At 45.7% G+C, this 288,358-nt stretch overlaps 1 protein-coding gene across 1 annotated transcript; it reads right to left on the bottom strand.

The window, feature by feature from the left end:
• Positions 1 to 59,486: 59,486 nt before the first annotated feature.
• AGPAT1 (1-acylglycerol-3-phosphate O-acyltransferase 1) lies at positions 59,487 to 240,878 on the bottom strand. Its single transcript, XM_069237263.1, has 7 exons — positions 240,409 to 240,878; positions 134,482 to 134,671; positions 98,574 to 98,707; positions 84,958 to 85,133; positions 80,567 to 80,662; positions 78,027 to 78,099; positions 59,487 to 66,864 (listed from the first exon to the last, which is right to left on the bottom strand). The coding sequence occupies exons 2-7, from the start codon at positions 134,664 to 134,666 to the stop codon at positions 66,707 to 66,709; spliced, it is 822 nt and encodes a 273-aa protein (XP_069093364.1). The 5' UTR covers positions 134,667 to 134,671; positions 240,409 to 240,878; the 3' UTR covers positions 59,487 to 66,706.
• Between the last annotated feature and the right edge of the window lie 47,480 nt (positions 240,879 to 288,358).

Genomic DNA, 288,358 nt, shown 5'->3' with positions numbered 1-288,358 from the left:
TTTTCCACTACTGTGAGGCCTGCCCCTTTCATAGACTAGCATTAGGACTGCCCTCATATACTTTTTTGAGTTGTAGATTCTGATCCGAAAGGGGTAACCAGGTCATACTTAGTATGGTAATAGAAAGCCCTGCTTATTGGGGAGGTTGGATTTTAGATTACTATTTTAGAAATTCCACTTTTAGAATTGAGCATTTCTCTGCACCTAAAACCATCTGTGCCTCTCAGCCTGTCTCCAATCAACGTCTGGTCTGTGCTAGTTGACAGGTCCCTTGTGCATTTCACCAACACAACCACAAACACAGGACACTCAGTCACATCTGCATACTGAATGGGTCTTCCTGGGCTGGAAGGGTGGAAGGCCTGACACTTACATTTCAAAGACCAGTGGCCTGCCCTCACACAAAGGACTGATACTCCCACAGGGACTCTGGCAGATAGGACTGGGCTGAAAGAGGAACTTGTGCACTTCAAAAAGGTATTTTGGGGTATGTAAACTGGGTCTTTGACCCTACCAGTTCAGACACTTCTGGTCCTATACCTGCACAACTTCAGAGGAGCTGTCTGGCTGCCCAAAGGACTCATTTGGATTGCTTTGCTGAAAAGGATGGCTGCCCTGCTGTTGCCCTGCTGGTCTCTGACTTTGCTGGGAGGTCTCTGCCTTCCCAGAAGTGCTTGCCAAGGGCTTGGATTGAGCTTGCCTCCTGTTTCAGGAGTCTCAGGGCCAACAAAGGCTTCACCTCTTAAAAAAACTCCTTGTGCATCAAAAATCAACACAGCACCTGCAGAAATTGACTTAAAGCCTGCATTGTGGCTGATTAATTGCCGGACAGCCAACCAGAACAACGCAGCTCTGACTTCCCGACTGGAAATTCGATGTGTGCTGACCTTGTGACGGAAAATTTTACGCATCGCCTATCGGATCGATGGAGCACCTGCCCCTTCTTCCAGCGCGTCAAGGATTTTCAACGCATTGTCCATGGGTATCAAAATATCCCTGCATCGCAGTGAGGAACCAAGACTGCGCACTGAAAAACGACGTAAACCCCTTGCAATGTGGAAAGAAATGATGCATCGTGTGTGCCGCATCAGAAAATCCAATGCAACATCTTATTTTTCCACGCATCTCCTCCTCTATGGTCTTTGTGCGTCATAATTTTTTATGCATTCCAGGTACTGTGTGTAACAAAGAAACAACTGTTTATTTCCAAAGATTTAGACTCTTAAACATTTTAAAAGTGATATGTCAACTTGCATTTAGTGGATCTTCGTCGTTTTTACCTTATTTTTATTCAGATAACTATTATCTATTTTTCTAAACCTGTGTGGTGTATTGTTGTGGTGTTTTCACTGTGTTACTGTATGATTATAGCAAAAATACTTTATACATTGCCTTCTGAGTTAAGCCTGACTGTTCAGTGCCAAGCTACTAGAGGGTGGGCACAGGATAATTTGGATTGTGTTCTGATTTACCCTAACTAGGATTGTGGTCCCCTATTTGGACAAAGGTGTATACCTCTGCCAACTAGAGACCCCATTTCCAACACCCTTTAATTCCAATATTTCGCCTTTTCATAAATACCCGTTCCAATTTCTGTACCTTTAATTTCAGTTTCCTACACTCATGATTGAACCAACTATTTCTATTGTCCCTTCTAGACACTGTTCTTTATTCACTGCTGCTAATTTAAGTTTTACTCTCAGACACTTTACCACTTGCTCGATCACCCTATTGTATCCTTTAAGCAAATTATTCTGGTCTCCAGCCAAGCAGAGTAATTTATAGTTTATCATCAGATTGTTAAGCAGCTTTAAAAAGCTGTCCTCTGTGATACGAGTGGTTATTCGGTGAGGGAACTCTATGTGTAGAGCAACCACTCTGTCTCTTAGATCTTGATCCATAGCCATAAGTTTTAAGTGTACGGGCCAATAATCTCTGCCCTCCAATTGCAACACTTGAAACCCCTCTACCTCAAAGTGCCAAGCATTTATGAAGGCATAATCAATTGGGCAAACCTGGTTACCTATTCGGTAGGTCTGGCTTGCAGGGCGGTCTGTATCCACCCGTCCATTACACAAAACAGTCCTATAGAGTTTAAGATTTTTACTAAAGCCACATTACGTGCCGTAATATCCAATCTAAGAAATGTAGCCCACAGCACCTGTGCAGCAGGCAACAAATCTTTATTCATTTTATCGCTAACAGTTGGATATAATTTGTGGTTGAAGTCTCCTAAAATCATAACCAATTGCTCTGTGTTATACGTGCAGATTGTCTTCAGATCTTATTTTAATAATTCCAGCTGGGTATCATAATCTACGATCTTCCCTGGCTGAATATATATGTTAATTACGATAATCTGTTTAATTCCTCTAGTGCCATTACAGTATAAAGGTCTAACAAGCCGGCCAATAACCATTGACTTTTCATTTTTATCATGCAGAATTTATTGGCTATTCTAGTTGAGACTAAGGTTATCAAGCCACCTGAAGGCTGGCCTAGGCCAAGACGCGCAGCATCCTTAAAAAGCTTTAGAAATCCATCTACTGGCTCAGGTTCTTCACACAGCTGTTTCTTGAAAGCACACAATATCATGTTTTTCCAGCAACTCTTTATACATATCTTGGGTTAGGTGCTTTCTATATCCTCCTAGATTTCAAAATAAAACCAAAAGGCTGCGCAAAGACTCTATTCCCTAACCTAGATAAATCAACTCCCCACTACTTTAATCACCACAGCTTAGAAGGGAATTTGAGAGGCTCTTATGCCCTCCTTCTCCAATTCATCCTCAGCCCTCATCACCGTCTGTTTTACACATAGTGAGGAGAAGTCAGCTTTTGTCACTTCATTTCCTTCTAGGTTTATTGTACACACTATTTACCTTCAGTCACCCGATTCAATCTCACATAAGCTGGGACATTTAGACAACACTTGTAGTAAGTGGGACCAGTTCAAGGACTTAAGCTTCTTCCTATGCTTCCTACCCATCTCCCTTCCCTAGGGTTCCAGATACACCCAACAACCCCTCCTTTCCATTGCATCCTTCTACATTCCTTTTGTTTCCATGATCTCTGGCCAACGCTAAGGGACCACACTTCTCCTGTTGTTCTAAATTTACTTCATCCCTTTTTTTACTACCAGTTGCCATACCCTTTGAGCTTCACTCCCTTCTTTCAGTGCATACGTTTCCCCTTCTTTCCTCCTTTACAACCACTGGGGGGTGCATATTCTCCATTGATAGCTGTGTGTTGTAGGAAAGTACCATCTCGCCTGGCATGTTACCCCCATATTTCACTGTATATATGTTGTTTTAGTCTATGTGTCACTGGGACCCTGCCAGGCAGGGCCCCAGTGCTCATAAGTATGTGCCCTGTATGTGTTCCCTGTGTGATGCCTAACTGTCTCACTGAGGCTCTGCTAACTAGAACCTCAGTGGTTATGCTCTCTCTGTTTTCCAAATTTGTCACTAACAGGCTAGTGCCTAAATTTACCAATTCACATTGGCATACTTGTACACCCATAGAATTCCCTAGTATATGGTACTGAGGTACCCAGGGTATTGGGGTTCCAGGAGATCCCTATGGGCTGCAGCATTTCTCTTGCCACACATAGCAGGCCTGCCAGTGCAGCCTCAGTGAAATAACGTCCACGTTATTTCACAGCCATTTACCACTGCACTTAAGTCACCTATATGTCTAACCTTCACCTGGTGAAGGTTGGGTGCAAAGTTACTTAGTGGGTGGGCACCCTGGCACTAGCCAAGGTGCCCCCACATCGTTCAGGGCAAATTCCCCGGACTTTGTGAGTGCGGGGACACCATTACACGCGTGAGCTGTACATAGGTCACTACCTATGTACAGCGTCACAATGGTAACTCCGAACATGGCCATGTAACATGTCTAAGATCATGGAATTGTCCCCCCAATGCCAGGGACAATTCCATGATCCCCGGGGTCTCTAGCACAGAACCCGGGCACTGCCAAACTGCCTTTCCGGGGTCTCCACTGCAGCTGCTGCAAACCCCTCAGACAGGTTTCTGCCCTCCTGGGGTCCAGGCAGCCCTGGCCCAGGAAGGCAGAACAAAGGATTTCCTCTGAGAGAGGGTATAACACCCTCTCCCTTTGGAAATAGGTGTGAAGGCTGGGGAGGAGTTGCCTCCCCCAGCCTCTGGAAATGCTTTGATGGGCACAGATGGTGCCCATCTCTGCATAAGCCAGTCTACACCGGTTTAGGGATCCCCCAGCCCTGCTTTGGCGCGAAACTGGACAAAGGAAAGGGGAGTGACCACTCCCCTGCACCTCCCAGGGGAGGTGCCCAGAGCTCTTCCAGTGTGTCCCAGACCTCTGCCATCTTGGAAACAGAGGTGTTTGTGGCACACTGGACTGCTCTGAGTGGCCAGTGCCAGCAGGTGACGTCAGAGGCTCCTTCTGATAGGCTCTTACCTCTCTTTGTAGCCAATCCTCCTTCCTTGGTAGCCAAACCTCCTTTTCTGGCTATTTAGGGTCTCTGCTTTGGGGAATTCTTCAGATACTGAATGCAAGAGCTCACCAGAGTTCCTCTGCATCTCCCTCTTCACCTTCTGCCAAAGGATCGACCGCTAACTGCTCAGGACGCCTGCAAAACCGCAACAAAGTAGCAAGACGACTATTAGCAATCTTGTATTGCTTCATCCTGCCGGCTTTCTCGACTGTTTCCAGGTGGTACATGCTCTGGGGGTAGCCTGCCTCCTCTCTGCACCAGGAGCTCTGAAGAAATCTCCTGTGGGTCGATGGAATCTTCCCCCTGCAACCGCAGGCACCAAAAGACTGCATCACTGGTCCTCTGGGTCCCCTCTCAGCACGACGAGCATGGTCCCTGGAACTCAGCAACTCTGTCCAAGTGACTCCCACAGTCAAGTGACTCTTCAGTCCAAGTTTGGTGGAGGTAAGTCCTTGCCTCCCCACGCTAGACTGCAGCTGCTCCTGTGCACTCTTCCAGGATTTCCTTCATGCACAGCCAAGCCTGGGTCCAGACACTCCTTCCTGCAGTGCACAACCTTCTGAGTTGTCCTCCAGCGTCGTGGGACTCCCTTTTGTGACTTCGGTGGACTCCGGTTCACTTTTCTTCGAAGTGCCTGTTCAGGTACTTCTGCGGGTGCTGCCTACTTCTGTGAGGGCTCCCTGACTTGCTGGGCGCCCCCTCTGTCTCCTCCTCCAAGTGGCGACATCCTGGTCCCTCCTGGGCCACAGCAGCACCCAAAAACCCTAACTGCGACCCTTACAGCTAGCAAGGCTTGTTTGCGGTCTTTCTGCGTGGGAACACCTCTGCAAGCTTCATCGCGATGTGGGACATCCATCCTCCAAAGGGGAAGTTCCTAGTCCTCTTCTTTCTTGCAGAACTCCAAGCTTCTTCCAACAGGTGGCAGCTTCCTTGCACCCTCAGCTGGCATTTCCTGGGCTCCTGCCCACTCTTGACACTGTTGCGACTATTGGACTTGGTCCCCTTGTCTTACAAGTACTCAGGTCCGGAAATCCACTGTTGTTGCATTGCTGGTGTTTGTTCTTCCTGCAGAATCCCCTTATCACGACTTCTGTGATCTCTGGGGGTAGAAGGTACACTTTACACCTACCTTTCAGGGTCTTGGGGTGGGCTATTTTTCTAACCCTCACTGTTTTCTTACAGTCCCAGCGACCCTCTACAAGCTCACATAGGTTTGGGGTCCATTCGTAGTTTGCATTCCACTTTTGGAGTATATGGTTTGTGTTGCCCCTAGACCTATGTGCTCCTATTGCAATCTACTGTAATTCTACACTGCTTGCATTACTTTTCTTGCTATTACCTGCATAATTTTGGTTTGTGTACATATATCTTGTGTATATAACTTATCCTCATACTGAGGGTACTCACTGATATACTTTTGGCATATTGTCATAAAAATAAAGTACCTTTATTTTTAGTAATTCTGTGTATTGTGTTTTCTTATGATATTGTGCATATGACACCAGTGGTATAGTAGGAGCTTTACATGTCTCCTAGTTCAGCCTAAGCTGCTTTGCCATAGCTACCTTCTATCAGCCTAAGCTGCTAGAAACACCTCTTCTACACTAATAAGGGATAACTGGACCTGGCACAAGGTGTAAGTACCTCTGGTACCCACTACAAGCCAGGCCAGCCTCCTACATGTGTCCAATTTATCTAATGCTTTAAAACCCCTCTGAGGTACACGCCTCCTCTTACAGATGCCCATTTCATACTTCTGCCGGGAGGCTACTCCTGGGGTCTTATGTTGATTTATCCTACCACCACTTTCCCCAGTCCTTTTATTTCTGGGCTTCCTCTTTATTCTCCCTAGTATACTGGGATGAGATGCTCCCCCTTGCTGACGCCTTTTTATTACAGACATAGGTTGCTTTGACATGTATACCCTTGGCGAATTTGGTGTTTTTATGTTAGCTATTTCACTAGTTTCTTTGGATACGTAAACATCCTGGTACCTTTTCTCAGTCACTGGACGCACTAGGGTGGGCATACAGCTATTAATCTGTTTTAGCTCTTCTGTAATCCCCTGTAATTGTTTTTTATAAGACTTTCATAGCCCATTATTCTTAGTTAATGCTTCTCAAATTGCCTGAAGAGTTTTCTGCATTAGAAACATTACTTCTAATGGTGATGCGGTAGGGGTTGTAGTTATATCTATACCTACAGAGGACTGCAAAGCGACAGAAGCGACAATCTGCGGCATCCCTGCCTTCCTCTTCTGATACATTATCTCCATCCCCATACCCCTTCTTCTTAATTGTTGCATAATGCGGAGACCCACCACCACCCATAAAGTTGCTCACCACAAAGGGGGAGAGGCAGGGTAATGAGGATAGCCTGGGTTCTGGTAAACACATCCTCCCTGTGTTTCTACCCATCCCTTCCACGGAGGCCAAGTCCATATTTTGTACATTTTCCATGATAATAGAGTCACTTATTATAGTCCTCTCTTCCTCCCTCTGACCAACGCTTTTCCATCATAGGATGCTGGTATACTTTAGTGTTCCTTTTGAAATGTTCCCCCACAAATTATTTAATTGATTGACCCAGGGGCGTTGCTCCGGCTTCTTCCAAGATGCATATCAAGTCAACCCCGCGCTGCAAACTAGGGTCATATTTTCTTCTGCAGAGGCAGTAGTAGTATTTCCTACAGATTCCCCATATTGACACTCCCTGGGGTGACCCATTTTTACTAGTGTCTTTTGGCCCCCTCTTCGGATGACACTTCACCCCACACCTGTTTTATTTATCTATATATCCTAGGAGCAAGGGAAGGCTCTGAGAATAAGGAGAACTTACCTCCACCTCTAACTTGCCACTACCGCAGCCAGCTCATTCTTCATTACTTTGTCTAAGGGATGTGACGGCTTTTTGTGCCCCTTATTTACGCTCAGCGATTTAATTTTTGGCTCCTTAATGCTTTTTAAGGCCTCTTGGACCTCCTAGTACTATTAATACCTCTTAGCTCTCCTTAGTGCTTTTTCTATACTCCCTGTGTCCACTTTGCCCCCACACTGGTGTACCGCTCTGCCGTACTCCCTAATCCCCTTACTCCCTGGGGGACTGAGCCAGGTAGCAGACTACACCCGGGGGCTCAGGGCACACAGCATGTGATGTTCATGGCAGAACCCAGCTTTCTCCCGTGGATGCACACTTGAGGATCCTGCCCACCTTAACAGATTTTTGGGGTATTAGAATGTTTAAATCTTGACTGTCCTGCCTCTGGATCAAGCACAAGGCGGAATAGAGCAAAAAGTCAACAATCTTAGTCTTACCGGCTATGGTAGGCAATGTAGGGGCTATGGTAGGCAATATAGGAGACAGGCAGCACCCTGCGGGACCATGAGCAACCCCAATGCAGCAGTGCGGGTCCGCACCAGACCACAAAAGCCAGGCAATCCCACCCACAGACCCGGAGTTCGAGCATGGACACCGCTCAATCCCCCAGAGTCCTCCAAACAGCCGCCGGCAAATACAGGTCCTTGCCACAATCCAGATCAAGACTGCGTGCCCAACAACAGCCAGGCAGCAACAGTGGGAACAATAACAAACAACTACGAATTTCAGCAGAACACGCGGCACACACTGCTCACGCAAAGACTCAGGAACATGGCAGCAAGGATGCTTGTAGACGCTGGTGGCGAGCATGAGCACAGTAACAGCTGGGATGGAGTCCAGAAGAGATACATATACCCAAGGGCATGGTGAAGGATTTTGTTGTGGGCGATGACACAGAGCAGTGGTTTAGGGGTAATGAAGTGGCTTTGAGAATGAACAGGGTCCCTGAGATAGCTTGGGGGCGGAGGCCAGTAAAATGACTTCAATAGAGAGGAGGGATACCTTTTTGGCTTTATAGGAAGAAGATCATATGAGGTACCCTGCCATGAAAGAAGCCCTAACCAGGAGACAGTGGGAGACCATCAATGGGAGGTGGGTGGAAGCCCTTAGAGACACAGGAGCCAGCATGACAACTGTTCGATGTCATCTGGTGTCCAAGGACCAAGTAATCCTTATGTGGCCCACCAGGTTGTAGCAACCTCCTTTGAAGGGGGGGGTCTAAGGTTCCGTGAGGGTAGCTGTGAGTCCATCAATGCCTGTTGACTGTCTGCTAGGGAATGACCTAGAGCATACCACCTGGAAGGAGGTGGCACCCAAGTCGTATTTGGAAATGTTAGTTTTGTCAGAGTGGGTGTGCATGAACACACGGTCCATGGCCGCCAGAGAGGGTGATCAGAAGGGCCTGGAGCCTGATACAGTGGTCCAGGTGCCTGCCAGGAGGAGGGGCAAGGGACACAGGAAACCTGCTCCTGAAGTTCCCATAGTCTAAAAAGAGGCTGAACCTGAGGGAGATGCCCCAGAACCTACAAGGTAAGAAGTGGTTAAACTGAGGGACCTACCTGAGCTGACCCATTGGCAGCGGGAAGGAGACCCCACCAGGGAGGAGTTCTGCACAGTGCAGAAAGAGTGCCCCACACTTGAGGGTCTTCAGAAACAGGCCGAGGCCCAGGCAGCTGGTGACGCCTCTGGATCTCACCTGATTTACTGGGAGAATGATCTACTGTATAGAAAGCCTAGGGTTGCTGAGCCTGGGGCAGCCCGTGTGCTGGTGGTACCCCAGTGTTCCAGAGACTTCCTACTGGGTCTGGCTTTTGATGTGCCACTGGCAGGTCATTTGGGTCAGGACAAGACCTTTGACAGGCTTGTCACCCACTTTTATTGGCCCCAAATGAGTAAAAACTCAGGTGCGTTCTGCAGGACTTCTCAAACCTGCTAGGCGAGTGGCAAGTCTGGATAGATGGGCAAAGCTCCTCTTCAACCGTTTCCAGTTGTGAGCACCCCTTTTGAGCAGGTGGGCATCGACATTGTGGGGCCTCAGGATCCCAAGAGAGCCTTAGGCAACAGGTTTATCCTGGTCTTGATGGACCATGCCACCCGGTAACCGGACGCTATCCCTCTGAGGACAGTAATTGCACCCACCGTGGCCAGGGCACTTATGAGGATCTTCACCCGTGTGGGTTTCCCCAAGGAGGTGGTATCTGACCAGGGTACCAATTTCATGTTGCTGTACATGAAAAAATGTGTGGTGTTACCTACAAGTTCACCATGCCTTACCGTCCACAAAGCAATGGGTTGGGTAAAAGGTTCAACTGTACCTTAAAGGACATTATTATGGGTCTCAAAGAACCCATGAGGTGTAAGTGGGACGTCCTGTTACCGTGCCTGTTTGCCTAAAGGGAGATACCACAGAAGGGGGTTGGCTTCAGCCCTTTTCAGCTTCTGTAGGGGCACCCTGTGAGTGCCTCTCAGTTTGGTGAAGGAGGGCTGGGAGCAAGCTCCTAAGAAGCCATCCCAGAATGTTTTCAATTACATGCGGGCCTTCAGGAACTAGACAGCCCACTTCTGAAAACTTGCCCAGGAGAATCAGGAAGTTAGCTAAGACGACATAAAACATTAGTATGACCAGAATACCACTCTGGTTGAGTTTAAGCATGGCCAGAAGGTGTGGGTGATGGCCCCGGCACAGCCTCTTGCTCTTCAAAACTGTTGGGACTGGTCCATTTGAGGCAAAGGAATACAAGAGTAATGTCACCTACCTGGTTGACTTACAGACTTCTAGGAACCCTTTGAGGGTCCTGCATGTGAGCTGCCTCAAGTTGCACTTTGAGAGATCTGAATTGACCATGCTCTTTGTCACAGATGATAGGATGGAAGAGGAGAGTGAACCTCTCCCTGATCGCCTGTCTTCCAAAGAGCAGGATGGGTCAGTGGAGGGTGTGAACCTCTTTCCTACTCCGACCGTAGAACAGCAGAGGGACTGTTGCCAGTTACTGGGACAGATCGCCTCTATGATCACACTCATCGCTGGAGTCACCCAATGGTGTACCCATGATATTGACACTGCGGACAGCCTGCCTGCTAAGCAGAAGTCTTACAACCTGACAGAGTGAGGAACAGTATCAAAGAGGAAGTCTCTAAGATGCTGGACTTAACAGTGATTGAGCACTCCAACAGTCCTTGGTCCAGCCCAGTGGCTCTGGTGTCCAACAGTGCTCCACCCAGTGTCACACCTAAATTGAGGTTCTGTGTTGACTACCAGGGGCTCAATGCTGTCAAGAAGACTGATGCGCACCCATCCCCCGAGCTCATGAGCTCATTGACTGGTTGGGAGCTGCCAAGCTCCTCTGCACATTTGTTCTAACGTCTGGGCAGTGTCAGATTGTTTTGACCAAGGGGGCCAAGGAGAGGTTGGCATTCTCAACACCAGAGGGGTATTAGCAGTTATGCCCTTTGGGTTGAAGAACACCCCTGCCACATTCCAGAGGCTGGTCAACCAGGTCTTGGCTGGGTTGGAGAAGTTCAGTGCTAGTGTGTTAGAACTATCAGCTCTTGTCATGGTTTCCCCTGCCTTTTTACTTCTGACAACCTGTTTTTGACCCTGAGCTGAATTTTGTTTTTGCTGGCTCTAGGACGGAACACTTTACCACTGCTGACCAATGCCAAAGTGCAAGTGCACCCTGTGTAAATGGTATTGGTCACTGGTTTCTCTGTGATTGGCATATTTGATTTACTAGTAAGTCCCTAGTAGAATGCACTGTGTGTGCTCAGGGCCTGTAAATCAAATGCTACAAGTTGGCCAGCACCACTGCAGTGTGTGTGTGTGTGTGTGTGTGCACTTTTAAACTGCCAGTTCGACCCTGCAAGTGAACCCACTTGTCAGTCCCAAACTTTCCCTTTTACTACATGTACGTCACCCCTAAGGTAGGTCTGAGGCAGACCCATGGGCAGGGTGCAGTGTATTTACAAGGTAAGACTTGTACTGGTGTGTTGTACATGTCCTAATCGTGAAATACTACTAATTTTGTCTTTCACTATTGCAAGCCTTATCTCTCCAGCAGGGTAACATGGGGATACAGGGAGTGCCTTGAAATATCTTTTTAATAGAATTTTCCATTGGGAGCAGATAGAGAAATGAAGTTTGGGGTCCCTGAATGCACAATTTGAAAATACATTGTTAGAAATGGAGTATTTGGTTGGCAGTCAGGTTACCCCCTGTCCAAGCAAGGACCCTCACTCTAGTCAGGGTAAGTCACACACAATCCAAATTATCCTGTGGCCACCCTCTGGTAGCTTGGCACTGAGCAGTCAGGCTTAACTTAGAAGACAATGTGTAAAGTATTTGTGCAATAAATCATACAATAACACCATATAGCACCACAAAAATACACCACGCAGTGTTTAGAAAAATATATAATATTTATCTGGATAAATGAAGGTCAAAACGATCAAAGATGCAATAAGTAAATGTAGAGAGATCACTGAAAAGTGATATAAAGAGTCTTTTTAAAGCAAACAAAGTCTCTTTCAGGCACAAAGTAACTGGCTCGCGTGAAAAATCTCTGCAAAGGGCCGCAGGAGGAGGAGAAGCATGGAAACAAAGGGGTGTACGTCGATTTCTTGGGCCGCGTCGTTTAGTTTCCACGCAGGGACGGCTGTGCGTGAATTTCTGGCACTCGTCGTGGATGCTCTTTGGGTTGTGGGGTTTTCGGACGCCCCGGGGACAGTGCGTGGATTTCCTGCACTGGCAGGACAAAGTCACAGGGGCTGCGTCAATCCGGTGGGCTTTGCGTCAAATTGTCTACCGCACGGCAGTCGCTGCGTCGATTCCTCTCTGGAAGTCTGCTCCAGTGGGCCGTGTGCCGAATTTCCAGTCGCTACGCTGGCGCTGCATCAATCTTCTCGTTGCGAAGTCGGGCTGCATCGTTCCGGTTCGGCATGCGGTGAAATTTTCACCGCGGTGCAGACTGTGCGTCGTTTCTGGCAGGCTGTGTTCCAGAATTCGCCGCAAAAGGAGTCCTTCTTGAAGAGATGAAGTCTTTTTGGCCCTGAGACTTCAGGGAACAGCTCTATCCAAGCCCTTGGAGAGCACTTCTTCACTACAGCCAGAGAGTAGCAAGGCAGCAGTGCAATAGCAAGGCAGCAGTCCTTCACAGAAAGCAGTCAGGTGAGTCCTTTGGGCAGCCAGGCAGTTCTAGGCAGGATGCAGGTTCTGGTTACAAGTTTGTTTCTTCTCCAGGAAGTGCCTGAGTTGGAAGGGGCAGAGGCCCTGTTTATATACCCAAATGTGCCTTTGAAGTGGGGTAGACTTCAAAGAGTGGCTTAGAAGTACACCAGGTCCCCTTTCAGTTCAATCCTGTCTGCCAGGGTCCCAGTAGGAGGTGTGGCAGTCCTTTGTGTGAGAGCAGGCACTCCACCCTCCCAGCCCAGGAAGACCCATTCAAAATGCAGATGTATGAAAAGTGAGGCTGAGTATCCTGTGTTTGGGGTGTGTCTGAGTGAATGCACAAGGAGCTGTCAACTAAACCCAGCCAGACGTGGATTATTAGGCACAGAAAGATTTAAGTGCAGAGAAATGCTCACTTTCTAAAAGTGGCATTTGTAAAATACTAATATTAAACCCAACTTCACCAGTCAGCAGGATTTTATATCACCATTCTGGCCATACTAAATATGACCTTCCTACTCCTTTCAGATCAGCAGCTACCACTCAAACAATGTATGAGGGCAGCCCCAATATTAGCCTATGAAGGGAGCAGGCCTCACAGCACTCTGCCCTACGGGTTACCTAGGGCATACCTTAGGGATGTCTTATATGTAGAAAAAGGGGAATTTAGGCTTGGCAAGTACTTTTAAATGCCAAGTCGAATTGGCAGGGAAACTGCACACACAGGCCTTGCAATGGCAGGCCTGAGACAAGGTTAAGGGTCTACTTAAGTGGGTGGCACAATCAGTGCTGCAGGCCCACTAGTAGCATTTAATCTACAGGCCCTGAGCACATATAGTGTACAATACTAGGGACTTATAAGTATATTAAATAGTCCAGTTGGGTATGATTCAATGTTACCATGTTTAAAGGGAGAGACCATATGCACTTTGGCACCGGTTAGCAGTGGTAAAATGCGTAGAGTCTAAAAACCAGTGTCCAAAAAGCAGAGGGATGCAGGCAAAAAGTTAGGGGTGACCACCCTAAGGTTGTCAGTTCTAACATACATCTTTTGGAGAAGTTGTGTTTTTTAACTGAGTTTGAAAATGCCACTTTTAGAAAGTGGGCATTTTCTTGCTTAACTATTCTGTGCCTCTGCCTCTATTCTGAATACACTTCTGGGTCAGGACGGCAGTTGGGCTGTTTGTACAATCACTCTAGAGAGTCACACATAGGGAGGTGAAGTGTGTCCAGCATATTCTGATGGCCCATCACCTGGCTGATGAGTCTTTCTGAGCTAGCTTGGTGGGCGGAGCAGACACTTGCACCTGAATAGGGCTGTGGCTGCTCTCACACAAAGCAGTCTCCAACCTCCTGGAGTGTGTCTGGGGCCAGGACAAGGAAAGGCAGGGTCTTGTGCACTACAAAGACTTCTCTTTGAACTTTGTCTACTTCAAAGACAGAAATGGGTATAAGTACTGGACCTCTGACACCACATAGTTAGAATCCTTCTGGATTGGGAAATCCTGCCAGGAAGAAGAGCTGTATGCTGTAGGAGGAACTGCCACTCTGCCTGCTGCTTTGCTGTGCTGACATGCTGCTTGCTGCTTCTGTCCTGGGAGTGGAAACTCTGCCTCCTGCTTCCAAAGGCTCTCCAAGGGCTTGGACTGAACTTGATTTCTGAGATGACTCCATCAAGATGTCGTGATAGCCACAGTTGGAGCTATTGTTTCCTAAGCACTATACTATATTTGAGCTTTTAAATTATGGATCTTTACTTGTGTATGTTGGATTTTTGTCCTTCTGGTCTTGTTTTATTCAGATAAATATTGGCTATTTGCTAAACTGGTGTGGAGTACTTTTGTAGTGTTGTTACCGTGTGTGTACAAATACTTTACACATTACCAATGTGATAAGCCTATCTGCTTGAGCCAAGCTACCAAGGGGTTATCTTAACTGTGTGACTCCCCTACCCTGATAAGGGTCCCTGATTGGACAGGGCGCAAACCACTGCCAACAAGAGACCCCATTTCTAATAATAATTCATTCTTTATTAGACTAATTGTAAATAATAACATATTAGTGGGGCTGCCCTTGTGTGCCCGGGACTTATTTTGCCACCTTTGAGGCCAGGTGTCGCAAGGGGCAAGCCATGAGTCGGAGCTGTCCCCCCTAACTAATGTCCAAGCTGGTCCTTGTTAGGGTTCCCATGTATTTTGTATAGGTCACTCGGGATTCTAATACTGCACATTATTTTGTTTATCTCTCGGAGATCTTTTACTTGGTCTCTCCTTTTGTCCTCCTGGAGGAGGCCAGTTCACAGTGATACTAGTAACTGGGCAGTTTGATTTGAGAAAAGTGGCTCGAGTGGAAGATTTTAATTTGTGATCCTATTTTTACACGCTTCTTAGGGCATGACCAAAGTATGTGTCAATGTGCCCTTTACGCTCACAGGTCCTCCAGCAGTCTGCTCCAGCACCCACTTATCTCCAAAGATTATGTTAAAAAAAAAAAAACTGAGGTCAAGTAGTTCATGTTACAGTACAGTTTCCACATAAATTTGCTAAAAAGCAACAGGCCTTGAAAATGCAACTTTTGGCAGCACTACCATGGTGTTCAAAGCAAGCCTTGTGCTCAGTATTGCTATTGCAGGTGCACCATCCCAAGATCAGTTTGACAAAATTGTTTCAGTAAAAAAAAAGGCATAAAAAGCCACAGCAGGGAGTGTGGCTCAATAAGGTGAATATTTGCAGCCGACACATGCAGTGATCACCAATCTGCCAATTCGAATCGTGGCAAAACTGACTCAGCTTTCCATTCTATTGAAAGTCACTAAATTAAGAACCATTAAATTGACTAACGGTACCACCTGTTTTTTATTTTTACTGTGCTTAGAAATATCGGAGGAGTAGTATGAAATGTTCTACATTGGCATAGATAAGAAAGAAAGAAAACTGGTAATTACCCAAGCAACGTTTTACTAACATGACTTGTTAAAGCTTGGATTTCTAGACATCCCCTACTACACATCTCTAACTTTCATCTTTTAATTTGTATTGGTTGCTTTTGCCTGATACCCTAGTGGGCTGCTTACCACAACAGTAGTAAAAGCAAGGCTGTCTATCCCTTGGACAGTCTTGCATTTTATTTTTCAACTACTTTATCTCAGTCCTACCTCTGCCAGCTTTCCACTGTATTTCTAGGTTTACCCTGAAAGCTAATGACTATAGTCCTGAGTAAGACACCTTGAAGTATCCTTTAACAGGGTTGAAACGTTGACAATACAAGTCTTGGGCTCTCTACCCTTACCTGTGATGGTTGAAAGCTAATGACCACAGTCCTGAGTAAGACACCTTGAAGTAACCTTTAACCGGGTTGAAACGTTGAAAAATAAAAGTCTTGGACTCTCCACCCTTACATGTGATGGTTCTGGAAGAAGACAGACATTACCATGGTACGCTTGTGTGGAAAATGCCCACTTTTACTCCTCTTTACTATGAATCAGCACTGCACTGTCACCCTACCATGTGTTTCAACTCACTGTTCTTTCACTTCTTGCATGCAATAAAGCGCCAGTGCATTTATGTGCTTGTATAATGTTATACACAACAAATGTCTGGTTGTATCTTACCATGGTCACTGTTCATGCATTGAGAGTGTGATGGAAGCATAAGGCCTACATACCAGGCATGATTATTTTCTAAGAGACATTTAAATCATGCAACTAATAACATATGTGCTTGTTTTTCATATGTTTTGAGTGCGGTTAACAGGCCGGCAGAGAAAGCAACAGTGGTGTTTACGTACCTTAACTGCATTAATTGCATGAAATGAAGGACCCCTGAAGCATGGGAGCAACCCCCCATAGGGGCTGTAGGGGCCTGCGTACCCCCTCATGGAGCACTGGCCTATTGATGGAGATGTGGGTGCTATAACTTGAGGCTCTACCTCTCCAACAGGATGCTGTGCCTCAGGGCCAGAACCAAATAACCTGGGCATTATGAATGGCCGAGAATTGACCTAAAGCTGCTCAGACAAGGAGTTAGTATTTTCCTCTTTTTTGATCCGAGAGTATGGTTGTGTGCTGCAGAGGCAGCACTACAACTGCAGACTCTCACAGTGCAAGGGTAGAAAGAGGTGGAATGGTGTTCAACTCCCCTGTTCTTGACCTCTTGTCCCTTTGACCTCCTTGCTTTTCCTATGCCTCTCTCCTCTCCTCTCCTCCCTAATTCACCCCTCACATCTCTCTTACTTGCTCAGTCTTATTCATCTCAATATGGTCTCTCTTCCTCTACTGCCATTTTCTCTCGTCTCCTTTGTTTTGTCTGTCTTCTACTTCTGGTTATTCTCCACCTCTCTCTTTTCTATTCAAGTATCTTCCTATCACTGTCCGTATACTCTCTTTCACTCATCTGTCTCTTTAATACTCATCTCCCTCTCTTCTCAAGCTCTGTCACTTTTGCTCATCTGTGGGCTCTTACTCTTTTCGTTTGGTGACATTTTATCTCTTAGATGCCTTTCCCTCTTGTCTCTACAGTATTTATCCCTCATTCTTGCTTTGTCACACACACTTGTCAATCTGTGGTGGCATGCCCTATTTAGGTTGCAGCCTACCAGATGACACTCTGCTGTCTGGTTTACTAAAGACATCTTGGGGACTTTCAGAAAGCTGACCTAGGAATGTATTCTGCCTGCTGCTTGCCATTGGCTTTGTGGTTTGTAACTCACATTGTCTTGCATTCCATTTGCTGGCTTTATTTGTTAAAGGTTCTTCAGCTTGAGTTTGTACCTTTCCTTGCCCAAACCTTATTCACAATATATTTTCCAAGTGCTCCCTTTCTGTAAACAGGCCTGTAAATCATGTTCTTATCTTGTCACATTTGCTGTGCATTCAAAGACTGAGGTCAAATGTCAGGCACGGACTTCCAAGGATGCTCGTTTACTTTACTTTCTCTGACATCAACATGAGAGGATTTATGTGACACTCTTGCTGGATACTGGGGTAGAAAATAGTTTTTTTCTAGCACACTACAACATATAAATTAACTGTTTAAGTATTTCAGAATATTTCAGTATTAGGAACACACATATAGCACTTTTTTGTTGTTTCTGAAGTTTGCTGGAAACAAATACTTTAATATGATCAAAACAAATCATTACACTAGGTGATACAATTTCCACTCATTTTAGTCTGTGCACTATTGCTTTAATAGTAAAACTGTATATCTGTGCAAATTTTTTTTTTTCATTTCAATTGAAAATGTGTTGCCTCTAATGGTAGTGTGCTACCACAACATGAATACTCTGCTCTACTCTGTACCACTCCACCCCACTGCACTTTAATCTGAATGACTCCATTTTATACCACTCCACTCTACTCTACCTAACCCTACGTCTCTCTACTCTATCCTGTACCACTCCACTCTATGCTAAAGCACTCTTCACCACTGTCCTCTACACTACTGCACTCTACATCACTCCAGTTTGGACCACAGCAATCAATTCTGCACAACTCCACTCTACATCCCTGTACTCTGTGCTGCTCTGCAACACTGCACTCTATGCCAATGTACTTTACTCTGTAACACTCAACTCTATGCCCCTGCACTCTACACCAATCCACTGTACGCCACTCTAATCTACACTGCACCATTGCACTCTACACCGCTTTACTCTATGCCATGACAGTCTATGCCACGCTAAGCAACTGCACTCTACCCTGCACCACTCCACAACTACTCTGAATCAATCTACTCCATGCCACTGCACTCTACTCCTCTCTATTCCACCCTGTGCCACTGCACTATACTCTTAACACTGCACTCTACACAACTGAACTCTGTCACTGCACTCTGAATCACTGTGATCTACGATACTGCTCTATGCCACTCTACTCTTAACCACTGCACTCTGTGCCACTGCACTGACACTCTACTCAGCAACACAGCATTCTCTGCCACTGAACTCTATGCCACTCTACTCTGCATTACTCCACTCTATAGCACTATACTCTACTCTATGCCACTCGACTCTACCCTGCACTCTACTATGCACCACTCTAAGTTGTGCCACTGTGTTATGACACTAAATTCAATTCCACTGCACTCTACGCTACTATACTCTGCGATACTCTTCGCCAATGCACTCTACACCTGTCCATTCTACTCTATGCCACACTATGCGACTCCAATACACGACACACTCTGCCACTCCACAACTCTCTACTCCACTCTTCCCAGTTACACTATGATACTTCATGCCATTCTCCGCTATGCCACTAAATTTAGCCATGCTGGTGAACAAATTGTCAAAAGCCCATTGGCAAAGCCAACATTTCTTGCATTGGCGAGACCTATTGGCTGTGCCAATGCTTGTTTTGCTGGCTGTTTTGAATACCAAGCTCAAACAAAAGCTTACATTTTGTAGAAATACAGCACACATTATGTTCTGAAATACCAGCTTTCCATCTTTTGTAAATGTGTTTGCCATCCAAACATCATTATTTTCAGCAAGTGTATTATAAACACACACTAATAGATTCTGCCCTGCATACCCACCTATCACCACATCACGCCGAAGATGACCACAATATAGCCCTGTTAGGAATTATTGTCATTATTCATTATACCAAGGGTGGGCAAAAGCATGTACAGGATGCCACATCAGGTCAGGAAGTGACATTTTTTTTTTTTTTTTTTATTAGGGGCTCTCTCTATAACAGGACTAAGAACAGATGCCTGTGATAGGCCAAGAGAGTCCAGTGTTATTCTAGTGCCAGCATTACACCAACGATTTGCAGCTAGCAACATAGTGCCATAAGTGCCCATGAGATGCTATAAATTACCACTACTATGCCATTGCCAGAAGCAACATGTATGAGCACCATCATGCCACAGATTTCCACAGCCTTCCTATAACTAACACCATGATTGCTGGACAGTTTGCACCATCATGCCATGGGTGCCCACAAAATCCTTAAAAAAAATAACATTAATATGCCAGCACCACCATTTCACCAGGGTTGGGCCCCGCCAACCCATGGATGCCCCAATATGGCAGAAAATGCCACCTTCATCAGGGTCGGCTTTTAGATAAGGATAGACCCCATCATGCCCTGTATGCCCCCTATGTGCCAGGAATTATCTCCAATATGCCAAGACCAACACACTCACATACATGAACAAATATACCTCACCTATGGATCATTTTCCGGCTCCTACTCACTTTCTTGGCCCTTGATGCTCCCCCATACATCGCCCTTTACATGGCTGCCGCAGCACCACACACTATTTGATTCAAAGCTCAGTTGATCAGCAACTGGGACTCACATGCTTGACTTGCAGCCTTCTGACCAGCACACAGACCATTCGTGATTGGGTGTGCCGGTGTTCTCGATCAATGCTGTGCCAAGACCAATCAGAAACATACCACACCCGCAAGGCCGGACTGGACCTCAGCGGGCACTGGCATTTCCCCAGGAGGCTGGAAGGGTGGTGGGCCACTTTTGTTACTGGGGGCTGGTTTTGTAGTAGTGCAGCAGTTTTAAAAGCAGTGCAGATTCCCTTGCATATCCAACACTTTTCAGGCAACAATAAAAGTGCCAAAATAACTACCTGCTGGAGAGAGATTGGGGTTCTGGCTAGTGGCAGTTTTGACTCATCTAATGTAGTGCAGAGGGTTAATATGCCTAGTGGGACTATGGAGAGACGAGGCACTGTTAGAGGGTGATGGTGAGGGAATCATTGAAGAACCCCAATAAAGATTGCTGTACCCTGGTGCACTGTACGGTCATCATTTACCATGCTTTCAAAACTAATACAATTGAATATATAATACAAATGTGTTGTAAAAATCCAATGCTTTTGCTATTTTTCCCCCTAAATTTTCTTCAATTTAGTGGTCAGGCTCACTCGATATGCACCCTATGGGGGATGGTCTGACAAAATTTGGCAGGGCTTCTTGGGGTTCTCAGTCCAGCCCTGAACACCCAAAGCCTTCTCTGCCCAGCCAAGCACCACTCAGTCGACCCCTCTTACTTCAGTAGGTCACACCGTACACACCCAAGAAGTATCGGAGCTCACCCTTCCACACAAACCGCGCAAGCCTTGGGATGTGCGGTTTAGAGAATAAATGTTGGTACTGTTGGGGCACGCCCAGATATGGGGATGAAAGACATCAGTTCACAAAGCTCCACAATTCAATTATGTTATTAGTCGCCACCCATGGGGGATCATTGCACAGAAGGTTTTCTTGATGTGGGTGCCCTTAAGGGACCGCGCCTTAGCACCTGCTGAACTTGAATTGACTTTCCTCACTTCAGGACCACCCTCAGATTTGCAGGGAGACGTGCTAGCTACAAGCAAACTAAGAAGGGTGCTAAAAAAGCAAGATATTGCAACAACCACTGGGTGGCTGAGGACATGGATTGCAGGGTTCTGCAGCATACAGTTTCGTTGGCAACCCTACTGAACACACCCAGACTATAGAGGAGAACGGAGTAAATTCATGGTCCTTTTGGGTTTTAGGGACAAAGGGAGCTTATCACAATTCATTATAGGGCTGGACCACCCCTGGGCCACGCAGAGGGGCTGTAGATAGGTCATCGGTCCTTCTGCACAGCTTCATCAGAAGGCAAGCTGTTGGGCCATTATTTCCTGCAGAAATGCACTGCCTATACTCCCCTCCACACAGATGGATTCTTCCTTCAAGGCAGAATGTGGCAGCACTTCTAGCAGAGTTCAGGACATGATGAGAGTACAAAAGTCTCTCTTAAAGAGCGGGAAGGTGAATTACATTCTGATTCCTAAACACCTTAAGTGGGGCACAATCTGAATTCTGAAATAGCTCTCCTGTCCCCCACTTTGGAAATCAATCTGCGATCATCTGATAAAATGAGAGTGCTAGAACTCAAAGGAACTTTGGCAGCAGGTTAAAGAACATGTAAGAGTGTGCAGTCATGAGCCCCCCTCTCCCTCCTCCCCCCAGATACTGACACATGATGTTTTTGACATCAGGCACCTGTGGAGCACAGAGGCAGTGGGACAGGTCAGTGCTGTTTTGCAACAATGAAAAGGCAACTTGTGAAGACACTGACTGGTTTTCTAGAGGAGGGGTCCAGGCCAGGGTCCTGCAGGGATGTCGTGTTCATTTCAGAGATGGTGGGTCCCCCTTTGGAGCCAGGCTGGAGGAGGGTATGTGTGTAAGCCCCACCCCAGGGAGGGAGCTGTGAGCTAGCCACCTGTCCCTTCTATAGCAGTGTAAACCTAGTGAGATTGTCAAGGGCGAGCGGGGCTGCACTTGGAACCTGTGCCCTGGGTCATGGCCTCGGGTCTGCAGAACCTAAAATGGCTGCTGTCTTCTACCAAGCAGTAAGGGAAGAGTTCTGCAGCGCAGAGTCAGCGATGAAGAAAGTTTGGAATCAGGACAGTAAATGAGCCCTACAGATGCGTTCAGGGCAGTGTCCCGCATCTTAGAGGCAGTGATACCTGGGCGAGGAAGAAAGTTTGTCACTGGAGCAGTGGTTGAGCACTACAGATGAGTGCAGGGCAGTACCTCCATTTCTGGCTCCCACTCGGATAAGTAGGGTATCTTGTTTTAAGTACATATGTTTTGTGAATTCCAGTACTTTTCCAACTTCTGAAAATGAGTGATTTTCATGGCAGGAGGACCTTCTTCAGCATAAGGTGATGTGCATACGTGCATCTTGGCGAGAGTCCCCCTCCACCGCACCACTCGCCTGTATTTCCCTACAGATGGATCATTCCCTCGATGTTGAACCAGATGTTTAACATTCCATTGGGTAACTCTACCACTTACTTGAAGCTCTCCTATTACGCAGTTGCCCTTCAATTACCTAGACTACGCTGGCTTGCAGGATTCATTTGTTAGTTTATATACAGATAACCAACAATTTCCCTGATTTATTACAGGCAGCAATCACAACTGTAGTGTTTTCCTTGTCCTGATGAAGACCTAAAACTAAAAATGTTCGAAACGTCGTGGACACATACCGGCAGATAAATGGATGATTATTGTACCATGATAACTTAACGTTAGACTTGTTCTATTCATGCACAATATTTATTAATGTGTTGTTCCCTTGTTCTTCACAAGCACTGTGTTCACCTTGCACCTTCAGCACACATGATCAATATTTGACGCTGTTGTTTATTGAATATCCCCATTGATTTAATACAATTTGATTGCCAATGGCGTGGCCATATTGTCATGGTGTCGTCATAACCCAGTGTATTATACAATACTTGTTTTCTTACTGAGTCCCTATGGGGCATTGCTGCTTCATATAAATGATACCAGGTCTCATATGGGTGTGTAGGTTACTCCTTCAGTTTTCACTAGCAATGAACCTCAACAGCTCAGAACCTTCTATGATGGTGCAGCTCTGTCTTAGGTGATGAAGTGGTGCTTTAGACCTCAAGTACTTGCACGTTTCTCCTACAATAAGGGCGTGAATAACCTCAACATTGAAGTGTTTCTGCCAGATGGTTCTTTGCCCATCACGCCACTTACAATTTCATGCTGTCTAGCATTAGGAGTCCTGTTTCCTAGCAGTACTAGAATGTGTATCCAAGCCTCTTGTGTTTTTGTTAGAAGCTGGACTTTTAGACTGAGTGACATTAAAATGGCCTCATGCTTTTACAGTACTTGTTTATTATACTTTCTTTTACAACATAAGTCTCACTTCATTGCAGACCTAGGAATCATATTTTTATATATACAGTTCTTCATTTTGTGTGCCTTCTATAACGCCAAGAGACAGAAACATGCAGAAGTGCACATACAGCAAGGTGAGAGAGGATGGCTGCCTGCTGCAATAACTGTGTCCCAGAAGTGTCAGCAGTACTGCCTGCATGAGACACCCGGATGCGACATGAGACCGCTGTGGAATGGTGGTTTCTGAGGTTCAACAGAGGTGCACAGCCCAGGCAGAAGTCAAAATGCCTCCAGTCCTGTCCTACTGCCCACATGTGCCAGAGGTGGTACTCTGAGAGTGGACAGCTGGCATGGGGCTCACAGCACCTCTTCAGGCTGGTTATAAACAACGAAGATGCTCTAAATGCCCTTCTACGAGCTATTGAGGCACACATCTTTTGTATATGCTTTGTAAGAGGGTCTCAATCAGTAAAAACTCCTGCCATGGATAGGGGTACAATGCTGTAGCCCCTCTGGGACCCCCTTCAGCTCTTTTGTGCTGCTGGAAGGGTCTGACAGCCTCTCTATTCCCACTGAGCAGATGAAACTGCTGCAACTGAACTTTTCTAACACTCTGTTTGTGTGTGACAGGAAGGTGCGACACCTGAAGTGCCTTAGGAAACTTTTCAATCCAATATATTTCTCAAGTGCTGTTTTAAGTTTAGTTAAATCAATCTGCAACTACAGCCATGCCACAGACTCAATGTAAGCGTGTGAACCTTTTGTGGAACTTATGGCATACAGCCAGCCTCCTATGTCATTATCTACCTTCTTTCACTGCTCCTCCTAACTATGCCCAGGATTTCTGTTTCACAGGTCCCCCACCTCCATCACCTTTCTCTTTTCTGCCACAACAATAGTCCTCTTTCTTTAGTCGAGCGCCGGCACCCACTTTTTAGGTCAAGCGTAAGTATCCGACCTCATGTACACTTCATATGGCTTAAAAGCGATTTAATTTGTTGGTTGCAGTGTCCTTTAAAAAATCTTGCTCTCTAGTGGTCAGTTCTGCCTTTTTCTCCCTCCTTTTTGTGTTTCAGAGCAGTGACCAACTACGGTTTCTTTATCTGTTGCTGTGACAGACTATTTTTGTCATTTCTTTGGTGCTCCCCTTTCACTGTGGGTGTTTTAGGCTGGTAGCTGCCTCTGTTTTACTGCAGCATTCCGTTCCTCCCACCTCCTCCCATGTCGCCGACATTTGTTTTGGCTTTATTCCAGCGTGGTCCTCATTTACCTCCGGCTCCTAAAGTAAGCTTATTTTACAAAAGAAACACCCGGTTGTTTAGCTCACGAAAGCCACGATATTCTCTTTCTAGTAGAATGCAGATAAACCTAGATGCAATGATGTGAAACTTGCTTAGTCTTGCATCACATCTCAAAGTCTCTCTTTCCAGGGCTCTTCCCTGCCAGCACTCACAACACACACAGGGCAGGCTTATCTTTTTTTATTGGGGCCATAAATCTTGTCAGGCTACTCTGCTTGTTGAAATGCAGGCAAGAATGCTTGGAAGACTTTTCACTCTTAAAATAAAAAGAAAATGCTTTTTCAGCCTTTTTTTTCCAATTTATGTTGAGACGTTTACACAACGCAAGGTAGTGCAACTTCTCATTCCTCATCAAGGGCTTGTGATTTTTGATATCCGTAGCCACCAGTGTTGGAGTGTAGCTTTCATAATCAAAATTAACATGAAATGTTTATGAACTAATGAATAATAATGCTGCATAGAAAATGTATTAATGTGTTTCACTAAACGTGCGTTTGAAATGTGGCCACCAATGTATACGATGATTAATGAAATTGACTAATAATGAAATATTAATGTACTAATGTATGATTTTGTATTAGTATTAAGAGTTATATGTTAAGGATTTGCTAATTAATTCACTAGGCCTTAGTTAGCATGAGTCGGGCCTAGCTGCCCGGTTGCCTATTAAATGTGTTTCTCTAATGTGCAGTGTGCTGACTTGCTGAAGAACATGTAGTTGTACTTTTCCAGAAGATGAGTGTAACCGTAGTAGATTCATTCTCATGAAGACTCGACTTGCTTGAGGAGACATTCTTGCCGAATGCAACAGTGTAAATTTGCAATAGATACAAGGTCGCCTGAACTGGTAAAGACAATGGGACTACTGACTGAGCCAGAGAAAGTATAAGTTTCTACCTGACATTCTACCCGTTGGAGACGTCAATCACAGTAGCCAATAAACTACCTAAGAACTGTTTTGGGGTGACAATCTTAATGAGGCGAGAAATAAACCATTAGTTGGAGATGATGGTGCAGCAAAATTTGCCAATTGGAAATTATAACATTTTGATATAATACATGATATAAATATATGATAATATGATATAAATTCTTGGACATGAGGAGAAACCAGCCATTCCTAGCCAATCTATGCTGCCCTTTTGCCCTACGAGCTATTACAAGCCATTTTGCCATTGCATGCTGTCACTTTGTTACTCTGCCTAAAGACTTTGCTGTTTGACTCTTCAAACCATCCTTATTTTACCTTGCCCGATTCTATACTTTTCCTCCTTATGAGGGAGGTAGTCCCTTTTGCCCGCTCTTGCTGAACTTTGCTGTGTTTCCTGGCTGATGGCGAATCAACTGCTGTCCTGAGGACGAAGACTGACTCTGTATGCTGACCCATTACGGAGGGTAACTATATGAGGATGAAATTGTAATTGTCTGTTTGCCTTTCCTTTCTAGGTACCAACTGCTTCTTTTGACAGAGACCATAGATGGATGTTTTCTAAATTTGTGTTGCTAAATTGTTTTGCATGAAGCTCAACATGCTGATGCTAATTCGAGGTTAGTTAAGGGGTTCACTAAATGGACGCAAATAGACAAAATGACTGAATCTATGCTTTGACTAATGCGCTAATGATACTCTGCTAAAGTTAACCCATGTTGACGTTGTGCTATGTTCTAATGTTTATGATCCTTGCTTTAATGAAATCTTATTCAAGCTGCCATATTCTTACTGTGCTGATGTGTTTTCTGGTATTGAGACTAAAACTTGCTAGTAGAGTGTAATCAATAGGGAATAAACATAAACTTGCTCAAATCTGGTGTGGTTATTCATGACTGACAGGTCATGGTGGTTTCCGAGTTTTATTGGTGTCATTGATTAATTTGATTGATTTGCTATTGTGAATATTGATGAGATTATTGACGGACAGGTTGATTAGTTACCTCACCCTAAGGTGTCTTCAATCAGGGTCAAAAGGTTCATCGGCCTAAATCAAGTCCCAGAGTGAATAAATTATCTAGATTGGGACGCGTTATAATCAGTGACCACCAAAACATGACAGGAAAAGATTAAATTATGAGGCAGGGTTGACCAATTTATGTGGAAAGGAAAGTTCAGTTCTGAATTTACAATGCCAATAGCTCTAACTCAAGAAAATGCAAGACCATTTGCATTGCAAATGCTTGTTTTTCCTTCGATCAGTTATCTCTCGCTTCTCCGCACACGTTCCCCTCCCCATCTTTCTCCCCACCGTCGCTCTTCATTTTGTTCGCTAAACTGTGTCTCAGTTTGGTGTCCCAGAAAGAAGAAAGTAGCGGCTACTCCCTAGGGAAAAATAACTTGGGAAACCTAAGGCTGGATCCCTTTAACTACACAGAGTGAAAAAAAAAAAAACTGCTTCTCACTAATAATTGGGCAGATCTCTTACCCGATCGGTATAAGTGAATCCCTAAACTCTTAAAGACAGTCCAAGATGCAAAATAAGTATAATATATTTTTGTTTGTATATAACATTTTCAAGAACGTACCCCGCGCACAGGAAGTACACAATTCAAATTTAGGAGTGTAGTTGTCCGGGTTAAATTAAGCAAAATTAGAAGGGTAACAAGTTTTGTAATGCTTGGGCGCCCTCATGTGTCAAAGATTTGTAAGTGCAGGCAAATCCAAAAAAATCGTTGGGAATAGGTTTAAACTGGATTCTCCAAATCTTCACCACCGAGTTTCAATCGGATTTTAATGACTGACATCGAAATCAGGAAACCCTTCGAATACACCAAACACACTGAGCGCCTGCACACAGGCAAGACCACACTACTTTATCATGAGCAGATGGAGGGCTGGGAAGCAAGGCCATGAAGAGAAGTGTGGCTCAATGGTTAGAGCGGCAGACCCTGAAGCAGAGATCTGGCTCAAGACCAGGGTTCAAGTCCCGCTTCGGCAGGTCTTGGGCTCAATTCCCCTTGACCAGATAATTCTCACCTCGGTGCCTAATCTAATTCATGGGTCCCACTCTGCAACTCTGGGCAATAGCTTGCTTAATCTCCACAACGGCCCCAACAGCGCTTGGATGCCTGGCTTCACCCTGGGGGTGCTCAGGAGTGGGAGCCTCACAGGGAAAAGCCAGGAGGGGTTCCATAGCGGTATGAGTACAGCACCTTGAGACCCTAACGGGTGAGTAGTGCGCTATACAAGTGCTAATTTACATTTACATAAAGGGCCCTTTCAGTAAGCAGTGCAACAGCCTAGAGTAGCAGAAGGGGCAATGAAACATGTGCTATCATCTCACAAATTACACATCCATTGGCTTTAGACACCAGAGCAATCCTTCAGACAACAGCTTAACCTTCTCGAGAGACCACAGAGCCGTGTCTCAGACAACGCAGAATTTACAGGTCCAGGTCTAAGACAGCGGAGCCTTCGCTCTGGGGAAACACTGAAAAAGCAGAGATATCGACCATGGTGTCCTGCTCTGTTCCATAACAGAGTAAATGGACAGAGTTCTACCAAATAATTTGCCCAGGATCATACCGAGGCTCAGCAGGGTGCTTGGAACTGCACACATGAAGATCAGCCCACGTGGCAGTTCCATGATGGATGGTACATCAGTGAGTTTCAGTTTTCATTCAGGGTTACTTCTTGTATAAGTTTAATTTAGTCAAACAAGTTAGGTTCTTGCATAATACAGTATCACGCACCCTTAAAGCAAAATCATCTAATTTTTCTCATCTCTCCATCTGTCGCCATTCATCCATCCATCTCACTCCAGCACTGTAAAGGAGATTTTCTTTGCGACAGGCTCTTCTTGGGGGAAAAAAAACCTCCTGGAATAGGCCATTCAGTTTGAAAACGGAAGATAAAAGACAGAGCTACAAATTAAGAGAGAGCGTTTCAGAGCAGGAATCAACACTTTCATTGATTTAAAATATAAAAATAAAAAAATCAATTGCAGCGTGACAGGTAAACACGGGTTTTTTATTAAATCTTAAAGGTTCTTTAAAATTAAACATAAGGAAGAAAAAATCCAAAACAAGACTATTAAAAAAAAAAAAAAACACTGGCAAAGACAACCTGCAATAGCCAAGCTCCGAGCAATTTGCTCTGTAAATGCTTGTCTGGTTTAGCATAGCACCCTACTTGATCACTCCAAGATACCTGTCAAAAGTCTTACAGTGGTAATTAATAGTAATGCATAACAAATGTCTATTTTTTAATCAAATTAGAAATCAATGGTAGCCACCAGTGCATTAGCACACATGCACGGGTGGCGACATTGGAATGTTATTTGTTGTACTTTTTGGGAAAAAAATAAGAAATCCAATGCGGTCACCTGTGCATGTACACATACGAGCAGGCATCTAAAAGTGTTTTGCATGAAGTAAAAGCATTCCAACACCCCTGCCAGTAACTGCACGGGTGCTAACTCACTGAGGCTATCTTTGAAATATTTTTTTAAAACTTAATTTAAAAAAAAAATCAGGGCAGCGAAGTGAGCCCGGGTCGGTGTAAAAGTTAACAGCTGCAGGCAAACGTTCAGGAAGTGCTTCATTTGAATATATAAAAAAAAACAAAGTGCCGGTGCCCAACACTATCCTTTGAAACACGCTGCTGCACTTAAATATACGAGCACTGAATGCGGAGGCAACATACCCCTAAAGCCATCTCGGGCCTCTTTAATCCTTTACAGCCACTCCCTGCCCCTTCAGCTCACACTTGCAGCATTCTGAATTCTCCCTTTTTGACGCTTCTTCATTTTTCTCGTCCTCCGCCTTTCCCATATGTGTCTTTTCCTCCAGTAAATGCATGTTGCAGAAAACTAAGTGCCGCCCTCAAAAATAAGTGTCGGTGCCCCGCACCGGAAACCACTGGCTCAAATTAAACACTGCATTTAGGCGAACGCTGGCTGAGAAACTTACTGAGTACCTGACAGCTGGGGTTCGACAGGTAGTAGAGGCAATGAATGGTAGGCATTAAAGGCAGTTGTCGGGGTGGAATTCATTGGTAATGTATGCGGACTGTGCAGTTACAAAGCGAACTAGGGGGACATGAGAAATCAGTTAAAGGAAACCTAAATGGAGAATGCGGAAAGATCAAAAGAGGTGGGGTCGGTATCAGCAATCGGGAGACATCTGGGTGGGACCGACCAGGCAAGTTCATGTGCCAGGAATATAGGCAGCAGTTACACCGAGAGGGGGATAAATCAGGAAGATTGATCACACGGCTACTCAGACAGGAAACGGATAAAACTCCTATCATGACGATAGAACCCTGGCTACATCATCCCAACGGGCTATCAATGCTTTGCTGGGGGAGCTTCTGAGTAACCTCTTCTGCAGGGGAGGAAGCAATGGATGACTTGACAGTGGACAGGTATCTTGGGAGTGTGAACCTGCCTGTGCTATCGCTTGTCACAGGAGGACCTGGAGACAGAGATCACGCTGGAGGAGGTCAGAGAAGCAATGAGTAAATTGAACATCTGGGGGTGATGGCTTCCCTGTAGAGTTTTACCAAGCTTAGGCAGGACAATTGGCCGAGCCATTTCTCAAAGTCTTTAGAGAAGCTTTGAGGGGTGGACTGCTGTCCCCAACTTAGGGAGTGATCTGCATGATCCCGAAACCTGGGAGGGGGGGGAGGGGGGGGACACAAGAAGCCCATCCTCTTATAGGCCCCTCACTATGCTTAATGTCGACATGAAAGTACTGGTCAAGATTCTAGTGGAGAGGTTGAAGGGTATTGTGGCAACCCTGGCCCACATGAACCAGTGTGGATTTATTCCAGGGAGGAGCACAGCTTTGAACCAGCAAAGGGCTTCAAATGTGATGCACTCAGTATAGCACAGTGACAGGGCACTTGGCCTGGTCTCAGTAAATATTAAAAAAGCATTTGACACAGTGGAATGGCAATATCTAGAGTTTGTGATCCTGAAGATAAGGTTCGACCCCTGCTTTTGTACATGGGTCAGATTACTGTACATGCAGCCTACGGCCAGGGTGTGTAGTGGGCGAGATGCTTGCTGAAGAACGTCATGTGAGGAGGGCCATGTGTCCGGATGCACCCTGGCGATTGAACTGCTAACGGCGAAGCTCTGCACCTCAGCGATGGAACAGTTAGCAGCAAAGCTTCAGAAAGATACGAGAGAATTTAGCATAGTGGTGGGTGAGGTCACACACCTTATGTATCCCATAAACAGATGTGTTGTTTCATCTGCAGCGCCCGGTGGACTTGGTCCCCCTGCTCTTAGCACAAATGGAAGAATTTGACGAAGGAGCAGGCTTGTGTATTAACCGACATTAATCATTGTTGTTCCCTCATGGGGCCATGGCAGGGTCTCACGGAGAACATTTGCCCCCTCTAGGCTTGAAATGGGAAACCACCTCGTTCCGCCATCTTAGTATTAGAGTGGGACATACCATAAAGGGTCAACATCAGTACTGTATGAAGCCATTGGTCAGCGGACTGACGAAGTCTGTCAAATTGTGGACCGCCCTGCCGCTGTCCATGGCAGGGAGAGTTGCAGCGGCGAAGATGGTGTTCTTCCCCAGATGCTTGTATGTACTGCAGAATGCTCTTACAGGCTACCGTGCAGCCTCAAGACATTGGATAGCCTAATGGGTTCCCTTGTGTAGGCGGGAAACAGAAGGAGGGTAGCTCTACTGCAGCTTACGTGGGACACATCAAAGGGTGGCACAGGCCTCCCAGGCTTAGAGCCATAATGCATCCAAACTGCAACATGCTGCCAAATGGGCCCCTTGAGTAGACAACTGGAAGACACGGCTTCTATGCGACGCATATGGCAAGCACTCCCTGCTGGCTCTAATGATGTGTGGCAGACGTGAACCACCCTGCACCACTTACCGGGTTTATCAGATGGCGGAGGTGTGGGAGCAAGTGGTCGCCAAGGTCTTTAAACAGGCTCCCTCTGCTAGGTACCTAGAGCTATGGACGCCAATCCCATGTAGTCGTATTGAGGAGGACATGTCTGTAGCGAGATGGAGGGAAGGGGGCGCAAAACATTGGGTGACATATCCAGGGGAGTAATTTCTCATGTTTACGCAAGCGAAGGAGGCTTTTGCATTTGAGAGAGACCAATTTCTGCAATATGCTAAATTGGCAAGTATAACGCGTGAAATTTAGACTGACTTCCCAAGAGCGCCCCGGCAGACAGAAACCTTGCATTTGTTATAGGCGACTGGCCCGATGAGACACATGGTTACGCATATTTATAAGACACTCAAGGACAGGACCTGGGGAGACCCTGCGGCACAGAGGACAAGAGAGGGAGGATCTTGAGACACCCCTAAGAGACCCAGAATGGAACGCGACCTGCACACCGGTTAAGACAGTCTTCTGTAACACTAAATTTAAAATGACGCATTTTAATTTTGTACTTCGCACCTACCCGAGGCTGGTTAAGCTCAGCAGGATGTATCCAGGAAAAGGGGCGGACTGTCCTATACGTGGAAGGGAGGTGGCCTTCCTCCTACATGTAGAGTCCAGCTGGACTCATTCTAGTGTTTCTGCCAGCCACTCTGCTGAGGGCTGGTCTTGCTTGTATAGCCTACACCCACCCAACACAGGCGTCACCAGTCAGGTGACCCTGCCAATAAAAGGGGCCGGGCGCACGTGCCTGAGGCCAGTTCAATACCACCCTACCACCGTGTCTGCGTCACCTTCCTTACAAGCATGAGGGCCTAGGGCACCGAGAATAAAGAAAAGGGGCCGTCTACCTTTTATTTTCCATTTAAAGTGGCGCTGTCGCGCGCCGTGAAGAGATCACCCCTGTTCATTTTAATTCATGGTGCCCTCGCGCACCGAACTGAAGATGCCCAGGGCCGCCCCCACCTCGAAAATGCCAGCAAAACGGCCGCAGCCCGGAGAACTGCTGCGGCCGCAACAAGTGACCCGCGACGGTGTTACCAGGCATCCGGAAAACAAATGAATATGCCCAGGGGCTCCCCCCTCGTCCTGGCAGTAATTGAAGCAGGAGGTGCAGACACGCACCAAAAGTAAGTTAAAATAAAATGGTGCATCCACGCACCAAAGCAACAGGTGCCCAGGGCCGCCCCCACCTCCAACAAATAACTAAAGAAGTGAGGTGCTCACACGCACCTAGATAGAAAAAAAAGCAGTGCCCGGAGCCCCCACCCACCTCACTGAAGTCCTGCCGTCTGCATGCCTCTTCAAACGAGGCTGTGCAGTTTAAAAAAAAAAAAAAAAAAAAACTGGACAGAAGTAAAAAGAACATGAAAAGAGAAAAGGGACAGATGAGAAAGAAAATAAATAAAATTGCACTTACCTGCAGCCCCCACCAGCATGAGGGAGTCCTCCCGGCAGCATGTCCTCACCGGCATCTGTTCAAACAAACAAGCCGGTAACAGGAAAGACCGTCTTTCAAGCTAGAAAACAAAGTGCACTACTGGCATCCAGTGGCCAGAGTTGGTATTGCACCCTATTTCTGTTGAAAGGTAAAAGAAGCTTGGATGAAGGAAAGTTTACAGCAGCACCTTCAGAAAGTGACTGCTCCAAACCAAGAGTGCGCCCGTGGACAGAAATGGCGCACAAGACGGAAACGGCGAGGAAGAAGGAAGCGACACGGGCGACGCTGCAAAAGGGAAGGAGAAGATTGCAGCTGTCCCAGCCAAGCTGCAACGGTGAGAAACGGACGCAAGTGCCACGTAGGGTACGAAGAGAGCGCGCATGGTCTGCGCAGCCCCTGGCAGCCGTCCGCCGCCACCGCCGAAAGAACGCCACATGCCCCAGCAGTGATGGACATCACCGCAGGACAAGAAAGGGACATGCCGGGCGTTGCCACAGGACGCCCAGAAGAAAAAAAAGAGACTGACACGTGCACAGAGAGCTGCGCCCGAGAATGTGACGACATGGGTAAAAGTCCGTGAAGATGGAGAGAGTACCCGAGAGCGTGACGTAACGCACGGGACAAGAGGCCATGTCAGCTGGCCGCACAGCGATGGAAGATGGCCACTGTTGGCCCATCAGTGAGCAGGTCATCTGAACTGACCGACCCTGCCAGAGCAGATGGCAGGACTGAGCGCCGTAACAGCGCAGCCTCGAGGAGCAAGAGTGGCGCCCTCGAGTGAAGAGAAGGAGGAAGAGAGCGGGGACCCTCCCGCCAGAGAGAGGTCCACCAAGAGGATCCGGGAACGGACCAGACCGGGAGAGGTCTGCCTGAAGAGCAGACCATGTCCTACCCGCAGGACTCAGCCTGTGAGAGGCTGCGACCGAGCAAGATGCACCAGAGGAGGTGCAGTGATAGGTCCATGTGCCGCAACATGTGACCTGTGGCATGACGCCACACCAAGGAGAAGAGAGAGTGGCACAATGCCAACAAGAAATCTTCTTGTCTTGTTCCACAGAAAGTTATGCCTCCAGTTATTTTTTTGTGACATTGTAGTCCTTGTGCCAAAACGGAGGTCTAGAGGAGCGTTCAAAGCGTGTTCTTTGTGAATTACGTTGTTTCCCCGTACAAGCTCTTTCCATTTTCTCTTGAGTTCCTATCGGAGATTGCATTATTGTTACGTATCGGGTACCGCTGCCACCAATGTAGGAGGCTGGACTGGCTTGTGGTGAGTACCAAGGGGTACTTGCACCTTGCACCAGGCCCAGTTATCCCTTATTAGTGTATAGGGTGTCTAGCACTTAGGCTGATAGATAATGGTAGCTTAGCAGAGCAGCTTAGGCTGAACTAGGAGACGTGTGAAGCTACTACAGTACCACTTAGTGTCATATGCACAATATCATAAGAAAACCCAATACACAGTTATACTAAAAATAAAGGTACTTTATTTTTATGACAATATGCCAAAGTATCTTAGAGTGTACTCTCAGTGAGAGGATAGGAAATATACACAAGATATATATACACAATAGCAAAAATATGCAGTATAGTCTTAGAAAACAGTGCAAACAATGTATAGTTACAATAGGATGCAATGGGGAAACATAGGGATAGGGGCAACACAAACCATATACTCCAAAAGTGGAATGCGAACCACGAATGGACCCCAAACCTATGTGACCTTGTAGAGGGTCGCTGGGACTATTAGAAAATAGTGAGAGTTAGAAAAATAACCCTCCCCAAGACCCTGAAAAGTGAGTGCAAAGTGCACTAAAGTTCCCCTAAGGACAAAATAGTCGTGTTAGAGGGAAAATGCAAGGAAAACACAAATCAGCAATGCAACAACGATGGACTCCTGACTGAGGGTACCTGTGGAACAAGGGGACCAAGTCCAAAAGTCACAAGCAACTCGGAGATGGGCAGATGCCCAAGAAATGCCAGCGGTTGGTGCAAAGAAGCTCTTACTAGGCTGAAGAACTGTGAATACTGCAGGAACGACAAGGGCTAGAGACTCCCCCTTTGGAGGATGGATCCCCCACGCCTTGGAGAGTCGTGCAGAAGTGTTTTCCCGCCGGATGGACGCCAACAAGCCTTGCTACACGCAAATCGTGCGTTTGGCGTTTTTGGACGCTGCTGGGGCCCAGGAGGGACCAGGAGGTCGCAAATTGGACCTGCAGAGAGAGGGGACGTCGAGCAAGACAAAGAGCCCTCACTGAAGCAGGTAGCACCCGGAGAAGTGCCAGAAACAGGCACTACGAGGATGCGTGAAACGGTGCTCGCCGAAGTTGCACAAAGGAGTCCCACGTCGCCGGAGACCAACTTAGAAAGTCGTGCAATGCAGGTTAGAGTGCCGTGGACCCAGGCTTGGCTGTGCACGAAGGATTTCCGCCGGAAGTGCACAGGGGCCAGAGTAGCTTGCAAAGTCGCGGTTCCCAGCAATGCAGCCCAGCGAGGTGAGGCAAGGACTTACCTCCACCAAACTTGGACTGAAGAGTCACTGGACTGTGGGGGTCACTTGGACGGTGTCGCGGGATTCGAGGGACCTCGCTCGTCGTGCTGAGAGGAGACCCAAGGGACCGGTAATGCAGCTTTTTGGTGCCTGCGGTTGCAGGGGGAAGATTCCGTCGACCCACGGGAGATTTCTTCGGAGCTTCTGGTGCAGAGAGGAGGCAGACTACCCCCACAGCATGCACAAGCAGGAAAACAGTCGAGAAGGCGGCAGGATCAGCGTTACAGAGTTGCAGTAGTCGTCTTTGCTACTATGTTGCAGGTTTGCAGGCTTCCAGCGCGGTCAGCGGTCGATTCCTTATCAGAAGGTGAAGGGGGAGATGCAGAGGAACTCGGCTGAGCTCATGCATTCGTTATCTAAAGTTTCCCCAGAGACAGAGACCCTAAATAGCCAGAAAAGAGGGTTTGGCTACCTAGGAGAGAAGAAAGGCTACTAACACCTGAAGGAGCCTATCAGCAGGAGTCTCTGACGTCACCTGGTGGCACTGGCCACTCAGAGCAGTCCAGTGTGCCAGCAGCACCTCTGTTTCCAAGATGGCAGAGGTCTGGAGCACACTGGAGGAGCTCTGGACACCTCCCAGGGGAGGTGCAGGTCAGGGGAGTGGTCACTCCCCTTTCCTTTGTCCAGTTTCGCGCCAGAGCAGGGGCTAAGGGCTCCCTGAACCGGTGTAGACTGGCTTATGCAGAATTGGGCACATCTGTGCCCAACAGCATTTCCAGAGGCTGGGGGAGGCTACTCCTCCCCTGCCTTCACACCATTTTCCAAAGGGAGAGGGTGTCACACCCTCTCTCAGAGGAAGTTCTTTGTTCTGCCATCCTGGGCCAGGCCTGGCTGGACCCCAGGAGGGCAGCTGCCTGTCTGAGGGGTTGGCAGCAGCAGCAGCTGCAGTGAAACCCCAGGAAGGGCAGTCTGGCAGTACCAGGGTCTGTGCTACAGACCACTGGGATCATGGAATTGTACCAACAATGCCAGGATGGCATAGAGGGGGCAATTCCATGATCATAGACATGTTACATGGCCATATTCGGAGTTACCATGGTGAAGCTACATATAGGTAGTGACCTATATGTAGTGCACGCGTGTAATGGTGTCCCCGCACTCACAAAGTTCAGTGAATTGGCTCTGAACAATGTGGGGGCACCTTGGCTAGTGCCAGGGTGCCCTCACACTAAGTAACTTTGCACCTAACCTTTACCAGGTAAAGGTTAGACATATAGGTGACTTATAAGTTACTTAAGTGCAGTGTAAAATGGCTGTGAAATAACGTGGACGTTATTTCACTCAGGCTGCAGTGGCAGGCCTGTGTAAGAATTGTCAGAGCTCCCTATGGGTGGAAAAGAAATGCTGCAGCCCATAGGGATCTCCTGGAACCCCAATACCCTGGGTACCTCAGTACCATATACTAGGGAATTATAAGGGTGTTCCAGTAAGCCAATGTAAATTGGTAAAATTGGTCACTAGCCTGTTAGTGACAATTTGAAAGTAATGAGAGTGCATAACCACTGAGGTTCTGGTTAGCAGAGCCTCAGTGAGACAGTTAGGCACCACACAGGGAACATATACATGCACACCTATGAGCACCGGGGCCCTGTGTGACAGGGTCCCAGTGACACATACATATAGGCCACAAACCTATGAGCACTGGGGTCCTGACCAGCAGGATCCCAGTGACACATAACAACCATACTGAAAACATAGTGTTTTCACTATGAGCACTGAGGCCTGGCTATCAGGATCCCAGTGAGACAGTGAAAACAGTGACAAACACCCTGACATACACTTACAAACAGGCCAAAAGTGGGGGTAACAAGGCTAGAAAGAGGCTACCTTCTCACACAACCCCCCCCCCCAAACGAAGGACAATAAGGCTAACCTTGGCCAGTTGAGACTTTATTGTCTAAGTGGTGATAAGTAGAGAGTAGCTCTGCAATAGACTGGTTACTCCCTTTATCATCCACTATATGGTTACTTCCCTGTGGGGATGTAAACCACCCTGTTTGAAGTTTTTTAGCTAAGCAACAATGTGAAGATGTATTTTCAGAGTTTCTATCAGTAAGTTTTAGTTTAGAGCAGTGGGAATTGTCCACTGAACCTATTTGTAGTGATGGAAATGCCAGACAGGGATGCTGGAATACCCGATACCACCACCTGATCCGCACTGCCAAAAGGAACTTTTTCACCGACAGACTAGACAAAAACAGCCACAACAGCAGAGAACTCTTCAGCATCGTCAAAGAGTTCTCCAACCCCAGCGCCAGCGCCAACGCCGTCACGCCCTCACAGGATTTGTGCGAATCCCTCGCCACTTTCTTCCATCGCAAGATCAGCGACCTCCACGACAGCTTCGGACACCAGACCCAACCATACACCACTGAACCCGCTTCCCCGGACATCACCCTCAACAACTGGACCCACATCAACACGGAAGAAACCAAATCCATCATGAACTCTATCCACTCCGGCGCCCCTTCGGACCCCTGCCCGCACTTCATCTTTAACAAAGCCGACTACATCATCGCCCCGCACCTCCAGACCGTCATCAACTCTTCTTTTTCTTCTGCTACCTTCCCCGAATGCTGGAAGCACGCTGAAGTCAACGCCCTACTAAAGAAACCTACGGCTGACCCAAGCGACCTGAAAAACTTCCGCCCCATCTCTCTTCTATCTTTCCCAGCCAAGGTAATAGAAAAGACCGTCAACAAACAGCTGACCACCTTCCTGGAAGACAACAACCTGCTCGACCCCTCACAAACCGGATTCCGAACCAACCACAGCACGGAAACCGCCCTCATCTCAGTCACAGACGACATCAGAACCCTGATGGACAACGGTGAAACAGTCGCCCTCATTCTCCTCGACCTCTCGGCTGCCTTTGACACCGTCTGTCACCGCACCCTAATCACCCGCCTACGCTCCACCGGGATCCAAGGCCAGGCCCTGGACTGGATCGCCTCCTTCCTCGCTAACCGCTCCCAAAGAGTTTACCTCCCTCCGTTTCGCTCAGAACCCACCAAGATCATCTGCGGCGTACCTCAAGGCTCATCGCTCAGCCCGACACTCTTCAATGTCTACATGAGCCCCCTCGCCGACATCGTACGCAAGCACGACATCATCATCACCTCCTACGCCGACGACACCCAACTTGTACTCTCCCTCACCAAGGACCCCGCCAGCGCCAAGACCAACCTACAAGAGGGTATGAAGGACGTCGCAGATTGGATGAGGCTCAGCCGCCTAAAGCTGAACTCTGAAAAAACGGAAGTCCTCATCCTCGGCAACACCCCGTCCGCCTGGGACGACTCCTGGTGGCCCACGGCCCTCGGCACCGCACCGACCCCCGCAGACCACGCCCGCAACCTCGGCTTCATCTTGGACCCTCTTCTCACCATGACCAAGCAAGTCAACGCCGTGTCCTCCGCCTGCTTCCTCACTCTCCGCATGCTCCGTAAGATCTTCCGCTGGATCCCCGCCGACACCAGAAAAACCGTGACCCACGCCCTCGTCACGAGCCGCCTGGACTACGGCAACACCCTCTACGCCGGGACCACAGCCAAACTCCAAAACCGCCTGCAACGCATCCAAAACGCCTCGGCCCGCCTCATCCTCGACGTACCCCGCAACAGCCACATCTCCGCCCACCTGAGACACCTGCATTGGCTCCCAGTCAGCAAAAGGATCACCTTCCGTCTTCTCACCCACGCACACGAAGCCCTCCACAACAAGGGACCGGAATACCTCAACAGACGCCTCAGCTTCTACGTCCCCACCCGCCCCCTCCGCTCCGCTGGCCTCGCACTTGCTGCCGTCCCTCGCACCCGCCGCTCCACGGCGGGTGGGAGATCTTTCTCCTTCCTGGCGGCCAAGACCTGGAACTCCCTCCCCACCAGCCTCAGGACCACCCAGGACCACTCCGCTTTCCGGAGACTCCTAAAGACTTGGCTGTTCGAGCAGCGATAACCCCCCCTTTCCCCCCTAGCGCCTTGAGACCCGCACGGGTGAGTAGCGCGCTTTATAAATGTTAATGATTTGATTTGATTTATTTAGCAATTCTGTCCATACTCCAGCACTGGCCATTGTTTAATACCACCACATTTTTTTTTACCTTGGTTATGTAGAAGGGACCCGTGAATTTAGATTCTTTCATGTAGGGCCTTGATTGCCCTAACGGTCTATTTACCAAAACCTGATCTCCCACCTTCCAGTTTTGTTCTTTCACCCCGTGTTTAGTATTATACCTCTCCTTGTAATTTCTTTGGTGCATCGTTATTTTTGCATTGTTGTGTGGGATCAAACTTTCGCTTTTATTCCCTCCCCCAAGCCAAGACGGAAAAAATTTGGTGCATGGTTTTCTGCCACGCAAAGCTACAAAGGGGGAAATTTTAGTAACTACATTCGGAGTAGTGTGGTAGGCCCACAGCATATCTCTGACCGCGTTTTCCACATTTACATGGTTAATACAGGCTAATTGAACACATTTGTTAATCATACGGTTGGCACGTTCTGCCAACCCATTAGCCCTGGGGCAATAGAGTGCAGTGGTGAGATGTTTTATACCAACCGAATCAAGAAATTGTTTCATCATCATAGATGTTAACTGCACACCATTGTCTGTAATGAGAGTTTCTGGAAATCCTTCTACAGCAAATATGTCCTTGAGAAAGTTAATAACAGAATTGGTGGTAATTTGGTTCACAAATTTCGTGGATATCCAATGGGAATGGTAATCAATTAGAACAAATGCAAACCTTTTTTGAAGACTTGCATAATTAAGAGGACCAATGATATCTAAAGCTAGTTTAACCCACGGTTTATTAGGAACCTGAACAGGAGAGATGGGAGTTTTACGAATTATTTTTGTTTTGTCACTTGCAGCACAGATGGAACACACTCTGATTTCATTTTCTATTAAGGAGTCCATGTTAGGGAACCAAAAACACTCTCTAACTCTGGCCTCGGTGAGACTACGTCCTAAATGTTCCTCATGAGCGAGTTTTATTATTTTCAATCTAAGGCTTTGGGGAGGTATAATTTTATCATTCCTGAGTACAAAATTATTCTTCTCATTAATTTCTAACCTCACTTCCCAAAAATCTTTAATGATGTCTTCCAGATCTTTTCTCATTTACGGCCATCCCTCTTTAGCTTTTTCTTTTAATGAGGATAAGGCGTCATCCTGTTGATATGCTAACTCCCATTCATCACTACTAATGGAAGGTAAGTCAATTAATAATATGGGAAATTCGTTAATCTCCACCTCCTCTCTGATGCTCATTGGAGACCTAGAGAGGAAGTCTGCTGCAGAATTCCTATTACCGGAAATGTAGTCAACATTAAAACAAAAGTTTTCTAGCCCTAAAATCCACCTAGCGATTCTTGGAGTGCTATTGTTGAATCCTTTGGTGGAGAACACATATACTAGAGGTTTGTGATCAGTTCGCAAGACAAATTGAGTTCCCCAGAGGAAAAATTTGAAATGTTTTATGGCCCAGAAGGCCGCCAAGGCCTCTCTTTCTATAACCGAGTAGTTAGTTTCTGCCTTGCTTAAGGCCCTGGATGCGAATGCTACTATTCTTTCTTTCCCGTCGACAATTTGAGATAATGTGGCACCCAAGCCTAGTTTGCTGGCATCGGTTGTGAGAATTGTTTTTCTGTTATGGTCAAAATTGCACAAGTAAGGTGCTTCCCACTATGGCCAACTTGATTTGCTCGAATGCACGATCATGGTTAACGGTCCAAACGTATGGTACATGATTTTTTAGTAATTCTCTAAGTTTGAATGAGATAGATTTTTTTTTTTTACATATTTGGACATGAACTCAGCCAAGCCAAGGAATGATCGTAATTCATCTTTGTTTTTGGGAGGTTCAGCTTTCTTCACCGCATCTACTAGAGAGAATTTGGGTTTAAATCCATCTTTAGAAATGATGTGTCCTAAATACTCTACTGAATTCACCCCCAACTGACATTTTTCTCTTTTTAATGTGAGCCCTGCTGTCTTTAATTTTTGAAGGACAACTCTTAAATTCTTGTTGTGTTCTTCTTCCGTGGTGCCGTAAATGAGAACGTCATCCTGAAAGCATAGGGTGTTTGGTAAGTCGCCCAAGATGCTTTGCATAATTTTCTGAAAGACAGCTGCTGCCGATGCGAGCCCGAAGGGCATTCTATTAAACATGTAAGAGCCAAATGGGGTGGTAAATGCTGTGAGCCATTTAGATTCGGGATGCAACTCAACTTGATGATATGCACTAGAAAGATCCAGTACTGAAAAATGCGCTGCTTCCCCCCATCGTACTTAGAATTTCGTGGATTCTAGGAAGGGGGTATCTCTCGACCCATATGTTCCTATTCAAATCCCTAAAATCCACACATATCCTGATATCATTGCCATTACTTTTCTTGGCCACCACAATAGGGGCCAACCATTCTGAGCACTCAATGGATTGTATTATTCCTAGATTTTCTAACCTATTCAATTCCTCCTTGACCGCACTTTTTAATAGGTGCGGTATAGGTCTAGTCCCGTTTGTTACCGGTTTAGATTTGGGTCTGAGTTTAATCTTGTGTTGGAAGTTTTTCAGAAGTCCTAGTTTGTCAGAGAAAATTTCTGAAAATTCTTGTATAAAAGATTCACTTTCATTTGAACTCTCAACGCATAACACTTGTTCTGGATTGTTAGGGTCAAGTTTTATTTCCAGTTCCTTTTGGTGTTGCCACCCTAGCAAACTGGAACCTACTTCCACCACATAAATCTTCCCAACAGTGGACCGACCTTTGAATGAAATGATGCCTGTGAACATTCCATTTAAGCAAATGGGATCCCTATTATAACCCTTGGGATTAATATCCGGTTGTAATAACTCGATTTTGCTTCCGCTCTCTATCTCACTTAAATCATGAGAATTTATAATCGTGAATGGAGAGCACGAATCCGCATATACTCTAGTTAGTCTGTTATTAATGGCTATGGTACATTCTGGATATTGGCTAGTGTTACTACTATCTGAATTTACTTGTAACACAATTTTCTTGATCAATTGGGAAGTATCATCTGGTTTTTTTGTTGTCAACTAATTTGGTTGTGTCCTTGCACACCCTGGCAAAGTGGCCTCTCTTATTGCACTTTCTACAAATTGCTGATTTGGCTTGGCAATGAATAGAATTAGCCAGGTGATTATTACTACCACAACGGAAACATGTTAAGTTCGGTCTTATGTTCCCATACATCTGGGGCAGTCTCTCATTGCTTCTGATTTTGAGAATTTTGTCCTCTCTAGAATCATTCATAATTTCATTTACATGTTCCTCAGCTGGTGGGGATCTAATTTCCTGTAAACAAATTTCAGTGTGTTCTATTGATTTCGCTATTTCAATTGCTTCTTGTAGGTCAGGTTGCCTTTGCAGGAGTTTTTCTTGAATTTTAACATTATTCGTGCATCGGACTAATTGGTATCTGATAAGAGAGTCATTAAGGTCCCCAAACTCACACAAGGTACATAACCCTCTAAGTGCAGCGATATAATTAGTAACACTCTCTTGCTTGCCTTGACATCGAGAGAAAAATTTGTGTAGTTCAAGAACTACGTTAATTCGGTCTCCAAATTGTTTCTCCAGTTTTAAATAAGTGGTTACAAACTCATCCTGAACCTGACCTTCAGGAGTACTAGGATCAGGAAGAGATTCCTATATTTCCCTCCCATGAGTCCCTAAATTATGTAGCAAAATATGTTGTTTCCTAATGGGATTGAATTTGTCCCCCCCAATCGCTATTCGATAAGATTAAAAAAATGTAAACCAATCCTTCCACGGAATGTTGGGTTCCCCCATTTCATTCAGGAAAGGAATTGGTTGGGACATCCCTGCGGCAGCCATTATTCCCCCAAAACGAAAACGTTTTTTTTTTTTTTGAATAAGAAGAAAATTCAATTACCTAAGTAATAAATTACAATGTTATAATTACCATTCAAGATGTGATGCGTTATAAATATCAAATCTACTAATTAATTCAAGTAGAAATCATCACAGCAACCACATATAAACCAGGAAGTGAAAATTAGAGAAAAGGCATTGGCAGCAAAGCAATCCCAACATGCACCACAAAGAACTGTATAACAGCAATACCCAGCCGAACCTAGAATTGGTAAGAAATTTTCCTTTAAAAATGAAACGCATTAATTTTGCACAAAAGTATTCTTTGACTGTCCTGCGAGTCCGTAAAATAAACAAATGCGGTTAGTCTGTCAGTTCACGTTCTTTATGGTCATTGTAGAAATCGATGCGTGAAAATAAATGAACGTTGCTGTGCCTGTCAGCGCGAGTTCCAACAGGCAAGGAATAATGGTTTACCAACCAGAGGTTAATGGTTGCGTTATCCCGTCATGTAAATACATTTCGCTGTGCCTGTCAGCGTGAGCTCCGACAGGCAAGAAGCTGTTCTTTGAAATGTGGCGTTTGCGAGCCACGCTCGTGTCAGGCTGTGGCAGTCAGTCAATATCCGTCGCGTTTGAAGTTCAACGCGATAACTCCAATTAAATTGAACTTTTGCAGAATGCAGAATCGACCGTCGAGAAAGCGCACGGTAACAGTAGATGGAATATCAAGATTGATTGCGTTATATGTTATACACGAAGTGTCCTCACCACAAGCTGTGCCTGTCAGCTTACTTTGACCGGTAGAAGGGTGGAACTATAAAGTTCACTTCTTGGCTTTTGAGACAAGCCTTTGAGCTGTGCCGGTCAATGTTTCCGTTCCAGTTTTCACTCCAAGGTCTCAATGTCATTTCCTGAGAGAAAACTCGTTGAATAATTTACTGTGACAGATTCAAGTAACTTGTAAACGCATGGATTCCCAGAATAGCGCTGCCTCAGTATAAGGTGTACTGCTAATATATTAAATTTCTAGATTTCCATAGTGATTAATAACATTTCTTCAGTTACTGAAGGGCATGAAGAAATATTAGTACTGAAATTAGTCACAGTTTAACAAGGGGTGGAGATGAGAGTGCCCCCCTTTCGCACTTCCTCGTCGCCAGTATTATAAAGTCCACCACACACAGTACTTATCTTCCAAGTCCAGACTTTATTTTCATCTCCACTGTTCAGCCCTTCTTACAGCTTTCTTGTCACTCTTCCCTCACAGCTCCTCTCCTTCTCCCCAGCTCCAAACTTCACGTCATCCCAACATTCTATGACACCCTCCAGTCTCCAACAGTCCGAATGTTCCAGCTTCCCACGGGGAAGAAGAACATACCATTCTTGGGTCTGTATTATATACCTAATACATTTTACAACCGTTATAACTGTGACTATCCAACATTATGACATTTAAATAGATAACTACTACAAGTAACTATTATACAAAACTACCTTATTTACAACAGATCTGCACTGCATTGGACAAACCGATACTGATAAAGAGTATGAAAAAAAAAAAAAAACACATGGATTCATGACATCAAAAGAAAGAAAACAACTCAACATGCTATAAGGTAAGTTAAGAAAATCAGGAGCTCAAAAAGATAAAATCATACCACGCCAGTATAACACAGCCTAGAGTAAGAACCACAAAAAAATAACACTATTCAGCAAAAATAACTCAAGCCTAAGAAACATCACAAAATTCTCAGAAAATTTTGCAGTTCAAGTGCCAAAACACAGAAACACCACAATCACAGACCTTGTGTGATAACATTTTCATGCAATGTATCTAACAAATTAGAAAGATAGAAAATTACCTTAAGGGGAACAAAGATATGACCCCCAACACAACTCAACCATAACAGAAAGACAAAAGCAATCTTCCAACACTAACTACTTCCCTCTCAAAAATGATTTCCTCAATTATCAGTCAGACCATCAAGAGGACCTTCAGAAACTTTTGAAGATAATTGTTAGCACAGCCTGTGCAGGTGCAGTAGCTAGAACCTTACTCCACAAGACCCTGGAAAAGGTTCATTTCTACCAGAGCTGAAAAGCTCCTAGATTGGACCACTCAAAAAATGTCAAACAATCCAACCAAACTAAAGACAAATATCAAATGGCCCATTCTTAGGAGAAGTATTTGAAATAGCAGACTTTACTAAACTTTCAAAATGTATGGAAGAGAATGACAATGCAAGACTAACAATCAGATTCCAGACCAGGCAGAGTCACAGTCAGCCATCATATTTATTTGGAATGACCTAAAACTCTTAGCGTAGCCTCTCCATTCTTGTCCACTATTACTTCGGGGCATATCAGTAGCATTTGACACAGTCCACAACCACACACTACTACAAAGAGGCCGTCATTTCAGAATACGTGAAAAAGCTTTAAACTGGATCACCTCTTAACTCAGAGACGGAAAAAAGCATAGCATACCTACCACTTTTCACATCAGCAACTAACTCCCAACATTGTGGCCTCCCTCACGGGGTACATCATACCTTCTATTATTTAACATCTACCTAACCCCCTCATCACACCTGATTAAATCATTCAGCCTTGCCTCTTACAACTATGCAGCCTACACCCAAATCATGCTGGCGGTAATTTCCACCAACGGCATGGCGGTCCAGACCGCCATATAATGAACGTGGCAGAACCGCCACAGATGAAACGATCCGACAGGGCAGCGATACAAGCAGCGCTGGTTGCCGGATAATGAGTCTGATTCCACCAGCCTTTCCCTGGTAGTTTGCACCGCCAGGGAAAGGCTGGCGGAATGAGTGACTCCGGCCCCTGCACAGCCCCATCGTGCATTTCACTGCCCGATTTACAGGCAGTGAAATGTGTGACGGGTGCTGCTGCACCCGCTGCACTGACATATTGCTGCCGGCTCCTTTTGGAACCATCATCAATGTTCAGGGTCCGTTTCCAGCAGGCGGAAACCGTTTCTGCCTGCCAGGCCAGCTGGATGCTCATTATGTGGCCAGAGGGGTAGGGGGACAGGGGTTCTGCACACTGGCGGTCTTCTGTCGACCGTCAGTGCCGATCTCTCATAATGAGGGCCATAGTGTTAGAAATTGGGTCTTTGATTGGCAGTCAGGTTACCCCCTGTCCAAGAACGGACCCTCACTCTAGTCAGGGTAAGTAACACACAATCCAAATTATCCTGTGCCCACCCTCTGGTAGCTTGGCACTGAGCAGTCAGGCTTACCTTAGAAGGCAATGTGTAAAGTATTTGTGCAATAAATCATACAATAACACAGTGGAGCACCACAAAAATACACCACGCAGTGTTTGGAAAAATATATAATATTTATCTGATAAGATGCAGGTCAAAACGATTAAGATGCAATAAGTATATTTTGAAATATCACTATAAAAATGATATAAAGTGTATCTAGTCTCTTAAAAGCAACAAATGTCTCTTGCAAGCACAAAGTACCTGGTTTGCATCCAAAATCTCCGCAAGGAACCGCAGAAGAGGAGGTGCGTTGAAAACAGGTATGTGTGCATCGATTTCTCAGGTCGCACACGATGATGCGTTGTTTATTTTTGACACAGGGAAGGCTTTACATCAATTTCCAGCGCGCTGACTTGATTCCACTTGGCGTTGCAGGATTTTTCAGGCACCCCGGGGATGATGTGTTGAAATCCGGCGCTTGCAGGACGAAGTCACAGGGACTGCGTCGATCCGGTGGGCGTTGCATGGAAATTTCTAATGCAAGGCAGGCGCTGCATCGATTCCTCTCTAGAAGTCGGGCTGCGTCGTTCCGGCTCGGCTTTGCCTCAATCCAGTGGGCCGTGCGTCAAACTGCCTGTCACTATGCTGGGGCTGCGCCGATCTTCTCCTTGCGAAGTCAGGCTGCATCGTTCCAGTTCGGCGGGCGGTGATTTTCTCTCCGCGATGCAGACTGTGTGTCATTTCTTGCAGGCTGTGCATTGTTTCTTGCAGGCTGACTGTCAATTTTCGCCACACCAGGAGTTCTCCTGCAGGAATGAAGCCTTTTTGGTCCAGAGACTTCAGGGAACAGTAGGCAAGCTCTATCCAAGCCCCTGGAGAGCACTTCTCAGCACAGCCAAAGAGCAGCAAGGCAGCAGTCCTTTTCAGAAAAGCCGTCAGGTGAGTCCTTTGGGCAGCCAGGCAGTTCCTCTTGGCAGGTTGCGGGTTCTGGTTCAGGGATTCTTCTCCAGTGGTATCTTGTCCAGAAGTGTTTGAGTTGGTAGGGTCAGAGACCTTGCTTAAATACCCTAATGTGCCTTTGAAGTGGGGGAGACTTCAAAGAGTGGCTTAGAAGTGCACAAGGTCCCCTTTCAGTTCTATCCTGTATGCCAGGGTCCCAGTAGGGGGTGTGGCAGTCTTTTGTCTAAGGCCAGGCTACTGTCCTTTGACATGTAAGTGTCAGGCCCTCCAACTTCCCAGCCCAGGAAGACCCATTCAATGTGCAGATGTGTTCAAGTGTGGCTGACCATCCTGTGTTTGGGGTTTGTCTGAGTGTCTGAGTGAATGCACAAGGGAGCTGTCAACTAACCCAGCCAGACATGGATTGTAAGGCACAGAAGGATTTAAGTGTAGAGAAATGCTCACTTTCTAAAGAGTGGCATTTCTAAAATAGTAATATTAAATCCAACTTCTCCGGTCAGCAGGATTTTGTATTATCATTCTGGCCATACTAAATAGGACCTTGTTACTCCTTTCAGATCAGGAGCTACCATTCAAATAGTATATTAGGGTAGCCCTAATGTTAGCCTGTGAAAGGAGCAGGCCTCACAGCAGTATAAAATGAATTTAGGATTTGTTTACACTACCAGGACATGTAAACTACACAGGTACATGTCCTGCCTTTTGTCTACACTGCACCCTGCCCTATGGGTTACCTAGGGCCTACCATAGGTGTGACTTATATGTAGAAAAAAGGGAGTTTTATGCTTTGCAGGTACTTTTAAATGCCAAGTCGAATTGGCAGTGAAACTGCACACACAGGCCTTGCAATAACAGGCCTGAGACATGGTTAAGGGGCTACTTAAGTGGGTGGCACAATCAGTGCTGCGGGCCCACTAGTAGCATTTAATTTACAGGCCCTGGGCACATACAATGCACTTTACTAGGGACTTATAAGTCAATTAAATATTCCAATTGGGTAGGCTCTAATGTCATCATGTTTAAAGGGAGAGAGCATATGCACTTTAGCACTGGTTAGCAGTGCTAAAGTGTGCAGAGTCCTAAAACCAGCAAAAACAATGTCCAAAAAGTGGAGGGAAGCATGCAAAAAGTTAGGTGTGACCACCCTAAGGCTGTCAGGTCTAACATATAGTGATGTCAACTTATATAAAGCCCTTCTGGACATGGCCACTAATTTTTAAATGTATTTTATCAATAAGCCTTCTTTGAGTTGCACACTAGGCTTCAGTTATTGTGAGGTCATAAGAATTAGGGTGTTGTGGCATCCTTTCTGGGATGATTTAGGATCAAAAGTTATATCATGTCACATTCTTGGGATGTCCCATTCCGGTGAAGTCACTTTGGCATCCCTTGGCATTTTGGTGAACCAACATCCTTGTAGGTAGGCTGCGAAGATGAGGTTTAGTTTGAAAGTCAAAGTTCAGTGCTCACAAGATAGCCGAAACCATTAATATGAGCAGTACAGACATGCTTAAACTGCAGGTTAGTGCAAAAGCCGTTGAAGCATTTCTGTCTTTGTTCAAGGAGATATCAGATTTTAAACAAGTTCCTAATGATATTTGTGTTGTCAGAGATGAACTGCCCTTCGAAATGTGATTTAAAAAACACACAGGTCTACATCTTTATATAACAAGAAATGCTTCAGCCGTGGCTCTAAAAATCATCCAGCTAAATTCAGATTGCACTCAATGTGTTCCAAGTGTAGAACAACTAAGCTTTCTGCAAGTACCCGTAACAGTGCCTTCACAAGGAGTATGTATTTAGTACTAGAAGGCGACAAGGAAGAAAGTGAATCAAAACTCAATTTAATTCTCGGTGTCTCAGAGAGCCAGGAGACTGCTGTCGGAGTACATGAACGCCTCATGTGTGGGTAATGCACCCTATACGCACCTGTCCGTAAAATATTAATTGAGAACATCTCTACTCGAGTTCTGGCTGGCTCAAGTTCTCCATACATTATAATCAATTATTTTTCTAAAGGAATTGAAAGAACAAGGCACTTTAGGATCTTGACAATCAGCACATTTTCATATTGTAGGAACACCACAGATCTACCTTAATGGATTTTTGTGAAATGAATTCAATTTAATGGAGATAACATTTTAGGCAAGGTGTATGTGGCCAACAAGTCCAGCATCTTCTAGCTTGGGAACATCAAGGAAATCTTGGAATGACAGACCAGGAACTGCAAATCCTATTTCTTGGGTTTCGCAATGCAATAGTAGTGTTGCTCAAATACTGAAACAATATGCAGATGTTCTTAAGGACTGATTTGGAAAGGTCACTGGATTTTCACACGAGATCGAACTAAAGAATGCCATTCCTGTTAAGCATAAATTGAGAAATGTTCCTCCGTGCCAGAAAACAATTACCTATTAGGCTGAAAGATATGAACAAAGGCATTATCGAACCAGTAGAATTCTCTGAAAGGGTTTCTGATGCCTAAAAAAGTCTGTCAAGTGGAGATTGTACACCAATCTCCCATTCCTTAATAAATAGCCTTGTAAAGGACAGTCATTACCCAAAATCCAAAAAGTGTTTGCAAAGATGCATGGGGCAAAATATGTTTCAGCTCCCCGCATCTTGGCAAAAAATTGAAAAAAACGTTTCCACTCCGGATTTAAGGGCAGCCTATTATTAAATGAACTCCTAAATACAACATACTCTCAACTTTCCCTACCCCAGGTGGTACCTTCTGTTACTGCAAATGCCTTTTGGGTTAGCATCTGCCGCCTCAGTGTTGAGGAGACTAATGTATAGTTTGGGGGTTTAAATGGAATAACCACATTCCAAGATGATATTCTTGTATTTGCATCTGCACTGGAAGAACACAAGAGGCTCAAGATTGCAGTAAATACCAGTGGCATAAAATTACAATTGCAAGCATGCATATTACAATGTGACGAAGTAGGGCATGAAGGGCCTGGTTATCGAGTGCCAGTGTTAACCCCACTGATTCCCTTATCACAGCACACTTGAACTTTCTACAACTAACTTCGAACAGCAACTGTCCTCATTTTAGGAGTGTCTGAGTACTTCTCATGTTTTGAACAGGGGATTTTAGATTGGACTACAGACATGAAAACACGTATGAAAAAAGATTCTAAATTAACTTGGACTGTGGAAGCCAGCGGTGCTGGGCTGGGTGCAGTGTTATCCCATAATTGTTTGAATAGTGCATCCTCTGGATTCACAGGAACATTCAGCCCTTTCCTCTCATGTTCTCCTGCAGCTGAGAGTAGATACCCCACGATTGAAGAGAAGCTTTGAGCTGCATGTACTCAGAGAAACAATTTAAGACTTTCCTATATGAAAGACACTTTAAAGTTAGAACAGACCGCTGGTATTTTTTGTTCACAAGTAACAGTACGGGGTAGGACCTCGTCTAGATTAGCGAGAATTCCTTGCACGTTGTTTGAGTTTATTTTTGGTTCATTGAGCACATCTCCAGCAAGAATAGTTGCAGGGCTGACTGCTTGTTCGGAATGCCAATCCTAGATCAGATCCCTGCTGGAGAACTTGGCAATGAGGAGTGTGTTGTGACCACTGATGTGTTGCAGTGGATGTGGTGTCAGGTATGCAAGTGGACGCTGGCCTCAAGCAGGTTAAACAGTTTCTTTTTTTTACTGGCTAGCCACAGGAAAGGAGCTTCTCTGGGGTGCATCAAGTACTCTGGAAAGTTTGGGAAGCACGGACAGTGGAGGGGAATGCCATTTTGAGCAGCGATACATCTGTACCTCGTGAAAGAGTGAGAAGGGAGATTATGGAAGATGCGCACAAAAGTAATTTAGGTGAATCCTCCTTAAAAACATTAGTTAGGTCAGAATACAGATGGCCATTCAAGCATGACACGATTTTTTTTTTTTTTAAACAGCTTTAATTGAGATTTAATAAAAAAAAAAAAAACGACATAGGGTCATATTGATGCTGGGACAAAACGGTCATCAGCTGTAGCATAAATTCGTAGCATTAGTACATTATCATCTGCAAGTGTTGGTGGGTAAGTCAACATCACTCCAGGTAGAGGGGCCTTGCAGGACCGATGACTGGTGTACACGCACCATAAAGTCATTTCAGGAGGCGTGCCCTACGAGATTATGCGAAGAGGGAATGGGGATTGGGGGAAGAACTCTGGTGTACCTTACAGGAAGGATATATGCGCCTTATGGCGGTGGTGGACTGGCTGAGTCATTGGAGTTTCAGCCCCAGTAACATAGGGGGGTTGGGGGGGGGCAGATGGGACATGGCCTACTCTGGCGCAACAGTCGAGGTGGGGGCATGTGCCCATGGAGCACCGCGCTGTGTGAGGGGGACCCCTTGGGGTTGTGGGTCCAGTTTGGCTCCTGTGACTGGGGTCCCTCTGTTAGAGGTAGAGGGCCCATTGGGCCTTGGCATAAGGCAGGGGACAGGGATGCAGTTGGTGGGGCAGGGGCAGAAGAGTTAGTTGGCAAAATTGGTCCAAAAGTGTGTCTCAGGCATTGGAGAGTGTAATTTTAAGTAAGCAATGCGCTTCCTCGTAACGGAGGGCCTCGCCTTCAGCTCTTCTCCACCTTCAAACTTCCCCACGCCACACCACTGCCAGCGGCGCCCTCCAGTGCGCCGTCAGTGTCCTCTTTGCCAATCGGAGGGCCAAGGTGGCGAATCGCATGCAAGCCTTGTGCCATATCCAGCACTTGAAAATGCGCAGAGCGCCGGCCTCCCATGAGTCTACATCCGGGAGTTCAGTGATGCCAGGGAGGGTTGCATGTATGTGTGACCAATAGCGGGACAGGGATGGACAGGACCAGAACCTATGGCAGAGTTTGGCGGATGCCGATTGGCACAGAGGGCAGCCTAAGTGAGCATGGTGGAAATAAGGATTAAGCTGTTCAGGTGTTAAGTGGGCCTGATGCAGTATGGAAAATGGGATGCTTTTGAACCATGCATTCCAGGAGACCGAGTGGGGGATGGGGGCCTAGATTCTAAAGCCTGTTCCACTCTTTCGTGTAGCACCCTCCCAATATCATCTTCCCACTTAGAGCACTGAGAGAAGCGTGAAGGCTGGGTGTGTTGAGCACCCTGTAGAGCCAGGTGATGGTGCCTCTCGGTTTCCATCTGGAAAAGCGCCTGGAGGGCCAAGTTAGTCTGGGGCTCATCATCCATCATGGACCAGAAAACGTGGAAAGAATTGCGGAGATTCTCATACACAAGGAAATGGCCTGGGGTATCCCGTGGACTCTGAGTTGGTCGAAGGTGAGTAGTCGTCTCTCAGTGAAGGGGTCTCCCACTGTGTCTAGGGAACGCTATACATGCATGACATGGGGTCTAATTATGTAAAGAATTGTAGGGATTGTGCTTGCTCAGATAAAACGTACAGTGCTCACAAAGTTCCCTTAAATCCTTTTCCATTTTCTCAAGGGTCATGGGAAAACGTAGAACTGTACTCTATAGTTCCTATTCAGTGTCTTAGACAGGATTTGAATGTTTTGGTTATTCAGACTGACTACTATTCCAAATGAATGGACTGGAAGTTCAGAGATCCCACCACGGAAACTATAATTGAATTTCTCAAAGATGTTTTTTCCCCGAGAAGCGTTTTTCAAGTCTGTAATTATTGATAATGCAGTGTAGTTTACTTCCTATAAGATGAACAATTTTCCTAATAAATATGATTTGTCAAACACGGACACCTTTATACACCTAGTTTCAATGACATGGTGGACAAAGTTCACAGGAGTTATGGTGAGGGTATCCAGGGTGCTTCAGTTAATTTCACAGATGTTAAGAATTTTATACAAGAGGAAATGTGGGGAGATCAGAGGACTCCACAACCGGACTTTCACCGTTTGAAATACTCAAAGATAGAATCCCAAATTCTGAACGGAATCCCCACTGGATGGGAAAACACAAATCTTAAGAAATAAACCAGCACATGCATGAGTCAGCTAGTGGAAGAGCAGGGCTTAAACCACATCAGAGCATCTTGGTATGACTACAAGTGTGGTGCATATTAAACCTTCATTGGAAGTGGGCATTGGGTAACAGTTAAGAGTTCTGGAAATGCGACTAAAGATAGTACTAGGAGTTCTGCTCCAGGAAACATTTGTGGCAAAGCTAAATCTTCTATCAACTAGGTGAATGTTGTTGGTGGAGTGTAACCAAAATTCTCAAAATGAATAAGGACTGCTCTTCTCAAAACGGTATCGGTGTGGAGGATGTTAGTTCATTCAGAACGCTTTTTCCCCAGAAGGTGTTTCTGATATCAGAATTTTGATACTTCTTCAGTGAATACGAATGAAAATGACGATGTAGATTTTCACCGAGTTCATTCTGCAAGAGTTTGTGATGTGCCATGACAACATATCAACCATGCATTTCCTCAGATGTTGGATCTCAGGACACTTTCTATGATTATCATTCTGCATATTTAAAAGCCTCTGCTAGTTTCCTTATTACATTATATTGCAGTTGCTTCCATCGTTTGATATGCTTATTTAGTAGTACTTAAGTGTAATGTCCTACCATTGTGAGTTTATAAAGGCAAGACGTGTAGTAATGCATGCCCTGTGCTCCTTGCCAGTCCATTGTCTCACCCAATAGGTAATCTTGTGTTATCAGGCGTCCCTTTCTTCATGTGCTGTTTACTTAGGACTGTAAAGAATGTTTTCCTTGGATCTACAAGGAATTTTGGAGCTGGACTTTCTGTGCATGGCAGCTCGCCAGACAGGCTTGTGAATAACACTGTTATTCCACTTGCATTTGTGGCCTGCTCCAATTCTACATTGTACTTGATAAAGATAGAAGTGTTCTAGCTAGTGTGAAAAGAAGATTTAGGTTCTCATGCTCCATGAACCATTTGCCTCAATCGGGAGCTGGAACGATAAATGCTCCAGTATATTCAGGGTTGATACTTCCCCAGTTCTCTCACCAGAACCTCAACTGTAAATATCCAGAAAGCAGATATTACAGAAGTAGGAATACACTACAACAAGTTTTCTCTTGAAGTAATCAGTTGCTCAGGAGTAGTACACCCATCCAGAGTAAGGTTTTGTGGGGGTGCTGGTGTGGCCCTTTACTATGTTTCCTGCATAGGAAGTGTTGAAATGCATCTTTCCAGTAGCACTTCCTAGGATGGAGGTATAGGAATCATGTGAGATGTCCTTGGTGCAGACTTCGAAACCTCTTCTCATCAGGCTTCAAAGAAGAATCAGCTATACGTATCTCTACTTTGCAGGCAATTGGAATGAGTGGACCGAAAACTTCCAAGCTGAAAGCACAACAGAAAAACCTAACCGCAATGAAGCCCTCAAAATTGCACTACCTGGCACCACTTAGCGCAATGGCATATGCCTCTAGATAGAAGGTCCACAATGCTGCACAACATGGCTACTGAAAATTACAATGAATTTGACAGCAAACATCCAATGGTTCGGGTCTTCTCACCATCAAGAACTTGAATGCCATCTATCTTACTGATGACAGGGAATAGAGGGGGCGGTTTGGTCAAAGTTTGAAACTAAAAAGTTACTTAGCCTCTACCAAAAATGGCTTTGCAGAAGGTATCTAACCTCAGATACCTTACCTTAGGATAGTCACTAGGTGTCAGGCTGGATCTGGAAAATCTTACGCAGTACGTCTGCATGCCAGCTTTGTCCCTGCTGCATGCGTGGTACCTATATAGGTCCCACTTTAGTATGCTGTGTTTCTCTAGGTGACAATTTCTGCACCACAAGCACAGAGTCACGTCAGAAGGCTGATTGACCAGTGTGCAGATACTAAAGAGCCTACTGGGACCTTCTAGGCAGAGAACCGGTTCACAGACCGGGGAGAATGGGAGTGTCAGTAAGGAATCTGCGGTTAGCGTCTCTACCAGGTTAGGCGTTAAGTAACTTGTTAATTTAATAGGGACTTCTAGCCACAGATTCCTTACTTGAAAATAGAAACCAAAGCAATACCTCCCCAGAGGTGGAACTGCGAACTGGCTCAGACCAAAAAACCCAGAAAAACTGAACCCGGCTGTCACTGAAGCACTTTTTGGTAAACTGGTGCAAGGATGCCCACTTTGAAGCCTCACAGATGTCCAGGACAGGGATACGGGAGCTAATGCAGAGGTCGCAACTTCGGCTCAGGAGGTTGGTTCTTGGCCAGTGCACAGTATATCTTAATGCAGTGTAAATCATCTGAAGATGGTTGGCTTCTGCACCGCTTTTGCTTTCTTTACGTAAATCATCTGAAGATGGTTGGCTTCTGCACCGCTTTCGCTTTCTTTACGTAAATCATCTGAAGATGGTTGGCTTCTGCACCGCTTTCGCTTTCTTTACGTAAATCATCTGAAGATGGTTGGCTTCTGCACCGCTTTCGCTTTCTTTACACAGATGAACCAAAGAAAGGGCTGATCATCTACCCGATGTCCTTTGGTAAGATCACACTAGAAGGACAACGCTCTTATTGGGTCCAGGTGGTGGCATCTCACGTCCTCCCTGGAGGGGTGTGGTGAAGCAAAGAAGGTCGGGAGTGTGATCATTTGGTCAACACGGAAAGGGGCAAAAAAAAGGCACCAGTGGGAAGTACCAGTTGATCTTGGCAGGAGCTAGTAGATGGAGGTTGGACAGAGCGTAATTCGCGGCCTTCCTGGCCGATGTGATGGCCGCCAAGATAACAGTCTTGAGTGTCCTGAGTTGGGTTTGAAATGGGAACACGTCAGGTAGGTCAGCACCAAATTAATGTCCCATTAGGACAGGACACAAGACTTTGGATGGCACATGTGTTAAAGACCTTTCAGGAAACATGTCACAACTGGCGGACTGAACAAGGAGGGTTGATCCGGCAACCGCAAGAAAGCCGTTATGGCTGAAAGACACCCCTTAACTGTAACCAGACTTGCTGTGCTAATGCTAGAACAGATAGTGGATGAATATGTTTCACAGAACACCAAGCCACAAACTTGTCCCAATGGCAGGAGTATAAGGTCTTTGTCAATGGACACCAGCTGCCAAGACGACCTCACATACTTCAAAGGGAGATCAAAGACAACTGCCACCCGTCAAACGCCAGGCATGAAGGCAGAGAGTGCACAGGTTCGAGTGAAGGACCTTGCTCTGTTGCTGCAACAGGAGATTGTCTTGCAGGGACAGCCTGACCGGAGGACTGATGCTCATGCTCAAGATTTCAGGATACTACGCTCTTTCTGCCCAATCCGAAGCCATTAGAATGACTTGGGCCCAGTATGTCCTAATCTTTTTCAGAACTCTGGGCAGAAGTGGTACCTGTGGAAAGGAATCCAGAGTCCAACTGAAACTAAACGAGTCTCCGAATGAGCACCGCCTCAGAAACTCCAAAATGCAGAAGTGGTGACATTGCGCATTCTCGTCAGTGGCAAGCAGGCATAAACAAGGGTCCCCCCAGATGTGGCAGAGATCTTGCAGATGGAGGCGCTATTCATGAACCACAAAGTACTGGCAGATAAGTTTGTCCGCCCTGATGTTCAGAGGACCCACCAGGTGTTGTATAATCAGGAAAATGTCCTGCCAGTCCAGCCTCCTGGCAAAAGTCCCACGACCTCACTCTGGCCTGTTTGTTGTAGTACCCACATGGTGGTGACGTTGTCCATGAACACCTGAACTAGCCTCCCGTTGATGGGTGGGAGTAAGGCTTTTAATGCCAAGTGAACTCAAGTTAATATGGAGCTGAGACTCTGCGGAAGACCAGAGGCCTCTGATCATCACCTCTCCCAAATGGCTGCCCCAGCCCAGGAGTGATGCATCTGTCACCACTGTGAGCTCTGGGTGTGGAAGAGAGGGGTGTGCCGCTGACCTAATCGATGTTCGTCAGCCACCACTGCAAATCTTTTGCAGTACTTAAACCCAGTCTGGCAGATTCCCCTCACACTGCACCCACTGGGAGTCCATGCCCCCCTTCAGAGTCCATATATGCCTGCAGGCATGCTTTGCCAGCAGGATTGCAGTTGGGCAAGGGATCCAGCAGCCTCAGAGTCAGTTTCACCAAAATTCAGCAAAGTGGCTGAAACATCAGAATCATAGCTAGAATATCCTAGACCAGCTGCTCCAAAGGACAGGTGTGGAATTGTACTGTGTCCAGAATGGCTCTGGTGAAAGGGAGTGTCTGAGAGGGAGTCAGGTATGACCTCAGCAAATTTATAGTGAACCCCAGCGAAGGCAGGAGGTTCGCCAAAGTCTTGAGGTGGGTGCCTGGAACGAGCTCACCTTCAGCCAGTCATTGAGGTAGGGGAAGAATGGAACCGCGGACCTCTGCAGATCAGCTGCAACCACCACCGTTAATTTTGTGAATACCAGATAGGCACTGGCAAGGCTAAAGGAAAGCACAGCGAACTGAATGTGCTCATAGCCTACTGGGAACCGTAGGTAATGTCCGTGGGCTGTCAGGATGGGTCTATAAGTTTGGGATTCATCGCACAGCAGTCAGGGCAGGCCTTGGAGTTTTGGTGCAGCTACAGGCACTCTGATGGCACAGAAAGAAAGGAACAGAAATTCAAGACAGCTTTTGGCCATGTAAATGAAGTTCTTTTTAAAGTCAGAACATGCAAAGGTATCTTAAGTTGATATCTTAAGAATCTGGCCTACATTCGACATCCCAGAGTTACAACATTATATTACTAATGATGATGGATTAGGGATCACAAGTGTGAAGCAATCTAGGTACTAATAATCCAGAGCTCCAGGGAAATAAACCAACTACATTTATGACAAATAAGTCAAGCAAAAAAACTCTACAAATGCATCCAACAATCCAAATACAACAACAAATCCAAAGTATAGTGTCACTCAGCGACAGGTGGTGATCTCTGGAAGTGGTGGGCCATAATACTTGCCAAGAGTTCACTTTATTAAAAAAAAAAAAAAATGCTTTAGGTGGTCCCCATTTGTTAAGAATTACCCACAGTTGACAACGCCAGAATTGTGCCATGCGTACCACCTTATTACAAGGATTACATAAAAAAGTGAGAACCAGAATTTTAGCACTTTTGATGCCCATATATCATGGTTGGCCAGTAGACCAACAATTACCTCCATTATGTAACAGCCAGGATTTTCTCATGGTTTCCTTCAACCACCCCCAATATGCCCTGGTTGCCGGGTATAACCTATTGCCTGCTTGGGATTCTACCCTCATTGCTCTGTGTGGCTCCTCACTGGCTTAAAGGAGGCACTTACACATGCCCTGACAGCCCCATTTAAGCAGATATACTATTCTTCCTGAGGCATGTACAGTATGTCTGCTAAATAAAATGGTTTGTGCCACTATGAGGTGATAGTAGTCAAACTATGCTCCCCACATGCGTATTCCAGACATCCAGCTACAGAATGCGGTGTTTTAAAAAAAAAAAACAACACTGCAGATGGACCGTCATGCAACACCCTCCCCCATCATCAGGAGCCTGGAGAGGCTGAGGGCCAACTTGTGCACTGGCAGCGTTCATGACAACACAAAACTGGTGTTTTCGTGAACACTGCTCAATTAAAATATTTTCAGCGCTGGGAGAGGCAAGAGGCGGAACGTGGAACCACACAGGTCGCAGAGGCCGAGCGCCCCGTTGCCCCTGTACAGGAGCCGCCACTGAGTCGGTTACCCACGGGCTGTAGCGGTCCACACTCACTGATAAAAAGGATGTCAGTATTTTCATGTAACAATTTGTTTTTCCTTTAATACAATTTTTTTTTTTAACTCATCTGTACCAACACGGAACACAATAAGAAGATCGACTTATCTTTGTAGATAGCATGAATCCATAAATGCAAGAAAAGAGGTGGTCTTTGTCATACCTTCTTGTTTCCGCTGACACCATATTCAAGTCTTAGGCTTTCAGGTGACAACCTGAAATTAGGTGACTACTGTTTCAAGGTGAGTGTTTTCCCAAAAGCAGGTGCTAACAGAACACTAAAAGTTTTAATGAAAAGCACACAAAACCTTTTGGAATACATTGATACAAAAGGCCTCATAGCACTGTTCCTAAGTTTCTTCTTGAGCACATTTGTGATGTGCACACACTTTTTTTTTTATAGTTAAACTGCAAAGTACTTAAGAAGGAAGCAAACAGTAGACCCATTTCATAGCCAGGTGTCTTTATTGACAAGTGGTTCTGAAGCACAGGAGTTGTTGGATCTGATCATTATATGTATATCCATAAAAAATACATCTACAACGCTACGGAAGAAATGGCCTCTCTGCTTTCCACTCCTCCCGGTTCAATCTTCTGTTTTTTTTTTTTTTTTTTTCAGCAGTCGATTCCCTCAGAACACTCAAAGGTGTGGTGCCGACCCATTTTCCAAATCGTCTGTAACGAGGGTAGTCTGTTTTGCATTGGCTGTGTGCATAAAGTATTTCAACTGCTGACACCGCAGCCCTGCAAGGAGGGAAGCGCGCCCATTCGCTCCCCCATCCATGTCCGTTTAGCATCAGACTTTCTTTCTGTGGGCCCTACAATGGTGTTCATAAAATCAAAATCTGAAGCTCCCCTGGGGCTGCTGGGAACCCCCATGGGAAGCAGATTCTTGAAAAAGGTTAAACTGACACAGCAGGACTTGCCAATCACAGCACAAACAATAAAATCATAACATAAAAAGATACAAATAAAAAAAATACTGGATTCTGAATGTTCAAAACATCCCCTGTCTGTTTCACGCCCGCCAACTAAACCTTAGCGACCTTGGCAAAAGGAGGGAATGCCGGTTCCTTGATATCCCTGGCAAGGGCTTCTGGGAGTTGACATTCTGCTCCATTGCACATTAAAAAGTGGATTTGGAGTGTTCTGGACTTCTCACAGGATGGAGAAAAGGTGACGTCAGAAACTGCAATGGTAAGTAACGGTATCCTAGGATGTGCAGCACCTACGACCATTCCAGAAAATAACACGTGCACACAGGATTGCATAAGTCCTTCGACAGGGAGCCGGACAACTTTGGTCTCACAGGAGACAGATGTACACTACTCATCTTCTCTACACACTGTTCCATCATCTACTTTAAGGTCAACTTGCAAAGTGTGAAATGGCTGAGACCATGGGGAAATAAAGTACAACAATCAGAGACAAAAAGCAGGAAGGTCCCTCGGAGTGACATTGGCAGAGAAACCTAGCAACAGTGTGGCATATTGCACAGATGGCTTTACAACAAGCATAGGGAGGTACAATTGACTTCCTCTCCGCCATTTTGCAGAAGATGCAGCTATGCTCCCCACAAGAGGAGGAAACAACAAAACCAAAACCTGGTGGGAGGGATGCGAGACCTATAATACTTGCATCCGCTGCTGAACAGACATGAGGCAGATGGCTATGGAAGGGAGTGTCCCCTCTCCTGGACTCTTTTGCTCCCACACAAGTCCAGAGTTCTGATCTCTGTGTATTCTTCTGCATGGCTCTTACCAGTCGTGGCACCTGGCTTCATGCACTATCATCTACCATCTAAGGCTCTGCACTTAAGCCACACTGGATTACATAATTGCAGTTAAAATCATTCCAATACATAATTGTTAGAATAAGGTCTAAGTGCTTTCCCACTGAACAATTGTCCAACAGTGAGGTGAGAAAAGAAAACTATTTAACTACGTAAATGAATAAATAATATCAATCTGGAGGACTGTCTGAGATCACAGAGCTGTCATTTCAAGATAGAACCTCTCCTCCAGACAAGTTTTTCCTCTGTAGGCACACATTTCTATCTCTAAGGCTAGCCCGCTCTTCCTTTGTTATCACTAGAATCCCCCAAAATGCCAAGGACCACGGCTGGCTATGCCTCCACCATGCCACCACCCCACCTTGCAATTCCACAACATCTTTTAGAGGGAGAGCGAAGCAGCACTGGGCACCCGGAAAAGTAGTGACAAAGCACTTTAAGTCATTAATGGAAGGTGGGTAGGGGCAAAGAGAATATTTGAATGTGCAAAAGAAATTCACATTTGTAATAAATTTCACACAAAGGCAATGCTACCGAGTAAAAAAGAAAACAAATATTAAAACATTTAAAAATGAAACAATAGGAGTAAACAAAACCAGTCCCAGGGTGTTTGTTTTACCATCCTTCTGCTCCTCATACATTTAAGAAGAAGCGGGTATAACATTTCACCCTCTACAACTGCCCTGGTTTGGCCACGTACTCTAAACCTCATACCATTGACTCTCTTTAAATGTAAACCCCGCCCTGAACCCGAACATGAGCACCACCATCTCCCGTCTGTGCCAGCACTGAGGTTACAGCCACTTAACCAGCCATTTAATATCTAGCACGAGCTGTGACCCCAATCCAACTAAGCTTGCATTAAAGACAGACTTAGTTGGCAGAAGTGTAACTGACTAATACATATAGCTCAACTCAAGGGTGAAGAACTAATTAAGTACTTTAGCTAAGACCGAGTTGTCAGTTACATAGGTCAACCAAAAAGGAGGGGCAAATACCAGAGCTTCCACATGATTTAAAACAAAAAAAGACAAAACTTTGGCCCAAAATTTCAGTTTAGAAACAGATTTAAGAAAGCTCAACAGAAAGGTAAAACACAGTATTTAGCCACGTTCAGTAGTTCAGCAAACAAGACAATTGTCAAGAGTGTATCCAGTGAACCGTCAGCAAAAGACAGAAGGTGAACAACATCAACAACAAACTGGCTCATTATAGACAGATTCAACGTAAGTTGCTGCCTTGTCAAAATAGAATTCAAGGCTATCAATCATGGCCAAGGGACACAACTGAGAAATGTAAATAAAAGTTGGGACTGAAGAATTGTAGTTTACTTGAGGGACAGGGGTGAATTATCAAAGTGGAGAGATGGAATCCAAGACATACAGTAATGCCTTAGGGACATGATGGGGGAGTTGCAGTCAAGGTTGACAAATAGGGCTGGATGCTGTTTTTTAAATATGAAGAAACAAGAAAGAAGAATAGCAATTAATACTTAACAAAAGTAAGAGTCAGATTTTAGGCGCAGTGCCCAAGAACTTAATTCGATAGATTTGATAGATGTTTCAGGATGGCAAGGCTAGGACATACCATCTACAACAACTTCAGTTCCAATAGGGTTTATTGGGATCAGGACATGGGGCAGAATAACTGGCCAAAGTTGATAGACAATATGAGATTTGGCTAAAACTCAGAGAGGGAAAAAGGAATTCAAGGTTCGGAGTTGGTAGACAACACTCCTGTAACGTTTGAGACAAAAGAAACAATGGTTTTGGCCAACTCTTAGCAAAGAACTACAAGGAGCTCTGAACACGACTCAACAAAAGAATTTGGAAGCATCACTGAATAGGATAAACGTGTTTTGTTCAAGGTGAATAAATGTGATACCAGAGCTTCATTCAAAACAGAGCTGAGATACAAGTGCTTCAACAAAAACGGATGTCAAATGTAAGATAAAGCTTCAGGGTCAGGCTTTAAAAACGGATGTAGAAACATCAAGAAAAAGCTTGGATTCTGATAAGAGTTTATACTGAGGAACCGAATCTTAACACAAGCAGCTACTAAAGGTCCACGCTTTAGTAAGACAGGCATTTTTCCAAGGTGTATGAGCTGGAAGCATTGCTTATGTCAAACTCTCCCATATACTCTGTGGATTTTAGGATCTACAACTTAATTCTACCAAGGATTCATTCTTTGATACAACAGCTTCTCCCAGCTATAAAAATATTACTTCAGCAGCTTTCATCAGGCTTTTTCAAACCAGTACAAAATGTGTATTCAGCTCCATGCTCTAATGTGCGAACAGTGGATAAGCGTTCAGTCTATTACAAGAGCTTTAGTAAAGGCATCACATGCTTCAATTCAGGTCTTGGTGCACATGGTCCCCTAAAAAAGCTTCAGTTTTCTAGGATGAGATTCTGTGTAAGTGCCATTGTCTCGAGTAAGTGCATTTATGCTTCTATTCATATATCAGAGTTCAAATCAAGAACTTCTAGCCAAGCTGTATGGTCTAGTCACTTCACCAAGCTTTGTGATTTCGTATGAAGATAACGGTCCAAGCTTCACATTTCACACCCCACAACAGGAGCCTCTGATCATGCCTCCTGCTGTACTGAACACACTGGATAAAGCCTCGTTTTACAACACAACAACATTAGCATCACATTTTGACAACAGAATTTGGGTACCCATCATCTTTTAGAACAAGAGCTGTAATTGCAAATGAATGGCCGTGTACAGGAGTCCGCCCTAGCTTCATGATAGTACAGGCATTGTTGCTCTAGTTCTATGGTTCAGAACACAACACAAGAACTGTGTCAATAGTCAAGATGGAAGTTTCATGCTTCATGGTTTAGTAAAACCATTCATACCCAAAATACAAGGGCTAGAATAAAGGCTTCTTGTCAAACTTATGTTCGTAGCCCAGTACATGCTCTCTATCCAGGACTTCTAATATGAAAAGCTTTCGGCAAGCAACATATTTCAGAATAAAGGCGTCCTCCTAAGCTTCAATGCGCATTATAAATGCTTCTTTGCAAGTGCCATGGTCCAGTGCAAAGACCACTACTGGAAGTTTCATTGTCTAGCGTATGCACTTGTGACCGAACTTCACTGCCTAGATCAAGATCTTTTGCCTAATGTTATGTCTGCACAGCTATCTAATCTGCATGTGGTTTTACAAGTTATTTTTCAAGGCCACATAGTAAAACAAAGCTTAAGGACTGGTTTATAACCCAAGCATCAAAGACTAGTGCAAAAGTGGGTCTCCAAATGCCTTGTACCATAGCAGGTTATATTGACCAAGCTTCAAGGATACTAACCAAGATGTTCAAGCTTCACGGTGTGGTACAAGTGCACCTGCCCAAGCTTTAGTCTCCAACAGAAGACCTGACAACTACCCGATTCACAAATCAAGAAATCCGACCACAGACCTGCACAATACCCTTTACCTAAAGAATTCTGGTAAAACCTTGGCCAAGTGTTACTAGGGCACATTCGTCTATCTTTCTTGTACAATGGATTACAATGAAAGATCCAGTTCCTGAACAGCTACTGAATGCCTACAACCCCACGACTCTTAAACTGATCAATATGGGATGAGTGCTCGCAGAGGACCACCACATAAGTATTGGACATTGTAAGGGCCCATGAGTGAGACAATCTGTTCAACATACTTTATCAACTCCTCATACTTGTTGCACAAGTGTACAGTAGCACTGTTTGAGAATACAGTACAAAAACATCCATGTTGTGAACCCTTTCATAGGTTACAAAAGAGGAGGAAGGCAAGCCAGTCAACAACAGAGTAGGACGTAGACCCTGCAGGAAGCGAGAAGGGTTAAAATTAGGCATGTAATCAAATTGAACGTCTCGTTCTTTTACATGTTACTACACAAGAAAAATTTGGGGTGAAGGGAAAGAATCACTTCCGGTCAAGTCAGCATGAAATTGCAGGTCAGAGCCCTGCCAATCTGGCCGATGCCAACTCATTTGGTGTGTGCCTGAAGATTTCCAGCAGCTCACCAATGAACCAACTCAAACAGCAGGCACTCCCGACAAAAAAAAAAAAAAAAACGAACATCAAGAGTTCCTTCACCACTTTCCCTCATGGAAAAATTAATGATTTGTGACAGAACTCCCTGCTCTTCAGCAATAACTAAATCAGAGATACTTCTCAAGAAATGAACATTAAGGGTGGTCCACCAAGATGTGCCCTGTACAGGAGACTGGATCAGGAAGACTATTTGCTTAGGTTGCACCTACACAGAACTCAAATGCCTCTTTTATTAACAACGAAGCAGCAACTATCTAGAAGCTCTAACTGCACACTGATTAAGTGGCTGCAACAATCTTAGCCCCAGCAGTCCTCTTCTAAAAGGCGATGGGGAATCAACAGATTCTTGTAACTTTAACTTGAGTGACATGCTTGGTGTATTTGGAAACTTCAGTCAGAAGAAAGGGGTGCTTCCAAAATTCAGCTATACCTCTGTCCTGTCCGGTATTCATCAATCAAGAGGCCAGTCTACCTCTAAATTGGAAGTCACTGAAGACTGCTTTGAAGGAGGGGCCGCAGCCAGGAAGAAAGAAAAATGGCACTGAAAAAATTAGGAGAACTGACATAAAAGGCCAAACTGACCTATGACGGGGTGAGTCTGGTGAAGTTGTCAACACAGAAAGTAACTTTCAGGGCGGTTATAGAAGAGACAACCCCTAGCAGCATAAATTGGCCGTAAAGACATTGAAGAAGGGGAACTAATATTCCTTCAACTCTTCTCCGGGGACTAAAATATAATTTGTCAGGCACATTAATTCAGACCGATAGCATGAGCGAAAACAAATCACCTAACACTGCAAAAATATCCTGGATTAAAGTAAACATATCCAACCCTTCCTAAAGGTTGCCATCAGCCACGCTAATCACACACCCTACAATTGTGGGTTGAATTTAAAGCGAACAGCTCTTGCTGGTATGGACGACAGGGCTCCGCCTCCCTTCGCACATACAATGAGTGACTTAATGATCAGAAGCTAGTACACACAATTATCAAACTGTTGCACAGCAAACAGCTACTGAATGTGTTGCAGAAAATACAAAAAATAAATTTAAAAAATGTATTCCATTGCTGCCACATGTGGAGCAATTTCGGGTACTGGGAGTGTTTGGCAACAAAATCTGAACTTCGTTCTTATATAGCAAGAGGCAATTCCACCATCACTGGGAGAGACAACTAAAATGGAAATGCGTATATATTTTTACGTGAAAAGGCAGCAACTTCTCTTTTTCCGTCTCCTCCTCAGCGAAACAAACCTGAGCCAAAAATAAAGAACAGAGTAGCAACAGAAAACACAAGGGAAAAGAACACCTTCTCACAATAAATAAATAAGGTGACTGACAGCACAAAATAACAAAAGGGGATTGTTATGAACAGGGGTTTGAGGGTGAATGCCTCTTGCTTTGTGTCCACCCTCACCGCACCCCCGCTGAGGTACAAATGGATCATGCCATGTGGCTCAATCTGAGTTAATGCTCTTAGAATGGACCGTTCCAAGTAAGTGAGCTTCAAAGGAAGGGGGCGCCGCTAGGTTTTCTTTTTTCCTCACAGCTGGAATGGACTGTGTCCCCATTTTAACTTCTTGATCATGGGAGGGGGTGAGGTCCTCCCTAAAAAACCCACATCACATTGTTCCTTTTTATGTTCATAATAAGCCACTGACAAGTGTTTCTCTCGCATACGTAGGTTGACCTTCTTCAGGCCCTATTTTGTAAGTGCGCTTTGGCCCCACTGATCACTGTCCCTGCTGCCTTCAGCCCCTCGAGGTAGCCCCACCGCCTCCATCCGCTTGCGTATCCTTTTTTTTTGCCTTCCTGGGATTCACTGGCCACCACCAGGGTCCTTGTCTCTGGCTTCACCAGACATCTCGAGGAAAGCAGACAGCATGGTCCTCCGCACGCTCTCGGTCAGCTCAGGAACATCGTCCGCAGTCAGCCCTCTGGTCTCTATCCGGGGAAGAATCCGCACCATGCACTTCCCTGAGAGCGGAGATATGGGAGGAAGGAGAAGAGGAGCAAAGGATCAGGCAAGCAAACGGGAGAAGAACAAAATGGGGGCAATGAGGAGCAGAAGGAATGGGGCAAAGAGGTGCGGTGGAGAAGGTATGAAGGAGATGGAAAGGAGTGGACGGAGGCAAAGGAAGCAAAAGGGGGAAAGACGAGCACAACACATGAACGAGTAAAGATGAGCAGAGAAGTAGAAGAGATGTGATGGGAAGAGAGAACAAGAAGAAAGACCAACGCGAAATGTAGAAGGGAAGGAGTGATTAGGAGAGGAAAAAGGAAACAAACGGGAATGTGAACAAAACAGGAGTAGGGAAAGAAAAGAGGAAGGTAGGAGGATCAGAAAAAGGGAAAAAGAGAAAAGAGAAACATCAGAAAAAGTATGCAAAATAGAGCAACATAAAACCGCGTGAAAGTGCAATAGACACGAAAATAAAGCAGTAGAGACAGAAACATAAGAAAATGAGTTAACAGTTAAAAATGGAAAAAGAAAAAGGAATCCAATCATAAACAGAGAAATAGAGAAGGGGAGAAAGTCATGCAAGCAATTTAAGAGCAAGATGGAAAAAGAAAAAGAAAAAAGAAAAAAAAGGTATGAGATGCCATGACCAAGGCATGAAGGAAGAAAAACATCAGAACAAAACAAATTAACAGAGTTACACAGGAGAACATGTAATGCATATAAAAATGAAGTGGAAAAGTGTTTTACAATAAAATAAAAAAAAGAGGCAGAGGCAATAACAAAGAAATAGAGTAGGTCTGACTGAAATTCAATAAACTGGCATTATGACTTAAGTGATGTCTACAACTTCCCTGAACCCAAATGGCAAGATTTAAGACCTTAAAGAAATTGACTGGTGAAAAGGACACAAACTAGTCTGATCACAAGACATGAAAACGAGAAGTGCATGCACACAAAAGGGAAAGGAAATGCAAATAAAGGTGAAACAGGATTTTCAGTTAAAAATAGGTACACACTACAAAAAAATGCAAAATGCTACAAGAACGAAAATGAAAAAAATAGTAAATAAAACCATTCGCAATGTAAATATAACAAACCTACTCTATAATTTTAAGTGAAAAGTGAGTTAAGGGATAAAGAATGATGAGAAATGATGTGTAGTCCCCTCAGTGCTCGTCACCCCCACGGCCACGCTCTTTCAAAAATAAAACGATAATAAATGAAAATGTCACTTACCCAGTGTACATCTGTTCGTGGCATCAGTCGCAGTAGATTTGCATGTTCTGCAATAGCTCGCCATCTGGTGTTGGGCCGGAGTGTTACAAGTTGTTTTTCTTCGAAGAAGTCTTTCGAGTCACGGGACCGAGTGACTCCTCCTTTTGTCTCCATTGCGCATGGGCGTCGACTCCATCTTCGATTGTTTTTCCCCGCAGAGGGTGAGGTAGGAGTTGAATTGCAGTAATAGTGCCCATGCAATGGAGTGACTAAGTATGCACCTATTTAAGGTTGAGATGATACATATATAAATAATTGAAGGTAACTTCCAAACTGCTACAGGCTTCCGGGGAGGCGGGTGGGCACATGCGAATCTACTGCGACTGATGCCACGAACAGATGTACACTGGGTAAGTGACATTTTCAGTTCGATGGCATCTGTCGCTGTAGATACGCATGTTCTGCATAGACTAGTAAGCAGTTATTTCCCCAAAAGCGGTGGATCAGCCTGTAGGAGTGGAAGTAGTCTGAAATAATGTCCTTAATACGGCTTGACCTACTGTGGCTTGTTGTGCGGATAACACGTCTACACAGTAGTGCTTGGTGAATGTGTGAGGCGTAGACCATGTGGCTGCCTTACATATTTCTTGCATTGGGATGTTTCCTAGAAAGGCCATGGTAGCACCTTTCTTTCTGGTTGAGTGTGCCCTTGGTGTAATGGGCAGCTGTCGTTTAGCTTTAAGGTAGCAGATTTGGATGCATTTAACTATCCATCTGGCTATACCTTGTTTTGAAATTGGGTTTCCTGCATGAGGTTTTTGAAATGCAATAAAGAGTTGTTTAGTCTTTCTGATGTTTTTTGTTCTGTCAATGTAATACATCAATGCTCTTTTGACATCTAATGTATGTAGTGCCCTTTCAGCTACGGTATCTGGCTGTGGAAAGAACACTGGAAGTTCCACTGTTTGATTTAGATGGAACGGTGAAATAACCTTTGGCAAAAATTTAGGATTGGTCCTTAGGACGACTTTATTTTTGTGTAGTTGTATAAAAGGTTCCTGTATAGTAAACGCCTGAATCTCGCTTACTCTTCTCAGGGAAGTAATGGCGATGAGAAATGCCACCTTCCAGGTTAGGAACTGTATGTCGCAGGAGTGCATGGGTTCAAAAGGTGGACCCATAAGTCTAGTTAGGACAACATTTAGGTTCCATGAAGGAACAGGTAGTGTTCTTGGTGGTATAATTCTCCTAAGGCCCTCCATGAATGCTTTAATGACTGGTATTTTATATAGGGAAGTTGAATAGGTAGTCTGCAGGTATGCAGATATTGCTGCAAGGTGAATCTTAATGGAAGAGAAAGCTAGGTTAGATTTTTGTAAGTGAAGCAAGTAACCCACTACATGTTCTGGAGTTGTGTGTAATGGTTGTATTTGATTAATATGGCAGTAGCAAACAAACCTCTTCCATTTACTTGCATAGCAGTGCCTGGTGGATGGCCTTCTTGCTTGTTTTATGACTTCCATACATTCTTGGGTAAGTTGTAAGTGCCCAAATTCTAGGATTTCAGGAGCCAGATTGCTAGATTCAGCGATGCTGGATCTGGGTGTCTGATCTTTTGGTTGTGCTGTGTCAACAGATCTGGCCTGTTGGGCAATTTGATGCAGGGTACCACTGATAGGTCTAGTAGCGTTGTGTACCAGGGTTGCCTTGCCCAAGTTGGTGCTATTAATATGAGTTTGAGTTTGCTTTGACTGAGTTTGTTTACCAGGTAAGGAAGGAGAGGGAGAGGAGGAAAAGCGTAAGCAAATATCCCTGACCAGTTCATCCATAGGGCATTGCCTTGGGATTGTTTGTGTGGGTATCTGGATGCGAAGTTTTGGCATTTTGCGTTCTCCCTTGTCGCAAACAAGTCTATCTGAGGTGTTCCCCAGAGTTTGAAATAAGTGTTCAGAATTTGGGGGTGAATTTCCCATTCGTGGACCTGTTGGTGATCTCGAGAGAGATTGTCTGCGAGTTGATTTTGGATCCCTGGTATAAACTGTGCAATTAGGCGAATTTGGTTGTGAATTGCCCAATGCCAAATTTTTTGTGCTAGCAGGCTTAACTGCGTGGAGTGCGTCCCCCCCTGCTTGTTTAGATAATACATTGTTGTCATGTTGTCTGTTTTGACGAGAATGTATTTGTGAACTATTATTGGTTGGAAAGCCTTTAGTGCTTGAAAAACTGCTAGAAGTTCTAGGTGATTGATATGCAGTTTTGTTTGATGTACGTTCCATTGTCCTTGTATGCTGTGTTGATCGAGGTGTGCTCCCCACCCTGTCATGGAAGCATCTGTTGTTATTACGTATTGTGGCACTGGGTCTTGGAAAGGCCGCCCCTTGTTTAAATTTATGTTGTTCCACCACAGAAGCGAGAGGTAAGTTTGGCAGTCTATTAACACCAGATCTAAAAGGTGACCCTGTGCTTGAGACCACTGTGATGCTAGGCATTGTTGTAAGGGCCTCATGTGCAGTCTTGCGTTTGGGACAATGACTATGCATGATGACATCATGCCTAGGAGTTGTAATACCATCTTTGCCTGTATCTTTTGTGTTGGATACATGCGTTGTATGATGGTGTTGAAATTTTGAATTCTTTGTGGACTTGGAGTGGCTACTCCTTTTGATGTGTCTATTATGGCTCCCAGGTATTGTTGTACCTTGCGTGGCAGAATTTTGGATTTTGTGAAATTGACGGTGAACCCTAGTTTGAAGAGGGTTTGTATGATCTGATTTGTGTGATTTGAGCACTGTTTGAACGAATGGGCCTTGATTAGCCAGTCGTCCAAATATGGGAACACATGTATTTGCTGCCTTCTTATGTGTGCAGCGACTACCGCTAGACATTTGGTAAAGACTCTTGGTGCGGTTGTTAATCCGAAAGGCAGTACCTTGAATTGGTAATGTATTCCTTTGAATACAAACCTTAGGTATTTCCTGTGCGATGGGTGTATTGGTATATGGAAATAAGCATCCTTGAGGTCTAAAGTTGCCATGTAGTCGTGTAGTTTTAGCAATGGCAATACTTCTTGTAGTGTGACCATGTGGAAGTGGTCTGATTTGATGAAAGTGTTCACTACTCTGAGGTCTAGGATTGGTCTCAGTGTTTTGTCCTTCTTTGGTATCAGAAAGTACAGTGAGTAAACTCCTGTGTTTATTTGTGTGTTTGGCACTAATTTGATTGCATTCTTTTGCAATAGTGCCTGCACTTCTATCTCCAGGAGATTGGAATGGTGTGTTGTTAAATTTTGTGCTTTTGGTGGTATGTTTGGAGGGAATTGTAGAAATTCTATGCAATAACCATGTTGGATAATTGCTAGAACCCAAGTGTCTGTAGTGATTTCCTCCCATGCTTTGTAATAATGGCCTATTCTTCCCCCCACTGGTGTTGTGTGGAGGGGGTGAGTGACCTGTGAGTCACTGTTTAGTAGTAGGGGCTTTGGGGCTTTGAAATCTTCCTCTATTTCTAGGGAATTGCCCTCCTCTATATTGTCCCCGAAAACCTCCTCTATACTGTCCCTGGTAACTGGACGGTGTGGCTTGTGAGGTGCTGGCTTGTGTGCTTTGACCTCGAAACCCCCCTCGAAAGGGCGTTTTACGGAATGTGCTGTAATTCCCTCTGCTCTGCGGGGAGTAGAGTGCGCCCATGGCTTTGGCAGTGTCCGTATCTTTTTTGAGTTTCTCAATCGCTGTGTCCACTTCTGGACCGAACAGTTCTTTTTCATTAAAAGGCATATTGAGAACTGCTTGTTGAATCTCTGGTTTAAATCCAGACGTTCGGAGCCATGCATGCCTTCTGATAGTTACAGATGTATTAATTGTCCGTGCAGCTGTATCTGCAGCGTCCATGGAGGAGCGGATCTGGTTGTTGGAAATGGTCTGTCCCTCCTCAACCACTTGTTTTGCCCTATTTTGTAAGTCCTTGGGCAGATGTTCAATGAGATGTTGCATCTCGTCCCAGTGGGCTCTGTCATAGCGCGCAAGTAGTGCCTGGGAGTTCGCGATGCGCCACTGGTTTGCAGCTTGTGCTGCGACTCTTTTACCAGCTGCATCGAACTTGCGGCTTTCTTTATCTGGGGGTGGTGCATCTCCAGATGTGTGAGAGTTGGCCCTTTTCCTAGCTGCTCCTACAACGACAGAGTCTGGTGGCAGCTGTGTAGTGATGAAAGCCGGGTCTGTAGGAGGCGCCTTATACTTTTTTTCCACCCTTGGTGTGATTGCCCTACTTTTGACCGGCTCCTTAAAGATGTCTTTTGCGTGCCGGAGCATACCAGGGAGCATAGGCAGGCTTTGGTAGGAGCTGTGGGTGGAGGAGAGGGTGTTGAATAAGAAATCATCCTCGACCTGTTCTGAGTGGAGGCTTACGTTGTGAAATTGTGCTGCTCTAGCCACCACTTGAGAATACGCGGTGCTGTCTTCTGGTGGAGATGGCTTTGTAGGGTATGCCTCCGGACTGTTATCTGACACTGGGGCGTCGTATAGGTCCCATGCGTCCTGATCTTGGTCACCCTGGCTCATGGTGGTGTGAGCTGGGGAGTGTGATGGAGTTTGTGCTGGTGAGACGTTAATCACAGGCGGAGGAGAGGGTGGTGGGGTAACTCTTTTCACCACTTTTGGTTGTGGTGTCTGTTCCGTCTGGAACTCCAACCTTCTCTTTCTCCTAATGGGGGGAAGGGTGCTTATTTTTCCTGTCCCCTGCTGTATGAAGATACGCTTTTGCGTATGGTCCACATCAGTTGCTTGCAGCTCTTCCTCAAACCTATGCTTCTGCATTTGGGAGGTTAGCGAGTGCTCTTCTGTATAAGAGCCTGAAGCTGGGTCGCTTGCAGTTTGTTTCGGCATCGAAACCCTGTCTGCGTGTTTTTTCGGCTCCGAGGTGACTCTTTTCTTTTTCGGGGCCGAAACCTCTCGGCGTCGATCTGTTTCGGTGCCGCTGTCTCGGCGTCGAGCCGTGTCGGCACCGGCATCTCGGTGTCGAGGCTTGTCTCCAGCACTTTCTCGGTCCCGAGAAGGCTGCGTGCCGGTGTCTCGACCGGAGTCGGACGATCTCGGCACTGTTTGGGCCTTTTTCGGTGCCGACGGGCGGTCACCGAATTTATGGGTGGAGCCATGGCCTGGTGGCAGTGGCGTCCCCTGGGCCTTGTAAATGTTCTTCTGAGTGGATTTCGACGTCTTACTCACGGTTTGTGTATCGTCGAATCCTTCGGAGTCTGAGTCTTGGATCGAGAAGGTACCTTCTTCTTCCTGTTCCTCGAACTCCCGTTGGGCTGTCGGTGCGGACGCCATCTGAAGTCTTCTGGCTCGACGGTCTCGGAGTGTTTTTCGGGACCGGAACGCACGACAGGCCTCGCAGGTGTCTTCGCTGTGCTCAGGTGACAGGCACAGGTTGCAGACCAAGTGTTGGTCTGTGTAAGGGTACTTATTGTGGCATTTGGGGCAGAAACGGAACGGGGTCCGTTCCATCGGCGTTCTTCAGCACGCGGTCGGGCCGACCAGGCCCCGACGGAGGATCGAAAAACTACCCCGAAGGGCACCGGAGCTCTTCGATCTTCGATGCGGTGTGGAATCAAAGTACGCCGATCCCGAACGCAACAATACCGACGAAAATCTTCCGAAATTAGCTAATTTTCCGTTCCGAAACTCGGAGCGACAGGAACACGTCCGAACCCGATGGCGGAAAAAAAACAATCGAAGATGGAGTCGACGCCCATGCGCAATGGAGACAAAAGGAGGAGTCACTCGGTCCCGTGACTCGAAAGACTTCTTCGAAGAAAAACAACTTGTAACACTCCGGCCCAACACCAGATGGCGAGCTATTGCAGAACATGCGTATCTACAGCGACAGATGCCATCGAACCATGGTTTATTATCGTATTATTTTTAAAGGTTTGCAGCAGTTGCTGCTGGTGAGGGGAGGCCATAGCGGAGGAGCCGCCCCTGTACAATGTGCTGCTCAGGGATATTAAGGAGAGACGTCTTAGATTAAAAAGTATACATCAGCAATTCTTGTCCCTTACCGGAGGTTTCCCGATTACTTAGGGAATCAAAAACTTTGAGGTTCAAGTAACCTGTAGCTAAGAAAGATCCGAACATGTCAGGTCTGCAGAGGGATGCACTGACTTCCCTTCAAGCAAAGAGTGATCTTTATGTCTTTTCTTAAGCTTATTACAGCACAAAGAAATGTCTTGGGCCTTCGTTCAATCAATGCAAGCCATCAAGTGCTGTGCACTCCCACATTCAGATGCACTTTACTAGTCCCCAAATTAGAAAAACCATGGAGGGAGGAAGGTCTCTTTTCTGGCGTAGCCCAAAGTTGTGGAACGATCATCCTACAGAAATTAAGTCCAGCTCGAGTCATTCTTCCCTAACCAAAGCAATAAAGAAACTCCTTTTCGGTTCAGCAAGCCATTGGCGATGTTATCGGATTACTCAATGTTTTTTATGCAATGACAAGTTACCTCTGTTGATGAACTTGTGCTTTTCAAGCTCTTACATTCCATGTTCAAAGGAACTACTTGCAGTGCAGATGGACCGGGACCTCCTGGCAGAACAGGTGTGCACTTTGATGAAGCAGGTATTTCTCAGAGAAGGCAGAGGATTCACAGACTTACTGGTTTGATCACCATATTTGAGCCAGAATCAAAGAAAATTATAGAAGCTGTAAAGATGACTGAACAAAGTCACCCGATATGACGTCCAGTGACACCAGCTGCTCTGGAGAGTTGGTGAGGTTGATGGAATTTCACCGCTGAACATCTTTGCTTCGATATCGAAGTCATCAGTGTTGACATCGAATGGTGGTGTGAGAAATCAAACGCGTTATGGATGTCAACTGGTGGATCCACTGAGACACTGTATCCAATTTCAGGAGTACACCAAAATATTGCATAGTGGAAGTTCAACAGCATTCAACATCAATGTCCTCAACACTGAAAGGGCGTGGTGGCCATGTTTGGAGTTTCAGGTTTTTTTTTTTTTTTTTAATACGTTCATCAGCCTGGAGTTCTTTTGGGTAAGACAGTTCTGTTCCTCTGAGAGAAGTACCTTCACTGGCTACCCTTTCGCATTTCAGTGCCTCTCCGTAGCTCTGTCTCTTGAGCATATTTCCTATTCATCGCCTAAACTTTATAATTTCATGGTCCCCGAAAATGATTGATATTGTCTGACAAAATTGTGGAACAAACCATACTGGACATTGGCAGCTTTCTTCCTTCCCCAACTGGGGAACTTGTCAGACAGACTCCAGACCTATGTCAAGAGTGGTCAAGAAATACCTTATAGTGCCCAGACATCAGGTGAACCACAACAGGTGTGAAAATATGGGCGTTAGTCAAAACGAGGTTGAAAAACCTAGGAGTATTCAGGGATCACTTTCACATGAGCTGAAAACAACTACCAGTACAAGGCATGATGAAATATTAAAGCTGCTTGGTCCTTAATGGAGTAATAAGTTTTTTTTTTTTTTTTTTAGCTTTCCAAAAGGTGCCTATCTGGCTGTAGTACCTTCATCTCCTGCACGATTTTCTTGGAACAAGGTTATGGCAATTCTTCAGGGTTGTTTAAACTATCTTAATGTTAACTGGGCATTCATTTATTAGAAACATTTCGCGGAGTTCTCAATTTGTAATACCTTAGTAGTGGGAAACAAGGCCATTGCGCAAATGGGAAAGGTACCTGTAACATCGTACAATCTGGAGCTGCATAGATAATAAAATTACCAATTCAGTTTATCTCCGAGTCTAGTGGTTTTTAGTGGAAGAGTTCATAGCTTGGTGTCAATAGCCAAGCCCTACCTAGCCATCCTTTTCACAGTAACCTCATGGTGTGTCAATGATGCACCCCAGGTTTGGTTAAATTTCTTGAGACAACCCCTGCTGGAATAAACCACCATCTCTACCGCCATACAGACGTCCATGTGGCGACGCCATTCCTCAACCACCAGCGATGTACGATTCCCCGCTCTGTGCTATATATCCCACTTGGCTACGTAATCCGGTTGCTCTAAGGAGGCGCGACCACACTTCTACAACCGAGGCTGTACCCAGAGGTAGCTAGGTGATATTTTACCTTGTATTAGAACATTGGAATGTTGCTAGCTCCATTGAAAACAATGGAGTGCTGCGGGCTTTTACTGGCCGGTAAAAGCCCGCAGCGCCAACATTCCAATGTTCGCTTTGTTCACAGCAACAGCTGTGAACAAAGCCTCACGGAGCCCGAGGGGATTTTAATCCCCTCGGGCTCCGTGATTTTTTTTTTTTTTAATAGAACATTCTGCCATGTGTGGCAGAATGTTCTAATAGCCTTAGAACCCGCCGTAGCGGGCTCTACCGGCTATTAAAGTCCCTCTCCCTTGTTAAATGCCCTCGCCTTCAGCTCGGGCATTTAATGCGGGGAGCGGGGCTTTAATAGCCGGTAGAGCCCGCTACGGCGGGTTCTAAGGCTATATTACAGGTGTCAATTCTTTCCTAGCAAATGCATGTCTATCAGTCCAAAAGGAAGCTGATCTTGCAGAGTGAAGGTCTATTCGTTTACCCTTAACAACTAAGCAGTGTCGTAGTATCTGAATTTTTAGAAATGCAATAGATCCTTCAAAAGTGCTTTTCTGTAATGTTGGTAGTGATATTCTTGGGCGCTATCTTTCCATAGCAGTAACTTTAGAAGTTGTCTCATCGTCTGAAGAACTTGTCAGGTATTGAGTCAGGAGTATTTTGCAGTACACAAAAGAAACGTGGCAGCACACATTTTGAATAAAGTTGTGTGGCCCAGATAGGAAGCCTAATTTAGTGAGAGACTTCATTTGCTCAGTTGCAAAGTAGGAGAGCAGGAATTGTCCATGTAAAACACATCAGGGTCTTAATAGCCAGATCCCAATGCATTAAAAATGCTCTTGTTCACTTCTAAGTAGCATTGTTGTGAGGCCTAGCGGTGGTCTCAACTCAGAATTCATTTTTAATTAGAACATTGCAATGTTCAGTGCTTCATTGGAGACAATGGAGTGCTCCGGGCTTCTAATGGCTGGTAAAAGCCCGAAGCTCCAATATTCCAATGTTCTTTGTTTACAGCAACAGCTCTGAACAAAGGCCTCAGGGAGCCAGAGGGGATTTCTGTCCCCTCGGGCTCCCTGAGGCCTTTGTTTTATTTATTAGAACATTCCGCCCTCTGGTGGCAGAATGTTCGAATAGCCTTATAGCCCTTCGTAGCTGGGCTATACCGGCCCTTAAAGTCCTGCTCCCTTTTAAAGGCCTGAGCCGCATGCTAGAGCGGGACTTTACTAGTCAGTATAGCCCACTACGGCAGGCTCTAAGGCTATAGTAGAAAAAAAAAAGAATTCAGTAAATATGGTCTTAAGCTGTCGTTTTTATTTTTTCACACTTAAAAACAACGTTTGCCATTTAAATGACTTCTACATCATAAACATCGTTTATGCCAGAACACAAGCTTGACTATTTTAGTGTATGAGTGTCAATGAAGAAACCACAAAGCAAAACAATTTGTTGTAAAATCAAACTATTTGAAATTAAGCATTTAAATATTACCAACTTTCAATTAAGAAGAAGACACATATTAGTAAAGAAGGGCGGCAGGTTGAGAACCAACAGAACCAACACAAGAGGTCAAGGAGAAGGGTAAATCGAAGGCATCTGTGAGCCAAACTGGTGGTTACGGCCAGGTTTAATAAAATCTTTAAGCTGCACATTCAAAAGAATTCAAACAAAGTAAAGAAGGAGTGAATGATACAATAAAAAAAAAAAAAAGACAGCTTGGAAGAGAAAGAGGCAAAACAAAATGGGGAAGAGAGATTTAAGAAGGGATTGTAAGATGGAAAACAGAAAAACATAAGGAAAAACAAAAGGAGAAAAGGGCAGAGTAGATCCATCGCCTGAGGATGAGTCAACAGTTGACCTTCAAAGATGAAGACTTACCGGTAGAAAACTTTTTCTCCTTCTTGCTGTAGAAGTCTCTGTACGAAGACATAACTATAGGAATGATGGGAACCTGAGGAAAGAAATATAACCGTGCATCAACCTCACGATACCACAACCCCTGAACAAATCCCCAGAAGGGAGGCAAGCCTAAGCTGTGAGGGCAGCATCCCAAGCTACAAGTGATGGAACAATCCTAGGACATTCGCAGCAAAACACCTGTCACTGCCTCATAAGGATCCTGCGGCTCATCAGGATCCAGTTAATTTAGGGAAATTTAGAGCAGGCCTGGATATCTAAAAAAAAAGAACAGGTTTAAAAAAACGCCCATTAGGTCTTGGAAAAGAAACAGTGGAATAGGTGGAGCAAAAGGGGGAATATTATATCCTGACATTCCTCCAAATATTAAATTCGGGTATGTAAGACAGACTCTCAGCACATTCTTTAAGTATGTAAGATTCTCAGCACATTCTTCCTCACAACTATCATATGCAACTATATACCCACAAACAGCTGGTTTTGCAAACACCAGGACATAAGAACAGTAGTAGCCTTCAAGCTCCAGACCGACCCACCAGTATTCAAATTCCCTGCTTGATAATGTCCACTTCGAGCTTCAACACGTAATGTAGGGTCAGAAGCAGCTGGTCCATGTCCATATGACAACCTGCGCCTTGGGGTACCATTCAGGCAGACCTGGATTGTTTTCTACCAGTGACCAGAGTCTCCTTACAAGTGCTCTGCACTCATATGTCACTCACAGAGTGATAGGGGCCACCCAAAGTAATACTCTATTGATATTAGTGTGTGTCTCTTGCCACCACACCCTCTTCTGCACCCCACCCCCGTCCTTCTGTTTTACTAGCTGCATACTGCACCTAGATGACTGACCACCAGCACTTGGTGTGTATTACAAAGAAAAATACATCACTCAGAGGAACATTTTGACCTGGCACCAGCTGCCAGGAAGATGCACTGAAAAGAAAATGCACTTTCTTCCAAATGGCTAGCCCCACAAAATAATTATCTGAGAAGTATATCTTAAGCAAGCCCACTTGGCTAGTGTTAAGGACAAATTATCACAAGTCGCAAATTTACACGGAAGTGTAAATGATTTTTTTTTTCAAACTTTGCCAAAGTTGTACAACAAAAAAGATTGGCACCTATACTCACCACAGTCACAGGCGGTGCTAAGTGACACTGTTCTCTTCTATCAAGGAAAGCACATTGTGTAGTTATTTTTTAAAGTTGTGTTATCACAAGCAGGTCTCACTAGAGCCCAAACAGGAGTGTTCCCTGCCACAGGCTGGAGAACAGTGAGGCACTGTTGCATACAGCTACCTTGCCTAACAACCTGTGCCCACTAGATAATCTGAGACTTCAATGGTCCCAAGACCTGGGTGATCTAAAGGATTCAGGATAGGAGAATATCTAGAATATCCCAGAGGCAGCCATAAGGTCTCGGTTTCCATTAGTGCAATTAAAGATATAATATAGGATTTATTACGAGAGCAACCGCACAGATTTAGCACGCTTGATCAAAAACGGATAGATGCTGCTAATATACTGGCCACTAAAACAGGTTTCGATTGAGGACAATGCCCATATGATGCTACCGTTTGGAATGAGGGGCTCCGTAAGAGGAGAAAAAAAATTATCTGTGGCACGGTGTAGGTTTAAAAGCGCATCTCTCTTTAGCCAGCTCCCAGCTGGCCATACGTGTCTGTAGCGTTGACACATCACATTAATGTGCGACAGTGAGTCCGAAGACCCTGCTGCAGGCGTGTCGCACTCTGATGAGGAAAGGCTCATCACCCTCACCTCCACGCACAGCCCTGGCAGGCTCCCACTGGAGCCAGACTTACTCCTTACGCGTGCTGGAGCTGCTTAGTGGAAGATCACCCATGCACACCCCCTGGCAGTGCAGTGCCAGTTGTGTCCCACTCAGTCCTTAAAGAAACATCGCCCATTTTTACAGCAACATGGGGCGCGCCACACTTGCTCCCTCCCTGACCTTGCATGGACTCTACTGCCTGGTTCTAGCTTTGTGGTGCCCTAATCCTCCTCAGTTCTTGCACGGCTCGTGGAAAGTCACCCAGATACCCACCTAGGTCTACCATGTGGGCACAGCACTGACTCCTCAGATGTTCTTGCATGGCTATCTGAAGATTACGCGGCCTAACTTTCACAAACCACAGGGGTGCCCAACTCACATCTTGCGTGTGGAAAGTCACCCAACTGCTTGATAGTGCCAAGGGGATACCCCGCCCACTTCTTAATGGTCTTTACAGGGATACTGAAAAGCCACCCACCCTCACAGCCTGGCATTACAACTGATGCAATCGTATACCGTACCTGTGGTTGCAGGACTAGTTGGAGGTCACCCACCCTCATCCTCTGCAGTACTAGTCCTTCCCTGTCTTCTGCATGGCCATCAAGAGACCACGCATCCTCGCCCTCTGAAGGTACCACAGTGGTAAACCACCTACTGATCTGCTCTCGCACCGCAGTGGAATCACCCTGAAGCACCTACTGCTTACCTGCGCTTGCACGGCTAGGTGAAAGGCGCCTCGCTTGAACGGCAACATGGAGCCATCGTGATTCCGCGTCCCTTCAGGGAACACCCACACTCGGACCTGCACAGAGAAAGGGGAAACGGGATGAGAGCACCATCGACCTCAATCAAACTCCACATGCTCACGTCTAGCGGGTTCTCCTGACACCGACTAACCTCAAATCAAAGGTGCTAATCCTGATGTACACACCTCCTGCAACACACACTGCCATGAGCAGACACCATTCCAGCCCACACCTGTCCTGAAACAGTTACATAGACAGGAAGCACTCCTAATATACAGAGAAACAGAAACCCTGCTTCATACAGGCACTTTCACCAGGTAGACCCAGATACCACTTCTGATGGATGGACGCCACAGCTGATTAACATGACTGAAGCAAAGATGCACCCTCAAGCATACGCAGAACCAGAAAACAAATGTACAGCATTGAAGATGTTGGCAGGAACAAAGAAAAATGGAGGCCAAGGGACAGTAAAAACAGACAGAAAAAGGCGTAAATGTGCTAAAAATGCAGCCATACTCCGTCATTTTCATTAAGTGGTAGACCTTTATACTTTGGCCCAAGCCATTGTGTGATTAAGTCTGAACTTGGTGTAGTTCCACCAGGTCTCCCCAAAAACATACTTCATGCAGCAGCCACTTTGTCCTCAGGACCCAGGACAATTCTTCCCACAAGCCCCTAGTGAAGCCAGGTGAAATTCAAAAGCAATACTGCTTGACGCCCACGAGAGGCGGACTGACCATCAACCTTACCGGGCTAATTCCCAGTGGGCCACCTACCGGGTTAGACCCATGCTGGATCAGATCGTGAGAAAACCGTCCCTTTATAGTGCTGTGAATTGAGGATGGTCAAGGTGGTAGACCATAGTGTGGAGTAAAAAAGATGAGGACTATGCCACCGCCGGTTTTATCTACATGGCTAATGTGGTGAATAGAGTAACTGCGTGAGATAGCAGTCGCAATATTGAAGATGGAGACTTCATGAAGCCTGGTCTCAGTTATGAAGAAAGCCTAAGGCTGGAATTATTCAATGAAGTGTTACGTTTCAATGTGGTGCCTGGGAAAAAACCAACACAATTTAGGAGATAGCAGTTAGGCTGTGGCGTCGCAGGATTAGGTGGACGCGTTTCAGGATCATTAGACGTGTCTGAGATTAGCGGGCTGAAATATTAAAGCATACAAAACAACAAGCCCTCTAGCCTCATACAGCAAAGCAGATGAGTGAGACTAGTCTTTCTGCTGTATCAGAGTGTGAGCATTTTTCGAGATGAATAAATGCAGGGCTTTAAGTGGGATGAAGAAAAGTGAGGGGGGAGGGTCTCTAAAATGGATGTGGCCTAAGTTATTAAGGGTGTCTTTAAAATAGGCAAACTACATTTCTGTGATTTCCACAGTATGACACCCGAGCGATATTTTGATGCCTCTCTGCGCTTTGTTATTGCATCCAGATATACAACACAACAACTGACCTACATCTAAAATCAGCCAGGACTATTGGCTTTGTCAATGGTTGTTGGCCGGTTAAGATAAATGAGTAACAATAATTTTGTTGTAAATAGTAAATATTGAAAATGTTTCTATTCTGAAATTGTGAGACTGAATTCAACATTACTGAGGGCTGTGGACGGGTATGTGGTTTTTAGAGTGTCTCAGTCACTCCCATTATATTCCCTCTGTGTTAGCCTCGCATCACCCTGGAAATGGCAAACACTCTTCTGGAATGTAAGAGGAAGTAAATCATGTGAAACACATTGCTGACCTGGATTACCTGGGCATTTTCCGCATGGTTTCAGAAATCAATCAGTGGTTTTGAATGTAAAGCTCAAGGCATGAATATAGGGCACGGTAGGGACTCGTTTCAATGTCAGTTTTTCACCACAACCAGGTCTGACACCCGGAGGGACCAGGTCCACCTAAAAGCCACCCTGAGTAAGTGCATCGAGCAGGGGAACCAGGAGTACGGTCTCTGGCTCAGAGAGCGGCCATCATTGGCCAAGCACGGGACACCTCGCTCTAGCCTGCACTCCCTAAGAGAGCGCACTGAGAGCATGGCCATCATTGGCCAAGCGCGGGGCACCTCACCCCAGCCTACACTCCCTCAGAGTGCGCACTGAGAGCAGCAATCATTGGCCAAGCACGGGACACCTCACCCCAGCCTACACTCCCTCAGAGAGCGCACTGAGAGTGGCCATCATTGCAGGCCACCTCCAATGTTACCCGCACTGCACAAACCATCCAGAACCAACCCACTGCGACCCCGCGCTGTGTGCTGTGCCCTTGGATAGCACTGCAAAGAGGCACAGGGAGCCCTGACAAGCCCTAAGCCATGGGCTGCCAGCTATGCCTTCGTAGCTCAGAATACGGGTGGCAGTTCCCTGCAGAAACACCTGCTTGTTGACCACGGTGTGCCCTGTCCCTCCCACTGACTGCCCACTGCAAGTACTCACATTTAATATGTTGTGCCCTCTGTCTCCCACTGACTGGCCCCTAAAGGTACTCTCATTCACCTTGGGCATGCTGTGCCCCACTGAACTGGCCGTCCTCCCCCCGACTGGCCACTATGACTACTCACATCCATAACCATGCTGAGTGTGCACGAATGTGCCGTCCCCGTGTTCTTACAGCTTGGTCACTGCCTGCATTACTGCCCCAGCCCCCTCCCCCACATGAGCTGCCTCTTACATTTACAGGCACACGGAGTACTCACAACCTACCCGTCTCGCGGCGGTGCCGGTGACTGAGCACTCCCTCCCCTCCGCAATGCTGTTCACCAGAGTACTCACATCCCACCTGTCCATGCTGCTGTTCACCTGAGTACTCACATCCCACCTGCCAATGCTGCTGTTCACCAGAGTACTCACATCCCACCTGCAAATGCTGCGGCCGCCCAAGTGACTGGATGCTGCAAGCACTCCCTCCCTTCCACCATGCTGTTCCCCACACAGTACTCGCTTCGTACCTGCCCATGCTGCTATTCAGAGTACTCACATTCTACCTGCCCATGCTGCTGTTCCACACAGAGTATTCACATCCTACCTGTCCATGCTGCTTTTACCAACAGAGTACTCACATCCCACCTGTCCATGCTACAGTTCACCAGAGTACTCACATCCTACCTGTCGATGCTGCTGTATACCAGAGTACTCATCCTACCAGCCCATGCTGCTATTCACCAGAGTACTCCCATCGTACCTGCCCATGCTGCTGTTCACCAAAGAGTACTCGCATCCCACCTGTCCATGCTGCAGCCACCCCAGTGACTGGACGCTACTAACACTCCCTCTCCTCCCCCATGCTGATCCCCACAGAGTACTCACATCCTACCTGTCCATGCTGCTGTATACGCAAAAAGAGCAAGTGATGGACGGAATGCTGAACATTGTCAAACATTTACCCCCAGTACAGAGATCTTGGCCTAAATCAATCGTTTTTTTGCTGCCCATGCCATTCCAGTTTGGACACAGCCATATGCAAATCAGTCTTGACCCTGTTCCCCATGGGAACAGTCCAGCCCGAACTGCCAGGCCAGTTCTTCCCTGGACTGGAAACAAGCATCCTGGGACCAGTTTCAGGGTTTTACCCCTCATCAGCCAGGCTAGCTTGAATCCAGTGGCATGGGAAGCATGGGACCCACGTCTGGGCATACCCTTCCCACTTAGGGCGAAAAATGCAAAAAGAAAAAGTGATGGACGGAATGCTGAACATTGTCAAACATTCACCCCCAGTACAGAGATCTGGGCCTAAATCCATCGTTTTTTTGCTGCCCATGCCATTCCAGTTTGGACCCAAACAAATGCAAATCAGTCTTGACCCTGTTCCCCATGGGAACAGTCCAGCCTGAACTGCCAGGCCAGTTCTTCCCTGGACTGGAAACAAGCATCCTGGGACCGGTTTTGGGGTTTCACCCCTCATCAGCCAGGCTAGCTTGAATCCAGTGGCATGGGAAACACGGGACCCACGTCTGGGCATACCCTTCCCACTTAGGGCGAAAGCTGTTCACCACAGATTACTCACATCCCACCTGTCTACGCTGCTGTTCACCTGAGTACTCGCATCCCACCTGTCCATGCTGCTGTTCATTGAGTACTCACATCTTACCTGCAAATGCTGCGGCCGCCCAAGTGACTGGACGCTGCGAGCACTCCCTCCCCTCCTCCATGCTGTTCCCCACACAGTACTCGTATCCTACCTGCCCGTGCTGCTATTCAGAGTACTCACATCCTACCTGCCCATGCTGCTTTTACCCACAGAGTATTCACATCCCACCTGTCCATGCTGCGGGCGCCCACTGGCTGGACGCTGCAAGCCCTCCCTCTCCTCCCCGCCCCCATGCTGTTCACCAGAGTACTCACGTCATCCTTAATCATGGTCTGCGCCGCCTCGGACATGACACTGATGGCGTCGTCCGTCTTCTTCCGGTTGATGAAGATGACACCGGCCAGCCAGCAGGCCAGGCCGACGGTGCCCGCGTACATCAGCTCCCGCTTGGCGATGGGCACGCAGCGGCCGGGCAGTATCTCCATCATTCCTGCAGGGGGCAGAGAAGATGTAGTCAGTGCGGCCTTCACGCGCCCTACATCACAACATGAGGTCAAAGCATCCTCTGGCGTCCATGGAGACACACAGCAGAGGAAAACAACTCCAGGATTGTGCCAGGGGGGCCGCCAGGTGGCACACACCAACAGTGGTATTTCAAATAAATTAAGAAAGCCTTCTTGTAGTAAATATAAATGAGGTCACAAACATTTTTGTAAAAAACTAAAAACTTAAAATATATACCTCATCCAGATGGGCGTGGGGGGTGATACACTGTTTGGTGGGGGGTTTGGTAGATTGCACTTTAAATGTTGGCGGGACAGTAACATATGTAGTGACTTGCAGATATACTGCAATCTAGCGGTATGTGAAAATGCCAAGTCACAGTGTCTACATTACTTTATCATCAAAAATAATAGCTCTAATTTAAGGAAGACTTTGGAAAACGTGAGTCAGTGACAAAAAGAGACCACCCAGTTGGAGATGTGTCTAGAGCAGCAGTTTGTAACCTTTTGACTTCCGTGGATCCTCTATCAATCGTTACTGGAATCCAGCTCCCACCCCCACCCCCCACTGAGCAATTACTGACAGCTGGGGACCCCGCCTAAGCAATTTTGATGATGTGGACCACAAAACAATACACAAATGATGAAATATTTTTATTTAACTCACAAATATATATATAAAAAAAATAACAGTTAATTAGGATAGGAAAGTTGGAGCTTTTCTATATTCAAATGAGGCAACCGATCGTCCATACTATAGTCTGTTTGATGCACTTGAAAACCTCAATGAACCCATCCGAGGATAGCAACTTGTTAGCCTTCAAATTGTTTCACATTTATAGAAATTTAACATTTTCAATTTTATATTTTGCTTCTTTATCTGTATATACTTTATCTGTTAATATTTTTAATTTTCTCAACAGTTGCACACACCCCGAGAAGGCTTTGCAGATCCCCAGTGGTCCCTGTACAGCAGATTAAGAACCTCTGGTCTACAGATAAAGCTTCCAGCTTTGTAACCTGGAAAGTGGATTCTGACCCTGGACAAATCATTTAATCTCCTTGTGCCTAAGGAACAAGTTATGTACCTTTTACAACGTTCTTTCTGGTGGATTCTCTAACAGCAGATTCCTAACCTTAGAATATCCAAGCGTTAGACTGAATACGGAGATGTTTAAGCAGTGCACTCTTGCACAGATAGATGGCACCGTGCGGCTGTGTGCGGACTACATACTGCCCCGAAGTGATGGAACGCAGCTGCACACAAGTGCCACTTCTGTTCGTTGACATCAGTTTGTCTCTTTCCCCTTATGCGCCCTCAGATATAAAGGACGATTCAACTGCTGGTAACAGAGGGCCTTCCTTAAAGCAGGTGAAGTGTCCTTCCTGCCAGACCTAGCAGTCAAGGCAGTAGTGCTTCGAGAACATGTTAGAATCCATTTTGAATTGATTTGTTTCTTTAACACGTGTAAGTTTGAGCTTTTTCCTCTCTGAACGCACTGTCTATCACATATGTTATCTTATGTATATGTGTTTAAGTCAAATAAGCCTGGTTCCACACCATAGGCTTGCAGCTGGTTTCTTTCCCTAACTGGGGCACGTTACTCATTATAATCATGTGTTCAAAATAACTAACTGACCTCGGCTGTTGTATTTTGGGGAGGGAAAGGCTGATATCTATACCTTTGAACCACGCAATCCTTTGAAGGGTCTCAAGAATGTGGGGAGTCAGGCAGCTGCAGAAGGGAGTCGAGGACAAAAAGCTGGGAATGGAACCGGTGTGTGGAAAACTGATTAACTCCTTAAGATATCTGTATGACGTATATCATTATTTACACACTTTATGTATCCTTTGATGTATAAGTATAAATATCACTGTTAAACGCTTCATGCCAGCACACTTTACTTCAGGCCTGGGATGCCAGTGGTAAACCTGTCCTCTTTGCTGCAGCAAAAATAAACAGATCTTTGGTCATTGATTTTTCACTCCGGCTCTCCGTGTCAAAAACTCCTTTGTAAATGCATTTGTAAGTATCTGCAAATATGTGCATTTGACAATTTTGGCGCCCGAACAGGGACCTTCCACTGGATATCTTCAGTAGCTCTGTCAAGAGACGTGCTGCCAGTGGGGGGGACGCCGTTCCGGAGGTGTAGATTCCAGGGGCCCCTGCACAAAGACTTAGTTTCAAAAGCAGCTGCATCTTATCCACCGGGCAGGCCTCTCCCCGCTTTCTCATGATGTCCCAGCGAAGTCCCTGAAACATCGGTTTTTATCTTGACTGATTAGTCTGACACGGGCGGCCGGAGAGAAATCCAGGAAAAAGCAGATAGTCAGGTAAGACTGTTCCTCGCTGGCTATTTGTCTGCTTTAACTTGCATTTGAGAGAATAATTGTTTTTGGATAACTTATCACTTTTGGGAATGATTAGTTCTTAGTAAATTTGCATTTGTACAAGGTACCATTTGACAATTTTTATTACACGTGTTTTTGTTTGAATAATTTGCCCAGGCCTGGAGCAATTTGTAAGTTGGTAAATATTTGAATAAGGGTTTCTTTGGTGCACGTTTGAAAAAGGGTTTCTTTGGTGCATATTTGAAAAAGGGGTTTTTTTGGTGCATATTTGAAAAAAGGTTTCTTTGGTGCATGTTGCATTTTGAAATTTAAAAGGTAAGTAAGATATGGGAAATAAAAAATGTTGGCAAGGGCTATGTCTTTGTTTTCGCCGAAATCATGTGCCACGTTTAGATAAAAAGCAACCAATCCCAAAAGAGGGAACACCGGGGTGGGACATGTTAAAGGATTATGGTTTAGAGAATAATTTGTATAATAGTATATGGCGCAGATATACTAGACATTGTCCTGACCTCCAGTGGCCAGAGGATGGGTCTTTTGATTTAAAGAAACTAACCTACCTACAGGAATGTGTTTGAGGTATACAGAAAATGGGAAATGGAGGCCACCAAAAGAAAAATTAAGTCAGATAAACTGTTAGAGAAGGAAAACCGGAGAACCATCATGCAGAAAGCCGCCCTGTACCATCATTCCCAAACCCAGAAAAGAATTGAGTCTGAAGATAGAGTCCATAGGGCCCAGGTGGAGGGAAGTTATGTATCAAAGCCAACAGAACCCAAACATGCATTAGAGGAAGATGAGGTAATGCTACAGCTATTAGATAATAGCCCTACTGCACCTCCACCTTACACACCCCCTGCATTAGCCCAACCTATCATGGGGGCACAGCAACAGCAGCAAGGGCAAGGGCACAATTTGGGAAATCCAGGTGCACCACTACAGCAACATGTGCCTCTAGCCCAAGCCACCCCAATAGCCCAAGTCCTAATCCTTCCGCCACCTGCCCCACCACTACCAGCCAGCACTGCAAGGTTACCAATAATGTCCCCTGCCCCTAATACCCAAAATGGACAACGCCGACGGTGCACAGCCACTCACTCACTTTCACCCATATGGAGCACACCTATGAAGTCGATTTCGCCCCCTAGTACCCGCTCCACTATTGGGGAGGGGGAAAAACGGGTTATCAAGAATCAGTCAGAGAACTGGATGGCACATCCTATTTACACCCACACCGATATTATGGACACAATACAACAGATGTCACATTTTGGACAGCAATTAGCACTACAGTACATGATTGAAAAATTGGAGAGGGATTGGAATTCTTGTATTACAGATTCTACCCCTCTCCCTTATGAACAAGAATTACGCCAATTATGGCGGGACAGTGTGGCTTGTATGCTTGATAGTAACAGCATAAAGGAGGGAGTACGCATTTGTGTTATACCCAGAGAAGATGTTCTCAATACATATGACAAGGGGTACCCAATGAGGGAAGTACACCCTGATATGCCCACTGCAGCTGCAGTTGCAGCAGCAGCTGCCGCCAGACAACCAGCTCCCGTGCTGGTGGCCCAATTTGTCCATATCCCATGGAAAAGGGAGGAGGTAATGGCTATAAAAAAAGACTTGCCTGACCCTCGAAAGAATCCAGCTGGATTCTATTGGGACCTTAGAATTGCCATTTCCACCACCACCATGACACTCAAAGACATTGACTATTTTGTTGGTGTTTTATTGGGTCCTGAAGTTTGGCATAAAATTAGAAGAGTAGATGATGCACCTACTTTAGGAAATACATGGGGGGGTTTAGAAGCACAAAGGGCACCAGGATCCCTGCCGCATCAGGATATTTTAAATTTACCTAACCGGATATTGACTAAGTTAGAAACTGTTATACCTCTTCAGACTGTGGATTGGGGAAAACTTGCCACTTCTAAACAGAAAATAGGTGAAGATGTCCCAGATTATTTTACTAGAATTGAACAAGCTTTCATAGATTTTAGCGGTCAAGACCTCACCACCGTAACAGGTGTCACACTATTTGTAGAACGCTTTGTTAATGGCCTTCTACCTGAAATATCACAAAAATTAAAAGCAACAGAGAGTTTGTGGATGACGAAGGGACAGACAGAGATTTTACAGATGGCACAATACTATGAGAGCAAGTACAAGGAAGAATTAGAAAAGAATGAGAAGTCAGTAAAGGAATTGAAGAAAAAGGTACTATTACAGCAGGCATATCCCCAGCGGGATACAACCCCTCAGCCAAGGGGTGGCCCACCAAGGGGACGGGGAAGGGGTCGAGGCCGAGGTGCATCTGCACCACCCCAAGACCGCCGATTGAATATCAACCAATGTGCCTACTGTAAGCAAGATGGACATTGGCGTGATACTTGCCCATTACTGGAAGGAAGACAAAGTATGTCACTTAATAGAGGGAACGCGGCAGGTACTGCACGAGGACGAGGAAGAGGTAGGACTGATCAGAATTCACAGAATGAGAACCAGGTCCCACGTAACACTAATATTTTTGACAATGCATTTGAACGACAATATTATGCTGATGATTCCTTTTCTGAATCCTACAATTATTAGGACAGCCACAGACAGGGCCAAGGGCGAGTAAGTATTCCTGTAGATCAGAATGGTCCCTACATTGATGTAAAAATCGAAGGAGAGGGCCATAAGTTTCTTCTAGATACTGGTGCCACCAGAACATCTATTGCACATTCTGCAGTCCCCGGGGCTCCCCTGTCTGGGCTTCATACCACATCAATTGGGATTTCTGGGATCCCCGTGGTGAGCCCCATCTCAACACCTATGAGAGTAACTGTAGGCCCATTTACAGTACACACGCCCCTCTCTTTAACATCAGGTTGCAATGAAAACTTGTTTGCATTAGATATGTTAAAGAAATTAAATGCAGTTATTCACTGTTCAGTGGATGGTGTCTATGTAACTATGGACAGTGTTTCCCCTACTCAGTGCATGTTCTCACAGGAATACGACTTACCCCCAGAGCTAAAGGAAATAGACCCTCGCTTATGGGCCAAAGGCAAAAATGATGTAGGCATTATGGATATCGACCCTATTGTAATAAAAATCAAACCAGGTGCCCGGTTACCTCGTGTTCCGCAATACAAATTACCTAAATCAAGCGAAAAAGGGCTCAAGGCAGTCATATCTGATCTTGTGCATGCAGGTGTAATAAAGGAAATAGTGAGCAGCCCATGTAACAGTCCAATCCTTCCTGTTGTAAAGAAACAAAATGATGCTAATAGATTAGATGGTGAGCAATCAGTTACTGATAACACAGTATATCGATTAGTTATTGATCTCCGAGAAATAAATAAAATAGTAATTCCCCAGTTTCCAGTGGTCCCAGACATGAATAGTCTTTTCACCATGATTCCACCCTCTGCGTGTTTTTTCACCGTAATCGATCTGAAGAATGCGTTCTTTAGCATTCCAATTGCCGAAGAATCTCAATATTTGTTTAGCTTCGCGATTTTTAATAGATCATTGTGTCTGACAAGAGCTCCGCAAGGATTTGTGTAGAGTCACAGTTTATATAATCAGTGTCTTAAACGTCAACTAGACCAATTCAATCCACCTTCAGGCTCTGCACTGCTGCAGTACATTGACGATATTTTAATTGCCTCAGATTCCAAGACACAATGTAAGACTGATACTGTTGCATTATTACATCATTTAGCATCCCTGGGCCATAAGGTGTCCCTCCCAAAATTGCAGTATTGTAGAGAGGAGGTCACCTATCTAGGACACCTCGTCTCTAAGGAGGGAAGGAGATTACATCCAGACAGAATTAAACTGGTTCATACAATGACTGCACCACGCACCCCTTCTGAAGTCCGAGCATTTTTGGGATTTACATCCTTTTTCAGACAGTGGATTCCAAATTTTTCACTTATAGCAAAACCATTGACTGCTCTGACACTTTCAGATGTGCCCTCTCCTGTACCTTGGACTGACAAATGTGAGGAGGCTTTTCAGGATTTAAAAAAGGCGATGTGCTCTGCTCCTGTATTGGGTAATCCGGATTACAGCAAACCATTTGTTTTATTTGTGCATGAAAAGCATGGCTGTACATTGTCTGTTTTGACACAGGATCAAGGTGGGAGACAACACCTTTGTGCATACTTCTCTTCCACCTTGGACACTGTGGCGCAAGCTTTGCCTACTTGTCTTAGAGGAGTGGCTTCTGCAGCAGCTGCGGTGAAACAAAGTGAAGGGTTTGTTGGTGGCAATCCGCTCACTGTGATGGTTCCTCATGCAGTTTATATTTTGTTAAACAAGACACAGACGCAGCACCTCACCAGTGCTCGTCTAACGGGTTACGAATTAACATTGTTCAGTCCAAATATTACTTTGAAGCGGTGCAATGTCTTGAACCCAGCTACGTTACTACCCCTCCCTCAGGACAATGTGGAATTTGATCATAATTGCATTTTTGCCACTGAGGAAGAAACCAAGGGACGGGTAGACTTAACAGACACTCCCCTATCTGACCCACAGGGAGAGCTGTTTGTAGATGGGTCTTGCTTCAAGTTACCAGATGGTACAACCACTGCAGCCTATGCCGTCACCACATTAAAAACAGTGGTTGAATCTCATAGAATCACGCAAAATTCGCCACAGGCTGCAGAATTAACTGCCCTCACCAGAGCTTGTGAAATAAGTGAACATCTTAGTGTTAATATCTACACTGATAGCCAATATGCGTTTGGAGTAGCTCATAATTTTGGGCGACTCTGGGCGAATAGAGGCTTTATCACGTCACATGGCACTACCATTCAGCATGGCAACTTGATTGTGACACTTTTGAATGCTCTCAGCCTGCCCCGTCAGGTCGCAATCATTAAGTGTAGTGCCCACAAAAAAATTACTGATGATATAGGACGAGGAAATGCTTTTGCAGATGCTACAGCGAAAGCAACAGCACGAGCACCATTTGACAATGCATATGTTGAGAGTAGCATCAAGGGAGAGCCCCAGAACGAAGTATTAGAAAATACTATGCAGTGTGTGAGAGATATTCAAGCAGAAGCAACAGCAGAGGAAAGGGAACAGTGGGAGAAGAACAGTAGACTAGACAGTGAGGGTTGTTACACAGATGACACAGACAGAAGAAGATGGATGTTACCTAATTGTTATGTACACGCTATGGTTACTATGGCCCACAGTCCTGCACACATCAGTGCCCAAGGCATCAAGACAACTTTGGACCACGTTTGGAGTAATCCTCTGATATCCAAAGCTGCTAATAACCTGGTTAAAAGTTGTATGGTGTGTGCAGTACACAATGCAGGAAAAGGGACCCCCTACGCCCCCTGGCCATTTTGCCCCTCCTGATCTCCCCTTTGAAGCTATTCAGATGGATTTTATCCACATGGAACCATGTAACAAACTGAAATACGTGTTAGTGGTAGTATGCATGTTTTCAAAATGGATAGAGGCCTACCCATTAAAAGACAATGGTGCCCTCTCTACCGCCAAAATATTACTAAAAGAATATTTTCCTAGATACGCATTGCCAAGATTAGTCTGGAGTGACAATGGCAGTCATTTTGCTAATGAGGTAATGGAGAAGGTCTGTACCGCCCTTAACATCAAACATCGATTTCATGCTGCAAATCACCCACAATCAGCGGGCCTTGTAGAAAGGTATAATTACACCTTGAAGAGCAAAATAGCTAAGATTTGTGCGGAGACCAACTTAAAGTGGCCAGATGCTTTGCCCCTAGCAATAATGTCCATCAGGATGACTGCCAGTAGCAAGTCACGATTATCCCCCTATGAAGTTGTCATGGGGAGGCCAGCCAACATCTGGGGGGTACCACGACCAAAGAAGCTTTCTGAAGTGCAATATCCTTTGTTTGTAGATTACTGTAAACAATTGACTAAAGATTTGCGTTTGATCCACCAACAGGTCAAGGCCAGCCTACCGACTCATCTTGAAGGCCCTGGTCACCCTTTTAAGCCAGGGGATTGGCTTATGACAAAGAACTTTCAAAGAACCAACAGTCTTCAGCCCAGATGGTGGGGCAAGCCCAGGTACTGCTTGCAACACAGACAGCGGTGAAAGTGGAAGGAAGGAAAAACTGGATACATGCTAGCCATTGTAAGCGTGCACCAATTCCACTACAATCTACTCCAACAGCAGAATTACTGTTGTCTCCTGATTACAGAGAAGTAGGAAGACAGGAAACACCTCCACAGGTTTCAAGTGCTTCCACTTCTGCTCCTGAGGTGACACAGCAGCCCAGTGACGAAGGGTTGCTGTTTGAAGATCAACAAACTCATCGATACAATCTGCGTCCTCGCCCACCCAAATGAACAGAATTCTGAAGGTGCGTAAGGTGGTGACCCCTACGAAAAGCTACATTTACATCACCCTGATAGCTCCTAGCTTGGAACTGCAAACTGAGGTCTCTTCTGAATGGCCAAGGAATCCTTTGCTCTGCAGAATACGGCACGCTTGCCTTCATGAAATACAGTTCCCCGCTTTCACCGCCACCGGCATTTCCGATGCCATTGATGTACCAGCATTAAAACGAGCTATCCTCACTGTTGTTACGCACACTTTGGGCGACGAGGTTGTAAATGACTGATGACTAAACTTTCAGCATGAACACGGGTGACTAGCCTGTGCAACGACACCAGAACATTGGTCAGAACAACTGTCTCAACGAGAACACAAGCATAGTGGGATGCAGCTTGTGCAACGCTATTATCTGTGCTAAGAGCATTGGGTAAATGGAGTTAACAGTTCTGTGACTGGCGAGAAAAACCAAGTACCAGTTCTACGGAAGCGGCCAGTCATTAGGGTTGGTGCGGTTTGTAGTCCCAGCGGTAAAGAAGGTGCCTTTTTCTGTTTAATACCCAAGCACATCACTGATCTGGTTGAAATTGCTGGCCTCCGCCCTCATTTTGCTGAAGACACTGAACGAAACTGACAACTATACTGAAGACGAACTTTGAAGTATTGCGACTTACTCACTGGGAGTTGAGACTCACCAGGAGTTAAAACTCGACAAGGAGAAGACAAGGGACCTAGGATCAAGCCAACATCTATTGTCCTGTATTTGAAAAACTTGTTCATGGACCAACCAGTGCAGCCTAACTGCTAGAGTGGAAAGCACGGCGGTGCTGAACCCTAGTGGGTGTGAACATTGAAGGAAAATTAACTTATCTGTATCTATACGTATATGATTATTAGTATAGTGATATCAATATTTTGCATTTACATATTTGGTAATTGTGTGGGTATATTTTTGAACACACATAGGCGGTTGAGACGAGTAAAACGGTACCATAGAAAGGTTGTAGGACCAAGGAGGAAAGCACAATAAAATTATGAAAATATATCCATTTGGCAGGACAAATATCCCTCTAGAAAATAGAGAAGAGTGGCCTTATAACTATTTCTACAAAACAACAATGAAGTACCTAGTGACCCTTATGTTAATATGTATAATGTCCAGTGGTGTTGCATCAATGTTGCAAAATCCTACCTTACATCCATGGATAAAGGTTCATGGAAAATTAGCTGAGACATTAAGTCTCACTGACTGCTGGATTTGCCGGCACTTGTCTAGACACCCTGATGACCCTATAGGCCTTTATGAAGTACCAGTATCACCAAGCGAATATGAAACAGGGGAAGTGTGTCTTGTACCAAATACCACTTGGAGATGTGACCAACCAGAATATCAATGGTACCCAAGGTGTGTGGTGCTCCCTAATACCCAGGCAGAATACAAGCTCTCCCCGATGCCTGGAGAGAATGCCACACTTAAAATGTTTCCCATATGTTTTGGTACCTATTTTTACGGGCAAAACCCAGAGGCAAAATACATGGGAAAGATCCCTCCTGAACAATGTGTTTACACTTGGTTATTTGATATCAAAACAGGGAATTGGGATCTTGAAGGAGAGGAGAAAATAGACAGAAATTGGACGGCGTTAATTAATGGGACTCAGCAAAATTACACTGTAAATTATTGGAACCTGACTGTGGGAGAAAATGAGATTCTGGTAGATCCAGAAGGATTGTTATATGATCCCTCCAGAGAACAAGATAGAAATGGGAAAAATTCACCTGTAATATTATCCCGGGTTTTCCTTGGCCCCCTCTGGACGGCTAGATGTTCTTATGTTGCACCCTGGGCAAATGTATCATTGCTAAATACAATTTGGGAGGATTACAATTATTGCAATAATTCTGAGCATGACACCCCGGAGGGTGTGGGTTTGCCCCGAATAAAATACAGTATTATAAATTCACAAATCCAGGGAGGCATGTACTTCATATGTGGAAGAACTGCATATAAAGTACTCCCTCTAAACTGGGAAGGGATATGTTCACTGGCATATTTGGCACCCAACATTACTGTGATATCAAATAGATCATCTTCCCAGCCCCTTAACATGGGGAGTTTTGCACATAGGTACAAACGGGGGACACCCATACTGGAGGAGCGAAAGAACTGGGTATTTCAAGTACTACATGTTCTTATTCCAGGATTTGGAATTTTTGACTTACAACTGGCAATGATGAATATGTCAGCTGAATTAGCCATTGCATTTAATGCCACCAGGGAGGCCATAGGAAGTGAACAGATCAAGATAAACACTGCAGCCCAATTGGCGATACAAAATCGGCTTGCCCTAGACTTGATTACGGTACAACAAGGAGGAGTATGTGTTTTAATCCAACATCAGTACCAGCAAAAGTGCTGCTATTTTGTCAACAGGTCATCAGAGATAGAATTGGATATTGGGAAAATAAAAGAAGCAGTACAGGTATTTGAAAAGGGGGGGCCAATATGAAGGAGGCAATTTGAGTTTATCATGGTTATGGTCTTGGTTTGGGGGGTGGGGCTGGTTGTTTAAAGACATACTTTTTATAATAATAGCTATTATATTAAGTTGTTTGTTAGTACAGTGCTTACCTGCTTTCTGTTCCTGTTTAAAATTGTGTAAACTTCCGCCAGTAAAAATACTAGAAACCGATCGAGCTATGATGCAGAGAGAAGAGATAAATTCCCTAATGGCTATTGATCCCACTATTTTCACTACAGATACTGGTTGCTCATACCCATCGGTTGTTTATGTCCCCATGAATGTAAATTTCAAGGAAGTAGGAGTAAAATTCAACATATATGAGGAAATTTAGAACTATTCAAAACGTTGATTATGTTCAGGGAGAAAAAAAAAACTCAAAAAGGGTTGATTGTTAGAATCCATTTTGAATTGATTTGTTTCTTTAACACGTGTAAGTTTGAGCTTTTTCCTCTCTGAACGCACTGTCTATCACATATGTTATCTTATGTATATTTGTTTAAGTAAAATAAGCCTGGTTCCACATCATAGGCTTGCAGCTGGTTTCTTTCCCTAACTGGGGCACGTTACTCATTATAATCATGTGTTCAAAATAACTAACTGACCTCGGCTGTTGTATTTTGGGGAGGGAAAGGCTGATATCTATACCTTTGAACCACTCAATCCTTTGAAGGGTCTCAAGAATGTGGGGAGTCAGGCAGCTGCAGAAGGGAGTCGAGGACAAAAAGCTGGGAAAGGAACCGGTGTGTGGAAAACTGATTAACTCCTTAAGATATCTGTATGACGTATATCATTATTAACACACTTTATGTATCCTTTGATGTATAAGTATAAATATCACTGTTAAACGCTTCATGCCAGCACACTTTACTTCGGGCCTGGGATGCCAGTGGTAAACCTGTCCTCTTTGCTGCAGCAAAAATAAACAGACCTTTGGTCATTGATTTTTCACTCCTGCTCTCCGTGTCAAAAACTCCTTTGTAAATGCATTTGTAAGTATCTGCAAATATGTGCATTTGACAAACATATGCACCAACACGCATGTCGCAACCGGGTAGATATCAAGAACAGGTACCCCTAAGGCCAATGCAGCTGTAGCAGTCTTGGCTCTGGCGCAATGGGCTCTGAGTCGTTCCGAGAATGGCCTCCTGGCCAGTGTGTAGCTGACCTAGATGCAGAGGATTATACAACTCGACAGGGTCCTCTTCTGCACAGCCTTCCCTTTCTTTGCTCCAGAAAACCTTACGAAATGGTGATTGCCCACTCGATGGTCCTTGGTATGATCAATGTGAAAATGTAAGCCCTTGGGGACTCAACCATTAGTCCCTCCTCTTTTTGAGGGGTGGGGGGGGGGGGGGGGGGCAGAGGAAGCAAGAAATGCTGGTAGTGATTAATTGCCCAACATGTAAAGTTGCCCAATTCCTCAGTACACATCTGTTTGGAAAGAAAGGGGTGTACTCCAATTGCACCAAAATGGTCTGTAGTTTACTCATGTGATGATCTGTTACAATCACAATGAAAAATGTATTTTTCAGAGTCAGGACAGGCAACTAGCAACTATGCATAGGGTCAAAGGGCGTACACACGAGGAATGTCTGCACCAAGTTATGGCTCCACTAGGACATCAAAAGCAGTTTGGGAGGGAAAGTGTCTAAACCATTAACAAGCTTCATAACAGATTTAAACAAGGAGGATTGGTCTGGCAAACACTATGAACTTCCCAGTGTAGATAGATTTTGTGGAGGGTGGTCCAGCAACAAGGATAATATCCACCAATTCAGATGGCAACTCAAACTCAGTCAATTGCAGCCGTTCAGCCTCCAAGGATGAAGGTGTAAGCTGCAGAGGTTAGGTAGAGGACATTTCCCGCTTTCCAAGAGAGACAGCCCTTCATAAGTGGTAGCTTGATCAGAAGTTAGAGGTTCAATCTCACGAATTCTGGATATCACACTCTCCAGGCCTAACGCAGAGCCACCAGTTGGTTGTAGGTCTCAGACGTTCCTGATCTTCACAACTCTGGGCAGAAGAAATAGTGGCAGGAAGGGGTAACAGATGTGGTAGTGGGTCTGTGAGGCCGGGGATGGGGTGGTTTGGGGGAAAAGAAGAGGGGGAAGGCAGAGGAGAGGGGCAGGGCATGTACAGCGCAGGACAGTCTGAGGTTGGTCACCAGGGTCCCTTCCAGTTGAGGGCACTGAATACCTACCAAGCAGGTCCAGGGAGCTCTGATGATTGGACACCACCACATACTGCTCCTTAATGTTGAAGTTCTCCCAACCTCGAACCTCGATCTTGATGCCGTAGAGGTACTTAATGTGCAGAAGCATAAACCGCAGGATCCTAGAAGAGATGGAAACAGAGGGGGTGCATTACTTGATACTCCGATTACAGCAAAATATGCATACAGTCTGCAGACTAAGAGGGACACCAGGGCCAACCCCACCCTGCATCCCACTAAATCTTACGCAAGTTACATTCTGCTGTCAGTCTCATGCAAACGATTTAATCCTGTGTATACTGGACACCCTTGGGTCTGCTGAGGTCATTAGATGTACTTATAATATAATAAAATTAACTTTCACAGTATTCATTCTTGGGAAAGTAAAATAAGGATGTTTCCTAAGCCAGTATGTATATTCAAGGGGACAACATTGAGCATCATAAAAATCCTTATGTTAGGTGGGGGGCGGGGGCATCAGCTGATTCCATATTAAACTGAAAAAAGTCCATGTGACCAGCATCAGAGAGTCATTGTTAGGAGAGATTTTTGGTTGAATATAGTCGCCTTAGCACACGGGAGACCTTGTCTGCTTAGAGGGCAAAACTAGATCCAAAAATACTTTAGGGGTTGATTATTTCCATACGCAAGATGAATAGTAAGCTTTATATTATCGGGCGCACAGCATTAGAAAAGAGATTGGGAGAGAAGATGTACAATAACCTCTATATTAAAGGGGTGTACTGCATAATAAATGAGGCTGAAAGAGAAGATGAATAATTCATATTATAGGGGACCTCTAGTGTCATGAACCCTTCAGTCCCGAGTCGTCTTCTCTATGCTTTACTGTCTCGACCTCTGAAGGTCTAGACTCTTCTTCACTCCAATCCTTTAGAGTCCTGAACCCTTCAGTCCTGAGTCATCTTCTCTATGCTCTGGTCCTCTTTTGTCTCGACCTCTTATATCCGGAGCCTTCTTCCCTCCAATCGTCTAGTGTCATGAATCCTTCAGTCCTGAGTAGTCTTCCTCGTGTCCAAAGTCTTCTTCACTCCAATCCTCTAGTGTCATGAATCTTTCAGTCCCAAGTCATGTTCTCTATGCTCTACTGTCTCAACCTCTTGGGCTCAGTCTTCTTCACTCCGATCCGCTAGTGTCCTGAAACCTTCAGTCCTGAGTCGTCTTCTCTGTGCTTTAGTCCTCTAGTGTCTCGACCTCGGGTCCAGAGACTTCTTCACTCCAATCCTCTAGTGTCATGAATCCTTCAGTCCTGAGTCGTCTTCTCTATGGTCTACTGTCTCGACCTCTTGTGTCCCGAGGCTTCTTCACTCCAATCCTCTAGTGTCCTGAACCCTTCAGTCCTGAGTCATCTTCTCTATGCTTTCGTCCTCTAGTGCCTCGACCTCGTTTCCGGAGTCTTCTTCAGTCCAATCCTCTAGTGTCGGAAACCTTCAGTCCGGAGTCATCTTCTCTATGCTTTAGTCCTCTAGTGTCTCGACCTTGTCTCCAGCGTTTTCTTCACTCAAATCCTCTAGTGTGTGGAAACCTTCAGTCCGGAGTCATCTTCTCTACTCTCTAGTCCTCTAGTTTCTCGACCTCTTGGGTCCAGAGTCATCTTTACACCAACCGTCTAGTTTTCTTAAACCTTCAGTCCAGAGTCATCCCTCTGCTCTGGTCCTCACTGCCCCGACCAGATTAGTCTTGAACCCGCTTCTCTCCCTTTCAAGGCCCCGATCCCTACAGTACTGAGCCTTCTTCACTCTACACTGATTCTCAAACATTCCGAACCCTTCAGTCCCGCAGCCTCTAATGTCTCAATCCCTTGCTCTGCGAGCCTTCTTCGCGCAAACCCTGGAATGTCCCAATCCCTTGAGTGCAGACTCTTCTATGCACCAACCCGCTCTCTTATACCTCTTGCTCTACAACCACACCAAGCTGAAGGACACTTGCTGAGAAAGCCCCTTGAGAATCTTTGCACAGGCAGCCATCTGGCAACGATGCTGAAGGTCCAGTTGCCAGGACCCCTGCCACACAGGCCTCCTGCCTGAACATTAATTACACAGACCCATGTTTGCTGTACTCAAAGATCTTAAATGATTGTGTAGGGTGAACAGTACTCATTCATAAAGACTTCAGACCTTTAAACCTTACCAAGGAGAGATGCACTTACAAATGATTTCCAGCCAATGACATAAAAGAAAGGGGCAGGTAACAATCTAAAGTAGTATAAGTGTGGACAAATATGGGGCTGTTCTGGATTAAACAGAGAATGTACCAAGAGAGGGCTGCTGCTTTCATTCTGGCAAGGAAGAGACAGAGGTCTGGTGAACCAGTCTATCCAGAAAGGGGGGAGGGGCACAGGGCGCCTTGATGAGCTCAGCAGCTCAGGTTTCTGCATGAACCTCTAAATAAGCGCCTTTCGTAAGCCCAAACGAAGCCCGTGGCCACTTCCTGAATCACTATTACAGGTGATGGGATTGACTGATGAACTGGGGTGCTCTCTGCCCCATGAGATTTCCCAGATATTCTTGCCTCCAATCTTTGGCTGCACTCAAGCTGGTGTGACTCGGACAGGGAGCATATTACGAAATGCAGTTATTGGAGTTGGACTGGGTCAGTTTAACAGACTTCGGTAAAGTGATAACTGAAGTTAGCGCAAAACAAACCAGGAGTTAGCTAATTTTGTGGACAAGGCATACAGGTGAAGCTTAAATAGAATGAACGTGAGTGGTCAGATATTCAGTCTCATCGTGCCAACAGAAATCGTTCCTCTTAGAAATCCTGAAGTCAAAGCAGCAACGTCCTGTATCACTCCAACCACATATACAACTTTGGTTTGGGGCCCAGACAACTCACTGGAGCTACCCCACCAGCAGCCAGGGTGAGGCTGAGAGCTTTGGCAGTCAAGGGCCCGATGCCCTGAGAAGGCGGCTGTCCTGGCCTGTCCAATTGTGGCATGTGTCTCAAACCCTGGGGTCACGATTCTCCCCAAAGTCCAGGCTAGCTAGGTAAATGAGACTAGCTCTCCCCAGGCTCACTCATGCCAACCTCTGGGCTCAGCCTTCACCTGAACAACCTCCTGAACGGACCCGCACAGGAAATAAACTGGCACCATCCGAAGCACAGGAACAAGAGGCCAAAGAGTCACCCACCAATGCCAGGAGAGCCATCTGCAGTGATGTGGTGTCTCCTGTGTGTAAGGGATGGGGGTGAAGTAGTGATGTGATGCGTCTCTAGGCAGCACACTGTGGAATGTGAAGTGTGGATGCTGGGAGAAGGTGATGCAGGGATGCTGGGGTCTGTGCTGGAGGAACCCAGAAGGTCGAGGTCAGCTGGATGGAGAACGGAGTCCTGACAACACCTACCTGGCTATGGCTGTAAGCTACGTGCAATAAAGAACACAGCTCCTACCCGAGTGGCTGCAGACTTCAGAGGAGACCCCGGCCTTCATACACACTACCCTTTATTTCATTGTTGCTCTGGACAGACTGTACTACTTCTAGACAGGCCCCTGACAGCAGAACCATCGCTCCTTCAAACGGCACACCTTTCTCAGAGAAGACAGCAGTAGTTATCCCTTGTCAGACAGCGGACCTACCCCTCACCTGTTCAGGGAAGAACAGACAGAAATGATCCCTACTTCGACAGTTTTCCACCTGTCAAAAAGGTGTTCTGTCCATAAAACCCACATCTGTCAGCCTGTGCTGCTGTGCAATGTCTTAAAACAGTGTGGGAGGTTGGGGCAAGCAACAAAAGGAAGGTGGGTGGGTTAACAAAGGACTGCAGGAGGAGGGCGAGGGGTGGGTTAAACAGAACAGACAGCTGGGAAGATGGCAGAGGGTGGGGAAACAGAAGAAAAAGAACGGAGAGCGGGAGATGGACGAGGATGGAGAAACAGAACAGACCATGAGAGGAGGTCGGGGAAACAGAAGAGACAGTGGGAGGAGGGCTGAGGTGGGGAAACAGAACAGAGCAGGAGGAGGGTAGGGAAACAGAAGAGACAGTGGGAGGAGGGCAGAGAGTGAGGGGGAGGGACTACCGCAGGCTTCTCCAGAGTGTAGGTCGTGAGCTGCTGGCCCAGATTATTAAATTAGAAGCTTTTGCTAGATCTAAGGAACATTCATATACCAAAATTAAGATTTTGTATTTGAGTTGAAAATGTGTTTATTTTCATAACTCATAAGCTGATATTTGAACCGAAAAGGCTGAATTTTCAAAGTATATGTAATGCTGATATTAAAGTGATAAATCGGGTGGTATTGAGAAGATTTTTTTTTTTTTTTTTTAATACAAACGCTGGTAACAGATGCACTGCAGTTATGGCTGTTAAGTATTACCCGCGTAGAGGTATTCCATATGGACAAAGTCTTTATTATATTACTGCTGCCACCATGCCCGATAGGCTGGAATGATCGCTGGTAGTAACCTTAAATACAGTGGCCACTAATGTAATCTTCTATGATGTGGGCACTGTTGTTACAACACTAATACGATCAGCAGCTCTCATTAACGTTTCATTCAACATAAGTAGCTCTCGGTACAGAAGAGGATGGACACCCCTGAACTACAGACACATGCACAGAACAAGAGGGCACATACAAAGGTTCCCCAAAAAAATACCAGCAGGAGCCTGAGGCCAGTGGAAGGACACTGGCCGCAGACAGGAAGCTCTACTTGGTCCATGTTCCACGACAAGGACAAGCAGAGAAGCCAAGGCAAGGAGGAGGCTCTAACTAATAAGAAACAAGAGTGCGGTCACAGCCAACCAGTGGTGAGTAATGGGCGGGCTCTAAGAACTTTTTTTTTTTTTTCTTAAATAGGAAATTTTGCAAGCGAAGTGCAAGAGCTGTGCGCACAACACCTAAAAAATAAGCAAGGTGAAAACAGGAAGGGGGGCAGAAATGGAGTGACGGAAACAGGAAATAAGCGGCTGAACCGGGGTAAAGCAGAGATGTGGACCAGGGAGAGGGCGGGAGGCAGAGACCGGGATGGCAGCACTGCACACCAATAATGAGGCCGCAGCAGAAGGTTGAGAAAGATCAGCGGGGAGGGATAGTCTGAGGAATCTGGGCCTGACAGACAAATACTGGTGGGCTGTCACTACAGGAAGAACCAGAGGCAATGTTGGGTTAGCCAGGGATTACAGTCAGACTTTATATACAGCCTTTCCCAAATCCTGAGATACTCAACAGGCTCCTTGGGAGCTGCATCCATGTCTAACTTTCAAAACAGCCATGCGAGATCTATTTACATAAATCAAGTCAAGCGGAAACCAAGTACACGAGGATGCACGGACAACCTGGCTTGGTTAGGCCTTCCTGGAACTATGCTGGACACCCCTGATCCAAATTGTGTGAGGGTCACTGACGAAAGGCGAGTTATCAAGCGGGAGAGGTGAAGGGGACCGGTGCACATGAAAGGGAATGGGTCCACCTGGGGCGCACAGCTTTCAACAACACTTCATCTGGGAATGCATCACCTTCTTCCACTGGCTGACATGAAGCGATTACTGAAGGGCATCCTCGCGGGGTCTGAAACTGAACGGAGAGGCCTTGCCCTCCAAAGACAGGTTAAAGACGCCGCAGCTAATCCTCTCCAGGGGGAACATGAACTCTCGCCTCTATGGCTCAAAACTACACTACACCGTGTCATCAGACCCCACCGGAAGCATGGCACCAGCTGACACCACCCCTGCTGTGAATCACTCCCCTCGCACAACTGCGTCTTTTCTAACAATGTATTATGTGTTATTTTGTAATTCTGGACCTAACTATATTCTGCGATTTTGGATCCTACGTAAGTATCTATAGCTATTGTAAAGCAGCCTAGCACCTTTGCGGAATGTCCGCACTATATGTATGAATAAATAAATGTCATTAAGATAAAACTTGAACAAGAAAAGATATCGTTTTATTACACTTCAGTGGCCTTCTTTCCAGAATACGGAGCCAAAAAGAGACGCTCATCTTCTGCGGGAATGGTCGGTTATGTTTTGGGGTGATAAAGTTTGCCCGTGTACAGCCTGCGTGGATCGGCGCATATCGCACCCTGGGCACACTACCTTCTTCTGAAGGTCTAGGGCGCCCTCTGCCGTGCTTTAGAGGAAGTGCAGGAACGCGCATCGCCGCCGCCCATTGGCTACATACAGGCCTGGTTTTGAAGCGCCTCTGAGGTAGCGCTGCGGCTGGGATGGTGCCAGCCAAGGACCGGTGCCAAAGGTGAGCAGTGGGGTGCCATACCGGCCCAAGAACTAATTATGAGTGAAGTTGGAGCCCCGTGAGAACATGAGGATGGAAAGGGGAAGGAGGAGGGGAGAAGGGGGGGCCGCTGCTGTCGATGAACTGTAGTGTTTTCTTGTCTTTTGTACAATTGCACCTTGTGGGGTTTCGCAGTCTGCTCGGTCTTCAAAATATTGAGGGGTTCCCAAGAGTCCCTAAATGCCAAACCCCCAGATTCTAATCTAGATGAAAAAACTGCTGAAATACAACTTGGCTAATTCCAGTGACAAGTGCTAAAAAATGCACTACACAAGCTGTAGTTTTGTCGTGTTTCTTCTCTGTGGTATTGTGTTAACCCCGTGTGGGGTATTTTTCAGTCTAGCGGATAAGCACTTAGTCCTGTCAAGTATTGCAGGCTTTTAACCATGCCCACCGCACACCCATCACTTTCACTCGTTTGTGGGCTTGCCTTTCAAAAATCATTTTGTTATCATTGGTAAATGCTTTATGTTTGTCCCTCCTTGGGGCGGTTTTGTTACTGCCTTGCAGACTGCCCCGTTACATGGGTAATTGCACAATTGCGGATAGGTTTGACTGTGAGTGAACTTCTTTTTCCTTTTGCGTCCCTCCTTCGCGCTCATGGCGCTTTGAATCAGCTCGCTTATGTCAACTGTTTTACTTTTCATTTTCAATTTTAAGTGCCAAGAAAAGTCCAGTTAGGAATTTACAATGCCAATAACTAACTCGAGGAAACGCAAGACCCATTGCATTGCAAATGCTTGTTAATTTATATTGTTCTCCATACATGAATGCGAGAAAACAGTGTGTCTTTAGCTATCTTTACCGTTTGCTGGTGTCCCAGATAAAGAAAGCGGGATCCATCTCCTAACGACCTGCGTAGGAGCCGTTGGATTCTCCTGGTGCCTGCATTTGAAAAACCTACAGCGCTGGCCGGGGCTTTAGGGTGGGATGAAAAAACTTGGGGTCTCTCAAAGGGGTGTGGCCTGTATAATTAAGGGTGTGGCTTAAAACGTGCAAGATAAAAAGCTTTATTTAGCATGGTGTGCCACCCACTTGGTATTTTGCTGCTTCTTTCCGTTATTGCGTCCAGATATATAGTGCAACAACTGACATTACACCTACAGCAAGCCATGGCTATTGGCTTTGTCAATGGTTGTTAGTTGAATAAGAAACAATTACAACAGATTTGCTGTACATAATAATGGAAATGCTTTAGTTTTGAAATGAGGCTGTAAAATACTTATGATGAGTCCCTTTGAAGTTGCATAAAAGGCCGTGCGGGGTAACTTTTTTAAATCATCCTAAGGGTGAGGGCGATAGAGCGCCCGATGAACGAGTTACTTACCTTCGGTAACGACTTTTCTGGTGGATACATTAGCTACCTGTGGATTCCTCACCTCATGAATACTCCCATGGCGCCAGCATTCGACGGAAATCTTCTTACTAGTCTCTGCACGTCGACGAGGACGTCACTCAAGCCCACGCGACGCCGTCTGACGTCATACAGGCAATAAGAGGTCCTCGACGACGTGCGGAAGTCAGTACCAATCATTTTTTACGTGCATGAGAACAACCAGGCAATGCAATGAAAGAGCAAGGCAACATCCCATTATATTATAAAAATACACAACATTGTATGAATAACTGTAAATCTTTTTATATAAATATATATATAAATATATATATAAAACTTTCTCTTTTTTTAAAAAATATATACACACACCAAGTATATACACAAAGATATATACATATATACATATATATAAATATATATTATATACACATCTATTGCACCCTCAAAGACCAAGAGGAGCGCACTCAAGGATTACTTGGTAAGACCAGAAAGGCAACGGGGAGGCGGGTGGGACCGTGAGGAATCCACAGGTAGCTAATGTATCCACCAGAAAAGTCGTTACCGAAGGTAAGTAACTCGTTCTTCTGATGGATACAACTACCTGTGGATTCCTCACCTCATGAATAGAGTCCCAAAGCAGTACCACGCCCGGCGGTGGGTGCCTAAATGGTCAAACCAAGAAATCCTGCAGCACTGACCGTGCAAAATGGCCGTCCCTTCTAACCTCAGAATCCAAACAGTAATGTTTTGCAAAAGTGTGAAGGGACGACCAAGTTGCGGCCTTGCAGATGTCGACCACAGGAACACCCCTGGCCAAGGCCGAAGTGGCCGACTTAGCTCTGGTGGAATGAGCTCTAATGCCCTCAGGAGGATCCTTCTTTGCCAAAGAGTAACATATTTTAATGCAAAGAACAACCCACCTGGATAGTGTTCTCTTGTGGACTGCCTTTCCTCTCCTCTTGCCCACGTATCCAATAAACAGCTGATCCTCCAGCCTGAAATCCTTTGTTCTATCAATAAAGAAGCTCAACGCTCTCTTTGGATCCAGACGGTGCAGTCTTTCTTCCTCTTTGGAAGGATGAGGCGGAGGATAGAACGTGGACAAAGTAATTGCCTGAGCCAAATGGAAGGGTGAAACAACCTTCGGGAGGAAAGCAGCCTTGGTCCTCAACACCACCTTATCCCCATAAAAAGTTGTATAAGGGGGCTTTACTGATAAGGCCTGCAACTCACTCACTCTCCTTGCTGATGTTATAGCTATCAGGAAGACTGTTTTTAAAACCAAATACCTCAAGGGGCAAGAATGCATAGGTTCAAAAGGGGACCCCATAAGGAAAGTCAGGACCAAGGACAAATCCCATTGCGGCATAACAAATGGCTTTGGAGGATATTGATTTAGAAGACCTTTCAAGAATCTGATAACAATAGGGGATTTAAATAAAGATGGTTGGTCTGGAAGACATATGAAGGCTGACAAGGCCGATAAATAACCCTTAATGGTAGCCACTGCACAACCTTTCCGCGCCAGAGATAGAGCAAAAGACAAAACGTCCGATAGATGAGCATGCAAAGGATCAATCTGCCTCTCTCCACACCACGCAACAAATTTAGACCACCTATTAGCGTAGATAGATTTAGTGGAGTGTCGCCTGGCCGCTAATAGAACATCCACTACCTCAGGTGGGAGAGAGAAGGAACTCAGGTTGCCCCGTTCAATCTCCAGGCATGTAGGTGCAGACTCTGGAGGTTGGGGTGTAGAACCTGCCCCTGCGACTGCGAGAGGAGGTCTGCCCTGAAAGGGAGACGGAGCGGCGGGCACATTGAGAGTTGGAGAAGGTCGGAGTACCACACCCTCCTTGGCCAATCCGGAGCTATTAAGATTACTAGAGCCCGGTCTTGGCGAATCTTCCTCAATACTCGAGGAATCAAGGGTATGGGAGGAAACGCGTAAAGCAACTGGCCGCACCAGGTTATTTGAAACGCGTCCCCCAACGCTCCCTGCATCGGATACTGAAGGCTGCAGAACAACGGACAATGCGCGTTCTCTCGAGTGGCGAACAGATCTACCCGAGGAAACCCCCACCTCTGGAAGATTAAACGGACTTGATCTGGATGGAGACGCCACTCGTGGTCTGCCGAGAAGTGGCGACTGAGACTGTCCGCACGCACGTTCAAGACTCCGGCCAGATGGTTTGCTATCAAGCAAATCTGATGGTCCTTTGCCCAGGACCATAGTCGAAGAGCTTCTCTGCAGAGAAGGTACGACCCCACTCCTCCCTGCTTGTTTATGTACCACATCGTGGTAGTATTGTCCGTTAGGACCTGTACCGACTGACCACGAAGGGAAGGGAGGAAGGCCTTGAGAGCCAGACGTACAGCCCGTAACTCTAACAGATTGATGTGAAACATCTGTTCCTCTGGAGACCAAAGACCTTTGATCTCCAGATCCCCCAGATGAGCTCCCCACCCTAGAGTGGAAGCATCCGTTATGACTGTGGCCACTGGTGGCGACTGCTGGAACGGCTTTCCTTGTGAAAGATTGTTGCTTGCAATCCACCACTTCAAATCCACAGCAGCATCTCTGGAGATCTTGACAGTACCCTCTAGATCCCCTCTGTGTTGAGACCACTGCCTTCGGAGGCACCACTGAAGAGCCCTCATGTGCCAGCGAGCATGCGTGACCAACAGAATGCAGGAGGCAAAAAGACCGAGCAGACGAAGGACCTTGAGGACTGGAACTACCGCTCCATTTTGAAACATTGGAACCAAATCCTGAATATCTTGAATCCGCTGAGGCGGAGGAAAGGCCCGACCCAATGTTGTATCCAGTACTGCCCCTATGAACAGGAGGCGCTGAGAGGGCTCTAGGTGAGATTTGGGCTCGTTCACCGAAAAACCCAGGTCGAACAACAACTGGGTTGTTGACTGCAGATGATGCAACACAAGCTCTGGGGACTTGGCTTTGATCAACCAGTCGTCCAAGTAAGGGAATACTGCTATCCCCTTCCTTCTGAGTTCTGCCGCAACCACCGACATCACCTTCGTGAAGACTCGAGGTGCTGAAGTAAGACCAAACGGAAGGACCGCAAACTGATAGTGTTGCGATCCCACCACAAACCGGAGATACTTCCTGTGTGACTTGAGTATCGGGATATGAAAGTAAGCATCCTGCAAGTCGACAGACACCATCCAGTCTTCCATGTTCAACGCCAAAAGCACCTGTGCTAGGGTCAGCATCTTGAACTTTTCCTGCTTGAGGAACCAATTCAAGATCCTCAGGTCCAGAATTGGTCTCAAACGACCATCCTTCTTGGGAATCAGGAAATACCTTGAGTAAACTCCTCGACCCCTTTCCTGCTCCGGGACCAACTCCACCGCGCCCTTTGAAAGGAGGACTTGCACCTCCTGTTCTAGCAACAGGAGGTGTTCTTCTGAACAATACGAAGGGCGGGGCGGGATGAGGGGCGGGAACTCCCGAAAGGGAAGGGTGTAGCCTTTTCCCACAACACTGAGAACCCAAGTGTCCGATGTAACAGTCTTCCATTTGGTGAGAAAATGCTGTAATCTTCCCCCTACAGGAGAGGAGTGAGTGGGAAATGGTGGAAGCCTAAGGCTGCTTCCCCTGCTGCACCCCGCCAGAGGATGAGGAAGAGGCAGAGTGCTGCTGAGAGGCTCCTCTGGTGCGGACCCTACCTCTCCCCCTGAAAGATCTATAGGGATGGGAAGAAGCAGGTTGCTGATATCTCCCCCGAAAGGAAGAGGAGGAAGAGCCATGCCCAAATCCACGAAACCTCCTGAAGAATCTGGAAGAGGCCGTGGAAGAAGGAGCTTGGAGCCCTAACGACTTAGCCGTGGCCCTGCTTTCCTTAAAACGTTCCAAGGCCGAATCAGCCTTAGCTCCAAACAGTTTGTCCCCATCAAACGGGAGATCCAACAATGTGGACTGTACATCTGCCGAAAAGCCCGAGTTACGGAGCCAGGCCTGTCTCCTCGCCACCACAGTTGTGCCCATTGCCCTGGCTACCGAGTCGGTGGTATCCAGTCCCGTCTGGATAATTTGGGTCGCAGCAGCCTGGGCATTTGAGACAAGATCCAAAAGACCCTGGGGAAGCTCTGTAAACGAAGAGGAAATGTCATCCATCAGAGCATGAATATACCTCCCCAGGATACAGGTTGCATTGGTGGCTTTTAACGCCAGACTGCAGGACGAAAAAATCTTCTTCGACTGCGCCTCTAGCTTTTTTGAATCTCTGTCCCCAGGCACCGTCGGAAAAGAACCAGGCGCTGACTTGGACGAACAGGAGGCCTGCACCACCAAGCTCTCCGGCGTAGGGTGCCTAGATAGGAAACCAGGGTCAGTTGGAGCCGTCCGATACCTCCTGGCCACGGCTCTGTGAACTGCTGGGGAAGATGCCGGCCTCTTCCACACCTCTAACACCGGATCCAGCAGAGCGTCATTAAATGGTAACAGAGGCTCCGCCGCGGCTGAGGCCGGATGAAACACCTCTGTCAAAAGGTTTTGTTTTGCCTCCACCACCGGCAAAGGCAGGTCCAAAAAACTAGCTGCCTTCCGTACCACTGCATGAAAGGAAGCAGCCTCCTCAGTATATTCCCCCGGGGACGAAAGGTCCCACTCAGGGGAAGTGTCCAGCCCACTGGCCGACTCCAGTCCACGCAGCCCATCACCCGAGTCCTCTAGCTCTCCTTCCTCTAGGGCTCGCTGGTACTCCTGCTCTTCTAATACCCGGAGAGCACGTCTCCTTGAATGAAGTCGTTGCTCAATACGCGGAGTCGACAATGCCTCCGCCGAAGTCGAAGATCGGCGCCGATCTTCAGAAGCCACCGACGCCGCATCCGGCGCCACAGGTAACTTCGGCGCCGACGGAAGAGCAGCTGAAGCAGATGGACCCACTGGAGTCACAGGCCGAAATCCCGACGTCGACGGGATGGAAATTCCCGGGGCCAATCCTTCTGAAGCCACCGGAGCGGCCACCGGCGCCGACACTGGCGCCGAGCCCACGTTCCCAAACGGGAGAAAGGGCATAAAGGGTGCCGGCCGAAGAGGCGCAGGATCACCCAAAGAAAAGGCCAAAGGCCCAGCCGGAGCACCCCCTGGAGCCATCTGTTGGAAGATGGCATACATCGCATTCAAGAATGCGGAACTATCGGCTCCAGGGGTGGGAAAAGCCGGATACTGGGGTGCCTGTCTCGGAGGCGACCCCGACGCCGGCCTCGGCGTCTGCGCCGGAGAAAACACTTGAGGCTCCAATACCTCAATCACCGACGCCTGTCCAGGTGAAGTTGGAGACGCCGGAGAGGGCAACGGCGTCGAAGGATGCGGCGTAACCGTGGGACTGACCTCCCATGTCCTTCGGCGCCGATCCGGAGACCTGGAACGAGTCTCCTTTGAATGACGCCGAGATTCTCTACGGCGCCGGGAGTCTCGATGACGCCGATGTCTTGGGGAAGAAGACTTCTTGTGATGTTTCTCCTTTGACTTGGCCATAAACAGCTTCGCCTCACGTTCCTTGAGGGCCTTTGGATTCATGTGCTGACATGAATCACAAGTCGAGACGTCGTGGTCGGGCTCAAACACCAAAGGCAATCGGAATGAGGATCCGTCACCGACATCTTGCCTCCACACTCACGACAAGGCTTAAATCCAGAATTTCTCTGCGACATTATTTCCACAGCGAAAGACTACGCAGCAAGATATACACTGTAACCGCAAGAGTAACAGTTGCTCCCTCGAAGATAACCGTTTCGAATGCACGGAAAAAAGGGAACTGACGTCCGCACGTCGTCGAGGACCTCTTATTGCCTGTAGGACGTCAGACGGCGTCGCGTGGGCTTGAGTGACGTCCTCGTCGACATGCAGAGACTAGTAAGAAGATTTCCGTCGAATGCTGGCGCCATGGGAGTATTCATGAGGTGAGGAATCCACAGGTAGTTGTATCCATCAGAAAGGAACCCGTCCCTGCACCTGCTTTTTATAACTGCCAGTGCTAACCACCGGCAGGACCCGGTCCACTTAAAGCCCTGGTGAGGACCGGTATAGATGGCTGACGGACTTCCCCAGGCTAAACACCTGGGTGTTAAAGTGTGACTCACCGCCTCACGAGGACAGCCTCGCCTCCACAACTTTAACCATGCCCTCCAGGTGGCAGCAGATTCCCACGAAAGCCTCTGAAGTCCAAAACTATCAGTAGAAGAATAGGTGACCAAGAGACATGCAAGAAGCTTACTGCAGACCCCACCAGGTGTAAGACCTCCAACGGATGCGGTGCACCACTAAAGACAATCAAAACTGTAAAATAAACTATCAGAAGGAGTGGTGACCAAGAGACACGCAAGAAGCTAATCGCCCACCAGGTCAAAAATCTCCAACTGATGGTGTGCATCACTTAACACAGTCAAGCACTGTAAACCACACACAAGCGGAACCTCACCAAGGTGAAATTAGTGGTCACAACTGGTTGCCATTCAGGCAAATCGACAGCTCCAAACTCCTAGGCTCCAGAGAATAATACTCATCCCAGAAGCAGACTGTAGAATCATCACATGGGTGAAGTACGACGCCCCGTTTAGATAAACATTGACCCGAAATCAAATGCAAGCCACTGAAGATTGCCCTCTATTCAGACAATGTGCCAACGTTCTTCATAAGTATTAAATAAAACAAAAAGTTGATTCCCTTGTGTAACACCTTTTATAACAACAATTTCTTCACCTCTTGAACCTTTTCCGGTGCCAGACTGGTTCCAAAGACTCGCACACAAGCATGTGGTGACATCAGACTCTGTGTCAACTCCAGATGTAGCAAAACGAAATTATGCGCCATCTGGATGGATGCAAATTATCTGAAATCTAACTCTAAAAAAACTGAGATCCTGTTGCTCGGAAAGCACACCAAGCATTTAGGAGACCACTTTTGGCAGGAGAGCTTGGGGCCTCCTCTGTCACCCAAATCTCTATTACAAAACCTAGGTATCTGGCTAGATGATTCCCTACCCTAAAGTGAGAACTCTAGCAGGCACCTGTTTTGGCCTTCTGAGAGGCCTCAGAGACATTTATCTACTTCTTCCAACCCCATAATCGACAGCTGATTATTCAATCTCTCATCTTGTCACGCCTTGACTACTGTAACATATTGTTTCTTGGTTGCAAGAAATACATTTTAAAGAGGCTGCAATCAGTCCAAAACGCTGTGGCCCATTTACTGTTCTCCCTTCCTAAGTGCTACTCCACCTCCAACAGTGCTTACTTTGAGCTGGTGGTTGCTGGTGAGGCACCAACACTTATTTTGGGGGGCCAGCACTTAATTTTCTACATCAAACATTTACTGCGAGCAAAAGCTGCATATGGACAAGACTGAGGAAGAGAAAGAAAAAAGCGTCACAAAGGGAGAAAGCTGCAAGAGTGAGCTAAAGAGGCAGGGTGTGGCTGTAAATGGATTAAAGAGGCCCGGGATGGCTTTAGGATTACGCTGCCTTAAAATACTGTGCTCGCACATTTAATTGCAGTAGCTGTGTGCTTCAGAGGAGAGCTTTGAGCACTAGCATGTTTTTATGTACAAATCAAGCACTGTCCTCCAGGCTCCTTCAGAAGCTCCATTGGCTGCCCATCGCAAAGTGTATTCAAATCAAAGTTCTTAGCACTGCACACAAGACCATGAACGTTGCAGGAGCCCTCATTCTCTCAGAAATCATGCAGCTCCATTTTCAGACTAGAGCACTTCGCTGTGGAAAAATAAATCTGGCAGTGATCCCTCAGTTCAAAAGAAATTGTGAGGTCGCTCTTTCCACACCTTGGCTCCTGCCCTCTGGTACAGCATGACCCCGGATCTAAAACAAAAATACCCAAAATCATCTTTGTTTCAAGGGAGAAAAAAAAATTATAACCTGAGTGTTTGCTACATAGGCCTCTTTACATCCTCCCAACTTTCTTGATGCCGGTCTACTGTGGTCAGCGATGGGAAGCCCCATCGTTGGGGCAGCCATGCACTTTAAAAATCATATTAACATAACATACCATATATAAACACCACCCCTGCATGCTGACGTCCATGCTAAGACTGTTTTCCTTGCCCTTAGATGCAGAGCGACTGACATTCTAGGTTCACAGTGTGCCAAATCTAACTTGACAATTTATAAACAGAAAAGTCCATTCCAAAGAAGGAGAGGAGGGCTGACAGTGAGCTATCTCCGCTTAGAATTAATCAGCAGAAAAACAAGGTATTTACCTTCAGTATTGCTTTTTCTGGTGGATACTCTAACAGCAGTTTCCTCATCTTCTTAATCAATAACAGAGCAGTACCCCACAAGAAGGTGGAGGGTCTTAGAAGTGGACGTAACCCCCACTAAATCCTGCAAGACAAAGTGGGCTAAAAGGCCCTTCCTATGGACTGGAAGGCCAAGGCAGTAAAGACGAAAATCCTGGTCAGATGTCGTAGGGGCGGGCCTGGTGAATGCCTAACATAGCCAAGCCAATCATAGCCGCACAGGCTCGGGTGGAATCAGCCTGAAGGCATTTAAGAGGCTTTTTTCTTGGGCGGAGCGCAGACCAATTCATCTCAACAATGTTGGTTTCTGGATTTACCAGACAATGGAGACCGGGGCTGCGAATGAACTTAGGACTTAAAATACAAGAGAAGACATAAGTTGTGCTTTGTGATGAACATCTTGGCCCTGTGTTCCCCGATGGCCTTAGTGGTCACCAGGGAGCATATGTCGCACAACTCTGAATCGTGCCTGGTGCTGTGGTACCAAAGCCAGGCGTTCTGAAGGTCGGTGACAGACATCCACTTGCAACAGTCTCAACACAGCTTGAAACCGGCCAGCTCTGTTGGGGACACATCCCTAGCACAATGAATTTTGGTCTGTAACTGCACAGAAAAAAGATGAGTTGGTATCATATAATGAGGTATTCCAGAGTTGATAGAGTTCAAGGACACTGCTGGTTTGCTGTAGCTATTGCAAGTTTCCATATCCAGTGTGGCACCTGCGAGGATGATAAACAAATTGAGGGAATTGTAGTTACAGGTATTCATCAGAAGCGTCTCTTCCAGCAACTCTTCTGCAGCTGCATTCAATAAGAGCTGAATTTCAATATACACCAAGGGTATATAATTTAAATAGTTTCCCCAGGGTAGAAGTGCGCACTAAAAAAAAAAACACATGGGTGCTCGTATAAAACTGGAAAAAAAAACTGCATTTAGCCACTAGATGGCAGCATAGATCCAACAATGTTGAAATTGTAGCATACGTTTCATTCTGTTGGGAAAAACTGTGGTTATGTGTACATTGCTATCAGCAGCACCGGTTCACCGGACACAGAGAAGTGTGGTTGCGAGCAGGAGGAAAGTGCAAGGGGAGATTTGGAGATGTGCTTTCCTTGGGATGTTGAAACAGAGCTGTTGCCGTTTCTGCAGAGGTTTCTGGATAAGACAGCAGTTGATGTTCCTGTCAATTTTACCGAACCCAGTTCCAGTCCCCCATTGGACTAACCGACAATCACCTGGGCTCCTGTGTCAGCCAGCACCCCTCACATTCTGGCCAGCGGTGGCTTCTCCGCTATGGCGGAGGAGTGTTGCCGGTCCCACCCTCCCCGAATAGCCACTGCAAACCTTTAACTACATTTATTATACTTTTGTTGTTAAAGGGGCGGGGCATTGGGGATGACGTAGGCGAGGAGAAGTGCAGTGTGCACTCCCCTCAGTGCGCATGTGTGTTTGGCCAGCTGTCTCGGGCCGGCTAGACACACATGCGCACTGTGCTCTCTCCAGTCTGGCACTGTTTTGCCAGGCTGGCTTGAGCAGGCACAGGCTCCCCAGTCTGCCTGTTAGCGCCCTGGCCAGTCGCTCCCAGCCAATCCTAACGCTGCTCTGAGCAGCATCAGGATTGGCCGCAGGGCAGGCTGGGAGCCTGTGCTGCCTGCTGAGGAGACAGAGGAGCGACGGCGTGACGCACTGATAAGTTTTTTTTTTTCTGTTATTAATATCCCCCCATATACCACCCCCTCCCTTTTAACCCCCACAAGCCATGACTGATTCTGCCCCTACTTCTACTGAACAATTCATGCCAGACGAGAGCAAAAAGCAAGGGAGAGCAGGAGGAAGCCAGTAACGAAAAAGAGACTGGGCACTCAACACTTTGTGGCTCACAAGGAAGGGGCAATGTTATTCCAAATAGAACAGATTGTAAAGCTTTGAAGGCCTGCTTAGTAGGTGTAGCTGCTCAGTGGTGAAGTAGCGCTAGAAACAATACAGCTGGGGTTACATGGTAAGGCCGAGCAGCAGTGAAGAAGTTGAGAGGCCAAGCACTGGTTTAGATATAGAAACGGGTTTGCACCTTTCTGCTGATCTGGAGGAAAGCTATAATAAAGGAGGGAACGGAGAGATTATTGGTCCAGTGTACACTCTCCCAAATACAACTAATGAAAATTACAAAGTACACTGTTCCAAAAATGAAAGTGCTAAAAAAGACACAGGGCTATTGATAGTCAGGAGCTAGGAGAGCCCTCACACACCCAATAGGATGTCAAGCTTCATCACTGGGCAAGCTCCTCGTCAGACCGGTGCTGCAATGTCTGACAGGCCACCCCTTGTAAAGGTGGTGGTTTTTAACCGAAGATCTTATGCCAATAATGATCAGATCTATGATGAACACAGACTATAGGTGTATGTAGGAGAGAGAAAAAAGGAAAGAATAAAATTGGCTCAGAACCATCGCCATCATATTTAATAATTCAGAAATAGGTTAAGGCCAAGATTAAAAAATGAAAAGGGGAGTGCTGTTGGAGATAATGCTCGGCTGCACTCTGGTAAAGGATAATGGGTCGTGCTCCAGATCCTATGATACTAGGTCAACATGTTTCACGTCTAGATGGGCACGAATGATCCAGTGACGCTTCTTCAGGACCACTATTGATACTTCTCCTATGATAATATTAAAACCCGAATAGGGTATGTGAAAGTAAGTACTGGTCGGTCACTTATTCATATAAGCTGCACGTCAGTCTAGTCAGCAAGTCGCCCATCACAAGGTACGGGCTTCCTAGGAGTACACAGGTGGTAACGTCCACGTCCTGGCGTGAGCCGGGGACCTAACCGTGGCCGTGCCCCTGCAGGTCCCCTTAGCAGAACTAATGCTAACCCTTGTACAACAGTGGTGGGCATCCCTCCAAGTGATTGGCATGCATAGTATTTGACGAGGACACTAGATGGCCCTAAAAGGGGGAATCTGTCTAAGAAGTCTGCTGCATTGATTTTTGTAAACACAGGAAGAACCCCCTATAATTTACCAATTTTTAATGAGTGAAATTGAATAAGAACTGCTAATCACCGATTTTAAGACATTCTGAAAACACTGAAAAAAAAACACTACAAGTCACAAAAACAAACACTGAAATACTGGAACATACCCAATACGTTATCTCCTTGCCTTACATATATCATCCTTGGGAATAGGGGAGGGTGTTTGTGTGTGTACATTATATATATACACATACACACATATATATATACACATATATATATACACATATATATATATATACACATATACACATATATATATATATATATACACATATACATATATATATATACACATATATATATATACACATATACATATATATACACATATACATACACACACACACACACATATATATACACATACATATATATATATACACATATATATATATATATACACATACATATACATACATACATATTATATATATATGGAAAATGACACTTACCAAGTGTACATCTGTTCGTGGCATGAGATGCTGCAGACTCACATGCTTTGCACATCCCGCCATCTAGTGTTGGGCTCGGAGTGTTACAAGATGTTTTTCTTCGAAGAACTCTTTTCGAGTCACGAGTTCGAGGGACTCCTCCCCTTTCGGCTCCATTGCGCATGGGCGTCGACTCCATCTTAGATTGTTTTCCCCGCAGAGGGTGAGGTAGGAGTTGTGTATATAGTAATAGTGCCCATGCAATGGAGTAAATATGTATGTACATAATGTGGTTTAAAGCGATATATTTACAAACTTACAAATGTTGAAGATCAACTTCAAACGGCTACAGGCTCCCGGGGAGGCGGGTGGGCGCATGTGAATCTGCAGCGACTAATGCCACAAACAGATGTACACTGGGTAAGTGACATTTTCCGTTCGATGGCATGTGTAGCTGCAGATACACATGCTTTGCATAGACTAGTAAGCAGTTATCTCCCCAAAAGCGGTGGCTCAGCCTGTAGGAGTTGAAGTTGTTTGAAATAAAGTTCGTAGTACAGCTTGTCCTACTGTGGCTTGTTGTGTTGTTAACACATCCACGCAGTGATGCTTGGTAAACGTATAAGGCGTAGACCATGTGGCTGCCTTACATATTTCAGTCATTGGAATGTTTCCTAGAAAGGCCATAGTAGCACCTTACTTGCTAGTTGAGTGTGCCTTTGGTGTTATAGGCAGTTCTATTTTTGCTTTGAGATAACAGGTTTGAATGCATTTAACTATCCTTCTGGCAATGCCTTGTTTGGATATTGGATTCCCTGTATGAGGTTTTTGGAAAGCAACGAACAGTTGTTTTGTTTTTAAAATTTGTTTTGTTCTGTCAATGTAGTACATTAATGCTCTTTTGATGTCTAATGTATGTAGCGCTCTTTCAGCTACTGAATCTGGTTCTGGAAAGAACACTGGTAGTTCTACTGTTTGATTTAAGTGGAACGGTGATGTGACTTTTGGTAAGAATTTAGGATTTGTTCGTAAGACTACTTTATGCTTGTGTATTTGAATAAAGGGTTCTTGTATGGTAAATGCCTGTATTTCACTTTCTCTTCTTAGAGATGTGATGGCAATTAGAAACGCTACTTTCCAAGTTAAATATTGTATCTCACATGAGTGCATGGGTTCAAACGGTGGACCCATGAGCCGTGTTAAGACAATGTTGAGGTTCCACGAAGGAACTGGTGGTGTTCTTGGTGGGATAATTCTTTTTAGGCCATCCATAAAAGCCTTTATGACTGGGATCCTAAAGAGTGAAGTTGAGTGCGTAATTTGCAGATAAGCTGAAATTGCGGTGAGATGTATTTTAATGGATGAAAAAGCTACCTTTGACTTTTGTAAGTGCAGTAGGTAGCTGACAATGTCTTTACCAGATGCGTGTAAGGGTTGAATTTGTTTATTATGGCAGTAATAAACAATTCTTTTCCACTTATTTGCATAGCAATGTCTTGTGGTTGGTTTCCTAGCTTGTTTTATGACTTCCATACATTCTTGTGTAAGGTTTAGATGTCCGAATTCTAAGACTTCAGGAGCCAAATTGCTAGATTCAGCGATGCTGGATTTGGGTGTCTGATCTGTTGTTTGTGTTGAGTTAACAGATCTGGTCTGTTTGGTAGTTTGATATGAGGCACTACTGAGAGGCCTAGTAGTGTTGTGTACCAAGGTTGTCTTGCCCAAGTTGGTGCTATTAGTATGAGTTTGAGTTTGTTTTGACTCAATTTGTTTACTAGATATGGAAGGAGTGGGAGAGGGGGAAAAGCGTATGCAAATATCCCTGACCAACTCATCCATAACGCATTGCCCTGAGACTGATCTTGTGGGTACCTGGATGCGAAGCTTTGGCATTTTGCGTTTTCTTTTGTTGCAAATAGGTCTATTTGTGGTGTTCCCCATCTTTGGAAGTAAGTGTTTAGTATTTGGGGTTGAATCTCCCATTCGTGGATCTGTTGGTGATCCCGAGAGAGATTGTCTGCTAACTGGTTCTGAATTCCTGGAATGAACTGCGCTATTAGGCGAATGTGGTTGTGAATCGCCCAATGCCATATTTTCTGTGCCAGGAGACACAACTGTGTTGAGTGTGTTCCTCCCTGCTTGTTCAAATAATACACCGTTGTCATGTTGTCTGTTTTGACAAGAATGTGTTTGTGGATTATTATAGGTTGAAATGCTTTCAGCACTAGAAATACTGCCAGTAGTTCTAAGTGATTTATGTGAAACTGTCTCTGCTGAGTGTCCCATTGTCCTTGGATGCTGTGTTGGTTGAGGTGTGCTCCCCACCCTATCATAGAGGCATCTGTTATTACGTATTGAGGCACTGGGTCTTGAAAAGGCTGCCCTTTGTTTAAATTTATAGTGTTCCACCATTGAAGCGAGGTGTATGTTTGGCGGTCTATCAACACTAGATCTTGAAGTTGACCCTGTGATGCTAGGCTCTGTTGTAAGGGCCGCATGTGCAATCTTGCGTTTGGGACAATGGCTATGCATGAGGACATCATGCCTAGTAGTTTCATCACTATCTTGACTTGTATCTTTTGTTTTGTGTGCATGGCCTGTATTACATTGTGAAATGCCTGTACCCTTTGTGGACTTGGAGTGGCAATCCCTTTTGTTGTGTTGACTGTCGCTCCTAAGTATTGTTGTATTTGACACGGCTGAAGGTGTGACTTGTTGTAGGTGACTGAGAAACCTAGTTTGTGAAGGGTTTCTATGACGTACCTTGTGTGTTGTGAGCACCGTTCCTGCGTGTTGGTTTTTATTAACCAATCGTCTAGGTACGGGAACACGTGTATTTGCTGTCTTCTGATATGAGCAGCCACTACTGCCAGGCATTTTGTAAAAACTTTTGGCGCAGTTGTTATCCCGAATGGCAACACTTTGAATTGGTAATGAACCCCTTGGAATACAAACCTTAAGTATTTTCTGTGTGAAGCATGTATCGGTATATGGAAGTACGCATCCTTTAGGTCTAGTGTTGTCATGTAGTCTTGTTGTCTGAGCAATGGGATTACGTCCTGCAGTGTCACCATTTGAAAGTGATCTGATTTGATGTAGATATTTAATGTTCTGAGATCTAGTAGTTTTGTCTTTTTTGGGTATGAGAAAGTATAGTGAGTAAACTCCTCTTCCTCTCTGATGAATTGGTACTAACTCTATTGCATCTTTTTGCAACAACGCTTGAACCTCCAGTTGTAGAAGATCCATGTGTTGTTTTGACATATTGTGTGTTTTCGTGGGACATTTGGAGGGAATTCTAGAAATTCTATGCAATAACCATGCTGGATAATGGCTAGGACCCACGTGTCTTATTTCCTCCCAGTTTTTGTAGAACTTGGTTAGTCTCTCTCTCACCCCCCCCCACCCCCCCCCACCACTGGTGTTATGTGTTGGGGATTTGTGACTTCGAAGTCACTGTTTATTTTGTGGAGTTTTGGGACTTTGGAACTTCCCTCTACTCTTTGGGAACTGTCCCCCTCTATATTGTCCCCGAAAACTTCCTCGCTGGTATTGGCTCTGATAAGTGGGCCTTGTTTGTGAGGTTGTGGGTTCTGTGCTTTGTCCTCGAAACCCCCCTTGAAACTGTGATTTTCGAAAATGTGCCTCTGCTCTGTGGGGAGTAGAGTGCGCCCATGGCTTTGGCCGTATCCGTGTCCTTTTTAAGTTTTTCGATAGCAGTGTCCACCTCCGGCCCAAACAACTGCTGTCCGTTAAATGGCATATTGAGCACGGCTTGTTGTATTTCTGGCTTGAATCCAGATGTACGCAGCCATACATGTCTCCTTATTGTTACTGCTGTATTTACAGTCCTAGCAGCTGTGTCTGCTGCATCCATTGCTGACAGTATCTGATTGTTCGAGATATTCTGTCCTTCCTCCACCACTTGTTGTGCTCTCTTTTGGAACTCTTTGGGCAAATGTTCTATAAAATGTTGCATTTCGTCCCAATGAGCCCTATCATATCTTGCCAACAAGGCCTGTGAGTTGGCAATGCGCCATTGGTTGGCTGCTTGTGCCGCCACTTTTCCCAGCCGCGTCGAACTTACGACTCTTTGTCTGGAGGTGGTGCATCTCCTGAGGTGTGCGAGTTCACTCTCTTGCGTGCTGCCCCTACTATCACTGAGTCTGGTGTTAACTGTTGTGTGATGTACACAGGGTCTGTTGGTGGCGGTTTATATTTTTTCTCCACCCTTGGAGTTATGGCCCTCCCTTTCACAGGCTCCTCAAACACTTGTTTGGAGTGTTTTAGCATTCCAGGTAGCATGGGGAGGCTCTGGTACTGGCTATGTGTGGACGACAGTGTGTTAAATAGAAAGTCGTCTTCAATTGGTTCTGCATGGAGGCTGACATTATGAAACGCCGCTGCTCTTGACACCACCTGTGTGTAGGCGGTACTGTCCTCAGGTGGTGACGGTCTAGCTGGATAACAGTCGGGACTGTTATCTGACACTGGCGCATCATAAAGATCCCACGCGTCTGGATTATCCTGACTCATCCCTGTATGAGTTGGGGACTGCATCATTGGTGGAGTGGCTACTGGTGATGGTTGTGAAGATCGTTGTGGAGATGGTGGCGGGGTTACTTGTCTTGCCACTTTTGCCTGTGGCTGCTGGTCTCTCTCTTGGAAGGCAAGTTTCCGTTTCATTCGTATCGGAGGGAGAGTACTGATCTTTCCTGTCTCCTTTTGAATGTGGAGCCTTCTTTGGGTGTAATCTGGCTCCATTGTCTCTAGCTCTTGTCCAAATCTATGTGTTTGCATTTGTGAGGACAGGCCTTGTTCCTCTGTGTAGGAACTTGTTTTCGGTTCCGAGGCCGGATGTTTCGGTACCGATATTTTTTCGGCTCCTTTTTTCGGTTCCGACGACACTTTTTTGCTCTTCGGCGTAGTGATCTCTCAGTGCCAACTTATTTCGGTGCCGAGATTGTTCTGACCCGGGGTCGAGTCTGCTCTGTGCCGGTATCTCGACCGGAGTTGGATGACTACGACACACGCATGCCCTTTTTCGGTGCCGATGCTCGGTCACCTATTTTTCGGGTTAAGCCATGGCCTGCCGGCGGTGGCGTCCCCTGGGCTTTAGTGGTCTTTGCGTGAGTTTTGTGTATCGACGTCTTACTCATGGTTTTCGGCGTCTGTTCAGGATCGACCTCTTCCGAGTCCGAATCCTCGATGGAGAAGGTTTCCTCTACTTCCTCCATGTGTTTTTGTCCTGTCGGCACCAACGCCATCTGTAGTCTTCTAGCTCTTCGGTCCCTTAAGGTCTTCCTGGACCGAAACGCTGGACAGGCCTCACAGGTATCCTCCTTGTGTTCTGGAGACAAACACAAATTACAGACCAGATGCTGATCTGTATAAGGATACTTGTTGTGACATTCGGGGCAGAAGCGGAATGGGGTCCGTTCCATTAGCCTTGAAGACGCACGTTTTCGGGCCGATCAGGCCCCGCCGGGGAATCGAAAACCCCGAAGGGCCGCCGGAGCTCTTCCAAATTCGGTGTCGATCTGTTGTAACTAACCAGATACCGAACGCAAACAATACCGTCAAATTTTCTGAGTTTTTCACTAACTTTCCGCACCGAAACGCGGAGCGAAAAGGAACACGTCCGAACCCGATGGCGGAAAGAAAACAATCTAAGATGGAGTCGACGCCCATGCGCAATGGAGCCGAAAGGGGAGGAGTCCCTCGATCTCGTGACTCGAAAAGACTTCTTAGAAGAAAAACAACTTGTAACACTCCGAGCCCAACACTAGATGGCGGGATGTGCAAAGCATGTGTATCTGCAGCTACACATGCCATCGAATACATATATATATATATATTCATTCGGTCTAAAATTTAGACCATTAAAATACAATACAAATCATACATAACAATGGTAAAAACTTGTATCGAACATTCAAATAAATACAGTTAATACGTTTCTTGAAACTAAAACCGGTAACGTGATCGATTTGTGGATACAATAAAACAATCATACATGGCAATGATAAAAACTCGTGTCCATCATTCAAATAAGTACAGTTGATACATTCCTTGAAACTAAAAACCAGTGACATGATCGATTTGTGGACTGGTACATTTCTTATCATATCAGTATAATTTATAAGATGCCATGCCAACTGAACTAAAAATACATCTATACGGACTAATAAGACTGTAACTTCTCACAAAAGAAACGATCCTGTGGGAATATAGAATGATTGTTAAAAACATACTTTTGGGTCTAAGAGCCCTTGGTTACTAATAATTAGAGATAAAACATACGTTCAAAAGATCATATCCTAAAGCCCCCCAGTGATCCAAAGATTTCTAAAATCCACACAATGGTTAAATAGAATTCCCATCAGAGTTAAGATACATGAAACATCTAAGGACTAAAAAAAAAAATAACAAATAAATCTGATTAAAGTCCCCATCTATAAACAGAAGAATACCTATCCAGCTCAGAGCCCCGGGGTTAAGGTGAACCTATGGGGAATGGACCAAGCTACAGACAAATATTTGGTAACTGAGCTTACTACCAGCGTGGATGTATCATATTTGCATATTCTAAAAGCATTAGCTCAGTCCTGCAATAGTAAGACTTTACACAGAGGGATGATCCACCTCCCTCTGGGGATCTTATATAGGGGACAGAAAAACAGCACGTGCTCAGGTGTTTCCTTGCATTGGTGACAATATATGCATCTGTCAGTCGTGGGATTACTTGTCGACCAGTGGGCCGTGAAGCTATTAACAGGTAAAGTGCCATATCTTAGCTGAAGAAATAAAGCGCGGGCAGGTATAGGGAGGTCCATGAGATTCTCGGGCCAGGGTTCATGTTGAACTTGCAAAAATTCTGCTGTTAACCTGCCTACCCCGTTGCGGTGGAAAAGCTCATCGTTGGTTTTCTCCCAGTATCTCCCTTTGACAAGTTGTCTAGCGTTAGCAGGGATCAACTCGGGATACTTCCAATAGTGAGGGAAACCTAACTTATCCCAGGCAGATTTCATCTCCCTCAGCCAAAGGATTTTTTCCCATCCCTGTGAGGATATTAGGAGTTCTTTTATTGCCACCCTAAATGGTTCAAGTTCATCAGTTTTCCATAATTGAATCCAGTATAAAAGCGGTCTCAGTCCCGCTGTGGCTTTGATACTGTTTAATCCTAAATCGAGTCGGAGAGGTATCATTGGTGTGCCCTTCCTTAACCTGGATACGTGTCTGAGGAAGTGATTTTCTTTGGTTTGTAAAATATCCAATTGTCTGTGGGAACCCCAGAGTTCCACTCCATACAGGGCCGCAGCACGGATGGATATATATATGGAAAATGCTACTTACCCAGTGTACATCTGTTCGTGGCATGTTCCGCTGCAGATTCACATGCTGTGCGTACTTCGAGTGACTCCTCCTCTTCGGCTCCATTGCGCATCGACTCCATGTTAGATTGTTTTCCCACAGAGGGTAAGGGAGGAGTGATAGAGTATAAGGAAAAGAGATGTCCATGCTAGTGGAATGTTATATATATATATACACATATACATATACACACACACACATATATATATATATATATATATATATATACACACACACACACACACACACACACACACAAGTGTTGTTTAACTTAGACAACTACAGGCTGCCGGGGAAGTGGGAGGGTGCATGTGAATCTGCAGCGGAACATCCCACGAACAGATACACATGCTGTGCATAGACTACAAAGCAGTTAGTCCTCCCATAAAAGCGGTGGTTAGCCTGTAGGAGTTGAAGTTGTTTGGAATAATGTTCTTAGTACAGCTTGACCTACTGTGGCTTGCTGTGCAGCTAAAACATCTACACAATAGTGTTTAGTAAATGTATGTGGTGTTGACCAAGTAGCTGCTTTACATATTTCAGCCATTGGTATGTTTCCTAAGAAGGCCATTGTAGCACCTTTCTTCCTTGTGGAATGTGCTTTAGGAGTAACTAAGTTGTCTTTTGGCTTTAACGTAGCATGTTTGGATGCATCTTACTATCCATCTTGTTAAACCTGGTTTTGAAATGGGGTTACCAGTATGGGGTTTTTGAAAAGCTACAAACAGCTGTTGAATTTTTCTGAATGTTTTTTTTCTGTCTATATAGCACATTAGTGCTCTTTTAATGTCTAATGTATGTAGAGCTCTTTATGCCACAGAATCTGGCTGTGGGAAGAAGACGGGTAGTTCCACTGATTGATATGAAAAGGTGATACTACTTTAGAAAGAAATTTAGGGTTAGTTCGTAGTACTAATTTATGTTTGTGTACTTGTATGAATGGTTCTTCAATAGTGAAAGCTTGAATTTCACCAACTCTTCGCAAGGATTTAATTGCGACTAGGAAGGCAACCTTCCATGTTAAGAATTGCATTTGACATGAGTGCATGCATAGGTTCAAATGGTGGGCCCATAAGTCGCGTAAGCACTATGTTTAAATTCCACGAAGGAACTGGAGGTGTTCTGGGTGGAATGATGCGTTCTAAACTTTCCATGAAGGCTTTGATAACAGGCACTCTAAATAAAGAGCTGTGCTGTACATTTTGCAGGTATGCGGAAATTGCAGTGAGATGTATTTTTATGGAAGAGAATGCTAAATTTGATTTTTGTAAATGAAGTAAAATAGCATACAATATCTTGTATTGATGCTGTAAGAGGGGCAATTTGTTTAGATTGACAATAATATACAAATCTTTTCCATTTGTTGGCATAGCACTGTCTAGTAGTGGGTTTTCTTGCTTGCTTAATTACTTCCATACATTCAGTTGGTAGTTGTAAATACCCAAATTCTATGACCTCAGGAGCCAAATCGCCAGATTGAGTGTGTTGGGATTTGGGTGTCTGATCTGCCCTTTGTTTTGTGTTAACAGGTCTGGTCTGTTTGGGAGTTTGGAGTGTGGTACTACTGACCGGTCTAATAGTGTTGTGTACCAGGGTTGACGTGCCCACGTTGGTGCTATAAGTATCATATTGAGTGTGTTTTGACGCAATTTGTTGACTAGAAATGGAATGAGTGGGAGAGGGGGACAAGCGTAAGCAAATATCCCTGACCAGTTGATCCATAGAGCATTCCCCTTGGATAGGGGATGTGGGTATCTGGATGCGAAGTTTTGGCATTTTGTGTTTTCGCTGGTGGCGAACAGATCTATGTCTGGTGTTCCCCATTGTTGAAAGTATTTTTGAAGTACTTGAGGGTGAATCTCCCACTTGTGTGTTTGTTGATGATTTCTACCGAGTACATCTGCCAATTGGTTGTGTATCCATGTATTGTATTGTGCTACCAGGTGAATTTGGTTGTGTATTGCCCATTTCCAAATTTTTTGAGTTGGGAGGGAGAGTTGGGACGAATGTGTCCCTCTCTATTTGTTTAGGTGGCCATGTCGGTTTTGGTCTGGACATTCTTGTGAATGAGAAGAGGCCGAAAAGCTTTGAGTGCTAGGAAGACAGCTAACAACTAAGTGATTTATGTGTTGCTGTTTGTGTTGGGCATCCCATTGTCCTTGGATGTTTTGATTGTTGAGGTGAGCTCCCCAGCCAATCATTGATGCATCTGGTGTAATATTGGTCTGAGGCACAGGGTATTGAAATGGCCGCCCTTTGTTTAGATTTGTGGAATTCCACCACTGAAGGGACATGTATGTTTGGCGGTCTATCAACACTAGATCTTGGAGCTGACCCAGTGCTTGTGACCATTGTTATGCAAGGCACTGTTGCAAGGGCCGCATGTTTAGTCTTGGATGTGGAACAATTGCAATACATGATGCCATCATCCCTAATAATTCCATGACAAATCTGACCGTGTACTGTTGACCTGTCTGTATCTGTGCTATTATATTCTGGAATGCTTGTATTCTCTGCGTATTTGGACTTGCAAGCGCTTTTTGAGTATTTAGTATTGCCCCTAAATCCTGTTGTATTTGCGCAGGCTGTAGTTGCGACTTTTGGTAATTTATTGAGAACCCTAGCGTGTGCAGGGTTTGTATTACGTAATGCGCATGGTTTTGACACTGCTATGAATGTTTGATTTTATCAGCCAATCGTCTAGATATGGAAAGACTTGTATCTGTTGTCTTCTTAGGTAGGCTGCGACTACGGCTAGGCACTTTGTGAATACCCTTGGGGAGCTGTTGTTATTCCAAAGGGTAACACCTTGAACTGATAGTGCTTTCCTTGAATGACAAACCTGAGATATTTTCTGTGCATTGGAAGGATGGGTACATGGAAATACGCATCTTTGAGGTCTAATGTTGCCATGAAATCGTGTTTTTGAAGTAGTGGGATAACATCCTGGAGAGTTACCATGTGAAAGTGTTCTGACAGATGTAAAGATTGAGGGTCCTGAGATCTAAGGATGGACTTGGGGTGCCATCCTTTTTGGGAATGAGGAAATACAGTGAGTAAACTCCCGTCCCTACTTGATTTTGTGGGACGGGTTCTATTGCTTGTTTGAGTAATAGAGATTTGACTTCTTCCTGTAACAGAGTGATATGCTCTGTTGATAGTTTGTGTGGAGTTTGTATCAATTCTAGGCAATAGCCATTGCGGATAATTGATAATACCCAGTTGTCTGTGGTAATGTTTAGCCAATTGGTGTAGAACTTTTGCAGTCTTCCTCCCACAGGGGAGGTGTGGATTGGAATGGAATGGAACAAGTCACTGTTTAGCTTGTTGTGAGGCTTGTGTAGGTGTTTGATATTTCCCTCTGCCTCTGGGGTACTGGCCTCTATATGTGATCTTAAAACCACCTCGTTGGTATCGAGGTTGGTAGGCCTGCTTTGGCTGTGAGGTGGATGCCTCCGAAGTTTGAGCCCTAAATCCACCTCTAAACTGGGGTTTGCGAAAGGATCCCCTGTATTGTGTGGTGTAAAGTGCACCCATCGCTTTTGCGGTGTCTGAATCCTTGCGTATTTTTTCTATAGTAGTGTGGACCTCTGGGCCGAAAAGCTGTTTTTTGTTGAATGGCATATTCAACACTGCCTGTTGGATTTCAGGTTTGAATCCTGAGGACCTAAGCCATGCATGCCTCTTGATTGTTACAGCAGTGTTGATGCTTCTGGCCGCTGTTTCTGCTGAGTCTAGGGCAGACCTAATCTGATTGTTGGTGATGGCTTGCCCTTCTTCCACTATCTGCTGTGCCCTATTTTGCTGTTCTTTGGGGAGATGCTGAATTATATCTTTCATCTCGTCCCAATGGGCCCTGTCATATCTAGCCAACAACGCCTGCGAGTTGGCTATTCTCCATTGGTTGGCTGCCTGAGATGCCACCCTTTTCCCTGCAGCATCAAACTTCCTACTCTCTTTGTCTGGTGGGGGTGCATCACCTGACGACTTCAATTTGGTCCTCTTCCTGGCAGCGCTTACCACTACTGAGTCTGGAGGGAGTTGCTGGGTAATATAGACAGGATCAGAAGGAGGTGGCTTATATTTCTTTTCTACTCTAGGAGTAATTATTCTTGCTTTTACAGACTCGCTAAATATTTGATCAGCATGTATTAGCATGCCGGGGAGTATAGGGAGCGACTGATATGTTGCATGCATGGAGGAGAGTGTATTAAACAAAAAATCATCCTCCAATGGTTCAGTGTGCATGGTGACACTATGGTATGCTGCGGCCCTAGCTAGCACTTGATTGTAGCCTGGACTATCCTCTGGTGAAGGCTTAGAGGGATAGCAATCAGGGTTATTGTCTGGAATGGGGTCTGAGTCATAAAGATCCCATGGGTCCACAGTGTCCTGCTGCGAGTCAAATGAATGTGATGGTGACTGCATTGGTGTAGGACTGGTAGGAGGAGAGATATGTAGGTGTGTAGAGTGAGGAGGAGACTGAGGAGGAGAAAAATGAGGAGGTGGAGGTTTTTCCTTTGATTTTGGCACTTTAGCTGGAGGCTGTGTAGTGTCCAAGTCCTCCTGAAAGGCCAATTTCCTCTTAGGTTTTAGAGGAGGTGTAGTGCTTTCCTCTTATCTAGTTTCTAAGCACTAACATAACGCAACAGAAATGCACTTCTGAGGTCAAAGAAGACTTTTATTGTTGTTAATTCTTCCCCAACCACAATATTTATGAATGACGAATTAGTAGCTTTCAAGCCCGCGTTAATCAAACAAAATATATCAGTTTGCAATATACACAGCAGGTTATATTTATAAGATATTGAATGCAAAGCAAAACAAATACTTCACCGTGTGGGAAACTATTTACAGCTTCATCTTTCTAAGGTCTGCAAGCTGATGACCCCTGTCAGCCGCGAGAAAGAGATTCATCTACCCGCACGGGATTACTGGCAGCTGGCGCCAAGCTCCAGCACGAGGTCCGGCAGATTCGAATCTGAATCTCTGCAGCCTGTTACATTCGTTACAAAGGTGTGCCCCCTCCTCTCAGTCCTGGGAAAACTGAGCAAGCCTTTTGGAGACTGGCCAGGTCTCCAAGACTACTCCTGTTCCCAAGCTCAAGCGAAGAAAAACAACACCCATGTACCCTCTCTTATCAGGTCTAGTCTACTGTGAGAAAAACATCTTGGTTCTCTGGTGCAAAAACACAGCTTGGAAAAATACAGCTTGGATTCTCAACTGCAATGTCTAACTCCACGTTAAAGGCAATAGGCAGTTAACCTAGATATCAAATGCAATGTCATGTTAAAGGCAATAGGCAGCTAACCTAAATATCAAATGCAATGTCTAGTGTCATGTCAAAGCCAATAGGCAGCTGAGCTGAATACAAAATGCAATGTATAATATCATGTCAAAGCCCATAGGCAGCTGAGCTGAATATAAAATGCAATGTATAATATCATGTCAAAGCCAATAGGCAGCTGAGCTGAATATAAAATGCAATGTATAATATCATGTCAAAGCCAATAGGCAGCTGAGCTGAATACAAAATGCAATATATAATGTGTCAAAGCCAATAGGCAGAATACAGAAGGTAATGACTAATGCAATGTCAAAGCCCATAGGCGGCTAAACTGAATACAGAAAGTAATGGCTAATGCCATGTCAAAGCCAATAGGTGGCTAAACTGAACAAAAACATACAATGTGCTACTGGTGAACATTGAGCAACTAATATGCGCAGTGGTGAAACACAAAGTCATTGGTCAAAACAAACTCCATCAAATGGCAGTGCAGGAGGTGCTGTTAAAATTCTGCCAGTTTCTTTATGGATATGAATCCTGGCTTGCCTTTCATCCATTACTTCCATTATTAGCTGTATTTGGGAGTCCTCCTCAGTAGTTTTATGGCTTTCTCTAAGTGTTTTTGAAAGTCCATGGTCCTCAGTATAACCAGCTCTTTTCAGCTCTGAAGCTGGCTTTTTCGGTATCGAAAAAGATAGCGTTGTGGATGGTCTCTGCTCCTAAAAAGATTTTCAAATTTTGGACTCGGAAGAACGCAGTTTGCTCGGTTTCGGAGACGGAGCTTCGGCTTGACTCCAATGGCATTGAGAGTGGCCTTTTTTGGTGCCGAACTGGTGGGTTGGTCACCAGGTGTCTTCTTTCGGGTCGAGCCATGGCCTTCCGGGAGTGGCGTCCCCAAGGCCTTATGTTTCGGCTTAGGTGGTACAGGAGCAGGCGTGCTCATGTGCTGTCCTGCCGTGACTGGTCTGTCCTCCTGTGAATCCTGGTCGGAGTCGGATCCTCAAACGGAGACATCGGTCTGCATGATCTCTTCCTCTTCAACGTTGAGATGTTCGGAGCTCTTTGACGCCATCTCGAGCCTTCATGCTCTTCTGTCCTGAAGTGTCTTTTTTGACCGGAAGGATCTGCAGGCCTCACAATTTTCTTCCCGATGGTCCGGGGAAAGGCAAAGATTACAGACGAGGTGTTGGTCTGTATAAGGGAATTTAGCGTGGCACAGAGGACAGAATCGGAATGGAGTCCGATCCATGAGGCTTCCACGGGGTCGGCCCAACCAGGCCCAAGTTGGGCGCACGCACCCCGAAGGGCAAGTAAAGATGTTTGTTCCAACGGTACCAAAGTGTCGATAGAAGGTGTAATGCGATTGAAACAATACCGACGAGAAATGAAGCGTTTTCAAGGTTTTCCGAATCAAACTATCGGAGCGAAAAGGAAACACGTCCGAAACCCGACAGCGGAAAGAAAACAATCTAACATGGAGTCGATGCCCATGCTCAATGGAGCCGAAGAGGAGGAGTCACTTGATCCCGTGACTCAAAAACACTTCTTCGAAGAAAAACAACTTGTAACACTCCGAGCCCAACACTAGATGGCAGAAGTATGCACAGCATGTGTATCTTCAGCTACACATGCCATCGAACATATATATTATACACACATCGCCAGCAGTGAATCTCAAGTCTTCTAGTCACATTCTGCACTGCAGCCACAGAGGTTACCTCCTTTCTCTAGGTTTACAGGAAGGTAAAATGCCCTTGGTACTATTGTCTTTGGAGATTCTACTCTTGCTTGCAAGACTCATTCTACTTGTCAGTCCATGGTAATCAAAGATGCAGGTATAATAAAAGGGATAATATACAGGGTACTTATTAGCTTTTAACAAATACAAACATTTCTTTTCCTCAGAACTATTCATCACTTAAGAGGACTTTGGGTCCACTCCTCTAAGCCACTGGCTTGAAATGGTCAATTGAGTCTTGGCTCGGCCCAGTGTAGTATTCATCGCTCAACAATGCTATTGGCTGTATCCTTCCACCAGCACTGAACATAGTCAGCGACTACTTTACAACTGCAGCCCTCTTTCAACTCCTGCCATTTCCCGCCCATGTGCCATTTCAGACCTATGGGCTTTACCAGTTCATGTTGTGGAGTGTTATGAAGACTGCACAGGAAGAAGAATACACCAATTAGGTGTGGCCTGGAAGAACAGTAGCTCACCCCTGCCTCCCGAAGGGTTGGAGTACCCACTCTACCACAGGGCTGCAGGGGCCTGCTTTACGCCTTTGGCTGTCACAGTAAATCCAATACCTACAAATAGAGGTGGGCGAGCCACTTAGAGCTAGAGCCAGGCTCGAGCCTGACGCCTAGCTCTTGTTCAGCTAGAGGTCCTTTAGGAATCTTGAGTTCATAACGAGCTGAGCTTTCAAATGCCTTCTACCTGCCACGCCCCCTCTACCCAAGATGTGGTGATATGGCCAGGGCTGGCGACTTTGGAACTGGGAAACCGGGTTTGAGTCTGTCGTCCCAACATCCTGTGATACTGGAAAAATCACTTAATCTCCCTGTGCCTGTAACAAGATGAATGTGCCCTTGTGTAAGGTAACTGGTGGTCACCTAAAGGGCACCAATACCTTTGGGTCCAGCTCCCTATTAAAAACTACTGAAAAATGCACAGAGGTAAAAACAGTGTTAACCTGAAAAGAAAGGCATATAGATAACCATTTAGTAGCAGATTTGTAAACCACAAAACTTGGATAAGTTGAAACTTCGCTGCTTAAATTGTTTGATCTCCGGCAAATATTTTATTTCACCAAAACTCCTTTTCTTCATTATCACTATGAATGCACGTTCAAAAATGTGAGCAGAATACCTTTTGTACGAAAACCTATTGTGTTTAATTCAATACACAATGTTGATCTATAATAATCTGGGCCATGTACAGGGTTTACTTGACAATTGTCCACGAAAGGTTCATGTTTAAAAACCATCACTTTTAATAAGTACTTCTCAGTGTACTGCTATATTGTGACCTATTAATGTCTTCGAGGCCTCGGTTGATGACTACTGTAACTTTAGGCTGGGAAATCTGCCTGGAGCAAGGCGCTTTATAAATTGCGTGATCAATCAAGGGTTACAGGGTGGCAACTTTAGCAGCGACTCCACTGGAGTCATGCATTGGCAGGCTGCCTAAACATTCGGTGCGGTGCTGGAGCGCCATCTCCTGGACACGGAAGGACCAGTTATAAACAGGTCCAATGGTTGCGACAGAGCTGGCAGTGCCTCTGAGAAGCAGATAGGGCTCAGGGAGAGTAAGAGGCCGTGCAGTCCAAACCGTGGAGTAATGTAGCAGCTGCACAGAACAGGCGTAAGTCATACAGCAAAGTTCGGTAACTAGACCGCTTCCCCTGTACTATGGTCAAGCAAACTCACACGCGTCACCGCTGCCATTTATACTGCTTCACCTTCCACACTGCAGCAGATAACTTATGTCTGCTACAATACAGCAGGCATGATTGCTCTACTTAGACTACGTAAGTGTATGGAGCCCAGAGTGCAGCAGCCTCGTTATACTGGTGCAAATACAGAAGTGCACCAGCAGTGACCTATTCCGGCACAGACGCGCGGCTGCATCACCTCTGCTGCAGGACAGCAGGCAGCACAGCATCCCTTGCCACAGTATACCACAGGCAGGACTTCTTCAGCTCTCGGGCTCTGCAGCACAGGCCTGTCTCACAGCCTTCCCATCCCAGGGTTCCTAGGACCTGTGGGGCCAGGGGAGGGGCCTGGTGGGGGTGCATGGCGCTGCCAGACCCGAGGATGGAGGTAGCGGGGAAGGCGGCAGAGCTCCATCACCCCTGGGGGGCAGCAGAGCGCAGCATCAGGACCAGTGGCACTCACTTCATGTTCTCCACGTTGCGGCCTCGCACCGCGCAGATGGGGATGGCCAGGACGGCGAGCGTCAGGATCCAGCCGTTGTAGAAGGTCATCTTGCAGAAGTACTTGAAGCTTGCGCTCCACTCGTAGAGCAAGGGCACGATGATGAGGAAGAGGATGAGGACCCATTGGGCTACAGTGATCTCCATGGCCCCTGCAGTGAAGAACAAGCGAGGCGTTAGAGGCGACCCACAGCACAAACATATCGAGCATCTGTATAACGAGACAACACTACAGCATCAGAGTCAAAGGCAGGAGGGCTGGAGTTCCTAAATAGACAGTTCTGGTGCGATTAATTAGAATCTTTACACTAGTGCAACAGAAGCTAGAAGAACATTCTCAAAAAGAGCAATATATAAAGAGGTATCGAGGAAATGTCCTCTGCAAATTACTTCAACATTCGACACATACCTCATAAAATTATTAAACAAATATATATTAAAAAAAAAAAAAAAACAGTGCATCTATAGAACATTCTCCCACTCCTAATCAATATATGGGTTTTTCCATTCCATAAAAAAGATGCTGCTGGGTTCTTTTCAACTATCTTAGCCCTAAACATTATATTATGGTCCTAGTCAGGATAGCAGAATGACAAGACTAACTTGCATACAGTAACAATATCCCAAAACATGTCTGTCACAGAAACTTTCACCCTCTGTTTACCACGTGTCATAATATTTTCTTTTAACACCACAAATCTACTACTCGTGTGGCTTCTTAGCGCATAGAGGCTACTAGCGAATGCATAACACTTGCTATGGGATGGGCATTACCAAACCTCTTAGGAGAGCAAATAAATAAGCAGTACGTGCATATATGATCATACAGGGCTTACATTGTAAGAGCAACAGTACTCAGGGTGGAACTGCTTAACTACCACGATATGGGTTCCTACTTTTAAATGCCTTAATAAAAGTTCCACTTCTATTGGTTGACATTTTTCTGCCCGGTATAGGTTTAATGTTTACTGGCGCTTCTGCCATTTATGGTAAACAAACTGCATTCTATACAGGCCTCTAAGGAGCTTTAGTTCGGCCTCCTGCACCCGTTCTCGTCCCTGGCTAAAAAACCTTCAGCCACTGGCCCGAGACACTTTCAATGTCAATCCCTACTATAGCTATTGCCTTATTACACTACCTTTCCTCAGATGTACATACTGGGGCTGGAGGAAGTAGTAAGCAATAGTTCCAGGGGTGGAATGACTGAGTCTGCAAACCTACTGACTTGCATGATTTAGGGATTTTCACCAGCTGTTCTCTCACCTTTTCCCATAGTGGGAAAGGTTGGACATTTACTCCTGACCATGGCAGAAGTAGAAGTTCTTCCAAGGTTTGGAAAAAAGTGGTAAGAGGGAAAGTGAACTTGTACACGCTCAATAGATTTTCACATGAGCAAATCTACACATGCATATTTGCTTGTGCTAAAATACAGTTCACAAATATTTTCTAAAAGAACGATTTCATGCTCTACTTCCGTAAGTTCTTTTGAATTCAATGCCACTAATTCAAAGACATATACCATCGGTGCGCATTTGTGATTTTCTTTAAGAATTAGGTCCCTAATTAGGTCTAGCGTTAAAGACATTTTATGTTTATTAAAATTCAATTTCTCGCTCTCCATCGGCTGGCTTTACTGTGAGTGATGACATTCTGCTCTTCCACAAGGAGCATATTGCACACAAAGTAGTTTTGTTCAGTGCCAGGAACCACTGTGGCAATCAGTGGTGCAACGAAACTGGAGGCCTCCCTGCAAAGAACATGGAGACCCCCTCCCTTCAGACTCACTTAGGGTAGGTGCTGAGCAGGCCCACTGCAGGGGGGCTGCAGGGCCTTTGTTACACAACTGGTGGCAATGTGTGCTTTCTGAGGCCCAAAACTTTATTTTTTTCTTTTTGCCAGTGTGTGTTACAATGGTGTGTGCCTGGCAGCTCTCACAACAATAAAGTGTTACAAAAGCCATGTCAAACACAAGACACAATTGACGAAACCAAATGACTCACAGAAGATGACAGATCGGTTGGCTTTGCCAGTGCTTGTTCATTTTTATGCTTCCCATAATCTTGTTGAAAATGGTTACACTGATTTTCCATTAGGAATATTTTTTGGGGAAATACTAGCATCCATCAACACATTTTTCTAGATGACGCTTCAAAGACAGCACCTAAAGTTTCATAGTAGCTAAACAATTTTTTTCCTGAACATTTTATTTTGAAAGCAAAGAATAATCACTCTAGTTTACAAGCTGCGCCAAACATTCGCATCTAATCAGAGAGCATTCGGGGAGCATTGTACTTCATGTTGTTAAACTTTTCAAACGTGTGTACACTTTATTTTTTACTGGAATCACTATCAGTAGTGGTCTGTGACCTTAAAACCTTTATTTACAGCACTCCCCCTTAAAATGAAGGATTTTCATTAAAGAACCGTAAATATAAGTTTGAACTGCATTAACATAGGGACACACATTACCTCAACTGCAGACCGTTCCCTTCTCTGTAAACTTGCAGCCAAAGGGTTTGTGCTGCTGGGGACTGTGCCTACTTGTCCCAAGGACAAAAACATACAAACGTTTTGCCCTTGACCCCAATCAATATTTCCCGGGTCTTTCCACATCCCTAGAGCTGTTCATAACGGATGACCGCTATGCATCCTTTCAGTATAATGGTGCACCAGCGTGAAGGAGCAAACTACAGTTGAGAGCAAACCAAGGGGTTGCCTTGCAAGCACTGTACTAGAAATCAAAAACAATTAAAGGAAACATGTCTCCCTTAGATGCTTGACTGCTTCACTTGAGGCTTCCTAACTTAACTAAAAAAGGTAAATGGAACAGAGATTATTAACCCTCGTGCTGGTGCAGCACTTACGAGGTCTTACTCTTCTTGGCGCAGCGCCTGTGAAATTCTTCCTCCTCTTGGCACAGCCCTTGTGATAGCTTTCCTGCAGCGCACCACTTGTGATATCTTGTCTCCACGGAGTACAGCACCTGTGATGGCGTTCCGTCTCTCGGTACAGTACCTGTGTTTTATTTACTTGTCTTGGTGCAGCACCTGTGATGGCGTTCAGTCTCTCGGTACAGTACATGTGTTTTATTTACTTGTCTTGGTGCAGCACCTGTGATACCTTCCTGCACTCGCTTCACCATTTGTTATACGTTTTCTCCTCTTGGCACAAGAGCACCTGCGATATCTTTCCTCCTCTTGGCACAAGAGCACCTGTGATATCTTTCCTCCTCTTGGCGCAGCACCTGCGAGGGCTCTCCTCCTCCTCTCAGCGCAGCACCACCTGTGCTATCTTTCCTCCTCTGAGTACTTCACCTGTGATATCCTTACTTCTCTCTTCACCACCTGCGATGTCTACTTCTCTCTGTGCAGCACCTGCGATGTTTTTACTCATCTCTGCGCAGCACCACCCGTGAAATCTTTATTGCTCTCGGCGCAGCACCTGTGATGGCTTTACTTCTCTTGGTGCAGCACTTGTGATGGCTTTACTTCTCTTGGTGCAGCACCTGTGATATCTTTACTGCTCTCGGCGCAGCTTCGGACCAGAGGCTCGGAATGCTCAAAGGTGCAGCTCTTCCTTTCAGCTCAAGATTTCAAGTAGTTTGTTTTATCCTGCCAAAGCCGTATTATCTATCACTAAGTGGCTACCATACGTAGTGGCTAACTGATTACTACCCATTAAAATTAGGTACAGTAACTGTGATGCTGCATGCAATCGGGTGGGATCAGTGAGTGTGGAGTTAAGATCAAATGTGTGGCTAAAAAAATATATTATTAAAGATTTTTGGGTCGTTCTACATCAGGTGGCTACATATAAAATGTGCAACTTAAATGAAAATAAAAAAGTTGTTACTCAGTGGGAAGTGCACTATAGTACATTATAAAACCTATATTAGTTAATGCAGTGCAGATATCTGTGTGCAACCAGAGAGCCACAAAATCAAATCTTGGTTGGTGCAGTGGAGAACAGCGACTTGTACATTTTTAGTGCTACGAGGTCCCACCTATGATAGAAAGCACTATTAATTTGCAAGTCATTATTTTAAACTTGAATTACACACAGTATAAGAGACTGCTACAAAATGCGCAAAAAGGAGCAAGATTAAAAGGGGTTTCCAAAATATAGATTTTAAGTATTACTCAGACTGTACGTAATGCAATCTTTTTTTACATAACTGTCCCTTTAACACCTCTTCAGGGATTGTAAACGCTATATGAATACAGTTACAATTAAAACCACGCACTTCACAGCTCAGTTGGTAACTCTTCACTACCACTCAAAAAGAATAAATCTTTGAAATCACGAAGCTTTTAGTGTTTCGATCAATTAAAAGCCAGAACCAGTTCCCAAGCACCCTTTACATTTGCAGATTAACTAGCTCTGCACATTTGCATTTGTTTCAGGCAAGCAGGCACCCCGGCAGTAAGGCTTGTTTAGCTTTCTAGCAACCTTTGCTTTCATACAAGAGACTCACTGAACGACACTTCAGCTGAAGAATTTAAACTATCGGAATTAACTGTCCTGGGACAGTTGTATTTTTTTTTTTTCCAAACAAAAAATAGAGGAACTGTTTTTCATGAATCCAAAAAGTATGGGCACGTTGTGCCCCTCCGACCCACCCCACTTCAACCTCAGAATCCTGTGCACAACCAGCATCTCCTGCACTTCAAGTGCAAAATATGTCAACATTGGGAGTGAATGAAACCTAGGAGGGGCATGCAGATCAAGCTTCTGATCTAGGAGACTGGAGCGTAACCACAATACAGGTAGTTTTTCCCAGGGTTGCATTGCGATCACACTTCGGCCCAGGCACTCCCCAGAAAAGTGGTCCAGATTCCTGAATCTTTTTTTTCTAGTTGTACGTAACATTAACTCGGCCCAAAGGCACTGGAGCAATTTACGAAAGCACAAATTAAATTGCACAAAATCAAATTCAATTTTCATTTGGGCAGAGGCATTAAATGATTTGCCCTGAATCACCTGATGTTGAGTTGATGCAGAACTCTAACGTGGTTTCCGAATTATAAAGTCGTTTAAGGGCACGTGCTCTCCCAGTTAACTGCAATAATTGATATCTGGCAGGCAAAGATGAACAGAGCCGAATTTAAACCATCCCCCATTCCATGGAGGGAGGGGAACACAAATAACCAGAGGGTGTGTCTCTCATCAGACCCCCTACCACCGCGTAACTCTCCAGTCCTCCTCCCTACCCCAGTTTATTGCAAAGCAAGCGCTAATGGATTCCCATTAGCAGCCTCTGTCGCATCTGGAGGGAGCCGGGGGCAGGCACACCTCATGCTCTGACAGACGGAGCAATACATTGCCAATTAGCAGGCCTGATGTGGGTCAGGCTCAATATATTTATGCAAAGGCTGTAAAACCACACCCTTTCAGGCTGTGCACTTGCAGTGGAGACTGTGCCCACCAACTGGCCTCGGAGACAGGCCCTTCGGCTCATGGCCGACTGCCCGCCTTGCCAATCCAAGCTTAGTTTTCCCAAAGATGGCTTGTTTTACGGTACGATGCCGTGACTATCCACCAGGAGGCGATATAGGATCAGCTACTATCGCAAGATTAAGATTCACGTGTACTTCACTAGCATGAGAAAATGCGTGAGCCGTTGCCTAAACCAAACTAAACCAAATGATGCAACAGAAACTGAGTGAATGCTGCAGCATGGAAAAAGATCGGTACGCATCGTAACATGAAAGCAAATATAATTTATATTGCATATTTCGTGGCATGTTTACCCAGCTGTTTCCGACATTTACACAGTGATACAAAAGCATAAAAGCTTTAGAAAGTTAGTTTTCACAATAGCAGTCTTTCTAGCTTGATTTTTATAAAGATTTTTCTCAAGTTCTCTATGACACAATAAACAGGCACAATGTGATCATCAGCTGTGCAAGCCTCCTTTCCATACATAACAAGGGAGCAGGAAGTGCAGCAATGCAAGCTTCGCTCAGAGTCAGAAAAGGTGAGTGGACAGCAGCTGTGCAAGCTTCTGTCAGATTCAAAAAAGGTGAGTAGACAGCAGCAATGCAAGCTTCCCTCAGATTCAGAAGAGGTGAACACGGTCACATCTGTGCAAGCTTCTCTCGGATTCATAAGTGGGGGAACAGACAGCAGCAATTCAAGCTTATCCTAAACAGAGCGGAGGGGTACGGACTGTTGCAGCGCAGAATTAGATCAAGCTTCCCTTCCATGCACAATATGTGAGTGCAGACATCAGCTGTGCAAGCTTCTCTCAGATTCAGAAGAGGTGAGCACGGACAGCAGCAGTTGAAGCTCATCTCTTAAACAGAACAGATGCTACAGATTGCAGCAGTGCAGAACAGATACAGCAAGCTTTGCCTCCCATAGAGAAGAGGTGAGCACTGACAGCAGCTGTGCAAGACCCAGCAACAGCACAAGCAGCAGCCACGCAAGAGGTACATCACCAGCAGCAGCATGTGATCGCACAGAAATACCACAAGCAGCATGCACACATGTAGACAGTAATAGTGCAAGAAATATTACTAGATTTACAAGGTGTGTCCTCATTTCAGACTTCTGCCTCTTTATAGCAAATCACTTTATTTTCCTATACTCTTAAATATATGAAATATATTTGTTTTCCACCACACCACACATTCTGTAATGCAAATAAATCACACTGTTCAAAACACAGCACTTCAAGCTGGAGATGCTCCTTCTAGTATAACAACAAGCACTGACAAAATCAAATAGGTGTCATCGTTATAGTTCGAGTGACAAATTGTTGTCTTTGCCTATATTTGACTGTAAAGTATTCTAAGAGCGCAGTGCGGCGCGTATGAGTTTTTGTGCATGGTGAGTTTTGTTTGCAAGATTTAGTTGTTTTCTTTTAGGGTGTGTTGAGTGTTCACACGTGTATATATACACACGTGTACACAGTCATATGTGGTATGTGATCCAGTGTTTTTGCTAGTGTGGCTGGGTGTTGAGTAATGTGTGTTTGTGTTATGTATGTGCAGGAAAGTGGGTGTTTTACTGTGAGTGTGTGTGTGTGTGTGTGTGTGTGTGTGTACCTGCCTCTGCTTTATGTGCTTTTACTTCTGTGGTGTGTGCACTGGTGGTCTGTGTTTTTATTGTGATGCAAGTGTTAATGGATTATGTATTTGTGTGAGCTGTGTTGCATTTTCCTGGATGGTCAGTGTTTGTGTAATGTGTTTTGTGAGAAAAATGTGTATACAATCGTGTGGGATGGAATATTTATCTCTGATACATGGATTAATTGGTACAATGGTTTTGTGTGAGTTGGGGGTGAATCAGAGAAAGGGGAATGGGACAAAAGAGTGCAGAAAAGCGAGACAGTTACTGAAAAACATCAGCATGACATCTGCATGCTCAGATAGTTTCTCCTGCAATCGCTTGTTTTGGCAAGAGTGCTACCGAAGGTCACACAAAGGAGTTGTGGTGAAGCCGGGAGGAAATGAAGCTGTGATTGCGTTGGGAAAGAAATCCTCTGCATGGTAATGGACATGTCCCCTTTCCTAGAGTGCCAAATTCTGCTGATGTCTGGATTCCTAATGCTGATTTTTTTTTTCCGTCACAGGCAAACATGGATTTGTGTGTGCACCATGACACAAGCCTCTCTCAAATATTGCGGTCTTGTTGGACAGGTACTTGCGCCCAAATGCTACTGCCTTCACCAGGAGTTAAGCATCACAAGTACGGTGGTGGCAGTATACCATGTAATGATCAGTAGGAGTGAGCAGGTACTTTTTAAACCGTGTCACTGGAGTGAGGCCTCAGGCTCACTCACTTTTTAAAGTTATGCTGTTGTGTGCTTAAGTCACCCTTGGCTTACATCGGTTTGCTGTGCGTGGAGAGTCTGCCCTGGTTGTATGTGTGCCTGGGAAGATGGGGCTAATAAGGGAATCAAAGAGTGGGACTGAGAGCCCGAGATTAACCTTTTGATACACGTATCTCTATAACTAACATCCAGATGTGAGCTCTACTCATCCCCATGGCCTGTGTTGTTGGGCTATCAGCTTCCAGAGTCTTCCGTGCTGTGAAACAAGGCTTTTCAAGAGGGAGAGAACTATGTACTTGTAAGTTTTATGTTGGGTTTCTGTTTCTTTTTAGACCCTAAATCACATTTGGTGTCTGGAAATGGACTATAAGGAGAGGTTGAGACCCCAAAAACTGTCAACTGCCAAGCAGATGGGCTGTGTGAGGAGGGGAAGCTCTGCAAGACTTCTGCCTGTGACCAGGACTAGGGACAAAGGCCTGCTAGTCTCCCTGCAAGGTGAGGGGATATCACCCATGGACACAAAGATTACATGTTCTGGGACCTGGATCACCAGTGCCTGCCTACTTGCCAAGACCTCTATATCATATGAGGAAGAGGAGAGTGCTTGGAGTGAGAGAGCGCTAGTGGGGAGCTGTGTCAAGTAGACTCCTGGTGCACGGTGTGAGGAGACTGCACACAGGCAAGCCCTGATCGGTGCAGCAGCTGACTTGAGTCAGCAACCCCAGTATACCCGGAGAGGACCACGTAAAGATTGCTGTATACTGCTTGCCATGCAGTCAGGGTGGAAACCTGTGCAGTACTGTTTCGGTAGCCCCATGTGCTGGGAGGGGCACCATGTTAAGGACTGCCACGCAGTAAAGGCTGAAGCCTTGTGTGGCAGAGGTGCAGAAACCCCCTATGCCAGGAGAGGCTGCCGGGAGTAATTGTGCCATGTGGACCATGCATGATCCTGCAAACTGAGTAGCAGTTACCCGCAGATCAACAACGGCAACGAGGACGGCATCTGACCTGACCCGGTTGATCGAGGGAGGATGCCACAGAAGTACTGCCACCTCATCTGGATAATCATTGATGCATTGCAAGCACCCTTGCCCTCTACTGGGAGCAAGGACAGTTACCCTGCAGGAGGAGCGTGAAAACACCTTTGATCGCTGCCGGACGATGACCGTCTAAGCTCAGAAGACAGCCTGTGCCTGCAGAGTGCTACTCCGACACTTATGCAGCCAAATCACCTGAGCAGGACCTGAGCTGTTGCAAGTGCCCAGGGACGAGCGCCCTCCAAGACACTGCACGCCCCCCCCCCCCTCTCTGCGGGAGTAAGTTAGACTTCTGACGGGCATGTTGGGCTTCAGCGGACTCACTGGTAAGAGTGCTTTAGAGGTAACAGACTTATGACTGTAATCAAAGAGTCCAAGTGGACTCATAAGTTAAAGGCACACTAGTGAGAATTCCCTAGATGCAGCACCAGTGAATGGGGGTATAACCCCAAAAACATTGTGATGAACCGGTGGTACAGAGACGTGCCAATGTAACACTAGAGCCCCAACCTCAAGGAAGAAATGTTTTGTCTGTGAGAGCTGTAACTTTCTTTTGAATGACTGGAGTCAGAAATAAAATCCTTATTTTTGTAATAAAAATAAGTATTTGGCTGTATATTGAGTTATTGCCGCTGCTGCACGCTCCGAGTTACGATCCCTGTTCACTAACCTGTACCCTCAACTCCCTAGGAGGGAGCTTTAGGTTCAAGACTACCACAGTCAAGTGCAGAAAGGGTGCTTGGCCTGGCTGCTCAGGATCCATAGTAGTTGAAGTTGCAGGGCATCAGGAGTAAAAAGCCTCAACCCCCACTGTTGGGCCCAGTAGCCCCTTTGTGCCCCATGGCCCTCTGAAAGGGGTTCTGACAGACTGTGGTACTAACTCCACCAGTGTGTGCAGCTTCAGTGCTGTTTACTCAGGGCTGCACATTGCATCCACTCATGGAATGATGTTTGAACAGAATGAACCACTTTCGGTGGGACGTAAGCCATCACAATTTGCAGATATTTCATTGCAACTAAGATGTAAAAAGTTTAATCTCTGTGTGACTTAGGGTGGGAAATAGCATGTCACACTTTCAGAACACATAGGAAAGGGTGAACAGGAAGGGGCTGTGCAGTGACTTCTTTTCGAGTCCGCTTCGGTGGGGCGGTTTTGTATTTTACCTTCCCGTGTGTAAGGACGCATGAGTGCCACGAAGGCAGACCTAGTGGGGCACAAAAAAAAAGCACAGCTGCGAGGCATGTCAGGCGGTGTGTGGTAAACTCCCCGGAGGCGCGCCCCCCTCGCTGCTTCACTCTTCCTTTTTTAACCGTTTTTTTTCTTTTAGTACAAAAGCCACCGATTATAAAAACATGCTGTACAGGGGGGCACAGAGGCAGGCGGGCGCGAGGTGGCATCATGCGCGGGCCGTGGGGCCTAGAAGCAGAGGCGAGGGCGCGGCGGAGGGCACAGAGGCTCAGGGGTGAGAGGGCAACAAACAAGCGGCGGAAGGACACAGTTCACACCTCCTCGGGGGAGGAGCCAATAGAAAAGCGCGTGAAGTCCTGGCGCTGACCAATGAGAAGAAAGCCGGTGACCCTGATGAAGCCAGGCAATTGGCGGGTTCCAACTTGTATGTAAACAAAATGTGTGGAAAGCGCGGTCTCAGGCGAGACCCAGGAATGTTTGAACAGCTATGTGGCTGGTCCGTGGTACCTTCAGTCCGTACCTGGATTCCTGCTTGGAAAGAGTTACAATTATGCTAAAAAAAAAAAAAAAACTTTTATATAGCGCTTCATCCTTAATTTCTACTGTTCTAAGCACTGCACGTAGCAGACACTGCTATTGCTCCACTGGATGGTACAGAATGTATCAAACTTTGAAGGACTGAAGGCAGTGTGAACCACACTGGCGCATTAACCTGCATCTTGTAGATTACAGCAGATGTAAACGGCGAGTGTTAAATAGCGCACTCCCAAGCAAAGAAAGCAAAGCTGAAGATGTTCACAAGACACTGCCGGGGGTGAAATGGATTAAACAGGCACTGGAGAAAACCAAGGCCTGTGCTATGGATCACAAAGCGACATTTGAACGAATGTCCAAACGCAGAGGACATTTAAACATGAAAACTTACTCTTACGTACCGGTGTCAATGTACGATGTCTCGGAAATACACACTCATTCCTTTGAATAAACTCCACTAGTAACAACTTTCATACCTAGCAATGTCCCTTTTTTATTTTAATCTCATCAATGATCAATTATACACAAGCCCGAACTCACATTTTCCTTTTTCCGAGGAAGAACATTTTTCTCCCAGAGGAGATGCGTGTCCCTCCACACAAGTGGGACTGCTCCTGCCCTTTGGAGGAGCAAATCTCCGAACGTTTCCAGACTCGGACGGTCACAAATCACTGAATTTAAGAGACTACAGACAACCAATGAATATAACTGAATCCACCCCACATATTGGCATGGGCACAGATCAGCAGAGATGTCCGACAACACACTACTGCCTGCTCTGCGGACCAGCTGCACTGTCTGAAGGTTTCTCTGGGTCCTCAAGCAGTCTGTTTGATCGTGGTGCCTACTGCTTACTGCTGCACAGAGGGGTACTGCTGCACAGAGGGGTACTGCTGCACAGAGGGGTACTGCTGCACAGAAGGCACAGAGGTGTACTACTGCACAGAGGCCTACATCCCTACAGAGGCGTGCTCCTACAGAGGCGTGCTCCTACAGAGGCGTGCTCCTACAGAGGCGTGCTCCTACAGAGGCGTGCTCCTACAGAGGCGTGCTCCTACAGAGGCGTGCTCCTACAGAGGCGTGCTCCTACTACTGTACAGAGGCCTACTGCACAGAGGCATCTGCAGAGGCGTGCACCTACTACTGCCCAGAGGCGTGCACCTACTACTGCCCAGAGGCGTGCACCTACTACTGCCCAGAGGCGTGCACCTACTACTGCCCAGAGGCGTGCACCTACTACTGCCCAGAGGCGTGCACCTACTACTGCCCAGAGGCGTGCACCTACTACTGCCCAGAGGCGTGCACCTACTACTGCCCAGAGGCGTACACCTACTACTGCCCAGAGGCGTACACCTACTACTGCCCAGAGGCGTACACCTACTACTGCCCAGAGGCGTACACCTACTACTGCCCAGAGGCATACACCTACTACTGCCCAGAGGCATACACCTACTACTGCCCAGAGGCATACACCTACTACTGCCCAGAGGCATACACCTACACTCCACACCGATCAGCAGCAAACTACTGATTGTGCACCTACTACTGCCCAGAGGCGTGCACCTACTACTGCCCAGAGGCGTGCACCTACTACTGCCCAGAGGCATACACCTACTACTGCCCAGAGGCATACACCTACTACTGCCCAGAGGCATACACCTACTACTGCCCAGAGACATACACCTACTACTGCCCAGAGGCATACACCTACTACTGCCCAGAGGCATACACCTACTACTGCCCAGAGGCATACACCTACTACTGCCCAGAGGCATACACCTACACTCCACACCGATCAGCAGCAAACTACTGATTGTGCACCTACTACTGCCCAGAGGCGTACACCTACTACTGCCCAGAGGCGTACACCTACTACTGCCCAGAGGCGTACACCTACTACTGCCCAGAGGCGTACACCTACTACTGCCCAGAGGCGTACACCTACTACTGCCCAGAGGCGTACACCTACTACTGCCCAGAGGCGTACACCTACACTCCACACCGATCAGCAGCAAACTACTGATTGTGCACCTACTACTGCCCAGAGGCGTGCACCTACTACTGCCCAGAGGCGTACACCTACTACTGCCCAGAGGCGTACACCTACTACTGCCCAGAGGCGTACACCTACTACTGCCCAGAGGCGTACACCTACACTCCACACCGATCAGCAGCAAACTACTGATTGTGCACCTTAGACTCCTCGAGGACAGGTAGGGCGAGCGGACAAGGCTAGGTCTGGTAGGGGGCTGCAGGTTTGTTATCTGAGGTAGTACAACAAAGAAATCCAACACCAACATTTAGAAGCATCACAGCAACAGCCTGCTAACTATTTATCTTGCATATTTAGTCAGGGCCAATGGAATTAGCAAATGCTGACTCATTAGCCACATAATGATGTATTTATCGCACCTTGCTATACGTTCAACCACTTGCTCTATAATTTGCAGATTTCAACAATTTTTTTTTTTTTTTTTTTTAAACAAGTAGCACAGGTAGTTCAATTACAGGGCATAGAATTTGCAACAAAATGCCAACATCCCAGATGCTGACTGCCGTATTCAGGTACTGGGAAGCTACCATGATGCTAACAGGCTGACATCTTTATCAAAAGTATTAGGTCTTTCCCCAGTATATGCTTTGGGTAAAGTATCTGATAGACAAAATAATCCTGACACATTTAAATGCAAGTCAAAACACAGAAGTAACAGTCCCGCCTTTTATTACAAGATCTCTGTACACCCAGACTAGTTGCCCGCCAAGTGCAAGGCTATCTTTGAAGTCACTGCTTGTTCTGCGAGTAAGAAGGCACGATGTCAACACATTGGTGCTCATGCAAGACAATGATCATTTGTTGGTGAGTAGCCACTTCAACAGGGCGTGGTGAACGTGTGTTTTTCTTCAGAAACCTTTATAAATCTGCAGATCTTTGAGGGCCCTTTTGCAGCAGTGGGGGTGAGAAGGACAAAACGGCGCTATCATTTCAGCCACAGATGCTCTCATAATCGTCCTTTCTTGCTACATAAATTATTCAGCCCCGTCAGCTATTGTTGCAAACGTCCAGTAACCCTAAATACAGAAAATGCAGAAAAACAAAATAAGACAAAATGTTCTAGCTCCTACTGGGGCAGACATACAACCACAGACCGTTCCACAGCAGTGATGGAGGTTGGCGCTATTATCAAAGTAACACTGGGTTCAGAGAACAACGTATCTATGATGTACTCAGTTTTGAAGTCCCTGCTGTACTCAGAAACCTTCGAGTGCCTGCTCCTGCACTAAATCTCCGAGCAATGACACCAAAGGGGCTACATAGAATGTTAGAAATGTAAACAGGATAATTTGCTGGGTCTCCCCTCTGACCTACTTCCGCAGTGGTCCATGATGCAAGAAATGATGCCTCTGCGTTTGAGCCCAGAAGACTAAAAATATCAGAAAAAATATCGTAAACATCCAAACCTCGCCAACCAAGAGTCCTGAGATGTTCACCCACGAGGAAGTAATGTTTTGGGGGATATTAAAGAAGTGGGTCTAAAAGTCCAATTTCCAATCCCATGGCTCCGGCAGTCATCCAGTGCTGGAAAGGAACCGGTGGTCATACGGCACCGAAGGTCTGTTACTGGGACATACCAGGGTGATGGTCTATATTACTTGCACTACCTGCTGTGGTAAATGTATTTGGGTGAGAGATGTACCATGAAACCAGGGCATCCGGTGGACTCTTCCTCTAGCAACAGGGAAATTATGATTAAGTGTTCCAAACTGTGCTATCTCCAACACTGTAAGGTGGGGTGCAGATGGGTTAACAAAAAAAAAAAAAAAAAAACACAATTCAGGAACACCAGCTATAGAAAAGAAAAAAAAACTACTCTGCATCCTTGGGTCAAAGGGAAGAACCCTGGGCCCCTCTTGTGCTAGATAAGAGGTGATATAGGTTCCCACAACGCCATGATGGGTCAGAGGGAACTGAAGTCTTGTCACCAGCAATGGCCATTATATGATCCAGTATGATCCAGGCGCTCTTTTGACCTTCAGATGGAGCAGATATCTTGAGGTCAGTCCTGCCTAACAGGCCGAAGCTTTGCATATATCTTGTGCAGTCCTAGTGCCTCCTCTATGCAGCTCAAACCGCTGGGCTTTACTCCTGCTCTCAGAGGCAGCAGCTGCTCTTCTCTCAGCAGGCATCTACTGTGTCCTAGGCGTGGCCTGGGGCTAGCGGGGAAAACAGTCCTGTTTGACCACCCCCCACCCCCCATACCCCAGCTAGCACTGCAAGGCTCCTTCAGAACTGCAGACAAATACACATGACTGGTCTTGGAGGATCATGTAGTGTAGAAAATGAGCATTTTTTCATGTGGCCTCCCTTCATCCCCCAATGTTGGATTAGAACTCTGTACCCTAGTGGGGCGTGGGACTCAGATAGCAAAACGAGATGTTGCTAAGCACTGGAAAGCATCTGCAGCCCCTTCCCTGGCAGAATGGAGGGCAGAGATGGACTGGTGTGCCAGACAGGAGGAGACTATTTACATAGCTCAGAAATGCCCCAAGAAACATGCCAAACTATGGTGGAAATGGTGGGCCTACCACAGATTGGAAGGAGGGAGAGTGTAAAACAATGTATCATTTCATATTTTGGGTAATGAGGAAGTGTCTAGGCCAGTGGTTCCCAACCTGTGGTCCGGGGACCCCTGGGGGCCCGCAAAGCCTCCGCAGAGGGCCAACGATTGCTTAGAAAATTCAATAATTTTAACAGATTAGGTCCCCAGCTTTCAGTAATAACTCAGTGGTGCGGGGGTCTCCAGATTCCAATAATAGTTCAGTGGGGGTCCCTGGGTTCCAGTAATGATAAAGCGGGGGTCCACAAAAGTTAAAAGTTTGGGAACCACTGGTCTAGGCTGTATTCTTTGAGGGGGTCATAGTGTAAGCAACAGTTGTGCACTGTATTAAACAAAAAAAACAAAAAAAGTCACCCTTAACCGTACTTTGCTAACCCACAGAGTAGGGTGTATAATATTTAGGAGCAGAACATGTATGGCATTAGAAAAAGTATGTTCCTTCAGTAACGAGGTCCAAAACTACATAGTCATGGATTGGCTGTAGCTGGCACACAGGAAAAGTCAAAGTACAGATTAGACACTTTCAGCTACAACTTTTGACCTGTACCTCCTGCAGAATCAATTCAAAGACTTATTTTTGTTTCAACTAAAAATAAAATCTAATAGTAAAATTTGGATTTTTAAAAACATATAATGGAAGTGTAGCTTTTAAAATGTTACCTTTCCCTACCTGAAGCTGCGGGGGGCTAATCTACATTTAATCACCAGCAACTGCATAACCTGTACTTGGCCTGAATGGGGTGTGAAAACGTCTGCCAGTGCAAAGTCAATGGCCTTGGAGTGGGAAAGGGTTGTTCCTCTAGAAGGAACACAAGTCAGGGTCGGCTCAGGAATTAACTTCAAGGGGGCCTACCCGATCACAAGTAAATGTCAGGTAATACCTGGAAAGCCCCCAGCTTTTGTACCCAACTTTAAACTGACACCCAACCTAGCGGGAGGAAAACTACCTCCAGAACTGATTTTGAGTGACCACAGAGGAGGGGACTGCTCATCACTCTCTTGGTGTGCACAAAGGCTCTGCGCCAGGGAAGAAGTTTCCCCATCTTGGATTTTGGGAATCAGGTGCATTATGGGATTGTTTGCAGTAGAGCAAACCTGAACTGCTGCAAAAGTGGATAGGTTTGCCCTGGGGAACTTTTAATCCATTGTTTCGAAGTCACCCTGCACCAAGTAGCTGGTGTCAGATACAAAAGGTGTCACCCCAAGGCACCATCATCGGAACACTTTCAAGACTTGTGGAAGATCAGAAGAGGACTGGCACTGCCAACTGAGAAGAGTACTGAAGGACTGGACCTGCTCCCCTTTGTGTAGTCACCCAGGTTAGCCAAATGACCCTTGCAGTCCACTTCTTTGTCTTGGGTACAAACACTGCAAGGTGCAAGAGGCTTTTTCCCATGAAGCGCCCAGCTGACCAGTGGCAGCTGAACCTGGACTAGACTGTCTCCAAGTGCCTTTTCTTGAGAACCTTAGAAGTGTACTACTGTGGTTGTTTTAGCACTAGAAGAACATTTGTAAACTTCTGAAAAACTTTCCCTCCAGAGGTGTAGAGGAACCTGCTGGAAAAGTATCAGACCAGCAGTTCCAGTGACAGTTTAAATTTCAGTACTGTCCCGCTCAAAGGTCTCTGCCCGAACTTTGGAGATTTTTTTTTTTTTTTTTTGTTACACCCCAGTCCAGTACTGCATTGAGGCTTAGAAGAAATTTCAATGCTTTTCCTGACAAAAAAGTGACAAAGTCCCTCTCTGACATGGAACTTGGAAACTTTTGAATTTCTTGACTTCCAGAATTTCACAGAGACGAATCAATTTGGTGTACCCAACCAGTGCTCCATCCATTTTCTGCCACTTCCATAGACTGTCAATTGTGTTTTAAAATGTTATATCTACCATTCGTCTTATTGGATTTTTGTTGTTTTTAAGTCATCTTTCTCATTAAATCTTACTCTTTTTTCCTAAATCGATTTGGGATTTTTATTGCTTGGTGTTTTTACCCAAATAGTGTTCAGCTGGAATGTTGTGGGGATCCGCTGAAACAATCTGACTTTTTCTGATTAATCATTTTGATATAGCTGTTTTGCAGCTCAGGTCACGCTAACAGATCTTACAACTTTGTTCGAACTTTCTCCAAATGTTAAGATTATTCCTATGGATACCAATTGTGAGAAGCTCCACACGTTCTCACTGAACGATTTCTAATAATGATTTTGTGAATCACTATAATCCCAATTTCAAAATGTTGTTTAACCTCATTGGTGATCGGATATCTTGTAACAAATCCTCAAGGTAATTCTAACGTGTTAATTTGTGGTGATTTCAACTCCAAAGAACGTGTGCACTCATTTCACCTTTATATGTTTGGCAATTGGATACTTGCTGCAGCCTCTCGGGTACACTTGGATCAAAAAGGAGCTATGTTTAGCAAACATATATTAGCTTGAGATTTACTCAATGTACATGAGCACAACCCCAGCTAAATTACCAATTTACTTTGGTTGTGGTTGTGCTTCGATCACAAATTAAATTTCTATGTCCAGCGGTCTTTTGACATACTAGTTATGCAGTACAAATTTCGAATGCTAGCTTTGGGGATCATAACCAGCTTACTGTGTCTTTTTGCCTCCTTAACTTATGCTTTGCAAAACCAACTGAATATACCCATTGTCCTGCCCCGCCCTCAGCACAATGGAATAAGGTTTGGGTGGCACCTCCCCTGTCCAACCATGTTTCTAGACACTTTGATAAAATCCAATCCAAGTATTTTTATGACCTGTCCGCCTGATCTAAACAGCCCTGTTCTAATAAGAGAATCTTTTAATCGTTTGTGTCCTTGTACTAACAATGCTCTTAACGGTAAGGGAGTAACCTCAGGCTTGTTCCCACATTGGTTTCATGTTTCTTGTTCTCTGCCCATAAGAGCCATTACTAGAAAACCAAGACTTTCTGACAAGGTTATAGCCTGCCATGCGCAGGGTAAATTTTCTTTAAAAGAAAAAAAAATGTTGAACTTAAAGACATGAATTGGCAACACCTAACAGAGGCCTCACTAAAGTGCAACCCAAAATGTTTATGGAAGCGGTCAATTAGAACAGAACCAGTGACAGTTTTCTAACTAGCATAACTACACACGTCTCAGAAGCGCAAAGGATATCCCATTTTCAGGAGATGTATTGTATTAATGTTAATTCTACTTATGCTTAAGATGTCACTTACAGCCCAGCAGTAGGTCTTAAGGTAAGTTTTAATCTTGGTGAAGGATTTTTTTTTTTTTTTTTAAAGCCACCAGAGCTCCCCGGACAAAGTCCCCAGGCCTGTTGGGGTGGCAATGGTGCCATTAAAATCCAACCTGGATTTATAGGCCCCTCTTTTAACGAATATTTTTAATAATTATTTTATCACCAAATCACTTCTGTCTTTGTCAGCAATTACAGTTGCCATATATAAAGAAATACATTTAAAAAAAGTAATAGATTTGAACCGCAATGCTATAGACCACTACGCTACATGATTCATCTGTTAAAATTTTAGGTAGAATGATTAATAGAATTTAGTAATGGGCTTGTTAAAATAATATTACGAGTACCGGTCAATATTTTGTTAGAGAGTATTACAGCAATGCCTAAATCTTAATTTACTAATATAGTCCAAGGAAGCTCTCTGTATTTGACAGTTATGTACGTGTCTTTGACAGGGTAAACTGGTCAAAGCTGTTGCTTCTTTTATAAGAGATGGGCCTTGAAGCAGCAATAATCAATTTTCTCGCACATGTGCACAATGATCTAACTGCTAAGGAGAGATTCGGACCAAACTAAGAATTTACTATATACACACACACACACACAAATATACACACACTTTTTTTTAAAGAGGCATTCAAAAGGCTGCGTACTGGCCCCACTTATTTATGTTTTATGTAAACTCCATTAATTCTTAACTGGTGAATAACTCAATGTTACAATGGTCAATGGACAAACCCATTCAACTTCTATTAGATGCAGACAATGCAGGTATATTTGTCTAGTACTCCCATGGTGCTAAGGAAGTTGGTGGCATCTTTTATGGAATTTATGACAATTTTAAGTCTTAACACCATGTTCCCTGAGCTCCAGAAATGGTTTTGCAAGCCTACCCTGTGCACCTTCACCATAGATAACAGTGGGTTAGTTAAGGGCTCTAATTTTTCTCATCTGGGGTTAGTATTTCAACTTTCCTCTATCTCGGGGACTAACATTTCTGCAAGGCGCCAAAAATGATTTCAATCTATGGGCACCATGCTTATTTACCCTCATCGCTAGGTGGGAAACCACTGTCCCAATGCTTAAGATTTACACTATTCAGTGTATACCCATCACAACTTACAGTTCAGGGGCGCGGGCTACGCTAATTCCTCACTATTTCAAGTGAAGAGAATTGCTTTGGTCAGTGTCTTCTCTTTGCCGCACACTATCTCACGCTATCGTTGTCATGAGGATCTAAGCCTCATTTGATAAGATACTTCGATCTTATCAAACTTGGCCTCTTGATGTTGTGGATCTCCATCAGGTCTAATTCACAAGCGACTCGTAAATAGTCAATCATTAATGATAATCTAACTTGTGACAGCGGCATGAAACGTCCATGGTAATCGTATGTTAAAGTGAGTTGGGCTTCTTGACCTTTTGTGAGAACCAGTTATGTATTGTTATTATTAGGACGTACATGCCTCTAAAGGGAGGGGACTGAACTGAATAAAGACTTCTGTGACAATGTTATTTTACAGATCTCTACTGACATTGCGCCTTATTTTACGTTACAACAGGGCCATCGTGAAAGGGCATTACTTTTTAGATTTAAGTCCAACACCATTCGCAGCTCACTACGGTTCCTTTTAAGGCAATACAGTAACTTCAACATTTGTGCATGCCTTTGTGATGGCGTCTCAAACCAGACCTTGCTGCATTTTAGTTTCCTTTTTTTTTTTTTTTTTTTTTTTTTTTTTAAACAAAGAGCGTCTCAGTGCCAAATATTGCGAAATTCTAAATTTTAAAAAGCACTGAGTGGCCTTGTGCTTTTTAAATATGCTTACTGATGAAGTGGTCTGCTTTTTCCATTTTTTTTCTTAAATGTATCAGTTATGCACTGTTGCAATGTTTTTAAAATATTAGTTTGTACTTTTTATGACGGTCTGACGTACAAGATAACATTTTCTTGACTTCTCAGGTTAATTTAGTGACTTTGAGGGTTCACGCTGATGATTAGTATTATTCCTTGAGCGGTCGCCCACACCAAACAATAACCCACTGTCTCATAAGTCATCTGCCAGACATTTCTTTTGCTTTGTGTGCCTCGGACAAAGCCTAAAAACCAGCATCGTATAGAAAGAAGAAATGTTTGAAGAGCAGACTTTTCATTCAAGGAAGCCTAGAGAAGTTCTATTTACCCAAAGGTCTTTCATCCTTTCACGGCACTGCGCTTGCAAAACAATACATCACGAGGGAGAAAAAGATTTCCTTGATCAGAGTTAGAATAGCTTTTTTTTTTCTATATGGTACTTCCTACCACTCTTCTAACATCTTTAAGAACTGTAACAGAAGTTATTACTCAAATTAATGCTATTAATTACCTTAATTAATTAATGCTCTATGCTAATTAATGCTATTAATTTACCGACCTTGCCAGAAACAACAGCCTGGCCTCTACAGGAAGTGCAGAATTATTAGGCAAGTTGTATTTTTGAGGATTAATTTTATTATTGAACAACAACCATGTTCTCAATGAACCCAAAAAACTCATTAATATCAAAGCTGAATATTTTTGGAAGTAGTTTTTAGTTTGTTTTTAGTTTTAGCTATGTTAGGGGGATATCTGTGTGTGCAGGTGACTATTACTGTGCATAATTATTAGGCAACTTAACAAAAAACAAATATATACCCATTTCAATCATTTATTACCAGTGAAACCAATATAACATCTCAACATTCACAAATATACATTTCTGACATTCAAAAACAAATCAGTGACCAATATAGCCACCTTTCTTTGCAAGGACACTCAAAAGCCTGCCATCCATGGATTCTGTCAGTGTTTTGATCTGTTCACCATCAACATTGCGTGCAGCAGCAACCACAGCCTCCCAGACACTGTTCAGAGAGGTGTACTGTTTTCCCTCCTTGTAAATCTCACATTTGATGATGGACCACAGGTTCTCAATGGGGTTCAGATCAGGTGAACAAGGAGGCCATGTCATTAGATTTCCTTCTTTTATACCCTTTCTTGCCAGCCACGCTGTGGAGTACTTGGACGCGTGTGATGAAGCATTGTCCTGCATGAAAATCATGTTTTTCTTGAAGGATGCAGACTTCTTCCTGTACCACTGCTTGAAGAAGGTGTCTTCCAGGAACTGGCAGTAGGACTGGGAGTTGAGCTTGACTCCATCCTCAACCCGAAAAGGCCCCACAAGCTCATCTTTGATGATACCAGCCCAAACCCGTACTCCACCTTGCTGGCGTCTGAGTCGGACTGGAGCTCTCTGCCCTTTACCAATCCAGCCACGGGCCCATCCATCTGGCCCATCAAGACTCACTCTCATTTCATCAGTCCATAAAACCTTAGAAAAATCAGTCTTGAGATATTTCTTGGCCCAGTCTTGACGTTTCAGCTTGTGTGTCTTGTTCAGTGGTGGTCGTCTTTCAGCCTTTCTTACCTTGGCCATGTCTCTGAGTATTGCACACCTTGTGCTTTTGGGCACTCCAGTGATGTTGCAGCTCTGAAATATGGCCAAACTGGTGGCAAGTGGCATTGTGGCAGCTGCACGCTTGACTTTTCTCAGTTCATGGGCAGTTATTTTGCGCCTTGGTTTTTCCACACGCTTCTTGCGACCCTGTTGACTATTTTGAATGAAACGCTTGATTGTTCGATGATCACGCTTCAGAAGCTTTGCAATTTTAAGAGTGCTGCATCCCTCTGCAAGATATCTCACTATTTTTGACTTTTCTGAGCCTGTCAAGTCCTTCTTTTGACCCATTTTGCCAAAGGAAAGGAAGTTGCCTAATAATTATGCACACCTGATATAGGGTGTTGATGTCATTAGACCACACCCCTTCTCATTACAGAGATGCACATCACCTAATATGCTTAATTGGTAGTAGGCTTTCGAGCCTATACAGCTTGGAGTAAGACAACATGCATAAAGAGGATGATGTGGTCAAAATACTCATTTGCCTAATAATTCTGCACTCCCTGTATAAGCCTCTTCTCTCACCCTGGGTACAGAATCCATTCTCTCTGGATCTCTCCCGCCACGCCCTATGCAGAGCCTGGCTCCTTCCAAGCCTCTCCCTTCACACTGGGTACCAAGCCTCTCCCTTCACACTGGGTACCAAGCCTCTCCCTTCACACTGGGTACCAAGCCTCTCCCTTCACACTGGGTGCCGTGCCTGTCTCTTTCCAAGCCTCTCCCTTCACACTGGGTACAGAGCCTGACTCCTAAGCCCCTCTCTTCACACTGGGTGCAGTGCCTGTCTCTTTCCAAGCCTCTCCCTTCACACTGGGTACAAAGCCTGGCTCCTTCTCAGCCTTTCCCTTCACACTGGGTGCAGAGCCTCTCCCTTCACACTGGGTGCAGAGCCTGGCTCCTTCTAAGCCCCTCTCTTCACACTGGGTGCAGTGCCTGGCTCCTTCCAAGCCTCTCCCTTCACACTGGGTACCAAGCCTCTCCCTTCACACTGGGTGCCGTGCCTGTCTCTTTCCAAGCCTCTCCCTTCACACTGGGTACAGAGCCTGACTCCTAAGCCCCTCTCTTCACACTGGGTGCAGTGCCTGGCTCCTTCTCAGCCTTTCCCTTCACACTGGGTGCAGAGCCTGGCTCCTTCTCAGCCTCCTCCGTCACTTTGTGTGTAGTCTGCTCCCTCTGGGTGTCTCCCGTTACACCACGTGTAGTCAAGCCCTTTGAAGCCTCCGTGCCACACTGGGTGCACGTCCTGGTGCCTCCAAGCCTATCCTATCACACTGGGTTTACGGCCTGGCCTCCAAACCTCTCCTGTCACACCGGGTGCATGGCCTGGCCTCCAAACCTCTCCTGTCACACCGGGTGCATGGCCTGGCCTCCAAACCTCTCCTGTCACACCGGGTGCATGGCCTGGCTTCTAAGCCTCTCTGGTCACACCAGGTGCACGGCCTGGCCTCTAAGCCTCTCCCGTCACACCGGGTGCCGATTGTGGCCCAACAAAGCCTTTCCCCTCTTACCGGATGCAGAGCCTGGCCTCTCTAAGCGTCTCCTGTCCCACTGGGCTCACAGCCTCGTTCTCTCCAGACACACCTGGCGCAGAGCCTGGCTCCTTCTAGGCCTCTCCTGTCACACTGGGTCAACGGCCTGTTCTCTCCACGTCACACAAAGGGCAGAGCCTAGCCCCTCAAAGACTCTCCTGTCACACTGGGACCAGAGCTTGACCCCTCTAAGCCTCTGTCAGCCTTTCCTGCCTCACCCAGCTGCTGCAGGCCTCCCCCAGCCGCCAGGTGGCTGCAGGCCGTCTGCCTCACCTCTAGCACATCTTCCAGGTATTGTAAACCCACCTCCTGATGTGTAATCGAATTGGAAGCTGAGGTGGGTAAGCAGAACAGGCATTTTAGGAAACAATTCTCCTCTAGCTGTAAGGGGGTACTTTTTATATATCCCCACACTCCTGCACCATATGCTACTGTGGAAACAACTCTAGCCCCATAAATATTCAGCATAGTGCCTATGGGACGGCTCCCTAATTTACATGCAAATCTAAAAATTGCCCAGGAGTTTCTTCTTAACTTGTTCCTACCCGAACAGATAAGCTCTTCCCACCACCCATTACTTGAGTACAATACAACCAGGTAATTAAAACATTTAACAGTACCAACCTCCGTATTCTGAATGTAGAAACTCCTACATCTCGTTACTTTCTGGCCACATACCATAATAAATGTTTTAGATTTATTAATTATCAAGTTCCCTTGATGTCATAAACTGCTCGAAACCGCACATTAGTTTCTGGAGCCCCACTGGTGTCCTGGGGATCAGGACATCATCAACCGCGTAAAGAAGTGCAGGCACAGGTCGTCCTGCCACGTACGGGGGAATCAGCCTGTATTCCCTGTAAGTGTTTATCTACCCCATTGATAAATAGGGAAAACAGTAAGTGGGCAAGGACGCAACCTTGTCGGATCCCACTTCCTATCTTAAAAAGGGTGGTGCATTCTCCCATTTGTCCAGAACAAACTTTACATGTTAGATCTCTTTATAAAAGGGGCAAGAAACTGATGATATACCTTGACAAAACCCATATCTAATAATGTAGGCCATAAATGGGCGTGTTCCACTAGGTCAAAGGCACTACTGAGATCTGCAAAGCAAAAGGTATAGTGCACGTTTTTTAGCCTTGGTGTACTTCTCTATTATCAGGTCTAGAATAACACATAGCTCAATAGTGCCTAATCCTTTTCTAAAGCCAAACTGAACAGGAGACAAAATGTTGCTGTGCAGAGCCCAGTCATTTAATCTTGCCAGAATAACTCTACTAAATGTTCTCAAACCCGAGTCCAGCAATGATTATGGGCGATAATTTTTAGTGTCACCCTTGTCTCCTTTTCTGTAAATAGGTATGATAATGGAGGTGAACCAAGACATCTGGATATACCCAGAAATGGCCATATTAAACAGTTTGGTCAAGATTGGTACCCAGAAATTACTGTTATGTTTAAAGACGTCCACGGTACATCATCAGGCCCTGGGGCCTTGCCCTCAGCACTAGCTAGGACAGCAGAGTAGAGCTCGTCCGTTGTAATCTGTAAGTAATTGGGAGGCCCCAGCTCGAATTGCCCAGTTAGACTTCCGAGTAGTGGTCCACCCATGCTGCCCAGGCTACACTAGATCCCAGATCTGGGTGCACGCATTCAGACAAAAGGGGGCATTTATTTTTTCCCAAAACAATTTAACATGGTTTGTTTATGTCACCAGGGCTAGTTTCGACTATGCCTCTTCTCCCAATTCTTTCTTCCTTTGCTCCAGAACCTTCCTATATACCACTCGAAGCGACTTTATTACCAGCGGGTCTCCAGGTAATGTCTGAAGGGCTAATTTGAGATGCCCCCTAGCTTTAGTGCAAGCAAGGTTGAACCACACTTTATTATTCTTAGACCGCCTATGGTGTGGGTAATGTGTCAAAAGGCCCTTAATATATTCAGTGATTATACTAAAACAACTAATCAGCCATGGGACTTAGATATCCTCTTGTAGACAATATTCAATTTCCTGCGGACATCCTCGTATAGCATTATGCAGAAAGTCAACAGGGTCGATACCTTCCCATTTCTGTCCCACCCCATTAGTTCTTTGTACCTCAACCTGATTAGGGATAGTATAGAACATCTTTTGGCCCCCAAAAAGCTGTTGGATAATCGGATCATGATCACTAAGTAGTGTCAGGCCCGTGTAGGGTGTATCACACCATTTTGTGCAAATGAAGACAATAATATGATCTATGACAGATGATGAATTGGCACCTCTATAGGTTGGTATTATCTCACGATTACCACCAAGCTTATGTTCCATTATCAAGTCAAATCTGGACATCATCAAGTTAAAGGCCTCACCGTAATCATTATGGCGAAAATGGTCATGCCCTACCCCATCAGGGATAGTAAGATCACATGTCAGAGATAGAGGCCAGGAACAAGGCTGCATATTAAAGTCCCCAGCCCATAATATCGTAGGATTAGAACAAGAAGGGTGTAAAAATGTGTGTAAACTTTGGTCCAGGGTGTGAACAACTCTGCAACAGGTAGAGTCAAAGACATTATTGTAATAATTGATTAGGACCACATCAGCCATGTTCTTATACTTAAACCACAATAATTGAAGGGGGGCTCCCAAAAAGTATTTTTAACCACTACAGGAAGTGTATTGGAGATGAGCACCAAGAGCCCCCCCTGAGCCCTCCCAGATTGTGAAGGTGTAGGTGGCAGGAGGTGTGAGGTGAATCCATGCATTTTACACAGGGGAAACACACTACATCCAGTTTACTAATTACTGCGCCCAACTCTTCTGTCTCAATTTTACCACATATGTATTGAACATTCCATGTTGCAAAATAGTGGCGCCCATTAATATGATCTGTAAACACGTTAGCCCCAGTTCCTATCTCTCTCAGGGTGACTGGCTTTTGGGCTACTTCTGTCGGCGCCCCATCACAGTTGTTAATACTAGCCACAGGGTCCATGCCATCTGTGCCCTGTGGCACTATGGGAGCTTTATTGGGACTTATGACAGTCATTCGTTTGCCAGTTCCCACACTACAGGACCTCGTCTGGCTGTCTGCATAGGCCTCGAAAAACAGTCAGCCTGTGAGCTCAATGCCTGATATTTATTACTTAGTAGTAATGTGGGGGTGTAGTGTGGATTGTCAGTAATCTCAATGTTTAGATGTACCAAAGTGAACCCTGGCTGCACAGGTTGCAAGTGTCTATAAAATGCACCCAGCGGGAGCAATACTTGAGTGTTACTACCTTGGGGGGTGTAAAGAAGCCCTAGACAGAACGTCCGTCACGAAAGTTGATAATTATACAGTCACCCCAACGATCTTCTACTAGTGGTCCCACCCAGCCTACTCTGGGTTAAGATTATCTGATGGGCATTATCTATTCAGAGTAAATTATTCTGGGCTAGCCAATGCATAGCCTTATTCTCTAAGGCCCCCTGCGATTCACTCTAACCGGCCATAAAGGGGGGACATTAGCCATGATGATAACATAGGGGCAACACTCTGGTTGTAGATTACCAGTAGGAAGGTCTTCCCTCAAGTGTGGCAGGACAGACCTGGGTTTCTGCAGGTTCAGAGTGTTACAAGAATGGGGCCGTTCGGATGCTTTAGGGTTTAGAATGGGTCAAGCTCTTGTTAGATATGGTATGCCACCCACTTCGTTTGTCTACTTTGTGGGCCTCCCTCAATTGCCCTCGTGTAGGGGCCCTATGTCCAGAGCTAGATACTATGCCTATTCCATCTATTGGGCCTGTGCCCTGCGATGTAACTTTGGGACCCAACTCATTATGTGTAATATTCTGTGCAACAGTAATTTGGGAGTTGAAGAGCACCACAGGCAGAGAGAGCTTCTGACACATTGCCAGTATTTCCCCCCACCTCCCCCTCAAGTTAATCGAGTTAATCATTAATTGGCCTAAGCAGGTCATAGAGGACAGATATGAAATCATTCCAGGCTGCAGCTACGGTATTTCCGGACATGATGGGGCCCATATTGCTATCAGCCCTCCTTCTGCACCGTTTCTTCCTTTTTACAATAGGTGACACTATCTGGTGTAGGGTTTGCACTGAATGGGGCCCTAGGCTCTATCTGGTCATCACCATTCCTCATAACTGCTGGTTCAATGATATGGTGAGTGTGGGGTACTTGTTCTGGGGTTATAAGGGATCCCTCTAATTCTTCCCCCAGTCCTGCTACCCCCAAAGATAAACGCTTTTCGGCGAGGTCAATTTCTTTGGAAATGACCCCCACTGCTCTTACTAGGAAAGAATCAATTATGGTACGACAAGGTTCTGTATCTGCCTTCTGGCCCCTCACCTTCCGTTTGCCCATAATCGGGGATGTGTGTTATCAGCTCCTTTGATGACGATTTCTAGCTCACCTATGCTTATTATGGGTTATTTGAAACTTCTAGACAGGGGACGGAGTCTAGCATCGAGAACACTAAAAAGGAAAGGGGGGAGGGGGGTTCAGAACCAAGCGGGCAGGCCCAGCCCAGCCTCAGTCGGCCGCAGACGGGCCAGCTCTAGGCACAATCTTCGCCCAGGCACATTCCACACAGCCGAAGCACAAGTCTTAATTTATGAGCCTTGGGCGCGACAGAGCGTCGTAGGCGGCCTCCACCCTCCAGTGTCCCTGGGAGGTTTGGTTCGGACCAGCCTTCCGCCCCGGAGTCAAGATGCAGAGTGGTGCGCGCAGCGGAAGCGCAAGTCAATTTATGTGCCTTGGGTGCGACAGAGCATCGTAGGCGGCCTCCTCCCTCCGGTGTCCCTGGGAGGTGTGGTTCAGAACAGCCTTCCGCCCCAGAGTAAAGATGCAGAGGGACGCCACTCTTTCATGCCAGTTCATAACTCAGTAAATTCATTAAACTGTGTAACAAATAAATATGATTTATGACCTTCAGACAATGCAGGGCTTTTTGCCTCTGAAGCAAAAATCCACTGAGCTATCTACATAAAATACAAATCTGACCTTAATGTTACTAGCTGTGAGCTGCAGCAGGCACATAGTGTGAGTATTTATGTAACACTTGCTACCCTTCAAAAGGCGCTGAAACACTCACGGAAAAGTAGCAGGCTACTACGCGGGAGGCCAGTGTTGGCGGTTTAGTCACACCTAAGGGTTACAGTTTGTTATACTGTTTCCCTGAAATCTCAAGCCTTATGTAATAGTCTTCTAATGCTAATCCACGGTGAAAGTTCCATATATGGATTTTACGTTGTCCTGTCCTCTAATGCTGTGGTACGTTCCTGCTTACCAGTACTGCAATACCTAAAGTAATGTCTGCAGACGTACATGACATGATGTACTAAATGAATGAATGAATGAATGAATGAATGCCTTGTTTGGTTCTATAAACTTAACAGGAGTTTCGTAATTTTTTTTTTTTTTTTAAAGTGATAGGACTCAACCTTGTCACTCATCCTTGTAGTCATGCATCCATTCAACCCCCATGCTGACTCATCCTTACATTTACCCACTCAGCCATCCACAATAAAATACAGACAAACTCAACAAGCATATGCAAAATACATTAACAGAATAAAAGTGGAAAAAAGAAAAACTACTGCAAAAAGTGGCAGGTAAATGCTGGCAATAAAAATAAAAAAAAACACAGAAGTCATCTTGGAATGGGTGTTCTGTACCCATCCCAATCCAACATTAATTACATTTTGCTGTTAAATGTGGCAGTCATCTTGGAAGAGTACAAAAAGACTAGAGTATGCTTCCAAATGGCTGCCCAGTTTTGAAGCAGTCGCTAAACGGGATGTGGGGTACTGCAGATGAAATGAGCAGTAATCAAGTAGCCTAGTAGCATTATCTAGGGAGCTGTGCAGTGCTAAAAAATATTTTATAAAAAGCCTAAAAAGAGAAATGCAAATTAAAGTGACTGGCATACGAGCTCTGACACTAAAGCTTATAACTTTAAGAGGATGAGCATCTGTGCTCAGGCAAAAAGCTGTCACTCCTAGGAAAACAGACAATTTCTCAAGTGGCCAGACCCACTTACCTGTACAATATGCTGTCACGGGCAGAAAAAATGTGGACACTTAACAGACCAATGGCTAAAGAGAGCTAAAACTAAGTCCTTGTATGTATATTGTATTCATGCATAAGTCATGCATTTTTCTTTTTAGTCACAGGAGCCTGGTAGACGACTAACATTGGCAAATCTGATTTAAAGAGCACTTAAATATACTGAACACCGAATAAGCATACACACACTGAAAATGCTGTGTTTAAAATTATAAAAAGGTGCTGGAAATGACAGCAGGCAAAACAATTTACAATTTCGCTTAACAGGCCTCAAGATTTAGAAATACAAATCCACTCCTGGTGCTAGTCAGTGAATCCATGCTTACTACGGTCATTTATCAGATTCCATGTAAAAAATTCTGGTCTATAGTTATTAACACACTGCAATAACAATCCTCCAATAAGGCCAAAGTGTGCCCTCCTATCCTGCTCATAGCGTTCTGTAATAATTAGAAAAGGCAGAAGGCATCTAGCATACCGTTTCGCAACTAACCAATCAGGACTGTGGCCTTTGTCATTGGTGTGTTACAACAACCAACACTGGCTACTGTATTGAACATAAACTTTGCAACATAGCTCGCATTGTTAATGAGGAGAGGGCAAAAAAAAAAAAAAAAAAAAAAAACCTTTCCTTGTTGTGCCGCTCCTCTCCTCTGTCTTGCTGCAGGCAGGCACAGGCAGGCAGGCACAGGCTCCCAGCCTGCCACGTGGCCAATCCTGACGGTGCTCAGAGCAGCATCAGTGTAGGCTGGGAGCACCCTGGCTGGGCGCTCCCAGGCAGACTGAGACGGCTGGCCAAACACACATGAGCTCTGAGGGGCGTGCACAGTGCACTCCCCTCACTGCTTCTCAACCCCTTGGCCCGCCCCTTCAACCACAAAATAAACCTAGTTTATTATCCCTTTGTGGTGAAAGATTTGCAGCTTCTGCTGGGGAAGGGTGGGGGGCAACGCTCCTCTGCCCTAATGGAGGAGCCGCCCCGGTGCTTAAATGCATAAAATTACAAATATGTGCTAAACTACAAACAGCAGAACCACATACAACCTTTCATGAGAGGGCCAAACTACGATTCTCACAGCAGAAACCTTCTGCCAGGAGGGTCCGTCACGTGAGTTAACCAACACAAAGAACCCTGGTCGCCCATGGAAGTCTGTGAAAGTTCAAATAACAGAGCAACTGCTACAGTCTTCACCACTGTATAGTAAAAATTCACCACAGAAGGGCTGAACTGAACATGCTTTTCACAAAATAGCAAGCCCGGCCTAGTGCCTTGGTTATAACCTTTCATAACAAACAGATCTGAAATATGGCACGGGACATAAGGCTTCGCAATTAACCAATCAGGCTTACTTTGTTGTAGTTGGCTTGTCAAAATAACCAACTCAAGCCCAATGAATAGAGCTTAGGCTACCCCTCATGTCAACAATCATAAAATGACATGCACAAAATTACATAGGGCAAAACAATACAACTCAACTCCTAAGTTGAACCGAAGTTCTCACCAATCTTCTCTTCCAAAGGCTTATCGGTGAGGGTAATTCCCATGAAACCTCTTGCCTACTATGGTAATGTGTGAGAGTCTGTGCAACACGATATCTGACTAAAGGCTTGAATATACCTTAACAATTCACCATTAAAGACCCATTTGCTTTAACAGGCACTTATCTCTATAAATGGGTCAGCCCTACAGCCTGTGTATACATTTTCAAAACAGACCCACGCCATCAGACCTAATTTCTCAGAATGAACCAGCCAGGCCCATAACCAAGTCAGGCCTTCTGGATCGACCACAGGCTTTCCCACAAGCCAACCATAAATGCATGGTCATTATTGTAAAGTCACCCCTTTTTGGATAGTCACCCAGACTTTTTTTTGTTTTTGTTTATTTTTTTAGTTCACCTGTGGGTAATCTGGAACTCAAACAGAGCGACACTGCTACCCAGTCACAGAGTACGTGCCCCCGACCCCTAAAACATGTTGAAATTGCCGTGTGGAGTCACGTTCATGTCAGGATCTTGAAATGACGTCAAAGTCTGACCCCAGATTCCTGTAGCCAGGCAAGTGTCTGACCACAGCCTAGTGAAGTGTCCATGCCAGCTTCCTAGAAGGAGGGTGCGGCCTCACCCGAGGTCCCCAGTGACGTCCCAGCACGTCCGTGGGCTTGCGGATGCCAGGATCCAGACAGCCGGCTCCCAAAAGTAATGTGACGGGGCGCTGCATGGTGACAAATCAGATGAACGCATCACCACTGGCACTTAAGGGACCTTTAAATGTCGAGAGGTTAGGGTTTGCAAGGGAGTCAAAACTGTACTCTGTCCCACTGCTCGGCGCCAAGTAGGCACAGCAGGGTCAGCTGCGAGAGTTTCATAACGCAAGGAGTTTGGGGGAAGGGAGTAAAGTGGGGAGACGGATGTGAAGAGCAGAGAATGCCCCTTCCTTTAACTATGGCCTTCTCAAGCACAGCTTCAGAGAGAATGAGTGGGAGAATGAATGAGAGAGCGATCGAAAGAGTGAGAGCGAGTGAAAGAGCGAGTGATAGAGTGAGAGAGCGAGTGATAGAGTGAGAGAGCGAGTGATAGAGTGAGAGAGCGAGTGAAAGAGTGAGAGAGCGAGTGAAAGTGAGAGAGCGAGTGAAAGTGAGAGAGCGAGTGATAGAGTGAGAGAGCGAGTGATAGAGTGAGAGAGCGAGTGAAAGAGTGAGAGAGCGAGTGAAAGAGTGAGAGAGCGAGTGAAAGAGTGAGAGAGCGAGTGAAAGAGTGAGAGCGAGTGAAAGAGTGAGAGAGCGAGTGAAAGAGTGAGAGCGAGTGAAAGAGTGAGAGAGCGAGTGAAAGAGTGAGAGCGAGTGAAAGAGTGAGAGCGAGTGATAGAGTGAGAGCGAGTGATAGAGTGAGAGAGCGAGTGAAAGAGTGAGAGCGAGTGAAAGAGCGAGTGATAGAGTGAGAGAGCGAGTGATAGAGTGAGAGAGCGAGTGAAAGAGTGAGAGAGCGAGTGAAAGAGTGTTTGGGTGGTGGGGGCAGCTTTAAGTATAGCACCCTGAACCATCTTAAAGCGCTTGGAGTACAGCTCCAGTATTGGAAGAATGTCTAGACCTTACAACAGGAGGCTCAGAAACAGTAACAACGTCACATTTGGGAGCTATGTAAGGTTCGAGGACAGAGCAGATGTCAGTGACGGGCGCTTCCTAGGGTGAGTACTCACTGGGCACTATCCAGTGCCACTCCCATTTGTGCAGGTGCCCCAAAGTGCATTAGCGTCTCGTTGTCATAATAACGGGAAACGTCTATAACAGCATTTGCAGCAATTTAATGTACATTGTTGTGTATCCTATTCTCACACTAACAGCCAGTGATTGATGACAGCAACAGTAATCTCAGCTCCACTGAGGTAGGAGCTAGGGCAAACAAAAGTACGTATATAGTTCCCCACTTTTTGTACAAGATCGATGGCCTAAATCAATGTAATCACTAGATTCTTTCGGTTTAGCGTTCGCTAACACATTTATAAATCAATATGTTTACTATTCTACAGGGAATTACAGCCAGCCCTCTTTATCCATTGGTCTGCTATTGTGTCACTCGAATTTTTCTTCCACCCGCTGTGAGGTATAATAGGAGACAAGGCATCAGTCCGCTTCAGCCACTGGCTAACTTCAGTGTGAACAACATCACCCCGCCCCTTCACAGGGGGGACATGAACCTCCATGCACACACTTCCCATCAGTGCCACGGTACACTATGGCTATGTGCGCTTTTTGAGACCCAAAACGTGTGCAGTTTTTGAGACCCCAAAAATGTGCTGTTTGCATTCTTTAAAAAAAATCAAAAAAAAAGTTTGCTGAGGGCAAGCACCTGCACAAAAATACTGTTTTACAAATACCATAACAAAAACAAAACAAGCAATGGCAAAGCCAAAAGGCTGGCAGCCAACCCCAGACTTATAGTTGAACAAGATTGGTTGTTAAGGCCAGTAACAGTGGAAGGAAAGCCAGAGACTATGAACGTCATCATGTAGGGGTGTCGCAGAGATAGTAAAAAGATTCGTGCGCGAGGCAAGCTCTGGGGAAGATGCCAATCAGACGCAGTCATGCCCACTTGTGATTACCTGCTACCACGGAACCTGAAACGGATGTGAATTAGAAGCATGCACCCTCTGCTGGAGAAGGATATGAGCCTCGTGATGCCTTGGCTCTGGGTTGGGCGGGTGAGTGGGGGCTGTCGGCATCTCATGACAGAATCCATTGTGGACACCGCCCCAGGTACTAATGTGTGCTGTAATAAACACATCCAATTAATGATGTTGAAGTAGTGTATTTATTACAGCCCCAGGACCGTGCATACATGTAAGGTCTTCCTTCATGAGCAGCTTCACAAACCGGCTCTTCTTAGAACTTTACGTAAACATTTTACCCAAAGTATTCTAGAACAAATAGACAGAAGGCATTGAACTCATCTGGCATTACAACACACGCCAGCTGTTTACCAAAGAGCTCCCTTTGCACGCTTAAGTCTTCAAGTTAGACATTCTAGAAGGCTAGGAGATGGGAGAGACTCTGGAACCCAGAGAAGATCTGCCAAGTAAAGAAGAGTTTTATCTCTGACGACTGGAACTTCTTTAGAGGTAAGTATTGGGCAGCGCGAAACACAGGTACAAATTAAATAACAAGGACACAAGACCAAACTTTCTATAGAGAACGGTTCAGGTGTCCCCGGCCGTCCAGTTTCTTGCTGCACACAATGGGGCACAAGGATCACCATACTACAAAGGCCAACAAATGCATGCAACCTGGAGGTCCACCACCCACAATTACACAATTGTCACTCAATTTCCAAATGAAGGCTTCAGGGTGACAAGTGGCAGTTCCGTTAAAAGGGCTACTGTGGGTCCGGCAGTCAGTATCTACAGCAGAAACTGACCTGAGGAAGTTTTACTCAAGGAGAACACAGCATGCCACCTCAAGAACATCCCTCGAGGAAATCAAAGCTTTAAAGGGCCCATATCACAAAACTGGGCAAGAGTATCTTGTTGGGGAAGACGTCCACTGTACCAGGGGCACTCACTGAATCCATTGGCTCGCAGCTAGGGCTCAGGAACGGAAAATTAAGGGTAAATTAAAACAAGCATTGGCAAAGCAAGCTTTAATGTGCCAACGAGTGTCAACACAGGGTTTCATAACTGTAAATGTGTTGCATCCACAAATGTTGTCACATCACATTTAATAACGTCCTATAGCTTTGTGAAAGCTGGGCTAAAGAAACAACAAAGGATTGCTTTTTATATAAAATGTATAGGGAAGATAAACTCATATGCGACACAGTTTAACAATGGAGTTTCCTTTTCAGATGTAAAACAGTGCATTATGAATTTCAACAGTAACAGTTCCTGGAAGGGAGAGGGTTATTCTCCCCTGGGTACAGCCACATCCATTCTTTTTATATTTTGGAGAACAATACGCCACTAGACAGCTAAACTGTCAAGCCAGACCTAAAGCTATGTCTGGAACGACATGGCCTACAAAGAATTTAAATGATTCCACAGCTGCAGGGGACGAGACTCAATCCTAAGAGTAGACAAGAGGTTCAGGATTTTTCAAACCTGAAACCATAGACACTTGCAATCCTCAGGAGTCGGTGCACAACCACATTTTCATCTGACGCACTCCAAAACAAGCTGTGCATTGCCAAAGAAAATTATATTGTGGCAAATCTCTTAGTCCCAGTGACCCTCAGTGTCCCAAGGCCTAGAATTACTAAATAAAAACAGTGCTAATGAAAGCAGGCACAAGGGCGGCACGCTGGTCACTTCAGGATGAGTAACATGCACTTGTGAAAGATTTAGGATTTCAGACCACGTGATCAGGCCATTGCCACATAACACTCCAGCACTAAAGTTCCCTTTCAGAGCCTGACGCTGCACCCTTGAGTACAGGCCATACCACTGTGATGACTCGTACGAAGAGATACCGCACGTGGCCCAGTCTGACAGCTTTCAAGCTCCCCAATTAACAAACATGAGCACTGACCAACAATGTCTAGCAACTGCTAAAAAGGCATAAACCCAGCACACTCTAATCTCAGGGACCATGTGAGCTCCACTTCCCTGACTTCAACTTGGCTCTCGATGGAAGAATAAGCAGAATAGATGCAGTTACCCTCACCCCCCCTCCAACCCCCCCCACCTCTGTTGACCATGAAACCTCCTAACAGCAGTTACTTCACCATCAGCACCAAACCTAGTCTAGACAAACTCGTCATCATTGGCATTAAAAAGACTTCACATCTTTGGCCAACTGTATATCCATCACCTCAAATAAAATCAACATTTAAGCCAATGGCCCAAGAAATCCATTTATCTCTACTTAGCCGCCCTTCAGAATCACTGCTTCTCATTTAATCAAACTCGTCCCATTCACTAGAGACCACGTACTGAGCAGGTCTTTACCTAGAAGCTGAAATCAAGCCTCCAAACACATAAGCCACTCATCTCCGACCTTCTTTTCACACAAACCAGCCAGCGACCTAAAACCTTCCATCTCATCATTTGCCTACATCAGCGAACAACTCTCCAAAGAAGCATTTATGAATACGGAGCTCACGGAGGCTTTGAACGCAGCCACCCCAGTGCTCAGGAGAAACTACACCAGACAAACAACCCCCTAAAGAAAATTTGGTACAACACGTATTCTACCTAGTAAAGACAGCATTTTACAATCGTACAGCACCGTAGGAAACTGACACTAGAGATGGCCTCGTCCGCTGCATCCAACAATGGTGATTAAAAAGACCACCAATGAAGCCAAAGGCTGCATTGCAGTGAGACACCTAAAATACAGACCTACAACAATATCAGTATATTAGAAAGGGACTACATCATGTCCCACGCATGCATAATCTTTGCTACAACTTATATCACGTTTTAAAAGATAAAACAAACCAGACAAGAAAACATGGGTGGCCCCCAACGATTTGATACCTGACATGGACTTAAGCCAGATGCCAAAGGTCTGCCTCCCTCTCTATAGTTAATGCTCTTTCCTCCATTAAAGCAATCGAACATTTCCTCTTTCCACTGCAACACGTAGTCAATAGACCACCAGATCAACACATATGTATCCAACCTTGAGACCAATTACAAACACGCATCTGGATGCTCAATTCCATCTTTCTCTCAGATAATCTGCCACATACCAACAACCCTTCCAATGCGCAGTCTCTGAATACCCATTATGCAAGCAGCTAGAGCCACAGGACGAAGACGTCTAGCTATAGGATCTCAGGCCTGAATACAGTAGCAACACAAAAGGATGATGGACGGAGTGCTGAACAATGCAAACACTCCCCCCCAGTCACAGATCTGGGTTTAATCCATCGTTATTTTGCTTACCAAGCCACCCCAGTTTGGACCCAGCCATATGCAAATCAGTCTTGACCCTGTTCCACATGGGGACAGTACAGCCCGAACTGCCAAGCCAGGTCCTCCCTGGTCCGGAAACAAGCATCCTGGGACCGTTTCAGGGTTTCACCCTTCATCAGCCAGGCTAGCTTGAATCCAGTGGCACAGTGAGCAAGTGACCCACGTCTGAATACAGTAGCATACCGGCCATGCTTGCGCGGGATCCATCCTCACAGAATTTAACCAAGGCTGGTCAGTCACACATCCTTATTTTGTCAAGGGCTTTTGCCTTGGCAGATCATCACACAGAGCTCAGCAGGCTAGTGGACCGATTCAGCTTTTCAGATCTCGTTGTGACATGGCCGAAATGATACAAGTCACCAAGAAACTTCCTGTTCCCAAAATCAAGCGCTGATTAGAGATTCGCAAGGGACTCTTCACTCTCTCAAGTGCTACTGGACACATAACAGAGCTTCTGCTGACATCAAAAGCTTCCACTCCAACCACCAAGTGGTCAGAAGTTTGAGTCACGACTTAAGTCACAGCAGGGGTGACCCAACAAGCCCTCTATTACTAACAGCAGCTCCTCCAGCTCATACTCTCGACCCTGTATCACAATGTTTCCTTGGTAAGACTACTCATTCAACCAGTCTTTACTATGCCAACTCTTACAACTTCTACCTTCTTCAAACTGTACAAAAGAAAGTGTACAGACCCAGCTTAAACCTAAAAAGGGGTGCTCATGAATTTCCTAATAGCATATTGTTTTTGATCAGTTTATGTTTTGAAGTATTACTTTTTTCAGATTTTATGTAGGTGATTGAATGATATTTCCTTTTAGCTTTTGTTTATTGTTATTTGTAGGTTTCTGTTAGTCCTGAAGAAGTTGCAGTATGAAACGTTTCAGGACGCAACGTGATGACTGACTATTTCAACTTAAGATGAGAATACAGGATACAAGTTTAATAAGACAAGATGAGTTGTCTAATTGGGAGATTTAAATAGATTGATGCATGATATTGTGTTTTTGCTTAGATAATTTCAAATGCTGTGTTATCACTCACTGAACGCTTCTTCCACTTTCTTTTGTTACACAGAAGTTGATGTCATAGTGATCGGTCTCCTATCCGAGCCATCGGCGTCAAAATGCGTAGGAGCAAGGTCCAAGAATCCATGAAGAGTGTGTCCATAAAGGAGCAGTGTCTGAACACGATGGCAAGACCGGCGGGAGTCAGTGCCCACGCACACTGTAGACTAAGGGGAGGAATCACAGCACATAATGTGACTTGAAGATACTTCAATGAAAAACAAGTTGTGATGTTAAGAGTCCACCACTAGATGGCAGAAGTATCTAGAGCATGTGTATGTACAGCCACACATAAGGCACTTAGCCAAGAATATATGCTTTGGAGACACAGGAGTTACTACCAAGGACCACGTAAAGGCAAATGATAATCCTCTGACGTTTGTCAAGGCTGCAGCAGTCTTGAGGGGGCTGGAAAAACTCTATTTACAGAAAATCAATCAATCGGTGCTTGTAAAGCGCAGCTACTCACCCGTTAGGGTCTCAAGGCGCTACAAAAAGAACTAAAGGCACAAGACTGCCTGCTTTGGGAGAGGGGAAGTGGAAGGAGGGGGGGTATTTTGCTAGCATGAAAGTGTCGTCAAAGTTGACACACACACACACAAAAAGATACAAAGAGAAAGTCAAAGACATAAAGAGATGAGAAAAGCGTCAGTGGGTTGAGGCGAGAAAAATGATATGATATAAATGGGAGAGCCCAAAAGATAAGGCGAGAAAAGTCAGGGGAGAGATAAAGGATGGGCATAAAGATGGCGAGGTGTGGCAATCGTGCAGGAGAGATAGGGAAAAAAAAGAAAAGCAAGGGCGAGCAAGTGACAGAGGGGGGTGATGAGAAAGCAAGAGACAGGAGAGAGTGAGAAAGATGAGAGGAGCCTTAAAGTCAGCACGAGAGAACCAAAGGAAGAGAGACTGGGATCGCCAGACAGCGAGGGCACGAGAAAGCGAGAAATACAGGAGACACAGGGTGAGATAGAAGAGAGATACAGGGAGAAAATGGAAGGACAGAAGAAAAGAAAGATGAGACAAAGAATGTGAGATAAATAGGCAATATTTCCACAGTTCCTTGTGAAGTATAGGTATATTGTCACAATGACAGGCCCCGAAACCACTCAGCAGATCTTTACCATGGTCAGCGACACCAGAATTATGAGGCAAGTTTATCTAAATTATGCAACAAAGTGAATTATGCGGTACACTCTCTGGCAGTTCATCCTTTTGAGCAAGTAATATTTTTGGAAAATTATGCAGCAAATTAAATGGCAACTACAGCAGATCCATAATTATGTGGTAAATGCTACAGCGTCGCATAACTCCACAGGCCAACTGTGTAATATTGTGTTAATTTACTCATGACGGGTAAACCTAAACATTGTAATCCCAACCAGTACCCGTTATTGGATGTGCTTTAAACAAAACATTTTTTTTTTTTAAACCAACTACCCAAAATAAATATGTAATATAGAAAATAAATAATGAGTTACATATGTTATAAAGTCCTTATTATTATTTACAGTACAGCTTAATGGCTTTGATGACCCTAAAACCTACTGATGCAATATTGGATCACATATATATATATATATATATATATATATATACATATATATACACACATATACATACACACACACATACATATATACACACACATACACAACAAACAAACAAAAAAACAATAAAACTATGGTGATTGCCACTGTGTAGTTATATTTGGTCAGCATTTCCATAAGTAGAGCAGTTTCTGTTGTACTAATAACTAGGCGCCTTTTGATTAATCAGCACAGAACGTTCCCACAAAATAAGGTTCATCCACCTCAGCTCCTTTTTTGGAAATGGTTGGAGTGATTTGTGAAGCAGGAGGTAAAAAAAAAAAAAAAAAAAAAAAAAAAAAAAAAAAGGGGGTGTAGAGTGAAGGGGGCGGAGTTCCAAAATGTCAAATTCCCATATTAATCCCATGTTAACTCCAGTAGGAAATTTAAAGAAGCAACACAGAAAAAAAAAAGGGGGTGTAGAGTGAAGGGGGCGGAGTTCCAAAATGTCAAATTCCCATATTAAACCCATGTTAACTCCAGTAGGAAATTTAAAGAAGCAACACAGAAAAAAAAAAAAATAGCAAACAATTATGCCATATTTTGGCAGAAGGTTAGGACTTTACTCAGATAGCATGCCTTTGGGTTTTTGGTGTAATTACATTGATTCGTTTGAGAAATTTAAGTTTAAGAAGGGAACGGGATGGGCAACTAGAAGACAAAACGTTCGATATATCTGGGCCGTTGGTGTCCAGATATGCTCCGTATAACCATTTTAAAGCGGACCAGGCAACCCTGATTGGTCTGCCAGAACCTGAACAATATGATGTGGCAAACATTACAGGACTCAGAGACATGGTCCATGCATCCTGAAATGATTACAAAAAAAAAAAAAACATAAAGGGAGCATAGTGAGTGCACCTGACCCCTCTGGGCATGTGGGGTGCAGTCCCAGGAGCACCCCCTCCCACCTAGAATGGCTGGCCACAATATGGACAACATTCTATGGCAGACAATACAGGACTCTGGGACCCCCAGAAATGCACTGTAATGAATGCCAGGTTTTAAGTGTCGCAAAAATAAGCATAACGGGTGGTAACAGTTTATTCGCAATAATAATCATTTGTTGGTGAGGTTGTATTTAACAAATTCAAGTGACGTTCAGGTAAATTTACCATGTGAAAAATGCGGACCCTCTGCTGGGATTCAATGAACCATGTTTGAGAGGAAAAAACTGTTTCCTCTGATGATTTTCTCATAGAGGTTATGGAAAACGTTCCAGAAACTAAAATGAGAGCACATTTTCAATAGGCTTGCATTATCTTTTTCAGCCATGTGAGAATAAGGTCAGACATTCTGAGTAAAACGTGTACCTTCAACAGCAGTAGCTTGACAGGCGACCCCCCAGTATTCTATTGTAGTTTTCCACAAAGTTCTAATGAACAACATAAGCACTAACAATCTGTATTTATCACAAAACTATTTACCACTTGATGCCATCTTGATGGAAATCAAAGTGTAAAACTTAAACATTTCCTTCAGAATGAGCAAAACTAGGGATTTTTTGCCATAGAAATCATAGTTCGTGCTCTAGAAAGCTAAATTAAGGTCACGTTTTCTATAAGTTCTCAAATATCTTCCTCATCCATTTCAGTAAAACGAGTTGACATGCAGAGTCAAATGTGTACTTCCAACAGCAGCAGCCTGTCCGTTAACTCCCTAGTAACCAACTGCAGCGACATCATAGAATTCTAACAAACTAGAGTGCTAACATTTTGTATTCAAGAGAAAAGTAAGGCTCTCCAGAACGCCATTTTGTTGGAATAGAAGTTTAAATTAAAGCTTTCCTCAAGAGCAGGCTGAAGTAAATGAGCACTGAGATGTGTTAATGTACGTATGAAATCAGGGGATTAAAAAAAAAGAAAAATAGTTTGAGGGGCATCCACATAAGTACAGCATCCCCTTTCCCCATCGGTTACTCAGCCTACCCATCTCAAGTCACTTAAAAGCTCCCTATTTTTATAATAGTACCATTTGAGAGAGAGAGAAATATATATATGTGTATGTATATATGAGAGAGAGAGAGAGAGAGAGAGAGAGAGAGAGAGAGAGAGAGAGAGAGAGAGAGAGAGAGAGAGAGAGAGAGAGAGAGAGAGAGAGAGAGAGAGAGAGAGAGAGAGAGAGACTGTTTAACTTACATAAAAAATTTTTTTTAAAAAAAATCACAGAAAAACAGGATAAAGTGACCTTAATTAGGTGACAATGCAACACACAATATAATGTTTGAAATCGGGAAAAAAAAAACACTGAAATTCACCACTTCAGTGAGCCAACTTTAACTTGCTATCCCACCATGCAGTGCTTATGACCTGTAGTATTATTTCAAGGGCCTGAGTGATGAGTGGACGGCTGGGTGAACATAAACTACTGGGATTAGATCATGGAAGGTAAATGACTGAGGAATGAATGGGTGCTTAATGGTGGGTGGTCACCAGATGGATTGCAGACTGCCACACTGTGGATTACGGCCCACTAGAGAGAGAGTGTGGTCTCTCATACTCTCCGCTGGCTGCACAAGGCTCCCTCTCCTTGCTCAGACTGAATACCATGTTTTTGCTTACTGTAGCTTCCAATGCTCTGAAGCAACTGCACGGTGGCATGTTCGAGCTCTGCAAAACAACTAATCAAAAAGAAGCCGGTCTAGTAAGAAGGATCAGGAGGTTTAAAGGAAACATCATGGCACACTATGGCATATGGAGATACCATTTCAAGTGACCAGATGTAGATTTTCCAGGATAGCCCTTCATGTTCTTCACAGACATCAACCTCAACCACATATTCAGCATGATATCTAAACAGGCATCCCTTTACCATAGCCCCACCTAATCTCTCAGGTTTATGCACAACTAGCTGCCCAATTACAGGTTTTTTTTTTTAACATTATAATATACTTCCGGTCTTTAGCCCCATTATAAAACCAAATCTACAAGACCCAGAATGAAATACAAAGAATTGGTCTGGGCCACAGAGTCCTGCATAGGAAACCTGGCAGCTCTGCTCCTTCTCACCATGTATGCAAGAGATGGGGAAAAGCCAAGTGTGTCAAACATTTGTGCCTTGCGCCTTTTTAAGTAATCCATCGGAATGATGTTTTTGTTCCACGCCATGCTCTCAGAGTGTGATTCTGCTCATCAGAATGACTAAATAAGAGCATCCAACAAGGCAGACAGTGTTCTACCAGGCTCATCAGACTCTCATAGCTCAGGTCACTTACAATCCCAGGTGTCTGTAGGAATGAGCAAATTAGAAGCAGGGCACAACATCTGCATCTCATTTATACTGCCCGGATTACCACAAACTGCAATGCTTTAGGTGCTAAAGGGTAGCATATCGTTATGTCGGAAGTCAAGGGCACTGCCTGCCCTGGTTTTGCCAATCTGGTCACCCTACAATTAGCCTTCAGTTAAAGACCACCTTTTAGTTCTGCTCAGGCTCGCTGAGAGAGTCCACAACAAGTTTACTGCAGATGACCTAATACTGCAGCACCTATTTGCACGGGTGAGGTCTAGCTATTGCCACAGTATTTATGCTGATACCACTGCATTGCTCTAAATACCACATAATAGCCTCTGGGTGCTTTAATGCCAGCACCAGTTTAACAAAAGCCAGAGTAAGCAATGGAGGAACTGGATGTGGTTAACTCAGGTCACTACCAGTTAAAGTGGTTAGAAAGGGGTCCTCCCTCGATTATCTATGGTGTACACTAGTTGTTCCCAACCTTCTGACTTCTGTGGACCCCCACTTTATCATTACTGGGATCCAGGGACCCCTCCCCCCCCCAAAGAGTAATTACTGAAAGCTGGGGACCTAATCTGTTATTTAATTTTCTAAGCAGTTGTGGACCCCCTGAGGAGGCTTTGCAGACATTTCCACCAACCTCCACTCCCAACCAGGATCTCTGGGCCGCAGGTTGGGAACCACTGGTGTACACAATTTACTTCTTGCAGAGAAGCAGACAACCCTGGTATACAGCTGAGCTGTCTGAGGGCCCCGGATTCCTGGATTCCAGCTGATGAGGTACGGATGAGGCAGTGCACCAGCAGCCCACAGCAGGTCACCACTGCTGCTGCTATAACCATGCAGAGCGGAGTACTGATACTACGGGGGGGGGGGGTGAGGGGCAGCTTCTGCAGCACCCAAGGTGCCCTAGGCCATGAAATGGGCCCATCTGCAGCTGTCTGTACCAGCAGATGGAAGGCACTGATGGCACAAGCTAGAGGGAGGGAGGCTGCCATGGGTGCAAAGTGCCCAGAATGATCATGTGTGAGAGCTCTAGGATTTCAGTGTGTGCATGAGTGACATTCTACTGGCAAGTGTGCAACACTTTCTCATGAGTAAATGAAATAAACGTCCGGTATCGGAGTGCCTCTCTGGGTTTTCAGTAATCGTATCAAGACATCACACAACAATAAACATGCGTCTAAAATAAGCCTGCCCTACTAATGAAGAGGGTTCTTGTTAGCAGTCTGAGGTCAATCGACAATAACTATGAATAATTTAAAATGGAAAGGTTTCAATTCTGCGAATATCAGACTGTGAACGCACATTTTTACACCTGTGGACGGGGTAGTGGTCTTCAGTGTGTCTCATACTTAAAGTTCTGACACTCTCCTTATCACACACTAACACACGCACAATCAGAGACACACACTCCGAGACACCTTGGCTGTAAATTCAAAATGTTTTAGCCCTTAGTTTAGCGCTGTCAATATGTGCAAGCCGCGTCTCTCCGTCACACACTTTCACATACAATGCAACTAACAGTTGGCAGGTATCTGACGATCCCCCCTGTGTACTCTGCAGAGAGGCTACGGATTGGGTCAGCATATAGGTGACAACGTAATGACCCCATCCACCCAAACCCCTCTGCTCTCCATCCTCCCAGGTCATGCACCGTCCCCTGTAACCTGAACTCATCCCAGGCACCTGCAAGAGACACCAGTCACAGGCCCTGCACTGCAGAGCGGCCACGTGTGGCACGGATGGAAATACACTGCAGAGACATCAGTAAACGCGCACACACTCATAGAAGGTAATCCAAAGAAAGCCAAATGAAGGGAGGCACGGATCACCTTAAGGGGAGGGTGAACCATCGTTCTGCAGAGAGACCAAGGATTGGATGGGCATGTGGTCTGGTCCCTTCATGACTGACAGACACGGTGAGAAGCTCACACTGACTTCAGCCTCAACTCCGGACTTTGACTAAGGTCGCAGTACATGCACTTTACAACAGTTACACGTTAAAAAAAAAAAAAAAAACTACAGGAATAACACGGGTAAAAGCCGACATTTAAGGAATGCAAGATGAAACGAAACGTCAAATGTAAACATGACTTAATGGATGAAACGGAAGAACCCTCCATCACTCCCCTCCCCTCCCAGCCACAGACACAGCAGCAGCAGCAGGTTAGGGTGAATTTAAATGTTGCCAAAAAAAAAAAACTCAAAACCGGTCATATTTGAGGGGGGGGGGGGGGGGAGGGCACACATTATTACAGGCTTACCCTGGTCCCGCTCAGTCACCCCAGCAGCTACAGACCTGCACATACTACGAACATATTGCTATCAAACAGTACATTTGTTTCTTCTGAAGGACGCATCTTCTCGGATGTCTCCTCTTATGAATTACATGGCACTTAGCAGCAGAGTATAACCAAGGAAGCCATTAACACCTTGGGCAAAATGCCCATGAGTGCAACAGTGGAAGGGGCACGGTGCCATCCAAAAGTTATCTTTCTTGGCCAAGGCAAAGCAGCTCTTGATAGAGAACGACGCAGAGTGAATGGCTGGTTTGATCACCGCCTTGTCCATCTTAGCTTCGGGGAAAGCCCTCCGGTAAATCATCACCCTCTCTACCCTGACAAGATCTCATCACCGGCTCAGGATGGAAAGATGCACCGATAAATGTTCCACTCGCTCAAATGGGATGCCATCAATGGTCAAAACAAAATGTATCCCAATTACCTGCTAAGCCTGATTTCATGCCAGGCTTCCTGGCCTTCCAGATGACGCCTGCAATCTTATAAGGAAGGGAAAAGGGCTCAAGCTAGCGCTTCGAAGCGTTTCGTGGCACTAGCAGGGGATAAGCAGACTACACTCCTGAAGCTAAAGGAGATCAGAGGTTTGCAAAGACCCAGGGTTATTCCACAGGGTGGGAGCCAGAACCAGAAGGACCCCTCAGCGGCAGGGGGGGTCCTCAGATGGTGGGTGGGAGAGCATGAAGCGGTGTTCACGCGAGCATCTGAGCGAGATGATGCCTGAAGCAAAGGAAGGTGTATGGTGCTCACTGCAGACACTGCCATGGCGCACTAAGAACCAGCCATTGAGCTTACAGATCTTATGTGTTCAGCACGTGCAGCTTAACTTTACCGAGGAGCACGTCTGTGATTGGCTGAGGGTCAATCCTACCTGCGGGCATAACAACTCTCTTCTAACAGCGGTTCATAGCGCACTTCTGCCACTTCACAGCGCTGCAAAAACATTCCCCCATTTACGGTTCTCAGTTACCGACCTGAGGGACGTGGGAGATGGAGCCTGCCTGGCAGGGGTTGCACTATGACCTGCGACCACCGATCTCAGACTTTGCACACTGCTTATGGAGAATAGTTTACCTGAAGGATCACACAACCAGCAGGCAGGATCCACACAAAAAGAGACACAAACATTTACAATATATGTGGAAATAATACTTCAGTCTTCTTTCACGCGGTGTGCGTTATTTGAGGACAATTGAGCTTTCAGCGCCTGGTAAGGCCCAAAGGTCAAAGGTGACGCGCGTCAGCCTAGAACAACTGGGTTCTTGTACGTGGGGGCGGTTGGCGGGGGCTGCCACAATACCAGAGCCGCTCCGTTCAGCTCTGCGGCAGATGGGCCACCGTGAACAAGAGCAGTTGTGTCTGAAAATAAAGCGAGAAAATAAAAATAAAACGACGCAGGCGGGGATTCTCAAGACTGGTATTATGGGATGCTAGCAGAGAGGGAGGTTCTCCTGAAACCACCCCAAGAACACACACAGACCACTGCACCGGCACTTAAAAGGAAGCACCGAGGAGGGGTCCAGTGGAACAAAAGCGTCCTGCATTAAGCGCTCCTGAAAAACACCTGCACATCATTCAATACCCCCTCGTGCTTTAGAGTCAAGCACCCACATGTAAGCAACCACACAGGCGTGGTTTGTTGCGTCACTCAGTCCTTTCAGGAAACGGCAAGAAACCACAGAAGAGCAAGCCGTGCGCCTCCAGCCCTCGTAGAACTAAGCAAGAACATGCTGTGCACCTCCAGCCCTGGCAGAGCTAACCTAGAGCAAGCCGTGCACCTCCAGCCCTGGCAGAGCTAACCTAGAGCAAGCCGTGCACCTCCAGCCCTGGCAGAGCTAACCTAGAGCAAGCCGTGAACCTCCAGCCCTGGCAGAGCTAACCTAGAGCAAGCCGTGCACCTCCAGCCCTGGCAGAGCTAACCTAGAGCAAGCCGTGAACCTCCAGCCCTGGCAGAGCTAACCTAGAGCAAGCCGTGCGCCTCCAGCCCTCGCAGAACTAGCCTAGACCAAGCCGTGCACCTCCAGCCCTCGCAGAGCTAACCTAGAGCAAGCCGTGCACCTCCAGCCCTGGCAGAGCTAACCTAGAGCAAGCCGTGCACCTCCAGCCCTGGCAGAGCTAACCTAGAGCAAGCCGTGCACCTCCAGCCCTGGCAGAGCTAACCTAGAGCAAGCCGTGCACCTCCAGCCCTCGCAGAACTAAGCAAGAACATGCTGTGCACCTCCAGCCCTGGCAGAGCTAACCTAGAGCAAGCCGTGCACCTAGAGCAAGCCGTGCGCCTCCAGCCCTGGCAGAGCTAACCTAGAGCAAGCCGTGCACCTCCAGCCCTGGCAGAGCTAACCTAGAGCAAGCCGTGCACCTCCAGCCCTGGCAGAGCTAACCTAGAGCAAGCCGTGCACCTCCAGCCCTGGCAGAGCTAACCTAGAGCAAGCCGTGCACCTCCAGCCCTGGCAGAGCTAACCTAGAGCAAGCCGTGCGCCTCCAGCCCTGGCAGAGCTAACCTAGAGCAAGCCGTGCGCCTCCAGCCCTGGCAGAGCTAACCTAGAGCAAGCCGTGCGCCTCCAGCCCTGGCAGAGCTAACCTAGAGCAAGCCGTGCGCCTCCAGCCCTGGCAGAGCTAACCTAGAGCAAGCCGTGCACCTCCAGCCCTGGCAGAGCTAACCTAGAGCAAGCCGTGAACCTCCAGCCCTGGCAGAGCTAACCTAGAGCAAGCCGTGCACCTCCAGCCCTGGCAGAGCTAACCTAGAGCAAGCCGTGCACCTCCAGCCCTGGCAGAGCTAACCTAGAGCAAGCTGTGAGCCTCCAGCCCTGGCAGAGCTAACCTAGAGCAAGCCGTGCGCCTCCAGCCCTCGCAGAACTAGCCTAGACCAAGCCGTGCGCCTCCAGCCCTCGCAGAACTAGCCTAGACCAAGCCGTGCACCTCCAGCCCTCGCAGAACTAGCCTAGACCAAGCCGTGCACCTCCAGCCCTCGCAGAACTAACCTAGAGCAAGCCGTGCACCTCCAGCCCTGGCAGAGCTAACCTAGAGCAAGCCGTGAACCTCCAGCCCTGGCAGAGCTAACCTAGAGCAAGCCGTGAACCTCCAGCCCTGGCAGAGCTAACCTAGAGCAAGCCGTGCGCCTCCAGCCCTGGCAGAGCTAACCTAGAGCAAGCCGTGCACCTCCAGCCCCCGCAGAACTAACCTAGAGCAAGCCGTGCGCCTCCAGCCCCGGCAGAGCTAACCTAGAGCAAGCCGTGCGCCTCCAGCCCTGGCAGAGCTAACCTAGAGCAAGCCGTGCACCTCCAGCCCCCGCAGAACTAACCTAGAGCAAGCCGTGCACCTCCAGCCCCGGCAGAGCTAACCTAGAGCAAGCCGTGCACCTCCAGCCCCGGCAGAGCTAACCTAGAGCAAGCCGTGAACCTCCAGCCCCGGTAGAGCTAACCTAGAGCAAGCCGTGCGCCTCCAGCCCTCGCAGAACTAGCCTAGACCAAGCCGTGCACCTCCAGCCCTCGCAGAACTAGCCTAGACCAAGCCGTGCACCTCCAGCCCTCGCAGAACTAGCCTAGACCAAGCCGTGCACCTCCAGCCCTCGCAGAACTAACCTAGAGCAAGCCGTGCACCTCCAGCCCTGGCAGAGCTAACCTAGAGCAAGCCGTGAACCTCCAGCCCTGGCAGAGCTAACCTAGAGCAAGCCGTGAACCTCCAGCCCTGGCAGAGCTAACCTAGAGCAAGCCGTGCGCCTCCAGCCCTGGCAGAGCTAACCTAGAGCAAGCCGTGCACCTCCAGCCCTGGCAGAGCTAACCTAGAGCAAGCCGTGAACCTCCAGCCCTGGCAGAGCTAACCTAGAGCAAGCCGTGCGCCTCCAGCCCTGGCAGAGCTAACCTAGAGCAAGCCGTGCGCCTCCAGCCCTGGCAGAGCTAACCTAGAGCAAGCCGTGCGCCTCCAGCCCTGGCAGAGCTAACCTAGAGCAAGCCGTGCACCTCCAGCCCTGGCAGAGCTAACCTAGAGCAAGCCGTGCACCTCCAGCCCTGGCAGAGCTAACCTAGAGCAAGCCGTGCAACTCCAGCCCTGGCAGAGCTAACCTAGAGCAAGCCGTGCACCTCCAGCCCTGGCAGAGCTAACCTAGAGCAAGCTGTGCACCTCCAGCCCTGGCAGAGCTAACCTAGAGCAAGCCGTGCGCCTCCAGCCCTCGTAGAACTAAGCAAGAACATGCTGTGCACCTCCAGCCCTGGCAGAGCTAACCTAGAGCAAGCCGTGCACCTCCAGCCCTGGCAGAGCTAACCTAGAGCAAGCCGTGCGCCTCCAGCCCTGGCAGAGCTAACCTAGAGCAAGCCGTGCGCCTCCAGCCCTGGCAGAGCTAACCTAGAGCAAGCCGTGCGCCTCCAGCCCTGGCAGAGCTAACCTAGAGCAAGCCGTGCACCTCCAGCCCTGGCAGAGCTAACCTAGAGCAAGCCGTGCACCTCCAGCCCTGGCAGAGCTAACCTAGAGCAAGCCGTGCACCTCCAGCCCTGGCAGAGCTAACCTAGAGCAAGCCGTGCACCTCCAGCCCTGGCAGAGCTAACCTAGAGCAAGCCGTGCGCCTCCAGCCCTCGTAGAACTAAGCAAGAACATGCTGTGCACCTCCAGCCCTGGCAGAGCTAACCTAGAGCAAGCCGTGCACCTCCAGCCCTGGCAGAGCTAACCTAGAGCAAGCCGTGCACCTCCAGCCCTGGCAGAGCTAACCTAGAGCAAGCCGTGCACCTCCAGCCCTGGCAGAGCTAACCTAGAGCAAGCCGTGCACCTCCAGCCCTGGCAGAGCTAACCTAGAGCAAGCTGTGCACCTCCAGCCCTGGCAGAGCTAACCTAGAGCAAGCCGTGCACCTCCAGCCCTCGTAGAACTAAGAAAGAACATGCTGTGCACCTCCAGCCCTGGCAGAGCTAACCTAGAGCAAGCCGTGCACCTCCAGCCCTGGCAGAGCTAACCTAGAGCAAGCCGTGCACCTCCAGCCCTGGCAGAGCTAACCTAGAGCAAGCCGTGAACCTCCAGCCCTGGCAGAGCTAACCTAGAGCAAGCCGTGAACCTCCAGCCCTCGCAGAACTAGCCAAGAACATGCAGTGCACCTCCAGCCGCCGCAGAACTAACCTAGAGCAAGCCATGCACCTCCAACCCTCGCAGAGCCAGCCAAAAACTAGCCATGCACCTCAAGCCCTCGCAGGACTAACCTAGAGGACGATGTGCACCTCCATCCCTCACAGAGCTCACTCACCGGTACACCTACAGCCGTCACAGAGAGCCTAGAGCAGGGCTTTACACCTCCACCCATGGTACAACTAGACTAACGCATGCTGGAAATCTCCAGCATTTGTCTACTCCAGCTACACACTTTCAACCACTCCAGAACTAGGCTTGCTCAGCCTGCACGAGCCCAAACAACACAGCACTAGCGTAGATCTGAAAGCATGCTTCCAGCTGCCGCAGTACTAGCCTAGATCAGGACTGTACACCTTTCAGTATTTCAGATCTAACCTGGATTAGGACGGTCAACCTACCGCCATCATAGACCAAGGCTAGATCGTGTTGTATACATCCAGCTATGTCAGCACTACCTAACCTCAAGCTACGCACTTCCAGACATCGTATAGCTAGCCTAGATCATGGCTGTATACCCCTGGCCACTGTTGAACTAACCAGACCAGGACAGTACATCTAGAGTCAAGCTAGAACTAGCCACTATCAAGGCCGTATATCTTTAGCTGTCACAATACCAGCCTACATCAAGCTGTACAACTCTAAGGCCCTGGTTTCAACAGGCGAGAAGGAATAGAGCACTTAAAATCAATGATGCAGAGGGCATCTTAGAGGGGTGAGAGCAGCCTTGTGAACCAGACTGGCAGACTTTCAAAAAATGATCTCACTGACCGACACCCAACGCAGAAATGCTAGAACTGAAGATCTAGTATTCCTGTGGAGAATACCACGTGCCCCCTTTGCTGCATAATTCTGGATAAATTGGAGCGTGCCAATAAATTATGACTACAGACCTAGACAAACAGCACTGCAGTCATCTAACCACAAACATACAAATGCAGTCCAACGCAGAATCATTTGGGCCGGGTAAGCAGACAATATATTTGAAAGACACACAACTTAACCACTGATGAGACCTGGACACCTAAGGATTTAACACAAGTCATTCCTTACACCAAATTTTGGGCCACCTTAATGGGGGAGAGGTTAAGGGCCAGAAGTCGAGCTTCAAATATTCTCGCCATTACTGGACATAGTTTTCACTCCAAGTGTCATTGAGTCTATCAGTTCCTCCATACAGCGACAAACGCTTGATAGACACTTATGACATTTTGCTGCCATCAACTTGGACTCAGCCTCAAATTTAGCAAGGATTTAAGTGCCACCTACATATTTAAAAAAAAAAAAAAAAAAAAAAAAAAAAAACTTTATTGCTGCCATGAGATGGTCTACGAGAATCATATAAAAAACTCAAAAGTAGCAGCGATAAAACTAAGCCCTGCGGAGACATCCCAGATGCTCTGATGACTCAAAGGGTGCCTGCGAAACACAAACATCTACTGGACGGAAAATCTGCAAGTCAGCATAAGGCCTGCCCATTAATGCCTAAATCAAAGTCTAGAAACAAGAGATGCATGATTTACTGTACCAAATGCCGCTGGGAGGTCTCATAAGACCAAAGCAATTATTAGATCTGCATCGGCAGAGGAATTCTGATCATCAAGAACAGCACCGAGGCGTGCTGTGGCCTGACAAAGCCCATGGGTCAGAATGCAAAAGATCTTTACTTGCCACAAAGTTTAACAGTTGCTAAAAGACCACTTTCTTCAGTAACTTACCAAGAACGCGCTTCTGTGAGACAGGCCTATATTTAGATATAGCTTCGGGATTTAAACATGGCATTCTTTTGGCAGAGGCGCTACATAAGCAGACTTTAGAATTTCAAAACCATCTTCCAGCAAAGAGGTTTTAATTTCCCTGGACCAATTATGCTTCAGTAGCAAATATTTCGTCTGTAAGTGGGCTGGGAGAGGATTCCAAGAAAAGGATCAGGGTTTTCATTTGAGATCACAAATAAATGCAATTGTCACTGAGTGGAGAGATACCTGTCAACTGAGCAGGCTTTCCAAATGAAGCAGTAAATGTCAATGCAGAGGGATCAATAGTTGGCTTGAAAGACGTCAGCAGCCCCCCCTCTATACCCACCCCTCTGCCTCCCCACCCCCACCAAAATGTTATCTGGTTGGTTTTAACATCTGCTATAATTGTATACCCTGGAAAGAACAACTCTGTAAACTATTGATAACTAAAAATATTCCTGGGGAAAATTCGGTGAATTTAGCTCAGCATATTAGGAGAAATACTCCCGACATGTTCCACCAAGAGACCGTAAAAAGATAAACTTAAGGGCAGAACCACATTCCTTCTCCCAAAACTGCTTCTTACTGGTGTTTTTTTTAGTAATCGCATAAGCCCTGACAAACAGCAGTACCGTTCACCGAAGCCTAAAGATTTTTTTTTTTTTTTTTAAATAGCACGTTTGTTAAATGAGTAAGTAAAGCACTTGCATTCTACAGCATTCTGTGAGGTTCTATGGAAGAAAACATTTGTTTACAGGCTTTAACAGTCTGTTAATTCTCCAAAAGGTAAATTGGCAATAACATGCTTTTCACAATAAAAAAATAAAAAAATGCTGGCCTCATGTCTTTGTTCTTTTTTTTTTTTTAAGTCACACATTATGACAGACCTATGGTATCTGACATAAATTTTCCCAATGAACCAATCAGGCAAAAATGTTGGCTCACTGGCTTGCAGAACCCACTGAGCAAAGTCTGTGGAATGCACGGTCCTTTTCAGTGGAAGCACACAGCTTCTATCCACTCAAATCCAATGTGAAGGAAGGTTGACATGCGTGAGAAGCCAAAGCTCCTCTCTGTACAGGACAGTTGCCACAGTCAAGCCAGCCCTAAAAAGGGACCAGGACACAGGGCTGCTACCTGAAATGTTACCATAGCAATCCGTTTTGAAGAGCTTTACAACGTAACCATGTGCAAAACAAGGTGCAAAGAAGACATCCTTTGCACTGAATCCTTTATCGACAAAGGAGGACCACCATTTCCTGGACTGCTAGCACCACAAGGGGATACTGGCACTGTATGGGTTTTTTCTATTCTCTTCAAAACAGAACCTGCAAGACCGCTCCACTATATCATTTGAACCAATGAAATTTAGAAGCAAGTCTTCTCAACTCTGCAACAAAGACTTGGGTGCACAACGTCTACCCCAAGTACAGAAGGCCATGTGAGTCATAGGCCTAGGGCAAGTAGATGGAACCAGCAGCTCGCCCTAGAAACCGCTCATCCATCCCAAGGGCTATGACAGGAGTCTAGTGGAACTTATGATATCGCATGTCAGACTGTAGAAAGTACAGTTCATTGGTTCATAGAAGGCTACGCTAGTAGACAATTAATGAAAGAGTTACGCTCAAGATGCCCTTTAGATTTTTTTATTTTAAAAAAGTAATAAGATCTCTCAGAGGACAATACTGAACTCCTACCATTACATGCCAAATCACCAGTACTTAACACCGGACTCAAAAGCAGGTCTTTGGACTGAAGCTGGGGAACGAAGGATCACACTTCAGACATTGGACAACATCCTATTAGGGGTTCACAAAGCACATGCTTCTAGGAATCCTAATAAATATGTTCACACATGAACAGTCCAGTTACTTAACTGTAATAAAACCAGAGCAGTCAGTGTATAGAGAACTGTGATGTTTAAACCTTCCACAAAAAGGTAACAAAACTGGAGTGTGGTACACTACCAGAGTTTGAGATTATAGTCACATCTTGGTGCTGTGCTTTTAGAATTTAAACCTCTTCTGATCCTCACCAGGACAATTAGGGTACATACCATATTATCTTGCAAAGCGTTCTCGTTGTGACATAACAAGAACATTATCATCTACATTTCTATTAAGAACAAATCTTAAATGCAGATGGATAAATACCGAGAAGTATTACAGTTTTCATGCTAATAGGTTTGTGTGTAGGTTATTCAAGGTATCTCCTTTATTCAGAGTTATGTAAATGTCCTTCGAGATATTGGCAAAAGGTGAGTGGACATCTCTGTTGAAGCAAAGCCTTGTGCTCTTCGCTTTGCAGTTGGGAGGCACATGAAGTTGGCTGTCGTTGGTGTTCATTGTTGTTCTAAGCCAGGGGTTCCTCACCTGTGGTCCGGGGACCCCTGTGGGGGCTGCAAAGCCTCCTCAGGGGCTCCGCAACTGCTTAGAAAATAAAATAATATTAACAGATTAGGTCCCCTTCTTTCAGTAATGACTCAATGGGGTGGGGGGTCCCTGGATTCCAAATATCCCTGAGGGGGATGGAGGGAGGTGCCTGGATTCCAGTAATGATTCAGTGGGGGTCCCCGGATTCCAGTAATAATTCAGTGGGGGTCCGCAGAAGTCAAAAGGTTGGGAACCACTGTCCTATACAATGTAAATGCAAAATTGGTGAATAAAAGAAGAAGGTGTTGAATCACTCTTTCCAACACGGTGCGGTTGTGCAAGTGCAACGTCAAGCTTTTGACCTTTGTACACATTCGGAAACAATATTGTTTTACTTTAAGTATGGCAAGACCACCAGCTCCACTGGACGCGCATGCCATTGGGATACCATGGTCTTGGCTCAACTATCCATAGCACTGCACAATCTACAGGCCCTTCCTGAAGCCATACAAGGAGAAAACCACATCTCATCGATCTGCTGGAAACGACATAATAAATGTTTCTTTCTGAATAGGTTTGTGAAACAAGGAGGCACCAATAACTGCTTAAAAGATTAACTTGAGGAATGTTTAAAGACGTTATCAGAAGGACCGCTCGATAGGTTCCAATCAGCCTGGGCCAGCAGAACACAGTCTGTTTGTAGAGGAAACGCCTCACAGAGCACTGACAAAGCCAACAGGTGTGTTCGGAAATAGCAAAGAATCCAGTGATTAGCAGAAAGGTTGCAAATGGCATCTCCATCAATTAAAAGTGGGGCATCATGTGTTCTATTTAGGTTTGGCTACAAACAGTTTTAAAAGTCTGATAGACCTCATTTCACCAATTCTTCAAAAGACTACACAGGAAGAAGCTGAGAGCGAATGAGCCCTTCATCCAAGAGACAGCAAACCTGCAATGCACATGAAAGCCAATGGATGAGCTGACCATCAAGGCCACAGCATCTCGTAACTGGTTACATCGTCCCCTTTGTGCCCTCGTTTGGTGGTGATGGTGCAGTGAAGTAGACTTTTTGCTAGACTACATATGTGAAGATGTGCAGCTTTTAAAGATACCCACTGTGTATCTTAAGTGTTGATTTACGGCTTTTTTATTTTTATTAGTTAAGTGCCTGTTTGGATGCCTTAGTTTGTGAAAGTGACATTCAGTAATCGCCTTTGCAGGTTTATCTGTTGGATTGTACTGTCATGATAATATGCAACTGGATAGGTGGTTTTTTGTCACCCAAATAAGGACACAAAGACACACCGGCTCTTTCAGAGATGCAATGGAAATACTGCCACTTGTCAAAATATCTACCATGCAATAGTCTTTCTATGTTCATTTAAAATCGAGGTCACAGCTTAACTCTGCTAATACAGTTTATTCAACGGAGGGCCCTACTCGGAACCTCTATATTATTGTAGCTCCAAATGTTACTTCATTACGGTATTTTCTTTTCCAGGACAGCTTGAGGGGGAAACAAATAAACACACACCCACACTCAGTCGCCCAACTATTGTCAAACACTTGCTTTAACAAAAAGTCAGATCTATTAGCACTGCCAATGCTGGTTTTGTTTTCTAGCGAGGTGGGCACCACAAGTCTGATGTATAGTTTAATACACCAGAGTGCTGTAAACAGATATGACTATATCAGTAAGTAGGAAAAATTCAAATGTCTGACAGACCTAGTGGGTGTGATTACGGTGGGGCATTATAACTAATACCAAGGTTTTTAGGTTTAGGTTTGACAGCATGCGTCTTGTTGACAAAAAAGGCTTGGAGCCCTCCCACTGCTTACCATTTAAGCGCTTCATTGTCACTCTTCTTTGCAGTGTCCATAATTGGCTAATCCAGGCGAAACATCACTTCCAATGCTTGCTGTGGAGCAGGAACCAACCACAGATCGATTCAACTTAATCAGTGCCTGTCATCGGCTCCTGACATGAACTGTACTTTTTCTTACCACCTCCCGCTCCCGATGCCTGCTGCTCCCTCTGCAGCACTTTCTGGTATTTTGCTGCTAGACCGCAGATTGCTTTGGAAAATACAAATAATTTTTTTAGTCAATGCCTCCTTCTGTCACGTACCCTCTAGTGATCTTTCTGCTGTGCACTATACGCACACTCAATGCTCTGTCTCCTAGTTAATTGTTACAAGTTATGGTTATTGAATGCATAAATTATATTTGAAGAGACCTGAAAAGTTTATGCGCCTTAGAGTTTCTTTTTTTCAGCTTGATATTTTTAGACAGCCTTTTATCTCAATGTTTCACTTTCCAGTTGCTCTCAGTATTACCTAAATAAATATTTCTCTGTCAGTCAACCCTACAGGATATATAGAGTGTTGAGTTGTTCTTGGGATTTGAACTGCAGATGACCCTAGATGTCAGTGGTGAGCGCTCATTTACTGAACCATAACATTTTTAGTAAGTTACCTGCCATTTTTTTTTTTTTGCTCAACTATGCTACCTTGTGGCACTCTTGAAACTTTTGTCAGCGTTACATAGGCGGTGTTGCAGGGGGTTTGTGCTTGGCGGAACTCAGTGCCTGGTCTTCAAGTAAACAGTTATTAGTGGTCCACATGATGTAGTCTGCCCTATGGTGTAATTCTACAGCAAGAACGTGCACGCCAGCCAGGATCAAATCATAGTTGACTAAGCACTTGCCATCACATTCATATCCAGCTGTGGTCCCTACCACATCCTACACCTTCATATGCTTTAGATGCAACCCCTGGCATCATCATGTACACAATCGGGTTCAAGGCTGCACAGCCGGCAAAGAGTTGCGCCCTCAGCAACACATGTACATCAACAATGCATATTAGACAGAACCGCTCCTCGTGCATACAACACAACTCCAAGCTACATGGTTGGCTAAGTATATGCCACCCAAACGTCACATCTACATCAGGATATGTTTGTACTTCATACCATATTTAATGTAGATTGTTTTGCATCACAATGATTTCGATTTTATTTGTGTTGTCTTGCAAAACCAGAGTTCTAAAAAAAAACGTGCCTAGAACTAGTGATGCGTTATGATGGGTCATTAAATTTATTTCCGGAACAGTTAAAGCAAATGAGGTTTTAAGATGGCACTGTAAGATTTTCAGCACCCTACCAGTGTACACTCTCCTTTTTCATACAGTGTGACACTGACACCAATGACATTCAGTGTGAGGGGCTCACCAATGGTTCTTTGGCACACTGGACTTGAAGCAAGCGGTGATTCAAAGTTTTCTAGGGCTTCCAAGTTTGTGCTATTTGAACTACTCCTTATATGTTCGTCATCAAAGCAGCAAAGCTAAACTTTGATTTAATCTTAATTTTCCCACTTACCAGTTCTCCCTTTAACCTTCCATTTTCTATCAGGTTCACTACGATTGTTCCGGACAGTTCTAATGTGGAGCTATAACAGCATCAGTTCACCGAGGGTGGGTTTCCTTTCTTTGCTAGCTCTTCAGCCCACCCCTCGGCCCCTCCAACCCACAAACCGACTCACCAATGGTTTATTCCATTTGAGTCCCCTTTAGAAAACGGCAAAGGCGCATGGTAGATATGGTAAAACATTTATCCGTGTGATGCAGCAGGAAGCCTACTTTTAGTTACGTATGACGTTGCCTCTGCTTCACCCAACGCTTTTGCAGTTCAATACTCTATTTTACTTCACGACTCTCCACAACACACATCTCCACTCTATGCCACTTCACAACCTTCTCCGACACGCCACTGTCCTCTAAGCCACTAACTTTAAGCCATGCTGAATGACAGCAGCGCTGGTGCATAGCATGGGTAAAACACATTGGAAAAGTCAATAACTCTGTGAGAGGCGCGACCTATTGGCTTTGCCAGTGCTTGTTTTGTTTGCACCTAGGAGGCACAGGAAGGTGTGGTAAGCTTGCAAAGAAGAGTGACAGCTACAGCAAAACACAGAGGCCCACAACTGCAGATGCTGTGAACCACCCTCTTCAGCCATGCGAGTCTGGCAGCAGGAGTTGTGTGCAAGATGTTGGTCCAATTGAAAGAACTTTGAAGAATTTGCTCAGGCCCTTTACCCAACATGATCCCAAAGCCTTAAGTCAGGGGAAGTTCTCACATCTTCCCACATAGTCTAAAGGCAGGCGAGCTCTGTTTCCTCCAACTGCCCACCCAGTGCCGGGAGACCGAAGTAAGGATCCACACAGGAGGTGTGGAGCAGAGTCCAAGCTGGTGTTTGTGAAGTGGGTGACAGGGTGCACCATGTTGCATGGTAGAAAACCCCTTTTCTATGGTAAAATGAAATAAAGATCAAAACAGTAATGTTAACCAACACTAATGAGGTGCAGTCACCACTGAGATACATACCGATGCACGTAACATTGTTGACTAGTCTCTCCTCAGTGGACAGCCTACATCAACATATGTACTCCTAAAGATACACATGTTAATGGAACAATACCTTACCTTGCCCCCCCCCCCCATCCCAGGTCAAAAGTCTCTCTAGAAGTGTGCACTCTTGAGAAATGCACAATACCCGAGCACTAGGCAGACCAACTCCCTGCCTAGCTGCACCAAACATGAACACAAAGTATGGGATCAATGTGCCGGTCATGCCACCCAAACCCCCCTCTAAAGACAAGACGCCACACCATTGCTTTAGAAAATCCCTTAAAGCGTGTCTCTTTATGAAATAACAATCCAATTTACAGGTGGTACCACAGTCCAGAGTGGACTCGTTTTCCCAACTAGCGCTGGGGTGCCTGCGGGTCGCCATGTACCCTGTAAAACCTATTGTATAGTACCAAGCCCCTAATGGGATGGTTCGGTCTGCTCTGCTTGGTGAGTCTGCCTCCAGTGTTCCATTCCAGCTTGTGCCAATACTTCGCTGTACTCGGGAACCAATGGACTGTTAGAGGTTAGGCAGACACCTCCCCTCAAGAAAGGTGGTCTGGACCAAGTCCAGGCCTATATTACCATCTCATGCAACAGTACACAGGCACTCCTTGTTTGGTCTTACAAAGTAAGCGGCTGAATGTAGTTTCCACAACAATGGCCAATACCTGGATCCTGCGTTGTTGAAAAAAAAACGCGCCTAGAAAATGTATACTCAGGTGCTTGCTTTGTGCCGAGGGCTAGTTGAGCCAGAGAAAAGTGCGCCAAGTATTGGTCGTCTGGAAGTTGCGAACATTTTAAAATCATGCCTTTAGTAATTTAACCAGAACAAATATTTTTATACATGTGTTTTCTTAATTTAAAGTTGACTAAGGAAGGAGTCTTACAAAGAATTAAACTTCAATCTGACTTCCGGCCCAGCTGGCCAAGCGGTTCTTGGTAGGCTTGAGATAGCCTGAGCAGACACTGGTCTGAAGCAACCCCTGACGTCCTGACCCTGGTGCGCGCATCAGACTGCTCAAAGTGCTGGAGGCAAGGACAGGCCTAGCTACCGGAGGACTACACTGGGAGCAAAACCTGCTCAACTCCTCTCAAAGAAAGAAAGATTTGACATCTTAAAAGTTATTCCATTGTAAACTTTGTGTGTGGTCGATCCTCCCATGTACGAACAACGCAGGGGAGCTACAGACCCCTACACTCCTGGTGTGGCCCCCAACAGTTGACTGTTGAATATATTTACAGTAGAGAGGGCTTTTTGCTGCAGTTTTTTTTTTTTTTTTTTTAAATACAGTACAAACTTGGCCCAAGGGCAGTACAGTGCTTTACAAGAGAACGGAGTTATTTAATTTGAAGGCACAGTGAGATGAAATGATTTGCCTAGAATAATTAGATAGTGACCATAGGCTGGAATTTGAAACTGGAAGCAGAGATCCAAAGTCAGTAGGCCTGTCCAATAAGCCACATCTCCACACTAATAGAACAAATCCCTTCCGATGGTGTTGGCCTTAGCAAACTCATGAAAGTTAAGGAGACTTCAGCATAGTTGCAGAGCCTGCCTATAGGCAATCCAAAAACAACTTTCATACCCACCATCCGGGACCACAGCACCGAGGAGAAAGGAAAGGAATTTTCCAGTCTTACTCAGGTCCACACTGAGTGCCAAGTAAGTCCAAACCCACATCACCGCAGAGTAAGCTATAGGATTGCTGTTCAGAATTCAAACGCTGCTTGCAGCTCTCAGACACTATTACAAACTTCAACATCTTCGTTTCAACAGAAACTTGGCTCGAAATCAACTCAAACAATGTCTGCAACCTTCTCATCCCACCACATTACTCCATTGTGGAATGTGGCAGAAGCCAGGGTGGTGGGGCAGCAGTGATAAAGGTTCTACATTTCAGACTTCTTCCCACTGATCGCTTCCACCCCTTCGAATGAGTTTCTTTGGGAACATCAGCTGCTAAGGTCTCCAATCTCAGGTTATAGGTGAAGCCAGCACATTCAAAGGAAGTATGGAATTTATACAATCGCAACCGGTAATCTCAAACGCCAATCTTACTGGGGTATTTTAATCTACAGTGGGACAATACATGTCTTCCTACTTCAGAGGCAACTACCCTGCCAGCACTGCCAAAGAGCACATCAAAGGAGTTGTTGCAATCAGAGTATGAACCCAGTCCAGTAAACTGGTCTGACCACTTTCAAACTCTTTTTAATCCTTCAGTCCACCAGAAAGTTTCCGGTCAATTTAAAAAGGTATAAGACTCTGTTCTGCAGCACTAAAAGCATTGACATTACTGCTCTGGCCACCACGGGTTGCGGCCACCTCCATGTGTGCAGCCTGACAATAATGCCATAACCGAAGAACACAATAAATGCTTGGAAAACCCGATCATTGAAAAGGTCTAGATGTGGAAAGAAATCAACCTAACATCTTGAGAAGAGGGGCAGACATGCACCCTCGCAGTCTAATCGCACTAGACTAAGGGAGGCCAGAAGAAACATCAAACTAGACACCTTTGAAGCAAAATCCTCCCACATCAGATCTCTTCTAGACACCTTTTAAAATCGCCTAAAAAGTCTGTTCAATATTGTTGAACTGTCAAATATCCATTCTTGCCTTAGCTTGGTCCCTGCTCCAGAAAACAAAATGTGAGGATTTCATAAACTTCTTAGAGATATAACACCCTACTGAACAATCTGCTAATCCAAAATCCGACAAGCCAGTTGACTGTAAAGTCCAAAGAACCTGATCACACTTGGATACTGTTTTAGTCACAGCCACTTAGCTACCTCTCAGATGCAGTCTCTGGCTCCATTAGCTGACAAATGACCATACTACTGCTCGACTAGTGGACTTCCTTAATGAACTACCCATTGAAGAAAATGTGTTTTCTTCAACAGTTTGAAGTCAGTCAAAGTATCTCCCTTCTTGGAGAACCCCACAGCCGACATAGCTGAGCTAAACAACTTCCATCAAACACTTCCTTTCTTAGGAAACAGGTTAGAAAGCTGAACTGCCTCACAACCATCAATGCCATAATACTTTCCAATCTGGATTCAGACAGGGTTCTAGCACAGAAACTGCCCTTAAACTTGAGGATAACCCCCTCCATCTCTTTAACACAAGGAACCCTTGCCTTCTTGTTCTTTTGGACCTTCCAGCTAACTTTGACACTTTCAACCACCTTGCATTTATTAACACCATGAGGGTCAGATGGGCTTTGATAGTAAATGAACCATTTCAGGATCGCACTATCTGTGAAACCGATTGCATATACTGAACATAAATAACTCAGTATCCAGCCAACCCTCCTAGAACAAGGAGTTCTGCAAGGCTCAATCCTATTCCAAACTTTGTTCAATCTATATCCCAAATCTCTTTGAAAGATTCTGAGGAGCTCCGGAATTCTGTACCATCAACATGCAGATTTAAGACTGGGTGGTAAACCACCATTTAAAACTCAATCTACAAAAACAGTTTTTACTGATTTTGCTGAAAAAGTGCACAGACTTGCAGACATTCACCAGGGATTCGGAAAGGATGACCCTCATAACGCAAGGGACCCCATATGTTGGATGCATGTCTTTAGAATAGCCTTCAGAGTAGCAGGACTTCTGCATTTTCACCACCTGACCTATCTCTAGCCCAGAAGAGGGTTACCAACTAGGTAGAGCTACACACCATTGCACCTTAAGGATTCAGAAGGCACTTGTGTGGTCTCCTATTCTTTAATGGTTCACAAAGGAACAGAGCTTCAGAAGGCGTAGGTAAGAGCGACTACCTCTTGGTAGAGGTGCTCGGTGCACCAGCTCATAGGGCCAAATTAAATTGTGTTTATTTCTATTTGGGTTCAAGCAGTAACTTTACAGAGATGTACGGTGCTTCATACCCTTGACGAGGTCACAGACCACTTTAATTGGCATAGAGCTGCTAAGCATCCTTTTGAGCTGTGTGGCTGGAGGTATTGGATGTCTTGTGTTTCAGGTTGCAGATGTTGTATGAGGTCCATGAGGTTCCAAGACAAGATTCAATGAGGGTGTGCAGTAGGTCACCACACATAGGTGAGGAACATTTTGCCTAGTCCCACATCCTCAACACTCATATTCCAACTTCTGATCATCATCTTTGATTAAACTGGATGTGAAGAGCCAGGTCTTCAGAGCTCCTGAGATTCAGAGGCATCTGTGGATTTGTGAAGGCATTAAAGTATTGCCACCTGCTTGGAGAGGGAGCTTCTAATACTTTTAAAAAGAGGGAACAGTCAGCAAGTGTCATTTTTCTCAAAGGAAGACTGGAGTCCCATGGATTGATTGAGGAGCGATGAACATTTGTTTTTTTGGTGATCCATTGAGCTACTAGCAGTCAAGGTAATCCACAGACACGGCAGCTCACTATTTGCCCCCTATAACCAGAAATGTTCCAACACAACCACAGTAGGATAATGTCACTAGATGCACTACAGTTTGTCGGTGGGATCCTTCCAGGAAAGATGTAGCTATAGGACACCAGTAACCACTGACAACCGCAAACCTAGGTCTGTGGGGCTCACCAAGAAACAGGGAGTAGTAGTATGCAGGAGTAGCTGCTACTCTTGTCAGCCTGGATCGGCATGCAGTTCTGTCCCAAACACTTTTCATCGTTTGGATCCAGTCTTTTAGATTCCATATCCAGTGATAACGACGAGATTGCCATAAGCTTCATTTTCTAGATAAAACATGCATCACTACACTTTCAAAAGTTGGTAAGCAGTTAGAAACTTGGTGTCCGAGGGTGATGGGTGACAGCATGTAACTGCAGGCATAAAAGAAGCCTTACCCCCTGCTGCCAGGATGGAATACAACAGAGCATCACTTAATGGCAGCAAAGAGATGGGCTCTGGCTGCAGTATCTCAGTAAAGAAATTACAGTTTAGTGAAGCAGAGCTAGCAGTACATCAGGGTAGAAATATTAGAGAAGACAGGGGCATCAGAAGAGAGCAAGATAAAGATTGAGACAAGAGCAATAGAGAAAGACGATTTTTAAAATAATTGCTTCTAAAGAGGGTTCGGCTCTTCTGCTGGTTTCCAGATGGGTACCCAAGGTCATACTTTGGGGGATGCATCATCCCATTACATATTTCAAGTCCCCTTACAGGTCACAGTGCAAATGTACACAAGGAAACAAACGATCAGCCTCACTATTATTGCATCCCAGGTCTCTTGCAGCTCCCTCTCAAAAATGCACAATAACAAATAAGTGTCAACAAATTTTGGATGTGCAGGCAAATGTCATGCTGGTGGTTCACTTTGAAAGTAATCTGCTTCATTCAGTGCAGAGCATTCTGGTAGGGGACGTCTCTGTCAAAAAATAGGCAAGTGTCATCATCATTGCTGGCGCCTCAGCTAAGGCACATCCAGCACAGATTCTCCCACCATTTGTAATCCAAGGATTTGCAATGCAATAGGTATCGCATTTGCTTGAGTTAGAGCTACTGGCTCTGTAAATGCACAACTGGGCTTTTCTTGCCACATAAATTGTTCAACCCTGCTGCATAACTTGGCCCTCTCTGCCACATAATTCCAGTGGCCCTAAAGCACTTGCATTTACCTTCCTCCTCTAGCTGCAGCAAAAAATAATATTGCCATTATTTATTATAATTTTTTTATATCAATTTTTGGGGTCCCCCTTCCCCCCAACGTTGTGTGGCGACCCAGAGATGATCTAGACAGAAAGAGCATTGTGTGATGAGTTATGGGCAAAAATGTTTTGAAAAGGAAATGCCCCGCAAAGCATTATGGGGCAATTTCCAACTGCAGCGACTACTGTGATATCTTGACTGTAAAGCCCAGAACAGCACCACTATAAAAATAACATTCATAATAAACATTGTCATGTTACTATATAGTCAGCCCGTAAAGAGCATAATCACATGAAAAGAATGGCAAAACGTAATGCAGTGTAACCATGTATTTAGACCCTAGACGGCATAGGGCATTACATATTTTCAGGCCTACTAGAATAATATTACAAACAAGGCCCTTAAAACACAAACTACTCCCATCTGTAAAACAAAAGTTGCAGCCACAAGAGAACTTAAGACACTGACTGGGGGGGAGGGGCTATGATTTTGTAGTCCACCCCAACCTAGTGTGGGGACCCACAGATGCCCTTAGGCAGAAAGTGTGTCTGCCTGAACATTTTGATGGTGGTCCCATTGTCCGAGAACCACACAGTGAGTTATGGCCAAAAATGTTTTGTAAAAGGAATGCCCTGCAAAGCACTATGGGGCAAGTTTTCAAGCGCAGCAAAAATGGTAGTAGGTCTGCAAATGCTCAGAACAGCCCCTTGTGGACACCATAATCCAAACAGTATTTGTAAGAAACATGGTCATGTAACCATACGTTCAGCCCCTAGAGGACATAAAAACAGAATGACCGAAAGTAATGCAATGTAACCATATATGGAGCCTCTAAAGGACATAGTGCCTTACACATTTTCAGGCCCAGCAAGCCCACTGCAATACTATTACAAACAAGGCTCTTAAAACAAACTACTGCCAGATGTAAAACAAAAGTTTCAGCCATGAGAGAGCTTAAAAAGATGGTGGGAGAGGTTACTATTTTGGTGTCCCCCAACCTAGTGTGGGGGGACCCAGAGATGACCTATACAGAAAGAGCGAGTTGTGCTGAGCGGTTTGATGGTAGTTCAATTGTCGCAGGACCATCACACATGCTCAGTTACGGGCAAAAATGTTTAAAAAAGAAAAAAAAAGAAATGCGCCGCAAAGCATTATGGGCGAGCTCCCCTGAGTGCAGTGAATATTGTAGTATTGGCACTCCAGCTGTGCCAGGAGAGCCGCTTTGATGATTTCCGTGTTTTTTCCCCCCTGTGTTAAATGCTCCAGTTTGTATATTTTTCAACTGCTAAACTTGTTAAGTGGTACTCATGTAAAGCGCCCCTCAGATCAAGTTTGCGCTATATGAACCTATTAAAAAAGTGTAAACACATTGAAAAGAACACCCTCCTCCAGCATGCAGCCTTTGAGCGCAGACATCACAAAAACAGCAGCATGCCCAAAACAAGGATGAGGAAGAAAGAACATAAGGCCACACAGCGCAAAGCTGCAAGACAAAAAACAAAAAGTGCTACACGGCGGATCATGCAATAATCCATGTGACAGGGTCAGTCTCCAAGGCGGTAACAAATCAGCCTCAAGGCAGGACAAACGTAAAGCATTTACCTACAAAATCAAGGGAATTTTAAAAGTAAGGCCAAGGAACGAATAAAAGCGATGGGCATGTTGCAAGCCTACAGATGTGGATTGCGCGCTGCCTAGGCTCGAGCTAAAAAGGACCCACAGATTGTCTAGTTTAACTATCTGAGCCTCACTTTCACCCTCCGATCCAGGCTGCTTTTCCTCAAGGGCCTCACAGACAATCATAGCAGAGACCTTGGTTTCGATGACATCTTCCAAACGCTGTAGTAAAGACCATGAAAACCACTCATATCAGGTGTCAGCCAAGACCATTTACCGGCCACAAAAGGCAGCCATAGTAGTCAAAGCAGATCTTAGTAGATTTTAGACCACAACTAACAGAGGCACACATTCCCCTAAACTCCGTGGTTTCAGTCTTTTTGAACCTTTGGCTAGAAGAAGGTATCAGAGGATGTCCTACAACTGCCTTCAAATTAGCACAGAAGAGTCAGTAGGTGGGTGGGAGGCAGCAGTCAGACATGCAACTTGGGGAAGCTCATCCACGTCAGCCAAGTTACTGGTACTCAGGAAGCTCATTAATTTGCCAAGCAAACACAAATGCCCGGTGATTTTTGGGACCAGTGTACAAAGACGACCACATTTAGCTTTAAAGTAGACTGCATCTTCACCCTTGAGGAGAAGGATGGAGTAAACTACAGGTGAAGGAGATGAGTCACAAGGTGAAGGCTCAAATCCATCACTGTTGAGTTTTCCAAAGATGGCTTTAAGAAAGATTGCAGAGCATTCTGAGCTAGATCTCAGTCACAGTCAGCCATGCCTCGGTGTGCCTATGCTGCCCACCCGCACTCAGTCCAACTCCGGTTTAAAGTCAGCTCTTTATCAGGGAGACACTCCTTCTGCTCGCAGCGTGGTTGAGGAGCACCCATCCTCGTGGTCCATAATACATCTACATAGAACACTAATTGTCTAGACAAGCAGATGTATCAGGCAGCTGGAGGATCTTATGCAGCAAAGGTCTAGGGACAGCTATATCTTCGCAATTCTAAAGCGCGCAGTCAACGAGAGAGAGAGAGAGAGAGAGAGAGAGAGAGAGAGAGAGAGAGAGAGAGAGAGAGAGAGAGAGAGAGAGAGAGAGAGAGAGAGAGAGAGAGAGAGAGAGAGAGAATGAATATCAGCAGTCACAGGTTCATCATACAAAATCTCACCCCTGACTAGTAAAGGGGTCAAGCACTGCTAGAGTTGGGGTGTCCCGTTTCAAGTCCTTTCCCAAAGGGAACAGATCCACAGATACTGCCGCCCACATCAGGCCACACATCCCGGAAACTTTAAAATGAAAGGGAGACGTAACAGTAAAGAGGATAAACTTCGGGAGGATAATGTGGGGAAGCATAGAGAGATCCCCTTTGGCGATATTGTCCTTCCAGGACAATTATCCATTGCACTCCACCAAAGTGGAGATCAGCTTTCTCCCAACACCTGCTAGTGGCCAAGCAAACGATATGAGCGCTGTGGTGGTGGGGCGGGGAGCCATATCCTTGCATTGCAACTGTGACTAAACAGGGTATAAACACTATTAGGACATGAGAAACCAGTGTACAGCGCCTTAGATATAGAACATAAATTTAATAAACTATGATGTCTGGTGCCGATTTATCTCAATGAGGAGCGATCTGAAATGCCAAAGAGTGTTGGGTCTTCTGGAAAAGGACACCCATCTAATTTGGCGCTAGATACTTCTGGAGCTACGGGACCCTAATGTACGATACAGCGAGGGAGGACTGACCAGGCCATCAAGGAGAAGAGAGGAGATGTGACAGTCTCAAGAGACCAGGTTGGGTAAGAATCCGGCACGTGGAGTGGGGCTTGTCGGGCAGGAGGGGATAAGAATAGGTGGCGATGGACACCCTTCAATATATTGTTTATCCCAGAAAGGCAGAGAAGGAGAGCCGAGCCAAGGGCCTGGCTTGGATCAGAGAGCCACCGCACAAGGTGAGCCCTGAAAATGGTTTCTATGTAAATCATTAACCAAACACAACGTAAAATAGGATAAAGTCTCTTTAAACTTCAAAAGAGTCTTTCTTTAGCATGTGGAAGCTTTGACATTAATGTTACATTATAGCACCGCACTGAAAAGTACTTCATTAAAAGTGATAATCGTTAAACATGAACCTTTACTGAACTAAGAGGCAAGACAATTGTCACTTAAATCCTGTACTGGTCCAGGGTATTATAGAGCCGCATTCCGTATGTTAAGGCTTTGTTTTTACCTATCTGTGCACTTTAAAGTTGTTTTTATGCAATGTGAACTCAACCCAAAGGTATTGGAGCTTTTTACATACGCACCCATTACATTACACAAGGTCACCATTCATTATTTATAGGGATGAAGAAAAGAAGCGATTTGCACAGAATCCCAGGATGTTGATCTGATGCCGAGACTCAAACCGGGATAACCAGACCCAAAGTCAACAGCTCTGGGCGTAACACCGCATCCAGAGTATGGGGGGGGGCAGGCAGAAGCCACATGAAAGCTCGACTCCTTACGGGCACGAGCTGAGGCAGAGCCAAGGATCAGGCTCAAGCTTTCAGTGGCTCGCCCGCCTCTACTCTGAGATGAAAGCAGCAGATACACATTTGTAAAGAATGGTTTGTGGTACTTCTGAAGCAACTGAGAAGCGAAGATACATGACCACTGTCCACAGGGGGGCAGTAGTAAATTCTAGCTGGATACCTCTTCCAAGGGGTGGCAGTGCCCTGAAAATTTAGGGAAGTGTTCAAGAGGATGGCTCAAGGGAGATACATCCATGGGGACGAAAAACAAAAATAAAAAAACAAAAAAATACCCAAACACAAATAGCTTGCGTGAGGCCTTTTCACCAGGTACAGATCATTCAGTTGATAGTGGAAAGTATCCACGTAGGCCACTTTAACCCCTGGTGCCATTGGCCACTGTGCACTCCAAATGGAACCACCAAGTTGTACCTTAGCACATCAGACATTCCACAAGGCAGCTTGGGCGAGCAGTAAACAATTTCTCCAGAGATAACGGTGTGTGTGGAACTAAGGCACAATAGGATAACACTCACACAAAATAAACTCTTCCTCCAATCAAAGGTGCATCATACATATAATAAAATACAAAAAAAAGTCTTTATTTTTGTATAAACATTAAGGAAACTGAAATATGTCAAAACATAAACGGGCCTAGCAGATTTTGGTGCCAACGAAACTGCTCCAGATGTTACTGTAGTGGTTAATAGCTTTTAATAAATAAGAACTGTGTTTAACAAAAAGACAACATCAAACCTAACATGACTCTCAATCAGCGATCTCAATTATGCATTCAGTACTCGGGTACCAATGAGAGGTGTTACTGTGCATACGAGTTACACACCAGTCAACAAATGGTAACCAGGCGCAAGTCTTCTGTTTGCGAGGCGCTAGAAGATAAAATGAACAAAACAGTACCTCGATCACGTCGGGAGCAGCGGACGGGCACTAATTAAGTTGAAATTAATTAGTGCTTGATCCATGCTCCACACAGAGGAACGGAAATGATGTCAGGCTTGCCTTGACGAATTACAAGGCTGTAAAGAAGAGTGCTACGCAAACCAACAAATGGTGAGCGACAGGCGGGCTCCAAGCCCTTTACTGAACACAACAGTGTCTCGCACGCGAGAAGCATGCACTAGCGCATTCATTCGCAGGCTCGACCCTAAAAAAACTATTAAAAAATGTTTTTAAAAATGGTCCGTCCTGTACCTTAATAACCTCTGCAGCTCAGGTTTGTTCATAACCTGTGGGTGTGAGCCAGTGCTGCACAGATTGTGCACAACACACAAATAACCAGTTACTGAGAAGTGAGTTCTGAAAGGGGCCTGCTGGTAACTGTAGAAGTTCTATATTATTATCTATTATGAGTGGTCCACCCGCACCTCCAAATGGGGTTTCTAGACTTGTCTGACAACCAGTTTAAACTCAAAAATTCTATTCACGTTTGGGGTGGGTAGAGGGGCCAAACAAGAAATTGGGAGCTCGCAGCTGTCACCAAAAAGACCTGGCCTGATTATCACAATCGAAATTTCTTGTGCTTGAGGCAAACACTGATGGAAGCTCAGCAGATGGTCTCTGGCATGTGATCAGGCATAGGCCATGTAAATGAAGTGCCTTTGAGCTGGTGCCGGGCACATCAGTCAACTAGCTGCCCATGCCAACAAACCAGTTTCAGTCAGATACAGATGGAGGAGAGGTGAGTGTGCTGAACGCAGACTGCAGCCCACAAACCCAGTGGGGATGAAACTGCAACAGGGTCTCAAGGTGAAGGATAACATTCATGTTTTTGCAGAAGGCAGCATCTGTACAGCGCAAGGTCCATGTATTTACAGCTTGCATTCAGGGTAAAGTGGAGGGCCTTGATTATAGGGGTTGACATGTACTGAGAGTTTGTTGATGCCTCTACCAGGAATAAAGGTAAAGTAAAGACCTGTACCTCCTACTACTATCCGGCCAGCTGCTACTAAGGGTAGGCAGAACTGCAGGAACTGGACTACACGGAATTCCCTAGAGTTACATAAAAACTCAGAGAGATTCTTCGGAGTTCCATCAACGGGCAGAAAATGCACATTGTGCTGCCACTTAGCACTGGTAGCGCAAATACCTACTCAAAAAAGCAACTAGAGTTGATTTTGCTGCTTCTTGGGAGAAAAATCTACTCGAGAAGCAGCCCTTTGACCTAGACGCTGGCGACCATTTGCGTTACACAAACTCACAGGAAGTTCTCCTATCATCTGGAAATCTTATTGGGGGGGGGGGGGGGCGGGGGGGAGGAAGACACCAAATCTCGCTCATGCTTACCAGCTCCCATTCCAGAGCACCTATTTTTTAGGGTTGCGCAGAAAGTGCTCGGTCTCTGCTGTAATCTCTCTATGGGCTTGTAACCACGCCCACAACATGCCCATGAGTTTGGTTGGTTTGTGGGCTTGCCTTTTAAAATGTGCTTACTTTCATAATTGGAAGGCATGCATAAGTCATGCCTTTTTCCGGTATTTAGCCCTCCTCGAGAGCACCGGCCAACTACTGAAAACATACGAGGCTCTGTGTTTTCAGCTGGTTTAAGACTACTTTTTTCTATTTATTTCCTATACAGCACGGTCTCGCTGGGCAGTAGTTGAGGGCTTTGCATCACATCGAAGCTGTGACATGAATAATTGATTATTTGCCGATAATACGTTTGACTGCGAGCACACTTGTGGCAAAAAATGTCCAGTTCGGAATTTACAACGCAAATAGCTCTTACTCAAGCAAACGTGAGACCCATTGCATTGCAAATGCTGGTTTCGGTTATTGCATTGCTCAAACAGGGAAGGGGGAAAAAAAATCTGCCAGGTGGGGATTGGCAAAATTTGGCGGGAACTCTGTGTTACAAGGGTAAAACGGAGACGCCAGATTTCTCCAGTTATGGGAGCAGAATTAAAAATTCCACCCTGGCCTAGCCGCTACCAGCCAGGCACCATCCTCTACGGAAAAGATGCAGGTTTGGTGAACCCCCAGACCTGCAGCTGTGCAGCCATCATGAGGCGCTTTAAGATGCAGAGTCCACAGGGGACCGGAAGGGCCCCTGAGCTCGAGGACTTGACCGTTCCCAGTTACTCAAACGCAAGTGGATCTGAACTGCAGAACCAAGGCTGTTGTGGGACCACATTTCCCACAACTGCAGATATTTACAGCAGCTGATCAATGGCCTGATTTCCCAGCGAACTAAAACCGCTCATTTAAATGCACTCTTCCTATACCATAGGACTGCCTCCAGGGTCATCAGTCCAAAAAAAAAAAACATTTAAAGGACCGGTGACCCTGAATACACATATTTAGTGTATATGCATGCAGAAGAGAAGGCTGGGGACATAATAGACCGTCTCAGGGTTACTCTGTACTGGTATTTACAGTGTACTGTGTAGAAGAGGGTGACCCCCAACCGACCGCCTCAGAATTCCATGTACTGGTATTTACAGTGTGCAGAGGGGTGCTCGCCAAGCGGAGGCAGCACAGTGTCCTGGTATTTACAGTGTGAAGAGGGATGTTCGACAGCCAGGGGCAGGGCCATGTACTGGTATTTACAGTGTGCAGTGGGGGCTGTTAGCACCAGTACTAGTATTTACAGTGTGCAGAGGGGGCTGTTAGCACCAGTACTGTTATTTACAGTGTGCAGAGGGGGCTGTTAGCACTATGTACTAACATTTACAGAGTGAGTGTTAGCACCATGTACTGGTACTCACAGTGTGCAGGGGGGTGTTAGCACCAGTACTGGTATTTACAGTGTGCACAGGGGGTGTTCGCCATCCAGGGGCAGCACCATGTACTGGTATGTAAAGTCTGTAGAGGGAGTGGTGGCAGCAGTACTGGTATTTACAGTGTGCAGAGGGGATGTAAGCACCAGTACTGGTATTCACGGTGTGCAGAAGGGGTGTTAGCACTAGTGCTGGTATTCACAGTGTGCAGAGGGGGTGTTAGCTTCATGTACTAGTATTTACAGAGTGCAGAGGGAGTGTTAGCACCATGAACCGGTTCTTACAGTGTGCAGAGAGGGTGTTAGCACCAGTACTGGTATTTAATGTGTGCATAGGGGGTATTAGCACCATGTACCCGTTCTTAATGTGCCGAGGGGGTGTAAGCATCAGTACTAGTATTTACAGTGTGCAGGGCCGGTGTTAGCCAGCCGGGATAGCACCAGTACTGGTACTTACAGTGTGCAGAGGGAGTGTTCGCACCATGTATTAGCATTTACTGTGTGCAGAGGGGGAGTTACCACCAGTACTGGTATTTACTGTGTGAAGAGGGGACGTTAGCACCAGTACTGGTATTTACTGTGTGCAGAGGAGATGTTAGTGTCCGTACTGGTATTTACAGTGTGCAGGGGGTGTTAGACCCAGTACTGGTATTTACTGTGTGAAGAGGGGATGTTAGCACCAGTACTGGTATTTACTGTGTGCAGAGGGGATGTTAGTGTCCGTACTGGTATTTACAGTGTGCAGGAGGGGGGGGGGGGTCTAGACCCAGTACTGGTATTTACAGTGTGCGGGGGGGGTGGGGTGTTAGACCCAGTACTGGTATTTACAATGTGCAGGGGGGGGGTCACCAGGAAGGGGCATTCAATAATTGCTCTTTCAGACAGTCGCGGACACGTCACGCCGATGAGTGCAAACAATGGGGGGGGGGGGGGGGGGGGTACTTCCGGTCCCAGCGCAGCGCTGCACAGCCGCGCACTGAAGACAGAACCTGAGAGCAGAGGGAGCAGAGGGTCCGAGCAGGCGAGACCCAGGCGTTTATGGAAGTGTAACAATGGCAGGGGCTGGGGACCCGGAGAGAAGGCGACATCCCCAGAAGCCGGGCTGTCCCGGGCCCCGTGCGTGGCTGCACAGGCCTCTTCTGCCCAGCCTTCCCGGGGCACGGCAGAGGCCGCCCAGCAGGGAGTGGGGGCGGGGTCTGGTGCCAGCTGTGGCACTAGTGCAGAGGATCCACCGAGGGGTGGGCAGAGGGGCATCAGCAGCACAGGGATAAGGATAACTGTACAGCAGGGAGTGGGGCGGAGGGTGAGGTGCCAGCTGTGGCACTAGTGCAGAGGATGCATGGAGGGTGGGTGGAGGGGCATCAGCAGCACAGAGATAAGGAGAACTGTACATCAGGAAGTGGGGGCGGGGGTCAGGTGCCAGCTGTGGCACTAGTGCTGGGGATCCATCGAGGGTGGGTGGAGGGGCATCAGCAGCACAGAGAGAAGGATAACTGTACAGCAGGGAGTGGGGGCGGGGGTGAGGTGCCAGCTGCTGGCACTAGTGCAGAGGATGCATCGAGGGTGGGTGGAGGGGCATCAGCGGCACAGGGAGAAGGATAACTGTACAGCAGGAAGTGGGGGCGGGGGTCAGGTGCCAGCTGCTGGCACTAGTGCAGAGGATGCACGGAGGGTGGGTAGAGGGGCATCAGCAGCACAGGGATAAGGATAACTGTACAGCAGGGAGTGGGGGCGGGGGTGAGGTGCCAGCTGCTGGCACTAGTGCAGAGGATGCACGGAGGGTGGGTAGAGGGGCATCAGCAGCACAGGGATAAGGATAACTGTACAGCAGGAAGTGGGGGCGGGGGTCAGGTGCCAGCTGCTGGCACTAGTGCAGAGGATGCACGGAGGGTGGGTAGAGGGGCATCAGCAGCACAGGGATAAGGATAACTGTACAGCAGGGAGTGGGGGCGGGGGTGAGGTGCCAGCTGCTGGCACTAGTGCAGAGGATGCACGGAGGGTGGGTAGAGGGGCATCAGCAGCACAGGGATAAGGATAACTGTACAGCAGGAAGTGGGGGCGGGGGTGAGGTGCCAGCTGCTGGCACTAGTGCAGAGGATGCACGGAGGGTGGGTAGAGGGGCATCAGCAGCACAGGGATAAGGATAACTGTACAGCAGGGAGTGGGGGCGGGGGTGAGGTGCCAGCTGCTGGCACTAGTGCAGAGGATGCACCGAGGGTGGGTGGAGGGGCATCAGCAGCACAGGGATAAGGATAACTGTACAGCAGGAAGTGGGGGCGGGGGTCAGGTGCCAGCTGCTCGCACTAGTGCAGAGGATGCACGGAGGGTGGGTAGAGGGGCATCAGCGGCACAGGGAGAAGGATAACTGTACAGCAGGAAGTGGGGGCGGGGGTCAGATGCCAGCTGCTGGCACTAGTGCAGAGGATGCATCGAGGGTGGGTGGAGGGGCATCAGCGGCACAGGGAGAAGGATAACTGTTCAGCAGGGAGTGGGGCGGGGTCAGGTGCCAGCTGCTCGCACTAGTGCAGAGGATGCACGGAGGGTGGGTAGAGGGGCATCAGCAGCACAGGGATAAGGATAACTGTACAGCAGGGAGTGGGGGCGGGGGTGAGGTGCCAGCTGCTGGCACTAGTGCTGGGGATCCATCGAGGGTGGGTGGAGGGGCATCAGCAGCACAGAGAGAAGGATAACTGTACAGCAGGGAGTGGGGGCGGGGGTGAGGTGCCAGCTGCTGGCACTAGTGCAGAGGATGCATCGAGGGTGGGTGGAGGGGCATCAGCAGCACAGGGATAAGGATAACTGTACAGCAGGGAGTGGGGGCGGGGGTGAGGTGCCAGCTGCTGGCACTAGTGCAGAGGATGCATCGAGGGTGGGTGGAGGGGCATCAGCAGCACAGGGATAAGGATAACTGTACAGCAGGAAGTGGGGGCGGGGGTGAGGTGCCAGCTGCTGGCACTAGTGCAGAGGATGCACGGAGGGTGGGTAGAGGGGCATCAGCAGCACAGGGATAAGGATAACTGTACAGCAGGAAGTGGGGGCGGGGGTCAGGTGCCAGCTGCTGGCACTAGTGCAGAGGATGCACGGAGGGTGGGTAGAGGGGCATCAGCAGCACAGGGATAAGGATAACTGTACAGCAGGGAGTGGGGGCGGGGGTGAGGTGCCAGCTGCTGGCACTAGTGCAGAGGATGCATCGAGGGTGGGTGGAGGGGCATCAGCAGCACAGGGATAAGGATAACTGTACAGCAGGAAGTGGGGGCGGGGGTCAGGTGCCAGCTGCTCGCACTAGTGCAGAGGATGCACGGAGGGTGGGTAGAGGGGCATCAGCGGCACAGGGAGAAGGATAACTGTACAGCAGGAAGTGGGGGCGGGGGTCAGATGCCAGCTGCTGGCACTAGTGCAGAGGATGCATCGAGGGTGGGTGGAGGGGCATCAGCGGCACAGGGAGAAGGATAACTGTTCAGCAGGGAGTGGGGCGGGGTCAGGTGCCAGCTGCTCGCACTAGTGCAGAGGATGCACGGAGGGTGGGTAGAGGGGCATCAGCAGCACAGGGATAAGGATAACTGTACAGCAGGGAGTGGGGGCGGGGGTGAGGTGCCAGCTGCTGGCACTAGTGCAGAGGATGCATCGAGGGTGGGTGGAGGGGCATCAGCAGCACAGGGATAAGGATAACTGTACAGCAGGAAGTGGGGGCGGGGGTCAGGTGCCCGCTGCTCGCACTAGTGCAGAGGATGCACGGAGGGTGGGTAGAGGGGCATCAGCAGCACAGGGAGAAGGATAACTGTTCAGCAGGGAGTGGGGCGGGGTCAGGTGCCCGCTGCTCGCACTAGTGCAGAGAATGCACGGAGGGTGGGTAGAGGGGCATCAGCGGCACAGGGAGAAGGATAACTGTTCAGCAGGAAAGGAGGTGGATTGCAGCTGCCTGTATCACTGCTGAAGCCCGCCCAGTTGTTGAGGCCTCTGCATCACTGGTTCCAGCTAGGAAGCCTCTTCCAGAGCCCCGTTCAGCCCTCGGGGTCTTATTGTCTATGTTTAAAAGTCGTTACGCGCATGACTAGTCCAATGTGGGCGTCACAGCGCTAGATAATATTTCGTGGGGTACAACGGCCCGACAGGGATGTGCGGGGGCTGTTAAATGGCCAAGTTTTCAGAGTTTCTGGAAAATCTCTGCAGAAGGACTCTGGCGGAGGTGCAGGAGTGGACTGTTCTTATGTTTCGGGGCCGGATACCTAAAGGAGCATCCGCATTGTCGGGGACCCCTTTATTCTAAGAACAGAAAAGGACCGAAGAGCCCTGGAGGAAGTCTACGGCGCCCGAATCCCAAAACACTCCTGATGAAGGCAACCAGGTAATCAGGTGCAAACCATGCTGACAACACAAGGAACGATTAGTTACAAAGCACAAAGCTGCAAATAACGCTGGTTAGAAAATAAACTAATATGAAATGTACAAATCAAGGTCAAACGCGCCATTGACACATTATCCTGGATATATGAATATCACCACCCAGAGGGCGCAGGTGTACAAATTAAATCACCAAAAGTCAAGAAAAGAGGTAAATGTATTTTCTTTCTGCTTATTCGGCTTAATGAACCAGCAGCAACATTACAAGAAAAACCCAGGCAAGTAAACTCTACACTAACACACGAAAAACAGGTGTAATGACAGGCAGTGATACACCCTATGGTGATGGGTCACCTTCAGAATCTCAACTGTCAGACTTTGAAGGGTCTGGAGAAGAGAACCGGGCTTGTGTGAGTAATTGAGCAGACTTCTTGTTAGGTAAACCCGTACGAAGGTTTCTCTTTAACCTGCTTGCTCAAGTAGGACTGCAGTTCATGGTTGCACTTCAGGAAACATACTTGTGCTTAAATAACACGGAACTTCTATTCATTCACTGCCTGGCAAAGGTGTACTTGTTTGAACTGTGCTGTTGTGAACAAGGCTCCAGCCACGCGGTGTGTAAATATCTTAGTAATAGTACCTGTGCAACTACAGTAAAGGTTATCACAACTTACAGGCTTTATACCAAGGGTGTCCATTTAGGGTTCAGGAGGACCATAAACAAAAACCAAAGAAACCAGGGAACTAATTCGTTTCCTAAGAAAACCCTCACCCACCAGGGTTACCCCTTGGTGGCATGCTTAAATATTGTGTCCATCCAGTTCCACTGCGGAGTGGGGCGTGCTGCGACCGACTGACTATCTGGGAGCACTTTTTATATACTCTACTATGATGATATGTGAATATGAGTGGGGGAATTCATAAAAAGAGTTGAAAAATACCTGCCTCCCAGGAACAAATAGGTTTTAATACCTATTCCTGTGGCGGTATGGTCAAAAGTGGGGTAAATGGAAAGGGTAGGGTTATACTATGAACCGGTCTTTCAAAATGAGGTTTGCATGTTTCAAGTCTATCCCTAGGCTTTTCATCACGATTAGGAGCAACACACTGGTGCCACTCATGAGTTGTATAGTGCCCATATACACCCAATATGTGTGGATATATAAAGGTAAAACTACACATACTTATTAACTTGATTGTAAGAAATTCCATATCAAATATTAGCTACAGGTGTCGTGGATCCTCAGGTGGGGAGGGTGGGCTTGTAGTCACACTTGCTCCAAAGCTCTACTCCTGCCTCTGAACCTGCGATAATCCTGCCCGGGGTCAGGAGGGCCAGACATGGACTTGTGTTGGACCTCCTGAGTTATACTGTCAGTTTATGAACCTGTGGGCTCTGCCAGAGCTGCAAGAACAACAAGTTGTACTTCACACTACTACAGTGCAGGCAGTTGGGGTGAGGGGAGGGGGGGGCTCTCCGACCAGGATGTAAGCACCAGCAGTGCCTTCCAGGAATGCATGAAGAATGCTGGGAAATGTCCGGTGTGCCCCGAGACAGCAGTTAAAGCTTCAGCAGCACAAGATAAGGTGCTTTTTACCTCTTCAGCGGGCGGCAAGAAAGCCTCCTTCATGAAAAGACTAATTTATTTGGGATCAGCCCCTCCTCAGCTGCCTGTAGGATCAGGACTGGGTCCTGGGTGTGCTCCAGTCCAGTGGTTCCCAACCTGTGGTCCGGGGACCCCTTGGAGTCCACGAAGCCTCCTCATGGGGTCCGCGACTGCTTAGAAAATTAAATAAGATTAATAGATTAGGTCCCCAGCTTTCAGTAATGACTAAGTGGGGGGGGGGGTCTCCGGATTTCAATAATGATTCAGTGGGGGTTCCCGGGTTCCAGTAATGACAAAGTGGGGGTCTACAGAAGTCAAACGGTTGGGAACCACTGCTCTAGTCAACAGCTTTCTGCTTCCGGCTTTGGCGAGGTGGAGTCCCCCGACCTGACCTCTGTCTAGGGGCGGAGGAATGTGGGGCATTCAGTTGCATACAGAAGACTGTAATCCCGCCACCCCCCTCAAACACACACACACACACACACTTAGACCTGTGCTCCGTTACCATTCAGTCCTCCACTGCCCTCCATGTCGACAGTTCTGTGTTCCTGCAAAGAAATACTTGCCTATGCTACCCCTAAGGCAACCCTCCATCCCACTTAATCGGAGAGTCTCAACCATGAGTGCCCTGTTCACAACAAAATCTCTTTTCTTGTAGCTGATGCTTCCATGCTATTTGTACGTCTTACTCTCCCGTTCAACCTGTTGGTATTCCAGACCCTGCACTAGTGTGTAAGCCCTCTGCTGGAATCTTCCTTCTGAGAATGTGCCCTCTGGAAGAAGCTGTACTCCAATAGAGGATCTGTCTGAGACCCCTAAATTGTCCCAACCCCCCTCATCTGAGGTACTCGCTCTTCGGCTGCACGTCAGGCTCCAGTGGACACCTGCCTCTGACTTTGTTTGATGCCCTAGAGGTGTGGATGTGAGGGCAAGGAGGTCCCCTGTATGTTTTTTGACAGCGAGCATAGCTTCTCGATAAATGCCTGCAACACACTGAGGTATCACAGGATGACTCACCCTAGGGGGCGAGTTTCATCCCTGCTAGTGCCATGCAGTTCCAAAGCGACACACAAAGCAGAGGTGCTCTAGATCGCTTTAGGGATTCCTAGAAGGCACAAGGGGAGGGAGGAGAGCACCCTGTTTGATGCCTGCTAAGTGTGGGGCCTCCCTCCTCTTTCAGCATGTGCTTTGTTATGTGGGTGTTTGTGTGCAGAAGACCTGGAGGTTGAGTTTCTAAACATACACATATAAACTTTGAGATCATTAGCCCTTTTACCAGTAGCCTATGCTCCTTCTATTCCTGGTGACCCCTGACCTGATTTCAGGTCGGATTTCACTCCTCAGCTCCTCCTGACTGCCTCTGTGCCCTCTACCCCACCCTTGCTGCTGCTGTGAGTTCGAGGCCCTCCACCACCCGCAGGCACCCGCCTGCACCTCATCCCTGTTGTCTAGTGGGTTCTCTGTGAGTATTTACAAGTGTATTTTTTATCTGTTTTGTATCTTTTTGTATTGTGCCATTTCTGTTGCTTTAGCCCATTTTCCCGCTTTGTTGGCTCGCGCTAGACTTTCCGACCATTTGTCTCTTCCGAGCCGATCTTTCCCGTCCCTGCGTCCCCATTCGCCAGAGGCGCACAAAGGCAAACCTGTCTGCGCCTGGATCGTGCCCAGCGCCAGGCCCCCTGGCCCACGCGCCCCCGTCGCCAGATGCTGCTACAGGGCCAACAAACTCCACACCTCAACCCAGGCCGCTCCACCGACTGCATCCAAACCACCCTGCAGCACACCCATGGACCCTTCTCCTATCGGATCTGCAGCTTCACCTGCACCCAAGCCACCAAGCACCACAACAGAACCACACACAACCGCCTCAGCTGCATCCTCCTCAACACCCGCTCCGTCCACAAGCACGCCGTTGAACTCCGGGACCTACTCACCTCTTCCTCCCCTGATGTCGCCTTTCTCACCGAAACCTGGATGAACCCCTCCGTAGAACCCAACATCACCATAGCCATCCCTGAAGGCTATAAGATTACCCACAGAGACCGCACGAAGAAACCGGGAGGAGGAATCGCCGTAGTCCACAAGAACTCCATCAGGATCTCAACCAACACCAATGATACCCTCGACACCGCCGAACACCCACACTTCCAGATTCACATCAACGCCAAAACCACCCTCAGAGGAACTCTTGTCTACAGGCACCCAAGCCCCCGTCCTCAGTTCAGCGAGGCCATCTCTGACAATCAGCAGCCAGGCCCTCGCTTCCACATTAGGACTACATTCTCCTCAGCGACTTGAATTTTCACCTAGAGAATGCCAACGACAGCAACTCCACTGCTCTGATCGACAACCTCCGTCTCAAACAACTTGTCACAACGCCCACCCACTCCGACGGCCACACGCTCGACCCAGTCTTCTCCATCAGCAGCCACGTCACCTTCAGCCACACCACTGGACCAACCACTGCTGTGTCCACTTCACCTTCCACAAACCCACCGCTCACCACTGCCCACAACAGATCCCCCGCCGCTACTGGAACAAGATCTCGGAAGACCAGCTGATCGCCACCCTCGCCCTGCCACCTAGCACCACTGACCCAAACAGTCGCCCTCAACCTGAAACCGTGGATTGACGGCTGCGCCAACATCCTCACTCCGCTCAGGAAACCCTCCAACAACCGTAGCAGCACTAAAGCAATCTGGTTCACTGCCGAACTTCAGGCCTCCAAGCGGGAATGCCAGGGAAAAAAAAAAACGAAAGGGAGTGGCACCACGAACAAACAGAGCGCAACCACGCCGCCCTCAGACAGCCATCCGCAAGCACCACCAGCTCATCCAGACCACCAAAAGATCCTTCTACAAGGATCGCATCGACAACAACGCGCACAACAGCAAAGAGCTCTTCAGCATCTGCAAAGAACTCGCCAACCCCAGGTCCTGCTCCATCGACCCCCCCTCCTTCGCAAGACCTCTGCGTCTCACTAGCCACCTCCTTTCACCGCAAGATCACAGACATCCATGGCAGCTTCAACTCCTCGACCACCATGGTCACCACTAAACCCAACGCACCCAGCCACACCAACCTCTTGCTCACCTGGACCCACATCAACGACAAGGATACCAGCAATACCATGAGCACCATCCACTCCGGATCACCCTCCGACCCCTGCCCTCACCATGTCTTCAACAAAGCAAGCCACACCATCGCCCCCAAACTCCGTATGATCGTCAACATCTCCTTCAAGACCGCCACCTTCCTGGAGAGCTGGAAACACGCCGAAGTCAACGCCCTGTAAAAGAAACCCAGCGCAGACCACGGGGACCTCAAGATCCACCGGCCCATCTCCCTCCTTCCCGGTGAAGGTCATCGAGAAGATCGTCATCGGACAACTGACCCGCTTCCTGGAGGACAACAACAAGCTAGACATCTCCCAATCCGGATTCCGTAAGAACCACAGCACCGAGACTGCACTCATCGCCACAACCGTCGACATCAGGACCATGCTCGACAAAGGCAAAACCGCTGACCTCATCCTTTTAGACCTCTCGGCCGCCTTCGACACCGTCTGTCACCACACTCTCCGCACACGCCTCTACGACGCTGGGATCCGCCACAAGGCCCATGACTGGATCACAACCTTCCTCTCCGGCAGAAATCAGAGTCCGCCTCCCTCCGTTCCTGTCTGAAGCCACCAAGACCACATGCGGTGTTCCCCAAAGATCCTCCCTCAGCCCAACTCCCTAACATCTACATGGCTCCGCTCGCCAACATCGTCCGATCTCACAGCCTCAACATAGTTTCCTACGCAGACGACACCCAGCTGATCCTCTCACTCACCAAGGACCCAGTCACTGCAAAATCCAACCTCCACGACAGACTGCACTCCATCGCCAACTGGATGGAGAAGAGCCGCCTAAAACTGAACTCGGACAAGACTGAGATCTTCATCCTTGGCTCCAACCGCTCCGCATGGGACGACTCCTGGTGGCCAGCCACCCTAGGGACCGCACTAACACCTACCACCCACGCACGCAACCTAGGTTTCATCCTAGACTCATAGCTCAATATGACCCAGCAAGTCAACTCCGTCTCATCCTCGTGCTTCAACACCCTCTGCATGCTTCGCAAGATCTCCAGATGGATCCCCACTGAAACCAGAAGTACTGCCACCCACACCCTCGTCAGCAGCAGACTATTACGGCAACACACTCTACGCAGGAACAACGGCCAAGCTCCAGACGAAACTGCAACGAATACAGAACGCCTCTGCACGCCTCATCCTCAACATCCCACGCCGCGACCACATCTCAGCCCACCTCAGAGATCTACACTGGCTTCCTGTCAACAAGAGATCACCTTCAAGCTCCTAATCCACACCCACAAAGCCCTCCAGAACACAGGCCCCGATTACCTCAACGAGCGACTCACCTTCCACGCTCCCATCCCCCAACTCCGCTAACCTTGCCACCATCGAACTACAGCTGGCGGCAGATCCTTCTCCCACCTCGCCACCAAGACCTGGAACTCCCTCCCCGTTCACCTACGTCAGACCCAGGGCCTCCTGACCTTCAGGAGACGCCTCAAGACCTGGTTATTTGAGCAGTAGCAACCCTTCCCGGCCCCCCTCAGAGTCTTGAAACCGTAGCGGGTGAGTAGCGCGCTTTACAAATTATTGATTGATTGATTCCTAAAATGGCATATCTATGAATGTGTGAAGAGCGAGGGCATTGCTGCCACCCGCATGGTGGGCTAGAAGAATGGAAGTGATGGTCATAGCTGCAGCCATAGACTTTACCTGGCTGGAGGGCATCTTGGCAGGCAGCTCGTATCATCTTAGAATAGAAGTCTACATACTGTATCGTTTCACCGCTAAAAGATGGCTGCCATGTTTCAAGTCAGTCAACAAGCGGGCTGGCGGTGTGGTGGAGCAAACACTTACAAAATCCTCTGAAAAATGGATGCCAAGAAAAGCAAAGCAACTCTTTTAAAGTGTGATCTGGAACACTCTTTAGCTGTCCTGCCAAACTTGTGTGTGTTTATTTCTTCACTTTTTAAAAATGATTGTTATTTTTGTATTTAAATTGTGCCTTCGGGTTCCAGTAATTCAAAACCTTTGTGTCTTTTCTTGCAACTGTAATAAATCTAGTTTCCTGTGATGGGACTGGAAGCTAAAATTAGATTCTATGCCTGCTAAAAATACGCCTGCCTGTTAGGAAGCACCTGCACATTTCATTAAAATTCAATTTTTTCTTGTTGCAAGCATATATCAGCCTACCAAGTTCAGAGATATATAAATAGATATATTTTGGGTTGGCAATGCTTGCTTTTTCTGTAGCATTCATTTTCAGGTATTTTTTCTGAACCTAGAGTGGCAAGTATCAAATCGATTGGCTTTACCAAAGCTTAGTTCCTTGGTAGTTTTGGAGGGGTATTTAGGGAACTGAAAAGCAAAACAAAAAATATATTCCATAGGAAAAAAAGTTTGCCAGAGTTCTGTCCATGAAGTCTGTTACTAGACGTTTGTGGATGCCAGTGGTAGAGCCAGGTCTGCGCTTCACGTCGATGAGTAGTTGGGGTGCATGGTTTGCGCTGACCTGCAGCGGGGTAACACTTCATTTCACCTAGGTTTTGCCTTCCAGGCGGGCATTCACACCACCGTAAATCCTATACCAGTTCTGCGTCCCCAGGCAGGAGTAAATCCAGAAAGGCCTAGTAACTCTTGCAAGACCCGCTCCAGCAAAAAATCTGTTCAGAGGAGAGTAACCAACACAACGCATAGCCAACCCGTCCAGGTGCATCGCCTGGGCCAACACGTCCAGGTGCATCGCCTGGCTAACCCATCCAGGTGCACTGCAGCCAGAATGTTTTCCTGTTTTAAAAGAAAACTGAGAAAAGCTGAACTAAGTCCAGCTGTACCCAGACGAGAGAGACAGAGAGTAAATGAGAATATTATTATATAATTCTTTATTTATATTATTATTATTATTTTACTCTTCCAGTGGCCTTTAGCCCTTCGACCTGCCGAGAGAATGCCAGGGGAAAAAAGCGTAGTTCAGTTTGAAAGGTCTTCTCCACCTTACAAATACAGCACAAACAACTGGTTTCTACGTGTGACTGGGGCAGAAAATATGCCTTGGCACCAAAATAAAAGTGCCCCCCCCCCCACCTAGTGAGTTAGGTAGCGAAAAGAATGGCCCATGCGTGCCATTGTAAAGACACCCTGTAGAAGTGTTAAGCTGAACATAGAGGACTATATGGATTTGACCTTGTTGCAGGGAATGTCTAGTTAATTATCTGGGAAATCGAGTGTAGAAACCAGCCCAGCAGACCATAAACCAGGCCCGCAAACAGCCAAAAGACAGCCCACGCAGCTAACCTTTCAGAGCAACCCGCCAGGCGCGGCCTGTGTGCCTTCTAGGCAAGTGCTACCCTGCATGTGACGTGGAACCAACATTCAGTCTGATCACCTACCTGCTGTACAAGACTGCATTAGCCCACAAATATAAAGCCTGGTTCTTCTCAAGGACTTGGTCTTTCGGAAGCCACGGCCTCCAGTTCACATCCTCTCATCCGGAAAAAATCATCACCTCAAACTTGCACTAGTTCATACCAAGGGAAGCACGAATAAATTACATTATCTGTAGGATACAGATATTAGGCTACAGAGTTTGAGCAAAAGTTGTTACCCCCTTAGTTTCCGAGCAGATAGGAGCTTATGTGCTCTCCAGTGCTTGTCCTGGAGGTTGGTTCTAGAGAGGTGGTCCGAACATGCCCACCCTGTGGTGGTTTTAGAAAAGGCGCCAGTTTCTATAAAGGCTGTGGTGACCACAAATGATAAGGGAGGAGTCATGGAGGTGAACCTTTGTGGTACTGCCCACAAATAGTGCATAAGAACACCGCCGGGTCTGCAGGCCAACACAGGAGGGCCGAACTATAACTCCCTAAGATCCAGTAGAAGTACTGCCTTGAAGAAAATTAGTCAGACCTTCACAGCTGGCTTGTCAGGCTCAACACCTTCTGGTTGAAGGAGGATTCCCACAACTCCGTTTCAGCTCCCAACGAGGTGTGCAGTGAAATTCCGCTGTGCAGGTCACATTTCCACCCATCGCCGGGACTTTCTGTGCCCTTCAGCCATGAGAGGCAAATTCCACAGGAGCAGTCTTTTCTAGAAGAATCTAGATCTTCTAGATCAGGAGGAGGACCTGGAGAACACAGATGTAGAAAGTTTAGTTCGGATCAGGAGAACACTCTAGCCCTCAGGCAGAAAATCTTCGGAGCAGCAGCAGGCAAGGAAGTGTTGCCCTTTGAATCTCCAGGAACATCTTCTCCCAAAATTGAGCCATGCAGGGTACATTAAATGGTGAACAAATCAACCGTGTGAGACGAGGCTTACTCAATCCGAATACATTTTCCACACTTCCCACTCCTAATCTTTCACCATTGTGAGGCATTCCATTTCTAGGTAACTGGTGTTCTGGCAATAAAACTATCTCAGAGTTCCATCCACCCAAAAACTAAGATGGTTCACTCCTGTTTAGAGCGATCTCCTCCCTATTAACTGCAGTCACGGCCTGCCCAGCTCAGCCCACTAAGATTTTAAAGGACTACCCTCCAGAGCCCTACGCCCACAGGACGACTCCAGGAGGGACCCTAGAGTGAGAAGAGGTGACACAGAGGTCTAAATAAAGCCATGTGCCCTACTTGGCACCTACTGCAAGTTTCCCTTATCCTTTAGCGAACATTGTATGGCCAGTCCATCTAATCAGATGGCAGACTGGGCTTCTCAGAAGTGAGACTCCAGACAGAAACTTACCTGGGATCAGGCAGAACATGTGTTAACTAAATTAGTAGAATGATAGTCAGTACTCTTGTTTTTTTCAACTCGGATCTACTTTAGGCTACATATTTGGTTTTGGCAGTACTTTCGATCAGTAGTTACACAATTAATGTTAATTAGGTTTTAAACATTGGGAATAGGTTCTTCAGCTCTAGCTGTAAGAAATACTCACAACCACTCTGACAACCCAGTCCACACACACAGCAAGAGTTATCACATTTTGGAAATACGAGCTGTGGTTCATTTAGATTGTGCAAATATGGTTGAGGGGGACTTTACCATGCTGCAACCAACGAAGAGGTCAAAACCTTAGATGTTTATGACGTGGGGTTTGGGTGGTAAATAGGAAAACAGGGCAAAAGGATGGATTTTCTTGCAAAGAGACTGACTGTGCAATGCACTTAAGAAGCCATAAGGTGGCAGCAAACGTTATCCAGAAGCATTGCAAAACAAGCATTGGCACAGCCAACAGCTCTCGTCTATACAAGAGCTATTGGCTTTGGCAATCTGTTTTGCCACGTTGTACACAAGGGTGGCTAAAAGTAAGTAGCATGGAGTGGATTTGTTGGAGTGTCGTATAGTGGAGTAGGAGAAGCAGAGTTCAGTGGCACAAAGTGTCAGACTGTAGTGACTTGGAGTAGAATGGGGTGGGTTGGTGTGAGGTGGAGTGGGGTAAGGTGGAGTGCATTGGGGTGTATCTGAGTGGGGTGGATTAGATTGAGGTGGGTGGTTTGGAATGATAGGGGTGGAGTGGATTAGATTGGACTGGAGTGTGGTGGATTGGATTCACTGGATGGGAGTGGGGTGAACTGGCGTGGGGTGAATTGGAGTGGAGTGGGATGGGCTAGACTGAACTGAACTGGGGTGGGTTTGATTGTATTGGGATAGTGTGGTGGATTGGATTGGAGTGGGGTAGGCTGCAGTGGGATGGATTGGAGTGGGGTGTGTTGGATTGGACTGGGGTTGATTGGATTGGGGAGGATTGGAGTGAAGTAGATTGGAATGGCATGAGGGATTGGAGTGTGGTGGACTGAACTGGGGTGGGGTGTATTGGGGTAGAGTAAAGTGCGGGTGGAGCAGAGTGAGGGTGGACTGGAGTGCTTTGAGGTAAAATGGATTGGATTGATGTGGTGGAGTGGGGTGAATCATTGGGGTGTAGTGGATTCAAGTGATGTGGATTTGGATTAGATTAACTGGAGAGGAGTGGACTGGGGTAGATAAAGGTGTTTTGGAGAAGGGTGGCTTGGACTAGAGTAGGGTGGATTAATGTGGACTGGATTTGAGTGGGGTAGATTAGAGTGGATTGTACTGGAATGGGGTGGACTGGGTAGCAGTGGACTTGTTTGGAGTGGGGTGGACTTGGGAGGGTAGACTGGGATGGATTAGAATAGGGCAAATTGGATTGGGTAGACTGGAGTAGGGTGGGTTGGACTGGAGTGGTGTAGATCAGACTGGACTGGGGTGGATCTGGAGTGGGGTGGATTTGGATTGGTGTGGGTTATTTAATTGGAGAGGGGTGGATTGGAGTGGAGCAGATTTAGGTGTTTTGGAGTGGGGTGGATTGGATTAGAGTAGCGTGCAATAGTGTGGACTGGAGTGAAGTGGATTAAAGTGGATTGTATTGGACTGGGATGGATTGGGTAGCAGTGGACTTGATTGGAGTGGGTCAGACTGGAGTGGGGTGAGGTGAAGTGTATTGGATTAGAGTGGGGAAGATTAGAGTGGGGAAGATTGGACTGGGCAGGAATGAACTGGATTGGATTGGTGTGGGGTTGACTACATTGGAGTGAGTGGTTCGGATTGGAGTGGGGTGCATCGGGGTGTACAGCACAATTATGTGTTAAAGTATAGTTTCGGAAATTACACATAATTAAGAAACAAAGTCGCTTTGCAATATTTAGAACAAGATAATCATCTTTTGAGAACAGCGCCCACAAGGAAATTCAAAAGAAAACTTGAGTGCAAAGCAATAAAAGCAACTTGGCAAAATAAAAGTTAGCTCTAGAAAATAAAATTTAGCAATTTTGTTTGTCCTGCTGAGCACGTTTTTGCAAGTCACAAGCCTTTTATTAGCAGGACTCAAAGTTAAAAAGACAGGTGGGTTTTAAGTCCTTTTTACGGTACACAACAGAGCCTTGCAGGTGAGACACATGCGCTAGTGCATGCATTCACAGGCTCAACCCTAAAAACACCAAGCATTACCACAGCCAAAAGGTTGACTGCTGATCTTTTGGCTTTGCCAATGCTTTGCGCTAGCAAATAGATTTTGTGAAAGTTTATTGCAAAAAACATTCAAACTATGGCCAAGTGTGTGTCTACGCATGAGCTGCCATTAGTAAGTGTATTTACAAAACTAAAACCTATTCAATGATGGCTGTTCATGCAAGCAGCATACGGCGTATGCTTGGAATAAAAATAAAAATAAAAAATAAAAAATAGCCACTGCACTAGCTTGCCAAGGAGAGGCCTACTGGCTTTGGTGAAGCTTGTATATTTTGTTTTCAGAAACAATAATGAATTGTGCGCATTGCAGACACATGTGAGAAAGACACGAACATCCCAGTAGTAGAGAACGGGGGCGTGCCAGGTACACATCAGAAAAACAAAGAAGCAAATTCAGCTATAATATAATATTATATAATATATATATATTTCACCTACTGGTGGTCGTCAGTAAGTAGTTATAGTTAGGACCTAGTTTCCATAGAAAAATCTTTTTTTTTTTTTTTTTTTTTTTTACTTGGGTATATCTTTGGGGTCATTTGACGAATCTTTATGAAATTCCACCTCACCGCCCCCACCCCCCCCCCCCCGGAAAAAAAAAAAAGTCTCTTGTGCTTTGAAATTTTTTGGGTGATCCTCCATCAAGCGGAGACCGTCAAAAAGGGGAGGGGTGGGGAGGGGGTGGTGGTTTAAAAAAATCATTTCCATATAGATTTGCCACAACTGTAGCCCACCCCACTGTACAGAATTACACCAAATTCGGCAGGAAGGTAGCTCTTGGTCAAAAAGCACCCTTTTTAGGTCGGGCGCGCAAGCGTTTTGACCTGTTTTAAGTGTTGTGGGCTTTTAACCATGCTCACCTCAGACCCATCACTTTCATTCGTTCGTGGGCTTGACTCTCTCAAAAAAAAAAAAAACACACCTTTAAGTTTGTCCCTTCTTGGGGCGGTTTGGTTACTGCCCTGGACACCGACCCTGGTATAGGGATAATTGCACGATTGCTGATATACTTTAGCATGGGCAAACTACTTCTTTCTTTCGTCTGCGCTTCATGGATGCCATGGCGCTCAGAGCACAAACTCGATCAGCGGTATCATTTTTACATTATATGCACTCCGATCTGCTCAGTACACATTCTTTGCAGCAGGCATATTAACCCTGTAGGCTACCTTATGAAGACTACAAGCTTCCACTAGGCAAAAGTATGTTCTCTCTCCAGAAAGAACATAGTTATTTTGACATTTTCACATTTATGCACTCTGATCTGTTTAATACACGTTCTTTGTAGCACACATTCATTCTGGGGCTTGTAGTTTTTTTTTTAACCAAGTGATACAAGCTGAAAACTTGCTCTTGGAGTAGTATTTGTAGAGTTGTCCTGCTCCCTAGTTTGATGCGCGATTCGCTCATTTTGTTTATGTTTCAGCTTTGCATTCTGGAACTTCTAGTTTTATTTTTATAATGTGCCAAGCTGCGAATACAAAGCAGAGACCCGACTAGATGAACTACACACGTTTGCGTCTGTGAAACTTGAGTTGTGTGCGTGCATTTATAAAAATAACCTGGAGGACAGCTTACAGTTGATTATGCTATACAATGGTCAATATTTTAAAACTAATATTTCAGTTCAAGACTGACTGAGGATCATTATCATGTGAGGTGGCCCTCCTCAAGCGTGTGAAAAATTATGGGTGTTTTGTTCGACTCCCCAGGCTGCAATAAAAGAGGCAGTGATCCAGTATGCGCACATTCTTAGAGCACAATTATTTACTCATGTCACGGGTAATGTCGCCTGTGCCAACTATATATGTTTTGCACCTCGAAGTAGTTTGTTTTTAAGGGCCTTGTTTACAAAAATATTCCAGTAGGGCTACTAGCCCTTTAGTTATATGCAGGGCCACTTGAAATGTGGCAGAAAGGGAAAGGACCAAAATATGCCTCAGGGTTAACCAATTAATGTGGCAAAAAAGTCCAGTAATGCATTTACAATGCCAAAAGCTCCAACTCAAGTAAATGCAAGACCTATTGCTTGTTCTTTGGTGTAAATCCGCTCAATAGTTTCAGATATTAAAGGGAATTCAAATGTTTACATCGGTGCAGAGCCTAAGCACATCCGATTGGCTGTCAGCACTTCAAATAGAGAGTGATGGCAGCTATCTTTGGTACCAATATACATGATAGCACCCCACTGAAATGCACTGTAGTGAATGGCTGGTTTTGAAAGTCACAAAAAGGAGAATGTATAAAGGGCGATAACAGATTTTAGTTACAATATAAGACATTTGTTGGTAAGGTGCTTATGCCCTGTGAAAACGTGTTCTGCTGGGATTTCATGGATGTTTGAGAGAAAATCTCATGATTTTCCCCACAGAGGTTATGTAAGGTGCTCCAGAAGCTAAAATAAGAGCATATTTTCTATAAATTCACACTATTGTTCTCAGCCATATAAGACGAAGTCTGACATTCTCAGTAAAACATGCACTTCCAACAGGAGCAGCCTGTCAGCTGATTCCTTTGTGTTCTGCTGCAGCCCCCCACATCATTCTGAAGGAGAACTAGAGTGCTAACTTACTTATGACAAAAATGTGCCACACCTGAAGCCATCTTGATTCAATCAAAATGGTAAATCTTAAAACATTTAATTTAGAAGGGAAACAAATTAAGCGTTTCATTGTCATAGAAATTACAGTTAGTGCTCTAGAAAGAAAAATTAGAAACGTTTTAAGTGAGTTCACAAACAACTTCCTTTTCTATTTCATTAAATCATTCTGACACGTAGACTGAAAAATGCACTTTCAACACCAGTAGCAGACTGCCAGTTAAAACCCTGGTGATCAGTAGTTTACAGCAGTGTTCTAATGAGCTACTAGAGTGGTAATATTCTGAATTTATGCCAAAAGTGTGGCACATCTGACCGCCATCTAATCGAAGCGGAAAACTGAAAGCATTTTCTAATGAGGATACTGCAGTAAATGAGGAGACTAGGGAGCTTCATAACAAATAGGTCTCCCAAGATGGCCACCAGAGAAAACAGGCATTTGCAATGCAATGGTTCTCGCGTTTGCTTGAGATAGAGATGTTAACGATGTAAATTTGTAACTGGACTTTTCTTGCGTATTAAAACGTAAAAAACAGTTGACATAAGCAAGCCGATTCAAAGCGCCATGGGTGTGAGCCCAAAGGAGAGACAAAAGGAAAAAGAAGTTTGCTCGCAGCCCAATGTATCGGCAAAAGTGCAATTATCCATGTAACAGGATCGGTGTCCAAGGCGGTAACAAAACCGCCTAAAGGCCGGACAAACGTAAAGCATTTACCAAGGTCAAAGGATTTTTGAAAAGGAAGCCCATGAACGAGTGTTAGTGATGGGTGTGAGGTGGGCACGGTTAAAAGCCCACAAATACCAACAAATATGTTAAAGGGTTGTTGGGTTCAGATTTTACACGCACAAAATTATAGAGATTTCGTTTTTTCAAGTAACGAACTCGCACCCGCGCCATGCACTGCTAACCACCCCAGATATTACATTACTCAGGACATTGTTGATAATATCACCGTAAGATTTGCAGTAAAATTATTAATGAGAAAACTGTGCATGGCGAAGGCGCGAGTTATAGTTACCTGGGCGCACAAGTTATAGTTGTTACTTGAAGCAACTATACCAGCTGAATTTCTATGGTTTTGTGAATGCAAAATTTTAACCCCAATATAATGTACCTGTAACCTTTAGTTTTTTTTCTATATAAAAACATCTCAAAAGGTCTTGGTTAACACTAGGCCCCCTGAGACATAACTGATTTTTACAGGAAAAGCTTACATTTCTAATTACATCCATCAAATAAGTAAAGGGTTTACAACCACGAGGTTGCGTAGTGGTTGGGATCTGGACAGAGTGAAGCAAAAGGGCTGGGTGTCGTTATTTGGTTCTTCAAAAGTAGGGCACCACAGCGCTTTGTCACTCCAGAGACATTCGATTCATGGAGACGAGTGGTCAGTAGAGTAAATGATGATATATCTCTGAATTAAATTTGTCACCAAAGATAGGTAAAACAACATTGGAGTTGGAAAAATAAACACTGCAAATAGAACATAACTTGCTTCCTGTTTCTTTGAAGTGTAAGAAATCTTGAGCTGGGAGGTAGATCGTCCCCTACTCTGCTTGGCCAACTAGTGGATGCTGAAAACTCAGCACTGCATTTTAACTTAAGGATTCTGCTGAAGGTGACAATTATTTCTCTTTCACATAGAAGTAGATTAGTAGATCTCCTGGATCCACACATCTCATGAATCTCCAACGTGTCGACACAGCAGACAGGTCATTGTTTCCAAGGGGTGGAAGTCTCCACCAGCACTAAAGAGCATCACAGACTAACCAGTAAACGTCCACTGAAAACCAACTCCAGACCCTAACGAAACACGGACAAAACTGAAACAATCATAACCCCGAATGCCAAGTGGAAGCAAGAGCCAGCAGATTATCTCCATCCACAGTGGCCGCTCACAGGGCCTATATTACAGGGCTGCTCTGTAGAACGTTAATGTTTCCATTGTGCCTCCTTACCACAACAGCAGGTCAGTGGTACACAAAACACACCCCCAATGTTTATTTTCTTTTTTAAAGTGTGTTAGCGCTGGATTTGACATCAACCTTTTTTCTAATTTTTAAGCCATACTCTACAGCAGACACACCGCTATACAGCATGGCTACAAATCATTACCACGGTCCGGAATACCCATGCTGTACAGCATGAACAAAAGGCAATAGCAGAGCCAATAGTCCTAAAGGCACCCCCAATTTGGCTTTGCCAATGCTGGTTAGGTTGTAGCAACACACTTGTGATTGTGAGCAAATTGGTTAATGTCCCCATGCATAAAAAGGGGGAAAATGCAAAAAACCCTATCACATAACGAAAGCATTTACAAAAATACATTTGGAAGCAGTTAACATCTTTTATCACAATAGACATCCATTTCTAAAGAGAAAATGGATTCTGTGAGGTGTTTGTGGCATAGCAAAATATAGCTACAGAATGCAAGAATTTCAACAAGGATGACAGGGAAGAAGAAAAGAAAAAGTATAAGTAGAAACTCAATTATAGCGTGGTTAGTAGTAGAACAGCAATCAAGCTGAATCGAAGAGTACTTAGTCCATGCTCCAGCCGAAAGAAGAGGAAGTGAAGCCAGTACGCTTGAGCCAATTAGAAGGCAGCAAATAGGAGTGACAATGAAGCCAACAAACGTTAAGTAATGGGCAGGCTGCAAATTCATCCTTGTATACAATATCTCTTGAAAGCAAAAGTACATGCAGCATATGCCCCGTCTCAGACGAGACCTACCTACCTATAAAAAAAAAAAAAAAAAAAAACACAAACGTTAGACCTGTACATGAATCAGGTTACAACGATGCTGCTATGTCTTCCAGGTACCTTCTTCAACAACAGAAAATATTTCAATCTGTGTCGAGAGCACTCCAAGATGTCTTACATTTGTAAGGAGGCACTTAGCTGCAACCCTCAAGTTAAACAAAAGTCTCACCAGGAAAGCTTCTCAGGCCTCCATGTCCTCTACCACACGAATAAGACATAAAAGCGTCTATTCTGTCCTTTAGAAAGATTATTATTTCTATGACTTTCAAGGAGGCCACATGGGCCAAGACCAATACCCACTATGAATGGCTGTATAAGAGTTCGAACTATGTATAGCCTAACAGCTCTGGTATCACCCAAACAGACTTCCCATCCCAATTGCCCGCTGGGTAGGAATCAATGCCTAATAGCACAAAAGATTAAGGTCCAAGAGAAGCATGTGACTAGGTGATCAATTGCAATAAGGCAGGTGTTCGCTGTCCACTAAGCACTTTTCCACCATAATGCCTTCAAACAGAAGACATAATTGAGGGGTGAGGTGTAAAGGGGACACCAACCTGAGCGTATGGGACACTGAAACTAGGAATTACAGGCTGGGCACCCACCTGATCCCCAGATTGGAAAAAGACCAATAGCAAGTTAGTAGTAGCAGGGGAAGACCTAGTAAATTGAGCACATAATTAACTATAGGTAAGTAAAGGTTTTCCCTTTGTTTAGGCACAAGAATTGGTCGTGTAAAAACATGAAAAGGTTCCCAAAGTAAAACTCCAGATGGCCAATCTACCTTTGTTTCATTTTAAAAGTAAAAAAATTAAAGATTTTTTTCCATACGAGGCAGCTGAGAATGTTCTGCAGGCATCCAAAGTAAAACTTTGAGATCTGTAATAATTCCTCAAACAAAAGTAAACTAACCACACCAAACTATCATTGTTTATCCAAGCATAGTACAATACAGGAAAGGGAGTACGGTAGACAAAGGGGAAGAAATACCAGTTTTGGAATACTACAGTCAAGCATATTCAGTGAAGAAAACAAGCATTTGGAATGCAATGGGCTTCACCTTTGCTCGCGTTAGAGTTATTAGCATTGTAAATTCCTAACTGGACTTTTCTTGCCACACAAACTGAAAATAAAAAATAAAAACAGTTGACATAAGGGAGCCGATTCAAAGCGCAACTGTGAGCACAAAGAGAGAGAGAAAAGGAAGAAGAAGTTTGCTTGCAGTCATAGTTAGGCAAAAGTTAAATTATCCATGTAACAGGGTCGATGGCCAAGGCAGTAACAAAACCACCGTAAGATTGGACATACATAAACCAGTTAACAATGAAAACAAAGGATTTTTGAAAGGCAAGCCCATGAACGAGTGATAGTGATGGGCGGTGGCCATGGTTAGAAGCTCAGATGCATACCAACATGTCGGAAAAACAGCTCTTGCGCTCTACTATGCTCAACCTAACAAATGAACTATACAAATAGCACATTTACTTTCGAAAAGAAAAGCATTGGCAAGTCTAACAGGACTGTTTTTTCTGACCTATCGGTTTAGCCAATGGCTGTTAGCCACGTTGCACAGCAAAGCTGAAGTTAAAAATAATATATATATATATATATATATATATATATATATATATATACACATATATATACATATACATACACACACAAAAATATATACACACTATATATGTATATATATATATATACACATACATACACACAAAAAAAAAAAAAAACACAGACAGATTGGCCGCACACTTCATTTTGTAGGCAGACGCACCACACTTGCTCACACCTACAAAATACAATCTTTTTTTTTTTTTTTTAGTTGCAGATTTGAGTTTGATCGCTAACTAAAAAGAAAGGGAAATGGACAAAAGTTTTTTTTTTTTTTTTTTTTTGCGGGGGCAGCGAGCAACATTGTGGAGGGTGGAGCAGAAACAAGTTGGGTGGGGAAAGGTGCCTAAGCAACATAGAACAGTGCTGAGGGTGGAAACACAAAAACAGGAGAGGCTGAGAAAGAAAGCAACACAGGGATCAGGGAAAGAAACATTGGGGCTGTGGGGGGTGGAGAGAGAATAGTGAGAACCACACAGGTGAGTGCAAGAGGGAGGAGGGTGGGGTGAAGCCATTGGGCAACAGAGAGCAATATGGAGTGCACGGGAGGGATGGCTCGAAAATACACACACTCTAACGGAGTGCTTTGCATAAAAGAAAAAGGTAGGTGTTGAAAAGCAAACAAAGATTGTAAAGCGGCAATGCTCCATGGGAGTGATAAACACAAGATTCAGCTGGTTCAAAATGCAGCTGCTGACCCCACTCTGGACTTTCCATGTCATCAACCTACCTCCACTCATCAAGAGGCTTCATTGGCTCCTTGTACATAAAAGAACTCAAGTCCTATCGCTTGTCATCATTCAACTAAAAGTAAGCGAGGGCTTCATAAGCGGATTCAACCTTATGAATCATCAAGTTAGCTCCATTCCTCTTCGGCCAACTGGACCACTAAATCCAGTTTTGCAAAGAGCAGACAGGGAGGCAAATTATTTTGTGTTTTAGCCTCCAACCTCTGGAACAAGCTGCCTTCCGAGCCCAGGTCGACCTCAACGCTACTCAACTTCCACGCACTGCTCAAAACCTGGTTGTTTAATTTCAGCTAACAGCCTATAATAATTCCTCCCTCAGTCTTTGGAAAGTCCTCTCTCTACTATCAGGACAGCCAGAGTAAGGCAGCGGTTAGCACTTTACATTTTTGTTTCATTCATTCACTCATAGTATTCATATTATGACCTCAGAAACATAAAACTAGAATCTGCTCGAATGGGATTCAAACTGGAAACTTACAGGGGAGTACAGTATCAAAACTGAGAAAAACGCATACCTTTTGATGATTCCAAAGAAATCTACAACCCAGATTCTGTATTTTGTTCCAGGACAGACTGCAAGAACCTTTGTTGTAAAGCAAATAGCAGATGTTCGCTCACTGACCAAAATCGCAGGGCACGATGCTTTGCACTCTTCACAAACAACTGGTGCTCTCCTATCTGGGATGCTCACACGAAGTGTTCATATCTGCTGTCCTCGATGAAAACTAAATTGTTTAATGTAAAATGGCAGTTATCTCAAGCAGAAGCCTGGATCTGAGCAGCATTAACCAAGCCAAGTGCAAAATATAATTGTTGGAAATAGCCTTTCTGCAGAGTCACCCCCAAACTTTTTGCCTTCCTCCTTCTCTTTTTCTGACCTCATTTTTGCTGGCTTTAGGACTCTGCGCACTTTACCACTGCTAACCAGTGCTAAAGTGCATATGCTCTCTCCTTAAAACATGGTGACATTAGCTCATACCAATTGGCTTATTTAATTTACTTTCAAGTCCCTAGTCAAGTGCACTACATGTGCACAGGGCCTGTAAATCAAATGCTACTAGTGGGCTGCAGCACTGGTTGTCCCACCCACATAAGTAGCTCTCTAACCATATCCCAGGCCTGCCACTGCAGTGCCTGTGTGTGCGCAGTTTCACTGCCACTTCGACTTGGCATTTAAAAGGTACTTGCCAAGCCTTAAACTCCCCTTTTTCTACATACAATCCACCCCCAAGGTAGGCCCTAGATAGCCCATAGGGCAGGGTGCTATGTAGGTAAAAGGCAGGACATGATCATGTGGGTTTTATATGTCCTGGTAGTGTAAGAATCTTAAATTTGTTTTTACACTGCTGTGAGGCCTGCTCCTTAAATTGGATAGCATTGGGGCTACCCTCATATACTGTCTGAGCGGTAGATCCTCATCTGAAAGGAGTAGTCAGGTCATATTTAGTATGGCCAGAATGGGGATACAAAATCCTGCTTAGTGGTCAAGTTGGATTTTATATTACTATTTTAGAAATGCTACTTTTAGAAAGTGAGCATTCCTCTGCACTTAAATCCGTTTGTGCCTTCCAATCCACGTCTAGCTAGGTTTTGTTGACCGCTCCCTTGTGCATGCACTCAGACAACCCCAAACGCATGATGCTCAGCCACAATTGCACACATCTGCATACTGAATGGGTCTTCCTGGGCAGGGAGGGTCTGACATGTCAAAGGACAGTAGCCTGCCCTCACACAAAGGACAGCCACATCCCCTACTGGGACCCTGGCAGACAGGATGGAACGGAAAGGGGACCTTGTGCACTTGTAAGTCACTCTTTGAAGTCTCCCCCACTTCAAAGGCACATTTGGGTATTTAAGTAGGGTATCTGACCCTACCAATTCAGACACTTCTTGACAAGACACTCTTGTCACAGACACTTCCTGGAGAAGAGAACCTGAACCAGAACCTGCAACCTGCCAAGAAGAACTGCCTTGCTGCCCAAAAGACTTGCCTAACTGCTTTCAGTGAAGGACTGCTGCCTTGCTGCTCTGTGGCTGTGCTGAGAGGTGCTCTCCAAGGGCTTGGCTAGAGCTTGCCTCCTGTTCCCTGAAGTCTCAGGACCAAAAAGACTTCATCTCTGCAAGAAGAACTCCTTGCGCGACAAAAATCGATGCACAGCCTGCACCGTGGTGAAAAACTCACCACACACCGAACCAGAACGACGCAGCACCAGGGTAGCGACCGGAAATTCGACGCACAGCCCACTGGATCGACGCACAGCCGAGCCGGAACGACACAGCCCAACTGCCAGAGAGGAATCGACGCAGCGCCTGCCGTGTGGTAGAAATTTCCACGCAACGCCCACCGGATCAACACAGACCCTGTGACTTCGTCCTGTCAGCACCAGATGTCAACGCATCGTCCCCAGGGAGTCCGAAAACCCTGCAACCCGAAGAGGATCCAAGACAGAGTGCCGGAAATCGTCGCAAAGCCTTCCCTGCGTGAAAAATAAACAACGCATCGCTGTGCGCGGCCCAAAAAAGTGACCTCTGCGGTTCCTTGCGGGGATTTTGCACACAAACCAGGTACTTTGTGCTTGTAAGAGACATGTGTTGCTTTTAAGACACTTTATATCATTTTTACAGTGATATCTCAACATATACTTATTGCATCTTAATCGTTTTGACCTGCATTTATCCAGATAAATGTTATATATTTTTCTAAACACTGTGTGGTGTATTTTTGTGGTGTTCTACTGTTATTGCCTGATTTATTGCACAAATACTTTACACATTGCCTCTAAGTTAAGCCTGACTGCTCAGTGCCAAGCTACCAGAGGGTGGGCACAAGATAATTTGGATTGTGTGTGACTTACCCTGACTAGAGAGGGTCCTTGCTTGGACAGTGGGTAACCTGACTGCCAACCAAAGACCCCATTTCTAACAATTTTTAAAAAATAATGTCACACCATTGTATGCAGGAGTTTAGAATTTCTATTGCATAACGTAGAGGACATTGTCTGGGGTCAGCAACAAGTTTTTGTGTTTATTTTGTCCTTTGGACAAGTAAGCCTGCAGCACAAGGCCTTTGGCTGCCAACTGAGAGCACCACACAATGGATCTGTGAAAAAGCATTGCCTGTAACTAAGGCATGATCTGCATCCATTTGTGCATGCTATTCGAACTTCTATATATGGTTCTTAAATGTAAAGCCTTTATTATTAGGGTGAGAGCTCTGCCAAAATGATGCAGGCGTCGCATACATTACTGAAAGTGTATATACACACTTGCAAAGTTTAACAATTAGAAGCTATTTAATTCTCCCAGAACACACACTGATCAGATTAAAATGCTTGGAGAAGCTTGAAATCATGTGTGTTGATTGCTTTCAAAATAAAATGTACACACACACAATCTTGCACCTTGAAGAGAAAAAAAAGTGTTTTGCTAAACTCGTGTGCACTTTTAACTACCATTTCTTTGAAGGAGAATTTAGTAAAATCAGTGCTTTAAATGGGCCGGTACTGAGTTCCAGCACTTTTTTATTTTGAGAGGGAGAGTACCTGCACTTCTCCAAAAAAACATAATACTTTCAATTGGAGAGTACCGGCACTTCTCAGAAACAAGCAGGTACTCTGGTATAGAGTACCTGTACATCTATTTTTCCATTTCAAGCACTGAGTAAAATCTGTTTGCTGCATGCCAGTGTTTTCAAAGAAGGATGAGTAATGGTGAACCAGTGTAAAACTAATTTTGGTAAGATTATAGGAAACATGAAAATAAATATTGTCAAAGCCAATAGATCTGGCAATGATTGCTGGATTATTGGGTTTGTCAACGTGGGCTTTGCTCCGACATACTTTATTGTTCGGGGAGCTGCCTAGCCTTCAAAAATATAACTAAAACTTAGGCTCAAAAAGTATTTTTGATTCTCAAAAAACAAACATTGCCATAGTAGGTCCTGGCACTGAAGGGAAGCATGTTGTGTGCTGATGTGGGCCTTGTGAAAGAGCAGAATGCTGTCAATGGCAGTGAAGTTAGCCAGTAGTTGAAGCAGGCTGACCCACTGCCCTTTGATGTACTGGGCAGAAGAAAAACGTCAACGATACAAAAAAACTGTGGCTAAGGAGTTGGCTGAAAGCATGTGTTTAAAAAGGTGTCCAGTTAACACCAGACCTAATAAGGTGTCTAATCCAATCCTAAAAGAAAGTCACAAAAGTGCACCTACTGTGTATGTGTTTGTAGTGGGCAGAACTGCGACTTTTGCAAGAATTTACAGAGGTATGCCTGGAAACCATACTCCAAGAAAGAGTTAGCAAATTGCATGTTCACAAGAGTAAATATGCACTGCTTCAGACGAAAATTGCCTAAGGGTGTGCAAGTTCACTTTCGCTACAACCCCTGTTTTGCCACTCTAGAAAAAGTTTTACTTCTGACCTTGTCAGGAGTAAATATCCAACCTTTCCCAGTGTGAAAATAGAAGAGTTAGTGGAGAGATTTTAGAAGAGTTGGTGAAATCCCTCAAAAATGTAAGTTGTGTTATGATGGGACAAGTAGATATATGAAGCGTCCCGTCCCATGGACAAGTAGATATTTTATAAAATTCTACTCTACTGCATACAGAATTCGACACCAATACAATGCTATGAAAACAAACGTGTGTACAAGTGAATGGGGACTGATCTCCATCCTGGGGTCCCCTTAGCCAAATCTCCCCATAAAGTACATAATGTGGGGATACTGTCAGACGCTGTGCTGAACTCTGATCCAAATGTCAACACTGCATTATTTTTTTATATAGGCGGGGGTGGCGGTCCACCTCTTAATCCCAAAAGTTATCCCACAAGTTGCAACCTAGTACGGGGGGGGGGGGGGTAAAATAGGACTGAGGGGAGTGGAAGCACTCCATCCCGATAGCCGTTCACCATCAGCCAATCACAAAAAGATCCAGAGTAAAGGTACAAAAACACAAAGTGATGGAAGGAATGCTTGAATTAATCTCAGCCACAGGGTATCATTAGAGACACTCAAGACCATCGTTCAAGGGCAAGTGTTTGTTCCTTCACCTTTCTGGGCCCCTCCGAGTGGAATAAAGTTCTCCAGGACCTCCTTCGTGTAAAAACGGAACAGATCTTTAAGGAGAAGCTGAAAAAATTGCGTTTTACTGAGCAGTGAGGGCTTACCTGAAAAGGCTAGCGCAGGGACACTTCTGAGCATCTGTGCGCTTTACAAATCCCATTCATCATCATCACCACCATTTTTTTACCAATATATCACTCTAGGCAACATATGCAAGTCAGTATTAGCCCTGTTCCAACAGGTAGAGTGGACATGCCGAGTGGGAGCAGCCCGGATGGTTACCCGTGGCCGGGATTCAGAGGTCCACCCATCACCGTGTTAAATTCTCCTTACCGCACAAGGCGCTTCTTGCGGGAGACTACGTCGGTGAGGTCCTTTGCCCTAACAAGGCTTCCCGGAAGTGCCGAGTCATCCATCCAGGCAGACGGATCCCTGGAAGAATACTTGAGGGGCTTAAAGTTTAACCTCGTCACCTCCTATGCATTAATGTTCTACAGGACTGCCACGTGAGCAGCAACCCTTGGAAGAGAGGCACGTTACAAGAAAAGCACAAGAAGTACAAGATTTTTTAAAATCCTGACGTGTGCATTCGATGTATATGCTTTTATAAGCAAACTTGTAGCCCGGCATGTCGAAGTCTATACACAAGAGGCCTTTACCTGCATTAAGAGACTGTAGAATTCAAGCAAAATAACCGCACCCAAAGCACTCAGAAAAGTGAAATGTGGCGTTTGCTAAGCGCCCACTTCCCTGTATGTAAAGCTGTGGGAGACAGCTTCGCGTGAGTCCTTTGCAGACACTTGTGTCCTGTGGGTAGCTTTGTTTACCTGTTGCAGTCAGGCCTGTCCCTCCTTGACTGAGACACACACCCGACAAGGTCTTGGTTGGCTGCATTTTGAGTCAATTCCATAATTGTCTCCACTACTTCAGCAGGGGAGGGGAGGCTGTTCCAGAAGTCACTGCTCCTTCCAGGAAGAGATGTCAGAATGTTACTCCTGAGAGCCACCATCCTGCCTCGACTTCTCCCCCGCCAGCAGATGCCTGCTCTCAACTTGGGCCCCCCAGCTGCCTCCGCAGGAATGTGGCTGTGCAGAGCGTGTGCGCTTTAGGAATGTGCATGAGTCACATCCTGCCCTCCAGGGGTCGAGCCTCTACCTCTCCCTGGAGGCCTGATGGGTGAGAGCAGGGGCTCCTCCGAACACACGCCAACGGACCCGGTGCAGGCGGGAGACTCCCGATGTGCAAAGCGAAGAAAAAAAAAAGGCTTCATTTTGTCTGTCTCCCTATGAAATTGTCTTAGCTTCACAAGAAGTCAATAGGAGAAATATATTCTCCCGCGCACATTTTGCTTTAATCTCCCACTTCCCACTACTAAAACATTGGCAGGTATGTTTTAGAGGGTCGCTCATCCGCCCAACACCAAAAACACACAACAACCAGAGTCCGAACACAAGGACGGATTTTAGGGTGACCCGATTTTGAGGTTCAAAAACAGGGACAGGTCAGACATAAAAAAGGGACTAAAGACTTTATGCTCACTTTTATATCTGGCCTGTCCCGTTTATTTGCATAGCTTTGTGAATGTGTGCCCATACATGCGTGTGTGTTTACATAAAAATACACACACATTTGCAAGACTACACATATAAAATTAGCTATGACTTGACCTCCCACCCTGCACCCCCAACCTGCCACCACCCACCTCTCTCTGTTCCCCACTGGTCTCTCTGTTGGGAGCAGACAGGGGACTGTGTTGCCTGACAGTAACAGATAAATTGCTTAAGTATTGCATACTTTGTAGGCGTCTGATAAAGGAGAGCATACCTTTAACTTATGCTTCCCTAGTTGATCTGACCTTTGTCCCAAAAACCGGGGCATTTATGTAATGATCTGACCCTTGTCCCAAAAACCGGGACATTTGTTCGAAATTAAGAGAAGCGGGACACCGGGACAGTACTCTAAAAACCGGGACGTCTGGTCACCCTAACGCAGAGGTCTTCAAACTGGGGGGCAGGCCACCCTAGGGGGGCCTGAAGTGATCCCAGGGGGGGCCCCAGACTCTGGCCAAAATAAATATTATACAGATAACAGGCTTTTGTTTTAAGCAGAAGCATGTTATTGCAGTTATAAAAAGGTAACAGTACTTAACTGCAATGTTTAAATAGGTTTAGACATATTTAAACATTGCCATGTTTATAGAATAATTGTGAAAAATTCTGAGGGGGGGGCCCAATGATTTTTATTTTTCAACTGGGGGGGGCGTGGCATTAAAAAGTTTGGAGACCTCTGCGGCCTAACGGATGTCTCAGCCTATACCCACTGCAAGGCAGGCAGAGGGCACCTCCTTCAGAAGAGGTGAAAGCGAAGAGATGGCACCGGCTGCAAGGTTCACAGTATTCACCAGAAGATGTCAGAGTTCACTTCAAAATGTCCTTTACATCAATGGAGAATTCTGCTGAAAACCACCAGATAATATGGCAGCTGGGTAGACACTGTCAATTCTGTGCCAAAACTGAGTAAATGCCCCAAGACAGCGCAGCATGAGATTGCAGTATTCCTAGCTCCTGGCACATGCCCTGTGTTTGTGGCACGCACCTACTTACTGCTATCTGGGCACCCCGACTCATTTCTAGTCCAGTGCGCACGCCTGGCGAGTGAAGCATGGTACACTCTGGGACACAGAATCCCACAGAACTCAAACTCAGGTTAGGCTGTGTGGTGGTCTTTGCAGTGTAGCGCCTGCTGTCACTTGGAGGTACATGTAGTGAGTGAGCGAGTGCATCCTGGATCATGATGCATTTCCAGAAGGCAGAAACACCCTAAGTCCTGTTTTAAGTTTTCTTCCACTTCTTTGAAATCTTGAATTTAAAATGAGAAAAGTGCATCTAAAAAGGCGACAAAACGTAACCAAAAGAACAACAAACTGAAATGTACAAAATAGTTAAATATATATATATTTTTTTTAAAGCATTTGGAATGCAATGGTCTCGTGTTTGCTCGAGATAGAGCTCTTAGCGTTGTAAATTACTGACTGGACTTTTGCCACACAGACTGAAAATAAAAGAGAAAGAGAGCAAGAGCGAGCTGGCCCTGGAAAAGAGTCACCCCACCCTCCCTCTATGTTTACAGAGGGAGCTGGAGGGGAGGAGGGACTGAACACACACACACCCACAGTGTAAGACAAATACCAAAAAAAAAAAAAGAGAGTCCCTTACAGAAGAGATAAACAAGACATAGCGTAATTCTACAGTACTTTGTGCTGCTCCCAAAGAGAAAAAGGCAGGACAAAGAGGCAGAACTGACCACTAGCAACCAAGGATTTTTAAAGGACACTGGAACCAACAAATATAATATGGTTCAAGCAAATGCAACCAATTTTCAAGTATACAACAAGTCGAACGCTACGCTCGACCTAAAAACTACAGAAATTAGCAAAACTAAGAATGGAATTGCTGCTCATTTACTAATGTGGCGATACAGCTTTCTGAAAGGTAACAGATTATTTGTTACCGTTAAGAGGCTATAAAGGGTTGGGGACAGTTAATGGTCAGTATAGCAGCAGGCAGTAGTGTTACAGTGATAATACAACCTTACAAGGAGAATCTGGGAAAAAAAACATCTAAATGTTTCAGAGAAAGACCTGCACCCCTCCATTACCTGACCAAAACCATGCGACTCAATTCAGGTAAGTCCCCAACATCACACGGTCCTAAATATACTTTTTTTTTTTTTTTAAGTCATTGCACAAATTACTCATACTGAAGGGGCAGCAGGGGAGTACACGTGAAAGAATGTAAAATATTGTGGCAGTCGAAACGATCAGAATGAGTCAGGAAAAATATTATAGCAATAACTCACCTGGGGAGGGTTCTCAACCCACCCCTCCCCACTTTTGCTTAATGAAACTGCTCACACTTGTGGGTACCAACGACTATGCCCAAAGGTGAAATAAATACGATTTTACACTGATGCACATACCAAGTGCCTATATTTGGTGCTAAAGCACATTGGAACGTTCTGTAAAATCCATATTACACCAAAGCAGCTATGACCCACAGCACATATGCATGCATACAAGTACACGTCTCCTTGTGAAACGCGAGCATAACTAGAAAAGCTATGATGGTCTATTGGTCCCCACAGCTGGACCCAGGGCACCTGCTCTTCGGATCAGTACGCATCATAGATGTACAACGCAGACCTGCCTTCCAAAGCTGCGAATACATAAAAAGGTGAGAATCCACTGGCATGAAACCCCACATATATTACATCAAAAGGGTCACTAGATGAGTTGTAGGATTTATAAAGTAGCATCAAAGCACTGAAAACCGTTTTATAAAGGATACCGTGAGCGTTGGCCTCAATATATTTGTGTTTGCCAGGCTCTGTATTACACAACAGAGCCTCGAGGCGCCCCCGGGTATATAAAGTCATCTTGGCAAGTTAGGAGATACATCCGATATTACATCATGTAACGGTGCATGTACTATACGGGTCCATCGAGTACCAACACGTTGTGTATATCCTGCAAGCCGCACATTACACAACAGAGCATCAATACGCTCTGACACAGACACCAGCCAGAAACGAAGTCAATTAATGTTATATTAGACACTCCACTATTGCTGAGGCATATTACTCTCGAGATAGCTGTGCATGATGCCGAGCTTTACTCAGCGCTGGGTATGGCCTCGCAGCGCTGTTTATGATCTACAACGGAGCAAAGAGGCCTCGTGTGCACACACTGCAATGAAATAAACGGTGCATATAACGCAAATCGTGGTGAAGGGTGGGGGCTTCCGCTGCAAAAATAAAAATTAAAAAAAATGCTCAGTCCCCTGCCGGCCCTCTACAATGCAAAGCATCGCAAAGGATAAAAAATATATATATATATGTATATGTAAAATTATTGCAGATACAAGAAGGGGCACTTACCGCCGAGGATGGCGCGGAGATGTCCACCGAGAAGACCGTCTGGAGCAGACAAATCACAATGTGTATTCCGGGGCACTTTCCCGCCCCCCACTATCACTTAGAATTATTGGGGTGCTCGCCTCACTGCCGCCTGCGGGGTCCGGTACACGCAGCCCCCGCTGCCCCTTCGGAAATGAACAAGGCGGGGGGGCCCGGGGAGGCAGGGATAATCCCGTCGGCAGGCCGGCAAGGATGCTCGGGTGGCTACACAGCGAGGGGGCCTGTGGGGGATGTGATGCGGATGACGGGGCCCCCTTCCCTCCCTCCGGGGTGACCATCGGTCCGCGGCGCCCCCGCGCGGCCCGTCATTGGGGACTGGAAGCCGCTCTCCGTTACTGATGCTTTAACGGGCGGCTCTCCTCCCGTAATTACGGTAACCACGGCGAGCCGGGCCACAGCAGCTGCACCCAAGGCCCACAGCCAACCAGGGCGGGGGAACCAGTTATCTTACCGGCGAGGAAAGCGAAGTAATCGGGGAATGGTGGCAAAAACACTTTGCGTATGATTGGTTAGCTACAGATATTGTCATTTTTTAATTGGATGTGAGGCTCCGGATAGCTTACTTAGGCTTACGATTGGCTAACTCAATCTTTTGACAATTGTATGGGGGAATGGGAGGGGGTGGCGGCAGAAGCTAAATAGTGCTTTTGGATTGGCTAGTGTAACGCTTGTCATCCTCTTATTGGTTATGGGGCCACACAGGCTGCACATGCCTTGCTACAGTATGTATTTCGCGTCTTTTTAGGGCAGGCTCCCGCCTTCTAGACGGGGCAGAATTTGCTAGTTTGTTTGTTTGTTTCTTTATTTATTATTTGGTTTTACACAGCACGAACGTGACCATGGCATTAGAGCGCTTCTCAATAAAGCTAGAACATATTTATAACAAATAGAATATATCCATGAACGTTAAACGTGGAATGAGCACTGGAGTATTCCCACCCTCGAGGTTGAGATCTTCATATATATTATTAACAAAAAATAGTTAAAATCGGGCGGTACGGTGGTATAGTTTGTGCAGGTTGAGGCTAGTATGCAAATTATAGGGAGCGTATGGAGGTAGGGCAGGTTTAGCCTGGGTGTCTGCAATGTGGTAGGCCAAAAGGGGTTGTTGAAGACCACACCCTAGGCTAGAAACACTTGTTTGGTTTCGTCCACTGTCACATGACCAAAGGCACAAACAAATGGGCAGGGCTGCGTGCAGGGAGTCCCCCAACAGACCCGGCCCTGCTAGGGTGACCACCTGGCACTGAGGCAAATTCTGGACAGGACTGTAAACATTTCAGGACAAAGGATCAAAATTCAGGACAAAAATTCAAGAACAAACGTCAGTTTTACAGGTACACGCAAGAGAGGCCATACCCCATTATGTTGTCAGTGCATTTATTTACTCTTTTTTTAACATAGCACTATTTATTCACTATAGTTTTTTTTCGATTGCCTCCTGGTATGCTACATTCAGGTGTCACATTACATCCTTGTTCAGTAGTAAATTAATACCCTTCAGCACTGTCAAGGCCATCACACCTACCCAAATCTACCCAATCTTTCTTAAAGAGAAAGTAACAACAACATTTTGATTATGTTTCTGAACATTTTAAAACCCCTGGCAAACAGTTTGGGGAGCATTAAGGTAATTAACCTTATGCTAGTTTTATCAAATTGAACAAAAATATCTGGCTCATACCACCCGCCCATGGAGTTTCAACCTATTTTTTTTTTAATGGGGCAGGGCAGATGGTGTGGGCAACAGTCTCACACCTAATGTCAGGATGTGAGGTACCAGCAACTTGTCTGTAGTCTCACAGCAATAGAGTGTATGTCGGGGACTCTACATTTATCTCAGAACTGGGAGCCCGGATTACCAATCAAAGATAATAAAAGAGGAGGAAGAAACTGAGATCAAATGGAAGGTTGTTGCGAAGAACCGGATAAATAAGGAAGAGAAGAACAAGATGGGACAGTTCCTAAAACCAAATAAAACGGGTCCACTAAGAATATCAGAAGGTATTGGGTACCTGAGGAGTTGTCTCTGCAGACAGGAGAAAAACAGAAGGGGCACTGTCAAGTAGTTGAACAAGCAGCACCCACCCACCTTAGCAAACACTTCTGGTGCAATGGTCCGCTGTTCGTGCTTGTAAAGGGTGAGCAGGGGCCAGACCGCTTGCAAGGTTGTGCAAGGCAATTGCCCGCTTTGTCCATGTCCTAAAATGGTTTTGAAATTGAGCAAAAGCCAAACTAGTGATCTGGGTTATCCCTAGGTGTCAAGTACACATAGAATCTTCAAAATATTTGAGTTGTAAATTGCACAAACAAAATGTAAACATTTTAAAATGTAATTAGTGTTTCTTTAACATATGGCACTGTTTTCCCCTTTATACACAATTAGACCTCAGACTGGGAACCAGTTACTTTTTGATACCTAGTGATTAATATCTACCATTCTCCCACTGATTTGAAGGATGGAAATCTCAGCAGAGCGTCACAGTCCCTCCGAGCCCAGTTTGCTTTTTGGTCTTCTCTTCTGCTTTCTGTAGAGGCCACGTGGCACTAGTGAAGATGGGGTGGTACCCCGATGATAGTATTATTTTGCAAACCTTCCCCTGCTCATCCTTCTTTCCTTCTTCAGACATGCCACACATCTGATTTGGTTGCTGGGGCGCCATCGGGTAGCTCTTTCCACTCTAAATCTACCCGTCACTGCAGGTGGATTAGGTCTTCTGGACCTAAAATGCAATTATTCAGCTGCACAGGTCCAATGGGTGGCTCACTGGCTTTCTGCCGGCCCCCTCATGAGATGGGGTTTATCCGTAAAGACTTTTAAGGAGGGCTTACTGCACTGCTCTATGTTTCCTACTGACCATTCTACGGATCACCATCAGGGAGTATCATGCACAACTTTCTCTTGCCTTGCTAGAGCCTATAAACCCACTGCCACGAAGAAACCCTGTGCTCCTGCACTACCTTTGCTAAGCCTTCCCACTCGCACAGGATGGCTGTGCTAAAAGCAACTCCATTAGTGGCATGCTGCAGATGTCTCAAAATTGGAGGATTTGTTTCTGGACGGCAAGCTACTAAATTCCCAAACCCTGGTGGCAAACTATTATCTTCACCCCAGTCAACTTCTTACTTAAAACCACCCTAAATTATCATTAAATGCCCTATTTCATGTCTGCCACCCAGCACTAACCCTACATGAGGTGTGCCAGAAGCTCTACACCATAGGGACTGGTGACAAACTGATATAATGGGTGTACAGACCTTTCCTGCAACACTGAGACAGCTCCAGATCTTCTTGTCAAACTACCTGGGTGATTGATGTGGGCAAACCTCTGCAAGATACGGACTGGACTAAAATACTGGACTTTCCCCACAAAGTATTCCACGGCTGTCACTTTAAGTACATTCATAGAGCTTACTTGGGAATAAATTCTGCCCGTTGCTTGCCATTGGCATTGTGGTTTGTAACTCACATTGTGTTGCTTTTAGTTTGCTGGCTTTATTTGTTTTAGGCTGTGCAGCTTGAGTTCGTCCTTTCCCTTGCCCAAATCTTATTTACAGTATCCTTCCGAGTGCTCCCTTTCTGTAAACAGGCTTATCTCATCACATTTGCTGTGCATTCAAAGAAGAAGGTAAATGTCAGGCTCTGTCTTCGGTGGGAACTTAGGCCCTCATTACAACGTTGGCGGGCGGCAAGTTGTAACCGCCGTGCGGCCACCAATGCGGCCACATTCCCGCAGTGGCCATTATGACAAAACAGAGTTTTCGCCCTCCGGCCCAGCGGGGATGTCGGCCGCAACATGGGAGCCGGCTCCAAATGGAGCCGGCAGTGTTACGGCCATGCGACGGGTGCAGTTGCACCCGTCGCGCTTTTCACTGTCTGCTGGGCAGACAGTGAAAAGCTGTGTGGGGCTGTGCCAGGGGTTGTAATGAAGCCTTTAGTGTTTAGTTTTCTTTCCCTGACTTCAAAGTGAGAGGATTTATGCAACAATCTTGCTGGATACTGGGGTTAGGAAAGAGTTTTTTCTATCACTTGACAACATTTAAATAAACTTCACAATATATCAGAATTAGAGTACAAATGAAGCCCATTTTTGTTAATTCTCAACTGTGCTGGAAACAAATACCTTTATATGATTAAAACAAATCATTGCATTACGTGATGCAATTTCCACACATCATAGTTTGTGCACTGTATAGTTTTATTTGAAAAACTTTATGGCTAGCAGTTTAATGGTCATTTCAATCAAAAATGTGTTGTCTGTAATGGCAGTGTGTTACCACACCATGTATACTCCACTACACTCTGCTCTGCACCACTCCACATCACTGCACCCTACTCTGCATCACTCCAATTTACACCACTCCATGCCACTGGGCTGTGGGACACTGCACTCTTCTCCACTCCACTCTAAGCCACTGTACTCTAAGCTACTTCATACTACGCCTCTCTACTCTACTCTGTAGCACTCTACTCTATGCCAATGCACTTTAAGCCTCTCTACAACACTGCATTCTGAGCCTCTGCACGCTATACCACTCCAATCTAGGCAACACCAATCTAATCCGTACAACTCCACTCTATGCCACTCTGCAACACTGCACTGAATGCCACTGCACTCTATGCTCATACACTCTGTGCTAGTGCACTTTATTCTGTAACACTAAACTCTATGCCCCTACACTCTACATCAATACACTGTCCGTCACTTTAATCTACTCTATGCCATCACACTCTATGCAACTCCACTCCACTCTACCCTACACCTCTCTACTCTATGCCACTTCACACTACTGTGAAACAATATACTTTTATCACTGCACTCTGCGCCACTGCATTCTATGCCACTGCACTCTACCCTATACCTCTCCACTCTATGCCATTCTAAACAACTGCACTATATGCCACCGCACTCTGAAACTGTACTCTGCAACACTGCACTGGCCGACACTATATTCTACACCACTCTACTCTGTACTTCTGCATTCTGCAGCAAAACACTCTGTTCCACTACACTCTATACCACTCTACTCTGCATAACTCCACTCTGTCACTGCACTTTACAGCACTATATTCTGCTCTGCATTGCATCACGCTACACTACTCCACTCTGCACCACTCTATGCCACTGCACTCTATGCCTCTCAAGTCTACTGTGCACTCTATGCCACTGCACCACTCTGCACTACTGCACTCTCGGCCACTCTATTGTATACAACTCTATTACACTGCACTCTATGCCACTCTACTCTGCCCCATTCCACTGCATTCTATGCCACTGCACTCTAAACTGCACTGTACGCCACTGCCCTCTACTCTGTACTCTACACCACTGCTCTCTGTGCCACTCTACACCACTGCACTGACACTCTACTCGGCAACATTGCACTCTCCGTCACTGTACTCTACACCACTCTAATCTGTACTACTGCATTCTACGCCACTGCACTCTATGCCACTCCACTCTGCATCACAACACTCTACGCCACTGCACTCTACAGCACTATACTCTACTCTGCACTGCACCACTCTACACTACTCCGCACTGCACCACTCTATTCCACTGCACTCTATGCCATGCAAGTCTACTCTGCACTCTATGCCACTGCACCACTCTACACTACTGCACTCTGTGCCATTCTAGTGTATGCCACTCTACTCCACTGCACTCTATGCCACTCCACTCTGTCCGGCGCCACTGCACTGCACACTAAACCACTGCACTCTACGCCAATGCACTCTAAACAACTGCACTGAACCCCACAGCACTACTGTGCTCTACGCCACTTTTCCAATGCGCTCTACTCCACTCTACACCACTATGCCACAAACTTTTAGCCATGCTGAACAGCAGTCACTCTGGTGTATAACAAGGTAAAACACATTGGCAAAGCCAATTACTCTTGCGTAGACGTGATGTATTGCCTTTGCCAATGTTTGTTAGTAGTATGAGTTACGATGGTCCCTGAAATAACTGTGAATGTGTAAATCCTTATTTTTTTCAAACATGCATTACACACAACATAATATAGGCTGCTACAAAATGTGCAAATACATTATGGTTAAATAAAAAGCCTTTCTAAAATACAGATTTGAATAATATACAGTTTATACCTAGTACTAACATTTTTTATAACAGTCCAATAAAACCACACACTTCACAGTTCACCTTTGGATACCCTTAGAGGTCTTTTGTTATCTGTCTGCCCCAACCTCCATCAGAGCACAGGAGACTCCCTGCCTTTCAATCCAGCTGGGGAGACTGATCAGAACTAATTACATTTTGTCCTTTAGGTGAAAGGCTAAAATTAGGACAAATGCTGTCCGTTATGCTTTTCACCATGGACAATGGACGGCAGGGCAAAATTCCGGGCAGTCTGTGAAAATTACGGACGGGTGGTCACCCTAGGCCCTGCGTGTGTGCACCGTGTAATCTCTGTGCAGCACGTGGCCGGCACACCCTGGGCCCAAACCTTTCATCCGGACCCAGAACACAACAACTGGTGATGAGGACGGCACCACGCTGCCCTCAATACAGCTACTTAACAAACTGATCTGGTCCGCTCACCGGCATCCCTGAAAGCGAGAAACAGTGTTGCAGCTCTCCAGCGTAGCTCTGCCCACTGGCCACGCCTAATCCCAGTAAGTCATATGGAGGGTGACCCTGGAGCTCATGGCCCGCCGCCTGCCCTGCCTCCTACTCCGTTCACCTCACGTGCTCAGCGAGCACAATGTTTGGAACTTTCAGAGCCTAGGGGCGGGTCAGGCTCACACCACTGCCCCACCTTAGCCCAGTTACTCGGAGGCCACCAGCCAACTGCGAATGCCCGATGAGGGGGAAAGCAGCAAAGAGCCCACCTGTGCCCCCAGCAAAAGTGAAAGGGCCCACCTGCTCCCCAAGCACTACCAAGCCTGCAATCTACAAACGCAAAGTGCGTGGCCAGCGTTGGTCACCTAAGCACCGTAGTGTTTGGACTGCACCCCATCAGACTCCTCAACACCCAGCCCACTTTCCATAAATGGGGAGCCGAGAAGAAGCCCCACTGCCTTTCCCCGCCCTGGGCAGGCCACCACTGGAGCTTCCATCCCGTCTGTTTCACCACCAGGCATAGCCAAGAAAGATAGCAAAAAGCTGGTAAAGAACCGCACCACCCCCACCTCCTGCTCCTCTCCACCTCTGGCAACAACGACCCAACAAGCACCAGGCACCTGTGCACGTGGCGTTTATACCGACGTCAAACCTTTCACTGTCTCTGGTGCACCATGCTCACAAGCTGCCAATTGGGTAACGTGGGTGTACCGTCTGGAAACATACTTTGCAGCAGTCGGACTTGAAGGGGACAATTGGCGACCCATGCTCCTTCATTTCAGTGGCACCACTATCCACAAACTGTCCAAGAGGGAAGGTGAAGTCAGCCCTCCATATGCCTATGCCATACTCAAGACGTCACTGGCTGCTCATTTTGCATCCCTAGTCAATCCTGACTAGACAAGCCCAACAGATGCCTGAAGAGTCGGTGGACCAGTTTTATGCCAGACTCTGCGAGCTGGCAAGCACGTACACTCTCCACGATGATCAGGATGAAATTCGCGCTCAATTCATCTGAGACTCTGTGTCAGCAAAACTCCATGAACAAATCCTGCACGTGCCACGCATGACAAACCCAGACATCCACACCATGGGCAGATATAAGGAGCTGTCGAAACTGCGAGCCACCCATTTGAGAGCGACACTCTGGCAAGCCCATCTTGGCTGAACCCATCAACTAAGTGACTGCCACCTCCTCGCAGCATGAAGGACCACTCCAAGACCACACAAGATGCCAGACCATGCAGGTGGTGTGGAGGTCCACCCTACACTTGAGAGACTGCCCAGTGAAAGGAAGAAAATGCTCAGCATGCAACAATATGAACCATTACGCCAAAGTGTGTTGGTCAACACCTTTAGCAAAAGCGCCCAGGAAGAGGACGGCCAATCGAGTGGACACTGAGTCCGTACTAGTGGATGACCACAGATTGATGACGATGAGTGAGAGTGTACAGTTCAGGTCATTCACACCATGGAACCGAACCCAGGTCGCACCCGTTGTGCCCCCATGCCAAGTCATTCTTGATGGACAACCATTAGTGGCCCCCATCAACACGGGGTTCAATCAACATGATACCCTTGTTGCTGCACAAATGAATGGCGTCCCCACCTGCACTGCACCCTACCACCACCATAGTCTATGCATACCGTGCCTGAACGTGCCTCCCACTGGCAGGCGTCTTCACCACCACCATCAGCCACCAACGGCAAGCCAACAAAACAAAGTCTGTGTCATAGAAGGAGGGGCAGACATGCTACTCAGCTGCCACACAGCAGAATGGCTGCAGCTGGTCCAGTTCATATTTGGGATCCATGTCAGCGCCATTGACACCCTCTTCAGTGAATGCAACCAACTCTTCCAGGGCATTGCATGCCTCAAAGACCGGGTTGTCCACCTCCACATCGACCAGTCAGTGCAACGGGTCGCATTGCAATATCGTTGAGTGGCCTTCCTTGTTCGACTTAAAGCGGAGGCAGAGCTGCTGAGATTAGAAGCAGCCGACATCATCGTAAAAGTGGAAGGGCCGAAGACCTGGGTGTCACCCATTGTAGTCGGCAACAAGTCAAAACAGTTGGGGGAGGGTCACATATGCGTCGACATAAGGCACTCAAACTATGCCATAAAGAGATTGCACCATGTAACACCCACTGTAGATGAAATTGTGGGGGAGCTATCTGACTTCCGATGGTTCTTGAAAATGGATCTACGATTGGGCTACCACTAGATCCTCCTAGCACCCAAATCCTGGCACATTACCACGTTCTCCACTCACCTTGGTTTACAACAATATAAACACCTCAATTTCTGCATCTCTAGTGCTGCTGAGGTGTTTCAGGACATTATCAGAGAAATGCTGGTGGGCCTCACTGGAGTCTCGAATGTCAGTGACGACATCCTGGTCCACACTCCTACCCTGGAAGAACATCTCCACAGAGGGAGGTTAGTGTTCCACCGAGCACAAAGCTTCAGCCTTACCTTGCACAAGGAGAAGTGCAAGTTCCTAAAAGAAGAGATATGTTTCTTTGGATACTGCTTCTCCCCAAAGGAAATCACCCCTGCCAAGGTCCATGACATCCAGACCACACCTGCACCCTCCACTGTCGCTGGAGTGATGAGCTTCTTAGGAATGGTTACATATTGCGCCCGTTTCATGCAGAACCTGACCCAACCCACAGGGCCATTAGGTGACCTCACCAAGTCGTTAACCCCCTGGCAGTGGGGTCCCAAACAAGAGAAGTCTTTTCAGGACACAAAACAGGATTTATCCGCAGACACCACACTTGCCTATTTTGACCCCAGCAAGGACACAGAGCGTTCAGTGGACGTCAGCCCCACAGGGACTGGGAGCTGTTGTGTCCCATAAGTAGCAGTACAGAGAGTGAGCCCCCATCGCCTGTGCCAGCCATGCTCTGAACCCCACCAAGCAGCAACACTCGCATATTGAGAAAGAGGCCATTGCAATTTACTGGGGCTGCATGCATTTTCCCATCTACCTGTATGGACACTCGTTCACTGTCAGTACCGAGCACAAGCTTCTAATACCACTCTTTAAAGGCTCGGCATCCAAACCTCCACCTCAGATCAAGAAGTAGATATTTCAGTTGCAGGAGTATCACTTACCCATGTAAATCAGGCCTGGAGCCCACAACCCAGTGGATTACCTCTCCCGACACACCTGGCCTGCCACCTCTCAAGAAGACCAAGAGGCCAAGAATGCCGAGGAGTATGTGAGGGTCATTGTGGAAAGGTCACGCCCTCTCCCAATCTCGCTAACTGACATCATCAAAGCCACCCAAGTTGACAACTGTCTTAAGCAGATCATGGTAGCCACAAGGTCAGATTTGTGTGACTCAATGGTATTTTGCTGCTCACACAGTTCTTTTTAGTTCGACTGTTATGTTTTGTTTGGTTATAATAAAGGAGGAATGTAATGTGGTAAGCCAAAAGGAGGTGGGTGTTGACGATGACACCCAGGCCTAAAATCCCCGATTTAATTCACCCACGGCCCCATGACCAAGCGTATTAATAAACGAGTGGGGCTGCGCGTAGGCAGTCACTTGCCAGATCCGTACCTGCGTGTGTGCAGCGAGAGGCCTGTGCAGCACACTCTGGGCCCCGACCAGTCACCCAGGCCCAGAACACAACAGGGCAATTCAAAGAGAATGGCTTTTTTTGGAGGTGACATGACATGCAGGCAAGCATAGACTTGGCAGGAGGGAGGGAGTTCTAGATTCTTGAGGGGCTTCCAAAGTAGGATTGGTTAATATATATACCCCTCCAGCTTGAAGGTGGAGGATTCGAGGAAGGTTCCGCCCCATCAAAGTAGAGCTGTAAGGTGGACCTATGCCATGCCAGACACCTTCAGCCACCTGTGGCTTTTTAGCAAACAAGGCCTTGGTTCCGGGAATATCTTAGTTCATGATATCAATTTTAAGTCTTATTAAAAAGCCAGGATTAGGAGATGGACTTGCACATGATATAGGGACACAAGTTAGCAATACAGGACACTGGTCCGTGGCTTTAGGGATCTGCTAGAGGGGTGAAAGCAAAAGATAAGGGGATATCCTGTAATGTAAATAATATTCTTGAAGCCTTAAAATCTACAGTTTTTTTACAATCATCCTAAACATTGAGGTCTCTGTGAGATGAAAAAAATGAACTGAGAAAACTGGCAACATATCCGTGAGCTGAAATGCCGCCTACAGGTTATTGGTAGGGCCAGTGGAATTATGTGGCAGGGAAGAGCTAATTTTGCAGCAAGGTTGACTAAATTATGTTGCAAGAAAAGCCAAACTATGCAACATAATGCAGCACATTTTGTGATAGCAATACTTCATTATTCTGTCATTTTAAGCAGATTAATAGTGTCTAGGCAAATATTTCCCCTAATTTGTGGCAGCTTAACACCCAAGTACAGCAATAAGGAACAGAAAGTTGGACAGTCACGGTTCCGAAGGCCTTCCACTGTGCAGCAACATATGTTGGTGAGGTTTTAGTCCTTTATAATACATTTGAGCTAGAAACAAACATTTTTTTGTTAAAACCTACAGATTATCCAGCAGATGAAGGGTTATGTGGGAAATTCAGCAAATAATGCAGAAAACGCTGTAGCAATAAAATCACATAATTACAGTGGCCCTAGATATATGCTCCAATCTAAATAAACTCACAAAGGAGGTTGAGGGTCTTGCTGAAGTGCACTATACTATAGGTATTTTATATCACGCGAGGAGTAGCAGGACTTTTCATGGAGAACATTTTTATGTCAACATGGACATCTCATATTTGAGGTGTTGGACATCAAACAGCAGAGTGTATACTGGGAGTGGTCCGGTTGAACATGATTACAAAAAACAGAATGTGATGAGGGGAGGGCAACATGTTATTGTAACATTAGCAGAATGGGCGCTTATGTGTCTGTGTTTATATTACACATCTAAAATGTAAGGTACAGTAGTTTTCCCACCACCATGCAGGCTTTGGGTAGACATTAATCCATGTTTTCAGGTTCCAAAGTCAAACTGAGTAACTGAAAGTTTAAAACTGGGCAACAAACATAACTAATATTCAAATTCAGAGGTAAAGAAGGTCCAAGTCAGCCTTGTCATGCTGAAGAAGGCACACTTGGAAATAAGGACAGCAATTCAAGGCTAGAAGTTTAAAAAAGCAGAGCCAAAACTGAACTGGATGTGTTACATATGAAATATGAAAACTGAAGAGCTGAGCAATGCATTTCTTAGTGTGTGACACCCCATACCAGTGGTCCCCAAACTTTTTAATGCTGCGCCCCCAGTTGGAAAAAAAAATTATTCCCCCCCCCAAGAATTTTTCACAAATATTTTATAAAGATGGCAATGCTTAAATATGTCTAGACGTATTTAAACATTGCAGTTAAGTACTGTTACCTTTTTCAAAATGCAATTACATGTTTCTGGTTAAAACAAAACACTGCTATCTGTGTAATGCAGTGTTTAATTTTGTGCTTACTGTTTCCGGTGCTGAGCACTGGTACTTATTTTTGAGGGCCGGCACTTATTCTTCTGCCTCAAGCACTTGCTGGGAGCAAAAGACACATATGGGAAAGGCGGAGGAAGAGAAAATCGAAAAAGCATCAGAAAGGTAAAAATCAGAAAGCTGCAAGAGTGAGCTGAAGGGGCAGGGGGTGGCTTTAAATGGATTGAAGAGGCCTGAGATGGCTTCAGGATTACACTACCTCAGTATTCCGTGTTCGCACATTTAAGTGCAGCAACCACGTGTTTAAGAGAAGGGCTTTGGGCACCGGCACATTTTTATTTACAAATTAAGCACTGGTGTAATGCTTCTTTTGGCCAGAGCCTGGTGCCCCCCTGGGATCACTTGAGGCCCCCCTATGGGGGCCCACCACCCCAGTTTGAAGAACCCTGCTCTATACCCAACCCACCCACCAAAAACACCCCTTTGACACCCACTAAAGTCCAGGGGCTAGAACTTGGGTTTTCTGTACTTAAGAATATCCGTAAACCTGAAGACAGACAGGAAGTAGCTAAGGGTGGCTGCCAAGCACCCAGAGGCTGTGTGTCACAACTTAAGCTAGTTCTGTTTTTTCACCCATTAGCATTGTTCGGCGTGCTAGTTCACGTGTACAGTGGGGAAGGTAAATTATGTATGCAGTTTGTTAAACAGACATAACTAATTAAAGGTACAGCTTAGGTTACATGACACTTTCAAACTGTGAACTTCCAGACTCCTGTTACTGCCCATTGACAAGCACTGAAAATAGGGGGCATTTACATTCTACTTTAAGGAGCCACACATTTTCAGTTATAAAACTACTTGCATGCTTTGTACCTCATGGGGAAAAAAACCTTTCACTTGCAGGTTTAAGTGTGTTCTATTTTTTTCAGTTATTGAATTTCCATTGCCCCCTCTACAGAACGTGATGGATTAAGGGGTATTGCAATCTCACATCCTGTAATCAAAGCCTTTTTAAGGATTTATGGGGCCCAGGCATAGTCATTGTCTGGGGCCCCCTATTCAGAACAAAACACATGGCTGTGGAAATAGGATGTGTATTTACTTCTGATTATTACCAGTGCACAAACAATAGGGAACATAATGCAGGATTTTAGTATCAGAATCAGTTGGGGTTATTTAAAATGCTATAGGCTTCAGAGAACTGACTTATTGCACAGGTTAAACAGCACAGTATTCTCTTAAGTTACAGTGATCTTGATATAGGTCCTTTACTCAGATAAACTATCCCTCAGGTTACACAAATCTTTAAGGTTCAGACTCAGATTTCTACCAAGAAGGTATAACCCCAAATTGAAGAGTTTTCCTTTGGTTACATTTTATTCTGGGCTCTAAATCTGCTTTCCAGTCTCTGCTGCTGCTAAAACGGGCTCTGTCGCTGCTTCCGTACCTTCAGAAAATCACACTTATCATCACCAAGGTCATGTTTTGCCTGGAGTTCTGAGTTTATGCACAGGCATCTCTTATGCTTCTCACTTAGACTCCAGAGAGTTCAAAACTAGTTAGCTTCTCTGTTATTGTGGTGTGGGTCGGGGTGGTGTATCCACCACTCCGACAGAGATATCCCTCTATTGACTCTATGTAAAAGAAACGCAAACTTCAAAGATCTCTTTCTAGTAGTTCTAGTAATCACCAAACTACATCATAAAACTGTTTGCCCCTTATATATTGACTGCAAGCATCAAGGTCTGCATTAGATGTCTCCTATCTGACCTGCTACATACAAGAAGTTCCATGGTTGAACTCTTCATGTTCTGGGCTCCTCACTGTGAAGCTCCCTAACACACTCTGTGAGACTAGAAGTTAACATTTCCAAGTTCAGAAAACCCTCACCTATTCATCTTCCCATTCAAGTAATCCAATCGACCTCAAGTTGTACCCCCATAATTGGCACTAACAGCCCTAGCTGGTAAGACATCTAAGACCATCATGCGTCCTTTACCCTTGTCTTGTAGGACTCTTCTAAGGCTTTCACACCTTCTGTGTCATATTTGGTGATGTGTGCCCCCGATACATCCTTTACTGGATGGACTACCTGGTTCGTCACCGGGAGAAGCATAATCCCACTACATTTTTTTCTTTATATGGGCATTTATTACAAATAGCTGCGAAGTCATTAAAACATGCAATTAGTGCATTACAAAGTAAAATAGATTAAATCAACAAAAGAGCTATCAGTCAGTTTGCACCATTGTACTGGAATGGGGGTGGGAATGTAAAGCTATCTGTTTGGTTATACATATAGTATAGGTATGGTTTCCAGCTTTTAGTTAAAACTGATTTTAACTTAAAAACCACAAGAAAGGAATATTTACATTTCAGCAAAACTTTAAAACACTAGATTTTGGTGCACTTTTGCTGCTTCAGACCCCTCTAGTGTCAAAGCAGTGTAAGTGCAACATTTATCTCTAAGCATTTTTCTACCTTTCTGTGATGGATGTTCACACAATGAAACATTTGGGCCATAGTAAGCTGCTAAATGTGCCCCTTTGACCAGCCCCAAAGTCCTTGAACCCCACAGATTCCTTAAGTTGTATGACAGAATGTTGAGAACAACAATACTGTGACACTAGAGTATTGTGTAAAAAATATTGCCTACAAAAATATTGAGTTTACATACTCTGTATGCAAACTATGAAAATATAATGTAAAAAATATAGCATCTGTAAAAAGGTAAGTATATCAAAATATATTTAATTTATCTAAAGTATTAAAATACAAAATAATAATGTAATTAAAAAAGTAAATAATTTAATTTATTAATGTAAATAAATTATATATAAATACAACTATACACTTTAAAGGATATAAAAATATACATTTTTGTAAAAAACATTGCACTAAAAGTATTAACAGTAACTTAATAGTTAAAATGAGCAAACCTATATAAAGAAAATACTACCCAAAAAAACAAAAAAACTCCAACATAAAAACTAAATTTAATTATAAATACAACATTAGCAAATTAAATTAGTGACCTAATACGGCAAATAAAATCTAAAAAACTTTATATAAAATTAATTTTAAAACTGTTAACGCTAAATACAATTAACAAATTAATAAAGTAAAATGTAGCAAATAATCAACAGAAATACTTGCTTAAATAATTGATTAAATAATTTACATAATTAGCAGCTATTTTTTAAATTTACTTCAAAACGCACTAAAAATAAAAAAAACAATAATTTATATTTCCAATAATTTCCCACCATAATCCCCTACAAACCCAGCAACCCACTATTAAATTATAAAATAGTAATTAAACTGTAGAAAATTCAAATTACACTTTACAAATCACAAAATATAACTAACAATTAAAATAAGTAACCAATTAACATAAATACCAATTAATTACCTAATTAACATAAACATATTCACAAATAAAAATAATCATTTATATTTAAAATAACTACTCCCCTTAATCCCCAACAAACCCACCACGACATTACTAAATTAGAAATTACTAATTACTGAAAAAAAATTCAAGCACACTTTAGAAATGACAAACTATACTAAAATGAGTATAATAACAATCATTTAAATAAGTTACATAATTAATTACCATTTTACATTTATATTTAATATAAAAATAATTTAAAATAAAAATAATAATATATAATTCAAATAACTTCCCTCCCTATTTCCCTGCAAGCCCAATGTTCGGCCACTAATTTATGGATAGCAGTCCCCGCACTGCTTTTAAATAATCAGTGCTTAGCAGGCATCACACTGGTTAAAAATAAACACAAAACCACATAAGCATGGCCCAAACAGTGTGAAATAATTTTTCTTCAAGATGCGAACTGCATAGGCAAACTATCCAAAGATATGCTGAAAGACATGAATTTTCATTACTATCTCAACTGATTCTTTAAACAGCAGCAGTGTTTGCAGTTACCAAAGACTGTATAGCCAGTGCCACTGGAATTATGCATTTCTGTAGCCACATCATTTTCTGCGTAATTATGGATTTGCCACATTTGGCCCATAACCGATCATCTGCTGCATAATTTGCAGATTTTAACAAAAAAAAATGTTTGGCCTCCAACTGATCAAAAGTCACTAAAAGCCTGGCTACATATATAGTCGCACAGTGTAAGGCCCTCCACCAAGGTTGACTGCTTACCATTCAGTTGCTTATTGCTGTATGTGGGTGTTAAACTGGTACTAATGGAGTGAAATGTTTGCCGAAACGCATTACCATTTGTAAAAAAGACAAATAAGTAATACTACCACAAAATGTGCTGCATTATGCCACATAATTTGACATGTCATACGCATAATTTAGCCAACCCAGCCGCATATTTTTTTCCTCTCCTGTTGCACAATTTCAGTGACCCTGGCTATAACTAACAAAATGCATTTTAATTCCATATCACACCTCTCTCCTTTTACTGCACAGATGAGCAATAGGCCCATAATACACACTAATGACATCTTAATTAACCCAGTCATTTGTTGGTTTTTCTCGAGACAAAGAAAATAATAGGGTGACACACACTTGGGATAACAGAGCACCAAGCACCACAATACATAGCTCATGTCTTAAGAAGAAATCTTCAGTCAATCTTCATTATTTGCTTCACGATCTGAGCAGTAGGAAGGTGTGCTAAATGTCCTTCATTAACATTTTACATGCTGCCATCAAATCTAAATAAGGAGCAAACACATCCTCTTCCACATACATCCAAAATTTGCGGTGGGACTGCACTGATGGAAAGAGAAGAGTGAGTGTTCAAAAATGAGAAAGGCAGGTTGATGAGGCAAATAATGAAGACTACAAAGAAGGTAATTAGGAACAGTAAAGAAGGAAGAAATGAATAAGTGAATGAATTAAATAAATATAAAATTCTTTCTAAGCACTGGAAAAACATTATCCCCATGTTTTTTGTGGTATTAAAAAGAGTAAACCCTGATAACCACTGTTTGTTTTCAATTTTTAAAAACACTGAAAAAACACTACCAGAATTCACAACAAATATAGGGCCTAATTATGACTTTGACGGACCGACTGTCGGTCTGCAAAAGCTGCCCTCAAGCTGGCGGCCTTACGCCTGTTGTATTACGATGTTTCCACTGGGCTGACTGGCGGAAACGTTGCAATTATAATGTTTGCGCTGGTCAGCCGGTGGAAATAGTGCAGCGGCATTGGCCTCAGCTCCGTTAGGGAGCCGAGACCAATGCCTTCGCACACAGCACCCTCGAAATGTGCACTGTCTGCATAGTAGACAGACAGCATTCTGAGGGTGCTGGCAGGAAGGCCCCTGCACTGCCCATGACTTGGTCATGGGCAATGCAGGGGCCAGAGCTGGCTCCCCCACCCATCTCCCCCAGCACTGCCTTTCCGCCAGCCTTTTCACGGCACGGAACCCGCCATGAAAAGGCTGCTGGAAAGCAAAGTTGTGATCAGCACGACGGTTCCGAACTTGGTTTCACTGTGGCTAACCCAACGTTGACTGCCGCCAACCCATTGGGATCCCTGATCCTGGCAGTGGCAGCGGTCTTCTGGCGGTCTGACTGCAAGGATGGTAATCTGGCAGTGGAACCACCAGGAGTGCAGCGGTCCGACCACCTCAGCAAGTTTGATAATCCAGGGACCGTCAAACTCTTAATTAGGCCTGTAAACTGAAAACAGGAAAGCCTATATATATATAGGATCATTCAGTAATCATTGAGTTACTAATTCTTGGATGCAGGGGTTGCCAAGGTTCTTACTTTAGGCACCAGAGCTATCTAATAAGTCGTATACGTCAGTTATCTTCCTACAGAAAATATATTCTTCAGGGTAAAAAGACCATACAGGCTAAGGTTTTATAGAGAGGCAACACTTATCAAGTAATACAGATCTCACAGTTTTAGGCTTCAGTCAGCACATATAGTGCCTACTTTACACATCTTACAGACTCGGGCAGTGATTCCTTATATTGCAGCTATATGACAGGTTCAGCCCCGAGAGCTGGCCTCTAGATTACAATGAGAGTTATTCCACATGTTACAAAGATCAGTCATGCATCGGACAGCAAGTTTATGCCTCACTTCTAAGAGATCCAACAGGCTAAAACTCATGCAGAAGAAATAGCCATCAAATTGCTTATGCTTTACACAGCTAAGCTATCATTTAGTTTACATAAATTTGACATGCCTTGGTTGGTGATTAACAAGCTATCACTCAGGTTATAGCGATTGTACACACTCAGTTATTGCTCACTAAAACTACATTTTAGATTATACACGAAAGTTCTGGTGTCTGACAGTACAGCGATGTTTCAGGTTATACAGATAAAAATATATCCCACAGGTTACACAGTTGTTAAAAATGCAGGCCATAGAGAGATGAGCTATCCTATAGCCATATAACTCATTGGCGAGGTCCATACTGGTTGCTAAAGCCTCTGAACCTGAGTTATAAGCTACTTTGCCACAGGTGAGGGCCTGTAACAAGGGAGAGGACCTTTAACAGCTGCTATAGCCCAAGGAAGAGGGTCTATATGGCTATTAAAAGATTCCACCCACTGCAGGTAGAATGTTCTAAATTGACAAGGGGGAAACAAAAAGACAACTTTTGAAATGTTGGCACATGATGCTTGCACTCGTCATTATTTCACTGAGACTCTTTGTTGTCTTCAATGGAGCGCCCAACTTTTCAGTGATCTAATTAAGAATATAGAACTCGTACATGCTCTGACAGCAAAGTTACCATTCAAGAAACACAGATTGTGCAAGATAAAGCATGGGACAACAGACCTAACTTTCAGGTTATAGAGATGCTACAGGCTGGAGTGTATGAAAACAGTTATCCCTCTCGTGACACATATCTTACAGGCCTGACTTCTAACAGCAAAGCTATTTCTGGGGTAGGAGCAATCATTACTATAGGACTTCAGAGAGCAGCGCTATCACTCTAGTTATAAAACTCTTGCTGGCTCAGCTCTCGGAGAGCAAACCTGCCCCTTAGGTTACACAGGTCTTACAGGTTGATTGACAGCAGTTTATGGACCATGTGATTACCTACACACAACATGTTCTGGCATTTATGGTTTGGATAGCAAACCTATTCCTAGTGGGAGATGTATTAAAGAACAGGATCTTAAAGAGACAAACAAGGATATACATATCTTACAGGGTCATTCATCTGAAAGCAAAGCTGTTCTGAAGGTAGCCAGATTTTACAGGAATATGCCTCTCATGTCCAAGCCATTCCTCAAGCAAATGGATATTACAGGGTCAGACCTAGGGCAAAAGAGAGATGCTTCTGTTTAATAATGTGGGGAAATATGTTGCATCTTGGCAAACAGATGTTCTATGAAAGTGTTTTAATTTTTTTCTGTTAAAATCTGCAGAGTATGTGGCAGATGATGGATTATGCGGCAACTGTGACATATCCAAAGTTATGCAAAAATCACAGCGTTCGCAGAACCGCATAATTACAGTGTCTCTGAATAAGGCTAAACCCATTTGCAAAGCCAACAGGTCCCAAAGATGAGACCTATTGGCTTTGCCGATACTTGTTCCCCTTTGTATTAATATACTAGAGATGTTCCAAAGGCAATGATTTAAGCAAAAGATAATGACAAATATGACAAAATATTCATTTGTAATCATACATTTACTCATATTCATCGAGTTGCAATTTGCAAGTGAAGATAAGTGACAAAAAAGGGTGCAATAATATATACAGTGCGCATAACACAATGTGTCTCAACCAACAGGACAAAAAAAGCCAATATAGAGGAAGTGCCATTAATTAATTAATGTATGCATGATTAAGGTATACAATGGGCCATATTACGAGTTTGGCGGACAGGAACACAACGGGGTGGTAGCCACAGAATGCACAGCAGACAGTGTGCATTTCGAGGGTGCTGGGTGAGTGGACCCCTGCACCTGTTCTCTGCCAGTCTTTTCATGGGGGTGGTACTGCCAAGAAAAAGCTGGCGGAGAACAAGGTTGCAATCAGCAGGGCGGCTCTGCTTTCAGCATCGTCCTGGCTGTTTACATTCTGCACCCGTCGTCAGCCCGTCAGGATCAAAGATCCTGGTGGGGACCGCAGAAGTTGGCAGGTCTACCCCCAACTTCGTAATGTGGTGATCGGACTGCTGCAAACACGGCGGTCAGACCGCCACCGCGGCATTGGCAGTCGTCGGACCGCCAATGTTGTATTCGGACCCTAAGTCTTAACCACACATGCATTAATGAAAGGACTAACTTGGAACAAAAACTGTGGATTTGATTGAATTGCTGTTCCTCTATATCTGATTTTTGGCCCTGTTGGTTGAGACACTTTTGTGTTATATGCACTGTATATAATTTGGCACCCTTTTTCGACACTCAATGAGTATGAGTAATTGTATCATTAAAATTGAATACCTTTTCATATTTGTCATTTGTTGAAAGCAGGATTCATTGTACTCTGTTCCTCTGCTTACTTATTACGTTTTGCTTAAATGAATGCCTTTGGAACACCTCTTGTAGATGAATGGCCTTTATACCCTAGTTCCATTAGATTGTAGGGGTTTTCCCATGTTGTCTTTGTTATCCTGGCTGAGCACAGCTGCAATGACAAACATTAGCAATAGGGGCAGAACGGCACTGCATTTTTATAAAAGGAGATACACAACGGCGAATGTGCATTTTTCTAGTGGACATTTGACACATCAAACACAGTTCAGGTTTCATCTCTGCAATCTTTGCAAACACACACTGTACATGCAGACGGAGCAGGTCTGCAAGCAGTGCACATGCCAGCAAAAGCAGGTAACATGCAGCAGCAGGATCAATGTGTTCTAGATATGTGTGTTTCAAGAACAACAACAATGTTGAAATCAGTGCTGGCCCCCACGCTGTCCACCTTTTCAGCTGGGCATAGGCAAATGCTGGCTTTGAGTTTGCTGCAGCTGTTGCACCCCTCGAGGAGCCACACTTCACCCCATTCCATCCTGCTGACTGCTGCATGTACTGAAGGAAACAGCGCTTGTGGTTGGCTGCGCATACACACTTTACAGAAGCTTAGACTCATACATCAAGCCTTTTCACTTTTTAAAATAAATATGCTTGCCCATTATCTGGAAATAAAATGCCCAAACTGGATTCTTTTTTTTAGATGTGGTAGGTGTTGTGCCTTCAAGGTAAACGCTGAAGGCACAATACTGTGAGTTAATGAGTGCAAATGTTATGCAACACCAGCTGTGCACACCTGCCAAGTACCACGCATCATGGGTAAGAGTAACACATTTTAAGTGCTCGTGTCTGCATCGCCGCACTAAAATGCATTAGTCACTAATAATTCCTTATCCCCATCAATATGATATGGCACTGCAATTTAAGAATGGTAGCCAGCAAGCTTCGCAGCTTGTTCTCCTGCTACCTGCCCCAGAGCAATTTTACTCAGCTGCTGCCACCGGGGCCTGGACTTTTTGATATAGTTACAGACAGTCAAGCGTGTGACCCAGACTGAATGATACTGTGGTAAGAATGAGACACTCGTGGATCTCAAATCTTTGATGTAGCATTTGTTTTCCACCCCTCAACTGCACTTCCTCTGTTCCACATACATATTCCACACTCACACTTAAATTCCATCATTCCATGTGTTGACGCAGATATGCTAATTAGAAATTATTAATAAATGTTTATGTGTTTTGATTAATGAAAAGTTTGTAGAGAAATGAATCGTAGAGAAAATAATGTGCACGTTTGAAAATGTGTCCATGGGGCAAGTCAGCCACTTATACAAAAGTTGTACTAAAATGACTAAAAAAATGTGTGAAATAATGAAAATGTATAAGAAGAATGTAGTAATATGTCATATTGAAATGTATGACCTATGTTTGCATTAATTTGTAGAATTAACTTAGCTGAAGCTACGGCTTAGTCTTTCTCCAGGCCTCACACAAGAAGCTGAAATCCTAACGCACAGCAGAGAAGTCAGTGCATAACCCGACCTTGAACCACCCCATGCTAAAGTTACTTAGCTAGAATTTTCTGCAATGTACAACAGACAGGCGATAATGAAGTCAATTTGATACAATTATGTGTAGAGCAGGCTAAATGTACTTTCCCAGGACTTGAACAATGGGAGCACTGACTGAAGAGGAACATGCAACGTTTTCGATACCTGAAGAGCCGGATGACGAAGACATCGTACAGTGGACCAATCCGTGTATTGTGAAAGTAGAAATATTAGAACTCAAAGATTTGAAAAACTAATATTATAGGTTAGAGTCATATCTGCGGATTGACTGATCAATTAGGAATTAGGGGGATGGACTGGAAAACTCTAATAAAAAGTCATGACATGGGGCTAAGAATCCAGATTTAGGGAGAGATGCTGGAGATGCTGATGACGTCAAGAGACGTGGTTCGTGATTCTGTCATTGGGCTCATACTCTTGAGAGCCTGATGCGTTGCGGATCTATTCATGACCTGAAGATGAACACTGACTTTGTTGCTGATCCATTCTGTGGATAGGTAGCTATGACAATGTGACTGATTAACATTGTGCCTTTTCTTCTAGGTACCAACTGTGCCTTTTTTTAGTTTCTCTTGTAGTTAGATGTTTTTCCAAATTCATCTTTTCTAAATTGTTTTGCATGAAGTCCCAACATGCTAATGCAAATCTGGGTTAGTTAAGGGACCTTCGGTGACTTGAAAGTGACAAATGATTGACGGACTGGTTTGCTGAACTCTGCTATTAATGTTGCTATATTCATCTTTATTGGCTTATGTAGAAGCATTTGATCATATGTTTTCTCAAGTCTTAATTAGATTGTGTTATTGGTGATTGCTAATAAACTAACTTTGAACTGACTAAATAAAGTTTGAGTTAACCAAATGCATTAGAATTGTAATTAATAGGGAAATAAAAATTGTTAAACTCTTTATTGAGTCATAGTTATTCATGAAATTGTTAGTTAAAATTGTTGATTAATTACTGATTCTCTTAATGGTTACTGATTGATTACATTGATTATTGATGCCACTTGTCACTACGTGATCAGGATGCTCCATGCGATCCAAAAGGTTCATCGACCTTTACGCGTCCCCTTGTAAGTTTACTTACTAAGGACCAGGCGCACTAGCACATGAAATCATTCATCCCATGCGCAGTGGTGCTGGAATAGTTTTCAGAATGGGGTTGCTGCCATCAATATTACATAAAATGAACTTATTGGGGCTGTGAAAAATCCATGCAGCACACAAAGAAGTGTAGCAAATAAGCCACACCCGTTTAGCAAGAGAGCGGTATTGGTGTAGTATGTAGCTGGTGGTGAATTTTGGAACACACTGTCCCAAATATACTAGAAGAGAATAGTATGGTAGCTCATTCACATTTACAGACACCACATTTTTGCACATTTTCCATTGAATTGCCCGCCCGCTAACTTTGCACAGAGTTTTACTGATAAAAAAATATAGAGCACACAAACAAAAATGTGTGGACATTGGGTTTCAGTGAATATTTGTCTTGATTTGTGCTTCCCTAACTGCTGATATATTTTGAAATATTTGTACAGTTCATTTATATGTATTTTACTGTGTGTTAGAAAAACACGAATTCCTGCAGCCTTTCCTTTCACAACGGCAAGATTGCCACATTGTTCAATTTACAAAATCCTCTCCCTTTGCAGCCAGAGAAAGAAAAGTAAACATCAGTCTCCTTGTTGAAAGAATAAGCAGCAATATGTCTGAAGACATAGTCCGGCAATTGAGTCCTTTTTGTTGATCGCGCAGCAATATGACATGATAAAAATAAAATGTAAAGGCATCATTATTCATCTTTCGCCATCGGAACTCTGACATTGCTACTTTGGGAGTGCTGCTGCCCTACTTCCAGCATCTATGCCCACACTCACATACATACCACCACTAGCCCTATAGTAAACATCTCCCTCTGCACAATACACATTTACAACCAAACACCTATAAATAAAATATACAACGGACGCTATAATTAGACTTACATTACTCTGGTAACAAACTAATCTTACAACAACTTTAACTAACACATAATCCTGGTACTGTGCAGTCATCCTGCTAAATCTCACACTAAAAACATCATCCTCACTCTTTAGCTCCTCATCCGCCATCCAACTGCCCACCTCTTGGCTTCCTCCACTTAACGTCTCCATGCTCAACTGTAATTCCAATTCTTTACACCAATGTTTAAAAACACATTGGCACTCATTACAACCCTGGCGGTAAATGCCGCTTACCGTCGTGCAGAAGACCGCCAACATACCGCTGCGGCCGCGGAATTCCGCTACAGGTATTACGACCCACAGCTCGGAATCCGCCAGAATACAGACACCCACACAAGTCTGCCTCACCAAAGGTCAGTGATAAACTGGCGATAACAAAACCGACACCGTCACGCCAACAAGAATACGCCCACACTATCACGACCCACGAATCAACGTGGCGGTCTTTCAACCGCGGTAAACCATTGGCGGTACACACCGCCGCGCTCAAAATACACACACATTTACAAAACACAACCACATTGGACAATTCAAAATACACACACCTGATACACATACACACACCACACCCACACACTCACACCTCTATAAAACACACCCACATTACCCACAAATCCTTACTACCAGAAATTTGAAAGCAGGCCAGAGAGAGACACTACCTAAAACAAAACCAGCATCCACAGACACACAACACCATCACTTACACAACATCCAAGCACCTCAATCAACACACACCAACACATCCCCTCACACATCACAACAGACACCACCTCACACATCACCCACACCACATCATGGCACCTCAAAGACACTCCAGGTTCTCTGAGGAAGAGCTCAGGGTCATGGTGGAGGAAATCATCCGGGTAGAACCACAGCTATTCGGATCACAGTTGCAGCAGACATCCATTGCAAGGATGATGAAGCTATGGCGAAGAATTCTTGACAGGGTAAATGCAGTGGGACAGCATCCAAGAACACGGGATGACATCAGGAAGAGGTGGAACGACCTACGGGGGAAAGGGGCGTTCCGTGGTATCCAGACACCAGATTGCTGTACAGAGGACTGGCAGTGGAACCCCACCTCCTCCCCCACAACTAACAACATGGGAGGAGCAGGTCTTGGCAATTATGCATCCTGAGAGCCTCGCAGGAGTAGCAGGAGGACTGTACTCTGGTAAGGCAAATCTTTACTACCTTATCCCCCCCGCCCCAACTGCATGCCATCACATACTCCTACCCTTACCCTCACACCCATCACCCCACCAACCCACAGATACCCCACCAACACAACCCACACATCCCAAAACCAAGCCCTGCATATAACACCAATGCATGGACACCCATCACCCAAGCATGTCCAGTACAGAGACTCACTCATGCCCCAAAATCACCAATCACACAAGGACCAAGCCAATAATGCGAGCACAGGAGTAGAGGGTCACTCACCCATTGCACACGATGGCACACACAGATACAATAACTATGCATTTACACCCAAACAGGACCCCTACCCAACGTCACCGCACAGGAGGTGCCAGGCATATCCAGTCCCCCCAAAGAAGAGGCCCACAGTGATGACAGCAGCTCTGCACTCCTGGATCAAGATGGCCAGCCCGGCCTATCTGGGACCTCGGTACAGTCGGTACCCCTGCCACTGTCACAAACCACCACATAGCCTCTCCCCTCAGGAAACACCAGCACAGCACCCACCCAGCGGGCCCATCCCTCTGTCCCCCGGACACGTCAATCAGCAGTGTGTCCACTACTACAGGGAACCCAGGCAAACCCACTAACACAGGACAATCAGGGACCTGGGGGCAGTGGCAGTGGGCACACGGTTCAGGAGACAGAGGCACAGGATAACAGGGAAACTGGGAGGACTGCTGTGCGACAGGGGGGGGACAGGCCCAGGGAACCGACACTCCACAAGGCACTCTCCAACATCATGGGAGCTTACCATCATTCCCAGGAGACCGTGGCAAGGTACTTGCCAAGTTTCAGGACAACCAGCGGTTGCAGGAGGAACACTACTTTGGGATCAGGGAGGACTTGAAGTCCATTAACACCACCCTGGTCACCATTGCAGGGGTGCTGGCAGACCTTCTCAACACAAGGAGGGACACAGTGGCACAACAAGGGGCCCCTGACACTAGTCTGGACGATGAACAGCCCTCCACCTCCGCCGGTGCTAGTGGACAGGAGGCACCGCCACAGGAACAACAGGACACCAGCACCCCACCCCCAGCAGATGGAGAACCACCCCACAAACGGTCCCTGAGATCCAGGAACAAGACAGAGAACATTACCAAGACCCCCGCCAGGAAATGAGACCCCCCTGAATGTCACCCTTCTGTCCCACTATGTCACCCTGTCCATCCTTAAACTGCCATTGCTCCACTTCCCATTTCCCTTTGGACAATGCACCTGTGAAACAAATAGACTGGACTTTGCCATGGACATTCCTCCACCATCACCCAAGCCCATTTTACAACCCCCTCCACTTATTTGCACAGGAATAAACACACTTCAATCACAAAACAATCTGGAGTCTGTCTGTGCTTTCACAAATGTGTAATTGCAATAACTATGGAATATAGCAATGTCAATTTACTTGTTCACATACCAATGTAACACAGCTGTAGGCCAGGAGTAAACAGAGCAGAGGGCACAAAGTGGGACCCAGATCTGTGAAATGGAAAGTCAAAGTGACAAGTCAGGGTCCATACACTGAGTGAAAATGACAGACTTATGCTAGCTCAAACAATAGTATGAGATGTGGGAAGCAATGACATCTTCTTACCTGTGTCTCACTGGAAGTATTGCATGGTGATGTTGTTTCGGTTGTCGATATCCTCTTCTTCTGTCTCCTCTTCTTCACTGTCCACAGGCTCCACAGCTGCCATAAGACCATCATCTGACCCATCCTCCTGCAGAAAAGGCACCTGCCGTCGCAAAGCAGGTTGTGCAGCATACAGCAGGCCACGATTATCTGGCACACCTTCTTCGGTGAGTAGTATAGCGAGCCACCTGTCAGATGGAGGCACCGGAATCTGGCCTTCAGGAGGCCGAAGGTGCGTTCGATCACCCTCCTAGTTCGCCCATGTGTCTCATTGTAGCGTTCCTCTGCCCTTGTCTTGGGATTCCTCACTGGGGTCAGTAGCCATGACAGGTTGGGGTAACCAGAGTCACCTGCAAATGTCGAGGGACAGCTGTTAGACACACACTAACCCTTAGGGACATCCCCATACCCAGACACCTATGTCAACTGTATTGGGACCTTGCCCTCACCTATTAGCCACACACGGTGCCTCTGGAGTTGCCCCATCACATAAGGGATGCTGCTATTTCTCAAAATGTAAGCGTCATGCACAGAGCCAGGATACTTGGCATTGACATGGGAGATGTACTGGTCTGCCAAACACACCATCTGCACATTCATCGAATGGTAGCTCTTCCGGTTTCTATATACCTGTTCATTCCTGCAGGGGTTACAAATGCCACATGTGTCCCATCAATGGCACCAATGATGTTGGGGATATGTCCCAGGGCATAGAAGTCACCTTTCACTGTGCGCGAATCCTCCACTTGAAGGGAAACGATGTAGCTGCACATGTGTTTTAGCAGGGCAGACAACACTCTGGACAACACGTTAGAGAACATTGGCTAGGACATCCCTGATACCATGGCAACTGTTGTTTGAAAAGACCCACTGGCCAGGAAATGGAGTACAGACAGGCACTAGAGGGGGGATTCCTGTGGGATGGCGGATAGATGAAATCAGTTCTGGCTCTAACTGGGCACACAGTTCCTGGATTGTTGCACGATCAAGTCTGTATGTGACTAGGATATGTTTCTCTTCCATTGTCGACAGGTCCACCAGGTGTCTGTTCACCGGAGGATGCTGCCATCTCATCACCTGCCCCAGCAGATGTGCCCTATGGAGGAGAACATCGAGCAGAGAGTCATCCAACACTGAGGTATCACAATTTGTTATTTGCAGAAACGTTATTAATCCGCAATGTGCCGGTATCTGTCTATATTCCCGGCCTAGATAGGTGTGACACAGTTAACATTCATCCCATGTGGCCTCCTGAAATGGCGGCTGCCTGACCTGTAAGATGGGACAAGGGGATATGAGGTAACTGCGCTGGCGTTGTACACCGTCGCGGTGGGCGGTCGAAGATTGCGGCGTAATTCTGCATTGGTTAACATTGGGCCCTATGGGTTCCAGGAGCCAATGACGATGTACGCCGGTGGTGACGGTACGCACCGGCGTGGACGTGACTGCCATTTTCGGTCTGTTCCCTCACTTGATACCTGACCTTCAACAGGAGAGGACCTACACTGCAAGTGCTGCTGTGACCTGTGTCTGGAAGCGACGATGGCTACAGTGTCTGGGGAAAGGGCCCCTGCCTTCACTTCGGAGGAGTTGGAGAAACTAGTGGATGGGGTCCTCCCTCAGTACACCCAACTGTGCGGTCCTCCAGGCAAACAGGTGAGTACACTGTGAGCATGCTGCATGGGCAATGCCTGTTTTGAGTGGTGTGGATGGAAGATACATGGGGGGGGGGGCTGAGGCCTGCATGTGCGGATGGTGAGTGTATGTGCGTCAGGACATGGGTGGGAACTGGTCGGCAATGATTATGACGGTCCGGACGGGTAAGTAATTTCCTTTCCCCCTGTACCATTCCTCTAGGTCAGTGCCCACCAGAAGAAGGGTATTTGGCGTGCCATCGCCAAGGACGTCCGGACCCTGGGGGTCTACCACAGACAGAGCCCCCACTGCTGTAAAAGATGGGAGGACCTGCACCGCTGGAGCAAGAAGACGGTGGAGGGCCAGCTAGGGATGGCCTCCCAACGTGGGAGGGGTGCCCGTCGCACCATGACCCCCCTGATGTTCCGGATCCTTGCGGTGGCCTATCCGGAGCTGGATGGGCGCTTGAGGGCATCACAGCAGCCACAAGGGGGTGAGGGCACTCTCATTCAGCTGACTCTAGGCGCATTACAAGGTGTCTGGGTGGGGGAGGTGGGCAGTGGGTTCCCCTAGGCCAGGGCGAACTTGGTAGGCAAGATCCCTTGTGAGGCAGGCTATGTGGCACCCCAACCCCACCAGTGGTAAAAGCCATCTACACCTAGTCAGGCTCCTGTGACTTCCAGGTGTGCAGCAATTGGTCTTAGGCCTCGTACCCCATGGTCAGTTGAAATTTCTAGGAACTGTCAGTGCATGGCGTAGTGCAGAGGGCTGCTCCATGTGTGTTGTGTCCGGAGTCTGAAGCCACCAGTGGGACAGAGGGCAGCTCCACGGCGGGGACAGGAGCAGACAGCAGGGACAGCGACTCCTCCTCTGACGGGAGCTCCCTTGAGGTGGCGGGCTCCTCTGTGCCCACAGCACCAACAGGTACAGCCGCTACCCCCCCTACCAGCACCACCCTTCCAGCAGCCCCTCAGCCTGTGTCCCGTGCCCACTCTGGCCTCAGCACTGATGGCTTCCATTGTCCCTGTGTCCAGCCTCCCCCTCCAACTTCCTCCACCCACACCCAATCCCCTATACCTCAGCCTATCCCAAGCACACCATCAGACCAGCATGCACACACATCAACACACAAGAGTGGACATGGCAACCATAAGCACCACACATCCCACAGGCACTCACACAAGCACCATCCCCATGCAGACACAACAACATCCACTGCCTCCACTGTGTCCCCCTCCTCCACGACCTCCTCCTCCGTCCCTGTCTCGTCTCCACTCACACCTGCATGCACTACATCCTCAGCCACTACATCCATCACCAGCTCGCCTATCTCCACGCACCGCTCACGTGCACTCACCACCCCCACTACCATTCACACATCCCCGGTGTCCTCTCCTAGTGTGTCAGTGAGCCCTCCTCCCAAAGTGCACAAACGCAGGCACACACCCACCCAACTGCCATCCACCTCACAACAGCCTCCGGCCCATGCACCTTCACCCAAATTCAGCAGACGTACACCTCCTACAACCACTACCTCTACCTCCACTCCCAAACCCCCTCCATCTTCCCATCTCAGTGTGTCTAAAAAACTCTTCTTGGCTAACATTGACCTCTTCCCTACACCCCCCCCCGTCCTTCACCTAGGGCCAGGCTTTCCAGGTCCCAGCCCAGCACCTCAGCCACCACATCCCCAGGCACAGGGGTGCCAGCAATTGCGGGGTCATCGAGTGCGCCACCCATCAGGGCTGCCAGTGTGCCACATAGCGAGGGCAAGGACATTCCGCCATCTATCAAGGTGAAACTACCAGCCACCAAGGGCTCAGCAAAAAAAAAGGGGATAGTGGCAAGACAACTGCGGCACCATCAAAGGTGGTTAAGGGCCAAAAGCAGAAGAACAGGTCAGGAGAGGGCATGGTGGCACCGACTGAGGGACCAGTGTCACACCTTCTGTCCACGACCCCGCCAACCTGTACGGCGGCGAACACCGCTAGCTGCCCTGACACCAAAACCGCCACCTGCACCGCCACCTGCACCGCCCCTGGCACGTCTACAGCCTCAGCGACAGTCCCCAGCCTCTTCCCCAGTGGGCAGCCGTCCAAGGCTGCAGGAGACGTCCTGCTTTGTCTCTCAGCAGGTGTTGACCCATGCACCGCCGCCAGCACCGTTCCACAGACACCGCTGCAAGCACCGCCACCGGCCCGCGGCATCCACGGACACTGGCATCACCGCTGACATGGCTACCATTCCCCGTGGTCAGTCGTCTGAGGCTGGAGGAGAGTTCCTGGACCCTGGGCAAATTCCATGAGGCATGACTTCCATCACTGTTTGCACCTGCAGGTGGAATGCGAAGCCGCGGCAATGTGGGGTATGTCGCTGCCTCCATGGCGTATCATGCTACCTGAACCTCGCCAATCTCATGGCACGCACACCCAGGTGAGGGAATTGTACCGGCCACACTGCACGTGGAGCACTCTGGGCACCATGTCCCCTTCAGAACCAGTGGAGTATCACATCCACTACCTCAGTCCTTGGCAGGATGAAGCACTCTGGGTGCCCAGGCCCCCTCCAGAACCAGTGGAGACTGTTATCCACTTGAGAGACTGTGGCTTTGCACTCCCTAGGATAAAGCAGTGGGAAAACCACCCACTGGAGAGACTTGAGAGACTGTGGCTTTGCACTCCCCAGGATACATCAATGGGCATGGAGCCCCCGCTTGGAGCTGGCGTCCTACACTCATCCGGCTGAGGAGCCCCCCCCCTTCCGTTCCCCCTGAGGTGCCTGTTTCATTCCGATCTGATGCCCCAGCAGTGTTCTCTCCGTTTGCAGTCTGGTATTGAGTGTGGGCCTCGCCCGTGTATTTTGGGCCCAGTGGTCCACAGACTTTGAATGGTGCACTATGCGGACTTGTATAGTTGGTGTACATAATTGTTTATACCGTATTTAAAGTTTTGACTAATGGATTTTTATTGATTACAATTGTTACAATCATTTCCTTTTGTCATTGCGTTCTTCCAGGGGGGTTAGGGGGTGTAAATCTATTGTTGCAGCATGTATTGGTGTGTGTATTGTGGGTGAGAGTGGGGGTGGGGGTGTTGCGTGTGTGTGTCACTCTCTTTTCCCTCCCCCTCCCCTGTGTTGTAGGTGCAGTACTCACGTGGTCGTCGCCGCCGTCTTTCGTGCTCCTGGTAGAGGAGCAGGAATACTATTGCAGGGAGTATTTGGAGTTCTGGCTCCATGGCGTCCTGGTTCCTCGTGGGTTGTGTAGAGGTGAGTGTTTCCCCTTCCAAGTCCTGTTCCCGCCGTGTTTTTGTTTGCGTTGAATCCGCCCCAGAAAAGGTGGCGGATTGGCCTGTCATAATAGTGTGGGCGGTACATTGTCTTCCACCTGTCTGTTGGCAGTGAACGCCATGCTGTTTGTTGGTACCGCCGTGGCGGTCGGAGTGTTAAAGTGGCTGTCTATGTTGGCGGTTTCCGCCATGGTCGTGATTCCATTTTTTTTACCACCGGCCTTTTGGCGGTCTTACCGCCGCTTTAACACCGACCACCAGGGTTGTAATGAGGGCCAGAGCGTTCAGTGGACGTCAGCCCCACAAGGCTGGGAGCTGTCCTGTCCCAGAAACAGCAAATACGGGGAGAGAGCCCCCATCGCCTATGCCAGCCATGCTCTGACCCCCACCAAGCAGCAATACTCGCATATTGAGAAAGAGGCCATTGCAATTGACTGGGGCTTTCACACCTACCTGTATGGACACTCGTTCACTGTCAGTACTGAGCACAAGCTTCTAATACCACTCTTTAAAGGCTCAGCATCGAAACCTCCACCTCAAATCAAGAAGTAGATATTCCAGTTACAGGAGTATCACTTCCCCATGGAAATCAGGCCTGGAGCCCACAACCCAGTGGATTACCTCTCCCGACAGGCTTGGCCTGCCACCTCTCAAGAAGACCAAGAGGCCGAGAATGCCGAGGAGTATGTGAGGGTCATTGTGGACCTCTCCCCATCTCGCTAACTGACATCATCGAAGCCACCCAAGTTGACAACTATCTCAAGCAGATCATGGTAGCCACAAGGTCAGAAATGTTTGTGTTACTCAATGGTTATTTGCTGCTCACACAGTTCTTTTTAGTTCCAGTTATGTTTTGTTTGGTTATAATAAAGGAGGAATGTAATGTGGTAAGCCAAAAGGAGGTGGGTGTTGACGATGACACCCAGGCCTAAAATCCCCGATTTAATTCACCCACGGCCCCATGACCAAGCGTATTAATAAACGAGTGGGGCTGCGCGTAGGCAGTCACTTGCCAGATCCGTACCTGTGTGTGTGCAGCGCGAGGCCTGTGCAGCACACCCTGAGCCCCGACCAGTCACCCAGGCCCAGAACACAACAGGGCAGTTCAAAGAGAAGGGCTTTTTTTGGAGGTGACATGACATGCAGGCAAGCATAGACTTGGCAGGAAGGAGGGAGTTCTAGATTCTTGAGGGGCTTCCAAAGTAGGATTGGTTAATATATATACCCCTCCAGCTTGAAGGTGGAGGATTTGAGGAAGGTTCCGCCCCATCAAAGCAGAGCTGATAGGTGGACCTATGCCATGCCAGACACCTTCAGCCATCTGTGGCTTTTTAGCAATCAAGACCTTGCTTCCGGGAATATATTAGTTCATGATATCAATTTTAAGTCTTATTAAAAAGCCAGGATTAGGAGATGGACTTGCACATGATATAAGGACACAAGTTAGCAATGGAGGACACTGGTCTGTGGCTTTAGGGATCTGCTAGAGGGGTGAAAGCAAAAGATAAGGGGATATCCTGTAATGTAAATAATATTCTTGAAGCCTTAAAATCTACAGTTTTTTAACAATCATCCTAAACATTGAGGTCTCTGTGAGATGAAAAAAATGAACTGAGAAAACTGGCAACATATCCGTGAGCTGAAATGCCGCCTACAGGTTATTGGTAGGGCCAGTGGAATTATGTGGCAGGGAAGAGCAAATTATGCAGCAAGGTTGACTAAATTATGTTGCAAGAAAAGCCAAACTATGCAACATAATGCTGCACATTTTGTGATAGCAATACTTCATTATTCTGTCATTTTAAGCAGATTAATAGTGTCTAGGCAAATATTTCCCCTAATTTGTGGCAGCTTAACACCCAAGTACAGCAATAAGGAACAGAAAGTTGGACAGTCACGGTTCCGAAGGCCTTCCACTGTGCAGCAATATATGTTGGTGAGGTTTTAGTCCTTTATAATACATTTGAGCTAGAAACAAACATTTTTTTGTTAAAACCTACAGATTATCCAGCAGATGAAGGGTTATGTGGTAAATTCTGGAAATAATGGGGAAAACGCTGTAGCAATAAAATCACATAATTACAGTGGCCCTGGATATATGCTGCAATCTAAATAAACTCACAAAGGAGGTTGAGGGTCTTGCTGAAATGCACTATACTATAGGTATTTTATATCACGCGAGGAGTAGCAGGGCTTTTCATGGAGGACATTTTTATGTCAACATGGACATCTCATATTTGAGGTGTTGGACATCAAACAGCAGAGTGTATACTGGGAGTGGTCCGGTTGAACATGATTACAAAAAACAGAATGTGATGAGGGGAGGGCAACATGTTATTGTAACATTAGCAGAATGGGCGCTTATGTGTCTGTGTTTATATTACACATCTAAAATTTAAGGTACAGTAGTTTTCCCACCACCATGCAGGCTTTGGGTAGACATTAATCCATGTTTTCAGGTTCCAAAGTCAAACTGAGTAACTGAAAGTTTAAAACTGGGCAACAAACATAACTAATATTCAAATTCAGAGGTACAGAAGGTCCAAGTCAGCCTTGTCATGCTGAAGAAGGCACGCTTGGAAATAAGGACAGCAATTCAAGGCTAGAAGTTTAAAAAAGCAGAGCCAAAACTGAACTGGATGTGTTACATATGAAATATGAAAACTGAAGAGCTCAGCGATGCATTTCTTAGTGTGTGACACCCTATACCAGTGGTCTCCAAACTTTTTAATGCAGCGCCCCCAGTTGAAAAAAATAAATTATCCACCCCCAAGAATTTTTCATAAATATTTTATAAAGATGGCAATGCTTAAATATGTATAGACGTATTTAAACATTGCAGTTAAGTACTGTTACCTTTTTTTAAATGAAATTACATGTTTGTGCTTAAAACAAAACACTTTTATCTGTGTAATGCAGTGCTTAATTTTGTGCTTACTGTTTCCGGTGCTGAGCACTGGTACTTATTTTTGAGGGCCGGCACTTATTCTTCTGCCTCAAGCATTTGCTGGGAGCAAAAGACACATATGGGAAAGGCGGAGGAAGAGAAAAACGAAAACGCATCACAAAGGTAAAAATCAGAAAGCTGCAAGAGTGAGCTGAAGGGGCAGGGAGTGGCTTTAAATGGATTGAAGAGGCCTGAGATGGCTTCAGGATTACACTACCTCAGTATTCCGTGTTCACACATTAATTGCAGCAGCCGCGTGTTTAAGAGAAGGGCTTTGGGCACCGGCACATTTTTATTTACAAATTAAGCACTGGTGTAATGCTTCTTTTGGCCAGAGCCTGGTGCCCGTCCTGGGATCATTTGAGGCAACTCCTATGGGGGCCCACCACCCGAGTTTGAAGAACCCTCCTCTATACCCAACCCACCCCCCCCAAAAACACCCCTTTGACACCCACCAAAGTCCAGGGGCTAGAACTTGGGTTTTCTGTACTTAAGAATATCCGTAAACCTGAAGACAGACAGGAAGTAGCTAAGGGTGGCTGCCAAGCACCCAGAGGCTGTGTGTCACAACTTAAGCTAGTTCTGTTTTTTCACCCATTAGCATTGTTCGACGTGCTAGTTCACGTGTACAGTGGGGAAGGTAAATTATGTATGCAGTTTGTTAAACAGCCAGAACTAATTAAAGGTACAACATAGGTTACATGACACTTTCAAACTGTGAACTTCCAGACTCCTGTTACTGCCCATTACAAGCACTGAAAATAGGGGGCATTTACATTCTACTTTAAGGAGCCACACATTTTCAGTTATAAAACTACTTGCATGCTTTGTACCTCATGGGGAAAAAAACCTTTCACTTGCAGGTTTAAGTGTGTTCTATTTTTTTTCAGTTATTTAATTTCCATTGCCCCCTCTACAGAACCTGATGGATTAAGGGGTATTGCAATCTCACATCCTGTAATCAAAGCCTTTTTAAGGATTTATGGGGCCCAGGCATAGTCATTGTCTGGGGCCCCCTATTCAGAACAAAACACATGGCTGTGGAAATAGGATGTGTATTTACTTCTGATTATTACCAGTGCACAAATAATAGGGAACATAATGCAGGATGTTAGTGTTAGAATCAGTTGGGGTTATTTAAAATGCTATAGGCTTCAGAGAACTGACTTATTGCACAGATTAAACAGCACAGCATTCTCTTAAGTTACAGTGATCTTGATATAGGTCCTTTACTCAGATAAACTATCCCTCAGGTTACACAAATCGTTAAGGTTCAGACTCAGGTTTCTACCAAGAAGGTATAACCTCAAATTGAAGAGTTTTCCTTTGGTTACATTTTATTCCGGGCTCTAAAACTGCTTTCCAGTCTCTGCTGCTGCTAAAACGGGCTCTGTCGCTGCTTCCGTACCTTCAGAAAATCACACTTATCATCACCAAGGTCATGTTTTGCCTGGAGTTCTGAGTTTTTACACAGGCATCTCTTATGCTTCTCACTTAGACTCCAGAGAGTTCAAAACTAGTTAGCTTCTCTGTTATTGTGGTGTGGGTCAGAGTGGTGTATGCACCACTCCGACAGAGATATCCCTCTATTGACTCTATGTAAAAGAAACGCAAACTTCAAAGGTCTCCTTCTAGCAGTTCTAGTAATCACCAAACTACATCATAAAACTGTTTGCCCCTTATCTATTGACTGTAAGCATCAAGGTCTGCATTAGATGTCTCCTATCTGACCTGCTACATACAAGAAGTTCCATGGTCGAACTCTTCATGTTCTGGGCTCCTTACTGTGAAACTCCCTAACACACTCTGTGAGACTAGAAGTTAACATTTCCAAGTTCAGAAAACCCTCACCTATTCATCTTCCCATTCAAGTAATCCAATTGACCTCAAGTTGTACCCCCATAATTGGCACTAACAGCCCTAGCTGGTAAGACATCTAAGACCATCATGCGTCATTCACCCTTGTCTTTGAGGACTATTCTAAGGCTTTGTCACCTTCTGTGTCATATTTGATGATGGGTGCCCCCAATACATCCTTTACTGGATGGACTACCTGGTTCTTCACCGGGAGAAGCATAATCCCACTACATTTTTTCTTTATATGGGCATTTATTACAAATAGCTGAAAAGTCATTAATACAGGCAATTAGTGCATTACAAAGTAAAATAGATTAAATCAACAAAAGAGCTATCAGTCCGTTTGCACCATTTTACTGGAATGGGGGTGGGAATATAAAGCTATCTGTTAGGTTATACATATAGTATAGGTATGGTTTCCAGCTTTTAGTTAAAACTGATTTTAACTTAAAAACCACCAGAAAGGAATATTTGCTTTTCAGCAAAACTTAAAAACACTAGATTGTGGTGCACTTTTGCTGCTTCAGACCCCTCTAGTGTCAAAGCAGTGTAAGTGCAACATTTATCTCTAAGCATTTTTCTACTTTTCTGTGATGGATGTTCACACAGTGAAACATTTGGGCCATAGTAGGCTGCTCAATGTGCCCCTTTGACCAGCCCCAAAGTCCTTGGACCCCACGGATTCCTTAAGTAGTATGACAGAATGTTGAGAACAACAATACTGTGACACTAGAGTATTGTGTAAAAAATATTGCCTACAAAAATACTGAGTTTACATACTCTGTATGCAAACTATGAAAATATAATGTAAAAAATATAGCATCTGTAAAAAGGTAAGTATATTAAAATATATTTAATTTATCTAAAGTATTAAAATACAAAATAATAATGTAATTAAAAAAGTAAATAATTTAATTTATTAATGTAAATAAATTATATATACATACATCTATACACTTTAAAGGATATAAAAATATACATTTTTGTAAAAAACATTGCACTAAAAGTATTAACAGTAACTTAATAGTTAAAATGAGCAAACCTATATAAAGAAAATACTACCCAAAAAAACAAAAAAACTCCAACATAAAAACTAAATTAAATTATAAATATAACATTAGCAAAATGAAATTAGTGACCTAATACGGCAAATAAAATCTAAAAAACTTTATATACAATTAATTTTAAAACTGTTAACGCTAAATACAATTAACAAATTAATAAAGTAAAATGTAGCAAATAATCAACAGAAATACTTGCTTAAATAATTGATTAAATAATTTACATAATTAGCAGCTATTTTTTAAATTTACTTCAAAACGCACTAAAAATAAAAAAACAATAATTTATATTTCCAATAACTTCCCACCATAATCCCCCTCAAACCCAGCAACCCACTATTAAATGATAAAATAGTAATTAAACTGTAGAAAATTCAAATTACACTTTACAAATCACAAAATATAACTAAGTAATTAAAATAAGTAACCTATTAACATAAATACCAATTAATTACCTAATTAACATAAACATATTCACAAATAAAAATAATCATTTATATTTAAAATAACTACTCCGCTTAATCCCCAACAAACCCACCACGACATTACTAAATTAGAAATTACTAATTACTGAAAAAAAATTCAAGCACACTTTAGAAATGACAAACTATACTAAAATGAGTATAATAACAATCATTTAAGTAAGTTACATGATTAATTACCATTTTACATTTATATTTAATATAAAAATAATTTACAATAAAAAAACATAATATATAATACAAATAACTTCCCTCCCTATTTCCCTGCAAGCCCAACGTTCAGCCACTAATTTATGGATAGCAGTCCCCGCACTGCTTTTAAATAATCAGTGCTTAGCAGGCATCACACTGGTTAAAAATAAACACAAAACCACATAGGCATGGCCCAAACAGTGTGAAATAATTCTTCTTCAAGATGCGAACTGCATAGGCAAACTATCCAAAGACATGCTGAAGGACATGAATTTTCATTACTTTCTCAACTGATTCTTTAAACAGCAGCAGTGTTTGCAGTTACTAAAGACTGTATAGCCAGTGCCACTGGAATTATGCATTTCTGTAGCCACATAATTTTCTGCATAATTATGGATTTGCCACATTTGCCACATAACCGATCATCTGATGCATAATTTGCAGATTTTAACCCAAAAATTTTTTTGCCCTCCAACTGATCAAAAGTCACTAGAAGCCTGACTACATATACAGTTGCACAGTGTAAGGCCCTCCACAAAGGTTGACTGCTTACCATTCAGTTGCTTATTGCTATATGTGGGTGTTAAACTGGTACTAATGGAGTGAAATGTTTGCCGAAACGCATTACTACTTGTAAAAAAGACAAATAAGTAATACTACCACAAAATGTGCTGCATTATGCCACATAATTTGCCATGTTATACGCATAATTTAGTCAACCCAGCCGCATATTTTTTTCCTCTCCTGTTGCACAATTTCAGTGACCCTGGCTATAACTAACAGAATGCATTTTAATTCCATATCACACCTCTCTCCTTTTACCGAACAGATGAGCAATAGGCCCATAATACACACTAATGACATCTTAATTAACCCAGTCATTTGTTGGTATCTCGAGACAAAGAAAATAATAGGGTGACATACACTTGGTATAATAGAGCACCAAGCACCACAATACATAGCTCATGTCTTAAGAAGAAATCTTCAGTCAGTCTTCATTTTTTGCCTCACGATCTGAGCAGTAGGAAGGTGTGCTAAATGTCCTTCATTAACATTTTACATGCTGCCATCAAATCTAAATGAGGAGCAAACAGATCCTCTTATACATACATCCAAAATTTGCGGTGGGACTGCACTGATGGAAAGAGAAGAGTGAGTGCTCAAAAATGAGAAAGGCAGGTTGATGAGGCAAATAATGAAGACTACAGAGAAGGTAATTAGGAACAGTAAAGAAGGAAGAAATGAATAAGTGAATGAAGTAAATAAATATAAAATTCTTTATAAGCACTGGAAAAACACTATCCCCATGTTTTTTGTGGTATTAAAAAGAGTAAACACTGATAACCACTGTTTACTTTCAATTTTTGAAAACACTGAAAAAACACTACCGGAATTCACAACAAATATAGGGCCTAATTACGACTTTGACGGACCGACTGTCGGTCTGCAAAAGCTGCCATCAAGCTGGCGGCCTTACGCCTGTTGTATTACGATGTTTCCACTGGGCTGACTGGCGGAAACGTTGCAATTACAATGTTTGCGCTGGTCAGCCAGGTGGAAACAGTGCAGCGGCATTGGCCTCAGCTCCGTTCAATCAATCAATCAATCATAGTATTTATAAAGCGCGCTATGTACCCGTCAGGGTTTCGAGGCGCTGAGGGGGGGGGGGGAGCACTGCTGGTTTAGCGGTCGAAGAGCCAGGTCTTGAGGAGCCTTCTGAATGCGAGGAGGTCCTGGGTCTGGCGAAGGGATGTGGGGAGAGAGTTCCAGGTCTTGGCGGCGAGGAAGGAGAAGGATCTGCCGCCGGATGTCTTGCGCCGGATTCGGGGTACGATGGCGAGAGCGAGGTTGGCGGATCGGAGTTGACGTGTTGGGGTGTAGAAGTGGAGTCTGGTGTTGAGGTAGGAGGGTCCGGTGTTGTGAAGTGCCTTGTGAGCGTGGGTCAGGAGTTTGAAGGTGATCCTCTTGTCTACCGGGAGCCAGTGGAGTTCCTTTAGGTGAGGGGAGATGTGACTTCGGCGGGGTATGTTGAGGATCAGTCGGGCGGAGGCATTTTGGATACGTTGGAGGCGTTTGATGTCTTTGGTTGGGATGCCAGTGTAGAGTGCGTTGCCGTAGTCAAGTCTGCTGCTGACGAGGGCCTGGGTCACCGTCTTTCTGGTTTCTGTTGGAATCCACTTGAAGATTCTGCGGAGCATTCGGAGGGTGTTGAAACAGGAGGAGGAGACGGCGCTGACCTGTTTGGACATGGTGAGGGCGGAGTCCAGGATGAAGCCGAGGTTTCTTGCGTGGCTGGCAGGGGTGGGTGGGGGTCCGAGGACGGAGGGCCACCATGAGTCGTTCCAGGCCGAGGGAGTGCGTCCGAGGATGAGGACTTCCGTCTTGTCGGAGTTGAGTTTCAGGCGACTGTTGTTCATCCAATCGGCGATGGATTTTAGTCCCTCGTGGAGGTTTGTTTTGGCGGTGAGCGGGTCTTTGGTCAGGGAGAGGACGAGCTGGGTATCGTCGGCGTAGGAGATGATGCTGAGATGATGTTGGCGGGCCAGTTGAGCGAGGGGGGCCATGTAGACGTTGAACAACGTGGGGCTGAGGGAGGATCCTTGGGGGACGCCGCAGATGAGGTTGGTGGCTTTGGAGCGGAAAGGGGAGAGACGGACTCTCTGCGTTCTGTCGGAGAGGAAGGATGAGATCCAGTGGAGGGCTTTATCTTGGATGCCGGCTTCCTGGAGGCGGGTCAGTAGGGTGCGGTGGCAGACGGTGTCAAAAGCGGCTGATAGGTCGAGGAGGATGAGGGCTGAGGTTTCGCCGTTGTCCATTTGATGTCTGATGTCATCTGTGGCGGCGAGGAGGGCGGTCTCAGTGCTGTGGTTTCGTCTGAATCCGGATTGTGAGGGGTCCAGGATGGAATTTTCTTCGAGGAAGTGGGTGAGCTGAGTGTTGACGATCTTCTCGATGACTTTCGCTGGAAAAGGGAGGAGAGAGATCGGACGGAAGTTTTTGAGGTCGTTGGGGTCAGCCTTGGGTTTTTTGAGGAGGGGTTGGATTTCTGCGTGTTTCCAGCTGTCCGGGAAGGTGGCAGAAGTGAAGGAGAGGTTGATGATCTTGCGGAGTTCGGGGGCGATGGTGGCGTTGGCTGAGTTGAAAACATGATGGGGGCAGGGGTCCGTGGGGGAGCCTGAGTGGATGGTGTTCATGGTTGCTATGGTTTCTGCCTCGTCCACGTGGGTCCAGGCGGTGAGGCGGCAGTCGCGGGAGGAGACGTCGGGGGTGGGGTCTGGCGGTGGACCGGTGATGAAGCTGTCGTGGATGGTGGTGATTTTCTGGTGGAAGAAGGTGGAGAGGTCGTCGCAGAGTTTCTGGGAGGGCGGGATGTCGTTGGAGTTGGCTTTCGGATTGGAGAGTTCCTTCACGATGCCGAAGAGTTCTTTGCAGTCGTGGGCGTTGTTGTTGATGCGTTCGGTGAAGTGGGCGCGCTTGGCGGTGCGGATCCGTTGGTGGTGTTCGCGGTTGGCGTTTTTGAGGGCGGCGAGGTTGTCGGGTGTGCGTTCTTGGATCCATTTCTTTTTGAGTTTCTGGCAGTTGCTTTTGGAGGTGGTGAGATCGTCTGTGAACCAGGCTGGTTTTCTCTTTCCTTGGGTGGTGGTGGGTTTCTTGAGAGGGGCAAGGGTGTTGGCGCAGTCGAGGATCCATTGATGGAGGTTGATGGCGGCTGTGCTCGGGTCGATTGCGTCGGGTGGAAGGTTGTTGACGAGGGTGCTGGTCAGTTGTTCTTGGGTGATTTTGCCCCAGCGGCGGTGGGGAGGTAGCTGGATGCGGTGTTGCTCTGTGGTTTTCTTATAGGTGAAATGGACACAGTGATGGTCAGTCCAGTGGAGTTCGGAGGTGTGGCTGAAGGAAATGTGGTTGCTAGAGGTGAAGAGGGGGTCAAGGGTGTGTCCGGCGATGTGGGTAGGTGTGTTGACTAGCTGGCGGAGACCGAGGTTGAGGAGGTTGGAGGTCAGTGACGCGGTGTTGACGTCGTTGGCATTTTCCAGATGGTAGTTCAGATCTCCCAGGAGGATGTAATCCGGGGAAGCGAGGGCGTGGGTGCTTGCAAGGTCGGCGATGGTGTCGTTGAAGGGGGGTCTTGGTCCTGGAGGGCGGTAAATGAGGGTTCCTCTGAGGGTCGTGTTGGGGTCCGTGTGGATCTGGAAGTGGAGGTGTTCGGCTGTCCTGAGGGTGTCGTCCGAGTGGGTGTGGATTTTGAGGGTAGCTTTGTGAGCGATGGCTATTCCGCCACCGATTCCGTTGGTTCGATCTTTTCTGGTGATTTTGTAGCCGTCCGGTATGGCGATGGCGATGTCCGGAGACGAGGAGTCGTTCCACCAGGTTTCGGTCAGGAAAAGCCGAGACCAATGCCATCGCACACAGCACCCTCGAAATGTGCACTGTCTGCATAGTAGACAGACAGCATTCTGAGGGTGCTGGCAGGAAGGCTCCTGCATTGCCCATGACTTAGTCATGGGCAATGCAGGGGCCAGAGCTGGCTCCCCCGTCTCCCCCAGCACTGCCTTTCCGCCAGCCTTTTCATGGCACGGACCCCACCATGAAAAGGCTGCCGGAAAGCAAAGTTGTGATCAGCACGACGGTTCCGAACTTGGTTTCACTGTGGCTAACCCAACGTTGACCGCCGCCAACCCATTGGGATCCCTGATCCTGTCAGTGGCAGCGGTCTTCTGGCGGTCTGACTGCAAGGATGGTAATCTGGCAGTGGAACCACCAGGAGTGCAGCGGTCCGACCACCTCAGCAAGTTTGATAATCCAGGGACCGTCAAACTCTTAATTAGGCCTGTAAACTGAAAACAGGAAAGCCTATATATATAGGATCATTCAGTAATCATTGAGTTACTAATTCTTGGATGCAGGGGTTGCCAAGGTTCTTACTTTAGGCACCAGAGCTATCTAATAAGTCGTATACGTCAGTTATCTTCCTACAGAAAATATATTCTTCAGGGTAAAAAGACCATACAGGCTAAGGTTTTATAGAGAGGCAACACTTATCAAGTAATACAGATCTCACAGTTTTAGGCCTCAGTCAGCACAAACAGTGCCTACTTTACACATCTTACAGACTCGGGCAGTGATTCCTTATATTGCAGCTATATGACAGGTTCAGCCCCGAGAGCTGGCCTTTAGATTACAATGAGAGTTATTCCACATGTTACAAAGATCAGTCATGCATCGGACAGCAAGTTTATGCCTCACTTCTAAGAGATCCAACAGGCTAAAACTCATGCAGAAGAAATAGCCATCAAATTGCTCATGCTTTACACAGCTAAGCTATCATTTAGTTTACATAAATTTGACATGCCTTGGTTGGTGATTAACAAGCTAACACTCAGGTTATAGCGATTGTACACACTCAGTTATTGCTCACTAAAACTACATTTTAGATTATACACGAAAGTTCTGGTGTCTGACAGTACAGCGATTTTTCAGGTTATACAGATAAAAATATATCCCACAGGTTACACAGTTGTTAAAAGTGCAGGCCATAGACAGATGAGCTATCCTATAGCCATATAACTCATTGGCGAGGTCCATACTGGTTGCTAAAGCCTCTGAACCTGAGTTATAAGCTACTTTGCCACAGGTGAGGGCCTGTAACAAGGGAGAGGACCTTTAACAGCTGGTATAGCCCAAGGAAGAGGGTCTATATGGCTATTAAAAGATTCCACCCACTGCAGGTAGAATGTTCTAAATTGACAAGGGGGAAACAAAAAGACAACTTTTGAAATGTTGGCACATGATGCTTGCACTCGTCATTAATTTACTGAGACTCTTTGTTGTCTTCAATGGAGCGCCCAACTTTTCAGTGATCTAATTAAGAATATAGAACTCGTACATGCTCTGACAGCAAAGTTACCATTCAAGAAACACAGATTGTACAAGATAAAGCATGGGACAACAGACCTAACTTTCAGGTTACAGAGATGCTACAGGCTGGAGTGTATGAAAACAGTTATCCCTCTCGTGACACATATCTTACAGGCCTGACTTCTAACAGCAAAGCTATCTCTGGGGTAGGAGCAATCATTACCTTAGGACTTCAGAGAGCAGCGCTATCACTCTAGTTATAAAACTCTTGCTGGCTCAGCTCTCGGAGAGCAAACCTGCCCCTTAGGTTACACAGGTCTTACAGTTTGATTGACAGCAGTTTATGGACCATGTGATTACCTACACACAACATGTTCTGGCATTTATGGTTTGGACAGCAAACCTATCCCTAGTGGGAGATGTATTAAAGAACAGGATCTTAAAGAGACAAACAAGGATATACATATCTTACAGGGTCATTCATCTGAAAGCAAAGCTGTTCTGAAGGTAGCCAGATTTTACAGGAATATGCCTCTCATGTCCAAGCCATTCCTCAAGCAAATGGATATTACAGGGTCAGACCTAGGGCAAAAGAGAGATGCTTCTGTTTAATAATGTGGGGAAATATGTTGCATCTTGGCAAACAGATGTTCTATGAAAGTGTTTTAATTTTTTTCTGTTATTTTTTGGTCATTTTTTGTACTGTGAAGGATTGGTACATCCTTCTCAGTGCAAGCCTATTCTCAGATCACAAACCACTGTACAAAAACAGCAGCTGTATTGCTACCTGAGACTCATACATCAAGCCATTTCACTTTTTAAAATAAATATGCTTGCCCATTATCTGGAAATAAAATGCCCAAACTGGATTCTTTATTTTAGATTTGGTAGGTGTTGTGCCTTCAAGGTAAACGCTGAAGGCACAATACTATGAGTTAATGAGTGCAAATGTTATGCAACACCAGCTGTGCACACCTGCCAAGTACCACGCATCGTGGGTAAGAGTAACACATTTTAAGTGCTCGTGTCTGCATCGCCGCACTAAAATGCATTAGTCACGAATAATTCCTTATCCCCATCAATATGATGTGGCACTGCAATTTAAGAAAAGTAGCCAGCACGCTTCGCAGCTTGTTCTTCTGCTGCCTGACCCAGAGCAATTTTACTCAGCTGCTGCCACCGGGGCCTGGACTCTTTGATATAGTTACAGACAGTCAAGTGTGTGACCCAGACTGAATGATACTGTGGTAAGAATGAGACACTCGTGGATCTCAAATCTTTAATGTAGCATTTGTTTTCCACCCCTCAACTGCACTTCCTCTGTTCCACATACATATTCCACACTCACACTTAAATTCCATCATTCCATGTGTTGACGCAGATATGCTAATTAGAAATTATTAATAAATGTTTATGTGTTTTGATTAACCCCTTAGCTGCTGGGCCTTTTCCCCCCAGTGCTGAGCCCTTTTTTGGCTATTTGGGGTAGTTCGCGCTTAGGGCTTCATAACTTTTTGTCCACATAAGCTAACCACGCCAAATTTGCGTCCTTTTTTTCCAACATCCTAGGGATTCTAATGGTACCCAGAGTTTGTGGTTTACCCTGGAGGAGACCAAGAAAATAGCCAAAATACAGTGAAAATTTAGTTTTTTCCAAAAAAATGGGAAAAAAGGGCCGCCGAAGAAGGCTTGTGGTTTTTTCCCTGAAAATGCCATCAACAAAGGGTTTCTGGTGCTGAAATCACTATCTCCCCACCTTTCAGGAACGGGCAGACTTGAATCAGAAAACCACATTTTCCAACACAAATTTGGCATTTTACTGGGACATACCCCATTTTTACTATTTTTGGTGCTTTCAACCTCCTTCCAGTTAGTGACAGGAATGGGTGTGAAACCAATGCTGGATCCCGGAAAGCTAAACATTTCTGAAAACTAGACAAAATTCTGAATTCAGCAAGGGGTCATTTGTGTAGATCCTACAAGGTTTTCCTACAGAAAATAACAGCTGAAATAAAAAAATATTGAAATTGAGCTGAAAACAACAGCCATTTTTCTTTATGTTTTACTCTGTAACTTTTTCCTGCGATGTCAGATTTCTGAAAGCAATATACCGTTTTGTCTGCTGGACTCTTCTGGTTGCGGGGATATAAAGGGCTTATAGGTTCATCAAGAACCCTAGGTACCCAGAGCCAATAAATGAGGTGCACCCTGCAGTTGGTTTTCATTCTATACTGGGTATACAGCAATTCATTTGCTGAAATATGAGGAGTGAAAAAGAGGTATCAAGAAAACCTTTGCATTTCCAAAATGGGATCAAGATAAGGTTTTGAGGAGCAGTGGTTATTTGCACATCTTTGAATTCCGAGGTGCCCATACTAGCATGTGAATTGCAGGGCATTTCTCAAATAGACGTCTTTTTTACACACTCTCTTATATTTGGAAGGAAAAAATGTAGAGAAAGATAAGGGGCAATAACACTTGTTTTGCTATTCTATGTTCCCCCAAGTCTCCCGAAAAAAATGATACCTCACTTGTGTGGGTAGGCCTAGCGCCCGCGACAGTAAATGCCCCAAAACACAACGTGGACACATCCCATTTTTTCACAAAATACAGAGCTGTTTTTTTGCAAAGTGCCTACCTGTGGATTATGGCTTCTAGCTCAGCCGGCACATAGGGAAACCTACCAAACCTGTACATTTTTGAAAACTAGAGACCTAGGGGAATCCAAGATGGGGTGACTCGCGGGGCTCTGACCAGGTTCTGTTACCCAGAATCCTTTGCAAACCTCAAAAAGTGGCTAAAAAAACAAGTTTTCCTCACATTTCGGTGACAGAAAGTTCTGGAATCTGAGAGGAGCCTCAAATTTCCTTGCACCCAGCGTCCCCCCAAGTCTCCCGATAAAAATGATACCTCACTTGTGTGGGTAGGCCTAGCGCCCGCGACAGGAAATGCCCCAAAACACAACGTGGACACATCACAGAAAACAGAGCTGTTTTTTGCAAAGTGCCTACCTGTAGATTTTGGCCTCTAGCTCAGCCGGCACCTAGGGAAACCTACCAAACCTGTACATTTATGAAAACTAGAGACCTAGGGGAATCCAAGATGGGGTGACTCGCGGGGCTCTGACCAGGTTCTGTTACCCAGAATCCTTTGCAAACCTCAAAAAGTGGCTAAAAAAACAAGTTTTCTTCACATTTCGGTGACAGAAAGTTCTGGAATCGGAGAGGAGCCTCAAATTTCCTTCCACCCAGCGTCCCCCCAAGTCTCCCGATAAAAATGATACCTCACTTGTGTGGGTAGGCCTAGCGCCCGCAACAGGAAATGCCCCAAAACACAACGTGGACACATCACAGAAAACAGAGCTGTTTTTTGCAAAGTGCCTACCTGTAGATTTTGGCCTCTAGCTCAGCCGGCACCTAGGGAAACCTACCAAACCTGTACATTTTTGAAAACTAGAGACCTAGGGGAATCCAAGATGGGGTGACTTGCGGGGCTCTGACCAGGTTCTGTTACCCAGAATCCTTTGCAAACCTCAAAAAGTGGCTAAAAAAACAAGTTTTCCTCACATTTCGGTGACAGAAAGTTCTGGAATCGGAGAGGAGCCTCAAATTTCCTTCCACCCAGCGTCCCCCCAAGTCTCCCGATAAAAATGATACCTCACTTGTGTGGGTAGGCCTA

Source organism: Pleurodeles waltl, chromosome 6 (assembly GCF_031143425.1).
Source record: "Pleurodeles waltl isolate 20211129_DDA chromosome 6, aPleWal1.hap1.20221129, whole genome shotgun sequence".
Taxonomy (NCBI): Eukaryota; Metazoa; Chordata; class Amphibia; order Caudata; family Salamandridae; genus Pleurodeles; species Pleurodeles waltl.
The sequence above is the reverse complement of the archived record's forward strand: the minus strand, read 5'-3'. Positions and strand labels throughout refer to the sequence as shown.

Excerpts from the sequence above, each read along its gene's own strand:
- AGPAT1 (XM_069237263.1), bottom strand. The coding sequence starts at position 134,666 with ATGGAGATCACTGTAGCCCAATGGGTCCTCATCCTCTTCCTCATCATC. Across the intron at positions 98,708-134,481 it reads CGCAACGTGGAGAACATGAA|GATCCTGCGGTTTATGCTTC; the intron begins GTGAGTGCCACT and ends CATCTCTTCTAG. Across the intron at positions 66,865-78,026 it reads GGAGAAAAAGTTTTCTACCG|GGAAGTGCATGGTGCGGATT; the intron begins GTAAGTCTTCAT and ends CTCCGCTCTCAG.